We start from the raw sequence: 223,094 nt of genomic DNA on the forward strand, positions 1-223,094 counted from the left end.
GGTAATCCCTTTCAATCCATGCGATGGGTTCCGGAAATCGCTCACAAACGATCCTTTCCTACGTCACAATCCCCTGCTGGAGGCTGCTGCATGCAAAAGAATAATGAGGAAACCGAGCAGAACGCCAATTATTTATTATTGCGTCACAAACCAACTTTAGCACCTGTGTTTAAACAGGGGGAAGTGCTTTTATGGTGACACCCGCCTTATTGATACATCACGATCAATCTCGGCACCCACAGAATGGGTCATCCCTAAACTGAGCAGTTTGCAATCGACCGTGGCATTTGTGAGCAAACAATGTTAGCCACGAGAAAAACACATCGCTAAAGATCGTGCTCGTGATGCTTCTGTGAAACACTGGTTAAGCGATAATGTTAACTCCACGAAAAGTAGAATATTCCATTTATGGTGTCTGTTTTTATATGTATAACTTATAACAATACGTCTTGCTTGGGAGTGGTGTCTATTAGACCTTTACGTCTTATATAAATTTCAAACAAGACCTTGACAGGCAACGATAGTTTCCTCACATGTCCATCAGGTTTTCGTAATTTTTAGTACCTTTAGTAACACTTTTAGCAAAGCATAGTTTGCTACTAAACCAACGACTCACAGTTAATTTCACGAAAAAACTTTATTGCAAGCTACGAAGACGTGAGTAATCACAAATACGGCAGTAACACTGTCACGACTTACAACACAATGGTAACACATTTCTCCAATTTTAAATTGTCCTGGAATTTTAATCACAACTTTAAAGATGACCCAACATCTGAAAATGCAAAGGGGTTAACAAACGGGTAAGCTGGCGATTGGCTCGTCATAAACAAACGATTATTAGGAGGAAAATAGAATGGAAAGGATACACCCGATGTACGTGGTACCCATGGAGTGGGGGCAGCTTTTACCAAAGAGGCTTCAGCCTCCTGGGGCACTTTCTGCTCATTTGAGCAAGACGAACAGCGTGAATTTGTCTCGCTGGGTGTATCTTGATTATATGAAGAATTGGGAGCCATATCTGACCCCTCCGGCTTGGATGAGGGAGATACTAACGTCACCGGGTCAGGTTCGGATGACATCGCGTTAGACATGACGTCACTGATTCTTCTCTCAACTGGGAATTCACCTTGGGCGTTTTTACTCAACAAGTATGGATGAAATGAAAAGTTCCAGGGCGTTGGCAGTCTCCCCATCAACGCTGCTGACGATGCGAGCTGGGCGTAATAGGCATCCAATGGCGCCTGCATTGGCTGACGGTAGCGACTGAGCGTCTCTAGCTTTGACTCACTAAAACCGCCAAGTGGATTGCTTGGATTTGTCAACAGCGGGTAAACTTGTGTTCTGTTGCTCAGTCTCAGGGATTGTTCGTCGTAGGGTAACCCTACTTGAGGTCTGAACAACGGGGCAACAGAATTAGGAAGCAGGGGATCTCGGGCACCGAAAACTTGAGCAAAAGCTCGTCGACGCAGCGCCAGTCTGCCTCTGAAATATTAAAAATAGAATTAGCTTCTCATAAATGTACGCTAAGGCATCGATTATCAGAAATTATGTGCTTGCGGCTTGTAAATTTTGAGAAATATTTATGTGTAAAAGTTGCCATTACAAGATTTAATATTATTGGACTATGTTTAATAATTGCACGATGCGGTCGCTCGCATGGATAATTGTTTTCTTGTGAAGGTTAATCGGATTTGTAATATGGCCACATCAAAGTATGTTTGCGTTGAAGAGCAAGACTATGGCGTCTCAAAGTCAAGGGCTTTATTATGATGTTGTTATGAGAGAACAGTGACAATTACTATATCAAAGAGACACACACACCCACCTAGAGTGGCTCCCAGTGCTTTTTCTTCTTAGTTTTCCGGTGCTGCTGCCGATATATACATCGTCGCTGGATGGATCCAACATCCAGTAATTACCCTGTCATTAAAAAGTATTCAAGTGTCAAACATTAAAGAAATTTTGAGAATAAAGGAGTAGGCCAATTAGTGGTTTTATTTTCTAAACATGAGATTTTATTAATTGTTATTGGGTTCTCACGAACATAAGCAAAATTAAACAAAAAAAATAAAATTCCCGGAATTTTCTTTCATCCTTACAAATGAGGTTTATCAAATACTAATACTGGTTAAACATAGGCTTTGCTTTTTCGAGTAAAAATATAAGTTATTAATTTCACATTCCATTTTCAATAACACATCGAATTACACTCATATACTTTGCTTCTTATTAATTATACAATTGACTAAAAAATATTTAATCTCAACTTTATTCAATCTTGTAAAACATCTTTTACCTTTCCTGGGTCGTCGTAGTGCCTAGGCACTTTGACAAAGCATTTGTTGAGAGACAAATTGTGTCGAATTGAATTTTGCCACGCCTGAAAAACAAATTAATAATTATGAGTATAATACTACTTGTAACAGTTTTGCTTGAATCAGCCAATTTTCAGTTGCTTTTTGTGGCGATATAAACTCGTTCTAAAATAAAAACTTTGAGTTCTTTTTCATTAGAAGTTGTTGCCCGAAGAATGAATTGCGGGTGAATTGCTAGTAATGTCGCTATATTTGTTTTGCCGACAAGCAACAAGTTTAAATTACAAGCATATATACGTTTTTTATTTACGGCATGCTGCTTGTTTTCTAGTGCGTTTAAATTATTTCGTTTGCTTACAACTGTACAACTGTTACAGATTTAACAAATAACAAATGTTTACAATTTGAGTGCCCTGAAGAATTTAGTAATTGGTTTAAGTTTTCTAATTGATGACTAGAATTTTAATATGAGGAGGTCAAAATGCCATTCACAAAACGAAAGTCTGATTTTTAATTTTACTTAAAACTACTTGAAATTTGCGGTAAGCCTCAGATTAACATTCATTATAAACGACATACTATCACAAGAATTTAAGTATACATTTGACGCTGAAGGAGAAATGATAAAAAATTTTAAATAAAAAGTAAAAATATAATTAATCAATTACCTGCTTATTCTCCTTATAGTAAGGAAAGTTTGTGGTTATGTACTGGTAAATTTGGCTCAGTGTGAGTCGCTTGTGTGGACTTCTCTGAATGGCCATCATTATGAGAGCGTTGTATGAATACGGAGGCTTCTTTCCGTATTTGTTGCTTGGTGGGCTGCAATTAAACAAATTTAGGCATTATACTATAATTAAGCAATGTTTATTTAAAAAAAACGTCAAACAATGCGGAAACTATATTTAACAAACAAACATAAATTTTTGCTTGAAAACTGATTTTCATTGTGCGTAAAATTCATTTTATAGGTGAAATTTTAAGGAACATATTTTGCAATATTCAGAGCATTGTTTAAAAGACATCCAGTAAAGCTTATTGTCTTAATCGACGTCTAGTTTTATTAAATTAAAACACAAAGTCGCAACGCACGCCTATCGCAAATAAATTATGTTCAAATGATATCCTACCTTGCATTATTTGCTTTTCCATCTTTTGTTGATTTCTCGTCTTTGTTGCAATCCTTACTTGTTGCCTCACAATCATCCTGCATAGCTTGTTTTTCTTTCACATCTCCTCCTGCCTCGATCTGAGATGTCTTGGACAGTGATGTGGCTGCTGCTTGACCGCCATTTTGCGGAGAGTGGTTGTCGTAGATCGGTAAATCTCTACCGGGTTTGCTTGCGTTGAAATCGGGCGAGTTAGCGACTTGTGATTCGGGCGACATGTTTGTCTGTTGCGAGCTTCCAGTCGAATGAGTGTTGGACAGGGTGAAGCCAGAATTTTGCTGCCTGCTCTCTTTTCTTTTTTCTCCGCTCATTCCGTAGTACCTGCTTGACGATCTACGAAGCTCTCCTGCCAATCGATTACGTCACAATTACTTGTCAGATTAAACAATCGTTTAGTAAACGTCACTTAGCAACAGTTCGATTTAAGAGTTAGTGGTCACGTTTTAGTATCAAACAGCCATGATGGTATGAGAAAAGACAAGAATTATGAATAAGGCAATCTTCACATGCCAGGCAAGAAAGCGCCATAATCCAAGCGCCACTTCGACGACGATTTTAATTGTTGGTTATGGTGACAAAAACACGACTGTTTTTTTTTGACCGATTGTTGTAATTACTGCTCAGGGTTGGTATACAAACATGGTAGGTTTGGATTAAGCATAACACACAGGAAATTCTTTGTGGTTGTTGGCTTATACCGACTAACTGTACTCAACGACGACGCGGAGAATCTGCCTGGAACGTTACTTTTCATTTATCAACATAACAATTAATAGGCTATTATGACGCGATAATCATTTTTGCTCAACTAGTTTTAATTATAGTCGTAAACCCTGTAATTTTTTTTGGTGAATCGAACAAATATTAAATCTCACAGTCACTTGAGGCTTGGAAAGTGTTGACAGCCTTAATTGTGAAGCAAAAACTCATGTATTGTCATATGTTACAATGTGAATTGTATATGACCTTGCCTGATTGCCAATTACCACAAGACGTGATTCGCGGAGTTTTGATTTGCGGAAGTAAATTGGGACTTACTGCCGATTCAGGTTTAAATCTAATACCTGGAGTCCGACATTTTACAGATATAGATATTCGAACGTATAATTTAAAAAAATGGAAAGCCCAATTCTTCAAAGGTGATTCATGTTAAAGGTGAAATAATAACCAGTGCTGAAAGGTAATCCCAAAATCACACTCGTCAAGCTCAATGTCATGATCACGCCCTTTCTTATTATTTTTTCTTTGACAGACCCGCCCTGTTCCCACGTCTGCAGCACGTTTTTGACAATTTTATTTTAATGCATTTGCTGCTTTTCGGCTGCTGTGTTTTAATGAAGTTTCTTAGACTAAAATGACAAAATGTTGGATTAAAATTAAAACTTCAGCTACACTGCCCGTTAATTAAGGTAAAGTAAATTCATTCATTTTCTATACATTTTACCACATGTTTCATCTGCGTGGAAAGCCGCCGCAGACAAAGAAGAACCGTGCATCGTTGAATTACTATTATGGTCATAAGTAATAAGTATACAGTACTTACATATATATATGCAGTAGTAAGTTATTATTGTTATTTAGCTATATGAATATAATGGCCCTGAGCATATTGACTAAAGTATAACATAGCTTTCGAAAAATCGTTCGTATATAATAAACCTGTCGAACTGAACAAAGCAACCCATATGAGGTCGAAGGTCAAGGTGAGTTTATTAACGTGGGAAGGCGACATTAAGTAGAGAGTATAGAGGTAGCGTCGTTACAACGACAAATTAGGTTAATTTTTGATTTAGTTTTACGTCATATTCGTTTTAGTTGTTGGTTGTAATAATTAATTACAAAACTTCTATTTGAAACCATTTTCATGAAATCATATCACGGGCAACGAGATTTATTTTAAGCTTATGAAGTGGTCCACTTTATATTTTTTTGATGACAATACAATTAACACGATTCTTATTTGAAGAGTACAATAGGTCTATATAAACTGCTTTACAAAATTATGGTCTCACCGCGTAAAAATTGAACAGACGACCTCTTAATCACTGATATAAATTAATTGGTTGTAATCGACAGAGGAAGTTATATAGCTATTGAAAACATGCGTCTTACCCAATGAAACCTTAGTCATCGGTGATGCTTTTCTCCTGGTTCCTTCTTCTTGCGCCTCTTGAAAAGATCCTTCTCCACTGAGCAACCTCCTTACGCTGAAATCGCGCCGAAAATTTCCAGACATTCCTTATAGGCTCAAGCGCGAGTTTCAAGGTCGTATTATAATTTACAATACATCATTATTTATTAGTTATACCGTATAATGCGTATATCATAATTGTTTTTGGTTTGAAAATTTATCTCATATAGTATTTGTTTTTGGCAGTGTAGCATTGGAAAGCTACATAAAAAATCTAAACCTTTTTTCCATATTACCTGCTAAAACAAAGATTACCTTTCCTTTCTGAACAGATTAATGCCCTTCGCTAATCTCGGGTTATTTATTTCTTATGCGCTAAATATTCATGACGTCATTATTAATGCATGACTTTGAGAGGGCGAATGGGGTCTTAGATATTGTTTAGTTGCTTAATTTCGCATCAAACCTTGTACAATTGAACAAACAATAGATGATAAATAAATTATCAGCGCACAATAGAATGTCCGTTAGAGACAACGCAACATGTCATAATGACCCCAAATAACAACCTTCAAGTTGCGTCTTTGCCGTGGAACCTTGCTAATTCGTTGTGCTCTGATATTTTCTAGCATAAAATATTTAACTATTTTCAAGTAAACTACCACTTTGAGCTCCTCGAAAACAGATGCTGTTCTGACTAGCTCTGGTGGTAACGAACCGAAAACAAAAATGGCGACTTGGCAAACGGATCCAAAAAAAACTGTCGATTCTTACGACGACGACAGGTCGACCACGCGACTATTGTTGTCGTTAACAAATATCGAGGAAACAATTATGACGATTTTGCAAATAACCCTCTCATTTAGTGGCGACACGCGACTTAGATAAACATTTAAACTCGGAAATCTTCTAAAATAATGCTCTTGAAACAACAGGAAAGGGACACGATATAATCCTGGAAATGCCACTTTTACTGGCTTCGTGTCTTTAACTTTTGTAAATTCTTTATAGTTAAAATCTCCAATTTTATTACCGTTTAGTAATAAGACCTACTGACGTAACAATATTCGTAATAGCAATCACAACAAAATTAATCACACTAAACCTACAAACGCATAGACTATAGCAATCACCAATTAGCTTACTCATTCTCCGCACAAGTATATCGGTAATCACAAAACTACTTTTCAAAAAGTAAGCATTGTGGTATTGTTTTAATTATCCGCGTTTACGTAACCGGCGCCGTTTTTAAAACAAACTAACACGCAACCTGAAAAGATTGTGCACGCGGGCACGGCGCTAAAACGCATGAGCTCTAAGCCTGTGACAGATTATAGTATAAACAAATTACCCCATACCCGTTATAGCAAAAAGCAAGACGAGGGTGAGACAAACGTCCAAGCAAACATTACAATACTAGTCGTGTGGAGTCAGAAGTGAAGCTTGGTCCAAACGAATCGAATTTCGTTTCGCCGCTGTTTGATTCACAATGATTGATTGACGCTCTCTGATACGTTAAAGCCAGCACGCCCTGAATGTGGAAAAGGCCCGATCTTGCTCCGAGAATTCTTAATGAGACTTTTACCGGATTTATGTTCAGCGCCAATTAGTTTTAAAGCTTTTTTCCTTTCTCTCATTAAATTTGTTTACCAAATGTGTTATAGGTACAAGTTTAAAGACTGTCATATTTGTTTTTCGTCAGACTGTGGCTGGCCCACCGCTGCTGTTTACACCAAACATGGAATTCTACTGTTGTATTAGTACATATGTACGTAAAGCTATACGACGCAAGGTAAAAACATTATTAGTACAAATAATAATCTTAGAATGATTCGGCGGTCAAACCATTGACAAACTGTACTGTGTATAGCTATTGCTATGAAACATTGATGTAGCAAATTTTGGGTAAATTGAGCGTGAGAAAGCATCGCTCTGCTCGTCTCACGTGCTTCTAATAAGACCCGGGTTTAGACAATTTCGATCCGATTTGGTTAAATTTGTAACTACTCAGACAAATTAATCTGGCGGGTTATGCTCCTAAATTTTAAGACATAAACCAATTTCGAGGTAATCCTGTCCTCCGGAAACAACAGATTCTGCTACATGAGGTACGTATAAAAATGATTTGTTACGTGGTTACAATTTTTCACTCGATTTTTGTTTGTGTTTTTTCCAAAAACAGCAAGGAAAACTTTTATAAGCTTGACGACATTGCTTTTATTTTCATCCTTGCCCAGAACAAACGATGCTGATTTAACGGTATTTTAAAAGCGGGAAACAACGTATACACGCTGCTATATTAGTAAATGTCAAAATCGTGAAATGATTTAAAAAATGAGATAAAAATCGTTATTACATGGGAGCCAGGGTTGCCAGATTGTAAAGGCAACAATATACCAAATTTTGAATTAAAATATACCAAATATATACCAAACCTATGTTTACCTGAAAAAAACAAACAAACTATGAGCAATTAGAGGCACATATACAAACACTACATGTTAACAAAACTTGACGGCCATTTTTTATCAAGAACCTTGAAAAATAAATGTTTGACGATGCATTGATATGAATGAAAAAGTTTAGTCAAGTAATTCAAACTTATTTCCATCCTCATTTTCTAGATCATACATACGTGAATTAAAGTTTTCGAACATTCGTTGGGTAACATCAAATTTCTTACAGCATTCTCCTTTCATAATTAAACAATGCCTTACCCTCAGAATTGCTTCTAGCATTGGAAGTTTAAGCCTATTTCGGAATTTAGTTTTTACACAAGTGACGTGGCTAAACATTCTCTCAACAATAGCGTTACTGACTGGAGTAGCCAAACAAGCAAGAGCATAATGTGCTAACTCTTTGTAGGGTTTACAACTATCAACAGTTTCAAAGTTTCGGATACCAAGCCGAAATGGAACAGTTTCTTTTGGTAATCCGTCAGGAAAAGCAGACTTTTCTTCTTCCCATATGTGATAAATTAACTTTCTGTACTGGCTTTCAAGATCTGGGTTACGTGATAGAACAGCACTCAGCAGTTCAGTTTCAGTAAATTCAGTCCTACACTCTACTGTTAGTCTGTTACTGCAGGGTTGCCAGATTGTAAAGTAAATCTGTGGTAGAAATTCAGAAACAGTTTTTTTAATTTCAAAAATATACCAAGAATATACCAGTTTTCCAAAATATACCAAACGAAAAAATCGCATACCAAACAGGTTTGAAATATACCAGATTTCTGGAATTTGGTTTATAAATATACCAGTTGGCAACCATGATGGGAGCCCATGTTTATGATTTTAAGCATTAAAATAGGATTTTTTGAGTCGTTTAAAACCCAAATATTATATGTTACGGAAAGGTAAAAAGGTTACACAGTCTTTGTCTGTACTTTCCAAGCCACAATATTGGTTTAGTTAATTGTAGTACAAGCTATTCACTACACGTTTGCAGTCAATAGACCACCAACAGACAAAAATTTTAAATCGTTTGCTTACTTATCCGAAATTGTTTTTGACAAAGTGCCATTGACATTACATATTTTCCTTGAATACTGTCGAACATTAATAACCGGTTACTTTGACGGTTGGTAGTCGGTCAATTCAAAACCGCTTGCTTGTGCGGTTTGTGTGTACACTGAGATTTTCATTCTAAAGATTTTCAAGATTTGAAAATATATTAATACTAAACTTTGGAAATGTATTCATAGACAATATAATATAATTATTAAGATACAGATACATTACAATTAAAGTTTTACGAAGTTGCGTGAATTCATTAACAATAACTCTGCTATACACTCTAATGAAAACAACGGTGCGTTTTTCGACCGTAAGGTAGAGCAGCACTTCCCTTCAGTGACAAACAGATTTTGGCAAGCGGTGTCAGGGTGACAAAGCGTGACAAAGGCATGCTAAATTCTGTTCAGCTTCTTGTCTTTTGTAAACGACAAACTACTCAGTAATTGGCAATTATTTTTAGTTGTTGACGATTTACTCTTTACCTCGAACGGTAATTTTTTTCATAGACAATTCATTTAGGTCTTAAATCGGTAATTGTTAATCAGGGGTAAATTCACCATTGAGGATAGATTTCACCTATCTGAGGGGTGAATTTACTCATTTTTTATACTTATAAATAACATTTCCAACAATAAATATGAGTTGAAATTATTTTAGTTTGTGATAAATCATATCGTTAAACGTCACAATAATCAAATTGGGTTTATTTGTTAAAGTTTGCGTTATTTTATCCAATTTATCCTCTTGATTGAATGTACGCAATCTTGATACAATAAGAGTCTACGACTATGTTTTGCGGAAGGGAAAGGAGAGGCAATTTGCCGTCAAAAGTTTGAGAAGGTTGGGAAGTTTGGATGGGAAGGTTTAACAGCCTCTGCCTTAAGCGAGAGGCAAGTCCAAAAACATTAAGTTGGCCTTAATCAAAGAGCAGTTGTCAGTTAACATACAGGTGAAAGAAATTCTAATGATATGCAGTGGTTAAGTAGTTATTGCCAAAATTGTATCAAAAATTTGGCCTCCTAGTATGGTGAGGAGGGCGGTCAGTATGACGTCACGATATATAAAAATAAATGTCTGATGGCTGGGGTTTGTATTAGGTAGGGTGGGCTAGCTAAGGGGTTTTGGATGGAATACGTCTCAATAGGAATGTCACAGATGGTAGCACTTAAACTGGCATAGCATTCTTGTTTTTACCGCATTTACCAGCACCGCACTAGGCTAGGGCTAACAACCGAGACTGAACTGAACCCAGGTTAACATTTACATTAACTATAGGACAAATAAACCAACTGTAAGCTGATTTAGGTTTGTTTAATGCAAAATATTCCTGTTATGTATCCTATAATTATACCTATTACCTATCACAAGAAACATGCTATTCATACTTGATCCAAATACCCTATTGTTTCTGTTATTGTGATGAAATAAGAACCGCCAACCTCATCATAATTAAGCGATTAATTTGCGTTTTTTGGCACTTATTTAAAAATTCTTTCCCACTTCCCAGTATATTTAATGACAACTACTCTTTCATATAAGGCCAGTTTGTTTTTGGAGTTACCGCTCACGTAAGGATTGCTATACAGTACATACTGCAACAACAAAGTTTATCGTATATATCTGAAAGTACTATTAAGTTATTAACTCCAAATAAACAGGTGATAGAATTAAAAAGAAGTATTATTGGTTAAGTAATAATAAAAAATGTCGCAAACTAGTCATTTATTGTAACATGTTTGGGAGAGAGTATGACTTCATGCAGGTGAATCTCGAGGCGTAACAATGACACTTGCTCGAAGAACCGCGTTATAATTAAGTACGGAGTATTTTGTTAAGTTTGATGGCAAATGAGAAGAAGTTGTGCATAGATAATTAATAAGCAGCCGGTGAGAATTAGTTAAATTAATGGATTCGTGGCTGTTTTCTTCGTGAAAAGGTATGGAATGGTATGAAACTGAGGAAAATCTTTGCACTACTCAAACCCGCCGACTCTTCCTCATCGCTCGAGCCCCGGTTACCGAGCTATCCTTTGTGCAAGTTCCGATTTTCAAACATTTTTTATTCTTTGTATTGCTCGAATTTAGAACTGTCCACCAGATCCACTGAACAGGAGCTGAAGCTGATTCACTGAACATTACAACGATAGCGCCATTGGATACCCAACTGCCCAGCCGACAATGTATGACATCTAATTCTATGTTTGGCCAATGGCTAGACTCTAGCCGCTAGAGTGATTAAAATTCTTGATCTAGACGATTTGACCACGCCACAGGTAAAATTGTGAACCTTATATACGTAAAATTGGATACCTTTTTTCTAAGTTTAAGGACATGTCAAAAATCAAAAAAATTTATAAATCAAATTTATAATTACTATACTTAAAATGTATACAGTTAAAATTGTAGTTAAAACTTTGATTCGGATTTAACTGCATAAAAATCAGGGTTCGTTCATCATATCACTGCATTGCAGCAAGAATTATGAATCATCCTGAAAAATATTTTGTCTGAAGAATCATTCAATAGCCTATTACGTTTGTTTTCTAAAGTAAAAGAATTCAAAACCTGGCAACTAAGTTTAGTGGCTTTTAGTGCACAGCATAAATCTGTTTTTAAGAAATTAACTCATGTCCTTATAGGTAAAGCATTTGCAAGACACCAACACTCAGGCCCTTCCTTAATCAAAAATAAATGAAATTGTGATTGTGAACCAATCTTTTCTAAAGTTTAGTCAAAATTCATTTGTTGTAAAAACTGATTTAAATTGTGTTAAAGTCTCAAATCCAATTTCCACTCTATAAAATTTAGCTGTTATAACAAATAAAATGTAGAAAATACTTCATGATCAAGCCGATGTTTTACATAGTAAAGTTATAAGCTGCTTAAAAAGTCATCCAGTGGGTTACTTTCTCTCAATAAAAAATGCTCTGAATCAACTTAAAAGCAACAAAAACGTCTTTATCTTAAAATTGGGCGAAGGCAACACCGTCGCTCGTCATGGATCTTGACAAATATGAAAGCAAGATCGAAGCTATGTTGTCCGATTTAAAAGCCTATCTTAAACTGAAGCATAGCCCTACAAATATATATAAGTTATGTATAAAACAAACTTTTTTCTAAAATTTTTGTCTTTGGGGACGCAAAATAATTTTTCTCTTGAAGCATCATTCGGAGCTCTGACGCGTCTGCTCCCTGCCTTTGTGGACTTGCGAAGATTCACTTACCTAACGGGTTACTCCTTCGCCTCCTATCGTTTTTTTTTCATTGGTTTACCGATTTACTGCATAATTCATCGAAAAATATTGACAATATTATTTTACTACTAACTAGACTAAATGAAGATCATGTCAAGAATTTAACTGATTTTGTCAACGAAATCGCTAAACTACATAAGATCCTTGAGGACGAAATGATGGTGTTTTTTGGTGTAATCTCTCAGTCGTTATTTGCTAAATACTTACTAATTTTAGCAGTTAGTCAAAGGTATTCCAAGAAAGCGACTATGCGAAGATAACCACATGAGTGAGCTAGCGTACAAAATTAGGAATGGAGAATTAATATAAGAACGGCAAAACAAACGCCTTTTGAGGGCTTACATATGTACTTGGAAGTACAAAATTAGCTTTCAGAAGAGATAATATAAGCTGTATGAACAATTTTTATACTGTTTTGAGATTTCTTGTCTCAATTGAATGATTAATATCACCCCATTCGTCTACTTTCCGCCCATTAAAATGGTCCAGATTTCAGGAATTTTTTCCCATTGTAATGGTTGAAAGTATGCCTTTCTTATCCTAGAGTAAGATATATGCCTTTTGAATGGGGAGAATTTTACTTCGGCACAAGTATGGTTTGTGAACCCCATTCGTCTATTTTTCCGCCCATTAAAATGGACCTGCTTTCAGCAATGGGGTTTCCCACAAACCATATTTCTGCCGAAGTAAACATCTCCCCATTCCAAATGCATATTTCTTACTTTAGGGTAAGAAAGGCATACTTTCTGCCATTCGAATGGGAAAATATTACCGCATTTCCACCCATTTCAATGGGCGGAAAGCAGACGAATCGGGTGTTAATATCGTGAACTGATCAGAAAAGCACTCTCAGACTTGTTAACGCAACTTAATGTAACAGAATTCTAATCTTTTACAACAAAATTTTAAGGTGAAACGTGAAAAGCGTTTAACATTATCCTCAACGTATAGATCATGTGAAAATTTAGCAATGAACCAATTTGCAAGTTGGAGGTGGGGCCGCTTGTCCTTTCTATGCACTTTTAGGTCATTGCTTGCCTGTTTCCAGAAAAGCGGACAAAGTATTTCATGTGATTAATTTATGATAAAGACCATCATACAAAATGTTATGCTGTAATGATTTAGCTTTTGCCTTTTTTGATTAAACAAACTGAAAACAGTAAATTAATTTTCTTTCATGAACTCTATAATCTGTAGACCGAATAAAATCAAATTAAACAATAATATCTCATCGATTTTACATCGATTAGTTGCGGGATTTCACCACACCCCGAGGCCGATGGATTCGCTGGCATTCAATCCAACGTTAGTCGTGTTTGCTGTGATGAGCCCTAATACAATAATCAATGATGGATATGGAACTAGAGAACATCGTGGCCAACACGGTCTACCTTAAAGCTCGTGAAGGTGAGAACTTATGTAGAAACTCAAAGCATACTTTCATATTAGCTATCGGTAGTTCTGAAGCTTTGCGGGCCGTGCTGAAAGTGTACCGGTACCGTTGTAAGTCGGCGTTCAGTCGTTAGTGGGTATTGCCCGTTTTAGCCGTTTGCTTACGTTTACTGTAGCCTGTTTAGGCTTTTCTTAACTGCATAGAGGCGTTCGTCAGTAGAAACGTTTCAGAAACCTGTTTTTGTCATTGATGCCTTGGTATGGTGACTCGCTATAGCCTAGTATGCATGGTTTTTACACAACAAACTGCAACATTTTAGCCCTTGTGCAGAAGTGCCCAACAATATGACAAAACAATGTGAATAGCCTAGTATTCAAGTGCATCGCTTAGCTGTGCACTTTTGTACTAGACACTACAGTTAAGTGTACACCGCTAGGTTTTTGCAGATATGCTACATTTTCACAAATTGCAAATGTGCATCACATGCTGGCGCTAGCTCGTACAATCTATTCCTGTTACTGTGAAATTCATTTTGCAATAAATCAAATATTGTGCAGATATCATTAAAAGGCTCAACTTAAATTTTTTATCAACAGTGAAGTGTGGCACACAAATGCACGTGATTTATCAACAAACTTTTACATGTTCACCCCAGTTTATAATTAACAAACTAGGAGGAGTTGGTTGCTTAATCGCCAATTTAAAATAAATACACAATAAATTAGGACTTCATTGCATGCCATCAAAAAAAAATTGTATACGGCGCCTTTTACTGGCTATTCAGAAATCGAAAAGGACAGTGTCTTCTTCTGTAAAAATAATAATAATTGTATTTAAAGTAGGCCCTACCAAGCTTGTCTGTCTATAGGCCAATGTATATTCGTGAGTTGCACTTTAAATCTTTTGTGTGAGCAACAGTCAAGTGGTATAAACTCGGTTCGACCTCAGGGTGACACTGTCCAATTCATGTCTTGGCATAACCATGATGACTGTAATTTCACTTTGCTACACGAAAAAGAGCACAGTGTGTCTTTTTTTAGAAATCACAGTTGGCATTTAACATCTGTGGCATTTTCGTAATGTACACCAAGCTGGCTTTTGGCATACGCATTAATTATTAATTACATATTCTTTTCATTTTAATTATTTATGTGTGGTCTTCAGTGTAAGTTATCAAAAAATTGTTTTTTTTTGTAGTATTGGTAGGCAATTCGTAAAAAGACGCAGTTCAAAATTGTTATTGTTTACACAGTGTTAACTTTGCACAACCCTTAAAGTTTCAACCACACCGAAGATATTTCCTACATTTTAATTTTGTAAGTAATGTCATGGTAAAACACCCTTCGTTTTTCTTCCAACAAATGATTTAAAAAAATGAATTGAAAGAAAACATATAATGCAGTAACTTTCATTGGCATCAAAATATGGAATACTCCCAAATTACTTAAACAACGCAAAAAGACAAAAGCCACTTAAAATTTTTCACAACAAAAGTTTAAGAAGTTTTTCAAAGTTTGTTTGCTGTTTGACAGTAGCTTGTAGAGTAGACTGGTCTACTATTAACATACGGTGAACTCGTCAGGTTGACAATTAGGCCTGTGTCATGGGTCTTAAAGAACAACCGGCCAATTGGCTAGTTATGTTATAACTTGCCGCAACGCACAATGCCTTCTAGGATGTTCACAGATTTGGAAAATTGCTTGGCCCGAAAGTAAACATGCATTCTCTGTAAGACAATAAGCTTTTAATGCAAATGCTGTATGGTCATTTTTCGTAACTTCATTTGCATTCTGTATGATTTGCCACCAGTAAAAGTACATCATGTTATAGACCGAATCAGCGTTAATGGTGTATACTGATACTCTTAATAGTTTTCCTCATCATTGTTGCATCTCTGTGGTGGGTGGTTCTGTTGGAAACACTATACCAATTAATATAATTATTGATGCGTCTATCAGTAGACTAATTCTTTTTAATTCCTTTTATTGGAAGCATTAAAGTTAATATTTACTAGTAACATCAAACAGTTTAATTCTGTTTCGTTTTAAGTAATTCTAAGGTGTATTACCAAGTCCATTTTATGGTTGGTTAAGGCAATGCTTAACCTTTTGTAACTTGAGGCCCACTTCTACTAACAATAAACTTTAAGGCCCATTAAGACTGCACACAAGTACCACAATGAAAAAACAAAAACATGTATTTGAGGAAAAGACACATTCCAACATAACTTATGTGTTAGCACTCAAAAGACCACAAAAAGTTCAAAAAGTCTTAAAATCAAGCCTATTTCATTAATAAGTTGTGTTCCCCTAACAGTCACTTCATTGCCGCATTCATCACAGTGAAAGTTTTTAACGTTCATTGAAGTTGTGATGTATATAACGATTAAGGAATTGCTTGATTGCAGTTAAGAGTGAGTAATCAGGTTCTGACATGAAGCAATGGACAGTTAAAATGAGATCATGTAATTTAAACTGATCATGCTTCCCTGTTTAGTGTTTACACAACCTATTGGTGTATAGGTTGCATCCCATGGGGTTTAGTCTCCCTTTGTTTGAAACCTTTTTGTTTTCGTGCCAACTTCCATCAAGCTCAGCCATATATTCAACTTTTTAACTTAAAATCCTAATCAATAATACTCAACATGCATTATCAGGTATCCACAGGCCTATTTGTTGTACAACAGCTGCAGTAATGAACATGTTAAGAAACAGGATTTTGATCATTACCCGTAATAAACATAATATAAACTGGCTTGGCAAGGTTATGAAGAGTTAAAACTATCTTCCTATGTTGCTAGTTAAATTTTCCACTTAAGTATCGTTAATTGTCCAGTAGACCAAACAACTAGTTTATTTATGAAAAGTTTCTCTATAAGAAATTACTACATTGGCATTAAATTGCTGACAAGCATGTATAAACTCTTCACTTAATCAGGATTGGCTGGATTCAATGGCAGCTATATTATACTAAGTAAATCACATCATATATCATTACTGAATTGGGAAAGTTTTCTTTTACAAAGACTGCATTTTTAGTTGTTCTGCACTAACTATTTTCCTTTTTTAATTACAACATGTACACAAGCAATAAAGTTTAATCTGTTACTAAATGTAACTAAGTTTTTTTGAAACTGATATTTCAATGCAAATACTTTTTTGCAAAACATATAGAATTTTCTATCAATGCAAGTTATCAAAGTTGTGAAGAGAAGTTGTAAAATTTAAAGGGTAACCATGCAGACCATCTCAATTCAACATAACACCTTTCTGCTATTGAAACCAGTAGTTAGACTAGTCATAAAGAGAAAGTTTTGTTTGAAGTGTATAAAATGAGAAAGTAAAAAGTTTATTATTACCAAAAACATTTCCATTTTGCTCCATTGGGTACAACCCTATTATAAGTATAATTAATGTGATACAATTGTGCTGATGCATAACTGACATCTTCTGTGATTTCATGAGTCATGGCAGTTAAATTATTATAGATTACACACCTAGCTACATTTTTGTATATTCTAATCTATCCAAAATCACAGCGTTTGTAACCCTGAATTAAACTTTTTAACAGTATCATATTATTGTTGTGTATATGCAATAAAAGTTGATAAGGTAAAATACATTATATCCTTTTTTCTTAAATATATTTGTACTTTTTATATATTTTGGTGTATAATATATCATTAAATAACCTTGTTGTTTTGTTTTTATGTGATGGAATAAACAGTTTCATCAGGTAAAATGCATGGTTATTTTAATAACAGTACAAGTTTTGCATTGCAATTTTCATTGTTTTCATTCAAACCAACGAGAGCTGTTTATTCTGCGTTGCTATTTAGTTCGATTTAAGCTAACAAAGGCTGTCATAATTTAATTGATTTTAACATAAAATGAAATTTATGTTAACCTAACAAATGCATGAAATTTATGTTTAACCTAACAAATCCAACTCGTTGAAGCACCAGTTGTTCTATTTTCAAGCCAGTTTCTTTTATTAGTTGTGTATATATGTATGTGGTTTACATTAGCTTCCAGCTTTTATAAAAAAATGAAATAAGTAAAATGTCTTACTACTCCTTTTAGTCCTTCGGCTCTCCACAAAATTATCTGACTTCCCCTGCTTGTCACACTTGCTTTATTATGTGTACATTTACATACCAGCAATGTCTGACTATCTGTAACGTGTTTTAATATTTGCCAGCAAGTTTATGAGTTATTGACATTAACCCAAACCACGATTTAGCATGCTAGTTGTTTTTGATTAAACTTATATATAATTGTTTTATTTTTTGTCAATGGTTTACTTGTTTTATAATTATGTATGTGTCAGTAATGTCTATCAGAAAATTTCTCTGTTTTGGGTAGTTTAAATGATAGTATTTATGACTTTTCTGTTTGGACATTTAGTGTTCTACCTAACTTGTGAGCCCTGTTTTTACTTCACGACTTGGCAATTGTCAAGATCTTTCCTTTCCTTTTGTTGCAAATAACAAACTTTCGCTTTGCTATTGTACTTGCGCTTGTGCTGCAAGTGGTACAGGCGGTAAGAAATATTTTCTTTTGATGTAGGTGGTGGTGGAAAGAGAAAAGGAAAAAGCAAAAAATGGCGAGAGATGTTAAGGTTTCCTCATATCAGTCAGACTGAAGAGCTGAGAAGAACAATAGGTGCATACGTTGATTTTCTGCTTAAGATGCACTTTGGTAAATTGTGCTAAGGCCGACCACGTGGATTGGGTTCAGTGCTTTAAGGTTAAGGGAGAATCTATTTCTGACTATACAACTTAGATCTATCACCCCATACTCTTATTTAGTAAAGAATGTTTAATAGTACTGTTTCCGTTGTGATCACCAGGCATATGTGCCGTTTATAAATGTTGCACTCATGTCATAGATGTTCAGAATTCCATTAGATTGCTTCTAACAGCAAATTGAAAAGTTGTTTGCACATTGCCCTTGTGTAGAAGTTTCCGGAATAACTTCCTTGATACTACTCAACACCACGTCACTATGAACTATGGTTCTGTTTAGATGCAGTGACTAAAGTAGAACCTCAGTGCACGTTTTCATGCCGTGAAGTTAACCACTGTATCAGTTGCTTGTTAAATCATTTTAGCGATATATTACTTTTTAAATTATCTGTAATGTTTTAAAACTTAAAAATACTCCAAGTGCTTTGACTGTAATGCCGACTTTTGTTTCATTTTGTCTGCAGAAAAAGATTACACATCGATATGTGAAGAACAACCTATCGGCCAACGTTTGTTCCAAACTTTTTGTGAAACTAAACGTGAATTAAGTATTTGTCGAGAATGCTTACAGGAAATGGTAAGTAAATATAAGGCGGAATTCAGATGTTATGGTCGTGTAAATTTGAGCTTGTCGCTATTTTCTTCTTCTAAAACTAAAAGAGAAACCATGTTTAGAAAAATTACGAAGAAGCTTTATGGGAAGACAGGAGACAGATGGCACAGACTGTTTATGACAAATACCTGAAAGACCGGGTAGGTTAATCTAAAAACTTGTTTATTTGCTATCATCTCGAATATCTACCATTACTTCCAGTGACTTAGTTTGTTGTTTTGTGGTTACAACTAACAGTGTTATGTAGTGTTTTCTCATTTCCAACTTTTTAATGTTCTTGTTTTGTGTTAAATGGTCCCGAATGTTTTACTATGGATGTGTTGCTATATATCATTTACATAAAGGATATAAAAGTGTGTTCACATTATTGTGATCTTAGGAGAGGGGTAAATAACACTGCATAAAATTATAAGCAGGCTAAGTATATACTATGTAAGAGAGGAATGTTTGCACAACTTGTTTGGACTGGTATACGACTGTTGGATTGAGCTAACAAAGGAGGGTCAGCTGTTCAATACGCATTTGCTTGTTATAATGTTTTAGCTCTGTTTGAATTTAATCGGCCACTAATGATATAGTGTTTATTCTTTAACACCACTAAGCACACAAAAAGGACGCGTTTATTTGCATTTTGCGAGGTTGACGTCAGACGTTAATAATTTACAGCTGATAAACTCTATTAATTCTTATTAGCAAACTAAGGACTTCCGTAAGCTAGGTGATTTCCTTTCACTATGTACTGTACATCATTTAACACAACGGTCGAAACAAAATTGTAAACTTATAAATATCAACGTTAAACTGTACTTTTAATCATAATCATTGCTGTTGAAGTATATATTATCCCACTTTTTCCCTTACACCTTTTCTCATACATTGCAGCATATTATAATACAGGCCTATGAATCATCTTTATCTATAGCTTTCATGTCCTAAAGGCAGACAGATTGTTTAGGTTAACTGTACAGTTTGTACGTTTGACATTTAGCAGACAGTATAAGGGTACCATGGCATCCTTTGTTGGCCCTAATGTTGGTTTGCGTCAGTAGCTTGTTTATCAAAATCAACTACTCACTGACTTTTAGCCATTATGGGTTTGAAACAAACTATGATGACAATTAGTGTGGGTGCTCAAACGTGCTGTATCATACATCATTTAAATACAACGTGTAGGCTGCGGGATTTACACTGACCATTACTTCTTTTACAATGAATAGTGAAATCTCATCACATAGCAAACTTTTACACCTTATCCAATGGTTTGCATCTTATTTGTTGTTCTATACTGTATACGTTCGTATTCAAGTTTTCCATTCTTTTGTGTAGCTAATAATTCGCCATATATCAGTTCATTGCTTATTTTTGCTTACATGTTGAGCAGAAGATTATGGCATGCTGTGCTTTCTTTACAACATGTTTGCAGTGCTTTCTGTCTTTGTTCTGTTTCCAGGAAGTAACCACTTAAAATTGGCGATGTATTGAAGTTATTAGCATATTATCAGCATATTTTGCAAGAGTCATAAAATGAACACTATATTAAACTCCTCAACTTTGCTGATTAGAATGAAAGTCGACTCCCCGCAGATGTTACAAATGAGATGATAGAGGGGATTGAAGAACGCTTAAAAGCACCACCTGAGTGTGATCAAGAAAAATTGAGTCAGGATTTATTTTCAGAAATCGTAAGGTAACACCTTGTCTGCTTCTGTAATTGATATAATATATAGTTTAAGTATATTAAGACTTGTGTCCAAAAGATGACCTCGTTGGTTAGCGTGAAGCGGTCTAATTGTAGTAAGCCTTCTTCAAGTCTGGAAAATTTACCACAAAGCAGTTGCAAAGCACTAAGTCCAAAAGTATGTAGTTACCAGCTTTGTTTCATTTATTAGTGCCATTACAAACTACCTCAGCAATGAACCATTCAAAGAATTTCTTGACAGTATCTACTTTTCAAGATTCCTTCAGTGGAAATGGCTGGAAAGGTAATCTCCTGTTGCTACCTACTTTATTTTACTTTGAATCATTGTTCATGTTGGTTATCAAAACAAGTTCCAACAAGTGTTGAAATGGGGCAATAGCTTGTTCTGCCATATCTTAAACATTTAAGCTCACTCGTAGGATGTTTCATTTAATGTATATTGTGTAAAGCCTAAATTTAGCTTGTAGTCTATTATTTGTAGGCAGCCAGTTACGAAGAACACATTTAGGCAATACAGGGTGCTGGGCAAGGGAGGATTTGGAGAGGTAAGCTGCATTTAAGTTTCCTTTGTATGAACATTTTTATACTTTTGCTTCAAGTATCAAATTTTTCTCATATTGTTACAAATGAGCTTTTCAATTGATATGTGTTACATGTTAATTATTTCAACATTACATACTTTGCATATTAATATAAAGTATTTAATTTATATGTATATCTCAGCATTTGGTTTCCCCTACCTCTAATTTAAGTATTTATTAAAATCATTCAATAAATGGTCAGGTGTGTGCGTGTCAAGTGCGTAGCAGCGGCAAAATGTACGCTTGCAAGCGCCTAGAAAAGAAAAGAATAAAAAAGAGGAAAGGAGAGACGATGGCTCTTAATGAGAAGCAAATCCTTGAAAGTGTGAACAGCCGATTCGTGGTGAGTGACATTTGATTTTCAACTTGTTTCGATTCCAAGAGAATCAACTGAAAAGTCATCAATATAATAATTCAAGGAATACTTCATTTGTTTTTGATAGGGCCTCTAAGAAAAATGGTGATAAGGCAAATTTTAGCACAGCTCTGACATTTCTAAGCAGAAGTAAAGCATTTGGCAGAAACTCTTATAAATCCGCTCTCCCCACATAAATAATGCAGAAGGATTTCTGTTTTAAGACTTTATGCTTGATTTATTAGGTGAGCTTAGGATATGCATACGAGACCAAAGATGCTCTCAATCTTGTACTCACAATAATGAACGGAGGCGACCTTAAGTTTCACATTCACAACATGGGTGAACCTGGCTTTAACTTGGATCGCACCATCTTTTATGCTGCAGAAATCACTTGTGGATTAGCAGACCTTCACAAACTCCGGATTGTTTACAGGTGCTGTCCCTGATACGTCAATGTAATTTAAAATTTATAAATTGACTGGTTTGACGCAGCTTTTTTTGCTGGTATCTGTGCACTGGCTGAGATTTTACAAAATTGTTCCCTTTTAATCACAGGGACTTAAAGCCAGAAAACATTCTACTGGACGATCATGGTTGGTGTTTACGTTTGCAGCTCAATGTTTGACTTAATAATTTATGCATAAAATGAAATATTTAAATTGCTTTCAGGTCACATACGCATATCCGACCTTGGATTGGCCGTCAAAATTCCATCAGGGGAAAAGATAAAAGGCAGGGTTGGAACGGTTGGTTATATGGGTAAGAAAAAATATTTTATTTGTCACTTCTAAGGGAATTTTGACAAATTAAACAGTATTACCAAAGTATCAACTCTCAACAGGCATTATGTTATGTTACACGCCATGTCCTTTGATTTATTAAGTTCGAGCTTACTAATGTTACTTGTTTGCTTACTTGCTTTTAAGTATTGATGTTTTTCAGCACCAGAGGTTGTCCGAAACGAAAGATATGAAATGAGTCCGGACTGGTGGGGACTGGGATGCATCATTTACGAGATGCTTGCTGGACAGGCTCCTTTCCGGAAGAGGAAGGAAAAGGTGAAGAGGGAAGAAGTTGACCGACGTGTCAAGGAAGACACCGAAGCGTACAATGACAAAAAATTTTCTGAAGAGGCCAAGTCCATCTGTTCTATGGTGAGTGCAGTTAATGAACAATAAATTAATTAATGAACTAAACACTCTGTTAAAAACTGGTTTAAAGAAAGTCGGAGTGGTAACTCCTTTCTGGAAGTATTGTTTGTACGGTATATATCGTTGAAAAGAAAAGCAAACTTTTCCTGAGTAGGTTTTTAACACTTTTTCATTATAGCCACATGCCATAGTTACGAAATAGGTGTAGGCGGTGTTCCTGTGTGAATTGTGAAACGTGAGTAATGCTTTGTCCTAAGGACCTAAGTAAACCACTGCATGACTTCCTGCTCTTACTGAAAAGTATGACGCAAAATCCGATTACTTGAATGCTATTGTTTGAAAGCAGGAAGGATGAGTAGTAACATAACTTACCGTGCCCAAAACTTGTTAAGCGGTTTACATACTTTGACTTTTTAATTTAAATTCTTCCAGTTTTCTAGCAGTCTTATGTACCGTTTGGGAATTTTGCCAACTTTGAGATAATGTAGCCTATTTTATTTTTTGAAAATAGGACAGTAGAATCATAATTATCTTTTTTATGTTTAACATATTTCACTGTGGTCTTTCATTGTTAAACATCTTCTGCTCTGAATAAGATTTTGCCATGAACAAGGGGCTGGGACACTAGGCCCCATGTCTGCTACAAAATTGTATTTTTGTCTTACATGTGTTGAATATTTTTTCTTTTGGCTAGCTTCTCAAGAAGGATGTGAAAGAGAGACTGGGATGCAGAAATGGAAGTTGCGCAAGTGATGTAAAAGCTCACGATTTCTTTAAAAATATTAACTTTAGCAGACTTGAAAGTGGGAAACCACCATTTGGGAATACCCCATTCGACAAGGTTCCATTTGAATTGGATGTAAGTAAATTTTTTTTATGAACCTAAGCTTGGAAATATTTTAAAAAGATACCAAAACGCCCCAATCTTAAAATATGCAAGCTAGTAGCACTAGGCTACATTTAGACCAGCATGCACTCTGCGCCTAGGCTGACTTTTGCTGTTTGGTCACAAGATGTAAAAATTTGATTTGTCCTGGAAAATAATGTATATATCCTATTTTTGCGTAATCCCCTAACAGCCAGCTTATGGTTGGGTGGTGAGAGTTTTCTGCTCCAACGCGAGCACACAAACCCAGTCGCGCCGCGTCACCGCAACGCAAACTAAACACCAAACAAGTAATCGGATACCGACGTCACTTCCGTCGCATTCACGTGCCACTCTTTCCCAACTCGAAGTGGCTTAAGGAAGCGGCTCGCGTTAGCTTTAACATAAACAACACCGCCGATAGTGTTTCAGGTGAGACGTTCATCGTTCCGCATTGCACTCGTCCCCAGCATCGATCGGCTCCGCTTGAATAATTGATGCCTTCCCACTCGGTCTTCAGTAATCATAGTCTGAACGTTGCCAAATTTGATATCGATTACTATTATGAATGTCATAAAGTTATTTCCCGTTTCCAGCCTCACGCTGTATACGCCAAAGATGTGCTGGACATTGAGCAATTCTCCACGGTCAAAGGTGTCACCATCGAAGCAAAGGACAACGACTTCTACGCAAAATTTGCGACCGGTTCCGTCTCAATACCATGGCAACAAGAGGTATGCTGGCTTGCATGCTTAAAATCCGCCATGTCACGTTGGACATGCGATCCGCGCCATTTATTGCAACTGTCTGTTTCTGGCTCACCCGCTGTCTCGTGACGATAAATGACAACTTATCAAGTTGTTTCGATTTGCAGATCTGCGAAACAGCCGTGTATAAAGATTTGAACGTGTTTTCCCCCGACGGCGGTCCGTCGCCGGATCTCATTCCATACGATGAACAGAATAACCCAAACAAAAAAGGCTTTTTCACCCGACTCTTCGGGAGGCAGGTAACCAGCAATCACACCTCGGCGCAATTAAGCATGCAAACCGGCAGATATTGTGAAAATGTTTCCGCCAATGTAGTAGAGGTGATGCCGTGATTTTTCAATGCTAATTAACTTCATTTTAACATCATCGTGCATTGACCACATTCTTCATTGCACTTTCCTGTTGGTAGTTGTTTGTGTTCATAATGATCATTTGTTACGTAATTTGTGGCATCATTTTGGGCTGCTTCACATCTGTCAGCATTCTCCCAATTGACCCAACCAGAACTTGCAAACCAAGTTTATATATAACATGATCATCAGTCGATGACTAAACAAACGCCATTGTGCAATCGTCTGTGACGCAAGCACCCTGCTGAGTATTTCAAATCACATCCGCTAAGTGTGACATGAACAGCAATCCACTGACGCAAACATAGACACGCTTTCGCTCACAGTTTCTAGTTTTAGACGTCTGCCAACAAACGTTCTGTGCTTCACAGTAGTTGCATCATTGTAGGTTCAGCGCAGACACCGCTAATATTGCCACATTCATTTTCTATTACATCACAATTACTCCCATTGAAATGGCAAAGAATTTCCATGAATACCTTACTTCGGTTTGTGTAATTTTGCTCACAATACAGTAGTCGATTTGCTCGTTTTACTAACCGTAGACTTTTGTACGTTCTCTGTTACACAGGTGTGGTGGTGTTTTGAATGTACAGGTAGTGCATGTTGTTTCTAGATAGCCATCAAGCATGCATACGTGCGTAGTCGCTTTGTCTGCTGTCCCCTTGGTGTAAAATTCTGCTTCCACGCTTGACATTTTCATTATTGATCGTGCATAGTTCTCGAACCTTCAATAATTTATTTTAATGCCGCATATTTCATGCAGTGACACGTTGGGTTCAATTCAAACTGATGAAAGAACGCATGTGGTTATTGGATTTGCTGAAATTAGCTTGCTTTGTTGCTTTTCTTTCGTTTTGAAAATCGTGTTTCCTTTTTTCTCGCAGTCGTGCTGCACTTCGGACAAATGACCACTGACCATTCCACTACCGCTCGCCCTCACACATTGCGCACTGTATAACCAACATCGTCGTCAATTACGTCATTGTGCCGCCATAATTCGTCGACGACGCTACGTCATTGTGATGCAATACTCAGCAGACGTCCCTACAGGGTTATGCTTCGGCGCCCACGATGCCACAAAAACGTTCCCGATCTGGACCACTGACCTCTGACATGTGCATTTTCCTGCCATTTTTCAGAAATCGCAGCCGAACAGCCGAGGCCAACAAAAATCGATTAAGCGCCACTCGAGATAACGTCGCTCTTGTCGTAGGGAAATGATGCCGTTGCTTAGCAACGGGACCAAGTCGTAGAGCAAGGACGGTCGGGAAGCAATGTTACACAAACATTATCTCGTTGTGCCATTTTAATATTTATTTGAAATCGAGCCCGTTCGTTCTCAATATTTTTTTTGTAGCAGTGTTCTCTTGCGAGCTTTACTGTGTTTGTGTAAATGATGATGATGTCACGATGACCCATAGTGAGATCACACTCGAGCTTGGTAGGGCTCTAAACCGAACAATAACCTAACTCAGCCCTTACCAATAACCCCTTTTGCACTCTGCTCGCTGTACGAGAAGCAGGGTGGTTCTTTATCTTCTTTTTTCGTCATGGTTTGATGCTGCGGAAAAGGTTACAACAATCAAAGATGACGTTGCTGGTCATGTTAGAGGAGAGATTTTCATAAGCGTTGGTTGCCCATAATGTCTAAACCGACGTGTCAATTCTACCTTTCAAATAACTCGTTTTAAAGTAATAAAACTTTTATTCGGAAAAATACAATCATAGTTCGTTGTGCACTGCTGTGGCTTGACTAAATAGACTTGCGGCTTTGAGAAACAGTCTTCGAAATTCGTCTTTATCGAAAGTGAAGTCATAGTAGCGATAATTGTTTTCATAGTTTGTGTTGTTCGTTCTTTTGTGCTTAGTCATCTTGGACGAATCCAGCCAAGTCAGGTGACGTAAACCTCGCAATCTGGCAAGATCTCGGAAGCAAATCGATTCACAGTCGTATCTGAAACAGTAACAGCATTCTAAATACATTTCGTGCTCATTGCTTTGTTTCAGACCTCAATATAACATGCTCTATGTAACTGGGCAAGGGTTCAGTTTGGTAAACTAGTCAATACAGTTCAATTTATGGTCCACTTACAATTCAAAAACCACTGCCCCGTCTGGTAGAAATAACAGATGGGTTAGACCTGCCCCGTGAACCGCTATAAATATATCCGTGTTTCTCATCAGGATTAGTTGATCCAAGAACGTCATTTCATCGCGTTTAAATTCGACGACCTTTAGAAGATAAAAAAATTCTTCTGACGTAACGAAGTATAAACAAGGCAGGAAAACGTTGCAGAACCTATTTATAAAATTGCAAGAGAAGCAAAACGTACTAGGCAACTGTATAGTAAATCTGACACCACCGTTTTAGAAATTCTCTTCAGTGCAGTTGAGTGTTTTTACGTTATGACCTTATCAGCAAGCAGCTCAATTCCCCAAAATAGTGCTGCTTGCTTGAAGTCTCTGCTTAATGTTAGTGAACCTTGAACAAAATTGTTTAAGATGCAACCGGTTGCTTCATTTTTAAAACATTCGTTGAATCTTTGTTTGGAAACGTAAATCGACTGCTGGGCCTGGTTAAATTTGTGTTAAGCAACGGTGGGCTATGTTGACAGCATTTTTAGCGGTTGTTTCGCTGTTAATTTCAAAGCTCATTCATCAAATAGTCTTTGGGGATCTCTGGCAATTGAATAAAAAAGCCAAGTAATAAAAAGCACATGTCGTCGATAACAATCGATTTTTTCTCTTTTAACAACCCCCCATACAAATAAGCTGTGTTCTTATCTTTATGCCTTTAACCACCTGAACTCTGACCCCTGGCGTTTGACGGATGACGTCAATCAGTTCGTCATCGTTCATGACCCTTCTGTACATTTGTTGTCGAATTCCTGAGTTATACGACCGTCGTGTGAGATAGGTAACACGGATCGGTTTGTTAGCTGACCTTTTATCCTGCGCATATACGGTATGTTGGTTACTGCAGTGAATAACAACTTAAACAAACAATAAAATAGTTTGTTACAAAATTTGGTGAGGGGTTTATTTATGCGCAAGCAATCTGCAATATTTTGATATTCCTGGTACAGCTTGGGAATTAGCATATTATATAAATTGCTTGCTGGGCAACGCTTTGGGAAAGTATCAAGTGAATTTTGTTTTGATGCTAAATCAAAATCAGCTTAATAAGACAACATTTACAAATAAGCCAGTTAAAAATAGTAATCATGCAACAAATTAAACATGGGTGCAATTACGCGTAAAATATACTTACTTCTATATTTTGGTCATTTTTCTGCAATTTTGGCACGACAAACGTCGTTATTGGTTATTTTCAGTGCGCTATATTTAACAAAGTAATTTTAACACAACAAATTCAAAAGTGTAGAGTATATAGATGACCATTATTGCTATCTCATTGTTGACTAATGGCATTTTTCCAACTCCCATGCATTTATGCCTCTTTCAAATATATGGCGTCAAAATTTGCAAACCCTGACACATAAAAAGCCACCTCGTGACCTAACGGATGTCAAAATAGTTAAGACGTATTCGAGCCAATTAATATCCATGTTTCGTGGACCTAAGCTTAGATTTGTTTTCCTTATAGGCTGTGTTTAGGCTAAACTGCGTATGTATTGTATAGACTTGATTCTCGTAAAGCAAACTCGTCTATAGTGAAGTTTTACCAACCTCTTCAATTTTTAATCTGTGGAGAAAAAATTGAGAAAAAGATTTCACCAGTCCCGTTCCCACGCATTCCTCGCCCTGAAATGAGAGAATCTTTGAGTGAGTGCTTAAATTGAGCCCTTGAGTTTATGTAGACCTATAGCCTATGCTCAAAATGTAGGCAACGCTAAAAATTGTTCTTTGGTCAAACGCATCATTTTCTTACCAGTTGCGTGTTGTAATAGATTCCCTGGATCATCCGAGGCAGAAGTGAGAAAATTGCGTTTCGAATGCAGACGCGTTTTCCAAACCAATCTCTTAAGTAAACTATGGGATGCTCTGTGAAGACTTGCCAGGAATCAGTGAAAAAATCCACGTAATCTCGTTTCAACTGCAGCGAAACATTAAAAAAACATTTTTCAAGTCGAATGGATAACTTAAAAATGAATAAAAGCAATAAAAACAAGTTACACAAAGTAACTTTGGACAAATTTCCCAGATTTTCACAAACCAATGTGACATACATACCCAGTACCAGTTGACGATGATAAAGTCACGGTCAAACGCTATTGATCCATTAACATGCAAAGACATGTAGAGGTTGAGGAAATCGCACATGTGATGATACATATTTTCACCTTGGTCTAGTTTCATAAATACGACCGGTTTATTGATAACAATGTCGCAGTTTGAGTGGTTTCGTTTGTAATCAGAGATTTTCGAAAACGTTTTTAACTCAGGAAACCTTAAAACAAAAGTGGCGTATGAAATATAAAACATACTTTGAACCTATTGCAAGTCTACAGAGCTGACAGCTGCAGTACACTTTCGGTAAATGTTCGTTTACAATGTTCACTTAATCTGCTATTCTTGGTCACCAACCACGATCTCAAGCCGCCGTCAACATTTGGAGTTTCTTGCCGTGAGATGGCGCTGCTGTACACATCACAATCCCCACCGATCTCATTTTCACTGAATATATCCTGCTTATGGTCTGGATAGTGGCGAGAATAATGGCTCCTTAAGTCGAGAAAGAGATTTTGCGCTTTGCAGAACTGCATTCGGCTTAAAACAATTAAAAATTGTATCGCATTTAAACTAACGGAATCGGGACTCAGAAAAAACTGGTGTGTATAGGAAAGAGAATCGTTGTGTAAGCTAATTGTTTGGTAACCACTTGGTGCACTGTAGCGAAGAGATTCCTTTGTCACACATCGGCGTCAATTCGTCCAACCGTTTGCCAATGTAACCAAAGTCACCCTGTAAAAGAAACATATCAAAATTTTGTAGGCCTAACTGTCTGCTTTGAAACTGTGTTGGAGCAAACAAATGAAATGGATGGTTTTCAGGACACTGATTGTGTAAGCAAAATGACATTAAACTTGTAATATCTAATCTGGTCGCATTAAGAATGGAGTGAGTTTGTTGCCTAAAGCGAACCCGCTGGTTAAATCATTAAATCTTTATGACGGTTACTCGTATACTGTATAGTCACATAGTGTATACGCTACCTGAAACCAAAAACGCCAGTTCTTTGATCCTTTGCAGTTGCTTGGAAATTTCGTTTCGAATCTCGAATCATGGTTGCAATCTTTCTCATAACCGTAGCAAGTTGGTCCAGACACCTGAACAAAATTCTGTCTTTTAAACTTAGTCCGAAAGGCAGCATAATGTCTACAAATCTCAAAGACCGTTTCCACCCCTTTCGGTTAACTTCGCAGTCAAAGGTGCTACTTTGGCTGATTAAGTTAAAATTCGTAACTCTAAGCCTACCGTTGCGTTCCTGTAAAACTGTGCGCTTGGTTAACCACATGTCAAGCTCATTTGAAACTTACGCTATATTTAAAATTAGTTTTAGTCTTCATAACTTTTTACTTGAAAAACTTCAAATTAGCAGTTTATTTGAATACTGAACGACATCAAAGTTAAATACATAGGCCTACTTAGTCTATATCTTATTCATATTCTGCATGCAGTTACTTACTGTAACTTCTACCTGAGCATTTAATATCCGATTGCGGTAAATGGACAAGTGGCCTAATGGTAGATCAACGCAAGAGACGGCAACTGACAGCAGAAGTACAACAATGAAAAACTGCATATCTGGAAATATGCGGTCATGCCAGAGTAGTTTAACTGAACGCCTGTGCTCTATGTCTCTGGACTGATTTCCTCTTTTTGTATTACTTCCCCGCGTAGTCAAATGTATGCTGTGTTTCGGACACATGCCTAAATTCACAGTTACATGTTCTCAAAACTAATGGTTTTTGTTTAGGATACGCTTCGTCGCGCTTGAGCAAATACTACCATTTAAATTTTTTAAGCGTCTCTCTAGCTGCTAGCAAGTGAGACTTCTAATGTGCTTAAAGGTGTCCTGCATTTTATTTTTATTGCCACTTCGTCATGATCCTTTAAGTCACGCATTGTTGCTGAGACTACTGCACGTGTTTTCATTAATTAACTCGTACTTGATGTATCCTCTTATTGATTACTTGTCTCCTCTTTCCTATATAAACGTGTGCGTCAAGGCGTTTCAAGTACATTCGCAATCATTTGGTTTACGTTCGACAGTCGACTGTATTCTTACCGGATTCCTGGTGGTACAAGTTGGAACTTGTTTGTGCTGACAAGAGAAAAATACAACCTTGCCTTAAGGAGTCCAAAACCAAGACGTATAGCTACAGGTTTCATGGCGTTTTTGTTTTTATATTGATGGAATTAAAAGTAAATGGTTGCTGGTTATACAGTGATAGAAGATTAATATACACAAGCTAGCTTACAGATATGTTAAACAAGATTTCAGATTTATTTTTTTGGTTTTTTTTAAAATTTCATTTCATGGGATCACCTTGACAAATCACAGGAGCATGTTGTGTAGTGCTACTCTTGTCCGATGCTTTCTGCTGGTTAGCAATTTTGCTTGTGTTTTGTGATAACCAGTTTATTCAGTAATACTGTATACTGCAAATGCATTTAGAGAAAAAAGCAAAAAAGTATTTGCAATATATTGTACTGTATATAGCTCGAGGATAAAAGTAAAACAATCATAATAATATATAATGACATGTTATCCAAACAGTAAAAGGCCTGTGAATAATACAAGTCTACGTCTACACAGAAAATACTAAATATATAATCCCTATACAAGTCCAACGTACAATTTGATAATCTCATAGCCTATAAATACATAGAGCCTATAAATAAGGACTACTTCAGCACTGTTAACTGTAAGTGAAGGTAAATCTCTGGAAAAAGTTATACAAGCCTATTTATATGTACAAAGATAACAATCACAATTTTGAGCGAACCAAAAGAAAAGCTTGGAGAATTATGTCATAACTCGTCACGGTTTCCTCTCAAATGTTGAAAGCGTGGATGTTCCAGGATCCACGATCGGGCAATTTTAACTAATCTCACGAATTCCTTGACGTCAAAAGTGAAGTTCCAAAATTTGGCGTGGTCGCCATATTCGCGATGTTGATTCTTGTCATGCTCTTTAACTTTGCTTGCGTCTTCCCAAGTCAAGTAGCGGAGTCTGCGAAGTCGGGGAAGGTCACGATAGCATCTTATATCACCGCAGTTGTATCTGTGAGGATTTGCAAGTGTTAGGATAAACAAATAAAATGTTTAGAGAAACGTCGTTAATACAGTATTTCAGTCCAAAATCAGTTTTCTCCGGTTTTCGACATTAAATGGAAGTACTTACAGCTCAAAGGCTACTGCCCAATCAGGTAAAAACAGGAAATGCGCAAGTCCAGCGCCGTGCACGCCGATGAAGATATCAGTGTTTCGAGTTACGGACAGCTGATCTTCAAAACTCATTCTTCTGTCGTATTTCACTAGCTGTAATAAAGTAATTAATTATGAAAATAAGGTTGAATATTCACAGACCAGCAAGTTGTAAAAAACCGGTCACCGCAGCCACAAACGATGACCAAACCAAAAACCACAAATGAAGTTTTTTGAGTTGAGTTCGGGTTAACCCCGGTTTTCTATTACTTGTACGTCGAGATCCGGGATCTCTTCCATCGCCGCAATGAGCTCATCTTGGTTTAGGGCTCTTCTGAAGACTTTGTACCTGTCGCTGGCACCGCGATCCAAAAACGTCACCTTAATGCGAGGTGGTGACGAACTAGGAAGTGATGTGGGCACGTTAAACTCATCTACGATTCCCATACGGTACAGGAAGTGTTCCGTAAAAGCGCGGAAAAGTCCTGTTCCTCTACAGCGTTCCTCCTAGCGATGTAAGAACAACATCCGGAGTTAAACCTTTCTCCTGGAACAGTTTAAAACTTTATCAAACAACCAGGTAAATACTTGCCAACGGTGTGCTATAGAATAGGCCAAACGCCATTCGAGGTAAGAATGCAAACGTTGCGTCAGGAATGCAAAGACGTTTCCCTTGATATTCCCGCATTGATACGTGGTCGTAATCTGTAAACGCCTTCCATGAAGAACCGAAGAGTTCACCATAACGAAAAGTCTTTCAACATATAACATAGATTCGTTAAAAAGAGTTACATACAGAAGGACAGCTAATTTAAAAAAATCAAACATATCTGTCCACGCGTTTGAAGTATTGAACCTGAATATAGCTAACACACAACATTCAACAGAAACTTTTTCGGTTTTGCTATCACAAATGACATTCTGTAGACCACTAAGTGTTTTACTCTCACCATGTCCCAACGCACGATTTGAACATTTGTCCCAAACCATGAATTATTTGCCAGCTGAGTAAGATAGAGGTTGAAGAAATCGCAGAAGTGATGATACAAGTTTCCACCAAAATCTAACTGGACAAAAATCACCGGCTTATCCATTGTTACATCACAATGCTTCTCCGGGTTTTCGAATGGATCGAAGTCTAAACCGACGTACGGTGCCAATTGTTCGCCCCTTTTAAAAGTTAAAATATTATTACGACAGTGTATGTATTACCAAAATAAATATATTATTCGTATATATACGGTATATACCATTTTTTCTGATTAGCACGATTCTTGGTTGTGAATATTTCCCGTAAAAACATTCAAACACAGTCTACTTTATTCAATTATTTCAAAAGTTTAAACTATTTACCATGCTGATAGATCACGCTTAACCTTCGTCTCTGTCGTCAAGGCGTTTTCCTTAAGGCGGCAAAATCCGCCGATTTCGCCTTTCTCAAGAACAAGTTTTTCGCGCGATCGCACCCTTTCATTGGCTTTCCTCAAATCAACGTACAAGTTTCGAGCTCTGCACATTGTGGAGTCTCTGCAGTGAAGGTTTGTTAAAGTTAGACAAAGCGTAAAAAGGATATTTAAAAACTTTTACTTCGGCGTTTTGGTCTTCAAAATATTAATTAACAGCTTGTGAAAGACAGATACTTTCGCTTGTAGATGTAATCATAATAACGCACTGCAAATGGAAAAATATCTAGCATCACGCTTCACTAACTTTGTGCATCGAAGCGAAGCCTTCTGTTGGTGCATTGGTTCGCACAACTGGCGGGATTTCATCTCGTTCAATCTATCCTCGACATAGCCAAAATCCCCCTTGAAAAGTAAGCAGCATTACTGAGGTTGTACTACGAACTTTCTATTGAAATGGTTTAACATTTTCTTGACTACTTTATCGTGTTCTTAAGCATATTGGATTATTTGGATATGCGGTAAGTCTACTTGGAACGCTTTTGCCCACAGGGTGTAATTTGCTGACCGGAACATGTAGAATCTACAGTAGATTATCGTACATAAGCTTTATCGCTGTCTTTAATGTGCCAAATGACATTGATTTAACAACAAAACTAAATCTAAAAATCAAGAAATAATATAATTAGGAAACATTTTACCTGTCGCCAATATCGTGTTTTACTACGTTCGCTTGGGCAGTCCAAAGTTGGGAACTCATTTCCAAAATGTCTTTTACAATCCGGTTCAAAACCCCAGCACGCTTTGCTGACGTCCGAGTATTCCTTAATTTAACAACAACCCCAGTTATTCCAGGTGGAAAATGTAAAGGTGTTTGCATCAGATATGCATAAATTGAGTACCTTATAAGGGCACTCTTCGTCTCCAGCACACAATTGCTTGAGATGTGGATGATGTGAAAATACGTAGGGTACATGACTTCTCATCAACTTCAAACTCGACCAGTCATAACAGTCTGCAGAAAACATGTGGCTGAGCAGGAACGACAAGAACGGTAACGTTTGCATGGTACCTAAATGATTCTAAGCTGTAAACAGTGCAGACTATAGCGTAAATCATTCCGCTTTAGGATTATAAGAAAGCAATGCAGACTAGACTACTGCCATTATACGGTAAGTCAACTTTTGTACAGGACTATTGTAGGATATTCTCATTACACAGTACGTTGACTTTCATGGATTCCTCTTCCAACTCCTAGCTTGCTACAAAGTGTATAGCCTAATATAACAAGATAACTAGCTTGCTTTAGTTTGTTAGTAGCTTTTTAGCTGTAAGTCATACACCAACAGTTATATCTAGATACATGGTGTAATTTATAAACATTAAACGTCGTTAATACTATCGTTATGTCTTTATACAAGGTTCTTTCTGGTTGTCATTAGCTTCTTTAAACTGCGAAATCAATTTCTGTACCATAGCATTATTTCTTTTCCACGTTGGTAGTAGTAACTGGTGCGTGTCTTTTGACTCATTGCAGAGCTAGAAATTAAATCAGAACTTTCGCGATAGTTTTAATTTTCAATGACGTCTTTGTGACTTGTAATCTGTGAAACATGGATTTGCCTTTACTGTAAGCTGATAACTCGAGCTAATTGCTTGATGAGGAAATATTAAGCTACTTAACGACATTATGACTGACGAGGCAGCAGAAATAATTGAGTGCTGCTAAAAAGTTTGGACATAGTCCTTCTAATTCGTTGGTGTTACTATAGTAAGTTCAGTGGAAATAACTTCCTGATTCTACTTGATAAAATCCTACCTGAAATCCTTGATTACTACATTACAGATTTAGAAGCTGATCCACATTTATTGCACTACACACTATCACAGCCCTGGCAAATCCAAATACACTTCATTTTAAGAATAAAAAAGAAAGGGTAGTAAATACGGAAAAATTTCAGGATTAAACAACTTGAGGGAGGAAAATGCTGATTTAAACATCACATGAACAGTATGGTACAGTCATTCCAGTTTATCTTAGTTAGGTAAAGTAAGAAATGCATTGACGAATTCCTATGAACAAACAAACAATGCAATAAGAAATGGCCGGCCGTTTAAGGCGACCTGCCATAAACACTTTTTGTGCAATTAATGATATGAATGTTTTTAGGCATGAATAAAAATGATATATGAATTGCGATCGGAACACACATGTTGTAGTACACATCTGATGCAAATAGAATGGCAAGTATGGTATTGTGGAAAAACAAAACAATTACAGTGTTGAAGTTCTCTACAGTCACACAAAAGTACACCAACAACTACAGTTCTGCTTTCATATTTGTCTTCATTTTCTCTTGCGCTGCTTCCTGATATTGGTTATTTTTGAGAACATACTCCACAGCTCTCTGCACTATTTTCTTAAATGTATCAGGATCAAACGTCCAATTCCAGAATTTCGGATTGTTTCCATAAACAGCATGCTTTCCTTGATCTGACGCCACCGGTGCTACCGATGGGTCTTTCGGCCAGGTCATATAATGGACGCCACGTAGTCTTGCAAGGTCATGATAACAGTGCTTGTCACCACAGTTATACCTTTAAAAGAAAATTGGGTATGTCTATTTTCTGTATCCCTCAAATATTTCAAACGTAGATTATGACTTAAAACTTACAGTTCAATTGCTACAGCCCAATCAGGCAGGAAGAGAAAATGGGTCAGTCCGGCCCCGTGCATTCCGATGAAGATGTCTGTGTTACGAGTTATGGTTAACTGTTCTTTAAATGATATTTCTTTCCAGTTGTATTCGACAACCTTGCATGTGTGTTGAAATATTGTTATTTGTATCAAATAATAAACCTTATATTAGCTCATCGATTTATCAAAGTAGCTTCACTCATTGGCACAAAGACTAACGATGATCAAACAAACCTTAACATCAACGTTGCTCAGTTCTCTGATCTTTGAAACCAACACATCTTGGTTTTTAATTTGACGATAAACATTGTTATTCTTTGGATTTCCTCTTCGCAACAAGGTAACTTTTACCTTTGGGATATTGTTTACAACCAAGGGCCCATGAAGAGGTATGTTCATTCGATAGAGAAAATGTTCCGAAAAGGCACGAAAAAGATTAGAACCAACGCAAGTACCTGGCTGAACAAGTTTGGACAGATTGGATATGATGACTGTAAAACACTTTGTGTAGTGAAGGTCATAAAAAAGAAATTTTTACTACGTGCAAGAATATAGTATAACTTGGGGAGAGTTGAAATTGCGTTCTTATACTTGTTGTTATTGTTGCAACAAGTTGGTATTTAAAAAAATTGTCAGAAAGTTATGCAGAAAATAAAGTTGTAAGTAACAGAAAAAGTAAAACGCGAGCATTGCTTGATGTTAGATGTAAGAGATAAAATGAAAAATCATACACGACTTACCACATATGTGTTGTAATACAACCCTCTTCTCATTCTGGGCAAAAGCGGAAACATCACGTCCCTGATACAAACACGCTTGCCATGCCAGGCCACAAGTGGGGAGGTGGGATGTTTAGTAAATGCTTGCCAGGAGGTAGGAAATAAGTCAAAATAAGCAGAATTTGCCTAAAACAAAACTCAATTACAACTACTTTGCTGATAAGCAATATAACTTCTATTTTGCAGATCAAGCTATTTCTAGACAAGTTGAATATGCAACAGAATAGGAGTACATCGCATTTGAACCAGATTTCTTAGAACTATTTTCATTGTTTTGTAAAAGAAATTTCAACAACTTTTAATTAAAGGAACTTAGTAAAAAAACATTTAGATTTCAAGACACAAACACATGACGATTCGATGTAGCCTACCGTATCCCAATTCACAATTTGAATGTCTTGACCAAACCAAGAGTCATTAACGTGTTGTGAAACATAGAGGTTGAAGAAGTCACAAAAATGATGGAACATGTTCCCACCGTAGTCAAGCTTCATCAACACGACTGTTTTATTCACAACAATATCACAATTACGTGTTTCTTCCATAGGTTTAAAAGGAAGCTGTGAAAACTGCTGAAGCTCAGCATACCTAACCATAAAAGAAAAACAAAGTCAAAAAAATATGTTAATATCTAATACAAGATACAACAAAATACAGTGAAATCTGTTCTTTTAAACAGCACACACTCGACGTAAATGAACATACCATGACTGCAGCGGGCTCTTATGTTTGCTTTGGGACTCAAGTAGTGCTTTATCAAAGCTACAATGGCCACCAATCTGTCCGGGTTCAAAGACATCCTCACGATATTTATCAGTGTTTCCTGGGATGAGTAGTTTTGTGAAGTCCAGGTAAAGGTGCTTAGCTCTGCAATATCTCGTATACCTGTGAAAGAGTTGCATTTTAACAAGATCTTGTGTACTCTCAAATCTAGGTCTATGTGAATTATATTAATAACATGTGCGTTTGAATGATAGAGTGAGGCTATGAATGCAATGTTGATCACAACAAAATTTGAAATTATTAAATTTGCAATTACTTTGTACAATAGAGATATGAATCTGTGTTGTGATTGGGCTTACAGATCACCAGCAGTTCATCCTGCAGCTTTTTAACATATCCAAAGTCAACCTGTACAATTGATTTACTTGAATGAATAACCGATTAAAACTGATTTGCATTGTGATCAGTATTGTGGTTAATTAATTATTAATCATCATTTAAAATGAATTATTCGAACATAATTATGCTGCGTGCATGTGCATTTAACAACTGCTACGATCACCAACCAATTCCCAAAAATCATTCTCTTCCTTTTTTGATGCACAACTTGAATACTCTCTTCCAAACTTCATGTCTGCCATGCAAAGTGGCTCATATCCCCAGCAACTACCATCCGATTTATAATTCCTAAACTTAAAAAAAAAACAGAATTTGTTGCAGTGCTGTGGGAAATGTGTAGCTGACACACAGAAACAGAAAACAATAGTTGCATGTTCACAATGATTAAATAACCCTAAATGCAGGTCTATTGTACACATGTGCCAATAACCTGAGAACATAAAAAATACGTACATATTATACGATTCAAAAACTATGCAAAATGTGGTGTTCTTAATTCTTCCTGGCACCACACAATGCACTTTAAGAAAACAAACTTACATTTGGAGGACAAGATTCGTTTCCATTGAATAGACCTGGATGATGAGTTAGTACGAATCTAAGATGGTCGTCTGGCAAATTTGCGGGAAAAGATGCTGTTCCAGCATGAGCACACAAGAAGATGAGCAAACAAGCACAGTGCATGATGTGTTTGGAAAATAACGAACAAAGATGTATCATATATATATATTAAGCAAATAGCCCCTATCTGAAAGCAGCTAGCATCTGTCCAGACCTGCAGCCCATTTCCTATGTGTAAAGCAGTGTTTAGAGACAAAGCAGCTCATACAAATGAAAAAAGTTTAGTTGGAGTTAGATACTGTTATTTTGCTGAAGTATGATGTGATTACAAAGGTTAGGCAAAAACAGCAGTGTCACCTTTCCTAGTCAAATCAAATACAATAAAATGAAAAACAATATTTCTCATTTGTAGAAAACACAAGAAATGCAGTTACCACAAACCTTAAATCATCAACAAAATGCATATGCTTGTGTTCATTTCAAGTATCATTCATAGCTGTTTAGCAACAAAAAGTATTTATGGAGACAAATACAAAACGATTTACGCATTATGATGGCACTATTACATAACTTTTCTAGCGGCCTTATTGCTAATCAACAATAAAAGAGTAAAAATGTAACATGACGAAAGACATATTAGTAGAATTACATGGGTATGGAACTAAAATATAAAAGTCACTACTTCACAATATAGCAGAGCTTGTAATCCATTGTGCATGTGAACATAACCTTTAGAAATCAAACAGAACTGGTGCAAAGTGTAATTTGAGTCATCCTGAGCTGAACCTCTCATAAAAACCAACTCACAGGAACCCATTGAGGGCTTGTGCTTATATGATGCAAACAGGCATATATATCAGCAACTGATTGCACATTTGATACATGATGTATAACTTTGTTGAACGAATGCCAAGGGTAGTGACTGTCAACCTCAGTCTTAGTTTGTAAAAATATTACGTATGGCATGAACTCTGAAGTCATTAAAAGTTTTAAGTTTTTTACGGCCACATCTTTTACACAAATTTTTTGTGATTTCATAATGTCCCTTATTGAAGAATATTTTGTACCGTAAAGTTCATTTTCCACTTCAGTGTACTCCAAATACTCATTTGACTTAATGTCCGTTGCCATCTTTTCTTTGTCTGAAGTCACTTGATTGCCTTTTGGCTTTACGCAAGATGTGTGAATGACAGGATATTTGAACAGAGAAGGATAAAGTACAACAAGTTCTAGCTGCATGTTATAAGCAACACTAGCATCATCTGACACCAGTGCAAAAACTTTGCGATTAAATGGAGGCAGGAGAGCAACTTCTTCATAAAGAGGAAAATCATCTGTATGTTGATTATAATACTCTGACAACTTGTACATCTTCATATTCGGTTTCTTTTTCAGCCTCAAGGAAGGACTTTTGTTTGTAGCAATTCGACGGCGCTCTTGGAACTCCAAACTTGGAATCAAGCCAGCCCGACCCACTGGTTCTCCTTTGTCATTGACATGTAAAGCTTGCCACCATCTTCGATCGCTTCTGTCAACAACTTTTAAAATTTCGTTCCGCTTGAAACTTAAACTCGCATCTTTGCAAGGAATTTCTTCATCATCAGTTGCACTGTAGTCAAAATTGGATTTCATAAAAATGTCTTTTGTTTCGGGTTTGTCTTTGTAACTTGGAATTATTTTAAAAATGTAGGATGAGGAAGATCTTGACAAATGTTCTTGTAGTACGTCAGGTTTTCCTTTAATGCTTTCTCCATTGATCTCACAAATAGTGTCACCAACATGAAGGAGACCCTGCCTATGAACCAAACCACCATGTAATATCCTAGAAACAACTACTTCACCATTTTTAACAGTTACTGTCAAGCCCAAAGGCTCATTTGGTCGTTTTGAAAGGCCAACCATACGCACTGCTGTTTGACATTCTTTTAAATCAACAGTCTGTGATTGTTCATTAATATATGGTTGGCTTAAATTTCGTTGCTTGGCAACCGCATCATGAGCAGTAAGAATGCTTTGCAAATGAGTGCTGTGTAAGATACGGCACAACTCTGCTGCACTTGCAACTTCAAGACCACTTACGTCAATAATGACTTGTTTTGCAATGGCAGACGAATCACATGTAACAGAATCCAACAAATTACCATCCAAAGTGTCATGTGCTCTTGCTAATGATTGTACAACAGGGCTATCCATTAACACCTTGAGAAACATTACATCAGTATCCTTCGACTTTCCAGGCAATTTTCCCAAATTATCCAAGACTGCCTGGATTGCACCATCTGAACTTCCTTGAAGTGGCATTGCAAAGATATCAGATAAACCCTGATCACTGCCTAGGAAACAATGCTTCACTTACAATAAAGTAGTCTTATATCAGTGTATCTATGTATAATGCAAAAAAGATAGATAAATGAGGCACCGTAACCTGCAGATATTTTAATGCTTTATTCAAAATACTGTAACTGAAAGATGTGCAGCAAAAATGCGGTAGTTTTTATTATCGAATTTCTGAAAAAGTTTAAGCTAGAACCTGGAAAGAAAAATATTAAGGCCTAGGCCATAAGCTTAGGCTGTTTGTAGTTAAATTGAAATACCATTATGCAAATCAAACTAACCGTGTTCTATAAGCTTATCAAGGTCAGAATAAGTGAAAATATAAAATTATACAAATAGAAAGTTATCGTAGCCATACTAAAGTACGAAGCTGCCTGAACTTTCATTGAAGCAAGTACAATCAGACTTAAAGGCTTATAACTGCGGAACTCACTGAATTGACGAATGTTGAAATGTCTAGGTAGGTTTTCGCTTAAAATCTACTTTATTCATAATTAGCCTTGTACATACATGTTAAGCATCCCAGTTTTTAGGCGACCATAAACAAGCTAGCCTAGAAAGTGCTGTCATTTAAAGCTATACATCTCATCTTTAGGCAGCAAAAACTATTTATGTCACTTACTCACTTCACTGGTTGGCGCGGACGCTTCGTCACTGACGTCATTATCAATAAAAATACACTTTGCGCAGTCATGCGTTTCAAGACTGTGATGTAAAAATAACGCGCGGCTAGAAGCTGAGGTTAAGGTACGGAACAGAACCCCAAAATTGCTAGGTTGAAGCTGAACATAGCCTAGGCTTGTTTATCTGGATTTGCAGAAAAATTTGATTGGAAGTACCGTAACTTACGTTTTCGTGGATCTTTCAGAAGACCTTTGTTATTAAACGGAAGCCAGAGAAGAATCTTACTTGGTTGAAAGCCGAAGGTATTGTTCAATTCTATCAGTTATAATTGTATGCTAGTGTTGTACTGTTGTTTCTTTCTTTCTTTAAATTGTGTATTTTTATTATACGGTAAATTTCTTATACTATAATATGTATTCGTTAATGTCATAATAATCTATAAAATTTGGCAAAGAATTCACTCTTTTCAATTATATAAAAATTGTTAAAATTGGTTGTACTGTATTGCATTTTTTTGAAGTGGAAATTAAATAAAAAAAATCATCAAAGATATAATATATTTCAAAGTTGAAATAAAGCGCCACATTATTTATTTGAAATAAATTCATAATAGACCTGTTGAAAGCAGAAGACAGTATGATTTTATTGATGTAAAGAATGTTGTAGGCTTATACACCGGAAAGTTTGTTTTCAGTGCACCGGGTAAATGCGCCAAAAACTGTAATGCAAAACTTTCCGCCACGTCAACATAATACTTATAATATAGAATACAAAGCAAAACCACAATTCTGCACCAGAAAATCACTACAAAACTCAACTTGAAGTTTCATTTTAATTTTCTGTCTCACATTAGCATACCCTTCTGCCCTTAGAAATGGTGACAAAAACTTTGAAAGGGCTTTTATTTATGTATACAAGTAGAAGTACTGAGCTAGGCTATAATATTAAACATTGGCAGAGTTTTTTTTGCTGGCAAAAAGTGTGCATTTCAAGTGTTTTAACACGGATTAGGTTTTAAAAAATCTTCTTAAAACATGTATTTGCCATAATACAGGTTACTTCACTTTATGCTATATTGTATTGTAAATATTATTGTTTTTTGTGGAGTTTTCTTTTATCAGTGTTTTGTCATAAGCTCAATTTCTGTACTAATCATAGATTTTGCGATATCACCGTCAAATAACTTGTTGTTGATTCTGAGTTTTTATGAATTTATGGTTTAAAAACATAAGAAATTTGATAAAGAAACTATTCCTGTGTAACTATTTGGCTGAACAATAAGGCTGAGTTGCCAAAAGCTTTGCCCAGAAGATATTAAAAAGGCAGGCCTAACAAGTGTAGTGATATATTACGATGTCAACGTGAAAGTTTAAGATAACTTTATTATGGTTTAAGAATTACTGTTAGTGCAGGAATTTTGGTTGATCAATTACCTATTTACTTCATTTTGAATAAGCCAATGATAATTGCTGCAAATTGGGCACAGTATTAGCATGAACAAGACTTGTTAACATGTCCGCTGCGTGTTGTCTCATTTGATTCGTGATAAATTTGTGTGTTTGAGTTGTCATGCCAAACTTTAGCTTTTTGATGCATGACTTTTTATGAGACACTGCTATATTTTTCAAACTAGCCAATGTTTTTAAAACTTATATATGTTGTTTATTTTCTGCAGCAGGCTTAGGTCATGGTTATATATAATGCTCAGTGACATACCTAGTGTAACACAGCTTATATGTATTTTTCAGGAGTATTATGGACATGAGTAGCATTGTTCCTTCTCCAGCCACCGCTCGTGATGGTCGATCCAAGTCAAAACGGGCTGGCAAAATTTTACAAAGTATTTGGTTATAGTATGCTTACTCAAGACAAATTAAATTATTTTTAGCAAAGCCTATTCAACCCTAGAGTAATCCTCCTGAGTTGACATTTGAAACCTTGCCGTTAGGCCACCTATTATTGTAGGACCGATAACAAAGCAGTTCAGGCCTAGTACTAGATCTACGTAAGTTGCGCCACTTCCATATCTGGGACGTAAGGCCTAGTACTAGGCCTGAAAAGTGGACATGGAAATGGAGTATTTGTATCATATGTTTTTCTCTATTTTGTTCACACATGTCAGCGATGAAAATGCTTGATGAAGCAGTCACTCCCAAAAATGACGCCATGATGTCTGCAATTGGTTCCATGCCCAATCAAATTGGTATATATGCATTTCATATAGGTTTCAGTTCTGAATAATGTTTGGGAAGTTTGGTCACTGGGTTTGCATTTTTGTATATCGTTGATAAAACTAATGCATTTTTTTCTAGTTTCAACACCGGCCAATCATCTGAACGTTTATGATCATAGTTTATTTGGTTCTCACTTGTCAACTGGACAAAACCTGTCAATGGTAAATGATAATGCTAAAATATTTCAAGTATTTATTGTTTTATGAAATGTGTTGTGTTACCATTACATAGAAATGTTTAAGTATATACAGTAGATATCGGTTAATACATCCACGGTTAACACAACTAAATTGCCTGGGATGGGATTTTTCTATTTTTTTTCCCATTACAAAAACCTCGGTTAATACGTCCAGCCCCCCTTTATACATCAACTTTCGATTCCCCATGCAAGCCAGTTGTTCTTTACTGTGTACAAATAATGAGTTATTCTGAGCGGCAATGCATTGAATGGAATATTGTGATGCAGCAATTAGCCTATCCATTCAAACAGAGTGTGTTAGAACAGCAGTCATCATAGTTAAAGCAGTTAGTTGAAGCAGCACATTGCAGTTTTCTTATTGCAATCGAAGTAGATTAACAGTTTACAATTTACAATAAATTAAATGATTGTATTTTTACCTCAAGAGTTGTTTAGTGGCATTGTTCAGCACGGGCATTTAAAATTGGTTTTAACAACCACCGTTTATTAAATCCTAAAATCTGCTGACTCGGGGTGGATGTATTAACCCAATTCTGCTGTGTTGCTTTATTCAATAAATTGTATTTAATGTCAATTATTTATGTAATTATTTAAATGCACTTTCGCCGTTTGAACGGCAAAAATGAGGTGAAAGTATTGTATGGCAAACATTAGTTAACATAGGCATAGGACAACTGCTAAAAAGTCCCATAAAACCAACATTTTTGTTTAGTAGGTTGTCCTTAATGCATTTGAAATAATCAATGGCATATTGTTTCTTAATTCTGTAGTCTAGGTGGTTGATGAGTTCAATTCATATAAAATATAATCTTGAAGGGTAAATCATTGATGTTATGCACTTGTCACGCGAATACCGCTTATTTCGACAACAGATGATGTTTAAGATGTTGGTGCTGTTTCATTGAAGTCATACTTTTATAAAATATGCGAAAGCGTTGTGGCCAAGCACTTGATGAATTGTGTAAATGTAAGGACGTAGGTGACACCTGGTGTGTTAGCAAAGGTGGAGCTGTTGGCCTTTGTGGTACGTCATAATAGGTTGATTCGGAAAACGCGCATTGGTGAGCATAGTTTGTGTATACAGTCAGACCTCGTTAATCCGGACCAATTTGTTTCATCATAAAATGTCGGTTTAGCGGGATACCCGGATTAAGGACAATCGTGAAACCTTTTCGCTTCACTCTCAGTAATCCGGTTTATTGCTATTGATTTAGCACATTTGCTCCAAAACATTTGTGTCGGAGTCGGATAGCGAGGTTTCCGGATTAAAGGGGTAAAATGCATAGGAAGAAGTCCGTTCCCGGCAGTTTTGTGTCGGATAACGGGGATTCCGGTTCTTCGGGGTTGGGTTTAACGAGGTCTCACTGTATTCGTATAATCTCACCTTCAACGTTATAAATCATCACCAGTTTGCACTTTAAGAAGGTAAGTTGAAATATAACATACATCAAACATGCATAAAGAAATATGCAGTATAATTTACAACGCAGTCAGACAGTCTACAAAAATATATTATTAACTAAAATTGTGTGGAAGGCATCGTGATGTTACAGTTTGATTCTTTTTAGCTTCCCACAATGGTATACATGTATATATTTTTGATGTTTCATATGTACAGGATACTTTATCTGTTTTAATTCTTGTTAAAAACTGAAAAAAATAGTGGTCAGTGCATGATTTTTTTTAGATTTCAGAGCCCAACAATACCTTGCTCATGGAACCAACCATCAACTTGCTAGAACTTAGCACTCCCACTCAAATGTCTATGACAGACACCACTGCCAATTTCAACTACGCAATGTTGGAAAACCCTGGCTTGGAAGGTAGGGAAACGGTGCTTAGCTTGTGAACTATTGGGAAAGGGTGGAGGGAAAAATGCAGTTTTGTTTGTGACAACAACAACAATATGCCAAATTGACTAGCTCTGGTCAACTACAGAGAGCCTTTGTTTTTTCAAGCAAGGTCCAAGCACCCTTGAGTTGTTGTTGACAGTTAATAAATTTAAATGGTGTTTTGTAGCTCGTGCTTGTCTGCTCGTACATATTAATGCTAGATATCAACTTTCTTAACATTTGTTGTCACGACTTGTTTCTAAATTGTACCATTTGAAAAGAAGAGTTTTGTCGATCTTCAATTCTCACCGTTTAACATGATATTTCAGCTACTGCTAGTATATTCATGGATTTTAAAAAATGCCTGTCTCAGCATGGTATGTCCTGTGATATTTACGATCTTATTTCATCCTACGAAGAAATTTGTGATGACTATGAGCAATTGCTCAAGAAAATAATGACACAAGTCACCCCCGAAAACAGGTGAGAAGTTGTACAAAATTTAGACTAACTAACTGAATGCAAAGCAATCAAGACCAACCCATCAAAAAACTTAAATTCCCTGATGATGTATACAAGAGTTATTAATACAGTCTATGAGTTGCCTTCATGAATGAAATTTTCCATTTTGTTGATTTTCTGCTTCAGTGCTATAGTGGAGAGATTGGGGAAGTACCTAAAAGAAGAAAAGCACACCTGGAGATTAGTGCATTCGTTATTTAGGTGAGCATCATGCCAAAACAGATATTTGTTTTCATCATATATGAGTGATTTTGCAATGGTCGATTACTAACTTGCTGCTTGGTTGTCGTCTCATGATTAAGTCTGTAACAATTTGTTTTTTAAGTATTTCTTTTTTAGGGATAAGTTTTCTAACTGTTCCGAAGAAGCAATGGCAGTCAATGATGCTCTGGTATGTAGTTTGCATTTTAAACTCGGAATTACGTTTGATTCAAATGCGTTTATAAAGACGTTACTGTTAGATTGCAACAGCAAAAGTTTTTAGCCCCACAAAATTTAAATTCGAACGGTTGTACATATTTTTTAATAGGTTTTTTACACAAGTGAAAAGAATATCATAGATGACTACTTTGACAATGATTCAGACATCAGACAAGCACAGGTGATTTTGCTAGATGCATTTATGCAAACAATCATTAAAATTAATGTTGTATGATTAAATATTTGATTACCGGTAATTGGAATTAGTAATTAACGGTAATTGTATTACCCGTAAAGCATAATTAAAAAAAATTATGTAGTTACATTAGTGCAAATTATTGCACCAGCCTATGAAAGTAACATAACAGTATTTTCTTGAAAACTTTCCTGTATATTTGGTTTTCATATTGTAAATTTGTTTTAAAACAGTGTCTTCCATGAAGGTAGAAAATGGCATTTATAATGACAGTTAATTCTATCACAGATTAACTTACTACCTCATGCAAAGTAGCCAAGGCAAGGGTGTGCCTAAATAGAAGTAAATGAGGGTTAGAGTTTGGTTAGGTTTGAGTTAGTATCATATCTTATGTGGTAAACCACTACAAATGCACAATTATTACCGGTAAAATACAGTAATAATCTAAAACAATAGTAAAGCAACGGTTTGATCAATAGGGTTGTGGGGACAGTAGCCCTAGGATTTCTTTAAGTCTTTCACCAAGTCTGCCAGTTCAACTAAGGGTATATCCACGCCTGACCAGGCCAGTTGATGTAAATGTACCACCTGGTCCTGGGTCTAATTGTTGGTCTTTTACCATTTGATGTGGCAAACATTCTGATAACGTGACTATGCAATCCATTGTAGTTGTGACCTCTCAGTTCAAAACATTAAAGGTTAAATTTCTACGTATTTACAGATATCAGTGCAATAGGTTTTTCCAAGCTTTGTTTTTTTTTGCTGGAAAAACAAGCTTATTGCTACTAAGTATTTTACTAAAAACTATATGGAGAAATATAAAAAACGCTGCACAAATTTTTTCTTAATGTGTGATGTTTAAAAATTTTTTCCTAACATGGTGCAGCTTGACATTTCACTGTGCAATGTTGGCAGACCAAGAGTATTTTGTCAAAATGCGGTCACTTTGCATTTTCTTGTAAACACCACAAGAAATTCAAATTAAATAATGAAATTCACTCCGAAAGCACTCTAATAGATGATTAAGGCTTTCATTTAGAAATGATAGTTTGTAGTAATGCTAAGTCTATAAAATTAGTGCTTGTTTTTCAGATTGTTATTGACTGGCTTGAACGCAATGCTGCAGATGAATTGACCAACATAGCCGATCAACTGCAGCATTACACGGGCTGTGTGACATGGTAAGTGAAAATTAGTTGTTCAGAAACATTGTGTGGTAAGTAAAGGAAACACTTGAAATGGTTGATCCAAATTTACAAAAGACTGTATGTCTGTTCTACAGGGAAAACACACTTCATCACTTAAAAGCTCGCAAGAGCAGAGGGACCACAACTGCTGATGGGATGATTTTGGAAATGGTAACCTGGTTTCTCTTATTACCTGCAGTGCTTTTAATACTGAATGGGGTTAACAGGGTGTTTAATGGGTGTTGTGAAAAGTATGCAACTAAGCTAAGTATCAAAAAATTATGCCACTACTCGTTGTTATGATGTCATTTGTAAGCCTCCAAATTCAAGCAAGACTTAAGAAATGTGTTTATTGTAAAGTGCATGTGGGTTGGTTCACCAAACATGGTTTGATTGAAAAGGAATCATCGCTCAGATTTAAGTGAAGCCATGCAGAGACTTTGCTCCACCCCAGGATAAAGATTCTGATACTACATGTTGGATGTTTTAATTGAACTCTCCCTTACTTAAAATGTTAGATAAAAGATATGATCTTTTGGTTCAACTTTTATGGATTTGGATATCTGTGACAAAGTAAAGAAGCCTGTTGACTTAGAGTAAACGAGTTTTCACTGTATGGTACATTTGTATGGATGAATGGATTCATTCCTGTCATCTGTGTAGGATCCTGATGCACCAACGAGAACACGAAAACCTTTGGCAGATCTTGATCGGGAAGATGAATCACGATTGCTCAAATGTGTCTTCTCATTTATACGTGGTGGCAGGATAAATGAGGTATTTAGTGGTTACATTAGTTAATTTGCCCATAAAGCCATTAGAATAGTTGCATAATATTTATACTGATATCACAACATGCCAAACTTGACACATGTTATGTAGTTATTTTTTTCAATGCATTTTACATGGATTGCAGTATTTTGGCATTTGACAGAATATGGGTGTAAATTTTTTGTGCAAAGTTTTTGAGAAACTACAGGAATTAAACTTTAAATAATGGGTCAACAAGCTGATTTACTACTGAACGAAGGTCCTTTGAGAATCATTTGTTTTTAATTTTATAATACTAAATAAACCTGGGATAAAAAATATGACTTCAAATTTTATTCTCTAATTGTACGATGAAAAAAATTTAAGAGTAAAATACACGTAAAACGTTTTCGTGTAGACCTATGAAGCCTTAAAAAGTGCAGAAAAAATTCCTTTACGTAAGGCTTTAAGTTGCATTATTTTTTGATGTTTTTTTCATTTGTTTTCATCCTGATATGAAAAGCTTTACTGGTACTTAAAAAGTTCAGTTTTTTTCAGAACTACATTTTTACCTGGGTCTGATTTGATTTAAGTTTCACATTTACAGTGTTGTGTAATACCGTTGCAGATTACGTGCAGTAAATTGCTTCACTGGTAGTTCTTGGTAGGTTAAGTCATGTCTGAACTGTGTACCAATTTATGGTTTGCATGTAAGCTAGAAATAAACTTTATAATTCTAGTCTATACAATTCTGTACAACTTTCTAATATGTTATAATTTCTAATGCTAGGCGGAGGATCTATGTGTATCCCATGGTCAACCCTGGCGAGCTGCCACTTTAGAAGGATGGAAGTTACACCATGACCCTAACACTGTTAATAGTAAGTACAGCATGGTTTTTAAGCAATTATAGAGTTTTATTGGTCTTCCAAGTTTCATTAACATAGTGCAACGTTGTGCAGCATATGGTGTGATTTGCAAAAGTACTTCACAGCAATGCAATGAACTGTAGAAATACACATGTAAACGTAATTGGCAAAGATTTAATTTAGTCGACTTCATAAACTGGGTTTTCATTGATGACAGTATAAATTGCTGCTTTGTCTGGCAGTGCGCCTTCCAGTTTATCCCAGAATATTTTCCATGCATTTATCCCGGCTTGTGCTGTTGGCACGTGAATTCCTGTTATGAGAGAGAGAATTGTCTTCACACTTCCCGCATAGTTATCATCTTTCATGACATCCTATAAAAATTTTGGAGTTCCTTGTGAATATCAAGTTCTTTTCAGATAATGAGATATAATTGAGATTTTCTTGATTAAGATAATACATAGTTTGCCTTAATGTGAAGATTTGCCAAATAACAGTAAATCTATAATTTGAATGACAATGGTCATTGAAAATTATTGGCTTTATACTAACCTCCAGTAAAACGGGTATAAGCAGTCTCCCTCGACGATGTTTGTGGAGTTGCGCCAATGCAACTTGTACTTCATATTGACACCATGCGCTTGTGGCATATTTTCGTGAAATAACGATAATAACTCGTCGAGACAAACCAATGCACTCGACAATATTGTCAGCAATACCGCGACCTGGTGTAAAGTCTCGTTCATGCATGCAAATCTTTCTTCCTCTCACATCCTCTAGTTCCTGTAAGTTTTTGTGAAAGACAAGTACAGATATTTCTTAGTTACTGCCGTTTGGTGTTGAACCTTAGTTCAAAGTTATAAACTGTTATGTTTAGTGGCCAGGCAAAAACCTTTAAACCACTGATACTGTGTAAGTAAGAGACAAGACATGTTGTGTAATTTTACCTGTAACATTTTAAATACAAAATCCTCGTCTGCCCCACTGCTGCAAAATGACACAAATGCGTCATATTTGTGTTGTACCTCCCCTTGAATGCTGATTAGTTTGTCTGCTGCTTCGTCATTCATATGCGATTCCTTTTCCAACAGATCATGGAAACCCTTCACAATGTCTTTTCTTTCTTGTAACTTGCGTCGCTGTGATTTAAAAAAAAATAGAAAATAGCACACTAGCACCACTACTACTACTACTAAAAAAGCATAACATATCCAGAAAAAATCAGAAAAACAACAAATTAAAAAATTGGTACCTTGTAAAGGATTCCAATGATAACAAATGAAATCAACAATAAAAAGATGACGCCTCCTACCACACCACCAGTAATTTCAGTCCAAATCACATTTGGACAATATTCCTCTTCTGTAAGATCCAAGAGTAATTTACCTTTTAGCTTTGCTGGAGATTGGCAGGTCAGATTCTAATGAATAAAATAAAAAATAGTGGTTTTTGCGAATCACACACTAGTTGGTGATTTTGATTTGAGACTTTTATTCAGGACACAGTTGCTTGATTAATAGGAGCTTATAAGTTATAAAAAATCTCCTTTTTACTTACTCCAAACTGATGTTGTTCCAAAAGTTTCATGTTTTCTTTATTGGTTTGTATGTAAGTAATAAAAGGTCGCAAGTTGCAATCACAAACTAGGGGATTTCCGTCTAGAAGTATTCTCTCTACCAAGGGAAATGCCAGGAGCCCAGAGCTATTAATCCTCCTGTTCAGTGTATGGTTGGTTACTTTTAAGTAAATCTGTGACCTCAAATAGACCCTTAGGGGAAAGTAAATAAAGCATCGTACTTTTTCATGTCTTAACAGTAACCATGTACATGGAACAGTGGTTGATAACTACATTAAAAGATTACTAAAGAAAATTGATATCATGCAAACATATTACGTATGTGTATACCTTATCTTGTTGTATCTCAAGTCGATTGTTTTCAGATTTGGTAGCATGTTGTTTAGATGAACTGGCATATTCTCAATTTCATTCTCTTTCAGTTCAAGGGATTGTAAACTTGTTGGAAAACTGGCGAGTGGTATTGCTTTTAACTTGTTTCCTGAGTGTAGAGAACTATTTAGAACTGGGGCATGTAGATTAACCATGTGTGTTTTTTGATAGCTCACAAACCAAACTAATTTTAACACAAACCTGTTAAATTCAGTGTTATGAGGTAGTTGAGGTAACTTAAGTTGACTGTCTTTTCGTTTAGGTCCAAATAAGAAAGGTCTAAATGAAGCCAGTAGTCGTGCGCTTTAATATTTGGTAACTCGGACGGATCAAACAGCTCGGTGCTATTAGTTGATTTTGCGGTCTGCCAAAATAATTTGCAGAGTAACTTCTCAACAAATTTCAAATGGGAAGGTTTAACTGAACTAAATGATACTGCAACGTTTCACAGTAACTTGTGGCCTGATTTATTTGGTACTGTACCTTCAGTTGTGCTTGCCGTGAGCAGTTAAGTGTGCCTCCATAAAGCTTCCAGCTACATAGTGGTGGTTGGCAAAAGTATTCATACCTATTGCAATAGGAAATTTAGTAGTGTTTAATTATGTTGTAGTCGTTGTACCCTATACAAGTATGTTCGAAAGGCAAACACAGCTTATACTATGTGTCTTCAATGTTCACTTCAATTGAGTAGATGTTACACGAAAAAAATATATCAATTTTTCAAAATAACTTACTCAAATGCTCCCCAAACGTGATTAATTCTTTGGCCAGCTCTTGCTGGCGGAGATACACACGATGGCACAAAGTGTTGCGACGCTCCATCTCGTTGAATATTCCTGTCGTTCATGAACCATTCCACAAAAGAGAAGATTGAACAATCACAATGCTGAATGAAATGGAACAGAAGATTTTTAATTTCTTTGTTTTAATTATTGAATAAAACTTCGTCCATTGGAAAGTTTTGCTTACCAGTGGATTTCCATCCAATCCTATCCATTTGAGCGATTTAAGTGGTTTTAGTTGATAGTCATATATCACTTTTATCTGGTTGTAGGACAGATAGAGTTCCCTTAGGTTGACCAGTCGATCTAAAGTTGGCTGAATGTCATTGGTGATACCGCTGATTGCATTTCCATTCAGCGATAGACTGTCAAGAGAACTTGGTAGACCTTTCGGAAATTTTTTAATACCATTGAAGTCCAAATCCAACCTTAAAATCATAGTGGTGTCAATGAACATAACTTTTCTTGTTATTGTGGTAATGATTCAGTATTTGCTGCATGTTCAAATTTAACACTTGTAAATTATCTCCATAAAACTTACGTTATCAATTTTGTTTGATTTACAAAGTGATTGTCCGGTATCAACGTCAAGTTTGGATTGAATGTAATGACAACTTTCGTTAATGTGTTTGATGGTGGGGCTTTGGGCAGGTAGGGCAAAGAGACACTGTTGCACCTCAGGTCCTGAATTGTATATTCGCACTCCTTAAACTCTTCTGTTGTGCTAATGTAGCTCATGTAACGGAGTATATAAGAGATTCCAACTTTTCCCAAATCTGTTAACATAATCCATTTTTATACGTTTTCTGGCCACTAACTTTTCATGTGGAACTTTTTCCAGATAGGAACAGATCGAAATATTTATCTGTTTTGCCTGTGTTGTTATTTTCATTGCTGATTATTTTCGTCATCTGGTCTACTTGAATTTGTACAAAGAATGTATAAGCTTGTTATTGTCATGATTTATAGTCATAAAGCCTTTTGGTCTAAAACCAATATTTTAAATTTTGTATTCTTGAATACTTGTTACTAGGTATTACTTCTAATCTTTTTTCTCCATAAACGCATATAATTTATGTGGCTCCACAATATCATAGAATATAGAAATGTTATGAAACATTAGTTGTTAACATTTCGATCCAATTGAAAGCCAGGTAATTGCATGTTATCGCTACAATATAAGCTTTAAAATGTAGATTTGTACCCTCTGGAACTGGTTGTCCACATTTATCCTTCATCTGTATGTCCACTGGATGCTGGTTGGCCCACAGCAGCATTCGTATTAAGTTTTGATCACAAACCCATGGATTATTGTTCAAAAACAATCCTTCGGTACAGTTGAAACAAAATTCGTAGTTGGCTGGAGATCGTACTACCACGATCTGGTTTGTGCTCAAACTGTAGAAACGCAGTGTTCGTGGCAGACCTTCTGGCATGCTTTGTAACCTGAAAGAAAACAGACAATTTAGACAATTTAGACAATTTTTTACGGTGATTTTACCGGTTTCTGAGGGAAAACTTGAGCTAATACGGCTGTAAAAGAAAACTTAATTCTTGGAAATGACTACATGTTTCGGCAAACATTTTTATTACTTGTTGTATGACAGATCAAGTTTTTCAAGATGTTTCATATGTGCAAATGCCAATCTGTCACTGAATTCAATTTTGTTGTTCCTCAAGCTCAGATGTATAAGACTTGCAGGTAGATTAAGAGGCACAGAACGCAAGAGGTTATTGTCAAACTGCAAGTATTTTAAATTTGTCAAAGCTCCCCATGTGACAGCAGAGCTGGCATCAGATATTGAATTATAGTTCAGTACAAGTTTTCCGAGACTTGCGGGCAACCCCAAAGGCACAGTGGTTAACTCGTTACCAAGAAAGCTCAAGTATTCCAAGTTCTGGAGCCTGTCAAAATCTGATGGCTTAGTCTCGTTTATCTTGCAATTCATAATGATCAAAATGGAAACAGCGCCCTTCGGTGGCCACAGTGAGGGGAAACGATGCATAGGTCGCTCGCAGGAGCCAATGGTGATTTTTGATAAACTGTCAGAAGCATTTCTGAAAACTCGTTCTCCGATTGTTGTGAAATTGGCATTTTTAATATACAGATGTACAAGTCTTTCTGGCCAGGGCATTGGATCTTTTACAGGTGCATCCCCTGATTGTGAGGTATGTCCACTGTCAAAACCATTAAGTGGGGCATTCACTAGCTGTATACTCCGCAAAGTATTCGGGATACATTCTGGAATGTTCTCATATTGCAGATAGAAGAGATGCAAGGAGGTGATGTTCTGCGTCAGTCTCGTGGTGCACGTAAAATTGGGAAGGTTTTTGAGGGGTGGGCGGGAGTACGGAAGAGTAAAGGAAACCTTCTTACATGTGTCTGCAGTAGCAAAACAATACGGTGAATTTGACAAGAAAAAAGGAGTTGTAAAAGACAGAGTTGCCCTGCATTGTCTGCCCTGGCAAATCAATTTCACATTGTTTTGTATTTTGTGTCTTTGTACCTGGTAGCCACTTCCAGTCCAGATTTATTGGTTGAATGGTATGCATCTTGAATTGGTTGCTGAGATTAAAGTTTCTTAAAACTTTCAGTGATGTGTTGTTCAAGGTTATCTCTAAAATTTCAACATAAATGACACAACCTACAGTGATCATCCTTTACAAGTAAATAATAAATCCTTTACAAGTGATAAACCATATTGGGTCTATCCGTTACATGGACTTATCTTTTTCAAAATTAAATAATCCGTTTTGATTTCATACACAATAACTCATTTCAAACACGCTAACCTTTCAAATAAAGTTTGGTGATGTTATGCATTGGCAAGTCCTCCAATCTTGGATCAACAACGTTGGAGCAGGTCGCCCCGAGTCCTTGTTTCAAAGTGTAGTCTTTCCTGCAGCTTTGTTTGACATAGTTAAGTTACTTTCAACTTTATCACTATTACAGTTAGTTAGGTTAAGTATTATTATCAAATACGTAACGCTTACAAACGGAATTTCCAAACGCATTGTTATACACTTAAATGCATGTACCTGCACCCAATAACGCCTTCACATAGATTGGCACATTCTCCAAAGTCTTGCATTGAAGCAATAACAGCAACGTAAGAAATAAGCAGTAATCTCATAATTACAGTTTTCGAGTTAATTTATCTAAAATAACGCGATTGTTAACCACGTTCGTACGGACATTGTCAGAGATGCTGGAATAATTGTTAAGGATAAACAAAGGTTGCTTTTGTAGTTTTCTGTTCTGGCTGTGACTATTGCACGCTTTTGGTCGTTGACCTCAACAGTAAGGCTACAAGACACTCTGTTTTTTGTCGATCTTGTTACAAGAAAACTTAATGTTTTAATACAGCATCCATGCGTCACAGTTTGCGTTTTAGCCCGATGACGCCAACTTACCCGAGCATGAATGTGGAAAACAGACTGAGACGTTTCTAATGCGAGGAGAGAATCGTCAGAAAACATTTCGACCAATAACTAGACCGATCTATTAATTATTCCTACGTCTTGGAAACCACCGAACTCTTGCAAATGCCATGAACTTTACGCCGTGAAGGCTTAAGTACAGTCTTAATCGCAGTCGTTTCATAACCCTTAACTTAAAGCGACCTATTATAATGGCTAAGCGATTTTTCGCAGACGATATCAAGTTATCAACTCTATTTAGCGTCTTACATCCTGAGCAATTAAGGAAATACCTTTCGTTTTCGTTCAACCAGGTTTTCACAACCTCATGCTTCCGTGTGACGTCATCGTACTTAAAAAATAGAAGCTTCCTTTTTGCAGTTTATTGTTTTTCATTCGTTTCATAGTCGATATTTATTTCGCAATAAATTAGCACGCCTACGTCATGCGTTCGTTAAAGTTCATCAGACGTTTTCATTGCCGACCATTTTGACGTCAAATGGTATTGTGCGCAGCTGGGGATTTTTAAAATTCTTTCTATATCAGCGATAGTTAATCTTCATTCCATCTGTCACAGTTAGGCGTAATCATGAGATTTTCGTTCCAATTCAATAAAATGGACGGTCGGAAACATCATAACAGATTACACTGATGTTTTATTTAAACCGTTTCGAAACCAGTCCAAGTCAGTCGACCTCGGTTAAGATTCGTATTTATGTCTTTGCACTTTAAGTCGGCGGAGAAGAAATCGGAAATTATCGCTTTCATTGCGTGACTGTTGACGTGAAATGAGGAGTTCTTAAACTACCGTTCAAAACTTGTTCGTTGAGGAAAGTTAGCTTAACTAATCCCATTCCTTCCACTCAATTCACTACAAACTTGTCATAGTCACTTGTCATAGGTTGTCAGTTCGCAAAACACGCGGTTTATCACGTCAATTTAGTCACGATTAATTATTAAAAACAGATTATCATGATGATCAAACACTGTTCTTTGTTTCGTACAAGGTTACCGTTTATCGTTATTCACCGATATTATGACGTGAGGGAGTTGTGCTATGTTTCCTTTCTATTTCCGGAGATTGTAGCAATTTAATCTATTCCAAAACTTCATTTCCCCCTTTCAATAACATCACGTTCCGACCACTAAGCATGTTTTGCAGGAAATTACTTCAGCACTACAAATGCGCTCGATTTAAACTTGTCAGGTTGACGAGACGTGCAATACTCGAGATTCGATTGTGGTACTTAAAATTTGTCGTCAAGCATTTCACTTATTTCCAAGATATTTTTCGCGTTCGTTGTAATTAGTCGCCTTTCGTGGATTCTAATTTGAATATTTGTGGTTTCTTCTACAGTACTTGGCGATTATCGGTTAATGTTATCCACAGTCTTCATCCGCTTTTCATTTCATTCAGCGAAAGTTCATTCAACGTTTTTGATGAAGATTCTAGAAACTGACAACGAATTGCAATCTCAGAAAAACCTAGCCATCATTTAAAGCCCGGTGTTCAGAAACACTATTCTCGCAAACCAGTTAGTAACCGACTTTTGCCTGTATTTGACTTAGTTAACAAGCAAAGCGCCCACGCGTTTTAATGTAACCAGCTCACTAGCTAAATCTGACCTGCCAAAACATAATCATCTGCAACTTACTGTTATGTCATACCAGGATACTACAAAAGCAGAAAACGTGCTGCTAACCTCGCCAGCTCTGAGATTGTTTACCTCATAATCTCTGACACAGCTTCAATAATTTCTCGCAAACATTTTTTCCGTACTCCTACGCTTCTGATTTCTAGCCCAAGGCATTTTATGACGTCACCGTGCGTGAGTTGGCTGGAAATTTTTCTTCCCAAACTCGTTGTCAACGAGCTAAAAGTAAACGGAAATGAAATTTGGAAATGTTCCCCCCGTATCCGTTTGTCGACTAAAAATGCTTTTAAAAATGCAGTACTGTGTGAAATTGATCTGTGACCCGTCTCAAGGTGTATGATTTTTAGGTAAAGTGTAGCTGCTTGATACGGTAATTAAGTTCATTTTCGGTTAATTTAAAGCTCACTCGATGACAGTGAGATGTTATATAAATAGCGCACTTGAAACTGTACATTGCCTTCCAAAATGGAATAGCACGCGTGATCGAAACTCTTAAAATTCCTCACAACAAGAGAGGAATAGGCCGATAACTTCCCGAGCTCGCTGGGCTCATTATTCGCCGAATTAAAATATTTTAGTCTCATCCGAACACTTTTGTCGGTCAATCCAACATATGCTGTGTTGATTTGCTCATTTAAGTTTTTGTCATGGCGAGGTAAACAACCTTCTTGTCACGTGAGCTTGGGTGCTAAATACGCAATTGTGATGTAACCATTTTTCGACAACTTCCGTCCGTCAGGGTATTTGCTGAATGCTGATTGAAAAATGTTTGTGATCGAATGCACGTGCGCTCGCTTTAGCTAAGTAGGTCATAGCTAACTTCTGAAATCTAACAATTCGTTCACGTGGAATTTCACCAAATACCATTCAGCTATTTTAAACGGATTGCCAGATGCTTATTTCGTAGTCGTCGCATCAGAACAGTTTAAACACGAAATAAGAATCCCCACCATAGAATTGTGGCATTTTTTGTATTTTATCTGAATGCTTATTCCAAAACTACCTAGACTTAAATTTTTTTTAAAATACTGCAATTATCGAGAAATTATAGTTTTTACGATGCCATCTTGTGTGTACTTGAACTAGTCCTCTGTAGATATATTTGCGTTTGCCCGCGTCAGTATACCTCGCATCATTGTGCGTAACTACTAACTTACTGTAAATATTCATCTGTCATTTCCAAATCTTCAGGAAGTAATCAAGTCTGCGGTCTGCTACGACGCAGTGTCTGGAAACCTCAACACAGTTAGTTCCCTTAGTTCGCTCAACTCATTTTTCAGTATAGCATAGGAAACTTTTATTTTTTCTGCATTTGCTGGATTTTTTTCTGCAGTTGCTTGCTTGAACTTTGATCGAATCAAAATACGTTACGTCACAATAACACTGCGTGTATCACGTCATGGATCGAAAGTGTGTCGATATATTTACAAACTTGAAACGATTTTGCTCGGTCATATCGTTATCAGTTTAAATCGAACTTAAACTTCTTCCCGTCTCGCTCAATGACAACACGTTTGACGTAACGCGGGACTTTTATCGAAAGCACGTCATCGTTGTCCGAATCATGAGCGCTCTCTTCCGAGTCGCGTCTCTGTTCTTCCCTGGCCGTGTGCCAGCTTCTCCGAATTCGCTCCATGACGTCTTCGGCGCTCAGAGGAATGGCGTCCTCCTCCTCCTGCTCCGAATCGAAGCTGTCGTTCATCTTCACTGATAGGTCGACGACATTGGTGTTATTCTCTGCCGGCGATGATTGACGCAGATGTCCGCTGCTTTTCAGCTTCTGTGTTATTTCGTCATAGACGGCTAATGATGCGCTGTTCGTCGTTGGAGTGACAGGGGCCGGTGAAGTGTTGTCTGAAACGACATCAACACATGTTGGTATTGCAGAAAACGTTGCAACTGTATTACATTGCGTTTTTACTCTAGTTATTTTGGTGCAAATTATTTTCGAAAGATTTTGAAACTTCTAATATGGATTGAAGAAGCCTGGGTTTCATTGATATTGAATACGTATCGCGTGCTTCATTCATAATTACGCCATGTTGTGTTATTTTTTTTATCAAATATCAACTAAAACACTGAAATAACAGAAAGTTACAAGAATACTTAATCCTGTAGTTAATCATCCTCTTGTAAGTCCAGTGCTAAATAATTAATTAACGCAACACAAGCGTAGACACATACCACTGCTGTGGTGCGACATATGACGGATGGTTGTGGTTTTTCCTGATCGCCGCAAGCTGGCAGGCCTGTCCGGTGTGAAGAGCTGTTTGTAGGTTTCTCTCAATTTATTTATTCCAACTGGATTGAAGCTGAATCTTGGAGATGAATTTTCGGCTAAAAAATAACAACTTTCAGATTGAAATGTACGCTTGATTTTCCATGCACTTCCGATCTAAAACAAACTTGGTAAAGAATGAATACGCAAGTGGAAGATTTTGCAGGATTCGATTTACAGAACGTATGTTTCACTGGTGGAGTATGGAAAACGCAAATACTCGCGTGAAAACGCCTTATTTTAGACACACGATAAGTTTCTGTTAAATGTGTATCAAAAACTACGTTTTAGCAAAATACGTCTAAACAGGCACTTTTCCTTGCTTACTGGGTAAAAGTAATGCGGAAATAATGCTCCAATTGACAAAAGTTTACAAGGTTTCCAAAACACATTTATAAAAATTTGCTAACAACAACGTAAGTTGGCAGCGTATGTGCTGTCAGACTACAAGCCATAAAACAATCTAACATAAACCGATCATAAATAGCATACAAAAGTCATGTGACCTACTTCAAACATTTCATGTTTACCAATTTACTTTTTATGCCAGTCACGCTATGTTCGGGTTAAGTCAATCTTAACTGGTCCTGCTAACTTTATCGATCACAAAAACTACTAAGTGGGCACAACCCAAGCCGATACTTACGTGTTTGGAGTGGCCTCCTGTAGAATGGACCAGTGGACGGCACCAGGTCCAGGTACGCTTTGTATAGCTTGACCAGGCACCGGGGATCATTTTTTGTGGAGTATCTGCGCATTATTTGTTTGGTCGACATGTTGTAATACCTATATTGAAAGTGAAAACGCTTTAATATTAAGCGTTTAAAGCCCTTTGTTGGTACTATTGAAACATGGTTTTTAGTTCGATTTTGGGTCAAAAATGACAGTATTTGAGTATTTCTTTTAACAAAAATGGTTCATTACTCATGCCTTTGGTCACTCCTTTTAAACTCGAGGTAGTCTTGATTTTTTGTCTTATCAACGGAAACGCTGAATTGTTCCACTTTTAATTCGTGATGTTCTTCCATGCTTGTGATCTGCGACACAAAAATTTCAAAAAATCGACCCTTGTCCGAGTTAACCGCGAAATGTAAAACTGATATTCGGTTAAGACAATGCAAAACCGTCCGCAACGTCGAAAAAACATACGTCGGAAAAATACCGTTTACGTATAAAAGAAAGAAAAGTCAGATAAAATGTAAGCCCCAGGCAAGAATAAGTATTAGCCTTGCAATGACATTGAGTTATTAAATCTTTATATTCAAAGAAGATCGTGCGCCAGGTTTACTTGAAAAAAATATCGCACTAACAAAGAGAAAAGGCGAATTGATTTGCTGCCACAATTATTTGTCTCTTTATTGTTTTTAGTCAAAAGCCTGCCTCGTTCGTTTTCGAATTTCTTGTATGACTGGTAACTAAAAAACGCTATGACCCTGTGCGAAGTTCATTGCCATAGTCAACGGTGTTATAGTCTAGCATCGGACGTTTCCTAGAAAACGTCTAAAGTGTGTACGTCATGATCTTAACGGAATTGTGCTAATCCGTATAGAAGTGTAGAAAGAGTTATGGCAAGGGCTTCTCTTCTTTCATCAAATTCCGTGAAAGATTGTTTCGGGATAAAATAAATAACGCAACGTATGATATAAATTATTGGAATAAAAAGTCATTGATCGTTAAGGGCAATTTTTCTACTATGGTTCGTTGAAATCCATGCAAAGTTTTATTACCATAACCTTTTTAGCTTGACTGTTACTTAACCGATGAACGTGAAGACAAGAAAAAAATAAAGAAATTGGCACGTCACTGCATAGTTAATGCACCAAGACACGTCAGTGGCGTCGATTCTACTTCCTTTAAGCCAAAACTAAAAACATTACAATTAATAATCTCTTCGATTACAATAAAATACGTGAGCTTAAGGAATCGAAGCAGCCGTAGTCGAAAGCCTTAATTAATTACTGAAAAGTCTCACAAACTGACAACGCATTAATCTTATTTCACGAAAAGCAAGCCCTGATATTTACTTTAAAGTATTTTCAATTCTCGTTTGTTGTTTTTGTTATAGCCAACAGCGCGAAATCCAAAAGCCAGGCCTTTTCACGTTTAATACGCAGATTTCAAAAGCCTCATGTAAACGTTTCTACAGTATATCTAGCCTACGCCATGTATATCATCCACTTATACATAATAACTGGGTCAGGTTCAGTCACAACCAAAATTGTTGCGGATTATTGTTGAAGCTTGTATTAGAACGTCTAACACACTTTTTGCAAGAAATCGTAAATTTTAAGATTAAAATTGTGGTTTAGACTCAGTCTGTGGTTAGTCTATTCTATACGTTCTATAGCGAATTTTATGTAAATTTTATCAATGGATTTTTGTAGTCTATATTCGTTTTTGAGTACATTTTGAAGTGGATTAACTCACCTCAAATTCGACGCAGTTGTAATAAAACATAACATGAAAAATTCCCTTTGCAGTCGTATAGTCGAGGTAACCAGTTTGCCACAGTTCGTCATCGTTTAAATTGTCAACCTGGACGCGTTTTCCAGCTAAATCCAAGAAACTTGTGGTTAGAGTTAACTTGCCTCGACCTATATATTTTCTTTTACACGGCGCACTATTTGCACTATTTGTTTTACTATTTTCAGCATTTGTTTTTACAAGAAATCATTTTACAAACAACAGTATTCAGTAACGAATAAAATCTATGTCTGGAAAGGTTTTTATCGTTGTTGAAACGTACACGTACAATAATTTCAATAACATAACCATTCATTGAAGTAGGTTATATAATAAAGAGATATCCTTTGCATTTTCTGTCAGATAATTAGTTACAAGTACATTTTTCCAGGTTTAATCAATCGAAATTAAAAATACATGTTTCAGTGACCGCACGTCCACTGGCTTACATCTTGGAACGTTAAAAATAGTCTCTAATCACGGCCCTGAAAGTTTGCAGATTAACCGATCTACACTTCAAGTGCTGTTTCACATAAATTACATATTTATTCCTAAGGCGGCACCACAGTTACTGCCAAAGTGTGTATAATTAAAACCACGGCTAATGGCGACAGCGTATCATTTCAAATGGACGTCACACCGACAACTCACCTTTGCTTGCTTGAGCCTCTACGCTCAACTCGCCAGACCTACTCTTGAGTGCGTCTCTGAACTCAGCAAAAGTGCTTGAATATTTGTCGAAAAAGTTTACTTCAGAGCGACAAGAGACTTGCCGCAGATAACGCTGCAAACCGGACGCAATCTGCATCAGCGTGTCCGCCGGATACGGCTTCTTGTCTTTCCGCCGGACCTGCGGAAAGTAAAATCCGTTGTTTATATTTACCCCACACCACTGAAACTTATATACTTATACCCTAGATACAGTTTTCAAACACGGACAGTGTTGTGTCAAATTAGCCAGTAGCATCGAATGAATATGTCTAAAATCGCTGTAGTCAATTCATTGCCCCCTACAATCTTCAATTTGAAATTGTACAAGTACCACTATTATCATTATTATCAGCGCGCTATCGTTACTTATTACCTTGCTGGCTTATCGATTGGCTTGGTTTACGCCGTAAAAGGCAAGCGAGGCGTTAACATAGTCATAGACTTACCAAAACTTAAAGTATAGGCTCTATACTTTTTAACGAGCGAGCCTGGGCTGTGTACATAACACAACGTAGTGCAGCCTTAGATTATCAAAATCGCGCAAGTGTTTGTACGTATGGTTTCCTGTATATATACTCTATCTATTCACAATTATATCGCCGTTTCGGTAACAAAAAGTTTAAGGTGTGATTATCTTATTAAAGAAGTTTGAAAAAATAATTATAAACACCCTTTTTCGACTGAGGCTCTATCCTGTTGTGCCGTTAAACATCATTAACGCCTCAAGTTTTTCGACCTTTTAGTACTTTTATACAGCGGCCAAAATTTCTGCATTTATCGTTTGTTGAATTTTAACGAAGATTAATCAGTAGAGTCTTACAGAGGAGTCGTGGAATAGTTGGATTGAATTAAAACCGGCCAAATTTACTTGATAAAAGAAATGGAAGTGACGCACCAAAATGTCATTAAAGTAATGGCTTTGTTAAAAAAGAAGACACAATAACCGTCTTGTAAATGGAAAGTTTAGCGAAATGTGCGTCATCTGTGAATTGCATATTAAAAAATGTTCCAGACGCGAAAGCGTGTGTTATTCGTGACGAACGAAAATGTTTTTCTTAAACAAAACGTGAATAAAAAAACGATTCCTAAAGATTAAATGCACGTTTTAAAAACATCTCTAAAAGCATAGGAACTGTTAAAAAATACACAGACATACCTCTTTGATAAACCTTGGAAGCCAATAGCTCATAACCTCTATATCAGCAACGCGGATATCAACTGGTGCTTCTGAAAATCTCTCTAATTTTGTTTCAGGTTTTCTGTTTCTTGTTAATGCCCAGTCCCTCCACACCTGAGGGAAATGCAACAATTTAATTTTTCGTTTGAGATATTCACATCAGGATTTCTCATATCCTTCAACACAGTCGCTTTTCTTACCAACGTATTGCTAATTATGCTATGAGGTAGGCATTCCAGGCAGATCTACCGCTTTGGGACGTTTATTTGTTTTGCTGAAAGTTTTAGATTACTATACAGCGATGGCTGCATTGCTGGAATGCAACAACCTTATATTACTTCCAACCGTTTCGCGATTGTTTTTACTTGACATGCATTTCCTGAACTACTCGCTGTTTAAATATTTTGCACGTCTCCTACCTTCTCTTTATTTAACAAAACACAATACTTTGGCAGAAAATCAACACATTGAGAAAATTTGTTTCAATGATTTAAGCACCATGACTAGAAATAGAATGCGAATTGCACCTATAAAGTCAGCACAGAGCCCTACAAATGTTTTTATCCATCTTAAAATTATAACATTCGCTTTATATTGAAAATAAAATTTGTGTTAGTTTAAAAAAATCACAACTTAAATGCCGGCAGATTTTATAAAGTAGTTATTAACAATACCGCTTTGTTAACTTCGTAACCCGACTTACTCGGTTATCGTTCGATAAACTTACTTTAATCGCCCAGTTATTCTGTCTCATCGTTCTCTCCGGTATCAGGCCATTTGGTCCGTTCACCGGTCCGTTGACAATCGGTTCAAACATTGTCAAATCGTCACCATTTTGGTAGGACTGGGCATTCCCCCAACCAAAGTCATCCGTTCGGTCGCACCCCAGCGATGTGGTCTTCATAAGTCGTGCCTTTTTCGGGGGTTTCCTGTCCACCGATCCGTTGGACTCGGAGAGGTTCCTCTGCATGAATGCTCTGTAGTGCTCCAGGATGCTTTTGGTTTTATCCAGCTCTTCCGACATGTTGCTCCCCGCGGACTCATCCATTACGTCATCGTTTTCGAAGGAGCCTTCGGTTGGACTCTCGGGATCGGAAAACACGTCTTCCGTCTTGATCGCTTTCTGAGGAGTGCTCCTCTTCCGTCCGTGTCTTTTGGGAAACTGAGTCAAATTCAGCGGCCTGGACTCGATGCGGGCTTTTGACGTCACCGAGAAGTTTCCGTTTTCGTGTGTCTGCTGTTGCATATCAACAGACATGGTGGGGATGGGCCAGTATTTTTCTTATCCTACTCCAAGCTTGAACAGAAAAAAAGAGGGCAAACGGTTATTTCCCGAACGCAATTGGCAGCTCAAGTCCCGTTGACAAAGATCGCAATTTCTACTGCAAATTAAATGTACCTTTTTCTGCGTGTTCGCATGACGCAAAATGAACAGGAAATCTATTGGCAGTTATTCCTGCTCTTTTGAAATCTTATTTGTCTTTTTCGTGTTTATTTAGTTCGTTTGTTAAAACGTTCGTGTGTGTGCCGGCGCGCGTTCGCGCTTGTCTATGAAACAAACTCAAACTTTAAAACTTTTAATATGCGACTCGACCGATACAATCTCCGTTGAGTCTTCTGTATTTCACCATTATTAAAACCGTTTACAAGCACTCCGCAACACTGACTTCCTATACTTCACGCATGGCTGCATTTGCAGAAGTCGGAACTTTTCCGGTGTTTCAAAACGTTATCTAAAGGCGCGTATGCATTGTGCAACCCTTAGCTATTTGCTACCGACAATCATCTATTATTTATACATCTACAACGTACAAGAATGTATTATACGCCGCTACCGCTGTCGCTATGTTTGAACATCACTATATATCGATGAAACCATCGTTTTATCTAAAGCTGCATGCTACCGTAATATCTAGACTTGCACTCTACAAGCTTGGCGTTCCCTTCCGACATAGCACAGCGAGGTAATACGACGACGCCCGTTTGCAACGAACTTGAACAGAAACTAGTTTTTGCAAAGAGTTTCTGAAAACTCTAATAATCTACATTGATTTCTAGGGCCCTTTTTTCATAGACGCTCCTACTTTTCACAAGTATCTCTCTCTCTTTCCTTTCTCCGCATAGCTCTTGATGGAATGCGTCGAGGCCGTCAATTTAAAACGGTCTCTTGTCGTTACAATGGCCGGTCTATAGTTGAAAGTAGGCTACGGCGCAGGAAAAAAATAGAAGCTCCTCGTTATTCGAAAGAAAAAGAAACCCAGCAAAGAGCGGCAATTCGCTTGGCCCGATCGAATAAAATTAATACGAGATAATGTTCTACTGCACGCTCGACAACTGTTTTTTCGAGCGCTCGCGGCTAGAGTTAAATAGATTCGTGACTGCTTTTGTATTGATGTTTAAATGCTATTTCCGCCACAGGAGTTACTTGCAAAGGAAATAGGCAAAAAACTTAAAATTTCTCGCAACGAATACAATACTTCAGCAAAACAAAAGCCTTTAACTCACCAACTGTATTAAGGTTGTAAACCATGCCCCAGCCAATCATAACAGCGCGCTTTCACTGAAATCATAAAGAGAGAACGAACATACCATCCCGTGAATCACTGCTCTATCTAATATAAAAAATCGAACTCCCGTTTTTAAAACCAGGCTTCGTATTATAGATAACAGCCGTTGTTTGTATTCGTCAGTGTATGGCAATGTATACCGAAGCACCAAGGTACGTTACGATGGAAGCCCATCATGATAACAAAAAAACTGTTCTAATTGTCCGTTTTTTATTTTCTAGCGCAGAATTCTCCGCTTGTTAAGTACATGGAGAGCCGACCATTAATGTTTAAACCCGCGCTGTACTTTAGACCCTGTTTACTGAAGTGCACAATAAATTTTACTTAGATTAGCGCAAGTCTAATATTGACCAAGTGCCTTTAGCAAGCCCACTAGTGCAATTATACCGTTAGTATTTGCTAGCATTTATTACACCATATTACATTCACGTTTTTAATATCAAACTACAGTAAGCTCTCGTTCGTTCAATATGTAATTACATAAGCCTTTTCAGTCATTCGTTTCAAAAAACCCGTCGACCCATAAAATATACAGTACAAACGCACCATGCTGAAGTCAGAATTAGTATCTTTTTCTGTTATTTTTTCCGTCTTTTTCAATAAGCCATCGACCATCACGAAACACTTCACCGGTCATACACGTGCTGTAAAATGTAACCGTTTTACTTTTAATAAAGCAGCAGTAGCAGCTATTTCCTACTTAAACCATTTTCATCATGACGTACACTGGCGCTCTGCCGTATTTTTAGACACATTTTTTAATTATTCCAACTTTGAGACAATTTCCAAAATTGTCTTGTTTCAAAAGATTGAAATGTCTTCAGTTACTCCTACATCTGCCAATCAATCACACATAGAAAAAAACGAACCAACTCGCATTGGTATTGTTGTTATGTCTGTGTGCGATTCGAATGGCATCTAAACAATAACAAGCAACTGTATTACATAGTTGTGCTGTCTAACGTAGCATACTATTGTCACTTCCTGCTAGATGATATTACAAACTAGATAAAGCGTTTGTTTTGAGCGCGCAGAAGGAAGCGGCACAGAAGAAAATTGAATATCTGTTTTGATTTACGTTCAATTTTTCTTTTCTTTTCTTTTAGCCAGTGAAGACGGCGGGCTGTCCACCATAGAAGGCAACCCCAGCAGGGACATGTGGAAGGCCGCATGCTGGGCTTTGTCAAATAACGTGGGTATATTGTGTTTGTTGTTGTGAATTGCTTTAGCCTGCTTTTGTGGCAACTAGCAAAATTACGTGACGTTTTTCACTATTTCCGCAGGACCTTTATGACGTAAAAGAAAGGGCTATGTACGGGGCGTTATGCGGTAACTTGAAGGCGGTAAGTCAAAAAGCACAACCAAACTAAATTACCTCTACTGAAAGCCGTTGATGTATTTATTCGTTCCGACTTTAAACAAAAAAATGTAGTGCACACACTCGCGGCCCGACCGTGCTAGAAAACTACTTTACAAAGCAACTTTGTGCGTATTTTAAGAAACTGATTTTGCGCGTATAGATGCTTGAAGTTGGTGGTTCATGGGAGGATTACGTCTGGTCTTATTACAAAACTATGGTGGACGTCGCAACCGAGAAACGCATCCAGCAGTCCGCTAATATAAGACGACCGTGGCAGCACATTCATTCCATGTTGCTTCCTGACGAATATTTTCTGCAGAAATGCGAGTTGGACGATGTTAGGACAGTTTTTGAAAAGATCGGTCACTCGCCAGACAAGGTAAGGAGTGTCTTTCTGGATTGAAATTCGGTCAAATGTTTTCACACTTCTACGCCGCAGGTTTTTTAGTGCGGTAAATTTTTAACAACATTTATATTCAAGGGCGCTTTTTAACCAAGTAAATACGGTGCATGCTTGTGTGTATCTTGCAACTTACTTTGAGCCAAAACAACTGAGCGTTCAAAACACTTCTTTTTATTCTTCCAAGTCAATAGCCGAAGAAGCAAAGAACCCGAATCATTTCATTCAAAGATGCATCATCCTCAACGACATGGATGGTTTGCTGGATGAAATTCTCCTCTGGATCGATGAGGAATCGATCCATCCTCAACTTCTTAGATTTGCGGCCCATCTCTTGTTGATCTTGCAATCGTTCGGAATGACACTAAATGTTAGTTTCCTACTTCAGTGATAAACTTAGTCTTCGATTTTTTAAACCGAGCTTTGTTTTTTTCCTCGAAATTATGACTGATCTTGAAAACTTTCTCATTTTGTATATTTTGTCGTTTTCAGTATGAAAAGTGTGCCCAGATATTAGAAGCCTATGTCAAGCAGCTCATATCTGATGGCCGCGCAGGCCACCTAGTGGCGGCCTATACTGCCTGCCTTCCCTCTGATAGACAGTTGGATTGTTACGCCACCTTCCTTGAAACTATAGAAGATGGGGATTTAAGAAAAGAATATTTAGAACTTGCCTCCGAAGCCGGTATTCTTTTGCTCCTAATTATTTATCTCTCTGCTTTTAACTGGATACTTTTACGCCTGTAAGTTAGATGGTATTTTTATATCTGCTTTATTTTGAAATTCCAAACACATCAAGGAATAACCCGAAACAATTACAAACTAAATTTAATTTACTCTATTACTGTGCTTTTGCTGATAACAGAGAACACTAAAACAACAACTCTTATCACCAATTGTATATTTCTCTAAAGTATTTTGATGTCACTATGTGCAGGTCTTGATGTCACCGCGATCACAAAGAACGTAGTTGAGAGAATCCGGGCACAAGGCGTCCCAGATACTGCCCCACTGCAAGTATCACAGGGTGATGACCTGACCTTGGAACCGCCCTTGACCCCTGGTGACCACAAAAAGATTGACGCGATCGAGTGGCTCGTGTTTGACCCGGCACAGAGGTCAGAGGCACTCAAGCAGAGCAATGCTGTTATAAGAGGATTTTTAGGTAATTTGTGGCCACCCGTGGGTTCCTTCTTCAGTTCAGTGTATTTTTTAGGCTTTAACAACTCGCTGATTGTGAATGCGCGTGATTTTTTGAACTTAAAAAGCAAACTTGTTTCTACAGCTGCGCGAAAATTTTCTGCTGCTCGGCAGGTTTTCCAGAAGATTCCACGAGACTCGGTCGAAATCATTCATAGAGAGTGGCACGCTGTGGTACGTCTTATGCTGACTTCAATCAGCCAGTTAGTGCCGTAAGCTACGATTAGTTTGTTGTAACCGAGTGTTGATTACTGCATTTTAGGCCGACAAAGATGTTCCACTACCAGCAGGCACAGACAACGCGATCAGGGAACACATTTGTGTTCAGGTAAGGCGCAGTAAGAGATCAACGGGATGGGGTGTGAATGAATTTATGCAAGGCTATGAAAAAAGTGTTTTTTTGCATAGCCAACACGCCCGCTCCTTTTCGTCCTTTGTTGTCATAAACTAGCGGTGTGACGTCACATAACAATAAACATGGTTTTCTTTAATGGGAAAAGTTGATTATGCTCTTTTATTCACGTGGGCGACGCTTTCAATTTTGTAAATTTGAACGGTTTCTCGACTGGACGTTTATGTTGGTTCACAATAACTGACACGTAAATATTGGATTAGAATGCACTCGTTATTTAATCTTTAATTTTGAAATCCGGACATCATCCACAGTGATATTTTTAGAGCGAAAATGAATCATGCCATAATAAGCATTTATTAATGTAAGCTTCCTCCTTGACTGACTTTTCTGAAGACTGAATCAAGCTTTAAATTGTGCACGATAAGTATTTACCGAGCATGGTGTTATTCTTGGACGGGAGTTTGTTTAGTTTCAAATCTGCCAATTCAAGAGCTCTACAACTGCCAAGACCTTCCTAATGGATCTTCATATCCAACTATTGGATTACACTTTCATTCAGTTCATTTACCACAGTTTTTAATTAACAATTTCATAGTTTGCTTGCAGTACAGAAAAAGCAGTCATGCTAGAAAGAAGTGAAATCATGGTTATACTCCATTTGGAGATCATAATATTTACAGTGATTTTCTTAGGAATGTTTCACCACATACCCTGATTTGCACGGATTTATATTAGCGAGGTGGCAATGATTATTTTTTGTTTAAATTGTTATGTTTTTCTTTGCAAGGCTTATTTAAGTGCTCAAAGTACGTTCTCTGATTGGTTCAAACATTTCCACAACAAACCGCACGAATACGAACCAGCCAATCAAGCTTCCACATTTGCAAGCGTCAGCTTGTCAGATCTCGTTGCTGAAGAACACAGGTAGGAAAATTCGAGAAAAATTTCATGCTCACTGAAAAATGGCGCAATTTTTTGCTATCCAATGCTCAGGCAGAAGAAACAGGAAGAGGAATTAGGAAGATGGCGTGAGGTCCTGGAGGGATTGTGTTTCGCTGCCCTTGATAAGATCTATAATGTGCTCTTGTTTCCAGAAGGAGGATGGTTGGTGGATGTGAGAGAAGTAAGTGCTGTCTTCAACTTCTGCAATTTTTCTTTAAGTTTCCTTCGTTAAAGAAAAATTTACATCCAAAAAACAGGACACTGAGGACAACGAGGAAAATCGGTGTCGCCATCACCAGATGTCACTATTGCGTCGTTTATACGTACCCTCATTATGTGATCTCCTTCTGAATGTACTTCTCAACACTGGAGGTCGCAATGACCAATGCTCAAAATTGGCTGATGTTATCGCAGATGAAGATAATAAACTTTATGAGGTATGATATTTTTATAATGGGAATGGGATACATCTGGAGCAAAATGTTCAGAAAATGAAAGCAAAAATGCTAGATTAGATTCAAACATTTTAATGGCAGACTTGTAATAACTATACTCATTCTCAATGCAAGGTAGAAATAAGTCTAGACTAGAAATAAGTGCTGTATCTCCAATCCCAAAACCTTATCTTATGGCTGTAATTTTTACGACCTTATACCAATTTTAATTGCGCTTTGTTATCACTAGGGCAATTATTTTTGATTAAAAATTTTGACAATTTGATCTAAAAAGGAAAAATTTTGACAATTTTTGACCTAAAAAACATTTTTTGACAAATTGGCAGTTACTGGTTTATCGGTACACTACTTTGCTAGGCCTAGCACAAGCATCAGCGTAAACTCAGCTAGAACTTAACAATAACATTCGTTATTACAAATACACCAACGGTAAGCTGGCCTGCTTTACACTTTAGTACGCTTTACTTATAGCTTTTACCTATCGATCGCAGGAAACATTGTATTAATGCTTACCGAGCCATGCCCATTGTTATATTGTGTAGTAATAAGACCCATAATGTTTGTCATAAATAATTAAGAGACAAATTTGTGCTGCTTATTTTTGGCAAAAGCTGCTTAATCACTGCATTTTTGGAGTTGCTCCTCACTTTAACAATTTTTGACAAGTCAAAAAATAATTGCCCTAGTTAAGTAGTAATTAAACGCATTGTCTGAAATTAGTTCTAACTCGAGAATGAGTTATCACTTGAAAGCCTGCAATTAAAATGTTTGCATCAACTCTGGTTCTAATTTTTTTTTTATTCGCATTACATCATGTAGTGTTGTGTTTTTATACTGAAGTTGTTGTTGTAATAGTTATTTTTTGACTGATTTTAAAAATAACTGGAATGTGTTCTTTATCCCAGCTGTTTACAAAGCAAGAAGGAAAGAGAATTTTAGAAAGAATTCAAGATGCCATGGTGGATATTTTATGAATCAACCGCAGCAGTATGTAGGTTCCAAGTTAGGTCTATTAAATCTGTAACCGCCACACTATCGACTTTTGCAATAATAAAATTCCTTTAGAAAAAGTTTTTTATTAGTGTTTTGATTTATCGGTTAGGGAAATCTACTCAGTTGTAATAATGGTTGTTGATGCACAAGAGACTGTAAGAAAAAGAGAAATTAATACGGCATATTTCTAGTAATATGTTAAAAACTGGCAGTAATTGCATTTTCAACGCAGTGATTAGACTAAGCTTATTTTCTATAACTTTCTTGATTATAAAGTCAAACAATAAAAAATCTACCACAAGCAATAAACCATTCAAGAACCAGTTTGTGCGAACCGGGTGAATCCATAAATTGGTGTTTTGTCATATATATGATGATGAACATACATGATTCACTGACGACCAAGAAATTCTATTTCATATCCTTTGCAAACCAAAGTAGCCAAGTTAGACAAAATGAAAACAAAGAATATATCAAATAAAATTTTATTTCAAAATCTTACTGTTTCCTGCAAATAGAGTATAACTGCATCTTTAATGTGATCTTTTTAATTGCTTGTTTGGAGAAAAACTCCACTTGGAAATAACATGCCAACAAATGTCACCATGTTACAAATGCTGGAAATGATGATATAAAATACACATGCTTGAAAAACTTAACTTGGCAGTATGTTAGCACAACAGGATTTGTATGTACAGCTGTACACAGTTTGAATGAATCATTATCTAAAGGAAACTTTCACTGGCATAGGGATTTATTTTCGTTGTTCACAAAATATTCCTATTTATGAACTTGGCCTGAACCGTGTTGAGGTTGGTTTGAGATTAATCTGTGCTCGACAGATTTCATGTCCTTCAGAGTGTTTTGCCATTGCTTTAGTCTTGCATAATGGCTGTTGATGACGTCATCTTTTCTCTTCAATTCAAGCTCAAGTTCATCCACTTCTTCCTGGAGCACAAGTTCCGGATGTTTATGTGCGAGTAAAGCCTTTTGCTTTAAAAAATAAGCTTCAGTTCTACGAGATAGCTCAATAAAGTTTTTAGTTAGGAATTCTGATGTGGTCTTCTGTTCATCCTGGTACGTGAGGCCAACTGCGACATCTTCTGTCACTAAAGGCATTATACAGTCTTGAAAAGCTATCTCAAACTCATCAATAATTGTAGCAGGTTTTCCCGTTGGTCGCAATGGCTTAAAAACAAAAAAAATATAACATGAACAATTTCAATACCTTCAAACAGTCTAGTTACTTGTGGAAAGTGTTTTATATAATCTGTAGGTTAAATTAATGATACATGTATCGTCAGTTTCTTCCTACAGTTAAAGATGATTCTGATGATTCCATGTTTGAGTATTCTCAAAGAAAAATTACACTGAGTTCTCAAATCTATGAAAAAGTTCTTGGTGTATATGTTGCCCTAAAAAGCATTGACAGTTCCTCTAAGAGACAAGTTACCAGCACAATAACATTTAACATTCTTTGAGCACCATAATTCTTGCTTGTCCCCAACAGAAACTGCCCCTTAGAGGGCGAAATATAGATATTTTGCTAGATTCAAGAGCCGAGTGGTTCGAGCGCTGGCCTCGCAACAAATGTAGCTTATATTCCTTCTTCGATACCCAGTGGCGCCATACCAATGTACTGCCCTTCGGCAAGGCATTAAGAACACTTGCTCCTGTTCAGTGGACTTGGTGAACAGTTATAAATTCCGGCAATACTACAAAAAAACCAAAATAAAAAATGTGTGGCAATCGGAACTTGCACAAAAAATCTAGCTCAGTAACCAGGGCACGAGCAATGAGGTTTCATCGCCCAGTTTAAGTCATGCAAAAAACTTCTTTAAACGTTATCATACCATATCAACTTTGTGGAGTTTTTTTGATAATCTGTATGAATAACTTATGTTACTACATAAGCTTAGCCACAATAATGATATTTATATAAATCATTAGTTCTGAAACAAATTGTATCGTTTATTTTCATCCATTAACTGCTTGAAGCGAAAATTACGACGCTAATGATTATAGCACAACAAGCAACATGCTCATAAACAATTAACGAATAGGAAAAGTGGCAAAGCCCAAGAGATTAAAGTAGCAATCATACAATTGTTCTATAAGATGGTAGGTTAGCACGGCTAGTTTGGCCATCAACTGACTAAACTTGTCAAACCCACAAAATATTTAAGTTTTTCAGTGACTGAATGTAGCAAGGTATTCGAAGATTCAGTTGCTTGATGTAGTAAGAATTGAAAAAAAATGATTACATAAAATACCTGAGATGAAGTTGCCTGTTGCTGTTGCTGCTGCTGTTGCTGCTGCTGTTGTTGTTGTTGTTGCTGCTGCTGTTGAGCTTGTTGCTGCTGCTGATTAATATATATTTGCTGCCTTTGCTGTTGGCTTTGTGGTATGTTCACAGAATACGGTGGCATTCCTCCAGGGTTCATATTATCCTCTTTTCTTATCACCGTGGTTTCTTTCACATTCGTTTCACCCTTGTTTTGGATTTATACAAATAATACCGAAAATAAATACCTTCTTGTAGTTTCAGTTTTGGGTATTTCCCTTAAAAGGCACTTTTTTTCTGCCTAATATTTTCAATATTTTGGTTAGGGAAAGCAAAAAATGTCGTAGCATAAGTTATTTTTTGAATTGTGAGAGATAAATCAAACTGTGTTAAATGAAAAAGTTAAACTTGCTTCATTTATTAAAAATACCTATTATTACTTCCCATATCAATGTTTTCTTTTCTCCGTAATTTTTGCTTTTCCTTGGAGGCGATGGTTGTTTTAATAATAACAGTCTGGAACAGACGAACTATAACAACCCTTCGCAAGTTATATAACTTCAAAAACTAAAATAAATGAATGGGGGGAGGGGAGTAGGGGACAGCGTGACCTAATTTTAGTGATGAACTACTTTAGTCCAGCAGTATTGCCACTTTCATTCATTTCTGCGTAATATAGTTTGGGCTGTCACTGTTTCATCCTGCATTCAAAGTTTAGAGGTGTTTTTCATGGTTTTTTGTTAACCTAACTTAAAGGTTATGACATAGCCTAGTAACCTAAACCTAATCTCAATCTTTCTTCTAATCTAACTTCAATCAAACCCTAATTAGCTTAAATCGACTTTTTGTAGGCTATACCCGTTCTCCAATCCTATAAACGCTTATATTTTACAACGGACTGCGTGACCTACTTACGCTAAAATAGTCACCCTTTATAGTTTATTTACATATAGGCTGTAAGCTAGGCCATACTATTGAAATAAAATAAAGGTATAGAAGTGGAAATCTGTGAAGGCTATTGGCCGTTTTTTCTGTGCAATGAAACTTGTTTCTGCTGTGGTTGCTGCTGAAATACTAGGATTAGTGGCTGCTTATAGTTATTTCAAGAAAATTGAGAGCGACATCGATTACAGAAAGAAACTTTATATGCAAGAAAGTAAAGTGTTGGAAGGTAATGCAGTTTTAACATATCATATATGGGTTGTGACTTGGCAGTTTTTCAGTTATAGCTTGATGTTGGTGTTAGGCCCTATATATGGCTATAAACAGAGAAATGTTTTTCAAATTTCTTAAGCACTGTTTGTTTTACATTCAAAAATGATTATTTCTTAGCGTCTTTGCTTGCTTAAAAACAGTAAGTTAGAGCACAACCTAAAGATATCAAAAAATATATTTAATCACATATTTAACCAAATTACTAGGCTTAATAACGGAACACCATTTCATTTTAAGAAATGCAATCTACCAGTGAAATAGTCATTCTAAATCTATTATTTTTGCTTGATTTAAACTAACCCATAGTTACAGCATAATATGATAGATTTATAATAAAAACACGAAATCACACACCGAAATCTTATCTTAGACTAAATAAATAAAAATTGGTTTGTTTATATATTTCTAGCATTTTATAAGTCTTATGAGTACAGTGGAAACACACAGCTGAGACAAAAAGATCTACACTACTTTGCCAAAGACCACTAAAACAACAAAACAGGAAATTAATATTTTAAAGCTACAATGTCAGATGCTCAGAGTGGCTTCAATCATGGCCAAAATACAAGACCTCCTATATCTGATCGATTCCATTATGTTTATAGCTGCGATTTGGATGCGAATATAACAATAAAAGTATGTATGCATATCATTTCTATTTCATTTCTGTACCTGAAAACTGTTGCTTGGTCTTGTATTTGGTTTGTTTAGTGTGTTTTAATTTTTCCCCCCAATAATATGAAAATTAGTCTGCAATGGCGCAGAAATACAGGGTATTGAACTTCTTTGCATGACCACGAGAGTTCTGGTATACGGGGTTTATTATGCTACTCCCTATTTTTCTAATTTCGTATGTTAGTGTTGAACTCTTGAAACAGTCTTTTTTTGCCATTTTAAAGATGTATTATACTTTGTCCTTTCCAGATTTGTAGTCTTGAAGGTACATTGCCAAAGAGAAGATATCTTGAATTGTTGGAAGATCCAAACTTAAAGTTTAATGATACTGGTGATGTTGACACAGAGAGAGATAGCCATATGTTCACTACAGTTCAGGTAAACACGCCCGTGGATCTATTGCTGACTACAGTATTGCAACAATAGCTTGGTAAGAATTTCTTTGCTAAGGCCATGTTTAAGATCTTCATACAGAACTTTATAACAGGAAAGAAGGAAATATACATATTGCATAGTGGAAGCTTGTAAACTCAACTTTTTATAACTCAAAATTATCAATAACTCGGCAAAATGAATATATGGCAGTATCTATTATACCCACTTCAGATATCCTGAAGTAATTTACTGAATCTCTTCACTTTCCAGTCACCCAGCATGCATGTGTGTCAATACCTGCAATCTTTTTTACTCTATGGAAAACAGAATTTTGGTTTATCTTGAACATCAGATGTTTTTATAACATTGTGCTAAAATGCTTTTGGCTTTTGAAGTGTGACTGAAAGATTCCTATATCATGCACACTTAGTGGTCTGGCATTTTTGTTGTACTGTGCAAAGCACATTGATTTCTGTATTTACAAGTCAAATATATGTTTTCACTGCAGATATTTGAGGGCGGGAAGCCCATTTCTCTCAGAATTCAGACATCGTATCGGCATTACGTCACTTCTCAAGGTCGAAGCTTGCATTATTGGAATGAGTGGTTGAAACTGCCGATACGGTTCAGTGACCTTCCTCGAAGAGCGGTAGCCGTGGTTACCGTATGGGACACACATGGTCCTGGTAAGGCCATACCAGTTGGTGGTAGTACAATTCCATTGTTTGGGAAGCATGGCACATTTAAACAGGTAGTTTGCTTTGGTTTATACTATATAACTAAATGCTGAATAGAATGAAGCAAGCAAAAGATAAATTAAATTAAATTAAAAGTTACAGTACAATTGTTTGACTGTTGCAGGGTCGCCGAGATTTATGTGTTTGGCCTGATGTACAAGGTGACGGTAGCTTAAACACAAAAACACCTTACAAATCTCCAGAGCGTGTTGATCAGCAGATGACAAGACTGTCGAAATTGGCAAAGAAGCACAGAGAAGGCCACATGACGAAAGTTGATTGGCTCGACCGGCTTACATTCAGGTTCTTTTTTAATTTTACTGATTGCAACATTGATTACTTGTGTTTGTCCATGGACCACAGTACATTCTTACTGTTACATAAGTATAACATTTTCACAGAGCAAAATCTTAGTACTATTAGTACTGATTTGTCATTCATGTTTCTTTATCGGTATTATTGCATACTGCAAACAAAAATTTAATAATTACCAAATCACAATGACTAGAACAATATCGCTTTGCAGGGAAATTGAAGTAATCAATGAAAAAGAAAAGAGGAAAGACAACTGTATGTATTTAATGGTTGAATTTCCCCGTGTTGCCTATAAAGATTTGGATTATGCAGTTGTTTACTTTGAAAAGGATGGAGATGAACCTGTTTATGTCAGTCACAATCAGTGGTTTATGTAATTTAATACAAAACAGTATTTTTTGATCAATATTTCGAGAACAATCTTGAAAAGTTTCGTGCGAATTTTTTTCTATTATATTGTGCAGGTGCTCGCCAATCCTGATCTGGTTCTGGTCCCGGACCATGAGCTGCTTGAAAGTAATCTGATTGAGGAAAAGCACCACAAGCTGGTGCGTAGCTTACGTGCAGGGCAACACGATTTGAAGCCAAATGCAGCTGTTCGCGATCAACTTGCTTCAATTATCAATTATCCTCTTTCCAAACAATTAACAGAAGAAGAAGAAGACCTTGTTTGGAAGTTTAGGTGGGTGATTGGGATGTCACAGGCTTTTTAATGGTTTTAATTCTATAAAGAAGACAGAGGATAGCTAAGAAGTATAAGTATAAGCTTACCTTATTTTAAAAATCCTGCTGGTCTCTCTTAAATAAAAATCTGCAATGCACTCATACGACGACTGTATTGTACCTGTAATTTAGATCCTATTTGAAGCATCAGAAAAAGGCCCTGACAAAGTTTCTCCGTTGTGTGAAGTGGGAACGAGCTCAAGAAAGAACAGTTGCATTGCAGTTGCTTGACAAATGGGCTCCTATCGATGCTACTGACGCTCTGGAACTTTTGTCACCTAGATTTCAAAATCCTACTGGTAGTTGATTTTTTGATATTCAGGACTTTATTTGGATGTGTAGGATTTACATGCGTGCCTTTCAAAAGTACCATGTGACTTTATACATTTATGTTTTTTACTTTGTTTATGTTTTATCTTTATATAGGGTGATCCAAACATTGTCTTCGTTTTCAGTCTTCTATGTTGTGTTGTTTTCTTTTCAATCTTTTCTTGGAAATTTATCTGTGCTTCTGTTTTTCAGATACACCATAGTTGGGGCTTTAAAGTATTATTACATAGTATCAATGGATCTAAGAATGAGTTACAGTATTACAAAGAGGAAAGGGTCAAACTCGTGGAGACTTTAAAAACAATTTTGGAGGACCTTTTTGGGGGAAACGCTCCCAGCAGACTCACAATAGGGGTTCTTGTTGATATTGTTAGGGGAAACAGGGAGTGTATAGAACAAGAATAAATGTCATGATGGCCACCTTAATCTTCCAGGATAGAATATCACACTGAGGTTGAGAACTCAGATCTTTTGTGACTCCAGGATTTTGATTTATTTCCCATTACGGTACTGATTTTTTAAAAGCAGACAAGTGAATATGGAGCCGAGAAAATAATGGATAGACATAGCATTAGAAAAAGAATCCGTGTGTCTCTTGATTTGCTAGGCTTGCGTTTTTTGAACAGTGATGCAAGTTTTCACATTTTAGTGGTCGTGTTAACAAACAGTAAATGTGCTTTTAAGCACACATTTGGTCTCACAAAGATCAAGTATTAAGTACAAAAAATTGGCAGTTTGGTGTGCTGTAGATGGTAGAAGCATCATTTGACCATACTGGTTTAAGGATTTTGATAGATCTACAGTAACTGCCAACACACAACACTATATTGACCTGATGAAAGTGTGGATTGCACATAAATGTATTGGTTTCGATACCATTTTGTCTGGAGCATCTCTGTTGAAATTGATTTGAACTTGTTTAACACTATTGAGATTTACTTGAGAAATAATGGTGTGTGAACAAGAAAAGAATTGCACAAAAAACTACATGCTTGTAGGACAGGTCTGTGATAAAAACTGGAAAGACCTCTTTTCAGTAAAACGTAATATTTTATCGGAAACGGAAACATATTTTGGATCACCATGTATGCATTAATTTATTTATTTATAAAGCATAGAATTTTTATGCGTAGATTATTTAAGTTTTGCTTGTAGTGAGAAGCTATGCGGTTAACATCCTGGATCAGAGCACTGATGAAACACTTGTGCTCTATCTTCTTCAACTTGTCCAAGCACTGAAGTATGAGAACTTTGAGAATATTCGGGAAGGTACTGGATTGTCCGATTTAAAATCATTGATCCAAATCGTTCCTGTTGTGGTAGTAATGATTTATTTCCACTGAAGGTTTGGAGGCCGTAAAACGAAGTGACAACCCTCCCAATCCAAGACCATCAGGAAAGGATCAAGAAAATACAACAACTACTCTTTCAAAATCAGGAGCTCAAAGCATAGAATTAACCCAAGAAAATACGAATGGGACAAGGTAATTAAATTCTTGTTGTACATTAAATGGTTGTGAATTCATTCAGAAATATTATAAAAAATCAGTTTATAACTTTTAAATAGCATATTCTCTGATGGATTGCTACAAGTCTTGTAAAACAAACTTGATAAACAATTTGAGTATTGAGTTTTAAAACCAGTGCTGTGGTAACTTCTCAAGATGTTTGTTATAAGCAGTGCAGTTAAATTATTATTTTTAATGAACCTAATCAAGAAACAGAAAAAAACATTTGCTGTAAATTTCGACTCTGTTATTTTCTTCCTGTTAAGTGTGTTTTATTTTCAGCTTAAAAACACCCCAAAGTCAGAGGGAATCATCAAAACTAAGTGGTTCAGCCGGCAATGAACTTGATCTTGCCACGTTCCTCATTCAACGGGCTTGTCAAAATTCCACACTTGCCAATTACTTTTATTGGTTTGTGTATATATTATACTTTATTCAAGGGCATTATATTATTCAAATGAAAACGCATTGTATTTGATAAGTTTCTTTAATATGCGGCATGTGCATTGTTTTCTTGGTGTCCTATGTGCATTGTGCTCTAAGTACGCATAGATAGCACATGAGCACCAACTGGAAAAACTTGTGTTTGACACCATAAGACTCACTGTTTTACCTTGAAAATTATTTGGCCTCTATTTTACCAGATCCTTCCGTAAGACCAGTTAGAGTATTGTTTTTACTGCAATAAGCATCTTTAATTATCTTCTACTATTTTCAAAGTGGTTTTGAATTTTAAAATATTTGTTACTATTATTATAAGAATAATTTAAACGCAAGGATATATATTTTTTTTGTATTTGTGAAATATAAGACAACATATTGAATAGGTATGTCCTTGTTGAATGTGAAGAAGGCAGTGAGACCGCTGATTCTGAACGGATGAAAGTTTCCGAAATGTATGTCACTGTTTTGAGAAGGTTTAGCGTTGCTTTGCTCAAAGGCAACAGGCAGTGTAGACTGAGAAGGTATATCTCTGTGCATCTATTTTTACATTAAAATCTTGCTAGCATTCATAAATGTAGAAAAAATGTTGAAGAAACCATCAAACTGCAATGTAGCATAATTCATATAAAACTTTGATTTAGAGCGCAGCTTGCTGGTCAGCAGAAATTCATTGATCGTTTGGTGCGAATGATGAAAATTCTCCAGAAAGATGGTGGGAATCGAAAAAAGAAGATCGATAAGTTACGTGCAATGCTATGTGTTGAAAAAGAGGATGGGAGTGAAAATGCTGAGAAGATGACCTTCACATCATTTGATCCACTTCCGCTGCCCATTGATCCAGAGATTAAGGTATATGCAGGGACACGTACTCTCAATCTTTCGTTTTTAAAACTTTAACAGCCTAATATTGTGAAGATATTTCATACACCGAAAAATTTGTAACCATTAATCCATTACTACCTTGCCACAGGTGAATGGCATTATAGCTGAACAAGCGACCTTGTTTAAAAGCAACTTGATGCCGGCTAAATTAACCTTCAGAACTATCGACGGTCAAACCTACACAACCATCTTCAAGAATGGAGATGATCTTCGTCAGGATCAACTTGTCCTCCAGATAATTACTCTCATGGACAAGCTCCTGCAAAAAGAAAATCTTGACCTTAAACTGACACCATACAAAGTTTTGGCCACCAGCTCAAAACACGGGCAAGTAATGCTAATTTAGCTAACAAACAAAATCACAGATATTAGTGCTGAAGTGTAAAAACGTTCCATTTTAGGTTGATGCAGTTTGTGGATTCCATGCCTGTGGCAGAAGTTCTCAACAGTGAAGGCTCGATTCAAAACTTCTTTAGGAAGCACCAACCTAGTTCAAAGGACCCATATGGGATTGATCATGATGTCATGGATACCTATGTTAAAGTAAAAGTGTTTTCTTGTCACAAACTTATGGACGTAAAATAAAGAATGCATAGCTACACCAGAACAGTTTATTTAATAAAATTTAAATGTTATGCTACAATTGTTTGAAAATTAAAAAATTAAAGCACAAGCTGTGCTTTTTATCCACACGTCTATAAAACTAATAGTAAATGACAACTTGACAAGTAAGGTGGTAGTATAATGTATGATGACTAATAAGTCAGTGTCTGGTTTTGTGGTGTAAAATTAACTATTAATTATTTATCAACAACAAAACCAACCGCGTCAATCAATGAAAGTATTTAGCTATACAAAAAGATGGGATTTTAGAGTTCAGAAAAGATATGAAAGTTGGCTTCAAATCTTTCAAAATTCGGTTTTTTATATTACAATTATTAGATTAATTATTATTTATTATTAGATTAATTTTTAGAATGTGCTTTCCTACTTACAATATTATAATAATTACGATTTGCAGAGTTGTGCAGGATATTGTGTCATAACTTACCTTCTCGGTGTTGGTGATCGACATTTGGATAATTTACTTCTGAGAAAGTCCGGTGCACTTTTTCACATTGACTTTGGTTATATTCTTGGCCGAGATCCAAAGCTACTTCCCCCTCCAATGAAACTGAGCAAAGAAATGGTAGAAGGAATGGGAGGTATAAACCAACTATCGATTAAAACAAGCTGTAGTAATTAACTACTGTGTAGTTAACTCGTAACAATTAAAAATTGTAATCATCCTGGTAAATCTCTTATGCACTATAATTATACTAAGTTGGCACGTAAAATGTGATGCATTTGAAAGTGTTATATTTGAATTGGATTTATATTTAGTATTGTTTATGTGCCACAGGTATGTCCAGTCCGCACTACCAAGATTTCCGCAAGCATTGCTACACCGCTTTTCTTCACATTCGACGTCATGCCAATTTAATCTTGAATTTATTTTCTTTAATGACTGATGCGAGCGTCCCTGATATTGCTTTAGAGCCAGATAAAACTGTGAAAAAGGTGATAAGTTTTGTGCAAATACTTTCGATAATCCTATTACAATTCTCAGTCCATATTACTATATGCCTTGGTTAATCCAGGTTATAAACAAACTATAATAGTTAAAGCTATTTTAGTTTTGTGGATGTTTTTATTATAATTTACGTTTTTGTCTTCATATCATTTTGATCCCAAACGTTCCAGGTTCAGGATAAATTTCTTTTGGAGCTTTCTGACGAGGAGGCGGTCAGGAATATGCAATCTTTAATTGACGAAAGCGTCAGCGCATTATTTGCCGTCCTTGTTGAACAGGCTCATAAAGTTGCTCAGTACTGGAGAAAGTGACTCACAAGTTTTCAAAAAGACCTATATGCTATAACTTATTATGGTGCATTTGTTTGCGATTCCATTTCTATATTTTTAGCCAATACGGGTTTGCGGCAACGGGACCCGTAGCGCTGTGTTCTGTTGATTCTGATGTTGTATGCTACATGCTATTCGATGACCACTGTTTTGTCAGTTTGGCGAACATTGATTAACGTAGCTCGGTCTCAAAAAAAGAATATAAACAAAAGAGACACCTAAAATGTTTATGTTTTGACAGAACTTATGTGTTTTGATTCACTGTTGATTAGCTTATAGTTTTGCTTTACATTTAATGTGCAATAAAGTTTGATGTAAGCGGCATCATGCGGTTTTTTCAATCTGAGAAAGGTCTTTAAAGGTTAGGTTAGGAGGTGGGTAGCTTTTCTTGTAAGTATGTATATACAGTATTATATTTAAGTAAGGTTAGTTTTAGGTTTCATGTTAACTTTCCAAAAAGGGATCACGTGAATTGACCGTGAACAAATTCACCGGCGATAACTGGTAGTGGTCAACTGACCGGCAACAAATTGGCCGGCGATCAAATTAACCGTGACGTAAATTGGCCAGCGATGAAATTAACCGTCGATAAATTGGCCGGCGATCAAATTAACCGGCGACAAATTGGCCGTCAAAAGGTCAAAATTCTAATTCACTATCTAGTCGCGCATCAGCTTTAATCCCAGCCAATTTAGTATGAGTATTGCAGTCAAGGTTGCCACTCGTAGGGTTTGTTGGCCCCTTGTAGGGTGTAGGGTGACCCTACGGGTTTTTCACCTTTATTCATAGATTTCCTATTGTTACATGCATTTTCCCGGTCTAGACGAGTTGTTTGATGAGATTATGAAACAATGCGTTGTAGCCTATCTCATGTAGTAACAGTGGACTCATTGTAATAACAATGGACACTTTAGTTAAGTAAATTGTCAGATTGAAGCTGTACGTCAGGACTCCCCTTTTATTTCAATAAATGTTTCAATGTGTATTGAAATAAAAAAAAATTTTTGTTAAAAACAAAGGAAATAGTTACAAACAAATATTTACTTTACATATCATATACTACCATCAACTTAAACACAATAATTCAGCACTTGCACGGTCAATTTACCTCCCGGTCAATTTTCATTCCGGTCAGTCTGTTCTCGGTTAGTTTGTTCGCGGTCAATTTACATCACGGTCAGTTTGTTCCCGGTCAATTTACATCACGGTCAGTTTGTTTCCGGTTAGTTTGTTCGCGGTCAATTTACATCACGGTCAGTTTTTTCGCGGTCAATTTACGTCACGTTCAGTTGTCCCCGGTGAGTTTGTTCGCGGTCAATTTCCCGCGGTCAAATGTCATGGAACCTTCCAAAAACCTGATTATATTAACACTTGGTTAGTAAGTTGTTTATGTGGAGTTGGTAAACAGGTCACAATTTTGCAATGAATTGGTGACACTTGCTGGTGTTGCAATTTGTTTTCAAGGAAGAGGAGACACCGGGCGGTATAAAAACAAAACGGACTTATTAATTTTGGGGATTTTCCAAAGACTCATGCAGGTGTCGTGCAGAAGTGTACAGCCAAATGACATCACAATTTGGGTAGCAGGGGTTTAGTAGCCTATACGACTATCAAAATGCTAAATGCATCATTCGCTTTTACACTAGACACACCCGGCACTTAGGCTGTGTTAGTTTAAGTTAAGTGATATTTGTCCGAATAACACCGTACTAGGCTTTGGGCCTGTCAAATGTTGTACATTAATTCTGAACAGAAAGTACTGCTGAATACGCAGTTTTCGATGCAGAAACGGTTTTTAAGTATGGCCGATGCCCGATGGGTTGTTTGTGTAGGTTATAGAGTAGTCAGAGACGCCTACACAATACGTAACATGTACGACTGCCAGTACGGTGCCATTGCATCATGCTGTGCAGTGTGCACCTTGGTTTTTATAATGTTTCCTTTGCTCAACTCCCTAAAGGTTTGTAGACGTAACCATCGTTAGGCTGAGCGTTGTGATTAGTAGAAAAATGGCTGATTTTATGGAAAGCATAATTCACGAATTACTTTACCAAAATATATTGTTTTTTGTAATTGGAGGCATCTTATTTTCCGCCACCTTGTTTGTGCAAAAGTTTGGACTCATCTACCAGTATCTTCATAAGGTAAGTGGTTTTACTTGTATGCATATAATCTGATTTAGGCTTCGGAACTAGAGTCCTAGTTAAAGTACAAATTTATTTTGTAAGCTTTTGTTTTTTGTACAAATGTTTAAGTTCCAAGATCAGCATCTGTATTTTTGGATCAAACTCATCTGCACAAGTACCTAAAATAAACCATGTGCCTAAAAGCAAGTGAATTGTCAACAGGTCGACACTGAATCTAACTCACATGGTGGAGAGCTGGTAGCTGATACATTAAAAGCGCATGGTGTGGATTATATATTTACACTGTGTGGTGGCCACATATCTCCGATTCTAGTCGCCGCTGAAAAAATTGGAATCAGGGTAGTTGACACTCGGCATGAAGTGACTGCTGTATTTGCTGCCGATGCCGTGGCGCGATTATCTGGTGGGTGGCTGCAACACACAATGACTATGCTGACATATAGAGTTGTCCATAAAACAATTTAGAAACTCTTGTTATGTCTTGTTTTCTAGGAAAAGTTGGAGTAGCAGCAGTCACAGCTGGACCTGGGTTAACCAACACAGTGACTGCGGTGAAGAATGCCCAAATGGCAGAGTCACCTATTCTTCTTATGGGAGGTGCAGCCGCATCGATTTTAAAAGGTGAGGAATAATGTAATCAGTAATAAATATTTGACTGTGTCTGTCATAGTTGATCGTATATGTAATATTTCCATTTTGGTATTTTGGCCACGTCTTACATGGCATTTGATCTCAGTTTTATAAACACAATTAAGACTGTTTAGTAGATTTTTAATCTCTGCAGGTCGAGGTGCACTGCAGGACATTGATCAGATGGCACTCTTCAAACCACTGTGCAAGTACACAGCCACTGTGACAAGAATTAGAGACATTGTTCCAACATTGCAACAAGCCATGATGCATGCACAGTCTGGTACCCCAGGTCAGTAAATCCTGTATGCAGAAGAATATATAAACATTTATTAAATTATTTAAAAACTTAATTGTAATGCCTGTTATATCACAAAATACAACTCACTTGAACCAAATCAGAAACATTGTTTTTAATTCTACGTCGAAAACCAACTTTGCTTAGTTGCAACTGCAACTCTATATAGCCTACTACATTGAACTTTTGATTATTTTTTGCCTGAAAACCAACCGCCTGTTTCAGAACATCATGTGTGGCCAACTTTAAGTGAAGTGCTTCCTTTATTTGTAAGATGTATTGTTGTAATTATTGTTATTACCATAATGGCTGCCTAATCTGCTTTGTTAACTTGCATATACCTTTTTGCCTTGACTTACACACCAACATACAACAGCTTCTAATGATAGTAATCAGACTTTGACTTAAACTCATTGTATTGAAAGCAAACACAAAATATACTAAAAGTTTCTTTAAAAGAAGTGTTAATAGCATTTATGGAATTAATGGAACATACGTAATATTGTTGACTACTGCGTAATTGTGTAATGTATATATATATATATATTTAAAATTGTGCGCAACTCTTCGTGTGGATTGATTTGCTCAGGATTGTTTTCATATGGCAGATTGACTGTCTGCTTCCTATTCAAATCCTATAAGTTTATTGTAAGATTTAGTTATGCACAGTTTGTTATCTTAATCTCAGAACATATGCTTTTTGAATAGGACCAGTCTTTGTAGAATTTCCTATCGACAGCCTCTATCCATATCATCTTGTCAAAAAAGAGGTTATGTCTTCTGGAGGTCCAGGTAATGTCTACAGTATTATTTTAGATACATCTACATATGTATTAGCGATGACACAAGAATGACTGATAAACTGAATACACTTTCAGCTCGCACACTTCGCCACAAGATAGTGAACTGGTACTTGAATAACTATTTGTGCAACTTGTTTGCTGGAGCCTTTGAGCCTCAGGACATGTCGCCTCTGCACGTGAATATTCCAAGAGCAACATCAGAACAGGTGGAACGTGGATATTTCACAACATTTTTGATCTGCTGTTCATTAACTATTGATGTACTATTTCTTTGGTGCTTATTTGTTAACGCTTCTCTAGATTCAAAGTTGTGCCGATTTATTGAAAAAAGCTAAAAAACCTGTCTTCGTGTTTGGAAGCCAAGCATTGCTACCTCCAGTGGCGGCAAGTCAACTAAGAAAATCTGTGGAAAAAATTGGAATTCCTTGCTTTTTAGGTTGTTTAGTTTAACATATAACGTACTAAAAATGCCCAATACATGTTTATTTGAGTTTACCATGCAACCTAGGTGGAATGTCAAGGGGTTTACTGGGAAGAAACTCACCTTACCATATTAAGCAAAATCGTCGAGGAGCACTTAAGGTTATTTTCTGTACTACAGCATTATGTAGTGATTAGTTAAGTTGTAGCTGTTATACAATACCTTTAGTGCTTTATAGTAAAACAAGTGTTTATAATTACTGCTATGCAGGAAGCTGATTTGGTCATTTTGGCTGGTTGTGTGTGTGATTTTCGATTGGGTTATGGTAAGGTTTTGCCAAAAAAAGGAAAAGTTATTGCAATCAATCGAAACAAGGTTGGTGTTATTTTAAATAGTTACTTTGTATAATGACTGTAGGATCTATTTAACGTTGCACACTCACATTAGGATTGATTATAGCGAGATCATAACTCGTTCCCAACCGTTTTCAACCATTCAGGTCTCCAATTGGTTGTACATTTCTGTACTTATTCCTGATATCAAAGTTATTGTAATATATAGTTATCTTGGTACCTATCTTGATTATCTTTAGCATATGCGTAGTCTGTAAATCTATTAAATATATATAGATACATATTCACTAATAATTTGATTAATAGGAGCAACTATACAAAAATTCTGATATGTTCTGGCGACCTACAGTAGCTATCCAAGCAGATGTTGCTAGTTTGATAGTGGAGTTAGCAAATCAGCTTGGTCAAAATTACTCATGTGATGCTGCATGGCTTAATCAGCTGAAGCAAGGTACAGTTATGCAAGACTTAGGACTATGTTGCTGTAATGTTTTACTTGATGTTGTAAATCACAGATAGAGTTGCAAAATTCAATATTGGAGCATGTACAATTGTATAGTATATGTGGTATGCAATACAGTATCTACAATACATGCAAACCGGTATGTGTGCTGCACTATGAGGAATCACACATTTTATATTGTTTGTAGGTCATGGTATTAGATTTAAAAAGTCGTGAAGAAATTATTTAGTATAATTATGAATGTAAACCATTTTGAATATTATAACCTTGCCCTAACCTTACATATGCATGTTTTCTGTGAGTTCAGCTTTGGATGCTACAATAATTAATCAACAGCATGCAATTTATTCTGAGCTTGCATGCTAAAATAATTCAAGCTCAGTCTTTCATTGCTTTCTTTATACTACTCTCAGCGAGTTAAAGTTAATAGTTTAAACTTCTACAACTATGTATTTTGTATCAACAGGTGACATTGCAAAAGAAAAGCAAAATGAGCTAAAAGCAGAGGAACCAACCAACATACATCTTAATCCTATAAAAGTAAGTTATATCTATAACAAATTACACCAACATTTGCCCCAGCCTGTTTTAAACTGTGCTTGATGCTGGTGATATTACGCTGTGCATAGATTAGGTTGTGCCATGCTCAAATGTACACCTTGTGTTGGCAATCAATCTCGAGTCACTGGCAAAATAATAGAAACAGATTTCATCAGCACTACTACGTTACTGTGTAACCTAAGCTGTGAATTAGTTTCTTTTGATTCTAAGTGAATTAAACTGTTTTTTATCCTTTCCAGGTTCTTCACACTTTAGAAGAAACCTTGGATGACAACAGTATATTAGTTGCAGATGGTGGTGATTTTGTTGGAACTGCTGCTTATGTTGTAAAACCGAGAGGCCCGCTGAGGTTTGGTGGATCGGTGTTTTTCGTTTGTTTGATTGAAGTTATGCATCGTAACATCCATTTCAACAATGCAACTAGCTTATTAACCAATAGACATCTTAGTATCAGCTTTTGTACATCTTGTTAATATTACAGCATTAGCATGTCAAAGTTGGACTAAGAAAAGGCAAAGAGTATTGACACAGATCTTTTCTTTCTGCAAACATCTTCTACTTCTTAGGTGGTTGGATCCAGGGGCATTTGGAACTTTAGGTGTTGGTGGTGGCTTTGCTTTGGGTGCAAAGTTAGTCTGTCCTGATTCGGATGTTTGGATAATATACGGAGATGGATCGCTTGGTTACAGTGTTGCTGAGTTTGACACATTCACGCGACACAAGGTTAGAACCTACAACCCATCTCATTTCAACCTAGATTATCTAGGTTTGCCTATTTTTTCTAAATATCTTGTCGTTAATTTTTCAGCTTCCTGTGATTGCTTTAGTTGGCAATGACGCAGGCTGGACTCAGATATCACGAGAACAAGTTCCCATGTTTGGCAGCAACGTTGGATGTGGTTTAGCTTTCACAGGTGATTTGTTTTAAATTAATTTCCTAGCTCTTTTATGCAACCCTATGCATGATTGCTTTATACCATTCTTTCTTTCTGCAATAACCATCATAATAGTTGTTTCTGTACATTTTTGTCAAACTTAAACATTAAATATCAAGCTTTCCAACATCAAACTGGGTATGAGACTAAACATAAAAAGGGATATTTACGCTTATTAAATTTTATTAAATATTTAACAGACTACCACGTTGTGGCCAAGGGTTATGGCGGAGATGGTGTTCTATTAGGCCGGGGTGATGATATCCAAACTATATTCGAAAAAGCAAAGAGTATGTCACGTGAACAACAAATTCCGATATTGGTTAACTGTTTGATTGGAAAAACATCTTTCCGTGATGGTTCAATTTCTGTGTAAAGGGAAGCTAATGAGTAATATGCAACAATAGATGTTGACCTACATAATATTATATTCCTGAAGCTGCTACCTTGTGGATTAATCATCGAATAATGAGTGTTTATTTACTGATGACCTTTATTGATTTTTATTGATTTTGTAATTTGTGTGTATCTTTGTAGTGCTTTTTGTGATCAATGCAAGTGTCAATAATGTGTGATTTGATTGAATGAGTAGATGTTTTAGAAAATCCCAACCAAAGCATTGAGTTTTACCGAGAATGTTATTCCAAATGGAAGTTTTTGCTATCTGAACTTTTGAATGCAACTAATTTGGTGAATATGTTGCTCTCTTGGGTATTGTTAAGGTATCACTGTCATTCTAAGGTTCACTGAAATGAAAATATCTTAATGCGTTTGTTGGATATTACTGTCACATGTGAAACTTAAAATGTTTAACTTCACTGAATTTACATATTCGGAGAGGTTTGTCTTCTATAATAAATATGACATAAGGTTTAACCCATTGCTTTGGAATAAACAGCAAGAGTTGTATGATCATTCACTTTAGTGCTGTTCTGTGAATTTTTAAGTATGCAAATAGACCAGAATGTAAAGAAACACTGATTGATCTCTAGTTACCAGCAGACAACTGAAACGAATAACTCGCTTATATAAAAACAAATTTAACTGATTTGAAAAGTTTAAACAAGAGATGAAAAAAGGATTGCATCTGTTACTAAATCCATTACATATCTATCAGTCTTTCAAGAAAACGATTTAACAGTGAGAAAATACAGTAATATAACTGATATGTCAAATCTTGAGCTTATCAAGAAAATCTCATAAAAAATGCAAGCGTTCATTTCACATCAGTAAAACTATGAGGTAACAATGCTAAAACTCAGACCATTCTTGTTTTGTCTGCAATAGCACTCAGCAGTCCAATAACGTTTAAAGAAACCTCTAATCACAGTAGTTTAATTCTTGGGCGATATTCAAGCAATATAGGTGGTTTCTTTGTTCGCCACCTAGTGGCTATTATAAACATTAACGTATGGTCTTTTCCCAGAATTTCATTGTTGCACAGTATATCCAACTGTCAATGTAACAAGTGTAATGAAAAAAACATTGTGAAACTAAATTATATACCTTAAATAAAACATTTATTGCATAAAATTTTTAACATCGTTATGATTGCAACTAAACCTATCTGAAAAAAATGTAACAAAAATACCTCTCCGTGATGATGGACACCCATACCAAGATGTTTGGCAATAAACTTTTTTAATATTTTTATTGTTACGTGAACTGAACACTGAAGATAAGGACGTTTCAAGTGCTTCATCCCAGAATTGGCACTTCGTAGATAAATATCAATTTGCTCATCATATCTGTAGAAAATGATAAATAATTATTATTAAAACTGATAGGGTAAAAGGGTAAAATGTTAAGCTAGTCATAATCTACTTGTGATAATTTTGCGATGTCCCATTTTCTTTCGATGGTGATGCAGCATTTTTCAGTTTTCTCGCATCTAGCTCAACTGGAAGTGGCAGATTGTTCTCTCTGCAAAACTTCAACCTTCTTTTATATTCTCCTGCGAAGTAAAAAGTTTTTCCAGATTTTCCAGCATATTGGCCACATTTTCACCAAAATGTTAAGGTCAAATTAATAAACATACAACATATAAACAAAAAAGACAGATATGTATATACTTACTCTCCTTTAGAGTAGGAACAAGTTTATCTACAATGTCTTGCATTGTTCTGTCATGTGCAATATATTGCAGTGGATAGCTGTGGTGAATGACAGTGTTGCATTTCGGGCATCTAGTGCTATCATCTTCAATATGTTTAACAAGGCAACTCCTACAAACTAAAAATGCATGAAGGCGTTACAAATTTGTGGCAAAATGCAAAGGGTTTAACTGTGAAAGAAAGCTTATTGGATAAGAAACACCTAATATGTAATATACTATTGTAGCATAATTATCATAATCACAAGTGTGCATACACCATAGTCCGTATACACTATTTATCATAACTACAGTAGTTGAAGGGAATGAAGAGGCATGATTTCCAAATGACATTATTATACTTTTATTTGATTCGTACTATCTATGTTTTAGTGAACTTGTGGGCCTCAATATTGTGCCCTCTCTTGGCCACAGAAAGATTCCAGTCCCTAAGATGGATTTCCTTTTGTGCGATTTTCTTTAAACATCCATTTGTTGTGCACGTAAGATATTCATTGTCATTTCATATATATATTTCAGCTATGAATATACGTGTTTTTAATGTTAAGAAACATTTCCTCTACATCTTCCAACAGTATAGTTGTTTGTGTTTTTTGGCCTTAAATTCGTTAAACTTAGGAATTATTTTGTGGTTTGGTGGCCATGCTAACCTACCATTTAATAGCACAATTGTATTATTACTATCTTGCATGTTTTAAGCCCTTGGGCTTTGCCACTGTTCATGAGCATGTGTTTTATTGTGCTATAACTAAAACGGTTAGCATAGTAACTTCCGCTACGCACAATTGATGGCGAAAAATAAACAATATAATACAATAGCTAGTTAAACTTACATGTGTGAATGCATTCTGTTATCGTTGTAGCATCTACAAGATAACCACGACAAATAAAGCAAGTTATATGCTCATTCAGTTTTCGAAGGGGAATACTATGATTCCGGCGTAATTCCATATTTCCATCTATTAGTAACCACTTGAAATAGATGACTGCAACAATATGACAGTTCAACGCGCAAATATTGACGAAATGTCACGCAATATGTTTATTGCCTACATGTGTATATTTCTGCTCAAACGTACTGTACTAGGATTAATTTCTACACAAATCGTAACTTAAAGTTAAACTAACAGCTGTATTACTTAAGTGATATTTTAGTGAATTCTCTGTTTCATTTTGTCATTTAATACAGTAAACCTTGCTAGCCTATAAACAATAAACCGATGTTTGTATAGGGTACGCAAGGACTCTAGTAGGCAATGTAAAATTTGTATGATAGTATTGTAACACCATAATAGTCTTTTTCTAAATTCTGTTCTGGTATTTTCAACATATGCTTGACGTAAAAGTTATTACTTCAGATTTTAAAGTGTTAGCTTTTGTAGCTATCACGGTAAACGTCATCGTCCTTGTTTGTAATGGTTTCATTTGCTATTACATATTAGTTCCTAGCGTTTGCAATTGGGCACTTGATTTTATTAGATTTTTATAGGTATATGTTTCCCACGCATTGCAAGAAATTCAATTCTATAGTGTAGGCCTAATCGAAGGTCCGGCATAATAGTAGTGCGTAGGACTATACCACTGGCGTACTAACAGCTGTAGCAGCTCTAATGCGTTACTTAACCTATATGCAAGAAATAAAGTTTGATCACGAATCATCATATTCTCTGGTGTTCCATGGTTCCTTACCCCAAAAAACATTTACGACCTCGTCAAGTAAAATCAGTTTAAGGCAATCGAGTTGTAAGATATTCGCAAATATTTTGTACGCATGGCTGGTGTAAAGAAAGAGCATGAATTCGATAAAAATTATTGGGTTAGATATGGTTTAACTTGCCTATAGTGCTATCCAATGTTCCCTCTAATTTTTCACGAGTCTGAGCAAACACATTAACTCCTTGAGCGGTCCTTTGGACCACTGTGAGCAACATCAGACGTGCGCACTGTGGCCATTATTATGCATTTATTTTCAATTCAGGTTGGATTTTTTTCTTGTGCGCAGCACAGTTTTTCTGTGCGCGGAGACCGTGTCAGCAGGGCGCATTTGCGCACGCGCGCAGCTTAGAAGGAACATTGGTGCTATCATACTATTCAATCAAAAACAAATGTAAATCTTTTACATGATTTCCGTTTTAGTTTGTAGCGCATAATGTAAACTGAAAATATGATAACTGAAAGCTCTGACTCCTCCAGAATCAGACTGGAAAGTGTGGCAGTTTTCGACGAGAAATTGTGGGTGAAAACACTGTCGTGATGACATGCACCAAAGCGTAAATTCTTTGTATATTTATTGTAAATAAAAAATTTGGTGTCCACATTAATGAACCTCGTACGTACAGCTTCCACACTTTCCACTATGGTTCAAGAAGGCTGAGTGTCCTTCCCAGCAAGCACGCCAATATGAGAAAGCTAAAAAACTTTCATTTCAAATGTTTGTTGTAAATAGAACAAAATATATGACATAAAGAGCGTCCACACTTCAGCACGTGCTAATCAAAATGAGTCAAGCAAGGTCACAAAGATAAACGAAAATGTTCCAAAAAAAATAAATGAAATTTTTTTAAATAAATTCGGGATACTTTGTGTGGCCTTGACCGCTTAAGTTGGTAATTTGTTTTTTTAGTACGATGCATAGCACTGGGCCTAGGTTAAGAATCTTTTTAGGTGCAATATTTTTAAACTTAAGTCTTGTTAATTTATATGATATTTTTGTCTATTTAATATTAGAAACTATATCTATATGTTGTTACCAGCAGCTTAAAACAAATTAAATTCATGTTTGAATACTTAAGTAAGTAACGTAACTTCACTTAAGTTACTCTACTTCAAAAAAATTTTAATGTCTAAAAATGTTCAGTAGGGAGCTTAACCTGTCCAACCAATCCAGGTACAGTACTATACAACATTAATAACATTGAAGAGACTACGGGAACCAGAATATGATACTTCAAACTTATTTTTATTACTTTCAGAGAGGTTTTCTTGATCAATGAATATTGTCAAAGTGCTGAATCTTGTGCTGTTTTCGAACTGGGAAAGACGTGCATTTAGGAATTACAATCTGATGGCTGGAAAATTTTGGGGAGAGAAAGATCTGGAAAACCTTACAAAAGAACAACTTATATCAAAAGTTGTGCATTATCAGAATCTTTATCGTCAGGTGTTAAAACAAAATGAAGAATCTCCAACAAAATTTAACCAACTTTTGAAAAGAGCAGCAACAGTATCAAAACGTAAGCGAAAAAATAAAGAAAAAGAGGTAAATTTTAAGGATTGTATGTACAGGCGCATCGCGTTTAAAGTTGCTTACCTGGGCTGGGATTACGATGGTTTGCAAGAAAATGAAAACTCAGATACGATAGAAAAAATGCTGAGAAAAGCATTCCGGCTGACAAAATTAGCAGCTGAAGATGATCCTTTAAGATTCTCACGAAGCGGCCGCACTGATAAGGGAGTTAGTGCTTTTCAGCAAGTTATCACTGTTCACCTTCGAACGCGACTGAAATCTGGGCCTGGCGTCCATCCTTGGTTTAATCCCTTGCTGTTCCGCAAAGATGATCGTATGAATAAAGACTTGAATAACAGTCCTGATCATGATGATTCCAGCACCATGAATATGTCCGCTGAAGATATATCTGAGCAAAGCTACTTCAAACGTGATGAACAATCACATGAACCTGCTGTGCCTCTGATAACAACCGATGTTGCTAAAAATGGTACAGATTTAGAGTGTAATGTTATCACACAACAAAAAGAGCAGTCAGCAGAAATTGACCCAACTTCAAATAAAGTTGAAACACAGGTAGATATGAACGAATTTGACTATGTCATGATGATGAACAGAGTGTTACCTTCTGATATTCGTGTTTTGGGCTGGATGCCTATTGTGGATGAAACCTTCAGTGCACGACATAATTGTCTTGGCCGAGAATATCATTACTTTTTTCCAAGGGGGAAACTGAACATACAAAAAATGCAGGAAGGGGCTGCACTACTATGTGGTGTTAATGATTTTCGAAATTTTAGCAAAGTAGATCTTCGAAACAACGGATGCTATGTTCGGAAAATTACTGAATTTGTGATAAAGTGTCCTGAAGCGGCCAATCCTTATGACTTGTGCAGTGCCATAATCAAGGGTAGTGGATTTGTGTATCACCAGGTTCGAAATATGATGATGATACTCTTTTTAATTGGTATGGAAACTGAAGAGATCAGTATCATCGCTGAGTTACTTGATGTCGAGAAAAATCCAGCAAAGCCGTTCTACAATTTAGCTGAGGCATACCCACTGGTATTATATAGCACAACGTATGACAATCTTACTTGGACTATTTCAAAAGCAGCTTCGGATCTTCTTCATGATCACTTGCATCGATACTGGCGGAATTTAGCAACTAGGACGAAATTAGCTCAGGAATTGTTGCGCTCGATTGAAAATGATACAACTATAAAAATTGAAGATGTTGACAACCAGGATGAAAAATCAAAATTTAAAGCTAATTATCATCGAGTTCACAGCAAATTCCTCAATGATGGAGTTAAATTGAATTCTAAATATAAGAGAGTTCTGGACCGGCCAAGAGGTAGGACTTTTGAAGAAATGTTGACATCTATGGAAGAAAAACGTCGACGTTTAAATGCCTCAAATGAATGACATTCCTGAACTGAATTAATATTTAATTTTAAAGGTCATTTGCGATTTTCTAATGTGAAAATATTTTTATCTTGTGCTTACAAGTATTGCTGGTATTAGTTGTAATTGAAATACTTTACCAAGGGATGGGCCAATATGAACCCAAACTGTTTTTTGCTTTAATAAAAGATGCCGGTAAACACGAATACCAGCATTGGAGTATCCAAATACAGTATTACTTCCGAATTTTTCAGTAACTTGGTAAGAAACGTTCATTTAATTTTGACGGCTGTGCTGAAGTAAGGACGACAGTACTTTACAATTAAAGGTATTTTCCAGACAACTTTAGGCTCTCAATCGCTGTTTAATGATATTTCTCTGGAAAGAAAGCAAACTGTTTAGCGGTAGTGTCATGTCATAAGCCAAGATATCGATGACATTTTATGATTTATACCTGTAGCCATTAGGTTATATTTTGTTGAAAGCGTTAAAACTCTTGTTGCTTTTGTCTGATAATTGAGCATATACCGATATGTCTATACTAGTAATAACTTTTGAACACATGTCTACAGTTTGCAGTTAGTGAAAATATCATTTTTTACAGTCTACTTTAGTCAATAAAGCAGTAGTTTTTAGCGGACAAGATTTAAAAGAACTGTGATACATGTATTTAGTTTCCTAATGTGACTATATTTCTGCATACATTGAAAAAGAAACTGAAATGATGCAATGACAATAATACCCCATTGATACAATGCCAGAAGCAGGTAAATACCATTGACATTATGCATAATCAGGCCTGCTAGATAAGTAGTCTTGTTGGAGTAAGAATATGTGTAATGCATTATATACAACGAACTATTGAAAACAAATTTTTGAAAGTTATTTGTCAATCCATCTAGGTCCATTCTTTGCTTCAGCTGGCGATGACATCAAAATATGGGATTCGTTGTCTGCTGAAGTTGTCAAGCAGTACAATTTTCATAAAGGAAGTGTAAAAGATTTATCGTGGAGCCATGACAATGCTGTATCCTTAATAGAGCAACCTTACAGTGTATCAGTTTTTAATTAACAGACCTTTTTCATGTTATAATTTTATGTTTTCCCTGTTGCTTTGGTTGTGTTTCTTAATTTTTTACAATGCATTTTCGTAGTTTTTATGTAGCACGTCTTCATCTGGTGATAAGATACTGCTTTGTGATTGCCAGTTGCTTTCTAAAGATAAACCCAAGGTTTGGACCAATGTCAATATCAAATAAATATTTATGAAACGACCATGCTGACTACTGAGTTTTTGTGACCATATTCTTTCATTCTGCTATCCTTAAACGTTTGCTATGCCTATGTACTGTTATTGATAGAATCCGTTTTCAGTTATATAGCTGTTCATTTAGATTGTTGCCGAACATGCCTCAGGGGAACATCAGACCTGTGTTAAGACATCACCTGGCGAGAGGAAGCTCTATTCTGGTGGGGTTGAAGGGGCAACCATGATTTGGGATAGATATAGCGGAAAACTGAAGAAATTTTACAAGGTTGAAACTTGTAAAACCCGTGAATGTTAAAAACGTTTTTAATACTTTTTAAAAAGTGATAATATTTATTTTCTCACACTATTTGATCATTTGGTTGCAAAAGTCAGCTGTAAGTTTTTGCCTTGCTGGATTTTGGTCATGTACATGTTTACTTGCAGGACACGCATTCAAGCCCTGTCACTTGTATTGCACTGAATGATTCTGAAACACATCTCGCATCTGGCAGTAGCAAGGGTGATGTTGTCATAAGAAACCTGAGCAGTGATGTCATAACAAAACCAACCTTGAACACAAATGGTTCGGCAGTTCGAGCCATGACTTTTTCCCCATGGAAGAACTCTCTGTTAGGTTAGGTCCGGTTGAAACCAGAGAAATTGTAATGTTTACGGTGGTACTTTTGACTATTGGCCTCTTTAAAAATGTAGTTTATATGACCACAGGTTTCTGTAAGCTATGCACATGCTTAAATTTTGTAAATATTATACACATCCAGACCCCATTTTTGATAAGTAATGAACAATAACTACTTGTATAAAATAAAAATCTTTGGAAGTTTTTCCTGATGCAAATCATCTCCTCTTCATGCAGGAATGACGTTGGATGATGGGAGCCTTAACCTCTGGGATGCTTTGCACGGCAGATCTTACCATAACTTCCAAGAAATTCATAATGCACCTGCAATGGCACTGGCATTCTCCACTCATAATGATCTATTACTAGCATCAGTCGGCCTTGACAAATATCTCATGATTTATGATGTGAAAAGTCATAAGTAAGGGCTAATGGCTTTGTTTTTACATCTTTTCCTTTTGTGTTTATCTTAGTAAGATTCCTTAGTTTCTAGCGTATTTGTAAAAGTATTTTGGGTTAGTGAAGCCTGGTGAGAAATCACACCCCCATCCAAGATTTTATATGACCCACTAATATTTATTATCACTTTTGATCTATTGATCATCGGCATCTAGTGTTATCACTGTTATTCGTTGATCTGGTTTTTGGAATATTAAAGAACTTCATTGCATTTTAAGGTTTTTAAACAAAACTCTCGCTGACCATCCATTGACCTCGCTTGCATTCATGCACAATGGAGTGTCGTTATTTGCCGGTTCATCGATGGGCAAAATATACCATTTCGATCTTCGCTCATTATCCAGGCCTGTCAAACATTTTGTTGCTCACTCTACTTCTGTGCATCGAATCACTGTGCAAAATCTAATCAAAGTATGATTATGATATAAATCATTTAACGATTTTTGCTGAAAGGTTATACAGTGGTCCTTGGGATTTAATTAAATTTTTATGCATTGTTTTGTTTTTTAAGTAAGTCTGTAAACTTTTATTTACAAATCCATAGCAAATTATACGGAAAAAACTTACTTTGTTTCTTTGCCTACAGTTAAAAAGAGAGCGTTCAAGAACTGTTAAAACTGAAGACCGAGTGACAGATAGGCGAACAGCTGTAATGGAAGGCGTAACAGAAAGAAATAGAAATCCCAAAACAATTGAAAGTAAATTTTATATAAACAGCATGCTTTGGTTTGTTCATTATAAGAGCTTGTGGTGTGTTGAAATCTGTGTTTTTGAGGGTTATTTTTTGATACCTTTTAAACCAGAACTTGAAGGCGGTAGATCAACCACGCCATCTGTAACAACAAGCATGACAAATAACTCAAGGCATATTTCAAGTTCAGCAAGTTTTTCGATGCCTGATAGTTCAAGTAAGTTATAGCCCAACTCTTAAGCAACAGTGGGAGATAGAACCCTTCGCTTAATTTGTATTGGCTCTTTGAAATGGTTACGGAATGTTTTTGATAATACCACCATTTATTTTGCCAGAAGTTACAAATGGTACCCATAGACTGAAAGATACCAAAGCTAAACTGAAAGAAGAAGGTTCTTCGTCTTCTTTGAAGTTCACAAAGGTCCTGCCCTCCCAAGTGGATGATCTAGGTGGAGTCCTCTCTCCTGTTCGTGAAGATGTGTTTGAAAATTTGTCTGCTACATCCGCTGATGCAAATTTAAGCACTTTCCCACTAGATCCTACACTAATGGGAGTAACTTTATCCTCGTCAACTGATACAATTGGCTCCTACTGTGATGGTAAAGCTGATGTGTTGGTTTATTTTAATTTTTACATCAATTGCACAGTAGTACGTGTGTAAAACTGTGATAATATGTATGTACGTATTGATAATATATAACAGTCCAACTTAAAAATATGTTTGTTATAAGATTTCTTTATCTGCATAACTTACATTGTCTTTGCATGACGGTGAATCAAGTCTATGAGCAAATAAATCAAACAATTTAAACTCATGTTGCAAACGCAGACATTTTATCACCGGTGACGAACAACGCAAGATTGAGCAAAAATCGTACTCCCTTAGGAACACAAATCCACTCCCGGACTTCTCCCCATCCACTGCGAGAATCCCACAATTTCGTTCCGGGTGCTGGAGGAGACAAAGCGGACAATTTGGCCCCTTTTCACAAAGGTACTGGTCTAGATGATGGAAATGGTACCTGCAGTAGCACAACTACGCCGTTAGCTGGTTCCAACACCTCCACTCCCATAGAGAGGAACGCACCACCTGTTATTATTAGCGGCTCTCAACAGAAAAACAAGCAGACAATGGTTACGCAACCCTTAGTGCAGAAATCAAAGTCAGAAAGTAAGTCGTATGTGATTTCTCCATAATAACCCGTGATTGGTTTTCAATCAATTTTTTTTCCTTCCTTAAGTCTAAACTGTTTCTAACTGAGCTATGTGATTGCCACCGTATTTAATTACAGTACCCTGTAAAGCTGTATGGACTTTGAAAGCAACAATATTGCGTCGATGAACATTGCATAGTTTGATAATAGTTAAATTGTTAGACGATTTAAGACTCACTCTTGCTGCATCATAACACAGTGTAAATGCAACCTTAATTTATCCTGCTTTGTATTTGTTATATGAATAGCAGATGAACCGCTACCCAACGAAACTGTATCTACTGTCACTTCAACCATATCACAAGCTGCAACCAGTACCTCCAATCTAGTAACTCTTGCCCCCACCGGTGTCATTAAAACCTCGGCAGGTGAAGTTCCTGTTTTCCAGTATCAGGCCGAGTACTTGAGAAATACAGTAAAGGAGATGGTGGACGATTTAGGGTGGGTGTATCATTGTTATCTTTTTAGAGAATTAAAAAGTGTTTACTGGACCACCAAAATCTAAAAACTTTTTAATGCAATTATCACCGAAAGTCGAATCACTAATTGAATTTAGGAATTTGGGCTAATCTTCGCTGATGTAAATGAAACGTTCCGAATTAGCTTACATTTCTAACTGGGCGTGTAGATAGTTTTCCAAATCCTGTGTGTTGGGCTTATTTAGTGAACATGTTGCGGTTAACAAACCAAACCTTCTCAAATGCCACCATTCCATGCCAACGTTACCGCTACATAACCGCAGCAGTTCTATTGACGCCACAGTACAGTCCTCGCTTGAACGCAAAAGCTTCCAAAGAATGTACCTTACTGAAATCACCAATTTAACGTTCTTTATCAGTGTATGAATTTAATACCGAGTTTATTATCAAGTATAGAATATTTCTTCCTAGAATGTTGAAAAGGTCAACAATGACCTTTGTTTATTCAGCGCGCCGCCGTACCTTATTAAATTAACGGTGACGTCACGCAAAGGTATTATTGCGACACTCGTGTAAATCTTTACAAGGTGTCGGTTGTCGTAAACTCGCCAGTGTTACTCACATATCCGCGCGCTCTTACCACATCAATATGCGTTGCGAGTAGAGTATGCCTGAGTCAAAGATCTCTCGGAGATATCTGTAGGCGTCGGCCTGGCCTTGGGGCAAGTGCGCCGCAGAATGTTTAAGGTGATAACGATCTCCATATTATATCCGCCGTGTTCATATCCAAATCCTTGCGATAAAACGCAATCTTTTCATCTTATCGTCAACAGCGATCAACTCCGAAGTCAGATGAACGAACATCTCGCTCAGATGGTCAAGTTCTTCCTTCGTCAGGAGGAAGTGATACAAGCGCAAAGATGCGACGTCAACCAACGACTCCTCCAGGAAGTCGAGAGGTTAAAAGAAGAGAACGAGAGGCTTCGTAGGAGGTATTAAGGCTCCGCAACCGCCTCTGCCTAATATTTGCATTTCTTATCGTTTCCTGTAAACTACAGGTCACGTGACGTTTAATTGTCTTCCAACTTCTTCCATGGTCATGACATATGTTGAATTTAATGCCTTCACAATGTATTTCTCACCATACGAAGTTGTCCCGTTTTTTGCACCGACTAAGAATTATCCGTTTATACCGCCCTGTGCTCCTTGCCGTACCCTTGTGAATGGTCGCTGAAGCTCAACAAGTCAGGTTAATTGCTGGAAAATAATCACAACCGGCGAAAACGCCAGTCTTGAAATAAGTGGCAGAGGATCATTTATGATAAAATATATTCCGTCGTGCTCTTGTCGAAATTATTCTATTCCCTTTGGTATAATTTTTGTTTCCAGGGCTGTTCTATTAAAGCTTGCCGTTGCATGATGAGTAACTTTTACCCGCACTGATTTGTCTACGCTTGACCTATAGCTAGTTGTTAAATTGCCTGGAACCCAATCCATTTCACGTAGCGTTTATGGTGCTTCGTAATGCCTTACAGATATTTGGTGTCATTAGCCTTGTATGTGGGTTTCCTTATAGTTTATGACGTGATACTACGCTCTTTTTTCAATTTTTTGAACGTTTTTGTATTATCAGCGACGTGCCTACACAAAATATAAAAATCTCATTTTGTAGAAAATACAAACGCACATTGCTCATACCAATCGATCGTCATAGCGTGCAGACTGTATGTGAGTTATCGCGGTGTGTTCGTACCCGGTCGTCACCTTGTAATTATAAGTTCAAATCGGCGCATATTTTCAAACTTTACAACTAAATTGGATTGCGGTACAATATAAGTTAGCCTGCAGTGAATAGTGAACTGAAAGACCTGCATCCCGTAATTGTGTAATGTTGATAATAATCACTTGAGTGTAAGTTTAGGACAAGAAGAGCACTTTAATATCAGTCGCATGTCGACAACGCCCTCCCGTTAATGACAGCTGTGAGCGCCCTACTTTCTGACTCGAATAATGTCGAAAATATATTTTAGCCCGTTCAGAAACGGACGCCAAACTCGGCCCTTATTGATTTTGTTGGGCCTATAATTGTAAAGTCTTTGTTTGTGTCGACGCACTCCTCAAATCGATGCGCTGTGTCATCGATCGCTTTTTCCTTTGTTCGCTGCCTTTTTTGCAACGGAGTGTAGCCTATGTTGACTGTGTAAATAATGAGCAAGCCTCCAAAAATTAGCAGGCGGTTCTCAATCAGACACTAAATCGATTATTAGCATCGTTTTTGGTATATTAACATTGGACAGAACTTCACATATTACTTCGTATCAAAAAACAAAACATTTTACCATGAACAGCTATATGTGGTCAGTCAAAACACCTGCAACCGTACAGTGGTCAACGTGAACCTACTGTAAGACAAGACAAAGCAACGATTTCTTGTGGATTGGTCGAATATTTTCAAATCCGCTTCAACAGTCAAATTGAATTTGAAGTGCTAATTGCCCAACAAGCATGATGTATTAAACCAGTATTTAACTTACTAATTTCGTTTTCAGTCTTAATTGGATTTTATTAGCTTGATCAGTCATTATCACAGAAAACAACAGATAAACAATGTCAGTCACAGAAGAATTATCAAAAACACGCTAAATAACGGACTTGCAAGACCAATCAGTAAAAAGACCTTAGTTAAGTACAAATAAAAGTCCACAATGAAACAAAATTGTTATGGGCTGCGCAGTTGGCGATGTACTGTAATGACGCTTTGTCAGCCGCCAATCAAGGTATTGCAGAGTGAATCCAAGTGAAACAAAATAGCATTGTCAAAATAGATGCGAGGTCAACAACGACACAAAATACAAAACATTGCACGTCGCCCCGAGGATAAAAGACCAACGTTTTTCGTGACATTTCGAGGAAATATTGCCCGCAATTAAGCACGCTTGCCGGTCAAAGTCAGTTCATACGGTCATTATAGATTACGAGCAATAAACCCACAAACATACCGTCAGCAATGACATTAGAAGAGTTGATGGCAGCTTCTTAACTTGGTTGGAAGGCAAGTTGGGTCTTTTTGCGGGTAGGCGGTAGGCGCCATTCGGGACCATAAAAAAAGTCACAAAACACAACAGTAACGTCTCTTTTCTTTGTAAGGGTTGTTCCCTGTTCTATGAAACAGGTAATCATTTTCAGCATGTTCTTGGCAGTAGGCCACAAGTTCACGACATGCTGTGCTGGCGGGGATAAGTTCTTGACCTCCGTTTTCCGCGACCCCGTCGTGATTTGTACTTGCAGTTGCCTGGGTTTGGGTATGGTCGTTAGCCCGCTGGTATGCTTCCATCTTAAATCGTAATACGCCTGGAGAAAATGCAGGGTGCAGTCTAACGTTGACAATTTGACAACGAAATGCCGACTTCTTACTTTGTTAATAAAGCAACAACTGATTCTAAAGAAACCTAGCACACGAAATTTGATCCTTAATCAGCTCTCAACTTTCCAGCTTGTATTGTCAACTTTCTGCAAAAAACTGCACAGTAAGAAATCAGTTTCACTATCGCGCTAATGCTGCACAATGCTTTGTAGCATTCGCAGCCAAGTGCTAGCAGCTAGCAGTTAAATTTTACCTAACATACGAAAACTTAAACAAGTCAACGTTGTAATCTAAACAAAATAATTGATTCAGCTGACTAAAGGTTTAGAATGCTTTCGGAAACCTAAACCAAAGATTGTTTTATTAGCTACACGCGCTTAAGCATAAGCGTTTCAACGAGCATACACGAACAACAAAACTCCTAACTATACGACGAAATCAGACAAGTGATCTTGTGTTATACGCCTACAGCGCAAGCACCACAGAACCATAAGAAAAAGGCGATTATCTGATAAGTAAAAAAGAGTGTAGCTTTGAGATGCGGCATGAGAATGGTCTTGATTTAAGTGGCCGTGAGGGTTGGCACGTTTTTGCTCTAGTCCTTGCGGCTTGCGCATTTCGTTGGTGCAAGGCGAAATTTAAAAAATTTTTACCAATCAGCCACATGCCACGGTATTGCGTTATGTAAGAATTAAATATTTAAAGCCGTTTTACGCGTGATACGAATATTTTCATCTACCTACATCTAACATTGCACAGACAAATTCCTTTTTTTAACACATCACACAACGATTACGAGGCTGGCGGTTCCATGTTTTTATGAAAAAAATTTGTAATAAACAGCAAAATCGTCTGCAATTACTAAAAACCCGAGGTTTGAAAATATTCGAACTTGTGTTTACATAAACAGGGTACGTCATTCTTACAAGTTACGTAAAAAAGCGCAGCGAAAGCCGAGAAGTAGTAAATTTCTGGCCGTTGATTATTTTTTGTAATTTGTGTAATTTTTGATATGGTGGACTGCTGACAGTAAAAATTTTTATTCTTTTACTGCCATCGTAGTGTACGTTTATGCCTTCGAGGCCTTGCCACATTTTTTTGACTTATTTGTGGTAAATATCACCGCTATTGCTTATACGTTTGGGACCACGTGCGTCAGCAATTTTCGTCACCCACGTTTAACCCGAAAAGTAAAAAGAATGAATGAATTAACGTCTTCAGTAGGCTTGCGAAATCACACGAGCTGCTCCGCATGAAGCTAATAGAGGTTAATGAGGTTGATGTTATATGTTCAAAATAAATCGTTGGCTGGAAATCGTTGGAAATCGCTGAAAATCGTTGGTTGTTGGAAGCTACTATATGTTTCATATGTGTCATGGTCGGCTAAAAATTCTATAACGTGCATGTGACCAAAGATCACTAATGAGACGATGATAAAAAGATTTTCAATAATACAATTAATGGAAAACACAGCTATTGCGTATAAAGCTAAAGCAGGCATATCCATATGCAACCACGAGTAGGAAGGTATTCAAAACAATACAAGAATTTAGTCTGTTACACCATCGGCGAAGCTGAGACAGACTTTCAAAATTTTTTTTACAGTAACCTATATAAAATCTTTTTAAAACCATCTGTGAGATGAAGCATCATCATAAAAGTTTTCACAATTTTCAAAACATTTTCAACTTATTTTCACAGTCAAAACTGGAAGATGGTGCAAAACGAGGACGAAAATATTACTTTGAAAAGAAATTGTTTTGAAATCGTTCTTCTCTAAATTGAACTCAACATCGCATATCGTGGAATAAAAGATTTTTCTTATGGTTATGGGGTGGGGGAAAGAAAATATAACTAAGCAGTTTTCCAACATTCCATTTATTAGACCGCAATACACAAGTAACTCTCTGCCAACCGTTGGTAAACACCAGTGCTGCACTAAACCGATAATGACAAAACAACGGCAACCTTCAACGCATTAATTAATGCTCCGTTAACATCTGACTTGCACAAACTTTAGCATTACAAGCGATTTAGAAACTTTTTACCATAGTTAACCGTTATTAGATGCTATACAACACACAAAAACAAGGGCAGCTTGCACGTAAGGACACAAGCTAGACAAATTTCAACGACCGACCGTCGTCCATCCATCGTCGTCACGTCTTCGACGAGGCTCTTCACCTGCGGGCTTCCGAGGTGGCTCATCGCGCATACTACATGCGACAAAGACACATGTTTGTTATACTTAATACAAGCTTGCAGGATATTGTGAGCACAGAAAGTCCTTTACTAGTACGACCACTGCATTATAGACGTAGATACAATCAGGAACATTGAATAATCAAATTTGTCAATAGCATCCACATAATCTATAAATAATTAATTTGCAACTGCCTTACCGTGATGGACGCCACGGTTGATCTGATGGAGCAGGACGATCGCGATCTTTTGGCGGTCCACTTTCCCGATCTTCCGGAGGACCACGTGCTCTCCAGGATCCTTCTACCCTGTCCGGTGGTCCACTCCGCCAGCTGGATTTCTCCTGAGGTGCATCTCGTCGCCAAGGACCTCTTGCTGGTGGTGGAGGGCTTCTTCTTCCAGCCGGAGACCTTCTCCTTCCTGGAGGTGAACTGCGTCCCGGAGGTGAATCTCGTCGACCAGTTGGTGAGAATCTTCGTCCCGGTGGTGATCGACGCCTTCCAGGAGGAGAGCTACGTCTCGGTGACGGAGATCTTCGTCTCCACGAATCTTCTCTAAAATTTTGGAACATATTTGGGCATAAGTTGATAAAGCAACTAAGCAGGACAACAAAACCTGAAGACACACCTGTCTGATCTTGGAGGAGCGCCTCGTGGTTGTGGGCGATCAATATCTCTTGGTGGTCCACGATCACGTGGCGGTGACCCACGACGCCAGGCGCCACGAGATGGTGATCTGTCATTTAACAGTTAAAATTGTACACATCAAAACTACATTTTGAAGATATATATTATATATTGTATCATCACCCAATAGGCAATATTGTAGCAAATAGACTAAAACAGCATGTATCTTATGCAAAATTTTTCTGTAATGTTTTCATGAAAATGTGATCAATTAGCTGGTACAAGCTAAGGAATTTACTGATCCAATAAAATTCGTATTACAAAAATTGGGATCCCTCTTGGCACTTTAAATGACTAATTATTAAATTCCATATTTTGATAACAAAGTGAACTTATTCAATAGACCAGTATTCAGCAAAGGGTCAAATTACTACTTTTCCATTATACACATTGTACTGGAAAATAACAAGTTTTGAAATTTATGATTTTTTGTAAATCTCATTCAGTGCAGGAAATATTACTTGAGACTGTCGTTTTCCCTAATATTTTGTACTGTATAAAGATTAATGTAGAGTTATTTCTATTCTGAAACAAAAAGCTTGACTTTTAAGCCTGTATTTTCTCAAAACTATGATTGACTTTGAATTATGCCTCGCTATTACTTTGACTGACTGCTTCAGAGATATACAAGCAATTAAATATTTCATGATTAAGTCTGAAGAAATTTTCAGCTTGGTCAACTGTTAAAAAATGAAATTTTCGTTTTTCAATCATGCGACTTCTGCAACACGGCAAAGTTAAAAAAAATTTGCATCATTCCCCTAATCAAAACAAGATTACAACTTATCAGCTCTTACGGTTCTCTTGGTGCTTGACGACGCCAGCTATCACCAGATCTGTTGTCGCCTCTTCCCCAGTCTCTATCTCGATCCTTGTCATCGCTTCTCCATGGACTTTGATCGGTTCCGTCTTGTTCAACCGCAGCTATCTGTCTGGATGATACCCACGGCTTCGATGCAGCCCTGCGAAGATGAGGTCATCGTTATTCAAGGTTGGTAAGTGACAACTGTGTGTTGTAAGTAGTTTTTGAGGTCAAGATCAGTTGTCGTCGTTTGCTGAGGGAAGTTGTTTCAGCTTTGCAGAATAGATGCTGCTGATGTGCAGTAGTGTTTTCAATACACAGGTTTACATACAATAGGCAACATTTCAGCACCATTTTTATATCATACAACGCCTGAACACAGACTTAGTTAACAGTAACTGAATTATTTAAAATGCAGGGTGTGGTTGTTGAACCATGTCTAGTTCGTAACAAGTTACACCACATTGAAGGCACAGTTATTGAGAAAAAGTAACTACTCTGGAATACAGAGGCAACAGTGCTATAAATACAACATCATTTCAAAATCTGTTGCTTAAAATTCATCTGCAGAAAACGATATTGTTTTTTACACCTAGCTTTTTAAAAACAATTCCTTTAACAACCTTGTACCTCATCATCAATGATAATTATTTACCTTTCTGGCGGCCCAGGTCTTCGGGGTTGATCGCTCACAGCTGACTGCCGTTGCCTTTCAAGTTTTGCTTCTATTTCTTGTTCTCGCTCCCGCTGACGTTGCTCTTGCTCTTGAAGAGCACGCATTTTATCCTCATAAGCCTTCTTTTCCGCTTCCTGCTGCTCTTGCTTCAGCCGTTCTTCTTCTTCTCGCTCTGTAAACAGAAAACGTACCTAACAAAAACTTTTTAATTACCCAGTAATCTAAACAAAAAAAACCTAGCTCGGCATTGAAGTGCACAAAACGTTTTACTTTCCTTTAAACAAAAAAAAATAGTAAATAAATAAAAGCAAAGAATTATTTATCTTACTCTTCTTAAGCTCTTCGTCTTTCTTTCTCTGCATAGCTTCTTCCCTATCCTTGAGCCACTTTTGCCGACGTTCTTCCTTGCGTTGCTCCCGACGTTTAGCTAAACGGATTGCACGTTCCTCTGCTACTGCTTTCTCAAAGCCCGACAGTTTTTCCTGGAATGATACATAAAACTTTTAATTCAAGGATGCCTTCAATCTCATAAGATGCAAGCATTTAAAACATAATTATCGAGAAAAGTTCAACCTGGACTTGGTTACCAGTGAGATGCTTATGGTGAAAATGTTATCTAATTCATTTAAAACAATGTCGTTGTCCACACATTAGAAAACGTATCAAAGAAAATTACCTCATAAACAGCTCTTCGAGTCTGGCATAAATGGGCGAGAAAAGCATCTCGATGTTCAGACATTCTGCTCAAGCGATGCTTATAAGAGTAAGCTTGTTCTTGCTCCTTTTTTAAGTTCTCAAGCTATAAGTAATAAGTAAATAACAAAAGTGTTATGTGTACAGCATAGCATAATGCAGTAATAAGGCTAGAACATTGCTATTTACGCCTTTTCTATTTTTTAACCAATTTCTTTTTATAATTGTTTATTGCAGCAATACAAATTCATTGAGTGTTCTAATAGTGCAACATATAAGCTCATAAGTTCACTAGAAATTCTGTAAGCAGCAAGGAAATAGTTCTTGAAATAATTATGATCGAAAAAACTGTGGAGCAGGATTGAAAATATTACAAAACGATGTCCTTTTGCACATTAAGAGCAAATGAAATAAATGTAATGCCAGCAACATACCCTTGTATCTTCCATTTCTTCCCAGAGTTTTGCATCATCAACCATTTTCTGCTGGTACTGAGCTTGCAGTAAAGGTACTTCTTCCAAGCGCTTGGCACGTTCGAAATAATCAACCTAGTAATGGACAACACAGTGTGGGGAAAAATGTTGTTGAATGTGTCAACAAAGCTTCTGGTAAGTTTTATAGAAAAAACATCCTTGACATGAAACTTGTTCATCAGCCAAACTAGGACCAATATTAGGTAACATGATCCACTCTCCGTGATGAAATCATAGTGTGGTTTATCAGGTGCAAAAATCAAAACGATAATTGCGAGGTTGAAAAACAACAATACTATGAGTTTAATTTACCAACAACGTAACACCTAGATGCCATGACATATATGCAACATAGGCTGACTGGTCATTGGAATGTAAGAAAGTATTCAGTAGCTTACCGGCATAATGATATATATTGATAATTATTTATGTACCTTCTTCTCTTGAGACTTTAGTCTATCCTGCAATTCCTTTTTCTCGCGTTCCATCGTCTCCATCTGTCTCTTCATCAATTCATCAGCATTGATGTCTTCAAAGTTCTATAGAAATCATAACGCGGTTCTTGACAAATTAAATTAGTAACATTTAAAGAGATATTGCCTAACAATAATTGCCACAAAATGCAACAGGGTATTTACTATTAAACAATAATCTCACATGTTACATTACAATAATACCATTATCACAATGACTAACATCTATGTCAATGTCTTCCAATATCTTTTGACCGATTTCTGTTTTTCGAATCATTTCAATTCGATCTGTGACAGTTCGTCGCTTTTCCTCCCTCTCTTTGTCCTTCTTGCGCTGGGCTTCTCTCGCCTTTTGCTCCTTATCAAGTCTCTCCTGCTCCGCTTGTTTCACCGCCTCCTCCTGCTTCTGGACAGCCTGCTGCTCCTTGAGTTCCTGTAATGAACATCCTTCTTTATTTGATATTTGTTATAGAGAGTTACTGATAAGATGTTAAAGTTATGTATATATTTCATATTATTATGATTTTATTCAGATCAATTTAAAACAACATCTGAAATGTGAAGATCAAGTAAGATTTTAACAAAACACCTTCTCTAGATTGATGTGTTCCAGTCTTTCTTTTCTTTGTTCAATAATCAATTTTCTTTGTAGAACTCCCTGGTGGTCTTTTCGGGCAGTTTTGTGGTAATAGGTCAACAGAGAACTCTGTTGTTTGGCTAATTCATCCTGAAAAAAAATCTACATTTGAGAATTTGTTTTTGGGCATCAAAAGAAATATGAAAATTAATAGAGAAGAATATCACTTGCATTCCTTGCTAACAATGTTGCAACAGTTGCCAATATTTGAATTGAACAGTATATTACAGTAAACAATACATACCAGCATTTTGCCATTGTCTAGCATTTGATTTGCCAAATGTAAAGCTCTTGCCATCAAGTTGAAACGACCAGACACACGTTCACTTGGCAGTTTTTGCAAACGATTTGTCGCGAAAAACTCGTCTTCCACATAAAGTGGAGAAGCATTTAGATCAGTTCCAAAGCTCAAAGAACCTTGATTGTGATCAAATCTCACCTAGAAAACAAATTTATATGTAAATACGCTATTTCTCGAGTAAAAAACGAATATTTGAGATCCTGAATCTTACAGACACAAATCCACGATCAGACGCATGGTATTCACTTTTCTTTACTTTTGCAATTGTTTCCAAGGTGGCAACATCAAAATAAAATTGCTGCCAAGGATAGCAACTGCAGAAAGTAATAAGTAGGAAAAACATTTAAAATATACCTGCAATTGGCCATTGCGTGCAGCATCCACAATAGTTCTTTCCAAACGAAATGGTGTGGAAAATGGCACAAGTTTCAGCAGACGGTCAAACTTTATGGTTTGATACACCTCAGAAACCTGCATAAATGAATTAAACAATGTTTATTAGATTTATCAACGATGGATAACTATTTTGCTGCACTTTCTAACCTACATGACCGTGTATAACAGTGGTTCTTAACCCCTGGGTTGTGACCCAAGCATGGGCTGCGGAGAGTTCGAAAATGGGTTGTGACTGGGTCATGGTTACGACACTGAAAGTAGATACTTCTATATCTCTTCTATACGATACGCGAGAGGCCTCCAAAATAAGTATAATATACTCAAAATTCAAAGTGTGTAATAATGGGGCTGGCGCTGAGACCACATGCGCACCCGAAACTCTCTGAGGTGCATTCCACGAGGTCGTATCGCACATCAATATGAGATGCGTCCTCACCACTCTCCAACAAAGATTTCAACAATTGTGCGACGCCAAACAGTAACAAGGCGCACATTAAAATGAGAATATTAGATGCTGTGCTGCATTTCTTTTTGTTTTATATTTCTGATATTTGTTCTGTGTTTGCGTTGTGAGCAAAATAACAGGGTTTCTTAGTTTTAAGCGTGGAAGCTTCGAAGTTCATTTATTACTATTAGGTCACCACTTGGGTCGTCACCGCTCCCACAGATAAGATTTGGGTCGCGGCAAAAAAGACGAAGAACTACTGGTGTATACCATACCTGTTGTAACACCCTGGACACTACAATGCCTTGAAGATGGGGAATGTACTGAACCAATTCCGGTTCCCTAGTCTGCTCTTTAATCCACTGAAGAGTGCCAGACACACGCTCACTGAGCTGCAGAGGATGAAAGTCCACTTCAAGCCATTGATAAAGTTCACGCAACTGCCGTGGCACATACTGCAGCAGGTTGAACTTCAGCTGAAACAGAGCACACTTGAAAACAAGAAAAATAACACAAAAAACCTTTGAGGCCTGACTAAACTGAGATAACATCTACCCAATACAACAACAGTAAAAAATCATAAATAAGCATATTTCATTAATGTTCAATTCACTTACAAAATCTTCAATTAAACTGCTTCTAGTCGGAGGTTGATCTAAACCAAGTAGCTTTGACAGGTTGATGTGCTTTTCAATAAGTGCCCCTTCTCTATCTAATAACTTCCCAATGCCATGCTTTTGCTGGGTTATTGGAATTGCCAACGTTGCAACTAACATGAGTGATGCCATTCTGTTATGTGTAAAATCGAATTTAACAGAGAAAAATTGAAACATTGGCTGTCAATTACTTTATTGACATTTGGACAAAACTAAATGTGGCCAACTGTTTTATACAAGATCAGAAAATTTGCAAGTTTATTAACCTGGTCAAATCATCAACCGATGGATTCTTCTTCATGTCCTTAGTGAGACGAAACAGTTTGTGACGGGCACAGGCATGAAAAAGAATATTACCAGCCTTCCAAAACACCAACGAAAGCTTGCTGTTGAAATTTGCTAGAGTTTGTGGTTTAGGAGGTCGCTTAGATAGAGACATCAAGTAATGGATGTCCTCCACTGCTTTAAATGCTTCCTGTGATAAAAATGATAAGTAAAAACTTTTTACAGCAATAATGCGACCACCACGTCCAATACTGTTCGTAAGTTGCTTGGTAACGTAACCGCAGAACTAGTTTATGTTCATGCTTTCCTGAGGTTTAACTGATTTTAACATCTAGACTGGGTGAAAAAACTTCCAATAAAGTACCTGCCATAGCTCTATTTGTATGGCAGCATCCAGTTGAGCAATTCTTGTTTCCAAATGTAAAGCTTGGGTTTCAGGGTTGGTCAAATTGACAGAAAACTGTGTGCCATGTCTTTGTTCACTCAGCTTCACATGATTGCGGAGATTATCACAGAGTTTTCGAAACTCAGTACGCCGCTCGTAGTTCAAACAGAATTTGAATGCTAAAATGTATTACAAAAACTCAACTAAAATAGCAAAACAATTTAATAAAGCACTTCATGAAAAATGAACATGATGTATAAATTTAACAGACAAGCGGTTTTTAGCATTCGCTATAACCTTGCTGGGCAACAGTATGATATAGTTTTTCCACTCTGGAGTTATTGCGAAGCAAATCCAAACACTGCCGGTAGCTCTCCCATAAATACTTCACCCATGGGGTAAGAAGCAAACGGTCAGTTCTGTCTTGAGTGTCTTCCCCAGTAACAGCACGAAGCAATATCCTGGACAAAGAAGATGTTTCAGTTTGCACAATTTTGCACATACAAGCCTTAGTTCTATATCTGCATGTGATTACCCTTCAGGTGTATCAATCATATCAAGATCTTCAACCATTTTCAAAGCGGTTTCTGCTGATTTTTCCCTAGCTTCACGAGTTTTTTCCTCAGCGAGATCCAGATAATGGATGACTGCATCTTCCAACGATTTTGTGTTAACCTTCGAAAAAAAATGTTAGTGAAAAATGAAAATCAGAAAATAACTTGAATTGGCGTTTATCATAAACTGACAAAAGGAATCAGATGCACATGAAGTAGCATGCAATCTTGAGTATTGCCCTATACCTGCTGGCATATTATTTTATACTGGTAAAGGCCTTCTTTTGCAGCTTGACTTTTGCGAAGCTGCACACAAAGATCAAGATATTGTTGGATGATTGGTTCGTGGACCTTTTGCCATGTGCGGTGCTTTTTGCTGCGAAGTACATCGCTCAAGACGTCAAGAGCAGGCTTTAGTTTTCCAACATCAAGAAATTCTGAAAAATTAAAAAAGGACAATGAAGAATCCTTACTGGAAAGTGTGGCACAATAATTAAAGAACTGGTTGCTTGAATGCCAATTTATAAAAAATAAACTAAGAAATGGGGCTTCAGTGCAAACTAAAATTTTCATCTTTGCATGTATGAGTTCTTCTCGAAAATTGCCATACTTGCCTGTCAGACATAGTGTAAAGTGAGGCATAGGAATGTATTAGACTCATCATTGTGCACACAAAACCTTTACACAAATACACTGGCTTACAATAGACCCTTTCTGACTAACCGCTGCCATTTTTTGGGTGGCAAGATTTTGCCTATGCTAAGCAATGGAAACTGTCGACCCACTTAAACTGATTAATTATTTTTCAAATTACAAGCGATCTAGGCATTGGGTTGTATAGATTTCACTCAAGCAAATACTGTATATGCCAGCATATAAGCCCACTACCAGCTTTTAGGTCTAGAATATTGCTTTCAGCAGGCCTATACTTGCCATATAAGCCCTTGACTAGAATAGTTGCACCTTGAAGTCTTTGTCTGTGTTTTGTGTAACATATCGAACAAAGCCAGCACATAGGATTCAAAGCACTGCAAAATGAGAACTAAGCAACGTATTTACAGTATTTCTTCTTTATTGCATAAAGGAATTTATATGTTACTCAGCTGAGCGAAATCGTTAAAACTCTAGGCCTTTGCAATTAAAAAAAGAAACACAGTGGGTGGACAATTTCCAATTTATAATGAATATATAAACTAAGAATGCATGCATATGTGCATGTCACTATGCCATTGTGTGACCCATGTACGCATGATTTTGTCAAAATTTTTCCATTTATTGTTGATTATTTAGTTGTATTGTGAAAATTAAGCTGTTTTAATATACCTTAATTTGATACCCCAAGAGTCCAACCTGTTATTTTTAACATGCTTTTATAACTTAAACTTGCACTGTCCTTGTTTTATACTTCATTCGTTGCTGTTTTTGTTTTATGTGTGAATATGTTGTGTTTCATATGTGACTGTTAAGTGCCTTAGAGCAATTCTTCTGATCGGATAGGGCGCTACAAAAAAGTTAGTGTTTTATTATCATAATCAAACAATTTGCGTTGCCATGGAGGAATAGGTTAAAGAATATAGTTTCTTGTTAAACTTATAACGAAAAATCAACAAATAATTAATCGCACTCAACAGTAGGCTTCGAACAACTTAAAAACAAATTGCGTTGATTGGCTTTTGTATCAAAGTTTAAATGCAAAAAACAATATATACTTGAAGTAAGGAAAAAAGGACCCTAACTTCTGACAATAAAAAAGTCAAACTATTAAGTAATTTTTAGATAACTGTGATATAACCATTTTCTAATAACTGAAACTTAAAGACTATAATGTCTAAATCATAGGGTCGGGTAGCCAGTGAACGAAAGAAAAACTGCAAAAAATCGCAACTTTTTTTGCTGTGTACTAAGTTTTTCCTCGAGTGGAGCCAGTCGACGAAATTTCTGCCAGTGTTAGAAAACAAAATTTTTCAGTTTCACACTTACTCATGCCGAGTTTACTGTCTTTTGATTGGTGGATTTTTCAAACATAGCAATCAGATGTTTTCAATATCATTTTTTTTGGATGATTTTTATTACCCTAGTAAATTCGGCTTTCTTCTACAAAAATTTTTTTCAAACAGCACCCAAGATCCAGGCAGAGAAAAATAGTTAAAAAAGAAACCTACAAAAAAGATAGCTCAGCAAAAATTTTGAAGAAAAGAGTAGCCTAAGAATCAATACGCAAGTATGTGAAAAAAGGTTCTGTCTAACTAGTTTCTTTCGTGAGGTATTAGACAATCAGGTTTTTCCGAGGTGGGTGAGTTTGACGTGATGGAATTTGTAGACTGGCTACCCGAACCTAGCAGAAAGCGTATTGAAAAATGGGTCTAGGGTCAATCGGCGCTATTGCGGCTACGGTGCTTTTGCGGCGGGTAAAGTTTTCTCCAAAATTACTGAAAAAATGTACAACGAGAAAATTTTTTTTAATTAACCTCATCTAATCTTCTTTAAAAACAACTCTAGCAAATTTCAGGGATCTACTTCAAGTAAAACGTTTGTTATTAGTTATTACCCTTAGAACGTGGCTATCTCAAACAAAGACCAGAACGATATGAAAAACAGCAAAACATTTTTTTCACTCTGTAAACTAAACTGCTGTTTCTCCAGCAAACTTTGTTTTTTTTTATTCTTTTTTTCGCACACAAGTAACTGTATTTTTCTTCTGTGAATGTACAAAATTTTAGATTTCTATGTGTATTTTTTCAATGTTTTCTTTTTATTTTTGTGTGTGGTATCACAATTACAAAGCAACCCCAAAAATGTGGACAGCAAAACGTGGTCATTCTCGTTTATCAAGTGCGTTGTTTGCACACGATTATTTGATTTCTTTGGTCTATTTGATCAATATGGAGTTCTGCTATTAAAGACAGTGAAATGCCCATTCGAAGGGCTTCAGTGGCTTTTAATACTCAAAGCGTAATGACTTACTTTTTATTTTGCATTACACTGTAAAAATACAATAATCGTTACAGTTAAGTCACTCCTATAGGATATGCGAGGAAAGCTAAAAACGTTTAAAAACTTGGCCTGTCTATTGTATAAATGCAAGTAAAAACAAATCGTAGTGGTTGCGAATTGTTTTACACAACCAAGTTACTTGAATATTATTCTCCCTTATTATTACAATATTTATACATACACATCCCTTATTACTCAATTATTTGCAAATCAATGAATGAAAACATTTTATTTTACAATTGCTCTTAACTCCAGTGTTCTTCTTCAGTCTTGCACACAACAAACTGCAATACTGTAAAAGGCTAAATTCCTCATAAAAATACGTACGCAAAAGCAGGGACATGCGGACGCATTTACGGGGATGTGTGGCCACATTTGAAAGAAGTGTTCGAAATAACCCGGAAAAAGTAGTGTTGGAAAAAATCGTTTTGCTCCGTTTTTGCATCAGTTGAAATTAATATAAAATTATAGTAAAAAAGCAATATAAATTCCGTACAATATGGTGAAAAAAAAATTTCTCTAGCCCAGGCAAACGTATTTAACATGAGCTTTAAATGAGCTTTTCTTGCATGAGCTTTCTAGGGTCTATCGGCGGTATTGCGGCCACATTTTTTCTTTGCGATTTAAATCTCATGTTAAATACGTTTGCCTGGGGCTAGCGAAAAAATTTTTTCACCATATTGTGCAGAATTTAATCTACTTTTTTACTATAATTTTATATTATTTTCTGTTGATGCAAAAACGGAGCAAAACGATTTCTTCCAAGACTACTTTTTCCGGGTAACTGCGGACACTCCTTGCAAATGCGGCCACACATCTCCATAAATGCGTCCGCATTTCCCTGCTTTTGCGGACGTATTTTTATGAAGAATTTAGCCTTTTACAGTATTGCCGTTTGTTGTGTGCAAGACTGAAGAAGAACATTGGAGTTACAAGCAATGCAAAATAAATTGTTTTTATTCATTGATTCATCGAATAACTGCATAATAAATATATGTATGTATAAATATTGTAAGAATAAGGGAGAAGAATATTCAGGTAACTTGGTTGGTGTAAAACGATGCGTAACCACTACGATTCGTTTTTACTTTTGCGTTTGTATAATGGACGGGCCAAGTTTTAAACGTTTTTAGTATACCTCACATATCCTATAAGCGTAACTTAACCGTAACGATTATCGTATGTTTACAGTGTAATGCAAAATAAAAAGCGAGTCATTACGCTTAGCCTGCATCGAGTACAAGAAAAATTCTAAAGGAATAAGGCGGCAAGCTTATACTCGTGTAGCCTACATGTTAAAACTTTATGGTACAACATGTTTTTTGATAATGTATTTGTTTATTTCATGCGAAAAGAAACAATTCAAGAAAATACCACTTGAGAGTCGATGCTAATGAAAAAAGAACCGAAAAATTTTATCAGCACCATTTTCACACAAACATATCACAATACCACTGCACGTTTTCAATTTCATTAACCTCGATATTGAGGTTGGTGCATTTGGTATGGTCCCAGAAATCACAAGCTACCCATGACGGTTCAACCGGACCTCTTTTCCACTTTAGCAAATAGCTGAAAGAGCTGCATTTAGCATAACTTGATCGTAAGAGTTCTATGATTTCTTACTTGGTAACTCCATATTGCGCAAGTAGACCAAAGTAAGCAAATAATCACGTGCAAACAAAGCATTTGATAAACTAGAATGACCACGTTATGCTGTCCGCATTTAGGGGGTTGTTTTGTAATTGTGATGAAACACAGAAAAATAAAAAAAAAACATTGAAAAAAGAGACATAGACATCTCAAATTTTGTACATACACAGAAGAAGGATACAGCTACTCGTGTGCGAAAAAAGAATGAAAAAAGAGCAACATTTGATGGAGAAACAGCAGTTTAGTTTGCAGAGTGAAAAAAAATTTTTGGCTGTTTTTCATATCGTTCTGGTCTCTGTTTGAGGTAGTCACGTTCTAAGGGTAATAACAAACGTTTTACTTGGAGTAACTTCCTGAAATTTGCTGGAGTTGTTTGTTAGGAATATTAGATGAGGCTAATTTAAAAAAAATTATTTTTCGTTGTAAAATTTTTCGGTAATTTCAGAAAAAAATTTACCGGCCACAAAAGCGCCGTGGCCGCAATAGGGCCGATTGACCCTAGTGCACAACCAAATGACGTCACAACTTTGGTAGCAGGGGTTTAGTATACAAATGCATCACACAATAGTGCACTTTTGCACTAGACCCGAAAAAATAATACTTACGAATTTATTTAAGATTGGTAACCAAATTTGTTTCAAGTTAGGGCAGTTGACAGTATAAACTACATTAATTACCACAATTAAATCAATTAATACAATAAATATTTGCTTATTGGGGTCTAGTGAAAAAGTGCACAACCACAGGATACATTGGTACTGTACCTACTCCAGACTCAAATTATGACGTCGTTTGGTCGTGAACTTTTGCACTGGACCTGTTTGTTGTATTAGAAGTGATAGCTTAGCTTTGGCTATCCTACATAGGCCTATATAACCGTTATTGTAGAAAACAGTAGCAACTAATCCACTTACCATGAGCCTTTCGCAGTGCGTTTTCCGGACGTTGGAAATATTCTGGCATTTCTAAGAACCAAAACGTCACCAACGTACTCTAAAACTGTGCTCTTAACTAAGTAATGAAAAATCCCTAATGCCACAACGTCTTGAAGCCTAAAAAGACAATTAACAAACTTTACAGCTTGGTAGCCTATATTACAATCTTTACCATCAATGAAGCCCATTTTAGTCGGAACGAAGTTAATTGACGCACGTACATTACATGAGAGACTTCAACCACATGGCAAATGACGTTTTAAAGAAATGTACGGGTGCCGATTGCGATGTTTTCAAATATCTGAAAAGGAGGCGAAGAAGATAATGAATATAATATCCACATTTTGTATTTCACAAAAAATAAAGACTATAAAATAAATAAAGACAAAACTAAACACTGAAAAATTTTACAGTGTCGGTGTTTACTTATAAATTAAAACAAACAATAATAGTTAGGGGGTATTTATTTAAATATAAGAATTATTTTGTCTGAGAGAAACGTTTTGAGAAAAATATCATTTCACCTTGAAAACATCCCAATTATGTCATACAAGCATAATGAGCATGATTTATGGTATTAACATTTTATTTATTGAAATTTAAGTTTTTTGAATACCAAAAGTTTAGAACTTTCCAATTTCCTTTACTGAGTTTACCAGACAAGGCAAAATAAAAAAAAGTGTTTGATCTAAGGGATTTTTGATGTTTGTTACTGCAAAACGGTGTATTTTTTCATAAAAATATGATAATAAAGAAAATGAATTTTCAAATCAAATATCCATAAATACACTCTATTCAAATGTTTTCTCTTGCGTGTGGCATCGGCGTTACAGAGTGACGCTGGCTGATTTCCGGTTGCTGTTAAGTCACAAACAAGTAAGCCTAAGCTTCCTTGAATTCGACGCATATGTTGTAGTTGGAAACGTGTAGCTCATTTTAAAAACCAGAATGAAGCCTAACATGGTTGAAGTTTTGTTGAGCTGACACGTTGAAAGCGTTGAAATTGTTGAATTGTGGAGTTGGAATAAACCAAGAACGCAAAGCTAAAGCGTGTTTAGTTATAATTAGTTTTTCCAGGCAGTAAAATGCAGCACGTTATAAACATTAATATTCAAACAAAAGTGTTCAAATTTTTTACAACCGTTAAACCAGTCAGCGTAATTGCAAACAAACACTCTAAGTTTATTCATATGCATGATTTACTATCCGGGTGGGAGACTGAAAGTTTCAAGTGTAGCCTACGTTTGCACATTGTCTTTGTTTAATGAGTCGCGTCCGAAGCTAAAAACGTAATGATTTCCTGGTTTGAGGCCATAATTAATTGGCCATATAGATATAAGTAGAAATGCTAGCGTAGTCATTTGCGTGTTGGGGGTGCAGTTAATAGTTCTGATACGCATAGGTCTCGCTTTTGGAAGAGCGCAAACCATACATATTCAACTTTTAGTAGTTTTACTACTTTTGTGCTTTACCAAATCACTTTCAATTACGATAACCTAAAAAGCTAAGTTTGACAAATCTATTCTTCTTTTATGCTCACAGCTGGAACTTATCTTAATAATAAAACAGCGACGTTGAAATTTATTTTTGGTGAAAAAGTAGCAAACAGAAGTTATAGGCTACACAGCTTGCAGAGAGCCTTTGGTGAACTAAAATGGAGGTGACCAATAGTATGAGTTTGGGAGAACCGCATCGACACGACAAAATTCAAGACGACTGGAATAATCGGGAATATATCGAACTTATTGTTGGAAGTATGCGGAAGATTTCGTCTTTTCTGAACGAATTTGACTCATCTTGTCGTTACCGGCTTGCAAGGCTGAATGAAAAACTAGAATCTCTCGAAAGAAAATTGGAATACATTGAAGCTCGAGTAGATGCTGGAATTAAGCCTTCCTCCTAAACTTTATTTTGTCCAAAGTTTTCGCCAAATTACTCTAAGGCTGTTCATGAATATCAATTGTCTAGTTTACAGTAAAACTGGCCTTTAAATCAGCATAAAATATTCTTATATTATGTATATAAGGGCTATATAATAGTAGTCTATATAAGTTAATGGTTCTGAAAGTATATTTCCTAAATTTTTAAAAACATTTTGCAGCTGTTGCTTGTAAATTGAAATTCTATACACATTCATATACTCCCGTCTATTATCTGGGTTTTATTTGGGTATTGCTGTTTTGTTTGTTTTGAAAACGAAATATATTTTAACTCAAACACCTTACTTTTTTAACTAAGCAATATCCCTGAGGCTGCAGCCCAGCTTCTTAAGCCAGAAATTTTCAATGGCATGAGTGAATTTTGATTTGTGTATGTTATTATAAACAGCCGACATACATTAGACTCTATCTCTGTCGTCGTATTTCAGGTACACCACGAACATCAGTGAAACCTTTCCTGTCATAAACTTTCACACCCCCAATACAAATACGCTGTAAGAACGCCTTGAACATCTTCATGTTCTTATTGCGCAATAAAAAAGCAAAAGTAATTTCTAACTAGTTAAATATGTTGGGTATTTACAAAGCTTTTCATTAATCTTTTTCTCGTTCAAAGTAATTTTTTGTTCTAAAAATTTGGACAGTTCCGTGAAACGAAAGGGCCCCGAAAGCCTTCGATAAGGTAACAACTGCTATTGCAGACCTTGACTTTGGATTGCCAAAACAACGTAGTGACGCACTTACGCAAACAGTTGTTGGTGATAATGAGGAAGTTTTGTGTGCAATTGCAAAAAGAAACTAATCCTTGTCGCCTTGTGTGACGTCACATCGTAGGTACCAAATAAATGGCATCATGCAGGAAATACAGTCATTGAGCATCGGGCAATTCTTTGCCGTCGACGATACGATATAAATGCGGTGATTTCAAGCTCGAAACGTCTGAAGCCCAAATTGCAGATTAACAAGAAAATCAGCTAGTTTGATTTTGTCTATATTAATATTAGTAGCTTTCCACCTACAGTCAGTGAGTTAGTTAATCAGTGTGACTTTTATCTGAAAGTATCAAGGACTACAGCGTATTTCAGCGATAGACACGTTTGCATTGACAAATTCTATGTTATGCTCAATTAACCACAGTTGTCAATCAGGACTTCAGAGTAGTGCGTAAAATAGATGTAAATACAGTAGACAAAAGATTGACTTTACTCCAGTGAACAAAACTTAGTCTTAAACACTATAAACAGCTTTTGACACGTTCTATTGAATTTTCAAGCCGTAATATCAAGGGAAGCTAATAGTCCGCTGTGCACTTTTTTCAATAGCTAAAAAGCTTTAACTTTTCCTGTCACAATACCAAATCATTAACGATTTGACTTGTCTCATTTCGTTTTAATGGACCAACTCCGGCATCGCTTTTCCAAAATGTGCATTGTTGTCACGCAGCAGTCTTCAATTTTATGGACAGACCTCAGGTGGAGAAGCTTCATAATTTTAGTTGCTATACCAGTTTGTGCAGATGACAAACAAGCTTTCTGAGACGAAACAAAAAAAATACAACATTGGCATGCTTTATTATATCGAGATAAAACCTGGTAGTCTTGTGTTGTGCTCAGCAGCGTTTGATGTATGACAGGCTTAATTAGTTAATTCCCAGCTAGTAAAAAGCTTGCCTTCTATAAATGTCCTTTTTTGCTGACGGTTAATTTCCATTTGGCAGTTTGGAAAGGAATTCTCAGAGTCAAAGTCAGTACATTGATAAAGAGTTGTTTTCTTATAGGTCAAGGCTTAACTTAATATGACGTGACGAATTTCATCAATAATTGTATGAATGATTCTCATTCTCGTCTCATTCAGTGATGAATGATTTTGCTTTAAATTAAACGGTAGATAAATAAACGACGTGCTGAATCAAACACAAATCCAATTATTACGCACTTCTTTTTGTATTAGCATGGACACAAATATTGCAACAAACTGGAACTGAATACTTTGTTTTATAAAAACTAAGAATACAATGCTGTGCTGCCCCCACGCCATCAATGCCACTGCCGTGATTTGCACAAGACGTTTACGAATAGAACCAACATAACCAACAGGCAACATTGGATAAAAGTTGAAAATAGTAGAGACACAGTGCATGAGGTTAGGTTGAGATAATCGCGTGAAAATAACAAAGTTTTATCCCACTGTGAAGGATAATACTCAATGTCTGTCTTGAAAAATGCAAGCGCTGGTTTCAACAAAACAGCAGTCTTACGTATATACCGACCAAAATTAGAAAGATTTTGAAAACTGAATAATTGATGACTTTAACGTGACATGCAAGGACGTTACGAGGTGTGTCGATCAGTTACAGCGCAAATGCGAGCACTGCGTTTTAGGCAAACTTCATTTTCAGATAAAGGAATACTTAATCATTAGTCTGTAGTGTGTGCACATTAAGGTTTTGCAAAAAATTATTTTGTCAGGCATAGCATAGCAGATACTTCAATATAGACGACCTTTTTAGTCAGATATTTTTTATGAGTTATAACGGCAAAGTATAGTCTACATCGGTAGACGTCAAAATTAATGTATTTCTGTTATTTAAACAAGCACTGTACTCTGGGAATTCGTGTTTTTCAGTATTTACATAATCGTCGCATGGATTGGAATTTGTAATGTGTGTTCATCATTCACTGTATTGCATAATATCAGCTGTATAATGGAGTTGCACTTCTGATTGTATTTTTCTGCTACAGAATTGATATATAGTTTTGCCAAGAGATGTATTGTATTAGGTTATGATCCTATTTCTTTACAGTGGTATTTAAGAAAACTAGAAGTGCAGGTTATAACCTTTATACCATGTCATTTTGATAAGGTTAAATCTGTTAACCGCAGAGTACAACCACCGCAGTGAGCAGTAATTTGGGAAATCATTGTTGATTGAGCTAAGTTTGGCCTACACCTAATCTAGGTGCCTTTTAGAAAGTCATTATATTCGACTCGCTGAAATATGGTTATTGATTATACTGCACATACATGTTGGTGTTGTAGACGACGTCCGGTTTTATCATGGGGAAAAATAGAAAGGTTGATGCATAATACAGTAATGCAGACGAATCCTGTTAAGCCTTGTGGGATTTATGAAGGAACAATTCCAATATCTCGCAAAAAATCCGCTACGTAACGGCTCTCTAAGGAATACCTGCTTCGCTGTCTTAAAAGGCTGTTCTGATAAAACGTTAACAACTATTTTGGTCATTTGTTAATGGATGTTGCAAGCGTTGAGCAATAAAGAAATAAACGCAAAAGGCTAAATATAGGATGGTATGATGTAGTCTTTCATTCCGTATTTATTTGTTTTACATGCCAGTAGGCTGTCCCTGAAATTTTTGTTTTAGTGTCCAAATAATTTTGTTGATCTTATTTTGACCTACTGATTGTCTGTGAGCACGCAAGGAACGTTTTTTCACATATAGTTAAAGTTGCTGTTCATCATTTGGACAAAGGTAAGAAAATCAGGTTTGTTATAACGACGTTATCAAATTTGACGGGAATGAATTTGGGGTTTTGTTAATAAGGCAAAAAGCACTTATGGCTTCTACGGTTAATTGCTCATAATTAAGCGCTTAATTACTACAACATTGATTAGTTTAATTCTTATAACTGTTGGCTAAAATAATTAATAGGTTATAAATATCTTTTTTCAAACCTTATAGTTTAAAAGTGACGCGTTGTGAACACATGTGAGATATACTCTTTGTGCAGAAGTTGGACTATTACCATGGCAACAGACCGCAACATCAAGGAACTGGAAAAACAGATAAAAGAACTTCGTCAGGAAGAGGGCAGAACGAACAGAATGAAAGTGTCCGAGTCATGCCGAGAACTGGTTGAGCATTGCGAGTCCAAAATAACAAAGGATTATTTTCTGCATAAATCTGACCGAGCTAATCCGTTCAAAGAAAGTAAAGCGCCTTGCGCAATGCTCTAATAGTTTTAAAGAGTAACCGTCATATATAGTATGGTTTTTGTGAGTTATTGTTTATTTAAACGGTTATCTCATTTTATTAAACATTTCTAAAATCTAGATTCATGTTTTACAGCCTGCTTAATCTATACTCTATAGCCTCAATTTATCTTCATGTTTGTGTAAAAAAGCCTTTGCTACTGTGGCATTTGGTATCACGTTTTTATCTCAGTTTCTCAATCTTAAAAGACTTAAAAAATTGTTTTGAAAAGATGTGTGATAATACAACGTTTCCTTTATGATCCTGTTCGTTTAACTTGTGAATATATAGATTCACACCAACGTTTTCCAAAAATATAGGGTAATGTTTAATAAATAAGTAAAAAGTAATATTTTTAAAGTGTTGTTGTACTATAAATATACGGTCTATATATGTATTCTATAGGCCATAGTTGTTGTTTTACAAAGAAAAACAATTTCGCGGTAATGTCATATTAGATAAAATTCAGGGCTGTTGCGTTTCCAACAGTCAAGCGCATATAATGCTTGGATGCGTGTAGTCATGAGGTGGCGCTGGTGTTGATGTTGTAGTTACCCCGCCAGCTTTCTTTTCTTGATTAACTATAAAGCGTTGTTGCTGCATTGTCTGCTTGATTAGTTTTCTTCTTTTAATATTTACTGTAAACGTGTGCAGCAAGGCGTCTTGACACTTGGACTCATTTGGTTCACATTCGACCGTCATCTTACTGATGTATTTCTTGTAATACAAGTTTGGGTTTGTTTCTTATTACTGTGTCTACGTACGGTTCTTGCGCTGACAGAAAATAAACCGCGCAGCCTTTAGGTCAGAAATAGTTAAGGACAATTACTGCTTTCGAAGTCGAAAACGCATATTCAAAGATCGCCGGTATGGCTGTTTAAATCGGTGTCGAAATTGTAAGAAAGAAAGTTTTTGGCTAGAGTTTAAGCAAACCTCACTTTTAAACATAATAGAATGTAACCAAACAAACACTTAAATTTAACGAAGTTGTTGTAATCAAATCATTACATTTCTGATATATACCACAAACGCAAAGTCTACTCAGCTTTGCAATATATAATAATCGAATTTTCTTAACATCAATTCACATATACGTTGGCCACACCACTTTGAGTGTACGAGGCGATTGGGAAGTGGTTACATTGCAAAGTGTGTATTAAACAGTGAGCTGTAGCGTTTAATATGTGTTTATTTATAAAAAAACGTCTTTCATGACTATGGCTTTTTTGTACAGAAGATGTGTAACGTTTTTGTTGTCCTCACTCTTAGAATTACAGGCACATCTTTTATCTAAAAGCAGTTAAGTCAAGTTTCTGTTCACACAGCTCATTTCAGAAGCTCCAATACCAAACTGTCAGTCCAATTAACTACTTGTCGGACACACGTCGATAAAAAGACACATGTGCTTAATTAACCACGGAAACGCGCAATCGGCCGCAAGGGAGAAACGTAACAGATATGAGCAAAAACAAGTGTAACAGATGTATAAGTTACTGATTAATTATTTCCCACGAAATTACGGCTTCAGGTGGTAAATAGCAATTGAAGTGTAAATCTAAGATAACTCCGAGGTTTTTTCCCAGGTTATAGGTGTCTACCGAAATACAATAAAAGAATTAAGATAACACATGTTTTTCAAAAGATCTGGAAAATAATATTGTTTTTCCACAAGCCGTTGGCAACTTTCGCAATATGATGGAAAGTTAGCAAGAATAGCGTTTGTTAGAGTTCCAAGAGAAAACAAGATTGTCTAAATATAATTTTCCGGTTTTGAGAGACACAGATAATTTGGCATGTAATTAATGTCTCTAGCGCCGTTATACGTAACAAATTACAATTACATGTCTTACATAATTGTTTAATGTGTCGAAGAAAATTAAAAAAGTGCGATGGACCTGCTGCTCACGAGTTTTAAGTATTTCAGCAGCAATTTCTTTTTGCACAATCCTGAAAATAAAACACAATTAACAAGCGACACAAAACTTAATGCACAAGCAAAAATGTTACTTTTGGATAAAGGCTACAATGTCGGATGTTATTTTTCCAAACCATACTGATTAAATTCAAACTATGCATTTTGGATATAGCCGCTATAAAAGTACAGTGTTTGCGCAGAGCGTTGCTCAGAGCATCAACGTGCAGCATTTTGGACACCCAAGAGTGTTTTGATTGTTTATATATCGCATACAAACTAAGCATAAATAAGCAAACTGACACACAAAATAGGAAATGATACTACATTTCTGCGGGCATGGAGGCGAGCAAGAAACGCTGACAGATTAACTTAGTTATTTCGCTTTTGTAAAACGCTTATGAAAGCAAATTGACGTAATTTCCTGTAAACAAATCATAACAACTAAGTTATACTAAGCGACAAGCGGACAAAAATAAAAACAGACTTGTTTTAGATTTCTTTTAGTTTAAAAGTGCGCTTGAATGACGTCATGAGGTAGAGATTCCAGACATATGAAACATTAGTCTGGTAAAAACGGTTTAAACAGGCCATGGCATCCATATAAGGATCCTACTCAAGCCGAACAGCATTGCATTTTCGGTACATGCTGTAATTATCAAAAACAAATTTAGACCATTTCGTGTTAAACAGTTTGAGTAATCTGTTGAACGCAAAAGTAGAAAGTCGACTTCTTTGTAGCCTATAATTAGTGGAAAGGTATAATCATAGTACAACTTTTTCGTGCAACTTTGATGCTAGCAGTTATAAGAAGTTTTGAAATTTAATAGAAGTTTCTTTTCGCGCTGATGAAAGTCAACGTGCATATAAGCTAGTGCTAGTCTAAAAAGAAAACTATACATTTGTCAATACTAGTAAGCAAGAAGTGTATATAGATGAAAAGCAAAGAAATTAAACATGAAGTAAGCACTAATATAAGCGATAAACGTTGATGGGCGTTTTGGAAAGAAAAATAAAACGACTGATCAATTTGTTTGACTGTTTCAAACAGCTGTCAGCAGTTATGAGCATGAGACACAAAATTTAATGTTTTAAAAAACTTTGTGTAATTACCATGCCGACAGGCAGATTAGTTTAGCACTGCACTTTGATATGTTTTTAGACGCATATCTTGATGAATTCCACGATGTGTTTTTAGATGTATATTTAGATGTATTCCATCGATGTTGTTGCGGCCATTCTTGTGCACAATATATGACTTTGTGTTTGTATTAATATTGAACCGATATATTATTTGTGACTCTTTTTATTGTTTTCAATACACCTATACACTACTACCCGCCACTCCTCCCCAAAGCATGTTGTACGCTGTCCGCGATTTCTAATCTCGGCCTTTAATTATAGCTAATTGCGTTGTGGTTTGGTGGACAAAAGGGTTTTCTTTCTACGTTTTTTTGAGAAAAGGCAGATACTGTTTACTATGGTGATCGGCAATACTATTATTTTTATTCCGCACCAGCTGAGAGAGTTAATTTTATTACAACCTTAAATAGCAAATATTTGCTAAATTTGACTAGCCGTATAAGCAGGATGGACCAGACAAGGAGAATTTAGTGTGACACATGAACACACGGTGTATAGTGTGCGACGTTATAACGTTGAAAATGAGAGATAAAATGAAACTGAAATACAGACAGGCTATAATAAAAAGTTATTGAAATCTCACGTTTATATAAGTTTGTATAAGAAAAAGGATGAGGTAAAAAATTTCCAACATTTACTTTATCATAAATTTTCTGACAAACTAAACGACGAATGTACAATTGACACAGGAATACACAAGATACATACGAAACAAAATGAAAGGACTGTTATACAAAAGCTTGCTGCTTATAATGTTTCTTCAGTTGTTGGATGCTCAGCCTGACACATCTGTCACTCACAACACATTTCAATGTGAAGACGGGAGCTTTATTCCCGTAGTAAGTTTCTGTGATGGAATTGAAGATTGCAGTGACGGAAGTGACGAAATTATTACATCATTTTCCTGTCCTGAATGCAAAACTGATGAGATTGGGTATAACCGTAGACCTAATAACATAGACTTACTGTATCCATAGATAAACTATAAGATAACTAAAGTGAATTTCAAAGTTATTACATTCAAGTTATATTTTATTATACTAAATATGAATTGTCAAGCATTTAAATAAAATGAATTATTTTGAAAGTAGATTTAACAAACATTAAAATTAACTTTAGTTTTAATTTGCGTTTGTTTTTAAGCTGTCACTTTCCATCACAAAATCGAACGTGCACAATCAGTAAGTCCTACGTCTGTAACGAAAGAGTGACATGTCATAATGCGACACCTTGCGATGTGAATTGTCCGAGTCATTATCGATGTGAAAACAACAACTGTGTGGAGAGAACAACTCTGTGCAATGGAGATGAATGGGATGGTTGCCAGGAAGATGATAATTGGTCGTCTGGAGCAGGATTCAAATGCGTCCGACAAGGATCCGTGTGTCGTCTTCCACAGCAGTTGTTACAAGATGAAGTTCAAGATTGCGATCAAGGAGAAGATCTTTGTTTTATTTTTACTCCAAACTCTGATGCAAAAAGGTTATCTATCTATCTATTACTTGTAATTCATCATCTTAGCACACTTAGTGGTTTTAATCTATGATGGTATGCTTTTGCTGCTTATTAATTTTTTACAAAACCTTCGCCATTATTGAATTTTTTTTGGTTAGTTTTCTTTCTATTCAACAACTTTCTTTCAGCTTCAACCGATCGCGATGCTACAACTGCTTGGATGGTTTACTGATCATACCACGTCACAGAGTGTGTGATGGCGTCATTGATTGTTCAGATTTGTCGGATGAATGTTTATGTGAAGAAGAAGTCATTCCAGAGATTTGCAGACATGTAAAAACTCGAATTCCTCAACAGAAAAGACAGGAGTTTGTTTCGAAAAAGTGAGTTTTCAACATATAAATTGTTTTGAAACAGCTACTTCCGACATCATTAACAATATAATGCAAGCGTAAGTGCCAGGATCCACTGTGATAAACGCCGCATCACTGTATGATGATTTATAACTTTGTTCAGCGATGATGAACAAAACCCATGCAAGTTGGGAGAGGTTTATTGTGGGAATGGGACTTGCATAAATAGGACATCGATTTGCGATACAATTGCAGATTGTTCTGACAACAGAGATGAGAGGTAAGCTTGCACATGAAAGTTATCCTGAACAGACACACGACTCGCATCCACTTTGAAGTTTCTCTTGTCAAACTGAACTATTGCTCTTTTGATCCTGGGTTTTAAAATGTTTGTTGGGTAATTTCATGACAACACTCTGTTATAGTAAGTTTATGTTGAGTGTATAACATTGCTAAATAATAAAAAATTAAAGAAAAATTTTGATACTTACTTAATTTGGGCAGTGTTTACAACAGACGCTAGTATTGGCTTATATTTTGTAAAGTCAGCAAATAATATCCACTTCAAAATGCATTAATAACAGGAAACTATTGTTTGTAGTAACTTAAAGCAAATACTGACATTGTTATATGTTTAAAGGTATAGCTATTGCGGTGATACACTTAAATGCAAAGACGGATTGCCGGAGGACGCAGGCGCCAAATGCAGATGCGACACAAGTGGTTATTCTGTTGCTGGGACGCTTTGTGACAGTGTTGGAGATTGTCCTCCACCAGGATCAAGTCCTCTGACAATAGCCAGTTGGGGCGATCCGCCTGGCGCCCCAGATGATGAATGCGTGGCAAGATGTCCTTCTGATGATTCAAACCAAACCTTCTCTTGTGGTATTCCCTTGGTCGGTGCAGTGTCCGGAAATCCCCCTTATCAGATTACATGTCGGCGAACGGTAAGTTCTTACGGTCGTTGGCCTGGTTACGGAAATACTTTTAGCGTATTTGAGAAAAATATGGATATTTCTATTTGCCAAGGAATTTTTAATTTAATACCTAATTAATTATCAATTAATTAATTCCTGCTACTTTCGCGTAATACCTACTTTCTTATAATAACAAAAATCAATTAGACGGTTTTAAATGATGACTTTTACTGTGACATATCAAGCAAAATCTTTCAGTGAAAAGCTGATAAACTATCGAGATAATATCTTTTCGTAGATTAAACTATTACCACCTTCTCCTCCACCCCTTCGTCGGCCTCCTCAAGTAATTCCATTCCAGCCTAACTCAAGTGCAAATTTGTCGCCCTTGTCATCTCCTTCATCTCCTGCAACATCAACTCCACTTTTGGTTACTGTGGAATTCTATATCGACGGTTACGCTGAATGCAATGGAACGGTCGAATGTGATGCAGATGCAACTGACGAAATGAATTGTCCAAACCGATTTCATTGCCCTGCTGGAAATCGAATTAACATTCCTTCATCATCTGTGTGTGACGGAATTGTCGACTGTAATGAAGGAGAAGATGAATTCGGTCAAGAATGTCCAGGAAGATTTTACTGCCCATCTCTGAACAATTCATTGGTAGGTTGTAGAGCAGTTAGGAAATTTATAGTCTATTAGTTCTATATTGAAACGTTTTATTCCTTGCTTTTGACAAAATACAACAACGTTCTGTTGACATTATCCGTTTGATTTGCAGGTTTCAATTCCAAATAACACAGTTTGCGACTTTATAACTAATTGCGACGACAACAGTGATGAAACAAATTGCACCGAAGATGGAAGATTTTATTGCGAAAATGGTACGCCCTTGTTTGTGGATAAAAGACAGGTAAAATTAAAAGTAGATTTATAATCAATATTCTTGGTCTGAAACGTTTGAGTGTTCTTAAATGAATTTTGATCGTTATTTTTTTTCAACTTTACAATGCTTTTACCAAACTTGCAGCAAATTGTAACATATGTAGTTTGAATATCTTTTCAGGTGTTTGATGGCCGAGGTGACTGCAGCGATCTAAGCGATGAATGTCCCACCGATGAAAATTCAAGGAATGAAAATACTTTTTCGTCCAGATACGAACTTATCGCCAATCCAGTATTACGAGCCTTTGTTTGGATCATGGGACTTATGGCGATTATTGGGAATGCTGTATGTAAAGTATTCTTGTATTTCGTGTAATTTAGCTACGTATATGCATATAAATAACTTTGTGCTTGCAATGAGTATTTCCGATATATTTATTTGCGATATATTTATAACCGAAATATTTTCATGTTGTAGGTCGTTATCATTTACGAAAGTTGTCAGTTTCCAAAAAGAGATTCTAAGTTGCTCAGAGCCAATCATCTTTTGGTGTTAAATTTGGCGATCGCTGATTTCCTCATGGGACTCTATCTCATAATCTTGGGCATAGAAGTAGCAATTTACAGCGGAAATTATTGTGTTAATAAATTGTATTGGCTCTCTAGCACAACATGTGGTACAATGGGTGTATTGGTTGTGCTTTCAAGTGAAACCTCAGTCATAACTTTGGGCTTGATGACCACACTCCGACTTTATGCAGTGTTGAAAGTAAGTGAAATTTAGTTTATATTTATAAGTCGGGTTTGATGAAATTGTTTGCTAATTTTCACCAATTTATCATTGCTATAGCCTTTGGGTAGCTCTACAAAACCAACTCAAGGTCAAGTGTTGATCGGTATATCGTTTGCTTGGATCTTTTCCATTCTTCTGGCTTTCATTCCACTCGCTCCAAACCTTGATTATTTGTACACTGATGTTGCTTGGGTGGAAGACAATCCTTATTTTCAAAACGCAACCGTAAAATTCTCTTCAGCTCAAAGATGGATCGAACAACTGTTCACCTTTGATCCCAGTGACAGTGACATTCCTGACCAAGCTACTGATGACGTAAAACGAGCAACGTCTTGGGGACAACTACAAGCTATTATTCATGACCAAAATGGATCTCAGACTTTGCAAATATCTCGTTTTTATGGGTAGGCCTAAGCTTTGAATCTCTGAAACTAACTATAGCTCGAAACAATCTATTTATTAAAACAAGTTTTCTGGGTTTTAATTATTGATACAGACAGTAGAATTAAAATTAATTTTTTTGCAATGTAAAAAAGCATGTAGGCTACAATTAACTATGTATTACTTTACAGATACTATAGCGCCGATAGTGTTTGCATTCCAAGACTCTTCGTGACAAGAGGTGACAATGCTTGGGGTTTTTCACTCGCAATCACAATCTTCAACTTTTTGGCTTTCACCTATGTGGCATGCGCGTACGCAGTAATACTTTGGATATCTCATAAGACAATGATGAAAGCAGGAACGTCTGGAAGCAGCAGGGCAACAAGGAAAGATAAATCGAAAAGTAATTCTACAAAAAACTGTCATTGTAATTAAATGATTTTTGTAAGAGCAATAAGCATTTAAGAAGAGAAACAAGGAATATTTTTGTGTCGTTTTGAATGGTCCAGTGTTAACGAGTTGTTAATAAACTGTTTGCACTGGACAATAACAAGTTACTTTTTATGTTATAGAACTTCAAAACAAAGTGCTTCGCTTGGTCGTCACTGATTTTTGTTGCTGGGTTCCGATTTCGATCATGGCTTTCATCAAGTTCAGTGGAATCCCGGTGTCCAACGTCGCTTACGCAGTTTCAGCCATCATCTTGCTACCGATCAACAGTGCGCTTAACCCAATCTTGTATTCTAATCTCATCGACAACGTTGGCGACGTAGTTCGATCACGTTTCCAAACTTCCTCCCAAGTTGTATCAAATGCCGATACGGCGACTCCGAAATTGTCCAAAGAAACTAACGTTTAAAGTAGTTTACATGCACCGAAATTTTCCGGCAATAAACAAATGGTTTTACTATTCTCGCACAAGGTCATAGAAGCTATATGATTAGATTAGTGGTAGCAAATTTTCTTTTCAATCGCTCAAGACTTCTTAGTGTTGGTGGACCGCATAAGTTTGCTTTATGCAGTTTCAAGCTACAAAGCTTCGGGTTAATGGAAGGGCTGCCATTTTTATCTATTGTTGATTTTTAACTTACAGTAATATGTATTAATCGTTTATGCAATAAATTTTAAAATTGTTATCCAAGATTAATCAATGCTTTTGGATAAATTCTGTATAGTTGAGTAAGTTCACAAAATCGAAACACGATAAAATACCTGCACTGGAACAGTGACAACGCACAAGAGATAGCAGGTTAAAAATATAAACTTGTTGATAATTTAAATGTTTATGATAATTTTGAAGTTTGGTTTTGCTTTGGCAACCGCATTAAATACATGATTAACTTACAGGAATTGCGAAAAGGGTTTGTTAGAGATTATTATTACAGATATTTTTCTATACCATTATCGTTCTATTATGTAGTTGGTAGTTCCCATTATGTAGTTCTACTACGATTCAGTTCAATTGTTTATAATTGTTAATAATAATTAATTCTGTGTTTTTGTGTCATTTGTTGCTTTTTTTTTATAAAACAATAACACAGCCCAACAAAAAAAAATTTTTTTTGAGGTGCCAACGATGTTTCAACGGATTTAGGGTAATTTGAGGTTGCTGATTCCGAATTTGGCATTGGTTTTGCTGAATTGGTTCTAGTTTTCGAGATATGGTTATTTTCTTTATTTCAGCATTTTTCACTATTTCTGGCATTAGTGACAGTGTTTTAGCTATCACGTCATCGTTTGTGTTTAGGTTGAAACCTCAGAATAGACTCAATTGTGATTCTCATTAAATAGACCTGCCTTATTTGTCGATGTACTGATAAAAATGCGTTAATTTCTCATGATTTCTTGAAATATTTAATGCACTGAAGGAAAGAATCGCTGACCTTGATTAAGTTTGCTTCTTTCAAGTTGCAGGTGAATAAAACGTTACTCTTCTTAAAACTAGTTAGTAAGGCGACCGGTTGAGCACTGCAAAAGCATTCCCTTACCTGCGTTTACATCAGTACCAGATTTGCAAGAAACAGATATTGAGGAAAAGCATGAAATGAAACATTTACGAAGAAAGCTCTTTCACTCCCGAACAGTTCACACAAAAGGAGCTTAATGATCTTATCAGAGACTTTAACTTATCAAAAGAAGCATCTGAGGTTTAGCTTCCAGACTGAAGGAGAAGAACTGTCTAAAGGCGGATGCAAAGATAACAGCTTACCGGACTGGAGAAGAGGAACTCTTTCCCTTCTTCAGTCAAGATGCAGACCTTGAATATTGAAATGATATAACTGGACTTCTCCTCAAAATGAAAGTCCTAGACTACAAACAAGAAGACTGGCGATTGTTTATAGACAGCTCTACCAGAAGTTTAAAATGCATTCTGTTGCATAATGGCAACTGCTATTCATCTCCGCCAATTGCTCATTCAACAAAACTGAAAGAAGAGTATGAAAATGTGAAATTAGTTTTACGGAAGATCTGCTATGCCGAGCACCAGTGGTCAATTTGTGTTGACTTAAAGATGGTGAACTTTTGCTTGGATAGCAAAGTGGATACACTAAGTATCCCTGCTTTATGTGCTTGTGGGACAGCAGGGCAAAGACCCAGCACAGGGTAAAAAAGGCATGGTTCACAAGAGATAATGTGGAAGTAAACAAAGCAAATGTGATTAAAGAACCTTTGTTTCAAAGAAAGAAGATCATTTTACCACCTCTCTATGTCAGGCTGGGGCTCATGAAACAATTTGTAAAGGCTTTATATACAGATGGTGATTGTTTTAAATATTTTTGTAGATGTTTTCCAAAACTCACAACCGAAAATTTGAAAGCAGGCATTTTTGATGGGCCTCAAATTTGCAAATTAATCAATGACTCAAATTTGGAACAAGCATGAACAATGTGGAATTCCAAGCTTGGTCTTGTTTTGTGTCTGTGGTGAAGAACTTTTTTGGAAACCACAAGGCAGAAAACTATGCAGAGCTGGTAGAAAATATGCTCGAGACCTACCAACAGGTAGGGGCAAATATGAGCATTTAAGTGCACTATCTCCACAGCCATTTGGAAAAATTTCCTGACAAATTGGGTGATTTTTCTGAAGAACAAGGGGAGAGATTTCATCAGGACATAAAGGTGATGGAAGAATGATACCAGGGCAGATGGGAGAAAAACTTGATGGCAGACTAATGTTGGTGTTTTCAGCACGATTGTACTGACGTCCGCCATAAAAGAAAGTCATACAAAAAGCGATTCACCATCAATTATATATAAAAACAGAATTATTACGCACTGATTGATTTAGTATTGTGATATTTATGCATTTGACTATATTACTGACTATTGTCCAAGTGTATTACAGTTGGCTGAGACCTGAAACCTAGTATTGCGTTATGTGTGACATGAGTGGAATTTCCGAAAGTGAAAAATCTAAATATCTCAAAAACTAGAGCCAATTGAGAAAAATGATTGTCATTTTCGAAATCAGCGACCCCAAATTAGCCTAAAATCGTTGTCAAATCCTTGGCACAAAAAATCGTGTTGACCAGTGTAATATTAAATGTAGGCTATTCATACATACTAAACAAATAAATCCGTACACTTTTTCTAGCTTACATAAATGTTTTATCTTAGTGAATAAAGAAATCAGTTTACATAAATTAACAAGTTTTATGTCCACTGTCCCATCCCGCACAAAAGTTGTTCCGAATTCTCATGTCAATATCCTACAAATTTGAAAACTTCTACATTAACTTTGTCTTTATTATTGTCTTTACCCAGTAAATATTCGTTCCAAGCAAATGTAGCATTTATATTACTTCATATTTTAAGTTAAGAAACTCTGTTCAAACCTTAATAGTCTTAAAGCTATAATTAATTAGATAGTTAAACGTGAGGAAATTGAGGTGGTTATGTTCTTATCAAAGGTTCCAACCTACAGTAGCTTACCACTTAAAACAATAGTACATGTTAGTATTATAATGACGAGTCACGTTTTTTATGACTTGACTTGGCTCGCGTCGAAGTTCAAAAAGACTCGAGTAACGTTATGACAATTATAACGGCAAGAAAGACAAACACGGATATTAGGTGACAAACACGAATATTTTTCTAGAAGATTGCAACTCCCTGATAAAAGTATCAACCTGACTAATTTGTAGACACCTATGACGTCATAGTAGCCAATTTAATGTGACAAATACAGTGATATCAGAAGTTGACGCCCCTGACCAATTTAGCTTCACTTGACTTGACTCGAGTCACAGTTGAAACCGACTTGAGTCACAATATGAAATGACTCGACTTGACTCAGTCAAAAAATGACTTGATTACAAACGTGACATGTTGTGAACTAATCAGAAATCAGCTTCTTTGAGCTTTATTTAACTGAAAGGTGACTATATATTATACACCTATACTGTCTATACATAATAAAAACAAATAGAACAAACATTAAGCAACTAATTATGACACAAAATTTTTAAAACACGTAGGCTGTTAGCCTACTCTGCGCTTTATAATTAATAATTGCAGACCAGCTCAGGAAAATTTTACAGTGAACAGTGAGCATCAAGTAGTTAAAGACTTCACTACGTACGTCTAGGTCTGATTATTATTTAAATACCCACAGGTCAAACGGACTTGGTAAATGAAGAAAATATAACCATACACACTGCAAGCAGAAATCATCATTATAGTACATATCGGCATGCATTCACAAGTTTGCAGTCTTTGCTGGTTTGCTTTGATGTATACATAAGTATGCTTTAGTCAAACATTATCCGATATAGCCTATTCATTTTTACATAGCCTACAGCTACATTTGTAAAACCAGTTGCAGGACCGAAATTTTAAAACATTTAATTCCGTTTCGTTGCAAAATTGCATAAAGTCATGTATTTCAATTACTTTCTAAGTTAGATGTTCGTGCTCTATGCGAGCATTTGCTCCAGGATACTTATAGGCATAAGCGATCTTTTAGGCAATGTTTCATCTTTTTATGTCATCATACGCTAAAATTTTAAGATCAGTTTACAACAAGTTGGAAAACAAAAGTTTTGATCCCTAAAATTTAACGTTGCTGATATCATTTTAAGTAAAAATTACATGCAACTGTTCTAGGTTGCAAAAAAAGGTACGAAAATAAAAATCCCTTCAGCATGAAGTTTATGTATAAAGATATTACGGTTATAGCAACGTTCCCCCGTAATAACTATAGTACGTTAATAAAACTTTAACGACTGAGATGCAACAATATTATATACGTATATAAGCTAAAGAAATGGGTAACGGTATATTTTTTTTGGTTTACTTTACATGCACAAAACGATCTTATTGTTTCATAACAGAAACGAAGAAATAATAATTGGATTCGAACAGATATTAGTGTCGCAAAGGCACAGGTTATTGATCTTGCGGGGGTATGCTAACTACGTTTAAGCGGTTGCAAAATTGATTCAAATTGCAAATTTTTGCCCTGACTAATTTTTTGTCGCTATATCACTGCGATACGATGAAACAAAGCCACATAGGGACGATTTCGATGCATGTGAAATACTTTACACATTTGTTTCTTTAGATGATTTCGGATTAGCGGTATGATCGGCATTTGATGTGACTTGAGAGGAAGTTTGTAAACGAGAGTGGACTCTTTCAATGATGTTGTCGATAAAGTTGGAATACAAGATCGGATTGAGGGCGCTGTTGATCGGTAGCAAGATGATGGCTGAAACGGCGTAAGCGACGTTGGACACCGGAATTCCACTGAAGTTGATGAAAGCCATGATCGAAATCGGAACCCAGCAACAAAAATCAGTGACGACCAAGCGAAGCACTTTGTTTTGGAGAGCTATAATGTAAAAGTAACTTATTATTATTAAATTATTAACCTACTTAACTTATTATTCAAAAGTTACTTATTATTAACAACTCGTAAACTTTGGTCCATTCAAAACAACAACACCAAGTAATTTCTTTTTGTTACAATAATTTAATACCGTATGTATACTCGTATAAGTGTTCAGTTAAATTTAGGACAAAGTTTATACAATTACTTTTTGATTTGTCTTTGGTTGTTGCCCTGCTGCTTCCAGACGTTCCTGCTTTCATCATTGTCTTACGAGACACCCAAAGTATTACTGCGTACGCGCATGCCACATAGGTGAAAGCGAAAAAGTTGAAGATCGTGATTGCGAGTGACAAACCCCAAGCATTGTCATCTCTTGTCACGAAGAGTCTTGGAATGCAAACGCTATCGGCGCTATAGTATCTGAATAGTACAAGATGATTAACTGCCCGTGACAATCTTTTCATTGCAAAAAATGTTGACAAAAAACCTATTGTAGACTATATATCCTATCAAAGACAAAACTCAGAAAACGTTTTCTTCCAAAAAAGATAGTTCCGAGCTATAGTCAGTTTGGGAGATTCAAGATTTACCCATAAAAACGTGATATTTTCAAAGTCTGAGATCTATTTTGGTCATGAATAATAGCTTGTAGTTGTCCCCAAGAGGTTACTTGTTTCACGTCATCAATAACTTGGTCAGGAAGTTCACTGTAACTGGGGTCAAAGGTGAACAGTTGTTCGATCCATCTTTGAGCTGAAGAGAATTTCACGGTTGCGTTTTGAAAATAAGGATTGTCTTCCACCCAAGCAACATCAGTGTACAAATAGTCAAGGTTTGGAGCGAGCGGAATGAAAGCCAGAAGAATGGAAAAGATCCAAGCAAACGATATACCGATCAACACTTGACCTTGAGTAGGTTTTGTAGAGCTACCCATAGGCTATAGCAATGATAAATCGTGGAAAATTAGCAAACAATTTTCCTGAACTGGGTTTACAGATATAAACTAAATTCCACTTACTTTCAATACAGCATAAAGTCGGAGAGTTGTCATCAAGCCCAAAGTTATGACTGAGGTTTCACTTGAAAGCACAACCAATATCCCCATTGTACCACATGCTGTGCTAGAGAGCCAATACAATTTATTAACACAATAATTTCCACTGTAAATTGCTACTTCTATGCCCAAGATTATGAGATAGAGTCCCATGAGGAAATCAGCGATCGCCAAATTTAACACCAAAAGATGATTGGCTCTGAGCAACTTAGAATCTCTTTTTGGAAACTTACAACTTTCGTAAATGATGACGACCTACAACATGAAAATATTTCGGTTATAAATATATCGCAAATAAATTATTCGGAAATATTCATTGCAAGCACAAAAGTATTTATGTGCATATACGTAGCTAAATTATACGAAATACGAAAATACTTTACTTACAGCATTCCCAATAATCGCCATAAGTCCCATGATCCAAACAAAGGCTCGTAATACTGGATTGGCGATAAGTTCGTATCTGGACGAAAAAGTATTTTTATTCCTTGAATTTTCATCGGTGGGACATTCATCGCTCATGTCAGTGCAGTCACCTCGACCATCAAACACCTGAGCAGATACACATGCATGTAAAAATTCTATTGATGGAAGTTAGTTGAATGCATCTCAATGCTAAAGTTGAAATATAGTGTAGCATGCAAGATTCATTTAAGGACACTCAAACTTTTAAGAACAAGAATATTAATATATGTTATACTTGTCTTTTTTCAACAAATAAGGGCACGCCATTTTCGCAATAAAATCTTCCATCTTCGGTGCAATTTGTTTCATCACTGCTATCGTCACAATTGATTATGAAGTCGCAAATTGTGTTATTTGTAATTGAAACCTACAAATCAAACGGAAACGTCAACGAAATGTCGTTTTGTTTTGTCACAAACAAGGCATGAAACGTTTTAGTTGAATAAAAATATTGTGTATACAGTATATACAATATTGTGTATACACTGTTATGTAGGCTACCAATGAATTGTTTAGAGATGGACAGTAAAATCTTCCTGGACACTCTTGACCAAATTCGTCTTCTCCTTCATTACAGTCGACAATCCCGTCACACACAGATGATGAAGGAATGTTAACTCGATTTCCAGCAGGGCAATGAAATCGGTTTGGACAATTCATTTCGTCAGTTGCATCTGCATCACATTCGACCGTTCCATTGCATTCAGCGTAACCGTCGATATAGAATTCCACAGTAACCAAAAATGGAGTTGATGTTGCAGAAGAAGAAGGAAATAACAATGGCGAAAAATTTGCACTTGAGTTAGGCTGGAATGGAATTACTTGAGGAGGTCGACGAAGGGGTGGACGAGGAGGTGGTAATATTTCAATCTAAGCAAAGATACCATCTCGATAGTATATCAGCTTTTCACTGAAAGATTTTGCTTGATATCTCACAGTAAATCATTTTTATCATCATTTAAAACGGTTTAATTGATTTTAGTTATTACATGAAGAAAGTAGGTATTTCGCACTTAAAAATTCTTTGGCAAATAAAAATGTCCATATTTTTCTCAAATACGCTAAAAGTATTTCCGTAACCAGGCCAACGACCGTATATACTTACCGTTCGCCGACATGTAATCTGAAAAGGGGGATTTCCGGACACTGCACCGACCAAGGGAAAACCACAAGAAAAGGTTTGGTTTGAATCATCAGAAGGACACCTTGCCACGCACTCATCGTCTGGTGCGCCAGGTGGATCGCCCCAATGGGCTATTGTAAGAGGACTTGATCCTGGTGGAGGACAATCCCCAACACCGTCACAAAGCGTCCCAGTAACAGAATAACCACTTGTATCGCATCTGCATTCGGCGCCTGCGTCCTGTGGCAATCCGTCTTTGCATTTCAGTGTATCACCGCAATAGCTATACCTTTAAAGATATAAACGTTGTGGTAGGTTATACAAATTATTATTATTAATACTTTCCTGGTATTAATTCATTTCTATTTTCGAAGTAGATGTTGTTTGCTGACTTTCAAATACACGTTAATACTTGCCTGTGTAAAAGTATACCTAATAAACCTTTTCAAGTTTTCAACATTTAAGTGGAACTTTGGGTCTTACGGAAAGTGATGGAAACACTCAACATCACTAAATAGCAAAAGCAGTGTAGTAAAAGGTTTTCAAAAAAGTTGCAAAATTAACAAAAAACTTGCCACATTCAATGGAATGTATTGCATAGTGAGTTTCGGATAAATTCTTGCTTTCACAAATACAAAAATCGATTCTATAACGGGTTCAAATAACTTGTTTTGTAAATCGAGTCAAGTCAACAGAAATTTTCACGTTGACACGAGTCCAGTCGAGTCATTTCTAAGCACTAAAATACTTTTGTCATGTCAAGTCTTTCCAATAACCTGACTTGAATCTTTCCGTGTCTGATTATATAGAAGGGAAGGGTGAAAAGAGTTTAAAAGTAGTTTGTATTAAACTTGTGCATTGTACTGTAGTTCTTGATTAGTAAAAAACAAATTATCAATCATAGAGTCAGTACTAGACTGTAACAGTGGTAAATGTGGCAGTAGCTACAGGTCTCGTACATTTAAATTTTCATTTTTACGATATTAATTCTCTTATCGAAGCTATACGCATAAAAGTTTGGCATTTATTAACATCATTGTTAAGATAGTATGTTTTATTTTTTTAAAACTAACTTTAAAAAAGTTATTGGATGGGAAATTTTGCCATTGGCTCAGCATCTGGTTAATCAATCGTTGCATATAGAGTGACCACTAATGTAAGGTTTTTAGGCGGCCAATAAACACGAAATCCTAGGAACACATTACATGAAGAAAGCAATAGGGTTCAGTTTGACAAGAGAAAACTTCAAAGTGGATGCGAGTCGTGTGTCTGTTCAGGATAACTTTTATGTGCAAGCTTACCTCTCATCTCTGTTGTCAGAACAATCTGCAATTGTATCACAAACCGATGTCCTATTTATGCAAGTCCCATTCCCACAATAAACCTCTCCCAACTTGCATGGATTTTCTTCATCATCGCTGTATAGACAAAATCATACAAAGTTTATTTGTCAAGTCATTATTTTGATGACGGAAGTTGTGTAGATGGAATAAGATTTTTAAATTTAATTTTCACCTGGCAGCAGTAATCTTATTTTCACTGGTTTGAGGAATTCGAGTCTTTACATGTCTGCAAATCTCTGGAATGACTTCTTCTTCACATAAACATTCATCTGACAAATCTGAACAATCGATGACGCCATCACACACTCTGTAACGTGGTATGATCATTGAGCCTTCCAAACATTTGTAGCATCGCGATCGGTTGAAACTAAAAGAAAGTAAAAAATGTTGACATTCCTTTATTGTTTGTCCATTGTTAGAAATATAAGCGACAATAGCGTATATACTAACTTAATATAGTTAAAAGCTTCGAATTGGTGCCTATATACTGACAAATGAATGGGGAAATATTTTCAGTCCTGAATAGATAAATTTAAATAATAAATTTTATCCTGATTACTGAACATCAATAAACAACCTTTTTTCATCAGACTTTGGTGAAAAAATAAAACAAAGATCATCTCCTTGATCGCAATCTTGTACTTCATCTTGTAACAGCTGATGTGGAAGACGACACACGGATCCTTGTCGGACGCATTTGAATCCTGCTCCGGACGACCAATTATCATCTTCCTGGCAACCATCCCATTCGTTTCCATTACACAGAGTTGTTCTCTCCACGCAGTTGTTGTTTTCACATCGATAATGACTCGGACAGTTTACATCGCAAGGTGTCGCATTATGACATTTGACAACTCCATTACAGACGTAGGACTTTCTGATTGTGCACGTTCGATTTTGTGATGGCAAGTGACAGCTTAAAAATAATATGAAGTTTTAACTAAAAATAGTTTTAATTTCTTCCAAACTTCATTTCTGACTTAGTTGTGTTAATTTAGCAAAATATATGTTATTACGTTTGATTACCCAATCTCATCAGTGTTGCATCCCGGGCAGGAAGAAGACGTAACAATCTCGTCACTTCCGTCATTACAATCTTTAATTCCATCACAGAAACTTAGTACAGAAAAAAAGCTCCCGTCATCACATTGAAATAGATTGTGATTGACCGAAGTGTCGGGCTGAGCATCAAAGACCCAAACAAATGTCATAAGCAACAGACTTATACAATGCAATCTTTTCATTTTATTTTTGTCAGTAAAATGTTAAATTATTTTTGTTTGCTTGATCATAAGATCTTAACCTTTTGAAGTTGTTCCTTGAACAAGCAGCATTAAACGGAACCAAATGAGTTATTCTCATATAACCAGACATCCAGTATACTGTACTGTCCAATAATATATATTGACAATTGTCGTTGATTATGTATAAGCAAACACTATTCAGAACTTGTTATGTTAACTGCTTACATCAAATAAATCCAAGTCAAATAGTGTAGTATTTGGGTGATATGTCTAACTGCTTAATAAGAACACATTTTGAACCATTTGTGTTTGGTTACAATTCATCTAATATCATCAATGAGGAATGCGCTACTAAAAGTACTAATAAGAATGCTTTCTGCATTGGAATTTTTTGATGAAACAAAGTTTGAAAACTGTCATGAAAGTTTTAATTTGCAGTCTTTACGGCTTACTGCAATCAGTTTTGAAAACGACTTTTTTCCTTCTAGATGCAAAAATTCTGCTTCTTGCATTTTTACGACAAACGTTTCTACTCTAAACTTTGTCTGGCTCAATGTGGATTGATTCATGACGATAGAATTTCACACGTTTTGTCGTCTCAGTACCTTAAATTTAATGGCACGACTTCCGGAAGAAAATAGTTTATAAAAAAGAATTAAAGGAGATTCTTAGTGCACAACACAGCAAGCTTTTTTCAGACTCTGCCTGAAAAGCTATTCCTTAAAAACTTAGATAACGTATTTCGTTAATAAATGGGTTATTTCAACCTATAATTATTGTCTAGTATCAGCTTCACAAAAATCTTTAATCACGCATTGCATACGTGCATAGAAGCACCGACGTGCTAGCTCAAAAACTCAGAAAACGTTTTCTTAATAAAAAATTATTTCAAGCAATAATTAGTATCACGAAAATCTTGATCACGCATCCTAGAATAAAGTTGCATGTAAGTGACGTCAGCAACGCATGCCTGTATATATGCGTTTAAATCACGTTATGCCACGAATACATTACGAAATCGACAAGGGCGAAAATTGAAAGCTTACGGTTTGTTTAAATCAACAAAGAGCAATTTAACGTTTTTCTGCTACGTGCAAATGCAAAAATAGCTATTCTGGGACCGTCTTCAATTCACCGCATGTTTTTATTCCGTATGAATAAGTACATGGTCACCACCTGTTCTTATAGGACTCCTGTTCACTAATCCTGGTGGTGAGCAGTTCAAAATGCGGACAATATCACACAAAAATAGCAAAACTATGAAATACAAATGTTATCTATACGTACAAGTTCAATAAACGGGACTTCGCCAAGTTCAAGTGGTTCAAAGACTTGCCTCAGTCAGAGGTTGATATGACACATGACATACATTGGATGGGTGTCGCCATAAATTGAATCTAAGCATATTGATATTTTATTACTGGCTTAGAATCAGATTGGGAAATTTCCTCAGTGAAAGAAATTTTGTCAAGAAAAAAAATTTCCCACCAGATTTGTGACAACTTTTGATTGAAAGTTATAAATAAACATTTAAACGTGACAGATGGGACGATGAAAAATGGCCAATTGCTGTAAATGTTCGCTGGCTGTTCAGCAGAAGTTGTTTTTATACCTCATCAGAGGCGCAAAAAAGTTGTCAAGTAACCCGAGGCAAAAGGAAAACTCTACGCCCTCTCATCTGAACTTGCTCTCAGTAACTAACCTTACACATATACTGTAGGTTGCAGAAGAAACTTCATTTAAATAGTTACCATTTTGAGCTCTTATTTGCCACGCTATCGATGAATGTACGTGAATGCAATCCAACATGCTATAGACTAGACTAGACCGACAAAGCTTAAAAGAACTATTATTAAGTGAGCAATGAATATCAGAAAATGTTAAGCTTGGAAGCCAGGGTTTGAGTCAACGCTTGCAAAACAGCTTAATTGTTTATTTTCTACTGAAAGGCTTTCAACGTTATATGTGTGTATTTTCTACAGGAAATTGTGACGTTAATATTAAGGCCTTTAGTGATAAAAATAAAAATCCTCTATCGTCAAAAATTACTCAATATTTAGACAGACAGCCCTTAGACAAGCCTGTTGTGGAAATGTGAGTAAACAGAATATGTGTAGCTTTTAAACCCGCTTGGCAAGCTACGAAAAAAGTATGTAAACATTGCAAAAATTAATATCCGAGCATTGAAGCTGCTGGATATTCGCAAATGGCGATTATTCTAGCTTATAACCGGTACAAGACAGAGCTTTCGTATCTTGAACAAATAACCTACATCTAAACGATAAACCAGCATGATACCTCATTAAACCTTTTATATATGCGCCATGGAAGTAGAAGATAGTTAGAAAATAGTAATTATACCGTAGCTAAAACAGTAGAAACTACAAAGTTAGGATTCAGAAAACCATTCTAACAAAAGAGTCTCCACCATCAACCAAACAACAAAAATTCCAATTTTTTTCGAGTTAAAAATCCAAGGGCACGAGCTATAGAACCTGTTACTATAAGACTGAGAAAATGTAGCCTACACAAATTTGTATGAGCGGTACGACTATATGATAACACATGAATACAAACCGAACAGAGAAATATGCCAGTGTTTAGCAAACAATTAGTCGTGTTTAAAGCTGGTTGCAATTGTCATAATCGTATAATCTTGTTTGACCTGGGAAATGCAATGCCTTTTGTTTATAGTTAGTTTCAGAAGTAGCTCGTTCTGCCTTGCACAATTAGATTCCAGCAGACAAGATTTAACAAAGCGTTAACTATTGTAAAATTAATCTTTTTATACAGTGAGGTATATCATTCAAACCTTATGTGACTTCGATGGATTTGATTTAACGCTATAGAACTACGGAAAGCTGCAAGTGCAATATTTGACTATATAAGACTACAGCATTTGTGTATTTCATATTGCTAGATGCCTGGGAACATATATATGAATAAGATATATGTTTCTGTTCAAGGTTCGTTGAAGAATCAAAAGAAGTTAAGATTGTTTGATGAGGGCAGCACAATTCATGCAACGTCACACTGACAAAATAAAATGGAAAGATTGCACTACCTAAGCTTGTTGCTTATGTTGTCGCTGCAGTTGTTAGATGCTCGACCTCACACGTCGGCCGATCACAACACATTTCAATGTGATGACGGGAGTTTTATTCCTGTAGCAAGTTTCTGTAATGGAATTAAAGATTGCGATGACGGAAGTGACGAAATTATTACATTAATTTCCTGTCCGGGCTGCCAATCTGATGAGATTGGGTAACAAATTGTATTGCTATAATTATTTAGTTATTAATGAAAAAAAATAAAGCTAAATTGAAGGATCTTAGCAAAGCGTCAAAAATGATTTGTCATTTTTACATAATACTTAAATGAGTTATAACGAAAACCTACACAAACATGAGCTTTAGTTTTAGTTTGCGTTTGTCTTTAAGCTGTCACTTTCCATCACAAAATCGAACGTGCACAATCAGTAAGTCCTACGTCTGTAATGGAGTTGTCAAATGTCATAATGCGACACCTTGCGATGTGAATTGTCCGAGTCATTATCGATGTGAAAACAACAACTGTGTGGAGAGAACAACTCTGTGTAATGGAAACGAATGGGATGGTTGCCAGGAAGATGATAATTGGTCGTCTGGGAGCAGGATTCAAATGCGTCCGACAAGGATCCGTGTGTCGTCTTCCACAGCAGTTGTTACAAGATGAAGTACAAGATTGCGATCAAGGAGATGATCTTTGTTTTACTTTTTCTTCAAACTCTGATGAAAAAAGGTTGTTTATTGATGTTTAGTAGGCTATTCAGGACTGAAAATAATTCCTTATTCATTTGTCAGTATATAGTCACCAATTCGAAGCTTTTAACTATATTAAGTCAGTGTATTCGCTATTGTCGCTTATATTTCTAACAATGGACAAGCAATAAAGGAATGTCAACATTTTTTAAATTTCATTTAGTTTCAACCGATCGCGATGCTACAAATGCTTGGAAAGCTCAATGATCATACCACGTCACAGAGTGTGTGATGGCGTCATCGATTGTTCAGATTTGTCGGATGAATGTTTATGTGAAGAAGAAGTCATTCCAGAGATTTGCAGACATGTAAAGACACGAATTCCTCAAACCAGTGAAAATAAGCTTACTGCTGCCAGTTGAAAATTAAATTCAAAAATATTTCCATCTTCACAACTTTCGTCATCAAAATAATGACTTTGCGGGAAGAAACGCGGTGTCACTGTCTTTGTCTATACAGCGATGATGAAGAAAACCCATGCAGTTTGGGAGAGGTTTATTGTGGGAATGGGACTTGCATAAATAGGACATCGGTTTGTGATACAGTTGCAGATTGTTCTGACAACAGAGATGAGAGGTAAGCTTATACTTTGGGTAGGATTGGTGATAGTGTATATGAAAGAGGTATTCAGTCTGATGTACTGTATGTTAGGGTGTATCTGGGGTGTCCCAGCATTTTTCTGGTGTTTACCATTTACAAAAAATACAAAAACAATATACAAAAAATTTACCGGTAATGTGAACCAAATTTTTATTGGCTGTTCAAAGCTTTTAAAATATTTGTCACGCTGTTTAGCCAAGGTCGTTTTTGAAATAACTTTCCTTCTTGTTTGTGTAAACGATAAGAGAAACTAAACGACTTTTTATCTGGTTTCTTGACTATTGCATGCACAAGACTTGTACACAAAACTCTCTGCGGTCATCATCTCTGATCTCTGTCAAACAAACTGTTTATGCTTGGATGTGGTTATAGGGTTGCTTTATAAGGTTTTTGAGCGATTAAAAATAAATATATATTTTTAATTCTTACTATACTAACTACTTGCAGCAAGCAGTATAGAAAATCACTAAAGCCATAATATGCCAGAATATAAACCGTCTTGAAGGCATAGATTTCAGCGTGGATAAAGTTAAGCCTCGAAGAAAGTTTCATTAACTCTGTATATAGTATCATGTCAAATCTTAATCTTAATCTTAAAACAATGTGCAAGTTTTCTTGCTGCTCACGCAAAATTAAGTTCTAAATGGATAAATAAATAAACAAAATAAAGAAACTTATTTTATTTGCAAGAATTTAGCCCTATACGGCGATGTATCTTGCTCAAGCATAAGAGAACAATGTACAAGATACTGTATAAAACTTTTTGCTCTAACACAGTGTAGTGAGACATAAGGACACGATCCGTGGTCGAATGTTATGCCAATGTCATATAAAAATAATTTTACATATATCATCATTATTATATTTTATTTTACAAATATTACTTGCAGGTGTAGCTATTGCGGTGACACTCTCAAGTGCAAAGACGGATTGCTACAAGACGCAGGCGCCAAATGCAGATGCGACACAAGTGGTTATTCTGTTGCTGGGACACTTTGTGACGGTGTTGGAGATTGTCCTCCACCAGGATCAAATCCCAGAGTTAGATTAGATTCGGACGATCCAGCACCAGACGATGAGTGTACGGCAAAATGTCCTTCTGATCAAATATTTTCATGTGGAATTCGATTGTTTCGAGGAGTGCTTAGCAGTGGTGCTTCTCATATCGTATGTTCCAAAACAGTAAGTATGTAGCCTTCAATATATAAGCCTGTTGTAGCATCCATTACATGCCTTTGTCGTTTATCATTTTCTTTTAACATTTCTTATGCATGTTCAGGGGTGGTATTTTTTGGCCGTATCATTTGAATACGGAAACGGCATGCGACCGTGTAATGTGGTAATTCAGGATACGGCACAGAAAGTAATGTAGGGACTGATTAATTCCTGCACCTATTTTTGGGTAAATATTGAATGTTTTCGTAAATGAAGCTAATTTATTAACTGCTTAAAGACGATTTTTATTTTGGTTAAATTTCGAAAGTTTTTTAACTGAAGTTATTAACAACGGTTTTGTACCGGGGATAACTGGGTTGCATTCACAAAATATATCAGTAAAAACAATGATTACGATTGTTTCTAATAGTGGCCTTGATTGTATACATTTGTATTGGCAAACGAAAAATTTACTACCTCCGCCTCAATAACTTCTTCGGTCTCCAACCCTTCAACCTATTGCGAGCGAGTGCAAATGTTACACTCTTGACATTACCTTCTTTTCTTTCTAAGTTAACCCTGGCCCAGCCAACTCCGATTTTGGTAACTAAGGAATTCGAAATCGACGGTGATGCTGGGTGCAATGGAACGGTCGAATGTGAGGAACGTCAAGAAGATGAAACAGGCTGTAGAAACAGATTTTACTGCGACGCTGGAAACCGAATTAACATTCCTTCATCATCTGTGTGTGACGGAATTGTCGATTGTAATGAAGGAAAAGATGAATTTGGTCAAGAATGTCCAGGAAGATTTTTTTGCTCATCTTTGAACAACTCATTGGTATATTAATGTGGAATATTACAGAATCAATTTGACCTATGAGAAGAGTTTATTCATACAGCACAATGCTATAAGAATGTTTATATGAATAAATGGATTTGTAGGTTTCAATTACAAATGACACAATTTGCGACTTCATAATCAATTGCGACGACAGCAGTAATGAAACAAATTGCACCGAAGATGGAAGATTCTATTGCGAAAATGGCGTGCCCTTGTTTGTGGAAGCGAGAAAGGTTTAGCTTAGATTTATAATAATGAGTTCAAAATAACAAAACCCCATACGTTGAATTTTACATACATCGGTTTTTTAGATGTTTGATGGTCGGCGTGACTGCAGCGACTGGACCGATGAATGTCCCACCGATGAAAGTTTAAGGAATGAAAATACTTTTTCATCCAGATATGAACTTATCGCCAATCCAATATTGCGAGCTTTTGTTTGGATCATGGGACTCACAGCAATAATCGGAAACGCTGTATATAACTTTTGCTATAGGACTATAAGTGCTAATACTTGTGCTATGGGCACTTATGAAAAACAGAATGTATTTGTCATAGTCTAGGTATAATCGTGATATTTCTTTGTTTGCAGGTCGTCATAATTTCGGAAGGTTTTCGGTTTCGAAAAAGTAAAAAGGATTCTGCATTATCGCGAGCCAATCATCTTTTGATGTTAAATTTGGCGATCGCTGATTTCCTCATGGGACTCTATCTCATAATCTTGGGCATAGAAGTAGCAATTTACAGCGGAAATTATTGTGTTAATAAATTGCATTGGCTCTCTAGCACAACATGTGGTACAATGGGTGTATTGGTTGTGCTTTCAAGTGAAACCTCAGTCATAACGTTGGGCTTGATGACCACTCTCCGACTTTATGCTGTATTGAAAGTATGACACAAAAAGATGTTTACTTAAATTGAGTAAATGTACGTAACTAAAAGTTTGGAAAACAATTCCTTTAAATTAATTTTTTCATTTATCTTTATCATGCAGCCTTTGAGTAGGTCTACTAAACCAACTTAAGGTCAAGTGTTGATCGGTATATCATTTGCTTGGATCTTTTCCATTCTTCTGGCTTTCATTCCACTCGCTCCAAACCTTGATTATTTGTACACTGATGTTGCTTGGGTGGAAGACAATCCTTATTTTCAAAACGCAACCGTGAAATTCTCTTCAGCTCAAAGATGGATCGAAAAATTGTTCACCTTTGACCCCAATTACAGTGAGCTTCCTGACCAAACCATTGATGATGTGAAACGAGCAACGTCTTGGGGAAGATTACGAACTTTTGTTCAGGAGCAGAACAGCACACAGACTTTGCAAGTATCACGTTACTATAGGTAAAAATATGGTAACATTTTAGAGCTTTTTACTGCTTAGATAACAAAATATAGCAATATAAAAAAGTTGTATAAAAAATTATCCGTTTATTATTGTTTTCAATCAAAAGTGTTTGTGTTCAAACAACTATCACAACAGATAATTTCTTTTTTGTAGTAATTGACTATCCGCTTACAACAGATACTACAGTGCTGATAGTGTTTGCATTCCAAGACTCTTTGTTTCAAGAAATGATAACTCGTTTGGACTTTCTCTCTCCATCACAATCTTTAACTTCTTGGCTTTCACCTACGTGGCATGCGCCTATTCGTTGGTGGTTTGGGTATCTCGTAAAAAGTTGAGAAAAACGAGAAAGACAGGAATTAGCAGCGAAGCAAGCAAAGACAAATTAAAAAGTAATCTAATAAACCTTTACTTTTAGAATGATGACTTTTTATTAAAGCAATATTTTTATACCGTGCAGTAAAGAGAAATGTAAAGTTTTGTGAAAGTTTAAAAACGCTCAAAATTTTACTGTAAGAAAAAAAGCTTGTTTGCGAAATAAATGAACTTTATCAAACAGAGTTATATTCTTAATTTTGTAGAACTTCAAAACAAAGTACTTCGCTTGGTTGTCACTGATTTGTATTGCTGGGTTCCGATTTCGATCATGGCTTTCATCAACTTCAGTGGAATCCCGGTGTCCAACGTCGCTTACGCCGTTTCAGCCATCATCTTGCTACCGATCAACAGCGCCCTCAATCCGATCTTGTATTCCAACTTTATCGACAACATCTTTGGAAAAGTCCGCTCTCGTTTACAAAATTCCTCTCAAGCCACACCAAATGCCGATACTCCAACTCCTAAATTTTCCAAAGATACCAGATTTTAAAAGTATTTCACATAAACTGAAATCGTGTTGTACTGAACCAGATTTTCCGGTATAGATCACCTTGTCAAATACAGTATATCTGCATAAATTGGTATTCTGCGTTTGAGAATCGTAATGACTGGAGCAATTTTTTACAAAGATTTGATTTGAGTGGAGTCCTATTGTATGAAATATATATAAAACTTGACTTGAACTTGACTCTAATCTGCTCTCGTTTATATAATTTGTTTCAGCATTAATGTAAAAAAGTTCTCTTTCCCAACAAACACGTCACAGTGGAATTTAAAATGTTTTTTGTCTACGTACACACACAAAACAGCAAAACGGAGCAAATTTGTAAAAGTTCTAAACTCTTCTTATTGACAGAAACGGTGTTTTAGCTTTCCGTATGGCTTGGTTTTAGCTGCCAAATGATTTGACTTCACTCGAGCCTTATTTGCCAAATGGTTTGACTTGACTCGAGTCACTTCTTCCAAAAGAATTGACTTGAGTTTCGATTCGAGTTTTACGACTTGTTTATGACTCTGCCTTGATAGGTGTTATAGAAAAAAGTCTTCAATCGAAAACCATCTGAATTGAAGCAATCAATCAATGTTTCAACAGTTTATCCAGGCCAAAATCTTTTACTGGAACTTTGAATTATCTTAAAGAGTAGTGTATTTTGATAAATCTTAAGAATTTTGGTTTCCAAATGTTTTGTTTTCAATATTCCAATAAAATTTTTCTATATCACAATGTTTATTACACACTATATTTAGTATCCGGACAAAATGTTGTGTCCAAGACGAACCTTTTTATATACCAAAATGTGACTAATGTAGTTGCTAAATAGCAAAATGTCGGTAATGTTACAGATTCCCCTCCGCCAGGCACATTTTCCATCGCTTTCACGGCCCACTCGAAATCAACAGACAACAAATGCTGCTTACTTGTATTTCTCATGAAAGATTAAAAACTCATCTCCGATCAAAGGTCAAAGTTACAAGCGGACTTGTAAAAGAAATGAATAAAGCCTGTATATAAACTACAAACGTCAGACTTAAGTAAAAAAAACAAGAAGGGTCCTCACTCTTAAATAGATAATGTAGAATGTGGAAAGGCCATCTTTTCCTCAGGAAGTCAACTACTCATGCGTGAAGTAAATGCGGGACGCCAATCGGAAATAAACATATAATAGTTACGCATTCAACTATATATCAAGACACTGAAGCGTTAAAGAAACAAAATTAAATGACACAGTGTACAAAAGAAATAATCCTGATATAAACAAAGTAACAGTAATAAAATAAAAAAAGCGTGGGAAAACACAGGTGAAACCAAGAAACATTCGTGCAAAATATTATTTTACTACACTAATGTGGCCAATGTAACTAATTTAGCAACTACATTTGCTACATTAGTTACATTAGCTACGTTTTAGTATATAGAATGGTGCGTCCAAGACGGACCGATGGATAAAACGAAACAAACCAAAATCCGTTCACGTCCGTTTGACTGACTATATGTTAGATTAAACTGTTTCATCTGCACACCATAGGTTTAGCTGTTTTCAATAACAACATCCGAAGAAAGATCAGATTACCGGACTACTGCATTGTGTGGCAGAGGAATTTGAGAGCCCAGACGAACTTTCAAGTTAAACTGGAGAAAACTTTGTTCGAAGAGATAATGATTACAGTCGGGTCATGAGGTGTAGAAGGTCTGCCTCAACATCATTTAAAACGTACAACATTGAATAAACACAATAATGTCAATCATACGCTTGGTTTGTCGGGCGGGTTTACAAAGAACGCATTCAAGCTTTAGGCCGAGGGGCTCATTCGAAAAGTATTATTACATTTTGCCACCTAAGCCGCCCATAATCAGAATCCCACCAATGCATTCGCAACATGGAGGGAGGCGACTGAGCACAGCGCGAGCAGCCTACTTGTATTCTTGGATAACTCATTTGCGTATTCGCTCACGAATCTGTTAAAGGCAATGTTCAAAAGCCATGCATGACATAATGTTTTTTCCCGGTCACCGTGGCAAATATGTAATAATTATGAACATGGAAAATAAAAACAGAAACCCACTTTTTTCACTAAAATGTATATAAAACACTTTACAATCCATTTTCAAACGACCAGGTAAAAGTTTGTTGTCTGTTGACAGATCAGTGATAACCAAGCGAAGCACTTCGTTTTGAAGTTTTAAAATTTAAGTCCAAGTTAAGTTAAGGTAAGGTATTATACATTCATTTTTTAAACTTAATGACTGCCACAACAAGATTAAAAACTAATCCCGCGCGATACCAAATGTTGGAATAATTATTACTTCCCGTGTTTAGGGCGAAAAAGCAACTGTTCGGATAAAACCAAGAGTTCGTGAGAGCACTTAAAAAACGGTGATTTTCTTGCAGAAAATTTGTGCTCGGGTTCGGCACCACGAACAAACTAACGCCACGAACTCAAATCAACGACCAGGAAAGGTTTGTGGTCTGCTGACAGATTCATTGATCAGATAATTCCAACTTGTGTTTTGTTTGAATTTTTAACAAAATCTATCATGCTCTGAATTACACCTCATGCAAAATAACCTCGTTTAAAAACAATGATTTTGTGCAACACATATTCAATGCACTTAAAACACTTTTAAATTCTTGTTTCTCTGGAAGACCTTGCAACTACAACATCGGCATTTGATGTATCTTGGGAGGAATTTTGTAAACGAGAGCGAGTTTTGTCAATGATGTTGTCGATAAAATTGGAATACAAGATCGGATTGAGAGCGCTGTTGATCGGTAGCAAGATGATGGCTGAAACGGCGTAAGCGACGTTGGACACCGGGATTCCACTGAAGTTGATGAAAGCCATGATCGAAATCGGAACCCAGCAAAAAAAATCAGTGACGACCAAGCGAAGCACTTTGTTTTGAAGATCTATAAATTGAGAATATAATGGACGCTTTAAAGTAATCTGCGGCAAAATCTTTTCTTTTCATACCACTGCACAGTCGCAGAGTGTTTAGATAAACAGATTTATACAAATACGTTTTGATTTGTCTTTGCTTGTTGCTTTGCGGCGACCACTATTTTCTGTTTTCATCAACTTTTTACGAGATACCCAAACCACCAACGAATAAGCGCATGCCACGTAGGTGAAAGCCAAGAAGTTAAAGATTGTGATGGAGAGAGAAAATCCAAACGAGTTATCATTTCTTGAAACAAAGAGTCTTGGAATGCAAACACTGTCAGCGCTGTAGTACCTGTTGTGACGAGCAGATGGTTATTTATCTGCATGCTGTGATAGTTATATTAAAACGCAAAAACGTTCAATAGAAAAAAAATAACAAAATGATGATTTTTAAACGACAGGATTTTAAATGAAATTCGTACCCATAGTAGCGTGATATTTCCAAAGTCTGCTTGCTGTTCTGTTTTTGAACAAAAGTTTGTAATTTTCCCCAAGACGTTGCTCGTCTCACATCATCAGTAGCTTGGTCGGGAAGGTCAGTGTAATTGGGGTCAAAAGTAAACAATTTTTCGATCCATCTTTGAGCTGAAGAGAATTTCACGGTTGCGTTTTGAAAATAAGGATTGTCTTCCACCCAAGCAACATCAGTGTACAAATAATCAAGGTTTGGAGCGAGTGGAATGAAAGCCAGAAGAATTGAAAAGATCCAAGCAAACGATATACCGATCAACACTTGACCTTGAGTTGGTTTTGTAGAGGTGCTAAACGGCTGAATCATAAATTCACGATATTGATTTAAAATGCTTTTTTTCAAACCTTAGTTATATTATTTAGCGTCTTACTTTCAACACTGCACAAAGTCGGAGTGTGGTCATCATACCCAAAGTTATGACTGAGGTTTCACTTGAAAGCACAACCAATATCCCCATTGTTGCGCATGGTGTGCTAGAGAGCCAATCCCATTTGTTAATGCAATACACTCCGCTGTAAATTGCTCCTGCTATGCCCAAAAGTATGAGATAGAGTCCCATAAGGAAATCAGCGACCGCCAAATTTAACACCAAAAGGTGATTGGCTCGCGATAATACAGAATCCTTTTTGCGAAAGTTGCAACCTTCAAAAATTATAACCGCCTGCAAATAAGAAAATATTTGGAAACGCATTGCATATGCGTTCTGTTTTCTAAAATTTCATGTTTTAATAAGCATTGGGCTACCACTATTTCACCGAAAAATTCGTGCATTCGCAGCTATTTTTTACACTTTCTCGGTAACCTTTGTAAGTTAAATGTTATAACTTAGTAGCCGAAAGCTAACTTCTAATCTAAATCTAACTCCAAAATAACCTTAAATAGCTAACATCAACTTTTTGCACGGCATTTCTTTTAACTTAGCTACCAATTAACAACAGACTGCGTGACCTATTTACGGTGAAATAGTCACTTTCTATAAGAAGATTTATATAGAAATCTTTACAGCATTTCCAATTATTGAAGTTAGACCCATGATCCAAACAAGGACTCGTAGCACTGGACTTGCAATAAGTTCATATCTGGATGAAAAAGAATCTGTATTCTTCACTTTTTCATCGGTGGGACATTCATCGCTCATGTCACTGCAGTCACCTCGACCATCAAAAATCTAAACAATCACGACATGTCAGTGATTTTAGATTGGATTTTACTAAAATATCAAAGGGCAGAAAGGGATGATGAAGAAAAATTATGAAGTCTTTTTCTTTAGCAAACCTGTCGTTTATTTACAAACAAAGGTACTCCATTTTCACAATAAAATCTCCCGTCTTTGGTGCAGTTTAATTCATCACTGCTGTCATCGCAATTAATGATGAAATCACATATTGAGTCATTTTGAATTGAAACCTAAAAATCCATTTATTAATAAATTAATAAATTTTATTAACCGGATGTACTAACTGGTATTATCTGGTTATTATTAACAATTATTATTCTTATTATTATTATTATATAAATTAACAAACAGAAATTTTTGTATTATTACAGTGATACAAACAAACACTACATTAATTATAAATTAATTAAGTTAATGTATAAATTAACTTAATTCATTCAAAAATTAATTCATTCACAGAGGAATTGTAACAATATTCTACTGATAAGAAGGTTGGGTTTGGCTTCAACTTCAGGCCACATTCGGCCTGAATTTATGCTCACACTCTATTACGTTTTCATTATAATCTCACTTTCTTTGCACCAATGTGCATGCGCGCAGTGTGCTAAAATCTTCGACACAGAACAAAGCGTTGCTTAAAAAAGTATTGCATCAAAAGATGACTTTGATTCATTCAGAAAATTTAACTTTCGGGCATAATTTGGGCTTGAAATAACTTTCCCGGTTTGGGCCGGATCCGGGCCGAATTCAGGTTGACATTGACAATACAAGGCCCGTTTACAAGTCTGACTGATAAAGAATTAGGCTAAAAATTGAATTTAATTATATTTTAACTAAATCAATGTTCTTAATAGGTTGAATTAATTTTATAATATTTTACAGCAATATACCAACGAGTTGTTCAAAGAAGGGCAGTAAAATCTTCCTGGACAGTCTTGACCAAATTCATCTTCTCCTTCATTACAATCGACAATCCCGTCACACACAGATGATGAAGGAATGTTAACTCGGTTTCCAGCGTCGCAGTAAAATCGGTTTCTACATCCTGTTTCATCTTCTTGACGTTCCTCACATTCGACCGTTCCATTGCACGAAGCATCACCGTCGAGTTCAATTGTCTCAATATATGAAGTTGGAGTTGGCGGGAGAGGAGTTATTGTTGAACGAGGAGAAGGCAATGTTATTGGTGTAAAATTTGCACTCGAGTTAGGCTGGAGTGGAATTAATTGAGGAGGCAGAGAAAGGAATGGAAATATCTCCACCTACGCAAACACATAAATTTTTAAGCACCACAAAATACCTAGAACTCTATTTGAACTATCACAGTTATTACAGCAAGTCGGGTTTTTTTCAAGCTATTGATCCAAAGCATGTTTGGCATCATAGTAAATTTCTAAATCTTGTTGGGGGTCTGTTTAGTGCAAACAAGTAATAAGTTAATCTTTTTCTGTTTGTGCGTGCGTGCATTGGACCCACACACTTTAAACGCATGTTGAACATTTACTGTTTGATCTATCTTATATCATCCATTGTTTGCCTCTAAGTAATGGACAACTTTATATTTTTTACTTGGGATATTTTTATTTTGTTTCAGTTGGCTTGAAAAGTTCACAAATTGCCAGTACTGTATTGTTAATTTTCAGCCCGTTATGTCACCACGATGCTCTGATTAATGTCGGTTGACAACTAATGATCTATTCCAGGGGTGGGCAAATTTGTTCAATGAAAGAGTCACTTGCGGAAAAATATAAACAACAGCGAGCCGCAAAATCAGTAATGATTGTCAATTTGGTTATTATACTATTAGTAGTCATTTTGGGATATTACTTTTTAACTAAAAGACCCATAAAAACATGTTGGTGAGGTGCATTTTGACAACCTTTGCCATAGAGTATAGAATCTATACCTGAAAACAATGTCGGAATCGATGTCTAGTGTTACGTCATAAACGAAATGCTGGCCTAAATAAAGAAAAACTACACAGAAACTTTCATAAACGGTACTCTTGGTAGCCTTTACATTTTTTGGAATTTTACGATTCGACTAGAAGAGCCACAAAAAACATGCCGGAGAGCCGCATGCGGCTCGCGAGCCGCAGTTTGCCCACGTCTGATCTATTCTGAAGTTCTAAAGTTTTTCTTTGTATAAGAGACGCAATTTGTAAATAATATGCGAAAATATGCATCAGTTGACGAATCATGATATGTTTAATAAATCGTGAATTTTAGTAATGCCACTTGTTTAAATGTTTTTTTTAATGAACTGTTAAAATGTTTTTGATGACCTGTTTGGTTTACTGTACATTTACTTACAAACTTCTAAAAATGTTGAATCTAGATGTTGTGATAAATTCTGCGAACTTAATCAGGATGCGAACTAACAGTTGCGAACTTAACTATATATATGATATTACTGTATATTATAATCTTTGTTAAGCTAAAAATTTTTAATAGAAGTCAAACATTTCCAGTTTTATAGCCCAATCACTTATATTATTATCATCATTTAAAAATGTTAGGGGTTACTGGACCAGGCCTCGGCAGGAAAGGTTTAACCTAAACATTTCTTACTACTAAATAACGGGGCTGTAGAAGTTTTGAAACAAGTCAATAAATATAATTTCATTGCCAAAAATAATTTTTCTTTTGTAAAATATGATGCCATATTTAGAAAATGACGTGATGTTCTGTAAATCAGAATGCGTGATGATGACAAATCTATTGCATTTCGGAGAAGGGAAATATTTCGCAAAGTTTGTCTCGTAAAAAATGCTTTTTTATTGTCTAAATCTCTTTATTGTTTTTTATTAATATCAATCTCTTTAGCCGTACTACAACCCTTAAACATAAAAATTTGACGATTCACTGTATTTGCATAAAACACAACTTTGTTTAACATTTATTGTTGTTTTCAATTACCCATGTTTAAACTCAACAGCAGACTACACATAAAAATACAAAACTGCTTCTCATAATTTGTTGTTATAAGCCTAACTTTGAAACGTCGCTTAATTGTTGTTCGGTATCAACAGTTTCTGTCTGGTCACATAGTATCGCTTACATTGATAACCTACTATACCTTCCCTAAGATAGGTTAAAAGGTTTTCATACATGCAAAGGCCATATACGCATAAGCTATAAGCATAAGCTAAGTATACCACACTGAAGCAAATATTTTTTCCAATTTGTCGCAATGAATACAGTCTTGTGCAAATTAATTGACTAAAAAAATAAAATCCTTTAATGTCATTTTTTTTTCTTTTATTGAACATTAAACTTCACTAACTGATATATATTTAAGTTTTAGTATTTGATATGGCCTCCTTTATTTTTTATTACTTGTATCACTCTTTTTGGCATAGATTCTATTAGTCTTTGGCAGTTTTCTTTAATTTTTGTGTCTCGATACCATACTTGAATAATGGCCTCTATTAGTTTGGTCATGGTTGTGCAATCCAATTTCTGTAGCCGAGATTTTGTAATTGCCCATAAATTTTCAATGGGGTTAAGTTCTGGCGAGTTTCCAGGCCATTCTAAAACATTTAACTTGTGTTTCCTGAAAATTTCCTTTACTTTTTTGGCTGAATGACATGGGGCAAGGTCTTGTTGAAATGTTCCTCCACCATCAGGAAATGCTCTTCTCATGTCTGGAAGAACTTTTTGTTCAATTACAGTAATGTATTTGTCCGAATTCATCATGCCCTCAATAGGTAAAAGTGATCCTACACCAGAAAAACTAAAACTACCCCAGAACATCTTTTTTTGGGGATGTTTTACAAATTCATTAAAATGAGCAGGACTTAGCTGTTCACCCTCACTGATCCTGACAAATCGGCTGTGTTTTCCTTGAACAAAGAAATGGCTTTCATCTGAAAATAAAACCTTCTTCCAATCTTCTACTGTCCAGTTTTTGTGGTTTCTAGCCCAATCTAGTCTTTTTCTTTTCATTTTGCGGGTAAGAAGATGCTTTTTTAGCGGCTTCTTAGCTTTTCTACCCCTTTTTAGTAGGCGGCGACGCACGGTACTTGAGCTTACATAAACTCCAGCATGCGCTAAATCCTTTTGTAAATCAAAACTGGTTTTCCTAGGATCCTTTTTGCTGTTTCTAAGGAGGACTGCATCATCTTTTGGAGTAGTTTTTGGCTTTCTACCGCATTTTCCTTTGCGTCTTGGACTAACAGATCCAGTTTCTTTCTGTTGCTTGATAATCCGAGACACAGATTTTTGGCTGACTCCTACTATTCTTGCTATAGCTGTTTGGGTACAGTCAGAGTGTTCTGAAACAGTAAGAATGCGACTCCGCTTTCTTGGAGTGATATCTGTCATTTTAAAGCACAGAAATGTCAACAAGCCTGATTCTCAACTACACATCTAGCATATGGCTTTACTATAAGACATGGTTAAATGGGAAAAATTTAAAAGTCTGGCGACTTATGACGTCATGAAATGCATTTATGACGTCATAAAACGCTGTTTACAATTGTTACTTAATATGCAGTGGAGTTATATATTATTCGATCAAAAAATCAAATTAAAGTAATCGAGATATTTCCAAACATACCCTCGATACATTGTGCAAGGTATGAAACATACCTTTAGTCAATTAATTTGCACAAGACTGTATATTGTAAGCAGGTTTGATAAAGTTGTTTTGTTGTATATTTTGTTATCTGCTATCATATATAGTTAGGTTAAAGTATTGCCAGAAATGTAAATAGCTCTTTCCTAATATCATTAATTTCCACGTAAAGTAAATGCGATACGTGGCATATTCACCAATTTGCCATCACATGTGAAATATTTTGTATGAAATTGTTTTTATCATAATGACATGCTGAAAGTCAAGGCCATTGTTAGAAATATTGGTTAAATCATTGCTTTTCCTGAGATACAAGACAGCTAAAACTTTGTTATTGTAGTTGTAAATTATAGTTAAAAAACTTCAGTTTTAGTTAAAAAAACTGTCCAGATAAAAATAAACATGTAAGGTACTTGTACCGAATAAGGCCCGGTCCCTAATAAGGCCCATTGCTTATATTTCGCAAACCCGTGCAAATAAATAAAAGATTTTGTCCCTACATAAAAACTAATATAAATTCATGATGGTTTACCAGATTTCATCCTTGTCACGTGATCAACCGATTCGCTAGAGCACAACAAAAATTTGATACTTGCAGTTAAGGTGGTTTTGTTAATTTAGAAAAAAAGTAAGTGAGAATTTGGCCGGTTAAATGAACTGTTGTCTGCCGGCTGAAGTTTTCATGTAACAACCAACTTAGTATTGAAAAGGATAATGCACTTTTTTTTGCTAAAACTTTTCTGATGATAAAAATGTGACGTTTTTTTCGTGGATGCCACATGCGCCTAATAAGGCCCATACAAGATGCTTGGCTAATTGATGTCCAGACTTCAAGAGTAGTTCCAGTCATCAGTTGGCAAATTGTTGCAATTACTTTGATGCGCCTAGTGGAATCTTTTTAAATGTTTGTACAACTTAAAATGTGAAATTTCTAATAATGTTATATGTTGTCTATTACTATGTTTTGAATCAAAATACTCACAAAATTGGTGGGCCTTATTAGGAGCCTATGCTCCCAATAAGGCCCATTTTTTGGAATTTTTAATTTCTTTATAAAATTTTTTTGAGGGGTTGTTAGTTATTGTGGTTTGAATATGTTGTAGTCATATACCCTCACTAATACAATACGATTTTTCAGTCTATTCTCATTTATGGTTCTTGAGTTATTTTCAAAAAAGTGTTAGGTGGGCCTTATTCGGTACAGGTACCTTATATACTAAAAATGTGCCATCTATACATACAGTTTTTGAACAGATGATAACAGAAGGAGCAACGGCTGACTTCCCTGCCCAAAAGCGACTTCCGCATGTAAACCCTTGACCAGAAGGACATCTTGCCGAGCATTCATCATCTGGTGCGCCAGGTGGATCGCCCCAATATGTTATGAGTCTGCTACTTGATCCTGGTGGAGGACAATCTCCAACACCGTCACAAAGCGTCCCAGCAACAGAATAACCACTTGTGTCGCATCTGCATTCGGCGCCTGCGTCCTGCAGTAATCCGTCTTTGCACTTGAGTGTATCACCGCAATAGCTGTACCTGCAAGTAATATAAGTTATAGAATATATACAATATATACAGAATTAAAATCTGTAACAATTGGTTTCTACATATTTGATTACACTTCTTTACGGTAAAAAGTTAAATAGATATCGTTCTCGTATAAATATACTGCAGCGTTAAACACCTGACAAAGTGAAATGAAAAATTTCACAACATTTTATTTCCGTATTTAACAAGCGCATCTATTATATAAGTTTGTGACATTGTACTGGGCGGCTGAAATTTGTCACTAATATGAAAGAGCATAATAGCATTATTATAGCTTTCATGGAGTAGCCTAAGACAAATAAACACTTTCTAGTGTTATAGTGCCATTCGGTCAAAGTAGTTTATTACCTCTCATCTCTGTTGTCAGAACAATCTGCAATTGTATCACAAACCGATGTCCTATTTATGCAAGTCCCATTCCCACAATAAACCTCTCCCAACTTGCATGGGTTTTCTTCATCATCGCTGTATAGACAAAAACAGTGACACAGCATTTCTTCCCGCAAAGTCATTATTTTGATGACGGAAGTTGTGAAGATGGAAATATATTTTTGAATTTGAGTCTCACCTGGCAGCAGTGATCTTATTTTGATTGGTTTGAGGAATTCGTGTCTTTACATGTCTGCAAATCTCTGGAATAACTTCTTCTTCACATAAACATTCATCCGACAAATCTGAGCAATCGATGACGCCATCACACACTTTATGACGTGGTATGATCATTGAACCATCCAAGCATTTGTAGCACCGCGATCGGTTGAATCTGAAATAAAGTTATGTATAAGTTGACCAAAAGATTTCAAGTCTTTATTTTTGTATCGTTTTCACAAAGTAGCCACAACGTTTTAAATTGCAAGTTTACTCCTGATCACTTAAGATACATCAACCACCTTATTTCATCAGAGTTTGAAAAAAAAGTAAAGCAGAGATCATCTCCTTGATCGCAATCTTGTACTTCATCTTGTAACAACTGCTGCGGAAGACGACACACGGATCCTTGTCGGATGCATTTGAATCCTGCTCCAGACGACCAATTGTCATCTTCCTGGCAACCATCCCATTCGTCTCCATTACACAGAGTTGTTCTCTCCACGCAGTTGTTGTTTTCACATCGATAATAACTTGGACAATTCACATCGCAAGGTGTCGCATTATGACATTTGACAACTCCATTACAGAGGTAGGACTTTCTGATTGTGCACGTTCGCTTTCGTAATGAAAGGTGACAGCTTAAAAATAAACGCAAACTAAAAATGACGTATGTTTTGCGTCATTTTTCGTAAAAGTATTTCCTAAAATTGATGAACCATATCGATGCTATAATAAGAGTCTTAAATTTCCCTTTATTTGTTGTATGAGTTTAGGAATATTATCAAAATTTTTTTCTAAATCATTAAATTACCCAATCTCATCGGTTTTGCATCGGAGACAGGAAAAAATTGTATTAATTTCGTCACTTCCGTCATCGCAATCTTTAATTCCATCACAGAAACTTACTACGGGAATGAAACTCCCGTCTTCACATTGAAATATGTTGTGATTGACAGATGTTTGGGGTTGAGCATCGAACAACCGCAGAGACAATATAAGCAACAGACTTATATAAAGCAATCTTTCCATTATATTTTTTCGGTGCATAATCTCTTGTTATAAAACTTTTGCTGATTTCATCTGACGATCTTAACTCTTTAAGCTGAACATTCAATAATTATATCGAACAGAATCAAATGCTTTTAACGCTTTTGTACCCAAGCATCCAGCAACATGATATAAACAAATGCTGTAAACTTTTATAGCCAGATAGTAGTATTAAAATCTTGCCATGTTAACAGCGTCTAAAGAAAATAATTAAAGGTTTGCTGAACGCGAATAAACTGTTCATATGCATACGTTTTTAAATGCTACTTTTCTACTCTAAACGTTGTTTGGTTTATTGGGAAAGTAATTTTTAACAGTTTACAGTTTGTTGTTATTCGTCTTAAAACATTAACACCAACGTCACGATTTCCTGTAAGAATACATATAACGATGAAAAGCGTTTTGAGTTGGCAAGCGCTGACTCAAACGCTGCTGGCTTCGAAGCTGTGAATTTCCTGATACTCATTGCTTGTCTCATATACTTGATGCGGTATACCACTATGTAGCATGCTGCAACCCTGTAAATTCATTGATAGCGTGTCTTCAAAGACAACACAACTGTATCTGCTACCAAAAGCTTTCTGCGGCAAGTCGCACAGGAACCGCTCTTATTAGTACAAATCAACAACAACAAATACCTGAACTTGTACAAGTACCTTCGAGTACCTACAACACAAGTACCTTCGACGGACTATGTTGTATCTGAACGTCTCTGGCATGAATTCGAGCAAACTCACTGGCATCGAGCAGCTATTGCCCACAAAAACCGGCCCTTGTCATTCTCCTCCAAGAGATCCACCCAATATACAATTTTCTTTCTTAAAGCTCTATATCATTTGCTGTCATAACTTGACTCGAGTCAGTTCGGACTTTCGCTCAAATCAAGTCCTACGTTCCCTTATTTCCTGCCTTCAGTGCCCATTTTCTGCATTTACTCGATTTCCAATATTTTTTTTAATTAGTCGTGTCCCATGTTTTGCTTACTGAGGAGGCGGTATTTAGTTTAATGTTTATTAAGTTAGAATGTTAGATCATGATAAGACTAATACTTTTTATTTTATTATTTTGCCGTAACAAGTCCAATTTAACTTTTTGGTATTGCAAATAGAGTGCCATGCTAACAACTGTTAATTAGAGTGATGAATACGACCTACGAACGGTATGAATAACGAACCACACTTGTATATTTCTTGTCGATTGATTTGGCTTTAAAATTGTTGTTGCTTTAGGACCGTGTTTTTGTTGCTTTGGTCTATAAATCTTCCGAATGGACAAAATCAGAGAAAGTTTATTCCCGCAAAGTCAATATTTTGATGACGAAAGTTGAGAAGATGGAAATATATCTTTTAACGTTATTCTCACCTTTGTTTGACTTTTTTTTGAAGACCAACAATGAACCCTCCACTCCTAGGAATTATAGGCCAATATTCCTGCTATGCATCTTGATGAAAGTATGTAAGTGTCTTATATTAGGCAGGATATCATTACATGTAGATGATCAGTTTACACCCTATCAAGCAGGCTTTCTACCAGGACACTCCTGCTGCGGACAAGTTCTAAGCATTACCCAATACACAGAGAACGGATTCGAACGGAAATTCACCACCGCGACGGTCTTTGTGGACCTATCTGCTATGCTTACGGTACCGTCAGACACAGGGTCTTGCTCTCCTAGATGTAACAAGTAAATACAAGTCCACAATGACTTGCTCTATGCAATCGCTGATTTCCTCATGGGAATCAGTCTATCTCATAATCTTGGGCATAGAAGTAGCAATTTACAATGGAACTTATTGTCTTCACAAATTGGCTCTCTAGCCACAGCATGTGGTAGAATGGGGATACTGGTTGTGCTGAAGAGCGTAACTTCAATAATAACTTTGGGTTTGATGACAACATGTTATATACTACTAGCTTAGAAGATTAATGGTTGATGGTTTCTTCTATGTTTTACGTTTTAGCTCTTCCGATCTTCGTCAAAACCAATACAAGGTCCCTTTTAACCGGCATATCGTTTGCTTGGATCGTTTCATTTCTCTTGGCTTTCATTCCTTTGGTTCTTAGTTTTAATTTTCTTTGCGCTGATCAGGCGATTGTGGAAAACAATCCTTATTTTAGAAATGCCACGGTAGATTTTTCTTCAGTTAAAACTTGGATTGAAAAATTGTTTAGCTTTGACCGCGATTTTACTGATTTTCCTGATAACCCGGTCAAAGACGTTAAACAAGCGAAATTTTGGGAACATCTTCAGACTTTCGTCAAAAACCGGAATGATTTTGAGTCTTTACAAATATTTTGAGTGTTTGGGTAAAAATCTGTCATGTTTTGTTTTGTTGGCCTATATACTTCTTTTCATTTTGCATTGAACTATTTATCAATTATAGAATTCTTTGCCAAACTATTTCTGATTGGAAATATTTCAGCATGATATTTTGAAAGATAAATTACCATACGAATCAAAATATACCAACCTACCTTTCACATACTACAGCGCCGATAGTGTTTGCATTCCAAGACTCTTCGTGACAAGAGATGACAATGCTTGGGGATATTCACTCGGCATCACGATCTTCAACTTCTTGGCTTTCACCTACGTGGCATGCGCATACGCAGGGAAGATACATATAAGAGGATAGATAATACTTTGGGAATTTCGAAGGAAAAGAAGAAAGCGGAGAACCTTGGTACCGGTAATAGGCGGTCGGCAAACAAAGACAAATCAAAAAGTAATTTATTTAAACTTTGTACTTTGGGATATGACAATTTTGTGTCGATATTTTCAAAACCGTTGTTAAAACGTTTAACGTAAAAATTATGTACTTTTCTATGAATATATTAATATTTGATCTTAAAGGTTTAATTGAAACTTAATTTTGTAGAACTTCAGAATAAAGTACTTCGCTTGGTCGTCACTGATTTTTGTTGCTGGGTTCCGATTTCGATCATGGCTTTCATCAACTTCAGTGGAATCCCGGTGTCCAACGTCGCTTACGCCGTTTCAGCCATCATCTTGCTACCGATCAACAGCGCCCTCAATCCGATCTTGTATTCAGATTTTATCGATATTATTTGGAACAAGATTTGATCGAGTTTTTCAGATTCTTGCATGAAGTCATAATCATTCTGTTATTGAGCTCTAATATTTTCTCAAGAAAGACCGGTTTACCGTTAATTCGTCGATTAACCGTCAATTTACCATTCTTCCATCTAAAAAATACGACCATTAGTGATTGGAATTCATTTTCTAACATATGGTATGAAATTAGTTATCAACGTTTATAGGCTTAGACCAGTAGGGTGTGTTGAGTAGATTAAATACATGTGAACTTTTTCTTTTGATGGAATTCATCTACTTGTCAAAGCTTATTGCAGCGATAACATTGTTCTACTAATGTTGGAAGTCTGTGTCCTTCTTTCGTTGCACACAAAATGTAATCGTTTTGAGCTATGTATGTATACGGCTACCAAAATTGTTTTCTTCCCATTCGCACAGAGCTACCGTTGTATTAAAATCGATTGTAAATATTTGGACATTGGACATGGAAGTATTTAGAAATTAGTTGAAAGTACAAATTATAACAGGCAATATTCAAAGCTAAATTAATCCGTAAAGATAACACACCTACTGTATAATACCTTCATTGGATTAGTGGTTTAAGCAAATTACTTTAGCGAACATTGATTCCCAATTAGTCTTGATAAAGCGGAGATATACTTACTATATCTGGGAAGATTACAACTTCATTTAATTATCGGTTTGGGAAATTATTTGACACTTGTAGATGTATAGTAAAACAATCTTCTGTTCATTTAAAACATAAATGGACCCTATATAGCAGGGATGGCCAGACCTGCTTCATGCTCGAGCCGCATATAACAAATTCCAGTTTTAAAAGAGCCACAACACAAACACAATAAAAAACACAAATTTGTTCACTCACAACGAAGTGCAGCCATTGATAAAAACTAGTGCTATGTGGTGATACTATGAGTCTCCACCTGGGCTTCACCAACTAACTCTTTTTGCAATTATTAGTATAACAGTAACCAAGACTTAAAATAGGTCAGCCCTGACGTACAGATTCAATCTGACAGTTTACTTAACTACAGTGTACAAGTTAGCACACTTCTGTACAATAATGTACTTTTTGTAGTGTAATTTGATTATTACTAACGATGAGTCCGTTGTTACTACGTGTGATAGAACGCATTGTTTCATAACCTGATCAAACAACTTTTTTAGACCGAGAAAATGCATGTCTAATTCAACAATGCTAATTCATTAAAGAGCCGCAATCAAAGGCTCAAAGAGCCGCAGTTTGGCCACCCCTGCTATATAGCATCAGGATTTCGAGCCCACTAATTGCATTTTCACTTTCTATATAAAAATAACTTAAGAGTAAGAGCGCAGTAGCATAAATTTCACTTTGGCTTTGATTATTTCTTCTGGATTGAAATGAACATGTTTTGTCTTTCATCGTTATACAAAAATTTACATGTCAAAAAACAACAATATTGCTCAAGGCGCGTTTGCAATGATTTGTTTTGCATTACTTATCGTTGTTAATTATTAAGTTATTCCAGGTTTAAATGCTTGTTTTCAAATAAAAGCGCTTATGCGAGATATTGTGACACCGTGTGCTGTGTGTGCAGGATATAGAAGAGAGTGCAAAGATGACGTTTGTGTAAATTGTTTATTAACGGAGATCTTTTTCCTTCTTATTGTCTTGACTCACGTCACTGTATTTAGTGATACTTATGCCACGGCTTAGAGTTAGACCAATGGTTCCCAACCTTTCATGGTTCATGCCCCCCCTTACAGTGACTCTCAAAAAACGTGGCCCCCTACTTATTAATAAAAATGTATAGATTGTTGATCGCAAAACACTTTCTACTTCACTACTGCGCGTGCAGTAGTCTTCGCGCCGCTAACGCCACGTGAGAAACTTCTGTCTAGCTTTGTCTCGTTTTCCTCTACTACTACACTATAGTTCACTAGTGAGGCATCTTTTCGTGGCCCTGGTTGAGAAACCTGGCTTAGACTAAAGGAACTGTAGTATTTGCAGAGCTACAAACACCACATTTGTGATAAGATAATATAATCAATCAATCATTATACATTGTGACGAGAACAACGATGCACAAAATTATATCAAAGATGGAAAATTCCATTGCGAAAACGGTGTGCCCTTTTTGTACGAGAGAGACAAGTATTGCTTTAAATAAGATCTTTACTTTTTAATATCTGATAACTGGATAAAAGCAACTTGCGCTATACTTTTAATTTGGTATATTTTCAAAAATTTCCATGTAACGTCGAAGTTTTGCGTCGTCCTCCATATAACGTCGAATAAAAAAGGAGTGGGAACATCAGATCTTCTTAACTTCATAGTTGTGTCATTGTAAACTGTAAAGTAAATGAAAAGCAAATGATTTAATTACGTTTAACAGAAGTTCATATTATTCTTATGACAAATTGTGAACTTGTCAGCACACGCGCCAACCCATAGAGCAAAATCATACAAGCCCTAATTGCACCGCGATGTCAGTAAAGGTCATGTGAGTATCCGCAGCTCCCCGCATTGTTAGAGCCCTACCTGCACCCGCCCCACAACCGCAGTACAAGTGAAGCCGGTACGTGTGCAGGGTTCTAGTCCTGTATCTCTCTCTCTCTCTCATATGAAGCAATAACCTATAGTCTATCACTTGGTGAAAGTTTTTGTGAAACAACACTAAAGTGTTGATTTTTATTAGTCAGCTTCTTTTAAGTAGATATAATTTGAGCCATTATAAAAAGAATGTAATAACACTAATTCTGTTCCAAAATGTTTTCAGACAGGTTAAAAGTAAACGACAATATAAGTTACTTATGACACACCAAATAATGACCATCCTTCGAGTATATATTTCACTTATATCTTGTGGCTTTTGTTATTATTAGAAATTAGTAATGGGTAGGAGTTAGAATTATGCTTAAGTTTGTCGAAAACGTATTAAGGGTACAAACATTAAACAGCAAATCTGTGGTTTCCGGTCCCGATCCGGTTTCCCTTGAACTTATCTATCCTTGACTACGTGTAATAAAAACAAATATACAGCATATATTTTTCTTTACTAGAAATATATATCTTATGCTAAATTTACTTGCTTTTTAATTGTAAATAAAAGTAGACTGGAAGTCAATGTCTATGGAAAAGCAAATAAAAGCGAGCTTTGCTAATGATCATCTCAGAAAATGTTGCCTGTTTCGAGGTCTGGTGTTTCTAAATGAAAGATTAATCGTATTGAATATTACATTGCAAAATTATAGTAAGTTCTTTGATTACGTGAGAAGAAATTCTCTTGAAGCCTGCGGCAGCAATCTAAAAACGCACGAAGAGTCTCGGTAGTGCTGCCTATAAATAACGAAACACTGTTTGCAAAGCATTAACTTTTTAAAATGAGAAATATGCGTTTGGTTTGCAGTCTTATAATTTTTAATCGTATATGGCTGTAAGTAAGCACCCTTTGGTAGATATAAGATATTGCAATGCAGAAACTTTAGTTTAACGGAAATTAGGAGATTGTTAAAATTGTAGAACCAAGAACAAGTAGTTAAACCATATTAAGCGGTTTAGGAAAGATGGCCTCACAGCTAGTGAACACATCTGTACAATTTCCTTTTAGAGCATTGCGCATGATTTGTACCCGTTCTGGAATGGCGTATAAGCCCTTTATATCAACAAAGTCGTATGACTTTGACTATTGAAGCTAGAGCAAATTCTATTTCTCACTCCAATCTTTGCAAGAAACCCATGACTTTTTAAAGCGTAGGAACCTACTGTATCTTGAATGCGGGTGTATAGAAGTTCTCGCGTTGTAATCGTAAAACGTTGTAAGTGCGCTCAGATGTTGAAAAAACAAAGATATTGCCGTCAGCGAAATGAGATTTAGTGGCTTAAGTGTATAAGAAGTTAATCACTCTTAATTGTTTACACTCAGAAAAATGCGAAAGGTATTTAGTATGTCGATGAATATCTTAATATTTTTAGTTCTGGCGATTTTCTCTTTCTCTGAAAAGGCCACGGCGGAATGTACGGCTAACAGTAAGTGGAATAGGCTGTTATGAATATGAATATGTTGCTAATAAATGAAGCACATGAACGCAAAACTAATCTGGTAATTATCACAGGTCAACAAAATTTCACTTTTTTCAAACAAGAACGCAAGTATATTATTTTACATGTATTTTTTGCTCTGATTCCGAATCTGCCTTTAGTTTTTCTTTAGCTTATCACATTTTCAAGATATCGTAGAATTCGTGTTTTCAGAAAAAAGCATTATAAAATACACAGTTATGATACATGGCGCTTAAAATGCTTAACATATGACTTTCTTTTGTACACATGACTGGGGTCATGACGATATAACATCCAGCAGTAATCCCCCATCATTCCCTCATTCCGAAAGCCTTGGTAACGAGCTTCCATAGCTTGAATGTCCAGGTGAAATAGTTCACCTTGTTCGTCACTAACTGCACCAAGGTTTTCTGGAAAGTAGTTCAAGTGGGAGTGCAGAAAATGCATTTTGAGGGACATGGGGCAACCTATTTTTCTGTAAGCAAATCTGCCTAATTAGAAGGCGATTTCGCATTTCCTAAAAAGTTAGCACGCAACCACTTGAATGCCCGCCAAGCAAAAAATTCCAACTTCGACAATGATTTTTCAAAGTGTGGATCCTTTAGCACTTCTCTAATTTGAGAACCCATAAAGATTCCTTCTTTTAGTTTTGCTTGGCTTATACTAGGAAACGTTTTGCAGAGAAATGCGAACCCATTACAATTGCACTTTCCCATTTCTGTAACAAAATTCTTCATAAAACCCCGCTTGATATGAAGAGGTGGCAAGATCGAGAATTTTCTGAGGATCTACTATAGAGGAACGTTTTCGATGTTAGCCACTCCAGTTAAGTACGATTCTCTTACGTTGCTTGCTTTTGATTGCAAAACTGCCACAAATATTACAAAACAGATCGGGATTGTTCTTGCGCTTTCTTGACATAACAAAGGCAGAATAGCAGTCGATCAAAATATGGCACAAATAAATCTATTGAACAGTATACGTTACCACAATATTGATTAAAATCTGTCATTAACAAACATTGTGAAAACCAAACAGTTATTTCAAATTTTCTGCTGCAGTGCTATAAGCACTATCTACATGAGGAATTAACTGCTCAATATACCACTTATTTGCAAAAGGTTGGCAAAAGATTATTCCTATAATAAGCTATTATAGCATAACAACTAAAAATTTTAAATGCAAATATTTCGAAAACCTGATGTGCTAGAAACAAAATAAAGGCATTTTCGGAATCAGCGTCAAAACCCTTCAAGAATCACCTAATCGCATCTCCGTTGATTATAGCGTTAATCGCTGTTGACCAGTGATTATCAAAACGATTTTCATAACATTTTCTTTTTGAAAGACGTATCCTCAGCTAAAGCCAGATTGTATGAACTACAATTTTCTACAAAACCAATTCCAGGCCAAAAATTAGATTTAACTTTCCAATATGCTTTTTAGTTCCTCCTGAGCCCCCGAAATGGTGCATGAAGATGCCCACTAAAGGGCCGTGTCGGGCCGACCATCGGCGTTATAGATATAACGCAACGTCAGACGAATGTGAGTTTTTTGTCTGGGGAGGATGTTTTGATGAAAACTCGCAAAATATATTCCGTAGGAAAGAGGAATGTGAAGACGTATGCAAAAGGAATCCAGTTGATCGACAAGCCTACAGGAGTAAGTTAAATCCTTATTGCTCAGAGAAAAGTAGATTTGTAGAGTAGACAAGTAGAGTAGACAACAGAATTGTTGAAACTACAAGTTATTTTGATAGTTATTTTAAAACCTTATTTCGTACAGAAATATTGCTGATCAAGTTTGCGTAACTATCTTTGCGGTACAGGTATACATAGTCTGATACAGGCAGCGATTCTATACTGTTGAAATATTGCTTTTTTTCATGTTTTAGATTCCTTCATGTCCTGCAAATTTCAAGCTAATCGTAAGCCACCATCTCGTTTATAGTCTGATTTATTCCATATCTTTGTATAAGGTTTAGTAAATTGTAACGTTCTTCTTACTAATTTGTTACCTGTAAGGATCGATCATTAATTTCCGCTGAGATGAACTTGTTGTTTAACTTTTCTATAACTTTTTTATAACAGTGGGACGCGAATGCTCGATTGACAGCTTTGATGACTTTATCAGCGTCAGGAATTGCATTGATTTGCCTTCTCCCGATATAAACCGCACTCAGTGCGTTTCTAGAGGCTGCTGCTGGAGCTTTGGGAGTTGCTATCAAAAAGAAAGTAAGAGGTTGTTTGGACCGTTTTATTCGTCTCTTCGCATTTGCTATTTGTAAATTTTTATGCAACAATTTTCTAATCTTTTAAATTTTGTGTTAAAATTTGTTAAAACGGTTTATTTTTGGTAGTTATGCATCTGTTTGTTTTAGATGCGTTTGTTGAATCGGACTGCTTAATACGATACCTGTCAGATTCAAGATTTGTAGGGAAAATTGTATTTCAAGCGGACAGAAACTACCCGACAGATTGGGTTGGTTTGCTTAAATTCAACGTTTCAATTCCAGGAGGACTTTGCGTAAGTTTTAGACGACAGTCTTTTAAGACAGTCATCAAATTTTATGCTAATTGTGTTTAAAACTGGATAGATAAGCGCGATGGATATCAAAAACGTAAGTTTATTCAACGCACAACAACATGTCATGTAATGTGATTTAAGTCAGGAGTTGAAATGAAAATTATAGTGTTACTTTTCTCAACCAAAAATATGCCCGATGTCCATCTTCTGCTGTCTATACTTTTTCATAATAAATTAGTATAACGTTGCGGTTTAGCCTTTCACTACCCTTAAAAAGGTAAGAGTCAACGTAAACAACAAGTACTTAAGTGTCATCATTTAGTAAAAATATTGATGGCTTTTACACATTAATGCTTATATCTAAACAAAAAGTCCCTGAAAGTCATGTGAGAGGAATTTTTCGACTTTGGTGTGTGCAGAAACATTTTTGATAAGCAGTGCTATCAGTATTTTGACAAGCAAGCATTTTAAACTTCTTCCAACTCCGTAACTTTGAAAGCGTTATGTTACTGTATATCCACAGATACTTCGGGATAGACAAAGACCGTCTGGTGTCGGCTTAGCAACGCAAGCTTTTGAGGAGAGAACAAAATTTCTTCTTCCTGCTCTCCGTCCATTGTATCCAGGGCAGAACACGGTCATCATGTTTTCTGGAAGTTTTGATGTGTGTCAATTCTCGAAGCAGAGATGTGAATATATCAATTTGCCAGAACCTGAAGATTGACCACTGTTATGATGAATAATGACCACCATCCGACATATAGTTTTGAAACTTGAATGTTTTTGTGTTGTTCTATTAATCTATTCTTGTGTTATATATTGTGATTTGTGAATTTGTTATGTTTTTTTTATTTACATTCGGGCCTTGGAAACAACTGTAAAAAATGTAAATATACTGCACTTCAAAATATAACGTGTAACAAAAAGATTTCTGCTGCATTTGCTTGAAACATAAATCTAACGAAGTATATGGGCTAGCATTAAAGTTTATCGATTTCTGAAGCCTTCATTGTCTATAGTAATTTGAAATCAGCTATACAGGTATGCAATAAATACAAAAAGTAATAAAATCACTACAGACTCTTTCGGAATAAACCTACAAGTAAACAAAAATCGGCTTGTGTTCTGTTTCTGAACATAATACAAATAATGGCACTGAATAAAATACAGTCCGACAGTGTCAAATGTAATTGACCACGAATGACGCTAAGGAGTAATGTTAACGAAGTTAAATTGAACACCAAACTAAAGCAATAACATCCGCCTCTAGCAAGTAGAGTTGTGATGTTGAAGAGCCGGTCACAACTTGAAGCTTATACTTAGAAACATTCAACAAGCTACAGACATTTGCTCTATCAACAAATTATATATATCGTTTGTTTTTGTGTATCTTTCTTCTGTTTCGTTACGTGTCACGCTATATCTAAGGTGTAAATCAGTTACAGCAGTTAGGACCATGCAAGCGTGTTTGACCGCGCAGCGTTTCAATCTGAAAAATGCTTATCTTACATTAAGATATTTAGATCCACAGGCGGGCATACCGATCCTCGAAATCAATAACACTCTAAACTCTGTTGCTTCGGGAAGAAAAAATATTCTGTTGTTTATACTTACACTTAGTCGATTATTGTATTTTAAGATCAAGATGCTGTGTATCAAAGTTTGTTGATTTTCTGTCCTACGTTACATTTAAAACAACAAACATGAAAATCTTCTCAAATTTACCAGTAATCTGCAATGACAAAGGATAGCGTTCTTGCATGAAGTCATATCATGGAAAGTACCTTGAGATTAATGAATATGATATAAGTTTAAATCACATTTTACTCATTTTACAATCACTATTGCTGAGATAATATGTTACCTAACGACGCGACTTTAACTGTATTAGTGAAAAATAAAATTTATCAGTCCACTCATATGGGGTGTATCTGCATATTGAATCATAATGATTTGTGTTACGCACAATAGAAAAAATACACGATGTGGCAAAAGCTGTTTACAGGAAACATATCCTATTTCCACAGTTGAATTTTCTCAACCTGATTTTGAACAACAAAGTCATCGCGGAAAAAACCCAACGCGGTAGGTCTACTAGTGGCTTAATTACAGAATATTGAGTGTATAGTTGACACTAATGCTACGGGAGAAACTACATAGCCATTGCAATCGATTTTTGCTCGTTACAGGTATTTCTATATGGAGAGCAAAAGATAAATATATAGTTATTTGTGTAAGAAGTATTTCTGTCTATATATACACACACCACTAAATATGGAATGAGAATCTCATAACGAGCGCTTCTAAAAAGATTAATTTAGTTTGTATTTTATATATTTAGTGGAACAAGAAATATAGCGGCTGTGAAATCATGTTTTTATTCATAGTTGGTGCTAGTTCTGGTTAATGTAAAATCATTTAGATTGCGTAAAGATAAAAGCTTAAACAGTGAATCATCGACAACAATATATCTGTAAAATGATAAGAAATGTGAAGTGAAAGAGAAATATTTTAAAAATCCACTTGAATGAGGTAAACCCGGTAAACTGTGATAATACGGAACAAATTCTTTTGTAAGTTTTGTAAAAATTCCCAGTTCTTTAAGTCTCGTTTTTGCAACCGCATAATTCCTGCCATGGGAGTTCGAAAACAATTAACGTCATGATGGGGATTTCTATGCCTCCATGTATATATGTGAGTGAGTGCTACAATGTACAATGTCAACATCCAAAGTGACATGTAGAGTAAAATAAATGGTTCAATACATTATTATAGACTGGACTTTAAAAAGCTTTCTAATTCAAAAACTATGAGAAATATACAATTGTTTAAAACTTAATTGTTGTATCAATTTACTTCTACAAATGCTTTCAATGATGTTCTGACAATCTTACATGTTTAAGTTCATAAATGCCCTGTACCCAATTAAAGATGTAAGTTAGTTGATTAATTTACAATAATGAGTAGTTATTACACAAAACGAGCATCACGAGCAAACACAAGTATGACGAAGTTCTTAAAAAATGCTTGTATATCGAGTCATATACAAGTACCTACACAGTAGCTTATATTTCTGATTAATTTTACGATAACTTTCGAATGTCATTTGTCTGAATTATTTCCTGTGCATTTCCGTAACTTCTTCCAAAAAACGTGCGACTCGGTTTCACTATTGCAATTTGTAAGTCACGATGTTTTTTTTTTATTAAATTATGTCGTTTCAGTTTGCAACAGGATGCAATTGTGCAGAAACTTGGAAATTAAATCAAATTCGTGACTGGTTAAAAGAAAGGTGATCCTGTCTGGAAAGATGAAGCAGGACTTCCTTTTCTGAATTTTCTTTATGTTTTAAACATACAGTATATCATGTGCGCAGGCCACCCTTGTGCCAAGTATATTTACGCAATGCTCGCTCTAATTTAAGCAAGAAATACGTTGCTCTTGTCATGTGTAACTTACGTAACGTCCTTATAATAGGTCACGGAAGTCGTGAGAAATATACTGTGAGCGTTATAAGCATGTTTTTTAGTAAATAACTCCAATTACGAACTTTAGCCACAATGATGTCAGCCAGCTTTTGATTTTTCTGCCGTGTGACGTCAGACTTACTAGCCTGCGGCGGCTAAATTGTTTAAGCACACTCAAACGTCAAGCAGGAGCTGCCTATAAATATAAGAACTTTTGCTGCAAAAACGACAGTTTATTTGGTTGGTTAATAGGCAATGTTCAGCCTACAACCCCTCTACTGCCAGGCGCCCAGAACAAAAGACTTTGTTTGTGGTTAGTTATTCCGCGCTAGCTTGCTTACACCACCAACGAGGTTTGCTTACAGCGAACTAACGGTCGACGCCTTCGGCGATGGCAAATATTAATGAATGATGGATGCCATGTTACTACTTTTCATAAAATGATTTACCAGTTTCAAAGAAATGAAAAATAATAACGCGAACTTCAGTTTTGTATTTCAACAGCGCACTTGAGACGTGATTCTGTCATGTTCCAGGAACTTCTATTTCGTTGTCTTATTTTGAAATTTTTGAAGGAACTTGCGTAAATATTTCCAGCTTCCTTTAGTTGATACCAACTATTTGTGTTGCGTAGCTTATGTATGACTAAGCTACAGTACCAGGTGCAGAAGAGTTGTGGTGGCTTCTGGAAAGAACAGTTTCTCGTTGCTACTGTATATAAGGCCCATACCTTCAGTATATTTTTACAATAACTGAGCAACATTATTGCAGCAAATGAACTATGTAATTGTCAGTAAAATCGTACGAATCAGATAGAGTTGGTTTCAGATTTTAAGTTACCTGACATAAATCAAGTCACTTTTTCAAAGAGACTAGACTTGAATTTTAAAATCTAAATGACTTTACTTGAGACTCGAGTTAGAAGAATTAGTTAATACTTTGTGGCTGCAAGTGTGGCAAAATAATATTTTACACATTTGTTTCTTGGTTTCACATGTGTTTCCCTACGCTTTACTTTTTTATTAGTGTTACTTTGGTTATATCAAGCTGATGTTTGCCCTGATTTTAATAGTTTCTTTTCTGATACGTTTTGCAGATTCAAACGAATAAGGCAAAACAATGTCCTGTTTAAGTTATAAAATGTTATGTCTGACTGTTTTGTTTTTCTGTGCTGTGGCAGCACAATTTCAGTTGGACGAGAGTAAGTAGAAAACGTTGCTTTTATGCTTAATTTCAATCAAAAGTATAATTGTACCAGCAAAGTCAAAGCTATGTCGTTCAATTTTCAAATGAATTTTGATTGAAAATTATTTCTACAGTTCCTTCACCGACTCCGAAGTTTTGTCTAAAAATGCCCGAAAAGGGTCCATGCAGAGCAACCCACAGACGCTACCGGTACAACGCAACATCGGACCAATGCGAGCTATTTACCTGGGGAGGATGCGCAGATGAAAACTCACAAAACATGTTCCGAACAACGAAGGATTGCGAGTCCAAATGCAAGAGGGATCCAGTTCACCGAAACGCTTTTAAAAGTAAGAAAGATAGTCGCGTAAATATTTCTGTATAAAATCTTATGAAGCAGAATTTTCTGCCTTGTATGTTTGCAAATTATTAATACGGGCTTATGAAAATCTAAGGCATCCGTTTTCCGGTGAATCATGCTGCAAATTCTTAGTTATTTGTTCGGTTATTTTTAACGTTTTGGAGTTGACAAATTTCACGCCAAACGTGCAGCGGTGCCGTGTCATCGACGTGTACTGACTAATTTTCGTTCTCTGCCAAGAGTAAATTTAAACGATTAACGTTTGTCACTTTCTAAATTTGTCGACTTGGGTCAAAAAAAAACATCATTCAAATTTCAAACACCTGGTAAGAGCATTTTGGCGAATTGTAATGACCCAAAATTTTTACATCTATAAAACAGTTCTTTGAAACTAAATTAATTGGATCACGTTTTATGTCACACATACAAAAGCAAATAAAATAGAACTTACTTTGTATACGTATACGTCTAAGATAAATTGGCTTCACCGTCACTAATCAATGCCTTTCATATATGTAATTATTTAACCTTGTTTATTTATTTAATTTATAGGTTCTTTCTTCAAGTGTGAATTTCAAGCAAATAGTAAGTTACCTTTTTATTATTACGCTGAGAACATATCATTGTGACTAGCGAACTATTAAATTGTTATTAGTTTTATACTTACCTATTATCCGAATCGGAGTTTCATAAATATCACGGTGGCATTTAACATTAATAGCCACGGTTGGTTTCATCATAATTGACGACTTACCTATACGATCACGTTTATGCGTTTTTGTTATGAATCTCAGGCACTGAATTGACCTTCTCAAAATTATGACTTGTAGCTTTGTAGGTCTCTATAGGCGTATAATTTCGATGTAAAAGGATTGCTACAGTTAACAATGTCATCTTATTCCATTGCAGTTGGTCGGGAGTGTGCTCTTGACAGTTTTGAAGACTTCAAACACATTCGGGAATGCATCGATATTCCTGATAACAGTTTAAACAGAAGTCAGTGCCAATCTAGAGGCTGCTGCTGGCACCCAGAGTATCAAGTGTGTTATCAAAAGGAATGTAAGTATGCTGATTGAGCAACTTTAACTTCTTGCTGCTTTTAAACAAACGACTGAGTTTCATGATGCTTTAGGTGACATTTTTTTACGACAATTTTTATTGCATTTTATTCCAGCTGGTTTCGTAGAATCCATGTGTTCGATAAGATATGCTTCAAACGAAGGATTTTGGGGGAAAATCATCTTTAAGTCGGATGGACATTACCCTGCTGATTGGGTTGGTTTGCTTAAATTCAACATTCCAGTTCGCGGTGGATTTTGCGTAAGTTTTTATCATGTTTCCTTTTGTTTCTTTTCAAGATTCTTTTATGATTAGTGCAAAATAATAAGAAATAACGCAAAGCCATTTAAAAATGTCAAAGTTGATATTGTCTTGATCGTATAGCTGACTTTAGTGTAGTCCTAATTACATTGATATCGTGATTCAACAAAATGCAGGAAATCACGTGATGGGCTCGGCTTCAAACGCCTTAGAAGTTAAAAATATGTCGGACATGACAATACTTCCAATGAAAATGTCACGAAATCAAAGCTTATTGCCATACTTTTAATTTCCTGGCTCATTAGGGTGACCTAAATCCCCGAAATCAAACCGCAGTTAATTAAACTTAGATTAAAAAAATAATATATAACCTATATTTCTGCGGCGTGTACAGTAATTATAAAATTATCTTTTTGTCGGAAATGACTAAACAAAACCGCCGTTAATGTCTTTGGAAATATTGCACAATCGTCAGTAACAAATTTTCTCGGGAAGTTGCGACCGCAGTATTCGTTACGTCAATATATGGCGTTTAATACGAAAAGATTATAATATTACAACTTATACTCTAAATATTTCAAATAGAACGTAACCGAAATTAAAAAAATTTTTGTTCTAAAATTAACTTCATCAAAAATGAGCTGACTCTGTTCAGAAAAATCATCAACGAGTGAAAGCTGAAAACCGCGTTGACGTACACACCAAACGCAGATAAAGCCTTAAAAAGAATTTAAACAAGCATAATAATTACAAATATAAGTATATTTAAGCATACAGTACGTCATAGGAATCGTCAATCGCTTAATAATAATAATCGGCTAATAATACCCGATTTCTTCTCTCTAGATATTGCGAGACAGATTTCGGTCATCTGGAATCGGTTTATCAACGGAAACTTTTGAAGACAGAACGAAGTTCCTTCTTCCGGCCATGCGACCTCTTTCTCCCGGAGACAATGTGGTAGTCATGTTTGCTGGAGGATTCCAAGCTTCAACCTTTTCAAAAAACTCCTGCGAATACGTTAACTTGCCCCCATATTAAAGACTTGTTAATTTATCATTTGTTTACCATGTTTTTGTGTTTTACTTTTGTGTGCATTTTGTCTAGAATATAGGTTACCGGCTGCAACTTGAGTTGCTTGGTTCAATTAAACTTGTTTTATTTTTCTCCTGTTTACCGTTTCTAAAAGTCATGACGATATCTTTTGCTCATAAATGTTTACAGATTAAGTTGTAAAAATGACCGGACCTTAACCTATATGTGACACCAACCACTGTACCTGCAGTAACTTCTACTTATATAACTTAACTACTAAGTGAAGTACCGTGTCAAAAAGATATGTTGATTGTACACCATTTTGCTTTAACGTCTGTCATTTTACAAGTGCAATGTTTTACAATCATTGTGACATTCACCAATATTTTACGAAATATTAACAGTATAGATTTCAAGACGAAAATAAACATTTCTCAAAACCATCTTTGTAATTCAAAATTCCTTGATCCATATTCTCCTAGTCATCCATTTATGCAGTTAGAAAATAAGTTACTTGGACTCTGAATTCTTTAAAAATAAGCTGCATTTTAAATAGAAACTCTGCTAACTGACCTTACATAGCTAAATGTATGTATCAGGAAAACGGTAAGAATTCAATAATTTAATTAGCAAAGGCGAGGAAAGCTGGAGGCATAATTACGAGGCGCGGGAAACAAACACGCTCAAAACAAAACTTAATTAACACAATGTTATGTGTAAGAAACACAGCAATGTGAACAGACTGTCAAACAAAGGTACAGAAAAAATATAAACGACAAAACGTGAAAACAAATCAATCTCAATTGTAACGTTTAACGGCTGTACGTGCAGATTATACGATTTGTTCATTATGATTTTGTGTCAGTTAAAATTCCAAAATGTGTTTGTTTTTGTTGGCCCTACTTTCTTTTAGATCTGCGTAAATGACGTAGTTTGTAACAAGTGGTCAAGCACGTCAGTGAAAAAATTCCTATTTCTTTTGTCTTGCATCGTTGCAACTTGCTTTGTATGCATCAGTTATAATCTCAGCCACATTACTAGGTCTATAATCTATATCTATAGCTGTGGTTAGCTTTATTAAATAAATTGTTTGCATGCAGGATAAAAAATTAGTTGGCAGTAAACCGAGTTTTCATTAATGATTTTGTTTGTTAGCAACATAATTGAGGATTAGTCATCCTCTATTGCCGTGGCTTATACCATTGCTACTGTAGGGTAGGGCAGTTGTTCCCATCGATGGTTGATTTCATTATATATAGGCCTACAGTATCTAAATAAACTGTGTGCATGTCGTCTATCCAGGATAAGGTGGACTTTAGGCTATGCAAAGGACGCAACTTATGAGATGATCAGCAGTTATAAATCTGCTGGTTACTCTTGCGAAGGTAAATTCCAAGTTTCAGGTCACTGAGTTCAGTCTTGGGTGTTAGCGCTAGCTTAGTCATGCACCGATATTTGTTGTAAAAACATATACTTCACTAGTAAATGTAAGCTATTGTTACCTGTGACAGTTTTATGCTGAAAATAAACATCATTTGCAACTAATCGCTTATCTGCAAAGTCGTATTCCATCGCAAATACGTTGGCTGGCCTTCCACTGCAACCAGTCTGCTTCAGGAAGCTTTCAGGCATTGGTGAACAATGTTTTCCACAACCTTCTAACGCTTAAACAATACAACACGTTTACAGCCCTTTTTAGCACGATTATTTTCTTGCTGTCGTCCTAAACTTATCTTTCCGGTGGTTACCATGTGAGCCTTTTCCTTCGCCCTACAGCCCTTTAGTTCGCATCACATGCCAAAGAATCTTGCCTGTCTTTGCCTAATATCACAGTAAAGTAGCCTTACCCATCTCATTTGTTATTCTTTTTGTGTAGGCTATGACATTTCCCAGTTTTAACTTTCTCAAAACTCACATTTCGGCAGCATTGAACGATGCTCATCGTTCTGCATTTGATTGTTCATACTGAATGTCAGAACGTTGAGAACGGGTGTGATAGCCTAGCCTAGTTTAGCAACCTCTTGAAGTCAAACGAGAGTCGGCAGTACTCTTGCTAATCCATCTATACATTCTTTGCCTTTGCAATTCAAACTTTTATTTCCTGAATTGGCCTTCCATTGCTGCATATACAGATTTCCAAATACTTAAAGCTGTCTACTTACTGTAGTGTGGATTTTTTTAAATTACTTGATGCTGCATTGTGGTGGAGTTTGTTTGTTGGAAATAACCTATATGGACACCTGCAACGTTTCCTAGATCGGACTGGGCTGGGGATTTCTGAAGGCTGGGTTCAAGCTGATCTTCAGGTAACAACCGCTGTTGAAAATTTGTGCTTGTCTGTTTTAGTAAACAGAAAATAAATATTCAGTAATAAATAGCTTCAAGCGAACAATGGAAAGCCAACCTGTGCTTTGGCGACTTAAATCAGTCTGATTTTCACCATAATGACAGTCATCGGCAATTTAGTTATCTGACTCATGAAGCTGATGGTTTGGATGCTACCCACACTCAATGTAGATACTGATTGTGTTATTGACAATTACTAAGTCTTCATACCATCTGACATACATCCTTTATGATATATTTTGTTTAGCATATTTGCGATGTGTTCCACTTCCACGCCACCCAAAGCTTTTATCATTTTCATTGTCACTCTATGTGGTCTAGAATCCTATTCCGTTTTCTGCTTTCATCTTCCTTAACACTTGTCTGACTACCTCTTATTTTTTCGACCTTCTCTATTACAATATGCTCCAAAATATTTTCACCCTGGTTGCTGTCATACAAGTTTCAAATGTACAATATTCAGTTTCTACGATCTTGTTTTTTCAAATATGATTCAGTTTGAGAAATAAATAATCAATGCTCAAGTTTGGTTATAGCGAGGTTTTTTGGTTGGATGGTTATTAGCATAGAAGCAAATCTGACTCCAAGGCTGCTGTTCCTGTCCTCACTCATATGTTCAACAATTAAAAACCTTGTTAGCTCACGATTTTAATAGCGTAGAATAAGTAGAACTGAATTGCAAACGTACATGTGTTATGCAGTGAATAAAATACCACAATTTTATGCAAATTGCCGAGTGGCTTAGGGGCGAAAAACTAGTAAATGCTTAATGGCCGTTACAGGGTTTCGATCTTCACCCAAAGTTTTGAAGAAACATAACACAACATTGAAGTATTGCATGTTGTTTAAGTATATCACAATAATAAACGTACATTGTATTGTATAATCCAGGCATCACCAAACTTTTTTCATTAGAACTGACGATCGCGGGCTGGATCGTCAGTTCTTTGTCACAGCTTTGTTCAACATGCTACAATACAGTTAGCTCATATGTGGCGCCGTGAGGCAGGCCGGACAAACTAATCTCGCTAGTTGCGTGACCCCTGAAAAATATAGACAAAAAACGTGAGCTATTAACAAAAGACAGAGATTGATATCCCTTTTTTGAAAGGTTTTCAACTGACTGACAATGGCGTTTACTGCAGCCATTATTAGGTGCAGTTGTACTGCAACAATGCTCTAGCGCTACTAGTGTTGCGTGAGTTTTATAGCATATTGCGGTAGAGAGAGGGCTGTGCCAGTTATGCAGCTTATTATTTGCGCCACCAATGTGGCTCAGATCCGTCACGGGTGTAGCTCAGATGCGCCTTGTTGATAGTTCGCATTTGTTACTAACTTTTTACCATGGCAACCAATTTTGCACACTTTTATCTAGAACAGAAAATTGTGTTTATGTGAGAATAAGCAGTTCAAATATGGAACTGTATAGGCTACATACAGAGCAAAGATCGCAAGGTCAGATTGTCATTCACGAAATGGTTTAAAGTAGTGTAGTTGACAAGTATTAGTCCGTGTGAACTTTCGAGTACCACAAAAATGGTACTCGAACAAAGCAGTACTGCTACCGAAAAGTTGACACAAGATAATTAAAATGAATACAATGAACAATGACAAAAAAATGCGACACGTTGAAGTATAGTTGTACGGAACAATAGAGTACTTTATAAAGGAAATAACTGAACACTAATCCGTACAATTGTTCATTAAATCGCTTGGGTATAAGATGAGTTCCATTGATCACTATCAGCCATTAGTTGAGAAATAATTATCTCAGATTTGAGCAAGTTACGCTACAACCGTGGCTCAAAATTTGCGGGCTAGAGACTATAAACCCGTTTCTCATTTGTAGCACTTCGGGATCAACTCTCTATAGGAAGCTTCTAAAATGGACTTAAATCAACGTTTACAGTTTTGATTTTGAATAAAATGTGAAAATTTAAGTAGTGATGGAAAGTTAGCAAGTACCAATACTTGCGAATTGTAAAATGCAGTGATAAATTTCTAATATAAAGAATAATAGAAATGGACCTAAACTTGATATTCTGAGTAAATAAATTAAAATCAAAAGCTTAAATATTTAAAAATATAATCAAGACTTACTCTATATTCGTAAACTTAAATATTTTGTAGAATGAAATAATTTCCCTTTTTATATCAAGAAAGTTTTCATTTCTGATAACGGGCTGTTTCTTTAAATGCTTTGCTTGAACCCAACATTTGTTGAGTCATAAATGTTTTCGAAAAGGTTGCCAAAGCCAAAGCAACCAAAGCCAAGATAACAAAAGTCTGAAAATTGCGGCCTGACAAAAGAATAACAGTTTGCGGCTTAATGTTTTCCTTCCTACAGACAATATTTAACAAGCTGTTGTTAGATCGCAGATGCCGAATTTGCGATTTGAGTTGTGGTGGTAACGCTTGAAAAGGCGTTACTACCACTTGCCGTGCGAGTGCTTGTTGAATTAGCTTTGTTATTGCCGCCCTTTTGACATGTCAATCCGAGCTTTGCAGTTAAATTATCGACAAAACTTGAGTAGAGGATCGGGTTTAGAGCGCTGTTGATCGGGAGAAGAACAATTGCCGACACGGCGTAAGCTACATTTGGCACCGGGACCCCGCTGAAGTTGATGAAAGCCATGATTGTGATTGGAACCCAGCAGCAAAAATCCGTGGCAATCAAACGTATTATTTTTCTCTGCATTGCTGAAAATATCATATTTTGTTATATTTCGCCGACAACAACACTTCACTAGTTTATTTTTACAAAATAATACTACGATGAACCTCAGATGATAGAATAGCTTGGGAAGAGTTTGCCGGTGGGCTTAACTGGTTGTGCTTTAGTAAGACACAAAATGCCATCATACTTCACCTCTTGTTCGTTCCTCGGCCAAGTTTTTGCCAACAATACTGTCCTTGTGTTTGAGTGTCCTTTTTCTCGAAAAAAAGTTGATGAAGGTATAACCGCACAAGACAAATACGAAAGCAAGAAAATTATAAGTTGTGATCGCAAGGGAGTATGGCCATGCCTTGTCTTCCCTTGATACAAAAAGTCTCGGTATACAAACGCTATCCGCACTGTAGTACCTAAATACAAAACCATGAATTATGTATAGAACAAACCGTAACAATACCAGTGTAATAAAATATTTATAAACCACAAATTTTCTGTTAATCAGGTAGAGAGGAATTGCACCGCAGTTAAGATCAATGCTTGAAAGCAAATTACCCAAAAAGCCGGGAAATGTCAAAAATACGAACGATGTTTTCTTGATCATGCGCTAAGGTATTCTGTAGATTTTCCCAAGAAGTGGACTTTCTGATCTCAAGGATTGTATCAGAAGAAACATTGCTGTACTCAGGGTTAAACATCACGAGCTTTTCCATCCAAGTTTTTGCCGAGTCCAAATCTACTACCACGTTTTCAAAGAAAGGATTGTTTTCTATCAACGCTTTCTCAGCAAACATGTGCTGTAGATGAGCAGCCAAAGGGGCAAGCGCTAGAGCTAATGAAACCACCCAGGCTAGACACAGGGAGGCGAGAACCTGGCATGGAGTTGGTTTACTGGAAGCATTAAACGGCTGAAAAAAATTTTTATAATCAAATAATTTCAAAAGTTTAAAAATCAATTTATGGAACCAGAATACAACCTTTGGTCCGTCCAAGGTTGTAACACCAACCCATCAATTACTAATCAAACTGTTAAGGTAGAGAAGGTTAATCAAACAAAGAACTTTCTTTACTTTTAATATGGCGTAGAGACGGAAAGCGGTGAGAAGGACCATTGTAGAAACAGATGTTTCACTTGAGAGCACGACAAGTATTCCCATCGTGGTGCAGACGCTGCTGGATCTCCAAATTAGCTCGTTAGCACAAAACCGTTGGTCGTAAACGGCCCCTGCTATGCCAAGCATTATTAGGTAGATGCCCATCAGGAAATCTGCGACAGCCAGGTTTAAGACCAGCATGTGATTAGCGCTCAGAGATGTTAATCCCTTTTTCCTGTTGGTTTTAACCAACTGTTTGCTTTCGCCGAAAACGACAACCTAACATAAAATAAGATCAATCAATGATAAGGTTGAAATGGAAATTCCAATTTACATTCTACACCAGTTGAAGTTTCTCTTATCAGTTCAATTAAACGCTTATTGTATTACAAACCGCGTTCCCGAAAATTGCTAGAAGTCCTATTATCCACACTAAGACTCGCAAAACTGGGTTAGCAATGAGCTGATATCTTGAGGAAAAAATATTCTCTCTTCTGTCAGGCGACGTGATAGGACATTCGTCGGTTAGATCTTCACAATCTTTACGCCCGTCAAATTGCTATTTTAATAAATGTAAACAACTAATTGCTCTGAAAATGAACATAAACTATATTCTCTGTTATAAAAGTCTGAGGATTTCGAGAGCAAATAGCGCTTATCCGTATTCTAACTTTCAATGCACCAATAAGCTTACACCCACAATTAGACGAAAAAGTATGCACGTTGCTGGAGAGATTTAGAATTATATCTATACCTGTCTTTTCGACACAAATAAAGGTTTTCCGCCTTCGCAGTAAAATCGATCGTCGGTACAATTCAATTCATCTTTGTTGTCATCGCAGTTGATGTTGAAATCGCATTCAAGCTTTGCTTCGATCGAAACCTAATATTACCAGGAAATTAAAGCAGAAAATAAGCTATAAATTAATTTTTGTAAGTTAAATAAAGTTTTCGATGTAATTATTGATAAGATCCTAAAATCTGCCACTCTTTTACTGAAAACTTCTGTCTTAATAACCAACATGTAAAATGTCAACTGTGAGTGCCATCATGTAATTTAATAGAAATATTAAAAATCAAAGATCAAGATCAAATATCCTCCCAACAAACCCAACAAAGTACAAAAGAAAATCAGCCTACTTTTGTTCCCCCGAGTGAAGAGCAGAAGAATCGGTGAGGACAAGTGATGTTGTTTTCATCCGCTCCGTCGTCGCAATCCTCGAATCCATCACAAACTTCCGACTGCTCGATACTGATCCGATTACCAGCGAGGCAATAGAAACGATCCGGGCAATCAATCTCATCATACTGAGTGCCGGGACAATCCACAACTCCATCACAATAATATTGACCCTCCAACACTACCAGAAAGCCCTATATACAAAATTAATTAAGTTGCATGATTGCTCTGATATCCTCCTATTAACGCCAATAACCTACATCTAAAAGTATGTGACAAATAACTTGATGTATTATTGCTGCATAGCTACCACAACCTTTATCAAAAGTTCACTTCAAATAAAAACTTTTCATCCAATTAACGACGCTTATTCATTATCATATTTAGCTTTAAGCTATAATTATTGTTTTAAATAAAGTATAATTTTAGATTATCTTTTCTGGGGTCGTATCACGCCACATACAAACTTACGTTCACAGAACACTGAAATAGAAATGTAGGTTGCCCGACACCAGAATAATATGGCTTGGTGCATGGGAAAGCCGTGGAGTTTGAGCAGCGGGCTTCGCATTCGTCGGCAGGGTGCCCCGGCTCTTTGCCCCATCTGACTGTGCCCCAACCAAAGCCGGGGGGAGGACATTCACCGACTCCATCACATAAAACCGCAGATAAGACTACGCAGCGCGTATCACACCTGGAACCAAAGAAGGTTCACATCATGGTAACCTAAGAGTATTGAAATTAAAATTTCGTATTAAAACGTTGCTTCCAACTTACCTGCATTCGTCTCCGCGATCTGCGGCCAATCCGTCTCCGCATCGAAGAGTACCTTGGCAATATTCAAACCTGAAGGCAAGTTTATATCAGAGAAAATATTTTGGGCTGGAACAGTAATGAAACCGCTTGTAATAATTTGTTTAAATTAAAAGAAACTTTGCGCAAAATGGTCTTTAAATTGCTTGCTTAAATTGTGTAAAACAACGTTTTGTTTCGTCACGCTTGCACTTTGCACAACACTTTGCTCAAAATTTTTCTGTAAAATGCTTCCACACATGCAGAACAATCCGCATTACTTTAAATAATAAACACAAGTCAGCTGAAGATTTTTCTTATGTTCTACAACAACCAGAAATTTTTGCTCGAAATTTTCACGCATTAGGTCATACTTTTCGTCTCTGTTATCCTGACAGTCAGCAACTGTGTCGCACACTGACGTTCGATTAATGCAAGTTCCGTTCCCACAAGAAACCTGACCAACGCTGCACTTTGAAGATTCTGATCTGTTAAATACAAACCACATAAAATGGCTTATTTGCAAGTGTAGAGTTTTTCCTTCATAAACCAATACAATAGATACATAGGCTAATTATTTTCGAAAAACACTTTGTGTAATTGCATAAAACCTGTCGCGGACAGGTTATAGTTGCATGTTTATTTTGTTGCACAATAAATTATTAATTATCATTTTTATTTTAATATACTTTACAAGTGATTAAATACTTTTACGCTAATTAGTTTGTCACGAAACCTGTTGCTGAAGATGAAAGGGAATAAGCATGAAAACAGTTGATTCTAACTGTTAAAATAAAATTCAAGAGTTTAAAAAACTCTACTCTTATTGGGTCGTGACTCAAAGTTAGTTCGCCAAGGAAGATCGGTTAGTCATGTGTCATAGGTTAAAATTAAGTTAAGCAATTATTATAGCTCGAAAATAGTACACATTATAGGTATGGAGATGAAAAGTGGCGGTGTTTGCGTCACCGTGTTTTAATAATAATTAATACGTAAAAAGAGACTGTCACGCGCAGGAATCGTGAGAACCGCTTAGTGACGAAACGGAACTTTAGAAAACAAAGCAATAAAAAAAAAATAATTTGTTGCTTTATCTTTCTCATCTTTTGTATTGTTAAATGCAATTAAACGCTTTTCGGTTATAATTTTCATTCGGCCGTTATTGCTATATGATTACGTTCGAGACTATCTGGTTCTCCGCTGCATCAAACATCTTTGTTTGTATGCAGTTATGGCAAGAAAACCAAATGAATGAAAAGTTCCAATATACCAAACACAAGTTTTTATTCATTTAAAAACTAGTAAACCAAAGAAATTATGTCGGTTTTCGGAAATATATGGCGTTACAAAATTGCAATTTTGAAAAAAATATCATATTCTGCTCGTGAAGATAACGAGCGCTTTTGTGTTTTTATGAAGTTTATTGATAAGACTTAAGCAATAACAAATTACTTTATGAATTATAAACGCAATCGTTTAATGTTGTGGTAGGGTGGGTGTCGCTTGTGTCGCCATTGAAGGTTAAGAACTGGTTATAGTTATAGATTTTAGTATGTAAGATGACGCTACAAGCACAGTTTGAACTCACGTGACTTTATAGGGTCAAACGAGCTCATTAGATCTGTGGAGCTAGCACAGTTTGAACTCACGTGACTTTATAGGGTCAAACGGGCTCATTAGATCGGTCGAGCAAGCACAGTTTGAACTCACGTGACTTTATAGGGTCAAACGAGCTCATTAGATCGGTGGTACGAGCACAGACAGAATTTCGTAACTTAAACGGGTTAAATTAGTTCAAATTAGGTCATGTGATTTTATGATATTAAAAAAATTGTTAGGAAATTCTTAAACTATAAAAGTGCCTTCAAGATAAAACATTTTAAGACAAAAAAAGTCAAATCAATGAAATAGTTTAGATGTGCCAGTTCCTGGTACAAAAACTCCTGTACTGAAATCAACATCTTATAACACGTCTACGCCAACTTTAAAAACACTAGCTAATAATTTAGCTTCTGAAGTTCGAAAAGTTATTAATAAATTTGCTAACTGGTTGTTGAATTACAGTATACGCCACAAACACTTCTTAAAAAAATGAAAGGTAAAGCAGTGAGGCAGTTATAAATAGTCAATAATAAAGAAATTGCTAACTGGCTTAGTGAAGGTTCAAGGTGGGTAATTGATTCTGTTGATGCTCATTGATGCTGTATCTTAACATTGCTAAAAATAAACCTCAAAGGGGCCATTTTATATTGGTGTTAAATGATGTAACTTTTCTAGTTACAAGCTAACAAATACCAATAATTGAAAAACAAAATAATATCAGTATTAATGCATTTGGAGAAAAAAGTAGTTCCAACCGACGGTCCTTTTAGATGGAACAACCCTTGATTTATTATTGATAAAAGAACATTAAGTTTGGATAAAATACTTTAATAGATTCATGTTTAATCAAAGTAAACACTAACACAAAAAGCAGTTCTGTAGATACTGTTTGCAGTGTTTTAGAACTGAGGATATTCTTCAAGAACATGCACCAAATTGCATTGCTATTAACGGAAAGCAATCTGTACAAAAGCCTTAAAACGGTAGTTGTAGTAAGCTTCAAAACTTTCACTTTCACATGGTGTGCACATACCTTTCAAGCATCATATATGGACAAAATACATCATGAAGACCTAAGCATACTATGTCATGATGGAAATTACGGTTGGCTGAGAATTAGTGCAAATTCTTTAACGCATTTCTTGGACCCTTCGTTTGTAAATTTCCATGAAGGGAAATGCAACGCATGCAGTTTATGCACATATTCAGGTATTTTCTGATAACCTATATGCGCATTGAAAATATCCTGCTCATCTAAAGTCTAATTCATTACTCCATTTCGATCCAAATTGTACTCGAGACATTCTTCATTTACAGACATTGTGTGATCTTTTATACTAAGCAGCTTACATCAAGAGAACTTGACTGGGATGCTATCACTAACTTACAAACCAATTAGTAACTAACACGCGACTGTCTGAAAGTGCAATGTCATTTACTGCCTTTTTTGTGAAAGGCTTTCTAGAAAGATCTCCAAAAAATCATTTAAGAAAAAACTGATTTCGACGAGTTTTGGCATCTGTTGGAGCGCCGTAACTAACTGAACTAGCCAGGTATTCCACTTATAAACATGAGTGGTCTACAATAACGCATGATACCAGAGGCACTTCGTGTACCAAAGGCCCTACGGGTATATTATCAAAAGAGGATATTGAAAGAATACAAAAAAGCATACCCCGGACCCAAAATGAAAATATTTGATGAAAATGGAATTGTGACAAAATTAAAATCAATGAAAAATGATAAAATAAAATTGATTATTCAGAAAAGTTCTGAAGGGTAAATTTTTTTATATATGATAATGTAAGACATGAGGAATAAGATTAATTATCTTTAAAAAACGTTAATTTTTCTTTCACCCAATATGTATAGAATATGCTGGAAGTATTAATGGATATATTGTTCATGCTATTACACAAGTTCCAACATTGGGTGTTTTAAATTGAGATGGATATTTCAAAATGACTGTTGCTGATGATTGGAAATCTATTTTTATTCATAATTTCATTTAGGAATGTTTTCATGGATTACTCGAGGATAATGAAAGAGTTGAACATCTTAATGAAAAATGCGATGATAAAAGATAAGAAAACCTAAAATTATATACATTACTAAAAGCAGGTGATGTTTTATGAATTCAGAAAAAGAATGAAATCAAATCGGAATAAAAATTTCTGGAAATACATCTATAAGTTATCTTTGACAATATTCCTTAACTTTAATTACCTAAAATATCTTATAATTATAATACATAAAACAATGCAAATTAATCACAAATTTAATTCTGGTTATGAAATTTTAAAATTATTTAAACATTTCCTCATAAATTACTGGTCCATCAAAGTATCTAAACACGAATTTAATTTATATTTTCTTTCTAACTTCTCAATCCTATCAACACACCGATAATATTCTCTATTATCAACTGAAAGTGATGAGAATAGACAATTAATTATATGTTATATTCTTTTAATCCTTCTACTTGAATTAAATTGAAGCATTTAATATATTTAACTATTCTTTTACAATAAAAATCATGTTGGATATAATCCATTTGTCTCAATAAACGTTTAGTAATTTTTTTACTTTTTTTCAACAATCTGAAATTTATAAATATATGTTATCAAAGTAACCTTCCTTTTTCATATGAAAAAACATAAATACAATATTGTTATTTTTTTGATTTGATTATTATGCTCCATTTAGTAGTGATTATACCCAAAGAAATACGTAGGTGAAACTTACAGCAAGAGATTCCCATCTGGCAAATTTAGAATGATGTCGTCACAGATCCTTGGTCGTTCGCCTTCACAAAGACATTCATCGGAAAGATCAGAGCAATCGATGACGCCATCGCACACCCCGTGACGTGGGATGATCATCGAGCGGTCCAAACATTCAAAGCAAAGTGAATGATCAAAAGCAACATCATGCTCAAATCGGATGTCTCTGAAACCGCAAAAATTGATTAAACTATTAAGTTTATGTTATTGAAAGCAATCCAGAATTTAATTAGACGTGCTTTGTATAACATTCTAATGTAATAATACTTTCATACGTTCTCTAGTAACAATGGCAGCTAAAGCTGGATTTCTCACAAAGATTTCTAGCGAGCAGATTTTAGAATTGTTAACTTAGCCTGTTCGCTCGCGCGTTGTTAAACAAACGTAAAATTTGTTTGAAAGGACTCTTTTCGGATCCAGCCTAAAACTCCAGTTGGGATCCTATTTGAGAGAGTTTGCTTGACAATTCTTGTAATCGAATCTCTTTTACCTTTCATTATACCAAGTTTCCAGACCATACACCATGTTCAATGATCATATCTTAATTTCATGACTTTCCACATAACGTCAGTTCAAAATATTATTAAAAGCTACGTGTACATTGCATAATAGAATGGAGAAAATTAAATCAAACGATTGTTTACAACATTTTTTTCAAACCGGAAATGCCACAATGAGTATAGGGTGGGTAGTAAGTGTACAAAGAACGACATCTTTACCTTCCGTCTATGTTAGACTGTGAAGCTTGATAACAGAGATCGTTCCCTCTATCGCAATCCTGCACGCCGTCCCACAACAACTGCTGAGGCAAGCGGCATAATTTCCCTTGCCTTATGCATTTAAAGCCAGCTCCTGATGTCCATTCGTCGTCTTCGGGGCAACCTTTGCAAGAGTTTCCATCACACAAGGTAGCTCGTTCCACGCAGTCATGATTCTGGCATCTGAAGTGCGTGGGACAATTGGCGTCGCAAAGCGCTCCAGCATGGCAAGTGATGGACTGGTCACAAACGTAACTTCGGTTGATTGCGCATGTTCTATTTCGGGCATGAAGCTCGCAGCTAAACAAGATAAAGTATAAATATAAAACCAAACAAAGCGACGAAGATAACGCATACTTAAGCTATGAACGAATCATGAATATTAGATGTAACGATGTCAGTAGACTTTGACTTAGATCAAAGTTTAGTTTATGAATATTTCTTCTATAAGCAAGTTTAGAATTAAAATACTTCCTATCGATCAGCGCAATTACGTTTTTGCGGCTTACAGCTGGACTGTAAGATATGATGTAATGGCTTCTTGAAAAAGGTCAGTATTTTGTCGTGATTATTGTACGCCCACCCTTTAAAAGGTCATATATTTCAAATATGCCTTTAGGCGACAAGTGGTTTCTCAGTATGTACATTACTTCCAATTACGCATTTAGCTTGTGATTTTGGGTTATTATAGGTTCACTTATCCACAACCGATTGTAACAAATCACATGAACACTTTCATGAAAAAATAATTCTTACCTAGTTTCTTCCATTGTACACTCAGGGCAACCTGTGGTCGTTATGAGTTCGTCACTTCCGTCTGGACAGTCTTGCAGACCGTCGCAAAATCGTTCTAATGAAATTTCTGTCCCGTCCTTACACGCGTAACCTATGTTTATGAATGTTAACATGGTTCAGAAACTGCGTAAGCATTTCACAACAATTCTCTATCTGTTACTTACTTTTCTGGGCATAAATTAACGTTGTTTTGACGCACAGCACAAGACAGAGTAACAAAAGTCCTTGCACATTTATACTAAACGCAGCCATTGCTCCTTGCGGTTTTGAATGAAAAACAACTTCTTTATTTTAAAAAGCTTTAAATTTAGCAATTAGACAACAACAGGAACTAAACTAATAAAACAAATGCTATATTTTAACTCGTATTCTCGACGCAACAAAACTTCTACGGCAACTATTATAGTGTCACTAAATAGTCCTAAAACAGTTAAAATACAATAAAAGCGTACTGAGGCAATATTTAGCCAAACTGAAGTCCATCTATTTGCAAATTTGTTTCTGTTCCTCTCTCACCAACACATGACAATTAATCAACTATATATTCATCCATAACTTTAAACAAATTTCGTTTTGAATTCTAAATACAAACGCTATTTGTCGTACAATTGGCAAATGTGAACAGAACTAAGGCCTACACGTAATTCAGTGAAAGCAAGTTTAGTACACAGTTTTCTTCACATTCCACTCACCGCGGCCATAACAGAATACTTATGGCCAGTTATTGCTCCAAGCGCTATTGCTTTAGGCATGGACGAAACATGGGAGCACATTTGAATCCAAACAGCTGGATTGAACATTAAATTAAGTCGAATGTAGTAAAGGCTGATTTGGTGACTGTCATGTCATGTCTTTTATTCCGGATATGACTACAAATATCGCATCTACCGACGTCTGTACAACGAAAACGTCCTCTCACGTATTTTAACTCAACTTTTGTCAAACTTGTTAACAAAATGTTTTAAAGTTATTCCATTGTAAAAAACGATCTCTTGAAACGCAAAAAAAGCAATTTATGGCGCAATTCAAACGCTACGTAATTCTATACGAGTATAAGATATCGTTTGTGCAGCGCATAAGCTAACCTTGTGTGGTGATCTTAAAATGCAGTAAATCTAATCACAGCACCTGTATGTAATAATCAATACAAAAACATTGCTGAAAGACATAACGTGCGGTATAGACCACAAAAAGTACTTGGATCGTGGGTTACCATGAAACTCAGACTAACCGACTCATATAAGGTAGGAGTCCACGAAACCAAAATAACACAAGCAAATTCAATGTAAATTAAATAACACCCGAACGAAAATATACATAACGAGCTAGTCGAGCGTTTTACAGAAACGCTATATGCCGCTCCCATGCAACTGTATTGATAAAATAAACAGGAAAACTACATGTTTTCTATTTATTTTGCTCTCACAACAATCCCTGCACGAAACCTTTTATCAACGTCTAAACAGCAGTGGATATCTTCGAAAGCACCCTAGGCTGTATTTCATAATATCTGAATGGAAACATTGCAGAGGAAGTGCCTTCTTTGGACTACGAGTTGTTAAGATCTCACGTAGCTACGCGCTCTGCAGGTCACCAAACAATTTCTCAACGTTTTGCGAATTCATGAGCGTTCGTGACTGTGCAAATTCGGATTTTCAGGTTAAGTTCTGAACAATAACAGTCCAAATGAATCGCTGGGTAAGGGCGCCAATTCGTCAAGCATAAATTTTACAAAAAACGTATTCAAGATAATGTCGTAACTAATCGCCAACTACTCTCGAATGCTTATAATGATCGCCATTCAGTCTTAGAACAAAAATATCAAGTAAATAACTGTCAATCACGGGGGTGGCGAAAATTTGCAAGCAACATTGGAGCCAAGTGTCAGGTCCGACAAGTGACAATCCCTAACCTAAGCCAACAAGAAATTAAAAATGTGAACGTAACTGGCTTCACAATGCAATGCTGGGAAATAAAATAGAAATGTAACAGGATTTGATACACTCCATTTCATTCGGCCCTAAAAGTGAGATTAGATTTAAACATGTCAACTTTATTGTTTAGACTTAATACTTTAATTGTTTGGTAACCTTATTTTTATGCATAGCTTTCTCTTTACTGCTTGACAACTGTTAAACACCGATTGTACAAGACGTATAAAAGAAACAATAATCTATTTTCGAGATAATAATTAATGAGTAAAAGAAGTGATAACTGCTTGGCTAAACAAGCAAGGTGTATTCTAGTCTTATTTATGTTACACCACTTCTTGTGTGAAATTCATATAGTTGTTTTATTTATCAAAATAGTTATTTGATTCAATATGCTGTCTAAACGCATATACATATATATAAACATAAACAAATATATATATACACATAATTATATATGTGCTATATATAGATATATATATATAATTATATATACAATCGTACTGACCTCAGTCTTGGAGATGAACGCCGAGAGTCTAAAAGTTCTGAAACCATCGCCTTCTCCGCATTGCCCACTTATGAAATCGCTTGGAGTTCAAAAAATCAATTCTTTTTGCAGGATCTGGGGCTTTCAATACACTTTCGCAAACCTGTTCAAGAGACTAGAAGCGTTTCGGCAATGGTCTAATATGTCGTTACAACAACTGTTCCGAACTATATCGTTCCGAGGCAAATAATTATCTTTTTTTTTGGTTATGTTAGTTGATCATTTTCCATTTACATTTTGATCGATTTCGTAATTTCTGTCAAACTTCAACACGGACCCAGCAATTCCATCTCCAAAATCGTTACGCAGTTCAATGAAGACATGCGTTTCCGTCCGACATGCCCTCAAGTGTTGGTACTACTCCCAAGTATAGGCCTATATCATCTCATTACCAAAGCTTCAGCCTTGCCTTTCTTTTTATGTTTATGTAATCCAGTCAGACGTTTCGTCTTGAAAATGGTTCTCAACCTTTCATGGTTCGTGACCCCATGTTCATCATTAAAAACGTGGATTGTTGATTGCAAAACACATCATACTTCACTACTGCGTGTGCAGTAGCCTTTCCGCAACTAATTTTGCACAGTAAGCAAGAGCTATTGCTTATAAGGGAAATCCTACTCGGTTCCCGTCATTAACCTTTCAGACTGTCTTACGGTTTCGGTTTAACAGTGTCGGTGATTCGTTCCAACAATTCAACATTCACACCTTTACGAACAGACCTTCCTCAATACATGTTATTTTGACATAACATGGCCCTGCAAAGCTACAAAGCCCTACAAAGTAAAAGACACTTTAAGAATAAAATCGTTTCATGAGTTTACAGTATTCTTATCTTACCATTTAATGCTTTCGTTAAATCGGATGCGTCTTCTGTAGACTACGGAGTGGTGCGAACGCTGAACTGGTATTACGTGCGGCTCTTTACAGTTCTTTACCTTGGGCAAGGCACTAACGACGCTTGCGTCTGTTCAGTGAACCCGGTGGAAAATCCCAAATTTGGGAAAATCTATATAACAAAATCAAACAAAAATAAACTGTAACATTTGGAACTTGCACAAAGGCTATCTGGAGCGATCGTGCAAGGACTTCTCAGTCCGAGGATAAGGGTTATCACACCATACCGAGAGGAAGAGGTGATAGACACCGTTTCTTCTGTCATAAAAATGACGTCGAGCTTAAACATAGCATTTTATTATTTAAGCGTTAGCTTTGTTTTGTAAGCTTATTTTTGTGCATGGCTTTCAGCTTAATCGAAAAAGACGTCAGACTTATTGTAGTGGTTTTGTTACCGTGTGTTGACAACTTTTGAACACCGATCGCGATTGTACAAGATGTGTTAAATAAACAATAATTAATCTGTCTCAGAGATAACAATGTAAAAGAAATGAACTTCTTTATTTATTCCCCATTAGGTAAACAGCAAGGTGCATTGTTACACCACTCCCTGTGTGCAATTACTATTTGCTGTATTCAACAGAAAACTATTATATGCTATATTGTGGCTTATAAATTGAGTTATGGTCGAGAACGAGACTGATAGTATTTAATTTGACTTGACTGGTGTATACAAAACGTAATCTTTGTAGACGTTTTAACACTGTTACTGATTTCACGACCAATGCAGGGAAGTAAAATCATTGAATGTAACTGGCTTCACACCCAATGTAGGAAAATAAAACTGGGAAACGAACTGGCTTGAAAAGCATTGCAGAGAAATAAAACTAGTATTGCAACTGGCAATATGAATGTCAGAGTTTATTATGTTCTACCAGATAAACTTAAACGCAAATTTAATCCAAAGACATTACAACGATATGACGCCACACGGATCTATATCGGTATCACGGAACACGAGCCGCATATTGCGAGACCAGCTCTCGAACCATTTGTCTACCGAGCCCACTAAATATCTGATGATCCGTTTCAAAAGGGATAAAGACTTAAATTGGCTGCAAGGGAAGATCCTTGGCTATTACTATTGTTACGGACTTTGTTCCTCACATGTTGTGTTGTTACTTATCATCGTGTTTTTGTTTGAAGCGTTTTTACCAATCAGCACCTTTTACGCTTTTGTTAACTATTTTAATCACGTGATTTGGCACCTTTGTTATATATAAAGATTGTGCGCTTTTTAAGAGAGGAGAGTGTGAGTCGGCGTATGGCCGAGACCAATAAAATGTGGCTTGTCGAAGATCATCGGTTTGTTTCATTAGTGTGATAAAACTGATAACGCTACACAGTCTCACAGTGGAAGGTTAGTAGGTTACTCACAGTTACGTGCAGTTAAAGGTGTCGCTGTTCACCGTAAATGTGAAGTTAAGCCTGGCTACACGAACGAGAAAATAATTAATCGTTCCACTATAGAAAAATAATTAGAGTATCAAGATCAACCTCAAAGAAAGATCTTTACCACCCTTGCTACTTGATGAACAGACTGAGAATGGCCAGGATAGGGTAAATTGAAAATGAAAAGAGTATGTCAACCAAAAACCAACCGGGTTCCACTTGGTCAAACTGCTTTCCGCTTTCTTTCAGGACAACCTGCCAATAAGGAGTCGTGTATTGAATATATGCCCTCTGATGGGCAGCCAAAACAACCGCTCTATATCAACAAGGCACCCAGCAACGGAATTGTGCCTTCCAAAAAGCTGCCAACTCTCTGATGCCTCACTTGTTTTTCCTATCTCCCAGACTACAGTTAGAAGTATAGCGGACTGTAATAAACCCTATTTAAGGTACAATACAGGACTGTTTATAACCGTGGATTCTCTCTGGCCGCCAAAACAACAATGAATTAAAACAATTTGAAACCAAAAAAATGCGCACTGGCCTCGTAATTGACGCAACGCGGCGTCCTTAAAAGCTATTTGTCCACAACGCATAAATAAAAAAACACAATGCAAATATAAATGTAACTAGCTTCACTGCCAGTGCATTAAAAAAATATTGGATTGGCTTCAGAACCATCTATCTCCAATTAAACACTATCTATCTAAAAACTATAATCATAACTAGCAAAATCAGTTTCCGCATGCCAGTGTTTTAACCTAACCGCCTATCTTTAAGGACGAGCGGCATGACCTACTACTGTATAGGGTTAAATATTCACTTTAAAGTTTTCAGTGATTCGTCCAGACCTTATAGTTTGACTTGTGCTCTGCACATAGGTTCGCCTATCTGCTTGTTTGTGAGAGACATACTAGCAAGCTGCAACTTTATGAGGAAAAGTTTCCCTTCAAAATTAAAGCCTTTAAATCTTTTATTATTAGAAACTTATAGTATGTACAAATAATAATTCTGTTTTCATCAAACATTATGTACGACATAAAATACAATTCGAAAAATGCTGTTCTTTGCCCATTAAGAATCAGTTTTTGCCAAAAATAAACGTTAAATGTTGTAAAAAAATGATATTCAAAGTTCTTGGAAGTTTCTTTGCTTATATATTTCGTAGAGTGAAATAGTTCTTCTACGGGCCATACATATCAAGTAGCTGAATGACCCTTTAAGATGACATTTTTCTCATTTGCAGCTTATTTGCAGCACATTTGCGGTAACGGGCTGTATGTTGAAATACTTTGCTTGAATTCAATATCTACTGTGCTGAGTCATGAACGTTTTCGAAAAGGTTGTCCAGGTAGTCAGTTCACTGAACCTCCTTCAACATATCTGCGAAAATCAGAAATCAAAACAGCATGACAGAGTCGTAACGATTCGAGTCACAGTTTTCAATGACTCGACTTGACTCGAGTCAGGTCTTTTTGTTTACTTTTCAGCATCAAAGAAAAACGAATCTCAATTCTTTTGTCGGAATACATTAAAGTGTTATTTAAAATGATTTTACTTGTCTACGAATGCGTACGTTGCAGACAAATGAAGCAAATTTTGTAATAATCCCAAACGTTTGTATGTTGACAGAAATGCTGTTTTTGTTTTCTGTTTGGCTTGGTTTCGAATATTAATCGACTCGACTTGACTCGAGTTTTATTAACCAAAAGACTCGACTTGACTTGAGATTGAAAGGTAAATGACTTGACTTACAACTCGAGTTTGACTTGGTTACGACTCTGCAACATAATGTTTGAAACGTGCGGCCTGACAAGAGAATGATAGTTTGAAAAAAGCTTAGCAAATGCTGAAAGGAAATAAAGTCCGTTTGCGGCAGTAAGTTTGGTCTTTCTGTAGACAATGTCGGGCAAATAATTGTTAGATCGCAGTTGAGACAACTGTGTTTTGTGAAATGGCAGAGCGACTGCCACTTGACATGCGGGTGCTTGCAGAGTAACCTTTGTTACTTTCGCCCTTTTGGCAGGTCAGCCCTAGTTTTGAAGTTAAATTATCGACAAAATTTGAGTAGAGGATCGGGTTTAGAGCGCTGTTGATCGGGAGCAGTAGAATTGCCGAGACCGCATAAGCAACATTTGGCACCGGAACGCCGCTGAAGTTGATGAAAGCCATGATTGAGATTGGAACCCAGCAGCAAAAATCCGTGGCAATCAAACGTATTATTTTTCTCTGCATTGCTGAAAATATCATATTTTGTTATATTTCGCCGACAACAACACTTCACTAGTTATTGTTTTTTCAAAACACATTACAGTGATGAATCCCAGTACGATAAAATAAGTCTAAATCAAATAAAGAAGACAAATAACTGGTTAAAAGCTTAAAACAAGTCCACAGTTTACTGGTTGAGTTTTAATATGAATACACAAAATGTCATCATAGTACCCCACCTCTCATGCGATTTTCCGCCAAGGTTTTAGTAACATTACTGTCCTTGCGTTTGAGTGCACTCTTCCTCGAAACGAAGTTGATGAAAGTATAACCGCACAAGACAAATACGAAAGCAAGAAAATTATAAGTTGTGATGGCAAGGGAGTATGGCCATGCCTTGTCTGCTCTTGATACAAAAAGCCTCGGTATACAAACGCTATCCGCGCTGTAGTACCTAAAAATTATGCCATGATATAGAAATGGAACAAATACAGTAAACTTATAAAACTACCAACGGAATAAACTGTTTAAAAAAATGTTTTGTTAACGGGTAGATAAAATTAATTGCTCCAGCGAAATACTACCACCGTCATTTAAACCAAATTACCCAAGAATCTGGGAAACGTCAAAAAATTCAACGTTATTGTTTTCATCATGTGCTAAAGTCTTCTTTAACTCCTCCCAAGAGGTGGACTTTTTCATCTCAAGGACTGTATCAGAAGTAACATTGCTATACTCAGGATCAAAGATCACGAGCTTTTCCATCCAAAGTTTTGCCGAGTCCAAATCTACCACCACGTTTTCAAAGAAAGGATTGTTTTCTATTAACGCTTCCTCAGCAAACATGTGCTGTAGATGAGCAGTCAAAGGGACAAGCGCTAAAGCTAATGAAACCACCCATACCAGACACAGGGAGATGAGAACCTGGCATGGAGTTGGTTTGCTGGAAGCATTAAACGGCTGAAAAAAATATTTTGAAATATCAATTTGTTGCAAAGGTTTAAACAGACTTTTTGTGGCAAAACATGTTACCGGTATGTTATGTGGTCTCGCCAAATAAGACAAACACAAACACAACAATTGCTGACCAATTATACAAATTTTTACGTTTAATATGGCATAGAGACGGAAAGCGGTGAGAAGGACCATTGTAGAGACAGATGTTTCACTTGAGAGCACGACAAGTATTCCCATCGTGGTGCAGACGCTGCTGGATCTCCAAATTAACTCGTTAGCACAAAACCGTTGGTCGTAAACGGCCCCTGCTATGCCAAGCATTATGAGGTAGATGCCCATCAGGAAATCTGCGACAGCCAGGTTTAAGACCAGCATGTGGTTAACGCTCAGAGATGTTAATCCTTTTTTCTTGTTGGTTTTAACCAACTGTTTGCTTTCGCCGAAAACGACAACCTAAAAATTTAAAACACAATTAACCAATCCCAAGGTTGCAATGGAAACGCCAATACACAAGAGTTTTGTCTTTCTAAAATTTAAAAAAAATTACATATGACATAACAAACCGCGTTCCCAAAAATTGCTAGAAGTCCCATTATCCACACTAAAGCACGTAAAACTGGGTTCGCAATGAGCTGATATCTTGAGGAAAAAATGTCCTCTCTCCTGTCAGGCGACGTGATAGGACATTCGTCCGTTAGATCTTCACAATCCTTACGCCCGTCAAATTGCTATTTTAATAAATGCAAACAACTAATTGCTCTGAAAATGAACTGAAACTACATTCTCTGTTGTAAAATTCTGAGGCTTTCAGGAGCAAATAGTTCATATAATTTCCACTTTCAATCCAATAAGTTTCAACTCACAATCAGACAACAACGGATAGGCTGTACAACAACGTATAGGCTGTACAACAACGTTCAGGTTATATATAAAAAATCATATTTATAACAACGCACATTGCTAAATAGATTTGAAGTAATAGACCTATACGCTGTAGATTATACTATACTTGTCTTTTCGTGACAAACAAAGGTTTTCCGCTTTCGCAGTAAAATCGATCGTCGGTACAATTCAATTCATCTTTGTTGTCATCGCAGTTGATGTTGAAATCGCATTCAAGCTCTGCTTCGATCGAAACCTACATAGTATTATTTATACCAATAAAATAAAGCAGAAAATAAGCTATAGATCTCTTTGGGTGAATTATTATTAATGTAAAGTATAAATATAAACGACATAATAATGTAAGTTTTATACAATAATACATTAATATTGTAACGTTGTCTCATTGTTGATAACACTTGAAAAAGTGTCCCTGATTTTACAGATGACTTTTATCTTTAGTCATAAGCCCACCGCTGTTCCTCCAAGAGCAGAACAGAAGAATCGGTGAGGACAAGTGATGTTGTTTTCATCCGCTCCGTCGTCGCAATCCTCGAATCCATCACAAACTTCCGACTGCTCGATACTGATTCGATTACCAGCGAGGCAATAGAAACGATCCGGGCAATCAACCTCATCCTCCTGAGTGCCGGTGCATTCCACAACTCCATCACATTCACGTTCACTGTCCAGTTCTAAGACAAGGGCCTACACAAGACGAAAATATATGATTCCTGTGACTTCAATTTATAAACACCAACATAACTGTACTATCCTGTATCTGTCAGAAAACTATATTGTTACTATTTGGCTACTAGCAAAAGCTCAATATCTAAGTAGCCTACATTGATAATAATCTTGTGTTATTTACGTAATTATGCTTCTCCATCTTTAAATTCTTAAGTTTCACAAAAATTATTATTAAATGGTCATATTACCAGGTTCCAATTTCCATCAAAAACAACATTGCATACAAATGAATATTGAGGTTCCCCAAGACCTAGTGCACCGGTAGCGGGGTCGACGCATGGGAACGCCGTGGAGTTGGAGCAGCGGGCTTCGCATTCGTCGGCAGGGTGCCCCGGCTCTTTGCCCCATCTGACAGTGCCCCAACCAAAGCCGGGGGGAGGGCAATCCCCAACTCCATCACACAAAACCGCAGACTTGACTACGCAGCGCGTTTCGCATCTGCAATGAAGAAGGTTTCATGAAACAGTAACTTAAGTGTCACCGTTTTAAAATATTGCAACCGACCTGCATTCGCCTCCGCGATCTGCGGGTAATCCATCACTGCATTGAAGGGTACCTCGGCAGTATTGAAATCTTTAAGACAGATTTCAAACGTTTGCAAGAGAAAAATATTTATGATTTACCTTAAGACCTTACTAATAAGTTTATTTAGACATATTTTATAACTGGCAAAAACGTTTGGTCGAAATTTTCACGCATTAGGTCATACTTTTCGTCTCTGTTATCCTGACAGTCAGCAACTGTGTCGCACACTGACGTTCGATTAATGCAAGTTCCGTTCCCACAAGAAACCTGACCAACGCTGCACTTTGAAGATTCTGATCTGTTAAATACAAATACAATAAATGATTTATTTGCAAGCGCAACTTCTTCAAAAACCTGTGTACAGTTATTTCAAACTTTTATCTGGAATTTTATCCATCAAGGATTTTACGTACAGCAAGTACAAGACAACGTAAGCTTGCTTTTTCTTATTTGTTTTATATTTATAAGCCTATTTGCACATTGGTTAATTTTAATATTATAGAATTTTAAAATAAAGCTTCGTGTGATATTCACTTTAAAACACTTCAAGTTTTTGTTCACTTTTGTTTGATATCCATCATTCCCGTAATACGTAGGTGAAACTTACAGCAAAAGATTCCCATCAGGCAAATTTAGAATGATGTCGTCACAGATCCTTGGTCGTTCGCCTTCACAAAGACATTCATCGGAAAGATCAGAGCAATCGATGACGCCATCGCACACCCCGTGACGTGGGATGATCATTGATCGGTCCAAACATTCAAAGCAAAGTGAATGATCAAAAGCAACATCATGCTCAAATCGGATGTCTCTGAAACCGAATGAGTTGTTAACATTAGTTTCAACATGTACATTCCGGTATTAATCACCGGTACCGGTGGATCTATACACAAAGAATTTTAGCGAGCCTATTCTAGTTTTGCTTAACTTAGCTATAGGAACGTTTGTATGGATCGAGCCTAAAGTTTAAGTTGGTTGTTGAGACCCGATACAGTTGGCATGAAAATCCTTCAATCTTTTTTACGTTCCATTGTACCGAGTTTTCAGAACCTACACCATATGCATTGAGCAATGGTTATGGTGATGTCATTACTTTCAGTATAAAGTCAATTGAAATATTTATTGCGTAATGTTAAAAACGTCCCTCTACACACCCTACAAACCAATATATTGGCGAAACATTAACGACACTTTGTACATTGTTTTCAAACCCGAATTGCTACAAAGAGTAAACTTATAAACCATTATGTCTTACCTTCCGTCTATGTTAGACCGACGTGTAGTTAAGTAACAGAGATCGGTCCCTTCGTCGCACTCTTGCACGCCGTCCCACAACAACTGCTGAGGCAAGCGGCATAATTTCCCTTGCCTTATGCATTTAAAGCCAGCTCCTGATGTCCATTCGTCGTCTTCGGGGCAACCTTTGCAAGAGTTTCCATCACACAAGGTAGCTCGTTCCACGCAGTCATGATTCTGGCATCTGTAGTGGGTGGGACAGTTGGCATCGCAAAGCGCTCCGGTATGGCAAGCGATGGTCTGGTTACAAACGTAACTTCGGTTGATTGCGCATGTTCTATTCCGGTAGGGAAACCCGCAGCTAAACAACATGAAATAGAACTATTAAAACAAAAATCCGACAAAGGCAACGCAGTCAAGCTAGACGTATCAGAGATAACAAATCTAACACTTCAACTTGATCAAGGTTTAACCCTTTTGCATACGTATATCCTGCTTATTTGGGACTCTTGTATGTACGGGTTAGCCTGCTTCCACGAAATATGTGTGACGAGTGGCGACAGATATATCTATAGTTGACGTAATTGCTATAGGATACATTTATTAAGAATGAGCATAACTTAATTATTCAAGAGTTCAATTATGTCTTTTAATAATTATATTCTTTCAACCTGTATTAGTTAAACTAATATACAGTGGGACCTCGTTAATCCGGACCCCGAACAACCGGAATCCCCGCTATCCGACACAAAACTGCCGGGAACGGATTTCTTCCTATGCATTTTACCCCTTTAATCCGGAAACCCCGCTGTCCGACTCCGACACAAAAGTTTTGGAACAAATGTGCTAAATCAATAGCAATAAAATCCGATAAACCGGATTATTAACAGTTAAGCGAAAATGATTCACGATTGTCCTAATACACTATGTACACTGGGTAGTTAGTTGACGAAACAATAGCCGATTATCTACGCATAATAACGTTGCGGTCTTTATTGATTCAAAAGTACAGTATTGCGCTTTGTAAAAAATTTTAGCCGCACAGCTTTTTAGTCATACTATGAAATACTGTACAGTATTTTAGAAATGAAAAAATAAATTGTTCATCAACAGTAACAAACAACACTTCCGCGGTCGCAAAAAAATACGTACAGTACATCGGTTGAGTGCGGCAATCTATTGAAGACATACTGCTGCAACTCAATCGTGCTATCAGCTTAATATATCGCATTGCGCAAAGATTGGAAACAGGTCAAAGAAAGTTCAAGACTGCTGGTCCCGCCGGAATGCTTCGCCATGCAAGAGCGGTTGTCAAACCGATTTGCGGCCGAATGTTCGTCACTTGGAGAGCATTCGTCTTTAATACAGTGGTTCTGGGGTTCGACACTGGGTCGGATCATACAAAAAATATAATTTTATTTTAGTTGCTGTCCAGCCAGAAAGTCGGTACTTAGAATTGGAGTAAGGTGCACACTGCGTTTTGAACACGGTGCTGCATTTGCAAGATTGATTGATTTTTTACTTTCCGATAATCCGGAAACCCCGCTAAACCGACATTTTTTGACGAAACGAAGTGGTCCGGATTAACGAGGTCTCACTGTATTATGTAAAACATCGCTACAGTTTTCTGGCAAAACCGTTTCGTATCTCAATTCTTATCGTTTTCTTTAATTACTCATCAGTTAACTTTCAGTTTAAATTTATGATAGCTTTTATAAAAATTTTTATAAAGTTTTTATAAAGCGTACTGAAACAGTAAACTTGCTTCAGAACACAGTTTGTTTCTCGTCGGATAAAATGTCTTTATAACATTTATTGCGTGTTTTTCAAATATATTAGTTAGACCACGTTTTACAGCGCACTTAATAGATAACACTGGTCTACAAAAACAAAAAAAATTTTTGTTGCATGAACTTTGATGATTGATTTAGGCTAAGTTTTGGTTGCTGAATCCAATTCTGAGCTCAGAATTGCTCTATCACGTCAGGTTTTTTCGCTGCGCATTTTCCCCAATTTCATAAATTAATCAAATTTTGACTTTCGTTAGTGACGGTACGGTGAGCGTATAACAGCAACAGATCAAATATTGTTATTGAAATCACCTATGATGAAACCTTGGCTGGAAGTTTTGTTGTAGCACAGAATGACAGAGTTTTCAGTAAACTTTAATCTAGGGGTTCTCAATCTTTTTTCAATCACGGACCTCTTTTCGAATTTCGAAAATATATGTGGACGCATTCATTTTTTCTTTCGTATCTCATGACTTAGTTACCATCTTTATACATCGCGCTTGGTTTATACATCACGTTTGGTAGCTCATTACTGAGTTACCGTCTTTATCTGTATACATCTGCCCTGGAGACTTAAAAGGCCAATGCTTTTTGTGACAGCACCCTGCTCTTTAGTAAAACGTAAACATTGTCAACAATAAACATAACATTGTTCGTATAATGTAAAAGAAAATTGACAGCTCAAAACGAAGCCTGAAGTGCGTGTTCCTTCACAATGGAAATAAATATGCATCGATTCCAGTAGGACATTCTGTGACACTCAAAGAAACGTATGAAAACATTAAGGATGTGCTGGAAACACTGAAGTACAGTGATCATGGCTGGGGATTATGTGTAGACATAAAAATAATGAACCTTCTGTTAGGACAGCAAGGTGGTTACACCAAATACCCTTGTTTTCTCTGCTACTGGGATAGCAGAGCCATAGATGAGCATTGGATAAAAGATAAGTAGCCAGAAAGGAGCAGTTTAACACCTGGAGAGAAAAATATCATTCATAACCCGTTAGTAGATACCAAGAAGATCATCCTGCTGCTACTTCCCATCAAACTTGGGGCAATGAAATGGTATGCTAAGGATCTTGATCACAATGGAGATTGCTTTAAGTACATCTGCTAAGCCTTCCCAAGTCTCAGTGAAGAAAAGAAAGAAAAAGGCTGGAGTTTTTAGTGGCCCACAAATAAGGAAGCTGCTCAGAGATCCAAACTTTGCAGCTCATTAATGAACACAGTTGAAGCAAGGGCTTGGAATGCTTTTTCTTTAGTTGTTAGTAACTCCTTTGGCAACAGAAAGGCAGAGAACTATCGAGACCTCTTAAAATAAATGTTATCCAGCATGCAAGAGATGAAATGCATTATGAGCATAAAGCTACATTTTCTGAAAAATCATTTAGATTACTTTTCTGAAAACCTTGGGGACTTAAGTGAAGAATAAGGTGAGCGCTTTCACTAAGACATTAGAATTATATGAAAGAGCGCTACCAAGGCCGATGGGACTGCCACATGATGGCAGATTACTGCTGGAACTTGAAGAGAGAAAATTACACCACTACCCATAAACGAAAGCCATTAAAACGAAAATTTTCGAGCTCTTAAAGATTGTGGAATTTCTGTATCATTACATTGATTGTTCAACGGTTAGTTTCTAGTGATGTTTTTTAAATGATTTCGAGGCTTTGTGTTCGTGTTTTGCATGATTAAGCGTTCCAGCAGTTTTGATTAAAACAACCTCTACATTTCTAGGCGGTTTCTGATTTGCGGTATTATTTATAATGAACATATATATTATCTCAAAAACGTGATGTGATAGAAAAAAAATAATGCCAGATTCGGATTCAGCGCCCCAAAATTAGGTAAAAAAGACCCCAACACAGTCTGCCGCAAAAATCGTGTTGACCAGTGTAATTATTGTAGTTTCTGCGCAATTACGTCAAACAATGTGCATTTTGATAAACCTAAGGACAACACTTGGTGTACGTGTTTCATGGTACTCACAGGTCAACATTTTTTTTCATTTTCTCTTGCAAGAGTTTCAGTGATTCCGTGCAATTTTTGGATGCTGATTTCAAATCTGCTATCAGTTTTTTCTGTATGCTTTAGTTTTCAATCGGCAATTGACAATTTCACATTTTTAAGTTTGTGGTACTTAGGCCTATTTACACAAATATCTCCTTCATCGGCACGCATCACTTGTTAACTATTCTGCCCATTTTCCTGTTGTATACGTGTTTCTGAACCATTGTTAACATTAGCTTGTCACAGATAACTGATTTACATGATTTGATGAACCCAAGGACCATTCAACTGACTCCTATTTTTGTTTGGTCAACAAAAAAGGTGTTGGCCAGAAAAGAAGACAAAACATTTCTTATCCCAATATTCCATCAACTATCCGACCTGTTCCATACTCTGGTTGATTCCCACCTCCAGTCTTTCATGGATTTGTATCTTCTGAAGATGAAGACATTGAATCTGAGAGGGAAGATGTCATGGAATGCGAGTATAAGAAAATAGATACAGAATCTGAAGACTCTTTCTTCTCAGAATCTGAAATTAACTCCTGAGCAATTTAATCAGTCAGAGCTGAATGACTTGGTGCGTGATTTAAATCTGTCCAAGCTAGCAACTGAGCTCTTAACCTACAGGCTCGATGAAAAATGTGTACTGGGTAGCTCCGCAAAGGTTTCCTTTTTGCGAAAAAGAGATGAAACCTTCCTATCCTATTATTCAAAGGAAAAGCAGCTGATTTATTGCAATGAAATACCAGGCCTTCTTGGGCAATTAGGCATCACATCATATGATCCAGGAGAATTGCGATTGTTTTTGAATAGTTCCAAGCGTAGTCCCAAGTTCGTTCTCTTGCACAATGGAAATATTTATGGAGCTGTTCCCATTGGTCACTCCACTGCCTTGAAGGAAAAGCATGATGGTATCAAAATAATCATTGACTTGCTCTAGTATCATGAGCATAAGTGGATCATTTGCGTTGACCTGAAAATGGTTAGTTTACTGCTTGGCCAGCAAAGAGGATTCACGAAATTCCCGTCTTATCTCTGTATGTGGGACAGTAGAGCATGTGAAAAACACACAAACAACCTAATTGTAAGCAGAGATAAAATTGTTTTTCCTCCCCTTCACATCAAGTTAAGCTTGATGAAACAGTTTTTCAAAGCCTTACGTTTGGACAGTGAATGCTTTCATCATCTTGTTTATATTTTCCCAGCTTTGTCGTATGAAAAAATTAAAGCAGGGGTGTTTGACGAGCCACAATTTTGTACACTCATGCGTAATCAAGAATTTCTCAAGAAGATGAATAATTTTCGGTTATTGACATTTCAATGACGTCATACTTTTTTAGTTATACAATGATTTATAAGGCATACGATTAAGATTTTTTAAACTGCACGAATTTATAATCAGATAACCCCAATAATTGCTATAAACAGTTTAATGTCTGCTGGCAGCCTCCAAGAAAAGCTATGAGTTGATAGGGTTAACTTATGAATATTTTATATATAAGTAAGTACCGGCTTTGATTTGTTTCACGTCGTTCAGCGCTATTTAGTTATGATTATAGTGTCGTAGTTGGGTTATATATGACGTATGAAATCGTTTCTTAGTACACTACAGGTCAATTCTTCGTTCTGACTAACAATTGCCTGGTTTCTGATCAAACGAACACCGAGATGTAACTCAGATGACTTACGCAGGAAAGCGTATTGTTGGCCGCATTAAAACGGTTTCAAAAGTTTACAAAAGTAAAAGAAAAGTTGAGTTTTAACCATCCACTTCCTACGTGTCAAAAGAATTTTATTATTTGCTTGTAAACTTCTGGCCGAATGCTTTGACTCTAAAACTTTATCAGATCCACTTCTGTTTACAAAAAGTGTTAACAATCTTTTGCCGATCACCGACCTACAATGCAATTAATCAAAAAGAAATTGCAAATATTGTCGCAAAGCATTTAAGCAAACATCGGAGTTTTGTTGTTGTCGTCGTAAAGCACAATTTTCACTATTCAGTTATAACTATGTGTGGGCTTACCCTACATTGAACTGGGTCGCGAATCCCGATAAGTAAACAAAAACACTTTTACAAACTTATGGTGATGGACTGATGGTGGTCTATATAAAGAACACCAAAGTTTACACACTACGATAAAAGGGAACGTATACATCGAGTCAAAAGCAGTTTATGACTGTGGCAAGCGGCAAACTTTGCAGGATGACAACGTTAAGAAAGAACAACAGAGTTCGTCAACGTTCTCTGCGTGGTCCCAAGAGCAGCCAACAAGCTATATTACGGAGAGCAACTGCAGCCTACAACATCCAATTTACGAGCCAAACAGCCGGCATCAACCTATTTAAGCAATTACCAGCAGACTTATTTAGAGATGATCTTACGTCTTTGGCTTCGACACCTTTCGGTTCCCAGTCTACGACGTCTGTAACGCGGCAGGTTGATTAGCACTGCAACCAAAAATTGCAACTTTGAAAGCAGCATACTTTGCTTCGAACAATACTTTGTTAATAAGCTTTTGTGTAATGTACGACGTAGGTACTTGTATATCTTGTTTGACAAATTTGTTTGTATATAATGTGATTGTGATGTATGTTTAAAATTAGATCCACAGAGATATTTCTCAAGAGTGTTGGCCTATATCCTACGTTTGTCTTTGTCAGCTCGCTTGTTGAGTAAAATTTAGCAAAAATAATGGCCACTGTGAAATCTCTGTGTGGATCCAACCTTGTATAGTCAACGCAAAATGCGTATATCTTCGGCCACCACAAAGTTTCACAAACATGCAACGCGCATTTAGGCTAATGTGCATGTAGTATATTGTTTTGTAATTACAAATAATTGAATAAAAAATGTGTAAAAATGCAGTTGAAAAGTGGAGTTATTAGTAGCAGGCTACTAAGAAAGTAGTAAAGGCCACCATTATAGGAGATACATTATGCTTTCTTTTTCGTTTCATTCTTTGACACAAGTAACTTTTTTATGGAGTAATTAAACTTTAGTACAGATTTAAACAAGTTTGAATTTTTTCAAACCGGATAATAAAAAAAGGAAATAGTCATAAAACATAGCAAGCTGACTTATCGAAACCAAATATAAGTACACTGCATTTTTATCCAGCAGTTTGTCAGACAGAAAAAGTCCAGGAAAAAAAGTTTCAATGCAGAAAAAAAAGGTTAATCCATATAAATATTCTAAAAAAGAAACCATTAAATCAAAAAAGTCATACAAGAAAATACAGAGCACTGTAAAATATCAATACGAGATTAATTAAACTGAAAAGTTTCAAACGCAAAAAAGTAAAAGCGAAAAATATGTATCACATAAAAATAACTTACTGGTTGCGCTGTAGAGTTCCAACAAAGAATTTAACAATAATGGATTTTTCAAACAAGAAAATAGAAAAATGTTTACAATTAAACAGAAAATTAACAAACTAAAAAGTCCAAACAATAAGTGAAAAAATTTTTCATTAGTTAAAATTTTCAAGATGAGAGAATATTTGCTTAATTTTTACTACATCGCATAAAGTGTATTTTTCTACTTTTTATATTTAGACTATATTTACACTGTTGTTAGCTTAAACAATGTTTTTTTTTAATTTTAGAAAAGTTTATGAACTTTGTTGTCGTTTGCTTACTGTGTTAGATGCCACAAGTGAAAATGCGAAGACAGCAACGGAAGCTGCTAACATGAAAAAAAATTGTAAAATGTTTACTCATAGGTTCAGAAGTTCGGGATGGCGGACAAAAAGCTTTGCAACTTAGAGCCATTCAGCTCCGCTTGTACAAATTAATTTGTCCGGAATCATGATTTTTTTCATGTAATATGTAACTTTTAGATTGATGCATATTCGATTCCCTTTCTATGTTGATTCTTTTGAACAAAGAGACCCTGATGAGATATCAAAAGTGTCAATCTCCTGCTAACTAAGGTTAAGTCAGCCCACTTATGAATGACAGAGTTTCCAGACATTTAGCTCACCAACGTCAATCGAAGCATGAGCAAATCAATCCATAAATTTATAAAATATTTATAAAGTTAAATATAAACATTCATGAACGTTTACCATCATTGGGCCGTTTTCCAACACTTAATGGTTTACCACTGCTGGCCTAGAATAAAATCGATGAGCAAAACTTATGCTGAACGGGCTACCGGTGTTTGCCATCGGCGATGTGCCAACACTGGACCGATACCACATTGTTTGTATAGGGTATGAGATATAAAGTTGGGTTAGATAAAGTCTGCTTTTTCCACAACAGATAGCCAGCTTGCTTACAGTAGGCTATACGTAAATATCTTTATTAAAAATATAATTTTTACCTAGTTTCTTCCAGTGCACACTCAGGGCAACCTGTGGTCGTTATGAGTTCGTCACTTCCGTCTGGACAGTCTTGCAGACCGTCGCAAAATCGTTCGAATGAAATTTCTGTCCCGTCCTTACACGCGTAACCTATGTTTATGAATTTTAATATGATTCAAAAACTGCGTAAGCATTTCACAACAATTCTCTATCTGTTACTTACTTTTCTGGGCATAAATTAACGTTGTTTCCACGAACAGCTCAAGACAGAGTAACAAAAGCAGTTTCACTTTCATATTAAACACAGCCATTTCGCTAAGCGGTTTTGAATAACAAACAAACTCACTATATGTTAAAAAACATTCACTAAAAAATTTGCTATAAGTCAGTAGGATAATAGACAATAACCAAAGCGACAAAACTAATGCTGAACTTTAAACAGTATAGTCAATGATTCCACAGCGCGTATATCCCTAAAACAGCAACAAAATTTCTAAGGTACCGTAATACAAAAATCTATAAAACTCTTGAATTATTACGCGTATTGTCACATTATAAAGGCAAATTTAAGTTGAATTATTGCAAAATATTCGCATTTCCCTTCTCATGAACGCATGTCGATTAATTAACTATATTCATCGACATGATACAAACGACTCGTTTTCTATACATACCCACTTCGTTTGTGGTATACCGCATTGGCAAATTTACTTACGCCTTCACGAACGCGTAAGTAAGATGTTTTTCCTGGCCAAAAGGTTCATAATCGCAATTTACGAACGCGTAGGTTTGATTTTTTTGCCTGGCCGAAAGGACCATAATAACGCGTTACTAGATTACATACGCGTTCATAAATTGCATGCACCCTGAATTATTGTGCTAAAAGTACACAAAACCGTCCAAGGCGACTTTATGTGTTTGTTTTTGTAACCTCTATTCGACCCGTACGGAAGCAAAGCCACAACATGCTGTTAAAACAGTCTTGAAACGTGACGTGAGATATTTCCTTTGCATTTACCCACGAATCGTACGTTATGCCAGAATTTTATTTTATAAAAAAGGAATACGAACCGGGCTTGATTTCCAGTTATCCAACTGTTGTAATACCTTTGAGCAAGGCACGAAAGACGCTTGCTTGTGTTCGACGTTCTTGAGGAACAATCCTAAACTCGGGCACTATAAAAAATTGAAAAAAAACTAATAAAAACTATCCATCGCAACTAGCACAAAGAAGAGGTCGGTAACCGGAGCTTACAGTGAGATGTCATTTAAGTCGTGCAAAAACTTTCCTCAATCTGAAAATAAATAAGCTTACAATGCTGTATTGTAATACTATACCATTTTTATGCCATTGACGTAATATTAGTTAAGCCTAGCTAAGTTAAGACTTCCTTGTTGATTTTCAGAACGATCCTACCACTAATATCGGTCCCTTATATTTCAATAGAGATATGTGCATAAACAAGCACACGGAGGGCTGGAAGTTAGCAATTAAATATAGGCCTATACTGTACTTTTAAAAACATACAAGAATCACCTTAATAAGCAAATCAGGAAAGTTACATTTTCAAGACGATACCTAGGTAAGCCTATAATGACGACTATATGATTGGATCGCGCAACACCAATAAATTGATAATATAACATTTTTTCACTCATATTTTCAATTCACTTCAAATTCCTTATTCTACGTCGTTACCAGAAAACCACACGGCCTTGCATGTAAGCTATATATGTACACAGAAATATTTTTAACCAAATAAAGCAATTGTATAAGACATCGGCGTATTTAAAAACTTATTATGCTGTGATATCAACATATCACGTTGCTTTTGTGTTGCTTTTCTGTTGCTTTTCTCTTTACTACTTTAACATTCTGTCACGAATTTTCATTAACTGTATTATTCATGTAAACTATTGATAAAACTGGGTTTATGATCACTACACAGCGTTCAATACGAATGAGCTTGCCTGGATCCTGGAAACGAGGATCAGCCGGAAAACACCGAGAAAAAGGGCCTGAAAAATGTAACAAAAAATATTTACCATTATAAAGTGTCATTTAAAGAAATTCACAGTGAGACGAATTTAAGCCGCACCGTGTTCGCCATCCGCACGTATGCATTTAGTGTGTAAAGTCTCACATGTTGGGAAGCATTGGATATCATATTAAAGTACATTTAGCGTTATGACGTTGCGTAGCCAACAGCTGATGATCTATATTTTATAAGTATCGCGTTTGAAGCTTATGGAGATATCATACTATAGTCAAAAGGAACATTTAATGATCGCGTGATGAATATAGACAGCGTTTATACTACTCACATCTGAACACTAATTATTTGAAGTACCTATGGAACACTAACAACCTATAGCCATTATTTTTCTCAAAGTAATTGTTTCTTGACTGCCACAATAAAGAAAAATTAGGCCCTCTACATGAGCTTATTGTTCCGACCAAAAACAAATTCTAACAAAACAAGAATATACTCAAATTCGTTAAACGATTTGGTGAAAAGAATTTTTTAATTCATCAATCCTACACCTATACCTTGCTTGCGTTAATACGTGATTAGCTTTGCTTATAGCCTACTTTATGTATCTGTAGGTTTTAGTGTAGGCAGTTGTCGTCGTCTGAGATAGGCTATGCGATGACTGTTAGATATGATTCCATGTTGAATTCAACCTTAGCATAACTCCTGATGAAGAATGAAAGTCTCGAGTAGCGCTGATGTCGTAACAGACCGACAAAAACTTATTAAACCGTAACTGAACAAACGTCATAATATGATACTGATAATAATAATTAATTATAATAAACAAAAATTAGAAACGCAAGATTTTTTTAACGGAGGTAATTAAAAAAAACAATGTAACTTAATCGGGAAAACGAAAACTTAAGTTTTTTTTTACTTTGGTTTAACCCTATTTTCACTAGGTGTGGCTTCTCCTGCACATAGTCAAAGAAAAACGTGACGTACAGTTGCATTGTTTGCTGTAGAAACTTGAAATTTGGTGACTTTTCATAAAAAATGTTCAGCTATCTGTCCATGTTTGTTTTATAAAGTTGGAGTTTGTAATTTTTGAGATATTATCATATTTTCATAATTTTTCTCTCTCTCCGCATTGAAGCGAATCGTTTTCGTTTACTCATTTACGCATCACTAACTCGACTAACTATACTCTTGCGTTCTCTTCTCGCAGTCAGCTGGTTTTCCGCATAGCGGGGGCGCGGCGTAACAAGAAAAATTTCTAGAAATGTATCACTTGTGGAAATACTTAATTTACACTAAATTCACTTTCTTTTGCTTTACAACTATGATGTATACAGGAAGCCAGATGTTTTTGCTACAAACCAGTCAAAATCCGATCAGCTTACGACGTATAGTTTTCGAGTAATTAACGATTGAAAATGTGTGTGCGTTGTCGGCCACACCTAGTGAAAATTGCAAAGTCGCGAGCCCGGTATGGATAGGGTTAAGTTTTGTAAGCATTTTACTGTAATTAGACCAAAAGTAAAAATGTCCACTGACATGGCTTCGCCGGCTTACAGCCTGTCACTCTATCGAATACCATTCTAGAGTAGCCTACAGCAATATCTGGTAGGCTATTGTAGTGCAGGTTATTTCTAAGCAGGTCTAAGTTTGTGTGACGCTTATTTTTTTTGTATTTATCTGAAATGTGGAGAGCAAGCATTCCTAGAATCTCTTGTGATTTAGTCACTGGTGTTGTGTTGTAAAAGATTGTGAAATTGCCACTTCCTTTTGCTATGCAACAACGGCAGGGTGGTAATATTTATTTTCCAATGTGCCTATTTCTGTTAATATGAACTTTAAGATGAAGCCAGGTGCGACACTAAAAGAATAGGGCCCCTCTTCAATATAATTAGACAACCACGTTAAGGTGACATAGTATCGAGAGCAATGACCCACTTATTTCGGTTGGAATTATCCTAGTAGTGCATTATTAAAATACCCATCACATTTTATCCTCCAGAGTCTAAATATTAGATTTTTTCCCCGGGTGAGTATTTTTATTAAACACCATTTAAACCAAAAGTTTTGGTTTTCCTTCACACAGCAGTTGCACATAAATCTTTTAGCGCGGAACTCAACGTTACACATAGCCTACAAACCAACTTTTTGTTTGGCGCTTACGTATCAATGTCAAACAACAAACAGGTTATAGTTTGGCACTCAGAAGGTTAACTTTATATTTTTTTACACGAGCTTTTGCAAGCATAAGCTTGCTTTTTCAGGTGTACTGCGGAATCAAAGTTAATTAAAAACTAGTTGCCTCATTGTACGCATCTTTGATTAACTAAGCCCCAACTGCCGTCATAGACTACTGTAAAATGGTACTCTAGTGGAGTTGTGGTAGTCTATGTCCACAAACTGATACAGTACATAATACCTACACTACAAACAAAAGCATGAATTTAAAAAGTGGAGGGGAGGAATTCTTAGGGGATTTTACCTCTTGTGAGAACTATTTTCTAGTATAGCAATGTATTAAAATATTATCAAATTTTCACAATTCTGATTCTGTTTATTTTATCAAAAGTTACAGAGATATCCACATCGATTCTGTTGTCTCACATCGTCTCAGAATGTGTTGTGATTATTCAATAATCAGTGGAAAAACACAATGCTCGAAACTGAAACTTGGAACATCAACTTGCTATAACGTGGGAGCTTGTTTAAAAAATAACTACGTAAAATATTGTTTCTAGTCCATTTTTAATTGTTTTATTAGCACTTCGATCTCATATTTTAATCATGTGGTTTTAATCAGGACATTTTCATGTAGACATCAAGACGTTGTGTACCGCTTTTAAAAATCGCAAAATGGCATAACATTATGCAAGTTGCTCAAGTAATGTTTGACAAGTTCGTTGTGTTTCGTTTGTATTTAAGCAAACACTCGACAGAGATATGAATCGACATAAATTCTTTCGTAGCGTAGCTTTACTACACACATGCGTTGATCAATTACTGGACGCTGATAAGTTTTGACGAGAATATTGCTGTAAAGAAAACTATGCCTAATATCTACCCATAGAAATAAAATAAAAAATGTGAAGCTTAGAGCAGCGAAATAATAAATCAAACGCTGTAAGTAGAAGGCGCCGCGAATTTGTGATCAACAGAGTCACGAACCTGCGCCTGGCGGTAAATAGCTTGGATAGCTGGGTGAAGGGTCTAGCAACAACAAAGAAAGTTGTCTTTCGACAAATAAAGCTCGCCAGTTGGTGTTTTAGAGCGCTTTAAAAGCGAGGAAAGGCGACTTTTGTCTTTACAAGCTCTAAAACATTTTGTTAGATTAAATAGAGTTAATAAACGCAGGTACAGGCCTAGGTTGTTTGTGCACTTCTGCATTAAACCCAAATTAACTTTGAAGGAAGACATGATCGCTGTGTTTTCTAGAGATTGTGTCATTTTTCCATGGCTCACCACTTTCTGGCAGCTCCAGACTTTAAGATAGTCAACTATCACTTACGTTTAGACTGTTAGGTGGTGAAAATGTTTTTTTCTTAAATAAACTGGTCGGCGATCGCTTGCCTTTGCTTAAATGAACAACATTATGCCATTTTATTTCGTATTTTAAGGTTGCTGCCCTTATTTGTAATGGTTCCAAAACAGATTCAATAAACTTATCCTTTTTTAGGAAGTTCATTTTGACTTAAAAACAAATATTTTTGTTTCACCATCTTCAAAATTTTACCCATGACATCTATCTCTCTATGTTTGGTTAATTATTATTGCAATTTAGTGTTTATACAGTGCGTATGAACCTGTGAGATGGTATGCACACGTGCTTATAGGAAAAACTGAATTGCAGATAAAAATATCATATCAATTGATCTTAAAGGATCTACATATTTCGAGCCTTAGTTTGTAATGCGTTTGATTTTTGTGAAATACAAAAGTGCAGGCATCTTTCTAGAGCACAATGTTCATAATATCCTGTAATAAGTATTTCAAGGCTGTAAGAATATCAGAAACAAAAGCAAATTTTAACCTAAA

The 223,094-nt window shown here is 36.3% G+C and overlaps 23 protein-coding genes, 1 long non-coding RNA gene and 1 pseudogene across 43 annotated transcripts; 11 read left to right on the plus strand and 14 right to left on the minus strand.

Moving 5' to 3' along the window:
• Window positions 1–618: 618 nt before the first annotated feature.
• On the minus strand, window positions 619–7,176 carry LOC143460561 (uncharacterized). The gene is made up of 6 exons (XM_076958131.1): window positions 5,600–7,176; window positions 3,449–3,833; window positions 2,987–3,140; window positions 2,300–2,383; window positions 1,829–1,923; window positions 619–1,485 (listed from the first exon to the last, which is right to left on the minus strand). Exons 1-6 carry the CDS (start codon window positions 5,721–5,723, stop codon window positions 750–752), a joined length of 1,578 nt encoding a protein of 525 aa, XP_076814246.1. The 5' UTR covers window positions 5,724–7,176; the 3' UTR covers window positions 619–749.
• A 6,496-nt stretch (window positions 7,177–13,672) lies between these two features.
• Window positions 13,673–26,653, plus strand: LOC143461248 (G protein-coupled receptor kinase 6-like). 4 transcript variants are annotated; one of them, XM_076959088.1, is made up of 16 exons: window positions 13,674–13,793; window positions 18,348–18,443; window positions 18,991–19,103; window positions 19,202–19,279; window positions 20,702–20,826; window positions 21,029–21,121; window positions 21,320–21,383; window positions 21,622–21,762; window positions 22,020–22,210; window positions 22,333–22,370; window positions 22,447–22,536; window positions 22,720–22,931; window positions 23,623–23,787; window positions 24,390–24,527; window positions 24,668–24,802; window positions 25,801–26,653. In XM_076959088.1, the coding sequence occupies exons 1-16, from the start codon at window positions 13,733–13,735 to the stop codon at window positions 25,822–25,824; spliced, it is 1,764 nt and encodes a 587-aa protein (XP_076815203.1). In that variant the 5' UTR covers window positions 13,674–13,732; the 3' UTR covers window positions 25,825–26,653. The 4 variants fall into 4 exon arrangements, with proteins under 4 accessions (XP_076815204.1, XP_076815203.1, XP_076815202.1 ...); XM_076959087.1 differs by having other exon boundaries at window positions 26,056–26,653; XM_076959090.1 differs by lacking the exons at window positions 13,674–13,793; window positions 18,348–18,443 and adding an exon at window positions 18,503–18,527 and having other exon boundaries at window positions 26,056–26,653.
• On the minus strand, window positions 26,602–30,918 carry LOC143461250 (EGF domain-specific O-linked N-acetylglucosamine transferase-like). Of its 4 annotated transcripts, none has more exons than XM_076959092.1 (10): window positions 30,579–30,914; window positions 30,094–30,207; window positions 29,760–29,842; window positions 29,465–29,647; window positions 29,111–29,327; window positions 28,809–28,973; window positions 28,607–28,681; window positions 27,719–27,868; window positions 27,009–27,148; window positions 26,602–26,870 (listed from the first exon to the last, which is right to left on the minus strand). In XM_076959092.1, exons 1-10 carry the CDS (start codon window positions 30,807–30,809, stop codon window positions 26,639–26,641), a joined length of 1,590 nt encoding a protein of 529 aa, XP_076815207.1. In that variant the 5' UTR covers window positions 30,810–30,914; the 3' UTR covers window positions 26,602–26,638. The 4 variants fall into 4 exon arrangements, with proteins under 4 accessions (XP_076815207.1, XP_076815206.1, XP_076815209.1 ...); XM_076959091.1 differs by having other exon boundaries at window positions 30,567–30,914; XM_076959094.1 differs by lacking the exon at window positions 27,719–27,868 and having other exon boundaries at window positions 30,567–30,917.
• A 657-nt stretch (window positions 30,919–31,575) lies between these two features.
• Window positions 31,576–34,819, minus strand: LOC143461256 (EGF domain-specific O-linked N-acetylglucosamine transferase-like). Of its 2 annotated transcripts, none has more exons than XM_076959105.1 (9): window positions 34,617–34,819; window positions 34,416–34,538; window positions 34,022–34,119; window positions 33,665–33,838; window positions 33,262–33,481; window positions 32,904–33,065; window positions 32,588–32,818; window positions 32,289–32,425; window positions 31,576–32,168 (listed from the first exon to the last, which is right to left on the minus strand). In XM_076959105.1, exons 1-9 carry the CDS (start codon window positions 34,779–34,781, stop codon window positions 31,916–31,918), a joined length of 1,563 nt encoding a protein of 520 aa, XP_076815220.1. In that variant the 5' UTR covers window positions 34,782–34,819; the 3' UTR covers window positions 31,576–31,915. The 2 variants fall into 2 exon arrangements, with proteins under 2 accessions (XP_076815220.1, XP_076815219.1); XM_076959104.1 differs by having other exon boundaries at window positions 32,582–32,818.
• Window positions 34,820–35,561: 742 nt separating this feature from the next.
• Window positions 35,562–39,629, minus strand: LOC143461254 (EGF domain-specific O-linked N-acetylglucosamine transferase-like). 3 transcript variants are annotated; one of them, XM_076959101.1, is made up of 9 exons: window positions 38,854–39,623; window positions 38,481–38,606; window positions 38,231–38,322; window positions 37,897–38,076; window positions 37,563–37,779; window positions 37,153–37,317; window positions 36,647–36,871; window positions 36,390–36,529; window positions 35,562–36,312 (listed from the first exon to the last, which is right to left on the minus strand). In XM_076959101.1, exons 1-9 carry the CDS (start codon window positions 39,031–39,033, stop codon window positions 36,036–36,038), a joined length of 1,602 nt encoding a protein of 533 aa, XP_076815216.1. In that variant the 5' UTR covers window positions 39,034–39,623; the 3' UTR covers window positions 35,562–36,035. The 3 variants fall into 3 exon arrangements, with proteins under 3 accessions (XP_076815216.1, XP_076815217.1, XP_076815218.1); XM_076959102.1 differs by having other exon boundaries at window positions 38,481–38,601; window positions 38,854–39,112; XM_076959103.1 differs by having other exon boundaries at window positions 36,172–36,312; window positions 36,390–36,465; window positions 38,854–39,629.
• Window positions 39,089–41,766, minus strand: LOC143461257 (protein PALS2 pseudogene; annotated as a pseudogene).
• A 161-nt stretch (window positions 41,767–41,927) lies between these two features.
• Window positions 41,928–72,828, plus strand: LOC143461252 (nuclear pore complex protein Nup107-like). Its single transcript, XM_076959098.1, has 25 exons — window positions 41,928–42,134; window positions 43,581–43,672; window positions 43,955–44,035; window positions 44,145–44,227; window positions 45,953–46,088; window positions 46,427–46,580; window positions 46,746–46,820; window positions 46,959–47,010; window positions 47,149–47,220; window positions 48,328–48,416; window positions 48,518–48,593; window positions 49,086–49,199; window positions 49,963–50,053; window positions 68,149–68,234; window positions 68,326–68,385; window positions 68,563–68,781; window positions 68,990–69,172; window positions 69,295–69,487; window positions 69,740–69,967; window positions 70,088–70,176; window positions 70,265–70,330; window positions 71,145–71,281; window positions 71,351–71,480; window positions 71,557–71,736; window positions 72,660–72,828. The coding sequence occupies exons 2-25, from the start codon at window positions 43,588–43,590 to the stop codon at window positions 72,726–72,728; spliced, it is 2,748 nt and encodes a 915-aa protein (XP_076815213.1). The 5' UTR covers window positions 41,928–42,134; window positions 43,581–43,587; the 3' UTR covers window positions 72,729–72,828.
• LOC143461251 (uncharacterized) lies at window positions 50,069–57,889 on the minus strand. Of its 2 annotated transcripts, none has more exons than XM_076959097.1 (16): window positions 55,811–57,889; window positions 55,565–55,671; window positions 55,279–55,389; window positions 54,365–55,154; window positions 53,976–54,217; window positions 53,313–53,547; window positions 52,959–53,199; window positions 52,724–52,875; window positions 52,473–52,557; window positions 52,191–52,353; window positions 51,948–52,098; window positions 51,599–51,755; window positions 51,294–51,461; window positions 50,989–51,180; window positions 50,594–50,824; window positions 50,069–50,415 (listed from the first exon to the last, which is right to left on the minus strand). In XM_076959097.1, the coding sequence occupies exons 1-16, from the start codon at window positions 55,903–55,905 to the stop codon at window positions 50,221–50,223; spliced, it is 3,315 nt and encodes a 1,104-aa protein (XP_076815212.1). In that variant the 5' UTR covers window positions 55,906–57,889; the 3' UTR covers window positions 50,069–50,220. The 2 variants fall into 2 exon arrangements, with proteins under 2 accessions (XP_076815212.1, XP_076815211.1); XM_076959096.1 differs by having other exon boundaries at window positions 55,565–55,677; window positions 55,811–57,888.
• On the minus strand, window positions 59,100–67,325 carry LOC143461253 (uncharacterized). 2 transcript variants are annotated; one of them, XM_076959099.1, is made up of 9 exons: window positions 66,981–67,325; window positions 65,203–65,772; window positions 64,455–64,589; window positions 63,239–63,437; window positions 62,552–62,676; window positions 61,049–61,161; window positions 60,771–60,910; window positions 60,031–60,183; window positions 59,100–59,700 (listed from the first exon to the last, which is right to left on the minus strand). In XM_076959099.1, the coding sequence occupies exons 2-9, from the start codon at window positions 65,731–65,733 to the stop codon at window positions 59,309–59,311; spliced, it is 1,788 nt and encodes a 595-aa protein (XP_076815214.1). In that variant the 5' UTR covers window positions 65,734–65,772; window positions 66,981–67,325; the 3' UTR covers window positions 59,100–59,308. The 2 variants fall into 2 exon arrangements, with proteins under 2 accessions (XP_076815214.1, XP_076815215.1); XM_076959100.1 differs by having other exon boundaries at window positions 61,055–61,161; window positions 66,981–67,320.
• A 390-nt stretch (window positions 72,829–73,218) lies between the features above and the next one.
• Window positions 73,219–75,239, minus strand: LOC143461258 (mediator of RNA polymerase II transcription subunit 28-like). Its single transcript, XM_076959107.1, has 2 exons — window positions 75,021–75,239; window positions 73,219–73,935 (listed from the first exon to the last, which is right to left on the minus strand). The coding sequence occupies exons 1-2, from the start codon at window positions 75,189–75,191 to the stop codon at window positions 73,528–73,530; spliced, it is 579 nt and encodes a 192-aa protein (XP_076815222.1). The 5' UTR covers window positions 75,192–75,239; the 3' UTR covers window positions 73,219–73,527.
• Window positions 75,240–75,974: 735 nt separating this feature from the next.
• Window positions 75,975–84,461, plus strand: LOC143460321 (phosphatidylinositol 3-kinase catalytic subunit type 3-like). The gene is made up of 18 exons (XM_076957783.1): window positions 75,975–76,202; window positions 76,656–76,882; window positions 77,171–77,299; window positions 77,805–78,047; window positions 78,158–78,336; window positions 78,560–78,698; window positions 78,813–79,030; window positions 79,204–79,370; window positions 80,557–80,670; window positions 80,747–80,885; window positions 81,192–81,320; window positions 81,737–81,874; window positions 81,995–82,202; window positions 82,324–82,562; window positions 82,637–82,778; window positions 83,257–83,440; window positions 83,638–83,795; window positions 83,979–84,461. The coding sequence occupies exons 2-18, from the start codon at window positions 76,772–76,774 to the stop codon at window positions 84,117–84,119; spliced, it is 2,778 nt and encodes a 925-aa protein (XP_076813898.1). The 5' UTR covers window positions 75,975–76,202; window positions 76,656–76,771; the 3' UTR covers window positions 84,120–84,461.
• A 1,249-nt stretch (window positions 84,462–85,710) lies between these two features.
• Window positions 85,711–91,663, plus strand: LOC143460158 (2-hydroxyacyl-CoA lyase 2-like). Its single transcript, XM_076957567.1, has 15 exons — window positions 85,711–86,281; window positions 86,486–86,687; window positions 86,777–86,905; window positions 87,069–87,206; window positions 87,921–88,004; window positions 88,091–88,221; window positions 88,316–88,451; window positions 88,524–88,597; window positions 88,707–88,811; window positions 89,096–89,240; window positions 89,719–89,792; window positions 90,053–90,162; window positions 90,380–90,536; window positions 90,622–90,727; window positions 90,949–91,663. Exons 1-15 carry the CDS (start codon window positions 86,147–86,149, stop codon window positions 91,122–91,124), a joined length of 1,902 nt encoding a protein of 633 aa, XP_076813682.1. The 5' UTR covers window positions 85,711–86,146; the 3' UTR covers window positions 91,125–91,663.
• A 105-nt stretch (window positions 91,664–91,768) lies between these two features.
• Window positions 91,769–94,040, minus strand: LOC143460160 (polycomb group RING finger protein 3-like). Its single transcript, XM_076957568.1, has 5 exons — window positions 93,695–94,040; window positions 92,825–92,980; window positions 92,573–92,702; window positions 92,340–92,496; window positions 91,769–92,201 (listed from the first exon to the last, which is right to left on the minus strand). The coding sequence occupies exons 1-5, from the start codon at window positions 93,810–93,812 to the stop codon at window positions 92,073–92,075; spliced, it is 690 nt and encodes a 229-aa protein (XP_076813683.1). The 5' UTR covers window positions 93,813–94,040; the 3' UTR covers window positions 91,769–92,072.
• Window positions 94,041–95,606: 1,566 nt separating this feature from the next.
• LOC143459781 (tRNA pseudouridine(38/39) synthase-like) lies at window positions 95,607–98,098 on the plus strand. Its single transcript, XM_076957056.1, has 2 exons — window positions 95,607–95,748; window positions 95,834–98,098. Exon 2 carries the CDS (start codon window positions 95,851–95,853, stop codon window positions 97,513–97,515), a length of 1,665 nt encoding a protein of 554 aa, XP_076813171.1. The 5' UTR covers window positions 95,607–95,748; window positions 95,834–95,850; the 3' UTR covers window positions 97,516–98,098.
• On the plus strand, window positions 98,073–103,860 carry LOC143459780 (uncharacterized). 2 transcript variants are annotated; one of them, XM_076957055.1, is made up of 14 exons: window positions 98,073–98,261; window positions 98,397–98,521; window positions 98,649–98,726; window positions 98,889–99,029; window positions 99,188–99,377; window positions 99,618–99,801; window positions 100,058–100,250; window positions 100,426–100,537; window positions 100,643–100,747; window positions 100,866–101,129; window positions 101,360–101,701; window positions 101,996–102,185; window positions 102,997–103,155; window positions 103,222–103,860. In XM_076957055.1, exons 1-14 carry the CDS (start codon window positions 98,249–98,251, stop codon window positions 103,235–103,237), a joined length of 2,112 nt encoding a protein of 703 aa, XP_076813170.1. In that variant the 5' UTR covers window positions 98,073–98,248; the 3' UTR covers window positions 103,238–103,860. The 2 variants fall into 2 exon arrangements, with proteins under 2 accessions (XP_076813170.1, XP_076813169.1); XM_076957054.1 differs by having other exon boundaries at window positions 98,077–98,261; window positions 101,993–102,185.
• Window positions 103,861–104,700: 840 nt separating this feature from the next.
• LOC143459240 (eukaryotic translation initiation factor 3 subunit A-like) lies at window positions 104,701–120,915 on the minus strand. The gene is made up of 21 exons (XM_076956291.1): window positions 120,753–120,915; window positions 115,438–115,628; window positions 115,173–115,312; window positions 114,935–115,098; window positions 114,617–114,816; window positions 114,234–114,442; window positions 113,929–114,100; window positions 113,587–113,787; window positions 112,825–112,941; window positions 112,414–112,608; window positions 112,122–112,259; window positions 111,756–111,965; window positions 111,494–111,598; window positions 111,021–111,134; window positions 110,570–110,692; window positions 110,222–110,375; window positions 109,873–110,065; window positions 109,213–109,377; window positions 108,357–108,464; window positions 107,930–108,283; window positions 104,701–107,743 (listed from the first exon to the last, which is right to left on the minus strand). The coding sequence occupies exons 1-21, from the start codon at window positions 120,799–120,801 to the stop codon at window positions 107,656–107,658; spliced, it is 3,390 nt and encodes a 1,129-aa protein (XP_076812406.1). The 5' UTR covers window positions 120,802–120,915; the 3' UTR covers window positions 104,701–107,655.
• Window positions 120,916–122,676: 1,761 nt separating this feature from the next.
• On the plus strand, window positions 122,677–127,455 carry LOC143460733 (uncharacterized). Its single transcript, XR_013117949.1, has 2 exons — window positions 122,677–126,207; window positions 126,467–127,455. It is a non-coding gene; the product is annotated as an uncharacterized LOC143460733 (long non-coding RNA).
• Window positions 127,456–129,331: 1,876 nt separating this feature from the next.
• On the plus strand, window positions 129,332–135,695 carry LOC143459013 (uncharacterized). The gene is made up of 12 exons (XM_076955956.1): window positions 129,332–130,697; window positions 130,907–131,245; window positions 131,407–131,601; window positions 131,735–131,851; window positions 132,212–132,518; window positions 132,787–133,155; window positions 133,274–133,405; window positions 133,559–133,723; window positions 133,856–134,146; window positions 134,228–134,574; window positions 134,743–134,957; window positions 135,127–135,695. Exons 1-12 carry the CDS (start codon window positions 130,480–130,482, stop codon window positions 135,411–135,413), a joined length of 2,982 nt encoding a protein of 993 aa, XP_076812071.1. The 5' UTR covers window positions 129,332–130,479; the 3' UTR covers window positions 135,414–135,695.
• A 3,270-nt stretch (window positions 135,696–138,965) lies between these two features.
• On the minus strand, window positions 138,966–146,472 carry LOC143459012 (uncharacterized). Its single transcript, XM_076955955.1, has 12 exons — window positions 145,398–146,472; window positions 144,949–145,287; window positions 144,544–144,738; window positions 144,330–144,446; window positions 143,011–143,317; window positions 142,407–142,775; window positions 142,141–142,272; window positions 141,828–141,992; window positions 141,405–141,695; window positions 140,977–141,323; window positions 140,592–140,806; window positions 138,966–140,386 (listed from the first exon to the last, which is right to left on the minus strand). The coding sequence occupies exons 1-12, from the start codon at window positions 145,613–145,615 to the stop codon at window positions 140,097–140,099; spliced, it is 2,985 nt and encodes a 994-aa protein (XP_076812070.1). The 5' UTR covers window positions 145,616–146,472; the 3' UTR covers window positions 138,966–140,096.
• A 733-nt stretch (window positions 146,473–147,205) lies between these two features.
• On the plus strand, window positions 147,206–153,148 carry LOC143459014 (uncharacterized). 3 transcript variants are annotated; one of them, XM_076955958.1, is made up of 11 exons: window positions 147,206–147,709; window positions 148,582–148,879; window positions 149,056–149,395; window positions 149,579–149,770; window positions 149,872–149,991; window positions 150,906–151,197; window positions 151,744–152,010; window positions 152,115–152,246; window positions 152,325–152,489; window positions 152,606–152,902; window positions 153,008–153,148. In XM_076955958.1, the coding sequence occupies exons 3-11, from the start codon at window positions 149,214–149,216 to the stop codon at window positions 153,035–153,037; spliced, it is 1,677 nt and encodes a 558-aa protein (XP_076812073.1). In that variant the 5' UTR covers window positions 147,206–147,709; window positions 148,582–148,879; window positions 149,056–149,213; the 3' UTR covers window positions 153,038–153,148. The 3 variants fall into 3 exon arrangements, with proteins under 3 accessions (XP_076812073.1, XP_076812072.1, XP_076812074.1); XM_076955959.1 differs by having other exon boundaries at window positions 147,316–147,331; XM_076955957.1 differs by having other exon boundaries at window positions 147,206–148,879.
• A 3,099-nt stretch (window positions 153,149–156,247) lies between these two features.
• LOC143460429 (uncharacterized) lies at window positions 156,248–166,944 on the minus strand. Its single transcript, XM_076957930.1, has 12 exons — window positions 166,361–166,944; window positions 165,849–166,187; window positions 165,527–165,721; window positions 165,307–165,423; window positions 164,649–164,946; window positions 159,720–160,091; window positions 158,928–159,059; window positions 158,656–158,820; window positions 158,023–158,313; window positions 157,603–157,949; window positions 157,258–157,472; window positions 156,248–157,146 (listed from the first exon to the last, which is right to left on the minus strand). The coding sequence occupies exons 1-12, from the start codon at window positions 166,594–166,596 to the stop codon at window positions 156,860–156,862; spliced, it is 2,994 nt and encodes a 997-aa protein (XP_076814045.1). The 5' UTR covers window positions 166,597–166,944; the 3' UTR covers window positions 156,248–156,859.
• Window positions 166,945–173,217: 6,273 nt separating this feature from the next.
• Window positions 173,218–177,313, plus strand: LOC143461160 (uncharacterized). Its single transcript, XM_076958971.1, has 6 exons — window positions 173,218–173,681; window positions 175,161–175,376; window positions 175,609–175,641; window positions 175,805–175,948; window positions 176,095–176,240; window positions 176,764–177,313. Exons 1-6 carry the CDS (start codon window positions 173,582–173,584, stop codon window positions 176,962–176,964), a joined length of 840 nt encoding a protein of 279 aa, XP_076815086.1. The 5' UTR covers window positions 173,218–173,581; the 3' UTR covers window positions 176,965–177,313.
• Window positions 177,314–179,956: 2,643 nt separating this feature from the next.
• Window positions 179,957–184,051, plus strand: LOC143460474 (uncharacterized). Its single transcript, XM_076957969.1, has 6 exons — window positions 179,957–180,908; window positions 181,027–181,242; window positions 181,806–181,838; window positions 182,163–182,312; window positions 182,428–182,573; window positions 183,420–184,051. The coding sequence occupies exons 1-6, from the start codon at window positions 180,827–180,829 to the stop codon at window positions 183,612–183,614; spliced, it is 822 nt and encodes a 273-aa protein (XP_076814084.1). The 5' UTR covers window positions 179,957–180,826; the 3' UTR covers window positions 183,615–184,051.
• A 2,533-nt stretch (window positions 184,052–186,584) lies between these two features.
• LOC143459188 (uncharacterized) lies at window positions 186,585–198,464 on the minus strand. The gene is made up of 14 exons (XM_076956214.1): window positions 197,794–198,464; window positions 197,591–197,720; window positions 196,796–197,134; window positions 196,039–196,242; window positions 192,066–192,179; window positions 191,677–191,745; window positions 191,371–191,593; window positions 190,860–191,093; window positions 190,474–190,602; window positions 190,114–190,278; window positions 189,696–189,998; window positions 189,181–189,533; window positions 188,824–189,038; window positions 186,585–188,654 (listed from the first exon to the last, which is right to left on the minus strand). Exons 1-14 carry the CDS (start codon window positions 197,879–197,881, stop codon window positions 188,323–188,325), a joined length of 2,898 nt encoding a protein of 965 aa, XP_076812329.1. The 5' UTR covers window positions 197,882–198,464; the 3' UTR covers window positions 186,585–188,322.
• Window positions 198,465–203,354: 4,890 nt separating this feature from the next.
• Window positions 203,355–217,425, minus strand: LOC143459189 (uncharacterized). Of its 6 annotated transcripts, none has more exons than XM_076956215.1 (14): window positions 217,292–217,425; window positions 217,089–217,218; window positions 208,974–209,315; window positions 208,326–208,529; window positions 207,903–208,016; window positions 207,698–207,766; window positions 207,382–207,631; window positions 206,918–207,151; window positions 206,571–206,699; window positions 206,125–206,289; window positions 205,712–206,014; window positions 205,212–205,564; window positions 204,844–205,058; window positions 203,355–204,630 (listed from the first exon to the last, which is right to left on the minus strand). In XM_076956215.1, exons 1-14 carry the CDS (start codon window positions 217,377–217,379, stop codon window positions 204,314–204,316), a joined length of 2,913 nt encoding a protein of 970 aa, XP_076812330.1. In that variant the 5' UTR covers window positions 217,380–217,425; the 3' UTR covers window positions 203,355–204,313. The 6 variants fall into 6 exon arrangements, with proteins under 6 accessions (XP_076812330.1, XP_076812333.1, XP_076812331.1 ...); XM_076956218.1 differs by lacking the exons at window positions 217,089–217,218; window positions 217,292–217,425 and adding exons at window positions 213,141–213,290; window positions 213,508–213,671; XM_076956216.1 differs by lacking the exon at window positions 207,698–207,766.
• Between the last annotated feature and the right edge of the window lie 5,669 nt (window positions 217,426–223,094).

This window comes from Clavelina lepadiformis, chromosome 5, assembly GCF_947623445.1.
Source record: "Clavelina lepadiformis chromosome 5, kaClaLepa1.1, whole genome shotgun sequence".
Taxonomy (NCBI): Eukaryota; Metazoa; Chordata; class Ascidiacea; order Aplousobranchia; family Clavelinidae; genus Clavelina; species Clavelina lepadiformis.

What these genes read in the sequence shown, in the direction of transcription:
- LOC143461256 (XM_076959104.1), bottom strand. Translation starts at nt 34,781, where the DNA reads ATGCAAACGTTACCGTTCTTGTCGTTCCTGCTCAGCCACATGTTTTCT. An exon ending in AAATCGTGCGTTGGGACATG is followed by an intron (nt 33,066 to 33,261) that starts GTGAGAGTAAAA and finishes ATATGTTGAAAG; the next exon opens with ACTTTTCGTTATGGTGAACT. An exon ending in TATTCTATAGCACACCGTTG is followed by an intron (nt 32,819 to 32,903) that starts GCAAGTATTTAC and finishes TTACATCGCTAG; the next exon opens with GAGGAACGCTGTAGAGGAAC.
- LOC143460160 (XM_076957568.1), bottom strand. Translation starts at nt 93,812, where the DNA reads ATGGAATTACGCCGGAATCATAGTATTCCCCTTCGAAAACTGAATGAG. An exon ending in TGTTCCTACTCTAAAGGAGA is followed by an intron (nt 92,703 to 92,824) that starts GTAAGTATATAC and finishes TTTACTTCGCAG; the next exon opens with GAGAATATAAAAGAAGGTTG. An exon ending in GTGTCCATCATCACGGAGAG is followed by an intron (nt 92,202 to 92,339) that starts GTATTTTTGTTA and finishes TTACATTGACAG; the next exon opens with TTGGATATACTGTGCAACAA.
- LOC143460321 (XM_076957783.1), top strand. Translation starts at nt 76,772, where the DNA reads ATGTCAGATGCTCAGAGTGGCTTCAATCATGGCCAAAATACAAGACCT. An exon ending in GACCTTGTTTGGAAGTTTAG is followed by an intron (nt 79,031 to 79,203) that starts GTGGGTGATTGG and finishes CCTGTAATTTAG; the next exon opens with ATCCTATTTGAAGCATCAGA. An exon ending in CTTTGAGAATATTCGGGAAG is followed by an intron (nt 80,671 to 80,746) that starts GTACTGGATTGT and finishes TTTCCACTGAAG; the next exon opens with GTTTGGAGGCCGTAAAACGA.
- LOC143461250 (XM_076959091.1), bottom strand. Translation starts at nt 30,809, where the DNA reads ATGTGTCCGAAACACAGCATACATTTGACTACGCGGGGAAGTAATACA. An exon ending in TCTTCGCTACAGTGCACCAA is followed by an intron (nt 29,648 to 29,759) that starts GTGGTTACCAAA and finishes AATTGTTTTAAG; the next exon opens with CCGAATGCAGTTCTGCAAAG. An exon ending in TCTATTACAACACGCAACTG is followed by an intron (nt 28,682 to 28,808) that starts GTAAGAAAATGA and finishes CTCTCATTTCAG; the next exon opens with GGCGAGGAATGCGTGGGAAC.
- LOC143461251 (XM_076959096.1), bottom strand. Translation starts at nt 55,905, where the DNA reads ATGAGATTACTGCTTATTTCTTACGTTGCTGTTATTGCTTCAATGCAA. An exon ending in CATAACACTGAATTTAACAG is followed by an intron (nt 52,099 to 52,190) that starts GTTTGTGTTAAA and finishes CTCTACACTCAG; the next exon opens with GAAACAAGTTAAAAGCAATA. An exon ending in TTGTATTTAAAATGTTACAG is followed by an intron (nt 50,825 to 50,988) that starts GTAAAATTACAC and finishes AAAAACTTACAG; the next exon opens with GAACTAGAGGATGTGAGAGG.
- LOC143461258 (XM_076959107.1), bottom strand. Translation starts at nt 75,191, where the DNA reads ATGAACCCTGGAGGAATGCCACCGTATTCTGTGAACATACCACAAAGC. An exon ending in AACAGGCAACTTCATCTCAG is followed by an intron (nt 73,936 to 75,020) that starts GTATTTTATGTA and finishes TTTGTTTTTAAG; the next exon opens with CCATTGCGACCAACGGGAAA.
- LOC143460474 (XM_076957969.1), top strand. Translation starts at nt 180,827, where the DNA reads ATGTCCTGTTTAAGTTATAAAATGTTATGTCTGACTGTTTTGTTTTTC. An exon ending in ACAATTTCAGTTGGACGAGA is followed by an intron (nt 180,909 to 181,026) that starts GTAAGTAGAAAA and finishes TTATTTCTACAG; the next exon opens with TTCCTTCACCGACTCCGAAG. An exon ending in TCACCGAAACGCTTTTAAAA is followed by an intron (nt 181,243 to 181,805) that starts GTAAGAAAGATA and finishes TTTAATTTATAG; the next exon opens with GTTCTTTCTTCAAGTGTGAA.
- LOC143459188 (XM_076956214.1), bottom strand. Translation starts at nt 197,881, where the DNA reads ATGGCTGCGTTTAGTATAAATGTGCAAGGACTTTTGTTACTCTGTCTT. An exon ending in CAGGATAACAGAGACGAAAA is followed by an intron (nt 191,746 to 192,065) that starts GTATGACCTAAT and finishes ACTTGCCTTCAG; the next exon opens with GTTTGAATATTGCCAAGGTA. An exon ending in GATCGCGGAGACGAATGCAG is followed by an intron (nt 191,594 to 191,676) that starts GTAAGTTGGAAG and finishes CTTTGGTTCCAG; the next exon opens with GTGTGATACGCGCTGCGTAG.
- LOC143459014 (XM_076955957.1), top strand. Translation starts at nt 149,214, where the DNA reads ATGGAAACGAATGGGATGGTTGCCAGGAAGATGATAATTGGTCGTCTG. An exon ending in TCAAACTCTGATGAAAAAAG is followed by an intron (nt 149,396 to 149,578) that starts GTTGTTTATTGA and finishes AATTTCATTTAG; the next exon opens with TTTCAACCGATCGCGATGCT. An exon ending in TGTTTGTGGAAGCGAGAAAG is followed by an intron (nt 152,247 to 152,324) that starts GTTTAGCTTAGA and finishes TCGGTTTTTTAG; the next exon opens with ATGTTTGATGGTCGGCGTGA.
- LOC143461254 (XM_076959101.1), bottom strand. Translation starts at nt 39,033, where the DNA reads ATGATACATCTTTGTTCGTTATTTTCCAAACACATCATGCACTGTGCT. An exon ending in TCATATCTCTATTGTACAAA is followed by an intron (nt 38,077 to 38,230) that starts GTAATTGCAAAT and finishes ACTCTTTCACAG; the next exon opens with GTATACGAGATATTGCAGAG. An exon ending in TGTATTACAACACATATGTG is followed by an intron (nt 36,872 to 37,152) that starts GTAAGTCGTGTA and finishes AAACTTGTTCAG; the next exon opens with CCAGGTACTTGCGTTGGTTC.
- LOC143460429 (XM_076957930.1), bottom strand. Translation starts at nt 166,596, where the DNA reads ATGCACCGAAAAAATATAATGGAAAGATTGCTTTATATAAGTCTGTTG. An exon ending in TGTTTGTAAATAAACGACAG is followed by an intron (nt 158,821 to 158,927) that starts GTTTGCTAAAGA and finishes GTGATTGTTTAG; the next exon opens with ATTTTTGATGGTCGAGGTGA. An exon ending in AAGCAAAGACAAATCAAAAC is followed by an intron (nt 157,147 to 157,257) that starts GTATTTGTATAA and finishes CTCAATTTATAG; the next exon opens with ATCTTCAAAACAAAGTGCTT.
- LOC143460158 (XM_076957567.1), top strand. Translation starts at nt 86,147, where the DNA reads ATGGCTGATTTTATGGAAAGCATAATTCACGAATTACTTTACCAAAAT. An exon ending in TGGAATTCCTTGCTTTTTAG is followed by an intron (nt 88,452 to 88,523) that starts GTTGTTTAGTTT and finishes CATGCAACCTAG; the next exon opens with GTGGAATGTCAAGGGGTTTA. An exon ending in AAACCGAGAGGCCCGCTGAG is followed by an intron (nt 90,163 to 90,379) that starts GTTTGGTGGATC and finishes TCTACTTCTTAG; the next exon opens with GTGGTTGGATCCAGGGGCAT.
- LOC143459240 (XM_076956291.1), bottom strand. Translation starts at nt 120,801, where the DNA reads ATGCCAGAATATTTCCAACGTCCGGAAAACGCACTGCGAAAGGCTCAT. An exon ending in TACAAATAGAGCTATGGCAG is followed by an intron (nt 114,443 to 114,616) that starts GTACTTTATTGG and finishes TTTTTATCACAG; the next exon opens with GAAGCATTTAAAGCAGTGGA. An exon ending in AGACCTGGGCCGCCAGAAAG is followed by an intron (nt 109,378 to 109,872) that starts GTAAATAATTAT and finishes TCATCTTCGCAG; the next exon opens with GGCTGCATCGAAGCCGTGGG.
- LOC143459781 (XM_076957056.1), top strand. Translation starts at nt 95,851, where the DNA reads ATGAATATTGTCAAAGTGCTGAATCTTGTGCTGTTTTCGAACTGGGAA.
- LOC143460561 (XM_076958131.1), bottom strand. Translation starts at nt 5,723, where the DNA reads ATGTCTGGAAATTTTCGGCGCGATTTCAGCGTAAGGAGGTTGCTCAGT. An exon ending in ACTATAAGGAGAATAAGCAG is followed by an intron (nt 2,384 to 2,986) that starts GTAATTGATTAA and finishes TTTGTTTTTCAG; the next exon opens with GCGTGGCAAAATTCAATTCG. An exon ending in AGCACTGGGAGCCACTCTAG is followed by an intron (nt 1,486 to 1,828) that starts GTGGGTGTGTGT and finishes TTAATATTTCAG; the next exon opens with AGGCAGACTGGCGCTGCGTC.
- LOC143461248 (XM_076959087.1), top strand. Translation starts at nt 13,733, where the DNA reads ATGATGGATATGGAACTAGAGAACATCGTGGCCAACACGGTCTACCTT. An exon ending in GCAAGGGAGGATTTGGAGAG is followed by an intron (nt 21,384 to 21,621) that starts GTAAGCTGCATT and finishes ATAAATGGTCAG; the next exon opens with GTGTGTGCGTGTCAAGTGCG. An exon ending in CCCGACTCTTCGGGAGGCAG is followed by an intron (nt 24,803 to 26,055) that starts GTAACCAGCAAT and finishes GCCATTTTTCAG; the next exon opens with AAATCGCAGCCGAACAGCCG.
- LOC143461160 (XM_076958971.1), top strand. Translation starts at nt 173,582, where the DNA reads ATGCGAAAGGTATTTAGTATGTCGATGAATATCTTAATATTTTTAGTT. An exon ending in TGATCGACAAGCCTACAGGA is followed by an intron (nt 175,377 to 175,608) that starts GTAAGTTAAATC and finishes TTCATGTTTTAG; the next exon opens with ATTCCTTCATGTCCTGCAAA. An exon ending in GAGTTGCTATCAAAAAGAAA is followed by an intron (nt 175,949 to 176,094) that starts GTAAGAGGTTGT and finishes TGTTTGTTTTAG; the next exon opens with ATGCGTTTGTTGAATCGGAC.
- LOC143459780 (XM_076957054.1), top strand. An exon ending in TATGATGTGAAAAGTCATAA is followed by an intron (nt 99,802 to 100,057) that starts GTAAGGGCTAAT and finishes TTGCATTTTAAG; the next exon opens with GTTTTTAAACAAAACTCTCG. An exon ending in TTCGATGCCTGATAGTTCAA is followed by an intron (nt 100,748 to 100,865) that starts GTAAGTTATAGC and finishes TTATTTTGCCAG; the next exon opens with AAGTTACAAATGGTACCCAT.
- LOC143459012 (XM_076955955.1), bottom strand. Translation starts at nt 145,615, where the DNA reads ATGAAAAGATTGCATTGTATAAGTCTGTTGCTTATGACATTTGTTTGG. An exon ending in TGCAACACTGATGAGATTGG is followed by an intron (nt 145,288 to 145,397) that starts GTAATCAAACGT and finishes ATTATTTTTAAG; the next exon opens with CTGTCACTTGCCATCACAAA. An exon ending in AGATTACATGTCGGCGAACG is followed by an intron (nt 142,776 to 143,010) that starts GTAAGTATATAC and finishes ATCTTTGCTTAG; the next exon opens with ATTGAAATATTACCACCTCC.
- LOC143461252 (XM_076959098.1), top strand. Translation starts at nt 43,588, where the DNA reads ATGGACATGAGTAGCATTGTTCCTTCTCCAGCCACCGCTCGTGATGGT. An exon ending in CAGACATCAGACAAGCACAG is followed by an intron (nt 47,221 to 48,327) that starts GTGATTTTGCTA and finishes CTTGTTTTTCAG; the next exon opens with ATTGTTATTGACTGGCTTGA. An exon ending in AGAACTTGCCTCCGAAGCCG is followed by an intron (nt 69,488 to 69,739) that starts GTATTCTTTTGC and finishes CACTATGTGCAG; the next exon opens with GTCTTGATGTCACCGCGATC.
- LOC143461253 (XM_076959099.1), bottom strand. Translation starts at nt 65,733, where the DNA reads ATGTCTGTTGATATGCAACAGCAGACACACGAAAACGGAAACTTCTCG. An exon ending in TTCCAAGGTTTATCAAAGAG is followed by an intron (nt 63,438 to 64,454) that starts GTATGTCTGTGT and finishes TACTTTCCGCAG; the next exon opens with GTCCGGCGGAAAGACAAGAA. An exon ending in TATGTCGCACCACAGCAGTG is followed by an intron (nt 59,701 to 60,030) that starts GTATGTGTCTAC and finishes ATGTCGTTTCAG; the next exon opens with ACAACACTTCACCGGCCCCT.
- LOC143459189 (XM_076956215.1), bottom strand. Translation starts at nt 217,379, where the DNA reads ATGGCTGTGTTTAATATGAAAGTGAAACTGCTTTTGTTACTCTGTCTT. An exon ending in CAGGATAACAGAGACGAAAA is followed by an intron (nt 207,767 to 207,902) that starts GTATGACCTAAT and finishes TCTGTCTTAAAG; the next exon opens with ATTTCAATACTGCCGAGGTA. An exon ending in GTCTCTATGCCATATTAAAC is followed by an intron (nt 205,565 to 205,711) that starts GTAAAAATTTGT and finishes TATTTTTTTCAG; the next exon opens with CCGTTTAATGCTTCCAGCAA.
- LOC143459013 (XM_076955956.1), top strand. Translation starts at nt 130,480, where the DNA reads ATGAAAGGACTGTTATACAAAAGCTTGCTGCTTATAATGTTTCTTCAG. An exon ending in TGCAAAACTGATGAGATTGG is followed by an intron (nt 130,698 to 130,906) that starts GTATAACCGTAG and finishes TTTGTTTTTAAG; the next exon opens with CTGTCACTTTCCATCACAAA. An exon ending in TGTTTGTGGATAAAAGACAG is followed by an intron (nt 133,406 to 133,558) that starts GTAAAATTAAAA and finishes ATATCTTTTCAG; the next exon opens with GTGTTTGATGGCCGAGGTGA.